This window comes from Eleutherodactylus coqui, chromosome 9 (genome assembly GCF_035609145.1).
Source record: "Eleutherodactylus coqui strain aEleCoq1 chromosome 9, aEleCoq1.hap1, whole genome shotgun sequence".
Taxonomy (NCBI): Eukaryota; Metazoa; Chordata; class Amphibia; order Anura; family Eleutherodactylidae; genus Eleutherodactylus; species Eleutherodactylus coqui.
Window position 1 is genome coordinate 168515540 of NC_089845.1, and position 216727 is coordinate 168732266.

A 216727-nucleotide genomic window follows, 5' to 3' on the forward strand; every position below is an offset into this window, starting at 1 on the left:
CGTTTCGAGTACTTACGCACCCGAGTACCGCCATTTTCGAGTACTTCAGTACTCGGGTGAAAAGATTCGGGGGGCACCGGGGGGCGGGGAGAGGCGTGGCGGTGCGGGGGGTAGCAGCGGGGAACAGGGGGGAGCCCCCTCTCTCTCCCTCTCCCCCCCACTCCCCACTGCTACCCCCCGTGCCGCCACGGCGCCCCCCGAATTTTTTCGCCCGAGTACGGAAGTACTCGGAAATCGCGGTAGTCGGGCGGAAAAGGGGCGTGGCCGAGCACCTTCGCTCATCTCTAATCACCATCAATCACCTCACCAATCAACATCAATCACAGCACTGATCACCATCAATCACCACACTGATCACCATCAATCACCACACTGATCACCATCAATCACCTCACTGATCACTATTAATCACCACACTGATCACCATCAATCACCAAACTGATCACCATCAATCACCACACTGATCACCATCAATCACAGCACTGATCACCATCAATAACAGCACCGATCACCATTAATCACCACACTGATCACCATCAATCACGGCACCGATCACCATCAATCACCAAACTGATCACCATCAATCACAGCACTGATCACCATCAATAACAGCACCGATCACCATTAATCACCACACTGATCACCATCAATCACGGCACGGATCACCATCAATCACCACACTGATCACCATCAATCACAGCACTGATCACTATCAATAATAGCACCAATCACTATCAATCACCACACCAATCACCATCAGTCACCACACTGATCACCATCAATCACCTCACTGATCACCATCAATCACCAAACTGATCACCATCAATCACAGCACTGATCACTATCAATAATAGCACCAATCACTATCAATCACCACACCAATCACCATCAGTCACCACACTGATCACCATCAATCACCACACTGATCACCATCAATCACCACACTGATCACCATTAATCAGCTCACCAATCACCATCAGTCACCACACTGATCACCATTAATCACCACACTGATCACTATCAATAACCTCACCAATCACCATCAATCACCACACTGATCACCATCAATCACCACACCAATCACCATCAGTCACCACACTGATCACCATCAATCACCACACTGATCACCATCAATCACCACACTGATCACCATTAATCAGCTCACCAATCACCATCAGTCACCACACTGATCACCATTAATCACCACACTGATCACTATCAATAACCTCACCAATCACCATCAATCACCACACTGATCACCATTAATCACCACACTGATCACTATCAATAACCTCACCAATCACCATCAATCACCACACTGATCACCATCAATCACCAAACTGATCACCATTAATCACCACACTGATCACCATCAGTCACCACACTGATCACCATCAGTCACCACACTGATCACCATCAATCACCACACTGATCACCATCAATCACCACACTGATCACCATCAATCACCACACTGATCACCATCAATCACCACACTGATCACCATCAATCACCACACTGATCACCATCAATCACCTCACTGATCACCATCAATCACCACACTGATCACCATCAATCGCCGCACTGATCACTATCAATAACAGCACCAATCCCCATTGATCACCACACTGATCACCATCAATAACCTCACCAATCACCATCAATCACTGCACTGATCACTATCAATAACAGCACCGATCACCATCGATAACAGCACCGATCACCATCAATCACCATCAATCACTGCATCGATCAATATCAATCACCACACCGATCACCATCAATCACTTCACTATCACTATCAATAACAGCACTGATCACCATCAATCACTTCACTATCACTATCAATAACAGCACTGATCACCATCAATCACCTCACCGATCACCATCAATCACCACACCGATCACCATCAATCACTACATCGATCAATATCAATCACCACATCGATCACCATCAATCACTTAACTGATCACTATCAATAACAGCACTGATCACCATCAATCACTGCACCAATCACTATCAATAACCGCGCCAATCACTATCAATAACTGCGCCAATCGCTATCAATCACCACACTGATCATCATCAGTCACCATACCAATCACTATCACTTACCACACTGATCACCATTAATCAGCTCACCGATCACCATCAATCACCACACCGATCACCATCAATCACTACATCGATCAATATCAATCACCACACCGATCACCATCAATCACTTAACTGATCACTATCAATAACAGCACTGATCGCTATCAATAACAGCACTGATCACCATCAATCACTGCACCAATCACTATCAATAACCGCGCCAATCACTATCAATAACCGCGCCAATCACTATCAATAACCGCGCCAATCACTATCAATAACCGCACCAATCGCTATCAATCACAACACAGATCACCATCAATCACCACACTGATCACCATCAATCACTGCATCGATCAATATCAATCACCACATCGATCACCATCAATCACTTAACTGATCACTATCAATAACAGCACTGATCACTATCAATAACAGCACTGATCACCATCAATCACTGCACCAATTGCTATCAATAACTGCGCCAATCGCTATCAATAACCGCGCCAATCGCTATCAATCACCACACTGATCACCATCAATCACCACACCCATCACTATCACTTACCACACTGATCACCATCAATAACAGCACTGATCACCATCAATCACCTCACCGATCACCATCAATCACTGCACCGATCACCATCAATAACCGCACCGATCACTATCAATAACCGCGCCAATCGCTATCAATCACCACACTGTTCACCATAAATCACCGCATTCATCACCATAAATCACCGCACTGATCACCATCAATAATAGCACCGATCATTATTATCAATAATAGCACTGATCACCATCAATAATAGCACTGATCACCATCAATAATAGCACTGGTTACCATCAATAATAGCACCGATCATTCGTATCAATAATAGCACTGGTCACCATCAATAATAGCACTGATCACCATCAATAATAGCACCGATCACCATCAATAATAGCACTGGTTACCATCAATAATAGCACCGATCACCATCAATAATAGCACCGATCACCATCAATAATAGCACTGATCACCATCAATAATAGCACTGATCACCATCAATAATAGCACTGATCACCATCAATAATAGCACTGGTTACCATCAATAATAGCACTGATCACCATCAATAATAGCACCGATCACCATCAATAATAGCACTGGTTACCATCAATAATAGCACCGATCACCATCAATAATAGCACCGATCACCATCAATAATAGCACTGATCACCATCAATAATAGCACTGATCACCATCAATAATAGCACTGATCACCATCAATAATAGCACTGGTTACCATCAATAATAGCACCGATCATTCGTATCAATAATAGCACTGATCACCATCAATAATAGCACCGATCACCATCAATAATAGCACTGATCACCATCAATAATAGCACCGATCACCATCAATAATAGCACCGATCACCATCAATAATAGCACCGATCACCATCAATAATAGCACTGATCACCATCAATAATAGCACTAATTTAATGCAGATTATTTCTGCAGTGTCATCCATATTGCTAAAAGTTTGGTCCGGTGTCACCAATAGAGCAAAATGTGATTGTCCTCAGTGAGGACACCAAGACATCTTGTAGATGTGAGACCTTTTAATGGCCAACAAGAATACATGATGTTACAGCGAGCTTTCAACTTACCCGGGCTCTTCTTCGGGCATAATGAAATCGACTAGAACAATGCTCGGCCGCGGGTAAGTCGGTCTTTCTTTCTTTAATCGTGTGGCGGTGAGATCTCATCTTCGCTCTCGGTTTTTGTCCTGTTTCCCTGATATAAAGCCCCCCAACAGGACATTTACTGCCCCGGATCAGGTACACAACAACGGAGGTGGGACACGTAAATGCGTGGTTCTTCAGATACATTCCATTAAGCCTGAGGAAGAACCCTGCATTGGTTGGAAAGCTCGCTGTAACATCATGTATGTTTGGTGGCCATTAAAATGTATCATATCTACAAGATGACTTGGTTTCTCTCGCTGAGAACAATCACATTGTCCATATTGTAGTTACTGCAAATCTGCAAGGAAAATCTACAGCCAAAGTGAGCACCCTCTAGTGGTAACTGAAGCAGAGGGAACAGTTCAGTGACAGGCCCCCTATCTCCATAGGCCCTGTAGTCATCACTTGGTCTACATCTGTAGTCAATACCCCTCTGGCAGAAGCATGGACCACCCACGCTTCTCTATTGTGTCAACATGGTCCCCATCATTCTTAAAGGGGTTGTCCCGCGGCAGCAAGTGGGGGTATACACTTCTGTATGGCCATATTAATGCACTTTGTAATGTACATTGTGCATTAATTATGAGCCATACAGAAGTTATTCACTTACCTGCTCCGTTGCTGGCGTCCCCGTCTCCATGGTGCCGTCTAGTTTCAGCGTCTAATCTCCCGATTAGACGCGCTTGCGCAGTCCGGTCTTCTCTCTTCTTAATGTGGCCGCTCGTGCCGGAGAGCTGCTCCTCGTAGCTCCGCCCCGTCACGTGTGCCGATTCCAGCCAATCAGGAGGCTGGAATCGGCAATGGACCGCACAGAAGACCTGCGGTCCACCGAGGGTGAAGATCCCAGCGGCCATCTTCGCAAGGTAAGTAAGAAGTCACCGGAGCGCGGGGATTCGGGTAAGTACTATCCGGTTTGTTTTTTTAAACCCCTGCATCGGGTTTGTCTCGCGCCGAACGGGGGGGCTATTGAAAAAAAAACAACGTTTCGGCGTGGGACAACCCCTTTAAGCTTGGTTGAGGTTCCTGCCCTCAGAATTATCCCACCTAAAGCTCTGTGCTAATGACTCACATTGCAGTGGCGCCCCCATCTGGCGGGTGCCATAGATCTCCATGCCCTCTCTGTCCACACACCAGAACTCGCCCCGTTGCTGATCATATTGCACAGGTTCGTAGCCCCCTGAATCTTTGCAGCGGGGGATGAAGGAGGTGGAGCTGCTGTTCAGGTAGCCGCCCAGGAGGATCTGTTGCTTCTTCAGCTGGCAAAAGGATAAACCTAAAAGACAAAAGATAAGAAACGTCACTACAGATGTGAGGGGTGAAAGGGGAGGCCATTGTGGTGGGGTACAGAGAGGTAATAGAGGCGACTCCACAAACCAAAACCCCCAAAACAGCAGGAAGAATAATGCTGCACCACTGATTAATGGGGGTCTTAGGTCCTCCTGCTAATCTATCTATCTATCATCTATCTATCTATCTGTCTCATATCTATCTATCTCATATCTATCTATCTCCTATCTATCTATCTATCTATCTATCTAATATCTATCATCTATCTTTCTCCTATCTATCTATCTATCTATCTCATATCTATCTATCTATCTATCTATCTCCTATCTATCTCCTATCTATCTATCTATCTCCTATCTATCTCTCTCCTATCTATCTCTCTCCTATCTATCTCTCTCCTATCTATCTATCTCATATCTATCTATCTCCTATCTATCTATCTATCTATCTATCTAATATCTATCATCTATCTTTCTCCTATCTATCTATCTATCTATCTCATATCTATCTATCTATCTATCTATCTCCTATCTATCTCCTATCTATCTATCTATCTCATATCTATCTATCTATCTCATATCTATCTATCTATCTATCTATCTATCTATCTTCTATCTATCTCATATGTATCTATCTCCTGTCTATCTATCTATCTATCTATCTCATATCTATCTATCTATCTATCTATCTATCTATCTATCATCTATCTATCTCATATCTATCTATCTCATATCTATCTATCTATCATCCATCTATCATCTATCTATCTCATATCTATCATCTATCTATCTCATATCTATCTATCTATTTATCTCATATCTATCTATCTAGCTATCATCTATCTATCTATCTCATATCTATCTATCTCATATCTATCTATCTATCTCATATCTATCTATCTATCTATCTCTCTATCATCTATATGTCATCTATCTCATATCTATCTATCTATCTCTCTATCATCTATCTATCTCATATCTATCTATCATCTATCTATCTATCATCTATCTATCTATCATCTATCTATCTATCTATCTCATATCTATCTATCATCTATCTATCTATCTATCTATCATCTATCTATCTATCTATCTATCTATCTATCTATCTCATATCTATCTATCATCTATCTATCATCTATCTATCTACCATCTATCTATCTATCTCATATATCTATCTATCTATCTATCTCATATCTATCTGTCTATCTTCCATCTATCTATCTCTCTCTCTCTCATATCTATCTATCATCTATCTATCATCTATCTATCTCATATCTATCTATCTATCTATCTATCTATCTATTTCATATCTATCTATCTCTCTATCATCTATCTGTCATCTATCTATCTATCTATCTATCTATCTATCTCATATCTATCTATCTCTCTATCATCTATCTATCTCCTATCTATCTATCATCTATCTATCTATCTATCTATCTATCTATCTATCTATCTATCTCATATCTATCTATCATCTATCTATCTATTTCATATCTATCTATCTATCTATCTATCTATCTCATATCTATCTATCTCATATCTATTTATCTATCTATCTCATATCTATCAATCTATCTATCTCATATCTATCTATCTATCTATCTATCTCATATCTATCTATCTATCTCCTATCTATCTATCTCCTATTTATCTCCTATCTATCTCATATCTATCTATGTAATATCTCTCTATCTATCTCATATCTATCTATCTATCTCCTATCTATCTATCTCCTATTTATCTCCTATCTAATATCTATCTATCTCATATCTATCTATCTATCTATCTATCTATCTATCTATCTATCTATCTATCTATCTCCTATCTACCTATCTATCTCCTATCTATCTATCTATCTATCTATCTATCTATCTATCTATCTATCTATCTATCTATCTATCTATCTCCTATCTATCTATCTATCTATCTATCTATCTATCTATCTATCTATCTATCTATCTATCTATCTCATATCTATCTATCTGTCTATCTTCCATCTGTCTATCATCTATCTATCTCATATCTATCTATCTCCTATGTATCTATCTATCCGATGTAATGGTATATTGACCGCACCGTCTAGAGCGGCTGGTATTTTCGTGCACAGACCGGCGGTGATTGCCTGGAGAACTCCATATCATCAGCCGGCCAAATCACCCACTCCTGCCGTAGTGTACTTCCCGAAGTGCATAGAACTACAGGTCCCAGGAGCACTACATGACGGAATGTACCAGAATGATATGGCCACTTTCTTACAAGAACAGCGCCCCTTTTGTCCATGGACTTTGTCTGGTACTGCAGCTGAGAACACAACCCTGGGACAAGACCGCCGCTGATTCTGGAAGACGTCCGCCATGTTTTTCTAATAAAACCCCTTTAAGTGGAATATTTAGCAGACAGACGTGATACACTGACATTGTCCTTACATGTGGTTGGCGAGCCCGACGCTCTGCTGCCAGGGACCTCCGCGCCGTCAACATCTACACACCAGCAGGTGGCGCCATTTCTATCACACTGGACATTCCTAGAACACAGGAGCGGTAAGGAGCAAACGGCTTAGACTCAGTCATTAAGGAAACATGGGATGTCGAGGCTCTGATATACTGTATACAAAACAAGAAGTGGCGCTGTGATGATCTGTGCCGGCGGGAAGTTACATCTCTGCTGGTAAAGAAGACAACACTTGCTGGATCTCCTTAAAGGGGTTTTCTCACGAATTAAAGGATTGTAGCAGAATCATAAGTTCTCTCCCCCCCCCCCCCCCCCCCCCCCCCCCCCACACACACACACACACAGGATAGGGGATACGTTGCTGACTGGCGGGGGTCTCACTGCTGAGTTGCCCTCCAATCCTGTAGCAAAGTAAGCAAAGTAAGAATTTGGGGCGTTTTATTGAGTTTAGATTTATTTTGCAGCGGCAGGACAACAACCCCCAACATCCAGCCAATGTCACTAAGAAGTATCTGCAGCGTAAAGAACAAGGAGTCCTGGAAGTGATGATGTGGCCCCTCAGAGCCCGGATCTCACATCGAGTCTGTCTGGGGTTACATGAAGAGACAGGAGGATTGGAGCGAGCCAACATCCACGGAAGATCTATACCTAGTCCTCCAAGATGTCTGGAACAAGCTCCCTGCCGAGTGCCTTCAAAACCTGTGTGCAAGTATACCGAGAAGAACTGATGGAGGTGAAGGTGTTACACGGAATACTGATAGGATTACATTTCTCTTTTGTTCTGTCACTTTGCATTTTGCTAATTGACAACAATAACCTATTAACCCTTTTATTTCTTACTCTGCAGCATTGTTTCCCGCACCTGCCTGAACCGTTTGCACAGTCCTGTACAGTCATGAGAAAAACTAAGTGCGCCCGCCTGAATTCTGTGGACTTACATGTCAGGACTTAAGGATCACCTCGTTCTCAGAAGGTCTTGATACTCGGTAAATAGACCCTCAGATGAAGAAGAACACGACCGATTACACAGGGCCAGAAGAGGTGTAAATCATTAGGTCCCCCCTGAGGCAGGGGCTTGTAGGAGGAGCTTTAGGGCTTATTCATATGAGTGTACATCAGACGGCGCTTTCACGGCAGGCGGTATACGTTACCTTTGTTAAGCTGCCTCTCTCTTCCCTCCCCCTCGCCTGCTCACCTCCTCTCTTCTCCCCTCCAGCTGTTTGCAATGGGGGGGCAGGACAGGGTGGAGCTAAGCTCCAGCTCCCTCCCCACCCATTGTTCACAGCCAGCAATGAGATGGGGGCGGGGCGTTGCGGCGCTTAGCTCCGTCCCGTCCGGCCCCCTCCCATTGCAAATAGCGGCAAGGGGCGGAGAGGAAAAGGGAAGGGGAGGGATTTTAGCAGTCACGCTCCTACACTCCCTCCCTTCTCCGGCCGCTGTCATTGGCTCCCATAGGTAGATAGTTTCCTGACTGGGCGCTGTTACGCCGCGGTACTACGCCTGCGTGATCTGATGCATTGGAATCCAAAAATAATGACACATTTGTGTAATGTGTGGTTTATCGAAGGGCTCTTTCACACGGGCGCTGCGATGTTTAGCTGCCTGCATTGCGGCTGAAAATCACATGAATGAGAGGCAGCCGCGACCAAGTTTTGTCGCCCATTCAGATGGCCATCAAACTGCCCCCCCCCCCTCTCCGCCCCTTGCAAACTGCTGGCAAAGGGAGGGGGCAGGAGCTTAGCAGAGCTAGTGCCATAAACTCCCTCTCCCTCTCCACCTCTTGCTGGCTGCCGGCAAGGGGAGAGGGCGGGAGTTAGTCGTACTAAACTCCCTCCCCAACCTATGGGAACTGCCAGCAAGGGGAGGGGGAGGGACTGTAGCAACGCGAGTCGCTGCTAAACTCCCTCCCAATTCCCTTTTCTGACAGCTGTCATAGGCTCCCATAGAAGTCTACGGTGATGGATGGCATGTTCCCACAAAAGATAGGACCATATGCACTATATTTCCCGACCGGCCACTTTAACGCAGCGGAAAATTCATCTGAATGGATGCAATGGAATCCAATGTTTCACATAGTCACGATTTTCGGCCGGCGTTTTACCGCGAAAATCGCCGTAATAAAACGCTTGTGTGAAACTAGCCGAAGGTTGTATTCACCTAATCTGAAAACCTTCTGAGGAGCAGATGCTTTTTTCCCTATGTCCTGATACATAAGTACATAAAACCATAGAATTCAAAGAGGCGGCACTTAGCATTCCTTATGACTGTATATATAAGTATCACATAAACCTTCATAACTTGGTAAATTCAGATACAGCGGCTCAGCTCTAGTAGACCTCTATATAGTGCAGTATATAATAATATATAGTGATTACAGCGCAGTTACCTCCAGTAATCACAGGTGATGTCTTCTCTGATTGGTCATATCCATTTTTGTATTCTCCTCTATGTCCAGACCACCATGACAACTTCTTCCTGCACGCTCTTCCTCTTACCCCTCTTCTCAGTGCTCCCTACGTAGTAATAGTGCCTCCCTTTGTGCCCCCCAAAGTAATAATCCTCTATTATGCCCGACACAGCAATAATTTCCCTTTGTGGCCCCCATGAGGTAATAATGATCACTTTCTACCCCTGAAAAGTAATAATGTCCCTCTTTGTCTCCATAAAGTTATAATCACAGAATCCTAGACTGGTAGAGTTGGAAGGGACCCCCAGGGTCATCGGATCCAACCCCCTGCTCAGTGCAGGATCACTAAATCATCCCAGACAGATGTCTGTCCGGCCTTTGTTTGAAGAATTCCATTGAAGGAGAACTCCCCACCTCCTGTGGTAACCTGTTCCACTCATTGATCCCCTCACTATCTAACATCTAATCTGTGTCTCCTCCCTTTCAGTTTCATCCCATTGCTTCTAGTCTTTCCTTGTGCAGATGAGAATAGGGCTGATCCCTCTGCACTGTGACAACCCTTCAGATATTTGTAGACCGCTATTAAGTCTCCTCTCAGCCTTCTCTTCTGTAAGCTAAACATTCCCAGATCCTTTAACCATTCCTCATAGGACATGATTTGCAGACCGCTCACCATCCTGGTAACTCTTCTCTGAACTTGCTCCAGTTTGTCTATGTCTTTTTTAAAGTGGGGTGCCCAGAACTGGACCCAGTATTCCAGATGAGGTCTGACTAAGGAAGAGTAGAGGGGGTAATGACCTGTATGCACTCCCAGAGCCCCTCTGTAGGTCCACACATAAGTATAGTGGCCTCTCTTTGTCCCCCACCCCAACTCCTGTACTGCAAGTCTGGCCAGTAGCTCCATTCACATGGTCGCTCGTAGTACTACCGGAAGGGCTGACTCCTCCTTCGAGTCTCCTGCTCTCCGTACAGTATGAGCCGGAGGAGGTGTCAGGCCTCTCAGGTGGCAGTGTGAGCATACTGGCCGAACAGGAGACTGAGGGAAGCAGAGTGGAGAAGTGGAGATACTGGATAGAGTTGCAGTACAGAGGTGAGGCCATGTGGGGGAACTGGTGTTGACAAGGCTGACAAATTGGCAAGGGACCTTTGTCTTCCCCTGGGCCCACTCACAACTACAACAGATACACCACTCTAATCTCATTTACTGGCTGCAAAGTCATGCCTTGAAGATAATGAGTGAAGGATAAAGTATATTAGAAAGTTGTGAAACTTTACTTTTATTTGGAGATTACTCTTTATTATTTACAGAAAACTTTAATGACTGTGATAGTGATTACAGTGCAGTTACCTCCAGTGATCACAGATGAGGTCTCCTCTGACTGGTGATGTCTGCTATCGCTCTTCACCTCTATTAGGCCCAGACTACCATGACAACTTCTTCATGCACTCTCTCCACATCATGCTGCTACCCCCTTTTCCCAGTGCTCCCTACACGGTAAGGGCCCGTTTACATGGGCATATTTTCTGCCCACATTCAGGCCATATTTTTTACTGACCAGTTCATTTACTAACTGCCAAGTCATGTCTTATAGATGATGCAGCTGAATGATAAAGTATATTTGAGATTACGCATTATTTACAGAGAACCAGAAAACTCTGCTGAGCGTTAGGATGTTGCTGCCATCTAGTGATGAAATATGACACTACATCACAGATATATTGAGGTACAAGTAATGTAGGAATACAGCAGGGAACCTTCTCTATGACTTCCTGCATCGCTAGGAATAATAATCTTCATTTTCACCCACCCTGCGTCAGAGAACCCATGTGCATTCTGATGGCCAGGGAGCCTCCATAGACTCCTAGAGAGTGCAGAGGACACACAGTGCTGCATTGTATCATTACCTGTATAGCCCCTCCTCCGAGCATTGCGGGATATAAGGGGCTCCAGTAGCAACGGCTTTTTCTCTTGCAAGTTCACATGGCAGCAGAGGTTGGGACTCCAGCTGGTATTCTGTATGGAAATATTAAAATGAATTGTCAGCTCTTGTTCCGCCAGCAGTCGACCATCGGGGCTGCCGGCCTGTTTATCATTTATTTTCCTTGATTGGTCTTTTCTATATTGAGAGAACCACTAAACTACGAACTATCAGCCATTGCTACCAGCTTCTACTAGCATCATCCAGAGGGTTGGGGCTGAGCTAACACCGTTAGATGTCAGCTCTATCTATATATCCATCCGGACTGACGGCTCTTTCATCATATGGCTCTGAAGTCCTTTATCCCACCCCAGACATCTAGACGCCCCTCTCAGTGCGGGCACACGTGGCACCAGGAAGGTTCCAGAGCTAATTTTTTCTTTTATACTACATCAAAAACCAATTCTGTATTGAAAATGGAGATAGATCTTTCCCCCACTGACCGATCAGTAGTGATTGTCTCTTGTGTGTATCCAGATATCTAACTTAGTCGGTGCTGTTTATGTTTAAGTGTTCGTCTTGGTAGCCTATATATGTCTGTGAAGGGTCAGCTCTTGGGACAACCATCTCCAGAGGTACTGCAGATGTGAGACAATAACCGTCACAATATTGAGTGAACACGGGGCTATAAGGGAGGGGGCGACTTATTTAAAGGAGACATCCACTGATTTAGGCTGACTCCACACGGGCGGGCGCGATTTTGTCGCAAGAAAATTGTGGCAAAACCGCGTCTTTATTCACGGTGATTTGTGAGCGTCGGCGATGCTTCTTCTGGAGGATAGTCTTGCATCGCTGCCAGGACATATTTGCGCAATTTTTTATTGCATAAGTCAATGGAACTGTAATGTTGAAATCACATCACAGCGCGCATTTGTAGTGTTGCGATGCGATAAAAAGAAGCTTCATAGGAATACATGGGAGATAAAATAATCTCACATCGTAGATAGTTCGAGCGCGCCGCGATTTTTTACCCCCTCAACATCGCATCAGTGAAACCATCGCAGATGGGAATAAAACCCTTGTAAATCACTGGTTTCATATTTTGCTTTTTTTACTATCGCAGTAGGCGAAAATCATGCGGTTTTCTCGCCCGTGTGGAGCCAGCCTTTGGTGGTCAAAAGATTGTGGCAGGCTTGTTGGACTCGCGAAAACGGGGCCCAGAAGCGGTGAATCAGAGGGACAGAAGCTCAGAAGACCAACAGCAGGTGATATGACACCCATCCTGTTCTGGGACAAAATCCTGCCCTTGGACTGATGGGCGGCTTTGTCTTTTGATCACATTTTGGTTCATTTTAAGTTGAATTACTGTAGAAGTTGAAATGTTTCTTTTTTTGTTTGAGTGGGGTTGTAGGGGGGAAGATTTCCAATTTCTGACATTCACATACTGGGGACCCCAGAGAGATTTTCCGTACCATATCTCCTTCAAGCCCCAACCCCCTCCCACCCACACACCTACATTTCTGGGAAAATCACTATCGCCCGTGTGGAGCCAGCCTAATGCGTACTGCGCCCTGCTAGCGTTGGGGTCCGAGCGCAGCGGGCTGCAGCACGGAATTTTCAGCGCAGATTTTGCCTCTAAAGCCAAAGGCAGAAATCCGCAGATGAGCCGAGTATTCCTGCTGCGTATTTTATTGCAGATCTACGGGTGGATTTAGCCTGTGAACCGGCAGGATCCCGTGGGCGATATTATACGTGGATCCATAGGAACACAAAGCAGATTTCAAATTTGCGGTTGAAAATTCAGATTCAGATTCCAATGACTAGAATACAGATCTGGCACTGAACCCGCGCAGAAGACTAAAGGCAGGTAATATTACCCGCTCCCCAGAGAAAAGATTTTATCCTGTCGCTTAAACAGTCCTGAAGTGTAAATATTACAAACCAGCCCAGGATTCTTGCATAAGTGGAAAATTTGAAAGGACTGAAGGAGGTCAAGAGGGACGTCCTCTTCTCAATCATATATATATATTTTTTTTTCTTTAAAACTTCATAAAAATTCAGAACATGACTTGTAATAATGTTGCCCTCCACTAGGTGGTGCTGCATCTCCTTCCATGTAATAATGTTGCCCTCCACTAGGTGGTGCTGCATCTCCTTCCATGTGCAGGTTGAAGGAGTGATAAGACACATCATAAAACTATCCTGAGCTCAGTGGACTGATTTGCGATGTATGTCTCCGCTCTGTTTGTCTGTTTTAGGTTTTGAGTGCAGAACAGTCTCAAATGTCCGTGTGTGAACATTTATTTAGATCAAGAGGGGTGCCCCCCCCCCCCCTCTGCATCTGTATGTTATAATTATATCTCATCCAGACTAGTTTCATACAATAGCCTCACGAAGGGGGCGATATCCCTGAAAGCTCGCTGTAACATCATGTATTTTTGTTAGCCATTAAAAGGTGTCATATCTACAAGATCACTGGGTTTCTCTCACTGAGGACAATCACACGCAAACCTATTTATACAATACAATGTGTGTGCTGCCACCTAGTGGTCGGATTATTTACATCAGTTTTCGCCATATTGCTTACTTTTGAAATATTCCAATGAAATTATTTCTGATTTCTCAGCATCCTTTGACAGAGGCCTAGAGCTAAAGTCATTCTAGAAACATAGCAGAGCTGAGTTTGTCATATGGCACATCTCATGGTGACTTCAGAAAATTACTTGTAAGTATTATTGTAAGTTAATGAATTATTTCAGGCGCACATATGAAGCAGTAGAATGTCAAACTCATCTCTGCTACACCTCGTTAGGAGGTCTATACACTAAACATACCTACATGCATATAGTAGTAAAGGGAGCCGTTAAAATCCAGAATTCCTGTAGTTTTCTATATAGTTCTGCTCCGCTTGTTGCTACCAGAACTACAAGATCCGTTGACTGCGACCTCTGTGGTTGTGTCACCCGTCCTCCTGCATTCACTACATAAAAGTATAAGAGTCACTCACCGGCCACTGTGGCATACACCGTTGGGATAAAGCCCACAAAGCAGAAGACGATGAGCTGGGCCATCGCTCTCGGACTCTTGGTCGCCTCTGCTCAGATCACACCTTCTCCATCAGCTTATATAGGCGTCAGTGTGCACAGGGCTGATCTGCAGAGTCATCCCGTGACGCACGTTCCTGCCATCATTTGCTTACCAGACCAAGACCAGAGGGTCTGAGTAGAAACTCCTTCCTCCCACCATAGAAATAGCCTCACCTGCTAGTAGCAGATGTTTTTACTGAGAAGTCCTGGATACACTCTGCTACCGAAAGTAACGACCCCAAGCAAGAAACACAAGTAGTATTTATTTCCATATGTTATACTTAGTGGAGCTTCTTGGGCCCTAATGACATCTGATACTCTCCATGGCATACATTCTACTAACATTTGATACCCTCCATTCATCCTGCAAACATCTGGCGAGTTCTCTCATAGAAGATGGGCGCTGTTCATATTCGCTGACCCAATCTTCCAGTTTGTCCCAAAGATGTTCAGGTCGGGACTTTGTGCAGCCAGTCCAATCATGGAATATCCATATCTTAAAACCGACGTAAAGCAGTATTGGATGCGTGACCAGGCACGTTGGAAGTATGGCCGACCATTCCCGGAATATTGACAAAGTGTCGGCAGCACATTATTGTCTAGAATATCGAGGTACAGCGCCGTGTTCATGGTACTTCTCACTACAATAAACGGTCGGAGACCATGTCACATAAAACACCCCCAGACCATAACAGATCCTCCGCCGTATTTAACTGTTGGTGCAACAAACTCAGGCAGAGGTGTTCCCCAGGCTCTCCACACCCGGGTATGGCCATCTGATCTGTACATGGAGTAGTCTGACTCATCATTCCATAGAATGTTCTTACATTGCTCAACTGTCCAGTGACGACGCTCCTTCCACCATTGTAGATGGGCTGAGGCATCTTCTTTGAGAGAACTCGACAGATGTTTGCAGGATGAATGGAGGGAAATACTAGCTGAAGTATATCAGACGTTAGTAGAAAGTATGCCACGGAGAGTATCTGATATCATTAGGGCCAAAGGAGCCCCACTAAGTAGAACATATGGAACTAAATACGACTTGTGATTCTTTCTCAGATTGCCAATTATTTTGGCAGTATAGGGTGTATATAAAAACCCGTAAACCCTGATAGGAGAGTCATGTTTACTGCTGGAGTGCAGTAAGCACCGGTACCCAGTACATTACCACAGTTTGAATGGCTGACCTGGCATTCAGTGAAACGGTCAGTGGTGGCAGAAGGTAGTTTTGGAATGTGTGGGGATGAGTTGGGGTGTTATTTATGCTCCGTCTTGCAAACAGTGCAGGATTGAGGGAGAGGAAGTATGTCAACCCCTATGGTCTGTGACACACGCCATGACTTCTGCTTCATGACAGAGGATGGGTGCAGCTTGAAAACCTGAGCTCTGTAAAGTCCTGTAGGAACCTGGACTGTGGGAGCTCCGGTCGTGGACGTCCAGTATTGCTGAGAGAGGAAGTCTGCCATTCAAAGACTGTCAGTGCAAACCATTGTGCACTGCTGAGAGTCCACGGAGCAACACCAGGCCTGCCGACTAAGAGACTGTGAACCTATAAAGAGACTGTGAACCTGTAAAGAGACTGTGAACCTATAAAGAGACTGTGAACCTACAAAGAGACTGTGAACCTATAAAGAGACTGTGAACCTGTAAAGAGACTGTGAACCTACAAAGAGACTGTGAACCTATAAAGAGACTGTGAACCTATAAAGAGACTGTGAACCTGCAAAGAGACTGTGAACCTGCAAAGAGACTGTGAACCTATAAAGAGACTGTGAACCTACAAAGAGACTGTGAACCTATAAAGAGACTGTGAACCTATAAAGAGACTGTGAACCTACAAAGAGACTGTGAACCTATAAAGAGACTGTGAACCTGCAAAGAGACTGTGAACCTATAAAGAGACTGTGTACCTTCTGAGACTCGACCCTGAGCTGATAACCCAAGACTGTTGGTGAGCAGTAAAGCCAGGATTGCCAAAGTATTGACACTGTCAAGTTAATGCGTCTATACCGCTGATTCATTTCCTTCTCACCGCAGCGTCTGTGCCGTCTCTTCATCCTCTTGCACTATGAGACCCTAGACATATTGCGATCCACAAGAGCAGCGATGAAGCTGGACACATTGGTCAGTAAGCACTGGCCCACAACTGACAGTCCAATGTATCCCTCCATTCAGGACTAGTGTATGTTGGGGCATTTGAGGTTCTGCTCAGGACCCGTCAAGTTCTTCTACACCAGGGGTTTCAAACTTTTAGTGTCTCTTGACCACATTGGAAGAAGAGTTGTCTTGGGCCGCACATTAAATACACAAACACTAATGACGCAGGGCATCATCCTCCACACAACCCCCATCATCCTCCACGGTCCTACAACAACCCCCTTCATCTAACATACATCCAATCATCCTCCACTGTGTCCCCAAACAACCCCCGACACCACCAAGCCACATGGACTCCAGACCGCAGTCAGCGCCTGTTCCTGCATGCAAGCATGGACACAGAAACCGCCTCACATGCAGTCCGCGGCCACAAGCCCATTTCTGACACCAGGGTGGGGACACACAGCATCGGCTGACCACGATGAGGCCATCGTATCTCGTCTTCACACCTATATGGGACGGGAAAGGACAAGCTGCCGAAGTGACTGAGTGAGTCAGGCAGACTCAGAGCTGCAAGGGCCGTCCACTGCCTCATCCGTGTGTCCTGCAGCTGCCACTAGGGGGAGCGTACATATGCAAGGAGCTCCTCCTAGAGGCTGCAGGTATTTGTAAGATTGTGACTATTACCACAAAATAACAATCATAAAGTCACTGTTGCTTTTATTCTTCGTAATGAAGTGTTTACTTTGTAATTCAGCTACATAGATTTAGGACAGCGGGCTCCAACCAGTATCATTGAGGTACCACAACTCTCAGCATGCCATGACAGCTGGAGAAAGATTGATTAGGAGTAGAATGTTCATATATGGCCACTATGATGAGGGTAATGCTATATAATGACTGCCAGATGAAAACTGCAGACTCATTCGGTGATGTGCGCCCTCGGGTTCTGCGCTCTTAAGTGGTCACTGGAGTGGAGTGAACATGTAAGAGGCTGGAGAAGACCTCACGGTCCATCCATTGTGAAGTGTCTGAGGTGCACTGAAGCGTTCACGGCTCCTCTAGCCTCGGGTCAATGAGGATGAAGGAGGAAAGGGTCAGCTGCTTTCCAAGAATCTGTCATGTTCCCTCATTATTTTCAGAGGAGTAAATAATCAGCCCGCTGATGAGGATGTGAAGGCTGGAGGGTCTCCACATGAGGGGGTCACCAGGCCCAAGTGGTATCTCTACTGTAGCTTTCTCAGATTCTCCACTCTATCATGAAGCCGCTTGAGATGCTTATGCCTGTATGAAGAGGTCAAAGATGGTTAGAAACTTGTACCCCCAAGATGGTTAGAAACTTGTACCCCCAAATTCTTCTATAACGGTGAGATTTAAAGTTGCCTTTTAACCCCTTAGGTCTTATTCACACGACTGTGACGAGTTCCGCAAGCGGAATACCGCAACGGAGTCCGTCACGGCGCCCCCTAAAGACCCCATACTTACCTCCAGATCGGCCGCCCGAAGTCCCGAATGACGCTCCGGCGCGCATGCGCAGTACAGCGAATGACACGCCAGCTGTGTCCCATTACCCGCCGGCAATGTCATACAACGCGACCAGCAGTGGGCGTGGTGTGTATTCCCGCTAAACTGTGCTACAGCAAAAGTATAGCGTGACGGGCGGCTTCCATTGACTATACCCGCAGCAAATAGAATATACCGCGGGTTATTTCATGCTGCGGATTTTCGCGGTGGAATTCCGCAGTATGTACATTGAGCAATTAGTTTCAAGAGAACCTGATAGCTGCAGTGAAACACCGCGGATTTCACAGCAGGGGAGAGGGCAGCAAGGGTGAATCCGTGACTGCCATGGCGTCTCAGATAGCGGCCAATATAAAAGACTATGAGGAGGTCGGTCGGCAGCTACGGAAATACTGCAGAGAACTGCAGACGGCCCTCAGCGATCTGGATAAAGCCCCGCGGGGAAAGAAAAAGATCGCTGCAGCGGAGAAAGTTAAATCCTGCAAGGAGGCAGTAGATTACTACAAAGAGGAGAGGTACAGGATACTGCAGGCCAGCAGCCCATTTAAAGAACAACTTCTAAATGACGAGCGATTCTCCGGAATGGCGCATGTGAGCAGCGACAGCAGCTCAGACGAGTCAGAGGATGCGCAGGATGGGATGGCGGTATGTTCAGGGGAGCAGCCATCCCTACAGCAGAGGGGAACTGCAGGGAGCAGCATTCCTGCTGAACAGGTTAGCCTGCCCCCCACATCGGAGGAGTCCAGTGCCGAGGACGGGGATGACGACAGCGACAGCAGCAGCGGTGAGGGGGCCCTCATCATGCAGCAAATTATGCTGCAGGAGTCCCCAGAAAGAATGCAGAACATGTACTTTGGTGACGACATGCCTGAAGGAACATCTGCGGGCAAAAAGAAACAAAAAAGATGAAGACCACCATGCAGGAGAGGTTTGTGTACGTCACCAAGCACTCCGGTCCGGCTGCAAAGTCAGATCGGGGTGCTAGCCCTGGTATACCCCTAGTCCCGGGCTCTGCCATCGGTCCCGTGCAGGGGAGTGGGGAAGAGAGGGTTAATGCGGCCCAAAACTCCATTTCTGCTTGTGCCAGTAGTGGGAATGGAGGCGATAAGGAGGCAGAGAAGGTCCGTGGGAAAGATGGAATGAGGGGTCGCGGCCAATCCAGAGGCGCTGGAGGGGGGGGGGGCAGTCCGGCATCAGATCCCGCCAGTGGTGGCTTGGCTGTCCCTCCTGTGTCCCTAAAACACCTGTCAGATGTAGAGGGGGGGCAGTGGGTGGGGCCAAGCCTGCCAATCCTCCCACCCATCATGACGGTAACAAATAAGCAGGTAAAAAGAACTGCAAGTCCCAGAATGGCTGGGGGAAAAGGGCAGAGCTAGGGCTGCAGAGACGGCTCCTACAGAGCATAATGTTGGACTTAAGGCTAATTCTGTCAGTGCCGGTCTTCAGCCTCAGCCAGCTGGAAAGTGTAGCATTAAGAACAACGGTGAAGCAGGTCCTGGTCCAGTGAAAGGGAAGAAATGTATGAATGATGTGAAAGAGACAACCATTAGTGCTACCGCTGTCCCTGCTCCTATGGAGGCTCTGGGGGCTCCGGATGCCCCCAATCCCCCGGGAGGTATGCAATCGGCTGTACAGGAGGATGGGGCTTCTGGTAGTAGTCAGGGGATGAACCAGGATCCAGTCACCCCTCCAGCGGCGACAACAGCTGGTAGAAGTTATGCCAGTGTCGCTGCTGGAGGAAGGGGGGAAGCGTAGAGATCAACGTAGAGGAAGTTATACTGGTGATTGATGGGCTTGTGCTCAAAAAATCGCCAAGTCCGCATGGCCTAACATCTGAGTATTATAAGACCTTTAAGGACCTCTTGAGTCCCCTCTTGACGGAGGTATTCAATGAGTGTCTTTCCTCGGGCACTCTGCCTAGGTCAATGAGGAGGTCGGCTTTGATCCTTCTGTCAAAGGGTAAAGACTCGAGCCATACTGAGAACTGGCGTCCCATAGCGCTTCTCAATACGGACAGGAAGGTTCTGGCAAAAGTGCTGTTTAATCGGCTGGTCAAGTTTGCACCCCGGCTCCTCTCAGGGGCCCAGCATTGCTCTGTTCCAGGCCGTAGCACCTTTAGTGCTGTTCTCGGTGTCCAGGAGGCAGTGGAGCAGAGGAGGGGGGGGGGTCACTGGGAGGGGTACCTGCTGTCCTTGGATCAGACCAAAGCGTTTGATCGGGTTAACCACGGGTACCTCTGGTCTGTTCTTCTGAGATATGGCCTGCCAGTGGGTTTTGTCAATTGGCTCAGGACATTGTATGCGAGGGCTGAGATTTTCCCATTGGTGAATGGTTGGGTCGACCGCCCATTTGAGGTTGGGTCTGGCGTCCGTCAGAGTTGTCCTCTGAGCCCCTTGCTGTACGTGTTTGCCATTGATCCTTTCCTTGGGAGGATTGATGGTGGGCCTATGGTGGGGGTCTGGATGGATCGGGCAGTGCCGGAAGTCACTCTCAGGGTAGCAGCGTACGCTGATGATGTCACCGTCTTTGTGTCCTCGAGGGGGGAGGCAGAGTACGTGATGAGTGAGGTGGATCGCTACTCGGAAGCATCCGGGTCCGGCATCAACTAGGATAAGTGCGAAAGTCTCTGGTTAGGAAGGGGAGATCCTACATTTGGTCTCCCAGACACCCTTCCAGTGCTCCAGGACTCGGCTAAAGTTCTCGGCATCAAATTTGGCTGGGGAGATTACCCCATGCAAAATTGGGTGGTCAGGCTCAATGGTGCCACTCAGAAGGTGGCCCAGTGGAAGGGTTGGTCTTTGACCCTTCGGGAAAGGGTTAATCTGATCAAAACATACCTGCTCCCTTTATTCATCTACCTGGGCAGCATATGCATTTTGCCAGAGCCTCTCTGGACCCGGGTCTACAACCTGTTCTTCCTAATGTTGTGGGGGAACAGGTTGAACCTAATTAGGAGAGATGTCACGTACCGCACGAGGAGACTAGAGGGCAGAGGCGTAACTTAAAGCTCCTGGGCCCCAATGCAAAACCTGTAACAGGGCCCCCAACTATAATGCTTTATTCATAGTACTGGGCTCCCTATATGGAGAAGAGAGGTCTTATGGGCCCCCTAAGGCTCCTGGGCCCGGGTGCAACCGCATCCCCTGCATCCTCTATAGTTACGCCCCTGCTAGGGGGGTTATCCATAGTCAACCCCGTGGTGTTTCTCGTAAACACCTTTGTTAAGATCAACATAGGCAACCTCTGGCAAGAGAGGGCTCCTCCGTGGGTATTCTCCTGTAGGGGATGGCTTCGGCCTTTCTTCCAGGAATGGGAGACAGGAGGGCGAGTGAAGGATCTTCGCACGCCGCACGGGCATCTTTCGGCTTACGTTACCTTGGTTCTGAAGATGATACGTCGGTGGGGTCTGGGGATGTGGGAGATCAGAACTCTGTCGAGGAAACTCCTCGATAAGAGGGTTCTGTTGACCCATTTCCAGAAGCCCCTGGTGCTCAAGGACTGCCCAAGTCGGGACCTGGAGGGAGGGTTACGTTTATTGAATTCTGACAGGATCCCCTTGAAGTTTTGGGACTTGACTTGGCGCCGTTTCCACGGGAGACTGTATGTGAGGGGCAACTTGAAGAGCAGGCCACTGGTGGATAGGGGTTGCCCCCGCCAGGAGTGCAGCAACGTACTGGAAAGCATGGAGCATTTCCTGCTTCAGTGTCCCTTTAATACAGAGGTGTACAATCGGGTGGGAGCCTCCATTGGTTGGCCCAGGTTGGCACGCCTCTCGTATGCGGAATGGGTCTATGGGGCATTCAGGGACCTTGGTGGCAGGGACCGGTGCACTTTATTCTTAGTCAGCCTAGTGGTCAGGTTTCACATTTGGAACGCACGGTGTTTAGTTTCGACGGAAGAGAAAATCCTCCCCGTGGATTAGGTGAATAGAAACATTTTCGGTGACCTGGTGAAGGTGCGCTCTCTGGATTATGAAAGGTTGGGCACGACTAAGGCCTCTCTCCTATGGAGAGGGTTTGTCTTTCGTTAGGGACAGTTTTCTTATTGTTAGGGTCTTTAAAGGGACAGAATAGGGAGAGGTAGGGACAGTTTTCTCTGAGGGTAAGTTTTAGGGAAGGAGTAGGGACATTGTAGGGACAGATTAACTATAGGGATAGTTTTTGTCTATTTGGTCGGTGCCCGGCTTATCATATCCAGTCCTGGTGGAGGGCTGAGTGTGACACTAGTAGAGTTTTTGTTTTCGGTCAAAGATAAGGTATGTACGGCTGCAGGTAACTGAACCTTAGGCTTTCGGGTATTAATATGTAGTGTTGGTTTGTAGTTATGTAGTAGGAAAGAGATGTTATATGTTTTGTTTTGTATATAGGGCTAGGGGTTATAGATAGGTTGGGTGGGGGTTTATTGGGGGGAGGGGGGGGGGGGGGATTTATGCCTCAGCCGTAGCTTGACACGTCCCGGACAATGAACACTGGGCACGGACTGTTGGTGCGGGCGTGGCCCTCAGGCTGCGGCGGGCAGGGCGTGTATTCTGGTGCAGCTCGGCTCGTCCTGGACATAGACATTGAGCACGGACTTGGGATGCAGGCGTGGCTCCCAGGCTGCACCGTAGGGGGTTGTGTGGGGTGTGTGGTGGTTTGGTCTGGGTATAGGGTTAGTTTAGGATTATGTGAGTTTTTTTTCTCTAGGTGGTGGGCATTAAAAAAAATAAAAGAAAAAAATATATTACATTTTTTTTTTTTTTTTTTTTTTAAAGTACCAAAGAAAAAAAGGGTATTCGGTCATTAATATCATTTCTTTTCTTATTACTCTTGTTAGTATTATTATTATATAATTGTTTTGGTTGGAATTTCAGTTATTAGTCATATTTTCTTTCTTCTTTTTTGGGATTTCCGGCTGGATCCTGTGAGTTAGGGATGTTTTCTCACGTGTGTATATTGTTATATGTAGTATGTAATGTATATGTATTGGTGAGGATGAGTGAGTGTAGTTTGGAGTGCAGGTTGGTGTAGTGTGCGGTATGTATTGTTTGGACCAGATGGACCTTTTGCTTTTGTCCCTTTGTCCTGAAGTAAGGCAAAGTACAGATAACATAAGTGATGATTTGGTTTTGCTTTATGTTTGTCTTATGCCAAGTGAGCGATATTTATGTTCTGTTTATTGTTATGTTTTTCACTTTTATAATAAAAGATCTACAGGATGTAACTGAGGAGCAGTACAGGATAAGTAATGTATGTACACAGTGACTCCACCAGCAGAATAGTGAGCGCAGCTCTGGAGGATAATACAGGATGTACCCCAGGGTCAGTACAGGATAAGTAATGTATGTACACAGTGACTCCACCAGCAGAATAGTGAGTGCAGCTCTGGGGTATAATACAGGATGTAACTCAGGATCAGTACAGGATAAGTAATGTATGTACACAGTGACTCCACCAGCAGAATAGTGAGTGCATCTCTGGGGTATAATACAGGATGTAACTCAGGATCAGTACAGGATAAGTAATGTATGTACACAGTGACTCCACCAGCAGAATAGTGAGTGCAGCTCTGCAGTATAATACAGGATAAGTATTGTATGTACACAGTGACTCCACCAGCAGAATAGTGAGTGCAGCTCTGGAGTATAATACAGGATGTACCTCAGGAACAGTACAGGATAAGTAATGTATGTACACAGTGACTCCACCAGCAGAATAGTGAGTGCAGCTCTGCAGTATAATACAGGATGTAACTCAGGATCAGTACAGGATAAGTAATGTATGTACACAGTGACTCCACCAGCAGAATAGTGAGTGCAGCTCTGCAGTATAATACAGGATGTAACTCCGGATCAGTACAGGATAAGTAATGTATGTACACAGTGACTACACCAGCAGAATAGTGAGTGCAGCTCTGGAGTATAATACAAGATGTAACTCTGGATCAGTACAGGATAAGTAATGTATGTACACAGTGACTCCACCAGCAGAATAGGGAGTACAGCTCAGCAGTATAATACAGGATGTAACTCCGGATCAGTACAGGATAAGTAATGTATGTACACAGTGACTCCAGCAGCAGAATAGTGAGTGCAGCTCTGGAGTATAATACAAGATGTAACTCTGGATCAGTACAGGATAAGTAATGTATGTACACAGTGACTCCACCAGCAGAATAGTGAGTGCAGCTCTGCAGTATAATACAGGATGTAACTCAAGATCAGTACAGGATAAGTAATGTATGTACACAGTGACTCCACCAGCAGCAGAATAGTGAGTGCAGCTCTGGAGGATAATACAGGATGTACCTCAGGGTCAGTACAGGATAAGTAATGTATGTACACAGTGACTCCACCAGCAGAATAGTGAGTGCAGCTCTGGGGTATAATACAGGATGTAACTCAGGATCAGTACAGGATAAGTAATGTATGTACACAGTGACTCCACCAGCAGAATAGTGAGTGCAGCTCTGGAGTATAATACAGGATGTAACTCAGGATCAGTACAGGATCAGTAATGTATGTACACAGTGACTCCACCAGCAGAATAGTGAGTGCAGCTCTGGAGTATAATACAGGATGTAACTCAGGATCAGTACAGGATCAGTAATGTATGTACACAGTGACTCTACCAGCAGAATAGTGAGTGCAGCTCTGGAGTATAATATATTTATAAATGGACTTCGCTTTTTATGTGGAATATATATAAAACTATAAAATAGTATTTAAAAGTGAATGTGTTTTTTTAGGTGCGTGACCTCAGATAACCTCTGCCAAGAAATCAATAAAGATAAATAAGCTTTATTGAAGAGGTATAAAATATATCGGTTCTATAATGCAGTTGGAGGAAGGTTCCTTTCATCTTTGTTGCGTTCTTTTAGTTTCCTATAGAACGACACAACATTGTGAGACGTCTCCCCATGAGGTTCTGCAATGACCAGCCTCCTCCGTTGCGGTTGTGTCCTCATACCCGCTGAGGTCATTTATTATCATGTACATAGGAGAAAAAAAATTACAGCCATCTTGAATTACACCGGGCAAAATAATATTTATATATGTTATATACATCTATTGTAAAACACTGCAAATAGAACAGTAAAACTGGATAAAACATCTTCAGTGAACCCAGAGCGCTGGAGGACCTCGGGGAGGGGTGCCAGCTGCCTGTAGTAGTCACAATTTTGGCACGGTTATTCCATCTGGTGCACACGCTTGTAAAAGAATGCTTAAAGCAGTATTGCAGTAATCACCCCGCCTACAAATAATGGCGGAGGGGGAGGGGTTTGTCAGGCTCTAAAACTCCTGAATGGTACAGGCATATATTTAGGAGGTGGAGCTTAAATATATGGGTGGAGCTTGAGAGATGGTTTCTATTGCAAAGTTCTACCTCCTAGCGATGGGCATAACTTTCCAGGCCCCCCTCCTCCTCCTATAGTAGTTGTTACATGCACTCTACCACTGGAAGGCGCTCTGCTAAGACGTTCCACTTTAGAATAACTTTGTTAAAGGGGGTTTTCCTACTGTGACAAAGGGGATAAATATCTGAATGCTGGTGGTTCGACCTCTGGGGACTCCAGTGATGCTACGATCTGTTTACCCCGCATCCTTCATATAAACGTAGCAGCGGGGCACAAGCATGACCACCACCCCATGTACTCCTATGATACAAAGGAAGACTACAGAGTGCAACCATCTCCCTCCGTCCAATAGAAGTGAATGGGGAAGAGTGATGGTGTCACATTCACCCCGACGCTTCCTTCTCATAGAGGATTTGGAGCGCACAGATCTCAGCATCAGATCGTGGGTCATCAGGCGATTATCTGCTATCCAGTGGATAGAGTATAAATATCATTAGCGGGAAACCCCTTTAAATAGGATAGGATAGGCAGGCAATACTAGATCACCTTGGCTCATCGTCTGAGACCCCCGCCAATCAGCTGTGCACAGGGAAGGCACACTTGTGCACAGAGCTGATTTCTCCAGGAAGCAGACAGCTACATTCTTACAGCGGTGGCCAGGCTCGGTATTGCAGGCAACGTTCCCATTTATTACACTGCTGTAAGAATGGAGCTGTCTGTTTCCTGCATAAATCAGCTCAGCACGCAAGCACAAAAGCCTTATAGACAACTGACTGGTGGGAGACCTGAGTAATGGATCCCCAACAATTAGCTATTCCTGAGGATAGGCCACCAACCGTTAAAACTGGGCAACCCCTTTAAATGTTGCAAGGTGCTTTTTCATTAAAGGGGTATTCAGGGACTCAATTATGTTTTCTATTGATGACCTACAGGTAATAAATAGTTGATTGATGACTGCTGATCAACTGATTGCCGGGCTCACTGTGGTCAATACAGGAAGCAGGAAGCGATGACCATAGTGCAGTGGCCTGGGTTGGTGTTGCATTGTATGCGGCAGGAGCTGCGCTGCAGCACCAACCGGGGACACTTGGCTATGGTCAGTACATTCTGCTTCATATGCTAACCACAATGACAGTGGCCCCAGGAATCAGCTGATCGGCATCCGAGTGGTGGGTCCCTACTGGTCATCAGTAGAAAAAAAAAGTCCTGGAATACCCCTTTAATTTTAGGGCGTGTAACCCTTTAAGAACATGTAAGTAGCAAACAATAAATATGTACAAGGATACTTACTGAGCTTACAAAGGGGATAAAATCTGCAACTACCATGTGAGACGAAGGGATAGCAGAGGCGATTTATGCATAAAAGTGGTTAAAAAGTGACCCCTCGGTGCCCCGGTAGCTCCCTATACTTCTACGTCACGTTCTTATATAATCAGTCTGCCCTCGTCATAGAAATCAGTTTAGCATACAGACTTTTCTGTTGAGTTTAGGCTTATATACAGCAGTAATTAGAGCGAGCAAATCTGCAGTGTAAAGCATGGTGGAAAAACAAAGGGAGGGAGCGGCACTTTAAAAGTCTCTGGCAAAAACCTAAATCAAACTTTAGCGTTTAGTTTAAAAAGTTTACAAAGACTAAAGAAAATGAATGGTGGGAATGACACAAGAGTATAATGGGCTGCGGTACTACTTAAAGAGAACATGTTCTAGGTCTGCACAGCGATACGAGGAGGGGCTGCAATACTGCTTTAAGCCGAAAGGAACACAAACTCAGTACGGAAGAAATGAAAAAAAGCTGGTGTTGCTCTGAGGACATTGAGAATGAGGATGTAATACCAGCGCCGCTCCAGTAGAGGGGGCACATCTTACTCCTTATTGTGTCCATATCCGAGGAGTGAAGAGCTTCGCCCGTGTCTGGTGGGCCGGCTCCGCTTTATAATCCTTGTAAAGGATTAATACTAAATAATAATATAATATATATAACTTTATTTATAACGTCAATAAAATCTGTACAAACTTTGTATCCTAAGTAAGAAAATAGTTCAACCCGCAGCGGCAGCCACATCCCTCCGGCTTCGCTTTCGTCATACGGAGCAGAGCGTGGCGATTTGCTGAACTTTGCCCATGTCTATTAAAAGCTGTTTGATGCGTTTCTTTAACTGCGGCAGCCGCGTCAGGGGGTCCGGGGGCTCCAGCTCTCCAGTGAAATCCAGCCAACTCTCCAAGACTGGAAGGAAAGGACAGAGGGTTAGAGCCAGGGAAGGGTAGGGATCAGGGGCGCCTCTCCCCGAGGTAACGCCAGTCTGCAGGACCTCAGAGGGGGCACCACCACAATAAAGATCAGCTACGAGCAGGCCGTTGGCATCAGTCTGTGACCCCTGACCTCTCCCCGAGGTAACGCCAGTCTGCAGGACCTCACCTCAGAGGGGTCGCCACCCCATTAACCCCTTAATGACGCGGCCATTTTTCTATTTCCATTTTTGTTTTTCCCTCCCCCCCTTTAAAAAAATCATAACTCCTTTATTTATCCATCGATGTCGCTGTATGTGGGCTTGTTTTTTGCGGGACGAGTTGTATTTTTCAATGGTGCTATTTAAAGTACCATATAATGTACTGAAAAACTTTAAAAAAATTCTAAGTGGAGTAAAATGGGGAAAAAAACGACATTTCGCCATCTTTTAGTGCGTCTTGTTTTTACGGCGCACAAACGGCAACAAAAGCGACATGATAATTTTATTCTATGGGTCGGTACGATTACTGCGATACCAAACTTGTAGAGGTTTTTTTTCACTATACTCCTCTTTTTTTTTTTCAGAGACATTAAATTTTTTTCAATTATTTTCTGCTGTCATTTTGTGCGCGATAACTTTTTTATTTTTGCGTCGACGTAGTTGAGCAAGGGCTCATTTTTTGCGGGATGTCCTGTAGTTTCTGATATTACCATTTTGGAGTACATACAACTTTTTGATCGCTTTTTGTTGCATTTTTTCTGGGAGACAGGGTAACTAAAAAAGTGCATTTCTGGCGTTCTTTATTTTTTTTTTCGGACGACGTTCACCGTGCGGGAAAAATAATGCGCTACTTTGATAGTTCGGACGTTTACGGATGCGGCGATACCAAATACATATTTTTAATTTATTATTTAGATTTTTTAATAATAGATATGACAAAAGGGGGGTGATTTAAACTTTTACAACTTTTTTTTTTTTTTTTCAATTAAAAAAAACTTTATTGATTGTTCTTTTTACATTACTTTGAAGTCCCCCTGGGGGACTTTAAGATGCGATGCTTTGATCGCTCCTGCAGTATGACGTAATGCTATAGCATTACGTCATACTGCTTTTTGACAGGCAGTCTATCAAGCCACCCTGTGTGGATGGCTTCATAGGCAGTCTGTTAAGGCAGCCCTGGGGCCTTTCATTAGGCCCCCGGCTGCCATGACACCTGCACGGCTCCCCCGATCTCACCGCGGGGGGGCCGTGCGGGACCCCCGAACATCGTTCGGGGGATTTAAATGCCGCTGTCAGAATTGACAGCGGCATTTAAATGGTTAATAGCCGCGATCGGCCGCGCGGCCGCTCGCGGCTATTGCCCGCGGGTGTCAGCTGTTATAAACAGCTGACACCCACACTGTATGAAGAGAGGTTGCATCGCAACCTCTTTTCATACATACCCCGGTACCGGTACGTCCTTGGTCGTGAAGGGGTTAAAGATCAGCTACGAGCAGGCCGTTGGCATCAGTCTGTGACCCCTGACCTCTCCCCCTCTTGCCAACTCCAGATCCCATTTTTGGCCATCCTGCCGCAACTGTCCAGCTACCGAATCTACATCACGCACTGCTTTCTGACTGGCCAGCGCTGATCATGTGAAAAGTAGTGGCCAATGAGTAAGCAGATAAAGTGCTGTGCTGGTCTAACACAACTGCTGACCAAAAATGGAACCCAGAACCGGTGGATTAAAGGGACGTCGGCGCAGAAGACTAACAGCAGGTAATATAACCGCCCCCTGTCCCGGGACCAGAGAGGCGCTTTAAGGACAAAGCTACATACTGGAGTGCAGTCAACATTGATCCCATGATCTCTACCACCTCAAGTGACACTGCTGCAAAATAACCAATTTTAATCATCTTCCATTATGTGTGCCCCCCCCCCCCCCCCCCCCCCCCGTCCCTTTTTTTTTATACTTGCAAGGATTCGATACAGTTTGGGGACATTGCTACCAATTATAGAGAAGAGCCCCCAAGTCAGTCGCGGAGCGGCTACAAAACGTGTGTCTATTGATGAAGCATCTGATATGTCTGCAAACTACACAGCAGCTCTTTGATTTCAATGTAATGCTTAATTTCTCCTGTGGGGGCACTGCAGGCAAATTGGTGTAAGTTCCTCTTGCAGTTGGAAGTGTAAGAAACAAGAACCCGCCGAGGGTCCCTCCTAATAAAAAGGAATTGTTCAAAGTAAGCAACGCGCCCCTCCACCGCCGGGATGGTACGAAGCAGCGGTCAGTGCGTGAGAGAGCAGTACGAGAGGCCGGATGTGCGAGACGTACCGTCTACCTCCTTCTCTATGAGGTCCATGCGGCTGGTGACTTCATTCTGCACGCTCTCTATGTGGGTGAGCAGGTTGAGCTGCCACTGGAGGCGGCTGTCCGGCGGCTCCTCCGTCACCTTCTTGTCGTTACACACTTCTGCCGATACGGCCTGAAAGAGAGGGGTTCATTATCGGTAATGGATGAGACATGGCGGCTCCGGAGAGAGCGCCATAACTGCTGATCTAGAGAACACAATCTGGAGCTGTCTAATGTGTCGGCTGCTGTGCTTCACCCCGGGGTCTTCCTCTAATCCAGGAGGTTGAGATTGGAGGTGCTGTTGGGTGAGGCCCTCGTACCGCTGCGATCGCCACCGATTAGGTGTTATTTCAGTCTTTTATTTCTAGGTTACACCCACTACTCTATGTGTTACCTGGGGGAATAGAGGCGACAGGCAGCGCACAAGAGGAGGGGGGGGGTCGAAACGGCCAGAGGCAGCGCACAGGAGGAGGGGGGGGTCGAAACGGCCAGAGGCAGCGCACAAGAGGAGGGGGGGGGGGGGTCGAAACGGCCAGAGGCAGCGCACAAGAGGGGAGACGCGAGACAGCCAGAGGCAGCGCACAAGAGGGGAGACGCGAGACAGCCAGAGGCAGCGCACAAGAGGGGAGACGCGAGACAGCCAGAGGCAGCGCACAAGAGGGGAGACGCGAGACGGCCAGAGGCAGCGCACAAGAGGGGAGACGCGAGACGGCCAGAGGCAGCGCACAAGGAGGGGGAGCCAGACGGCCAGAGGCAGCACACAAGAGGGGAGACGCGAGACGGCCCGAGGCAGCGCACAAGAGGGGGGGGGGGTATGGAGAGACAGCCAGAGGCAGCGCACAAGAGGGGGGGGGTATGGCGAGCCAGCCAGAGGCAGCGCACAAGAGGGGGGGGGGGTATGGCGAGACAGCCAGAGGCAGCGCACAAGAGGGGGGGGGGGTGGCAAGACAGCCAGAGGCAGCGAACAAGGGGGGGGAGCAAGAAGGACAGAGGCAGCGCACAAGAAGGGTGGGGGTGGGGTTAGGTGAGGCAGCCGGAGGCAGTGCAAGAGAGGGAACAGATTTCTTCTCCCCACCCAGGGCTGTTGCCGGGTCTCACCTGCTCCGTCCTCCTCTCTATGAGCACGTGCTCCGATAACCTTCTCTTCGCTGCCGTCTGAATGTTACTTTTGTGACCATCCAATATTACACCTTTATTGTCCTCGGACTTTCCAGTGTCGTTTGGCGTTTTGTTCTCCCCGCCCGAGCTCTGGGGCTTCTGGTAGCTGTGCTCGCTCACTATATACGTGTCATCCGTCTTGTCCAGCTTGTCTGTTGGCCCTTTGTGGTTCTGTAATACTTTTCCTTGCCGGGACCACAGGCGGAGGTCAGGGTGGTCTCTGTTCCTGCAAATGAGATTATGTGATAAACAAGTTCATTGGATAATACATTCCTCATCCTCATCATCCTCATCATCCTCATCCTCATCCTCATCATCCTCATCCTCATCATCCTCATCATCGATATCATCCCAGTAACTTTGTGTTCCGCTGGCATCTTGCCGTGGCTCCCATCAAGCAGAAGGCTGTCACATAGAGGGGTCTTCGCTGAGACCAGGGAGCTGATGCCAACTTTCGGCAGGTCTCTGGAGTCAGACCCGCGGTGGTTAGTTGATTGCGGCCATCACACTCACATTAACCCTTTCATATTAAATAAGAGCTGGGGAGCGTGCAGGCGGCAAGGAAACTCGATTGGAAAGGGTTAAAACTCCTATCTCCCACTGACGTCTATGGAATTACGTCTAGCAAAGCCTCCAGGTGTCTCTTTTAGGCCGGCTTCACACAGGCGAGAAAATCGCCCAAGATTTGTGTGTTGGCGAGACGCAGAAATGTAATCCCCATCCTTCTGAATCCCTATCACAGAGGTGACTAATATAATAAGCTTTATTATTTATTAAAATGAATTCCCCACTAGGGCACAACAAATAACACAAATGGCATGTGTGGCAGATTAGATAAGCGGCACCTCCAATTACTTTAGGACAAACATAAGTCAGTCGTGTCTAGTTCCCGACTCCACCGCTTAGAACTGTGCGCCAATTAATCCCTGTATTTAACACGTATCGCGTGATTTCATTGGTTGGGGATCTCAGGTTTATACCTTTGTGTTTACATAACCTTCTGATACCGTTCTCAGAAGGAAAGATTGATGTATTGAATATGAGGATCCCTTCAGAGGGCAGAGGTTACCTATCTGCCTGCCATCACTTGAATATTATTAACTTGGTGGGTCTTACGTAATAAAGCGTTGGAACCACAAGGTTCGATTACACAGAATGTGTTATGTGGTTAAACTCCTCCCATTAGATCCGTTCAGGTATTTCGTTAAAGAGGGGACTTGATCTGCAATTTTGCGGCGTCCTTACTCCGACCGTCGGATCTATATTGGTATAGCTATATCGCTATCAGCTGCTGGTTGATAATAGTGCCTGTTGGTACGGAGCTTATATTGCTTATTACTCAGACTCTGGTATAGCTATATCACTATCAGCTGCTGGGCTGCTGGTTAGTGATGGTGCTCATTAGTACAGCTCAATAGTGGACTTAGTTTTATATTGCTTATTACTGCACTGTCAATAGTCCTAGACTCGAAGGCGGCGCGTTTCACCCCTACATTGAGTGGATCCTCAGGAGTATTTCAGTGCTTAGAATTGATTTGTTAGGAGTTGCATAGGCAACGTTCAATCCCTTGTATGCCAGGATAGTGTCTGTCCTAAACAAAGGGGCGACCAAAGACTTAGATTAATCAGAGACCCAGAAGCGTGCCATGATGTTATATTGGTCTTTTTGGGTGACCCGACCTGAAAGACTAGGTAGATCTGACTGATTCTACAGTCACTCAGCCCTCCTGGATCTGTCTGGATAATGGTTAGATCAGAGAGCCTAGCCAGTGCTGAGCTACTCCTTCAGTATGACAGATCCCATCTGGGCTATGGACACCATTTTTTTAAATTTTGCTTTAACCATCTAGCATTCAATGATTCCCTGCGCGGCACCGCGATGCGGGTAACATGTTCCTACTTTGTGCGCACCCTCGCATCGCACCTCCCATTGTTTACAACAGGGCAGCAGCATCGCACCGCCGCAATGCGAGATCTCTTATTGAAAACCAGGATCGCTCCTTCCCCGAAATGATGTGAGGCTGTATTGACATAAAACCGCCTGGCATCTGCGGGGAATTCACGTATTGCGCTCGCCCGCGTGACATTAGCATAACTCTATCAGGATGCAATTTCGCCGTGTTTGGGGTGTCTTTGTTTTACACCCCCTTATTCTGGGGGCCTCGGATCTGCAGGGACCGGTAGATTCTATCCGTATCATATTGGAGTACATGCGGCTTTCGCCATGTGAGATAAATAATGCAGATTTGATTGACCGGAGTTATACGGACACGGTGATGGCAAATATCTCTTGGTTTTGATGTTATTATAAATACCGGTAAGGACGGGAGACGAGGGGTTAACTTTTAATATTCTTTTATTACTGTAAAAAAAAAAATAAAGATCACAATTAATTTACCTTTTTTTGTCTCTATGGGGGACTTGAACTTGTGATAATTTGAGCACTTTTACAGTCTAATGCAATACCATGGTACTGCATTACACTGTATTCTTACAGCCAGTCTAGCAAGACATGGCACAGGAATACCTTCAAAACAACACCTCACAATCTCATCAAGAGGAGGCTGTTCGGGACCCCTAAACACAGACTGCGGCATTTACAGGGTTAACAGCCTCAATCAGCATGAGCGGAGGGATGTCAGCTGTCAAAGGCAGCCGGCACCCGCTGTGTATGAAGCAGAATTGGCTCCCAATCCCACCCACACAGAGGGCATACAGAGACCTGGCAGAGGCGGCACAAGGTGGTGACAGGCACACTGATTACAAGGATAGGTCTGCTGTCTATTTCTGCAGTAGTTTGGGAGAAACTTGCATTTTATTAGTAGCAGCCAGCCACAGAGGACTGCAGGAAGTAGTCCTCCATACGCATGAGCTGCAGGTTAGCTCCACCCACCGACTGACTGCTACCTGCCTGTTATTGTACATGGAGAGATAGCGGTCTGCGTCTGGAGGACGGGGTGGCATCGCACCACGTGGTAGGTGCAGCTCATGAATAGGTAGGTCTGTGTCTGGCTGCTACTACTGCCCAAATACACACAGCAGACCGATCACTGCAATCAGTGTGACTGTCACCACCTCGTACTGCCCTCTGAGACAGAGCCCTGGCAAGCCCCGACCACCGCATTCAGCTGCCCCGGGCAGTGGGGCAGGAAGAGAGACGGGTGAGGTTATTTATGACAACGGCCCTTTAAATGCCATCACTTACTTCAAAATCCCAAATTTTAGCTGCAGTCCATGCAGGATCTCGGTGACGCCGTAGGCATCGGCTAGGAGGTGGTGCGTGGAGACAATCTTCTTGGTGTTAAGGTAGGAGTAGTTCTCGTTTATAAATGAGAGGCCGCACATGTGACCGTTATTAAACCAGTCGCGGTCGTACTTGTATTTGGCGCTCCATCGCTGACCTGTGAAATTAGGGGCAAGGAAACAGAGATCATACAATAGCTGCGGATTAAGATGGAGCACAAGAAGGGCACCGGAGGGGGAAAAGGGGCATCGGAGCGGGGAAAGGGGCATCAGAGGGGGCACCAAAGAGCGGAAAGGGGCATCGGAGAGGGGCAAAGGGGCACCAGATATTCAGGCCACTCTCACACATCCAGTCACAAAACTCCGTGTCTGAAATCGCAGCCTTTTACTGCGATCGTTGGTGGCGTTTTTGAACACTCTACAGTGTTTGACCGCACTTTTTAACGCACCTCATCACCCATCATCATGATGGGGTGCATTAAAATTCGGTCAAACTCTGTAACAAGCTCTAAAACACACAGAAATAGAGTAGATGGCGCTCAAAAATTACGTTCGAGGATTACTCAGCAGGGCCCCATTAAAATCAATGGAAGCGGTGTACCGCAATTAGCGCAGTTTTTCAAACGCCACGCTAATCGCGGTAAAAAGCGGGCTGTGTGAGAGCGGCCTCAAGGAGCATTCCCGTCTCAGCAAGTAGTTCCTGATCCACAGGTTTGGGGATAACGTGCTGATTGGTGGCGGTTCTACCGCTGGTATCCGCACCGATCCTGAAATATCGTCCCTGGCCCATCCTGAAGGTTTGACAGCGCTGACCACATGTGTAAAGCACTGCTCCAATGGCTTCAATGAGTTATCACACTTGGATGATGAGGGTCCATAGCGCCGATCTAGAATGACCAGGACTGAGAGCCTTGCTCCATTCAGTATAGATGTCGGAGGAGGTACTGTTGCCTATCTGTTGCACCCACGAGTGCCACGGACGACCAGGGGGCCTCCGCCAACCGGCAGGGGATCATCTCTCGATTTTCCTAGCATTTGCTGCGGTTAGAGCACCGTGGGCCGGACAGCTTCTGACAAACGTGCAACGTGACCAAAAAGTGCGAGTCGTCTCCTCGTTATTGCTTCTGTGATTGACTCAGGCCCCGTGTGAGCCTGGATCTGATGAAGGCGAACCAACGGACACGGAGAGCCTGGCGCTGGCATCACATGTGGAAGGACTCCTGGCGATCCGTGGTGTGCCACAGCAAGGTCCAGGTCTCCGGGCCGTACAATAATATTGGCATAACGCAGGTCTGGTAGAACCTTAGTCCGGAGCGTTATGTTCTGTAACCTCATTGCTATTCTCCGCAGGATGTCCGAAGTGCCCTCCCATCTGTGTGCATGAACTCACTGACCGCGTCGTCTCTCTGCCCGCTTACGTCTAGGTCCGGAGGGACCGCGCCGGCTCCTAGATTCTGCAGCTTGTTTTTGCCATGGGACCACTGCGAATAGCCCAGTCCAAGCGCTCGGCAATGTCTGGTGGTCCAATTGAAGTGAATGGAGTGGTCAAACCTTAGGGGCCCACCGGGGATGACATCTGAGGATCAGTGGGGTTTCCAGCAGTCGGACCCCCTGCCTCTATCCTGTGGAGAGGGAGTCTTTCGGCCTCATGTCCACGGGGAAAATCAGGCCCACTACGGATTCTACATGGAGAATCTGCAGCGGGTCCCTCCTGCCCCGCGGACATGAGCGCTGAAAATAAGAATTTAAAAGAATTTACCCATCCGGAACGGTTCGGGAAAGCCTTCTCTTCCTCACGGCCGGATCTTCTTTCTTCGGCCGGCGGATGAATTCGTCACGCCGGCGGCACGTCGTCGACGTGCCGCGCGCATGCGCCGGGCACATCCGCCGAGCCGAAGCAAGAAAGATGCGGCCGTGAGGAAGAGAAGAGCTTCCCGGCCCGCTCCGGATGAGTAAATTCTTTTAAATTCCTATTTTAGGTCTCCCGCGGATCCGGACGGCTTCCATAGGCTTCAATAGAAGGCCGCGGGAGCCGTCCCCGCGGGAGACCCGCACGAAAATGGAGCATGGTCCAGATTTTTTCATGCTCCATTTTTTTTAAAAATCCCTTTTATTGACCATCCGCGGGTATTTATCTACCCCACGGGTGGTCAATGCATCCCTATGGGGTGCGGATCCGCGCGCGGGAGAAGAGTTAAAATCCGCTGCGGATTTTAATTCTTCTTTTGCCCGTGGACATGAGGCCTTACTCAGATGGGAATACCCCTTTAAGAAATCAAGATCAGAGCAGGAAATGCTACTTCAGGGTAACTTCACACGGCAGGTTTTTGCTGTGGAATTGGACGCTGAATCCGCGCCATTTCCATTTTACATTCCGTGGTAAATCCCCATCCCATTACTGTCACTGGGAATCCTCGCTGCCGTCCATCATTTCCACGTCGGAGGTTCTGCATGAGGATTGGCCCATTAAAAAGTTCTAAATCCCTATCCCTACACGGCAGAGCTGCGAATTTCTGCTACAGTCTTGGGGTGGAATCCACATTGCGCGCCGCCGTCTGATCATGCCCATCACTCACCTATACGCTCATTGCTCCACTGCCAACGCTCCGGGCGCCCCCTATAGTTTTACGTCCCTGGGGTGCGGATATAGCGTACATTTCTTAAGAACTGCAGCCAATCATCAGCCTCAGCGGTCTCATGCCACACACGCTAGCATCAATCCTGAGGCCAGTGATTGGCTGCAGAGGTCACATGACTGTCGGTATGTCGCCACTGCAGGTAAATAAAAGCCGGAGGGAGCCAGCAGTTTGTTGGCGCCGCAGCGGTGAAGGACTTTTTGATTTAATTAAATTTTCTGTTTTTACTTAATTTTTTAAAGTCGCAGACAACCCCTTTAAAACCTGACATAATCCCTTTAAAGCGACTCTCTTGGTCCTGGGAACCAAAGGGAGTAAAGTTAGCTGCCGACCTCCAGCGGATCCGCCCGTTCTGCCAAGTTAGTCAGAGATCTCCTCTCAACTACTCCATCCACATTGTTCAAGGTAGTCTGAAACACTACATGCTGCTTTCGGATTGGACAGCGCTGCTCATGTGAGCAGCACTGGCCAATCAGAGAACAGGTATAGGCAATCAGTAGTCTAAGACATTACCAATGAACGGTGGATATTAGAAGTCAGAGAAATGCTGTGGCCATCTTGGAAGACAGAAGAGGGGCCCTCAAACTGGCAAGTGATATTACTCTGCCTCTGGTCCTCAGCAAATTCGGTCCTGGAACCGGAGGGTCGCTTTAAATATTACATCAAGAGAATCACAGGGGCGCGATAACAAGTATGTTACAGCCATGTCCACATACAGTAAGGTCATACTGACTTCTTGGAAATCCCATTTAAAGGGCCAGTCCACTTTAACACTCTCTTTTTGAAAGCTTCCTCAACTATACAGCGAACAGTGGTAATCTCTGAATGCGCAAGTGTTCACTTCCCCTGCAGCGCCACCACAGGTGAGATGAAGCATTACACAGTGGTTGCCGAATACAAGGGTGTGACCACTCTCCAGTCTGGCTGACACACAAGGGTCCTTGGACTCCCATCTATTAACCTAGAATTGCTAATAGGTTATTTGACACCCCTTATATCTATTTTATGATAATCCAGTGATGACGACTAAAGCAGACAGTAATTCAATGTGTAGGGCAGGGGGCGTCATTTCCACTTCTTTCCCTTGAAGGGCTTATGCCATGAAATTAGTTGCCCAGTCAAGCTATTAATGGTATCAATAGTACATCAATGGGAGTCTGACACTGGCCAGCGGTTTGGAGAGCCAATGTGATCGTGCACTGAGCTAATACATGCAGGAAGCAGACAGCTCCATTCCCAATGCAGTGGCCAGGCTTGGTATTACAGGCAAAGTTCCTATTCACTTCAATGCTGGTAATACCAAGCCTGGCCACTGCGGTGAGAACGGAGCTGTCCGATTTCCACAGCTCTGTGCATGAGCACACCGGCCCAACGAACAGCTGATCAGCAGAGGTCCTGGGCAACTGATCTAATATTGAGGCCAATAGTTAATAACTGGACAATCCCTTTATAAGGGAACCGGTCAGCAATTCTGAACAAACCGGGTGAAGACGCCTGGAGGCCACTTGTTCCCGTCTTGTGATGCTGAAATCAGAATCCATACAAAGAGAGGGGGTTTTGATGTGGAAATATTGCGGATTTTGCTGCAGACTGTTCCACTACAGAAAATCTGCCGCATTTCTGCCACATGTCAACGAGCCCTTAAAGGGGTTTTTGGATACTACCAAGGATGGCTGCCTCCCCATGTAGAAGTGATCTCCTTGGTGCGCAGAACGGGGGACCCCTGTGCTCCTGATAAGTGGGGCTACCTGTGGACATGGGACACATGACTAGAGAGTCAGAAAACCCCCTTAGGTCAAAATCTGCAGCACAAACCATAACAAAATGTAAAACGAGCCCCGCGGCGAGCCTCCCCATCCCAGTGCTGCCTGATAATCCTCACCTGGCGGGTCGCTGCACACATAGCAGATATACTGCTCAGGAATACTGTCTTCCAGAAGTCCCATGCAAATGCTGTGCTGCCAACACAGACACTCCTCGCACTGCGAGACACAGAGGAAAAGCAGCCGTTATACAAGGAAACACTGCAACAAGCAAGAATAGAAGGCAGTCACTATTGTACATGACTCCCCACCGCGGGGGCCGGCACCGCCTCACATAGTGCTTGGCATACTTACCCGGCTCCTGGTTCCTGCAGGTCACCGCAGCAGACTCCTCTCTGCAGGCTGTGTGCATGCACTCCCATAGAGAACAGTGTGTGCGTGCGCAGCCTGCAGACAGACGTCAGCACAACATGGCGTCTGGAAACCATCCCTGCAAAGTCTGCATTCCAAAAGCCAAATAGCGCCCCTTCCCTTCTGAGCCCAAACAGCCGTTTACATCCACATATATCGAAAAACTGCAGAATCCGGGTAATAAATCCCAAGTCTGTCTCTGAACTCCGGCTGGGTTACAGAAAAAGGCTTTAAAATGGTAAATCTGTAAAAAATGGACCCGTTCTAATGTCAGATGCATTTTTCTTTAATTCCCGTGGAACATCTAAAGGGTTAATAAATTTCCTAAATGCCGCTGTGAATACTTTGAGGGGTGCAGTTCTACAGCGGGGGGATTCATGGGGGTTCTCGGATATACCGGCCCATAAAGTCCTTACAAGGATCAGCTTTGGTAATGTTCTAGTAAATGTGAAGAATTAATGTAAACGTCATTACTGAGTGGGTCCGAAAATAAGGAACATAAAGGGCCTGCGGGGATGTGAGGAACGGCTCTGGGGGGGCCGACTCTGTCTGGGGCCGCGGGGGCCGACTCTGTCTGGGGACGCGGGGGCCGACTCTGTCTGGGGACGCGGGGGCCGACTCTCTCCGGGGACGCGGGGGCCGACTCTCTCCGGGGACGCGGGGGCCGACTCTCTCCGGGGACGCGGGGGCCGACTCTCTCCGGGGACGCGGGGGCCGACTCTCTCCGGGGACGCGGGGGCCGACTCTCTCCGGGGACGCGGGGGGCCGACTCTCTCCGGGGACGCGGGGGCCGACTCTCTCCGGGGACGCGGGGGCCGACTCTCTCCGGGGACGCGGGGGCCGACTCTCTCCGGGGACGCGGGGGCCGACTCTCTCTGGGGACGCGGGGGCCGACTCTGTCTGGGGACGCGGGGGCCGACTCTCTCTGGGGACGCGGGGGCCGACTCTGTCCGGGGACGCGGGGGCCGACTCTGTCCGGGGACGCGGGGGCCGACTCTGTCCGGGGACGCGGGGGCCGACTCTGTCCGGGGCCGCGGGGGCCGACTCTGTCTGGGGCCGCGGGGGCCGACTCTGTCTGGGGCCGCGGGGGCCGACTCTGTCTGGGGCCGCGGGGGCCGACTCTGTCTGGGGCCGCGGGGGCCGACTCTGTCTGGGGCCGCGGGGGCCGACTCTGTCTGGGGCCGCGGGGGCCGACTCTGTCTGGGGCCGTGGGGGCCGACTCTGTCTGGGCCTACAAGGAGACATGCTCAAAGTTTGAAAACTTTTCTAACTTTTCAGTAAATTCAGATTTTTTTCTTAATAAAGACAACTTATTGATGAACGTTCCCTATGAAGTACAATATGTCACAAACTAATGCCAGAATCCAGAATCGTGTCGATGAGCAAAAGGAGTCAAAAGGTCAAATCACAGAAAGTGACAGATGTCAGATGGGATGAACAGGCCAAGTCCCTATGGGGGATCCCACACTGTCTGGGTCATGTTTGGCCCCTCCTGACCTCCAGTGATCTCATCCCGACCCGCCTGACCGCATCCCGCCGCGCCGATGGAAAAATGAAAAGTTATGGCTTTTGAAAAGTGGAGATGAAAATCCTAAAAGAAGGTTGAGTCGTTGGGACCAAAATAGTCCGTGTCACTAAGGGGTTAAATGCACCCACCTTGGTGCCGCCATAATGTGTATTCCTCAGCAGGACTCCTAATCTCTCCCCAGCCCCCCAACCACAGAAGCGCGGGGGACCCACCTGGATCATGAAGCCGTTCTCCTCGTCCATCTCGCACACACACCGCACGATCTCGCTGATGCCCTCCTCCTCATCTTGGGACTCCTCGAAGTTTGTGGAGTCGAACTCCTGAGTGTACTCGTCACCGCTGAGGATCAGGCTCTCCGTAGACGAGTCGTCCAGGAACTCCATGTCCGAGAGGTCTGACAACACAAGGGTGAAGGGGCCACAGTTACATCACGGCAACATGCATGTAACAGACGTGACAGACGGTGGAAACAGACGTCTGACTGCTGCCAAGGTTACGGAAGGTCCTGCGGAAGAGTCTAAGGAATGCCTATGGCCATTTTTAGGCTGCGTTCTTGCTGTCCGTTCCCCTACAACCTGCAACATGTGTGCCCACCGGCACCCGCGGACGGCCAGGAGTATTCCGTATACATTTACCTTTCTGTACTCCATGGGATAGCATCATTAACCCCTCCCCCGCTGTACTACATGGGGTACCATCATTAACCCCTCCCCCGCTGTACTACATGGGATACCATCATTAACCCCTCCCCCCCACTGTACTGCATGGGATACCATCATTAACCCCTCCCCCGCTGTACTCCATGGGATAGCATCATTAACCCCTCCCCCGCTGTACTACATGGGATACCATCATTACCCCCTCCCCTCACTATACTCTATGGGATACCATCATTAACCCCTCCCCCGCTGTACTCCATGGGATAGCATCATTAACCCCTCCCCCCGCTGTACTCCATGGGATACCATTATTAACCCCTCCCCCCGCTGTACTCCATGGGATACCATCATTAACCCCTCCCCCCGCTGTACTCCATGGGATACCATCATTAACCCCTCCCCCCGCTTTACTCCATGGGATACCATCATTAACCCCTTCCCCCGCTGTACTCCATGGGATACCATCATTAACCCCTCCCCCGCTGTACTCCATGGGATACCATCATTAACCCCTCCCCCGCTGTACTACATGGGATATCATTAACCCCTCCCCCCACTGTACTACATGGGATACCATCATTAACCCCTCCCCCACTGTACTTCATGGGATACCATCATTAACCCCTCCCCCCCACTGTACTCCATGGGATAGCATCATTAACCCTTCCCCCCACTGTACTCCATGGGATAGCATCATTAACCCCTCCCCCGCTGTACTCCATGGGATACCATCATTAACACCTCCCCCGCTGTACTCCATGGGATACCATCATTAACCCTTCCCCCCACTGTACTTCATGGGATAGCATCATTAACCCTTCCCCCCACTGTACTCCATGGGATAGCATCATTAACCCCTCCCCCGCTGTACTCCATGGGATACCATCATTAACACCTCCCCAGCTGTACTCCATGGGATACCATCATTAACACCTCCCCCGCTGTACTCCATGGGATACCATCATTAACCCCTCCCCCGCTGTACTCCATGGGATACCATCATTAACCCCTCCCCCGCTGTACTCCATGGGATACCATCATTAACACCTCCCCCGCTGTACTCCATGGGATACCATCATTAACACCTCCCCCGCTGTACTACATGGGATAGCATCATTAACCCCTCCCCCGCTTTACTTCATGGGATAGCATCATTAACCCCTCCCCCGCTTTACTTCATGGGATAGCATCATTAACCCCTCCCCCGCTGTACTCCATGGGATACCATCATTAACCCCTCCCCCCACTGTACTCCATGGGATACCATCATTAACCCCTCCCCCGCTGTACTACATGGGATATCATTAACCCCTCCCCCCACTGTACTACATGGGATACCATCATTAACCCCTCCCCACTGTACTTCATGGGATAGCATCATTAACCCTTCCCCCCACTGTACTCCATGGGATAGCATCATTAACACCTCCCCAGCTGTACTCCATGGGATAGCATCATTAACCCCTCCCCCGCTTTACTTCATGGGATAGCATCATTAACCCCTCCCCCGCTTTACTTCATGGGATGGCATTAACCCCTCCCCCGCCTGCTGCGGTTTCCATATTTTGTTTTCATGTTACCTCCTCACTCGCCCGGGGACATGGCCACATGGGGACGTGTTCCTTGCAGCATTCAATGGACCACAATATATATTGGAAAACGTTCGGCGAGGTAAAATGAAAAAAAACCACGAAAAACACAATTGCGCCATTTTGGGGGTTTTGTCATTTGTATTGCAAAATAAGCGCTATAAAAACCTCTATTTTGGGTCGCACGCTATGGAGACGCCAGAGGATATAGTTTTTATGTAGTACTTACAACAAGTTACTAAGGGTGAATCCAGCAGGGTGAGGGGCTGGTGTCCAGCGGGGGGTCAGGGGCTGGTGTCCAGCGGGGGGTCAGGGGCTGGCGTCCAGCGGGGGGTCAGGGGCTGGCGTCCAGCGGGGGGTCAGGGGCTGGCGTCCAGCGGGGGGTCAGGGGCTGGCGTCCAGCGGGGGGTCAGGGGCTGGCGTCCAGCGGGGGGTCAGGGGCTGGCGTCCAGCGGGGGTCAGGGGCTGGCGTCCAGCGGGGGTGAGGGGCTGGCGTCCAGCGGGGGTGAGGGGCTGGCGTCCAGCGGGGGTGAGGGGCTGGCGTCCAGCGGGGGTGAGGGGCTGGCGTCCAGCGGGGGTGAGGGGCTGGCGTCCAGCGGGGGTGAGGGGCTGGCGTCCAGCGGGGGTGAGGGGCTGGAGTCCAGCGGGGGTGAGGGGCTGGCGTCCAGCGGGGGTGAGGGGCTGGCGTCCAGCGGGGGGTGAGGGGCTGGCGTCCAGCGGGGGGTGAGGGGCTGGCGTCCAGCGGGGGGGTGAGGGGCTGGCGTCCAGCGGGGGGTGAGGGGCTGGCGTCCAGCGGGGGTGAGGGGCTGGAGTCCAGCGGGGGTGAGGGGCTGGCGTCCAGCGGGGGTGAGGGGCTGGCGTCCAGCGGGGGGTGAGGGGCTGGCGTCCAGCGGGGGGTGAGGGGCTGGCGTCCAGCGGGGGGTGAGGGGCTGGCGTCCAGCGGGGGGTGAGGGGCTGGCGTCCAGCGGGGGTGAGGGGCTGGCGTCCAGCGGGGGGTGAGGGGCTGGCGTCCAGCGGGGGGTGAGGGGCTGGCGTCCAGCGGGGGGTGAGGGGCTGGCGTCCAGCGGGGGTGAGGGGCTGGAGTCCAGCGGGGGTGAGGGGCTGGCGTCCAGCGGGGGTGAGGGGCTGGCGTCCAGCGGGGGTGAGGGGCTGGCGTCCAGCGGGGGGTGAGGGGCTGGCGTCCAGCGGGGGGTGAGGGGCTGGCGTCCAGCGGGGGGTGAGGGGCTGGCGTCCAGCGGGGGGTGAGGGGCTGGCGTCCAGCGGGGGGTGAGGGGCTGGCGTCCAGCGGGGGGTGAGGGGCTGGCGTCCAGCGGGGGGGTGAGGGGCTGGCGTCCAGCGGGGGGTGAGGGGCTGGCGTCCAGCGGGGGGTGAGGGGCTGGCGTCCAGCGGGGGGTGAGGGGCTGGCGTCCAGCGGGGGGTGAGGGGCTGGCGTCCAGCGGGGGGTGAGGGGCTGGCGTCCAGCGGGGGGTGAGGGGCTGGCGTCCAGCGGGGGGTGAGGGGCTGGCGTCCAGCGAGGGTGAGGGGCTGGCGTCCAGCGAGGGTGAGGGGCTGGCGTCCAGCGAGGGTGAGGGGCTGGCGTCCAGCGAGGGTGAGGGGCTGGCGTCCAGCGAGGGTGAGGGGCTGGCGTCCAGCGGGGGGTGAGGGGCTGGCGTCCAGCGGGGGGTGAGGGGCTGGCGTCCAGCGGGGGGTGAGGGGCTGGCGTCCAGCGGGGGGTGAGGGACTGGCGTCCAGCGGGGGGTGAGGGACTGGCGTCCAGCGGGGGGTGAGGGGCTGGCGTCCAGCGGGGGGTGAGGGGCTGGCGTCCAGCGGGGGGTGAGGGGCTGGTGTCCAGCGGGGGCGAGGGGCTGGTGTCCAGCGGGGGCGAGGGGCTGGTGTCCCGTAGTTTTATCTGTATCACTCACTGACCCGCCGCTACACGGACATAACATATTTAGAGAGATGGCTGCAAAGGCTTTCAGAGCTGATTATCAATTGGCCCGGACCTCAGGATCAGCTGCATCGTCAGGGCATCCACCTCCATTGGTTGGATCTGCTCGCCGCCCACGGTTCTGGGGACGCCGGCAACAGTCAGACCAGTCGGCACTTGATATGTACGTCGCGCAGCAATGCTTGACCCTCCCTGGCGGCGCTGTTGGCTGAAGCACCACGACTTACCAGAGGAACTGTGACCTCGCCGGACAGTCGCTCCATGTGTCAAACACAAGCTGTAGGATGTTACGGCGGTGGTGAGGGGGGCACGGATCTAATGGCCCCAAGATCATCCACTAAGGGTCACACAAAGGGGGCCACAAAAAGCCTGCTTTATAGTTAAGTTTGGAGTTCAGGCAACTTTTTAAGTCCCTCCTTATTCTAATGTTCCTTGTGAGGAGACCAGACGCACTTCTGTCTGTGCATCGTTTCCTCCTGAATGTGATATTTGCACAAACTGAACTTTTATAGATGAAGCGATAACAAAGTTCATTTTTTTTTTATCTAACTGGGAAAAGGTTTTTAACTTAACTTTTTATTAAGAAAAAAAACCTCTTTAATGTAACTTATTTTCCCCTCTTCGTCTTTTAGCCCCCGTAGGGGATCGCCCTTACAGCCGTTTGGCTATACCCTTGTACTACATTATCCTGTAGTTGGACAGGACACACAGACACAGACAGCACTTACTTTCTCCAGTAAGATCCACAGACAGGATGGCACATGGGAACTGGAAGGTGGTATTCTTTACTGTCAGTGTGTTGTTTGGACCAATAGTGCTGGACGCCGAGTGTAGAATCGGAGAGGAGCTTCTATCCAAGAAGTCCAAGGAGCTCTCCTCATAGTCTGAGTGTTCTGTAGGGGGGAGAGGACAAAGAGGACATGAAGAGCCAAACAAAAAGGCATCGCGGAGGATGAAGGGGAGTAGATTCAGCTCCCCTCATGGATCCAATCAGTGACTGGAGCTGAAACTTTTACTTTTATGCGATCGCCGTTATCCATTGGATAGGGGTCGCATATCCCATACCTCCATGACAGCCCAAGGCCGCCGGCCATCTCTGGCAGCAGGGAGCGGTCACATGCACAGACCCCCGGGTTTAAGTCTGCAGGGCGAGCATGTTTTTACATCCTGGGTATTAAAGCCCAGAAACCCAGGACGTAAAAACACATATGGGCGGTCAATAAGAGGTTAAAAGAGGGGTGACAGCCGACTGGAAGACATATTGCCACCTACTTTTCTTCTTCTTTTTCTTCTTCTTCTTCTGTTTGGACTTGGAGTGATCCTTCTCCTTTTTCTCCTTCCGTTCCTTGTCTTTTTCTTTCTTCTTACCTGCTAGGAAACCCGGGGTCACATTAAAGGGGTGTCAGAAAGTGATGCTGTACTGCTGGTATACGCCATCCCTTTGGGACCCTCACCGCGCCTGAGAGTGAAGTCCCCTTCACCATCATCATGTAATATACGGTCACATGACCGCCCGCCAGTGACTTACATGATCGCACCTCTAGCTTGTATGCAGAATCTGCATCGATTTAACACACCTGAAACTACATTTAAAGGGCCGGCGCTCTCCCCAGATGCAATATTCGGCGAGGTCTTTTTCACAACAATTAATTTGTTCAAATTAACCCCTTCAGTACCGGAGATTTTCCTTTGTTCTTCGGGTCGGTATAATTACAGGGATGCCGCATTTATAAGAAGTTTTAGGAAGTAAATAAAATCTTTTCTTAAAGCAGCATTGATTTTCATCGCAGTATTCCGAGAGCCGATGCGTCAATTGGGCTGTGAGATGAGCTGTAGCTTTTATTTGCACCATTTTGGGAAGCTAATGTCTTTATGATCACTTTTTATTCAAATTTTTTAGTAGCTGGGATAGAAGAAAAAAAAAACAACTAAGGCCTCATGTCCACTTGAAAAATAAAATCCGCGCAGAATCTGCTGCGGATTTCTGCGTGGATTTGCTTTAAATGGTATTTATTTTTGCATGGAGATATCCGCACACATGGCTATCAATGTGATAGCAATGTTGCCAATCCGCGGCAGAATGGAGCATGCCGCGTTTTTTCTCCCACGCGTGAAAAACGCAATTCTTTTAAAATGCCATCCGTGGGTGCAAAAATCAATTTAATGGACCCGCGGATGGCAATGATTCCCTATGGGCAAAATCCGCTGCGGAATCCGCAATTCCATTTACCTAGTGGAGATGAGGCCAAAACCCAATTCCTGCATTCCATCTTTTGGGTTTTTTGTTTCGGTCTTCATCGTGCAGAATAAATATTGTGATATTCTGGTAGTTGAGGCTTTTATACACACAATGATCTTTACTTTTTATATGAGAAGATGCTTTATTTAAGGGGTTTTACAGGGTAAATACTATTGATGATCTGTCCTCAGGTCAGCAGTTACCAGCGCCGGCCACTAGAGGGAGGATGCGCAGGACTCCGCTGCTTCAGCTCTGACCTCTGTGTATTTGTGGCGCTGACAGCCTGTGCCGGCTCAGCTGATCGGTCGGGGTCCCGAGCGACGGACCCCAGCCGATCAACTCCCGATGACCTCTCCCGAGGGCACACCATCAGTAGTATGGCCCTGGAAACCCCCTTAAAGCTTTTATATGTTTTTAATTATTTTTACTGTTAACAAACATGAGTAAATCTTTAGTATTGCAGCTTATTAGTGATTTTTGGCAGGGCCTGATAGTCATCTATGCACTGCAACCCTGCAGCCATCGGCATCCCCATCGCTTGCGTTGCGGGGTGCCTATGGGGCTCGGTTATGGGGTGCGCAGGTCTCGCCTTCTTACGCTCTCGGTCAGCTTTGACTGCAGCATCTAAAACGCTGACTGCCCCGATCAAAGCCAACTGTGATTGTGGCAGTTACCAGAGCGGACCCGCTTCACCCTTCATGACCACCCAATGTAAATTTACTGTCGTCAGTCGTGTAAGGGTTAAATTACGAAGGGGAAGTAGATTCTTACCAGCAGAAGAGCTTTTATCTTCAGTCTTCACTTTCTTCTCTGCTTTTACAGCTCCTGCGGGCGGATAAGAGTATTAGACAGACGTTGTAGATACGTGACACCGGACACGCCGCTCCCTGCCGTCACGGATCATTGTTGGCGGGGATCGCTGAGCTCAGGTCTATGCGGGGGATTCTGGACCAGAACAACTGACCGCCGGCTCCAGCGATGATGTAACGGGTCGGCGGCACGGAGGTCACCGGCTGGAGGTGGGGGACCAGAGAATCATCAGAATGGGACCGGCAGGGGATGGTGAAGGTGACTAACTACTATTAGCCCAAAGACCCAACTAGTATTACTAGTTCACTGGAGCGGGCACAGCCGGCCTACGGGGAGGAATGACTCTACTAACGGTAGTAAAAGATGGGCAGCCAAAAACCCGCTGCACACCGATGAGGGACCAAAACCCCACTGCGCACCGATGAGGGGCCAAAACCCCAGAACGGTCCGAATGCACATGGGGATCCTCCTCTGGAGAAGACCCCGACTTTGGCTTATATTCCCAGTCATTGTTACAAGGCTTATTAAAAGGTCTGGCACTGATGGCCTTCCAGTAGGTGGCGCTGTAGAGGTATTGTTCCAGCTATATTTCCCAGGGGACCTTGGGTGGCTTTACAAGTCTCCTCACGCCTTCTAGGTGCCCTCCCCAAGGAGAAACCAGACCCTTCCCAACCAGTAGAACTGTGCAAATGTTCCCAGAGACCGTCATGTGCCGGCAGACATTGCTTCGCACTGCTTCCTCTCAGTTATGCCACCACTCAGCCTTTGACCACGCTGATAACAGGGAACAATAGGTTGCATTTTCACGGCTGATATTCCAGTGTGAGTTTTGTTCTACAGCGATATGGATGGAATCCACACGGGAAGAGAAATCTGAAGAGGTTGGTGCCCAGACAAATGATCCCCATTTGACACCCATCGCTGCCCGTCCCACCGGGATTCCCATGGGAGCATCGCACAAGAACAGGACCTGCAATGTGCGATGTCCAAGTACAGAGACAAAGTATCCTGTGGGCCGCTGCTTCATCCCTGTAAATACACCCTAAAACACAACTTCTTGATTCATAAGAAAGTTAAATTGAGCCACTTTACCGACTTCCGGCGGTTTTTCTTTGTCAATTACTTTCTTTATCGTCTTTTCTTGCAGACCATCAGCGAGTCTGTGCTCCGCCGCAGGAGGGGACAAGGACGCCGTCGTCTCTGCGCTCGCGAGGCCGGAGGATTTCTTCTTTTTACTTCCTTTTGGCGGCTTCAGGTTATTGGGTAAAGCCACGGAGGTGAGTAAACAGAGCGCCGGGGGCTCCAGAGCTGAAATCACAGGAAGGTCACATGGACTGACTTTATACAGAATACAAGGGGAGAGAACATCTTACACACTAATGAGGGAGAAAAGACACCAATAGCACAAAATACAACGTCACCTGATCGGATTCTACCTGATCGGCTGCATAATGGAGAAATCTAAACATTTAGTCGATACGTATTCCAGGAGGTCAACTTCTTCACGTTCCCACATGTCTAAGATTAGTCTCATCTCTGGCTGCGGAAGGAGACAATGTGGCATCGCCTGCCCTGAGGTAATACTCTGGTACAGAGACATCCCGGACAATGTGGCATCGCCTGCCCTGTGGTAATACTCTGGTACAGAGACATCCCGGACAATGTGGCATCGCCTGCCCTGTGGTAATACTCTGGTACAGAGACATCCCGGACAATGTGGCATCGCCTGCCCTGTGGTAATACTCTGGTACAGAGACATCTCGGACAATGTGGCATCGCCTGCCCTGTGGTAATACTCTGGTACAGAGACATCCCGGACAATGTGCCATCGTCTGCCCTGAGGTAATACTCTGGTACAGAGACACCCCGGACAATGTGGCATCGTCTGCCCTGAGGTAATACTCTGGTACAGAGACATCCCGGACAATGTGGCATCGCCTGCCCTGTGGTAATACTCTGGTACAGAGACATCCCAGACAATGTGGCATCGCCTGCCCTGTGGTAATACTCTGGTACAGAGACATCCCAGACAATGTGGCATCGCCTGCCCTGTGGTAATACTCTGGTACAGAGACATCCCGGACAATGTGGCATCGCCTGCCCTGTGGTAATACTCTGGTACAGCTCCGTGTCTCAACCAACATGACCGGGTGCCATGTCATACGGCATGCAGGGCGGAGGAGCAGAACGTCTGCAGACTTCATTGGCCGCCCAAAGTCCAGACGTCAATCCCATTGAGCATCTTTGGGATGAACTAGAACGCCGTATCCGTGCGCCCAACACACCCCCCATCACCATCACTATCTGAGACTCCTCCAGGCATGGAGGCCAATCCCTCCACACATCTATGGGGACCTGGTGTGAAGCGGCCGCGGAGGGGGGCTGCAGTCATTGAGGACACAGGGGCCAACACCGAATGGGAAAATGTGAATAAAATCCAATTTCCCCCTCTGTGAGCGTCCCAATATGTTTGTCACAATGAATATATATTAATGATATATTATATCTACACATACATATACAGATGTGAGTGCATTATAGAGTGGGCTGACACCTGCAGGAGGCGCGTCCCGAATAGCTGCGCAGTGAGCAGCGGCAGTTTACATGGTCGCACTGTGACAACGGGTAACATATAACGAGCTGGACATGGATCGCTGCTGCACATCGTGACGACTCAGGTTGCTGCAAACATTTTCAAACCGCACATCAAAAGGCTGGATTTTGATTGGCTGCTGCCGGCGAGCGCTCCGGTTTTGATCAATCTCCCCCAATGTGTTTCTTATTGTACCGACCTCTCAGCTTACCAACAGAAGCAGCTAATAAACGCCTGATGAAAGCCTCAAAAAGCTAATTAGCAGAGTGAATTATAAGAATATCTCCCCTACGGAAACACGAAGCGGCGTTCCATATGCGCATATCAGGCGGATCTATCTGATGGGGATGATTCTCCTGCATGTTGCACCGTCACGGCCCACCGCCCTCCTCTGCAGCACGAGGCCCACAATCCTCGTCTACCATCAGCCAGACCCTCTCTTCTCCTCCTACTCCAGTTATACGTGAAGTAATGGAGGCCAAAGAAGCGTTTAACCCCTTGTTGTATTTTGTCTTTAGGATGAATATGGGCCTGCAGGCAGATACTGTAATGTCAATGACGAAGACCATCTCTCCACTGATGATCAAGTGACGCAGGGAAGAAGGGGTTAAATGGACAGCCGTAAACCAAAACGTTCAGCGCTCCAACTGGGAACATAAACCTGCAATTCCTTTAATGCAGAAAGCCTGATAATCGGTCACCCATTTCCAAGACGGAATGACAATCTCATGGAGACCGAACTGGTAAATTCTTATTAACGCATTCAAACCTACAAAGCTGTACAAACAGCGAGGGGCGGAGCCAGGGTCACCGAAAACCATCATTAGCAGAGTAGATAGATGCGAACGCACACAACCCTTGCTATAGACACGTTGGGACTGCAGGGACTTCAGGAGGTAAAATAAGTCGCTCTGCCAAACAGGAGGAGGTCAATACAAATCAGCTGGGCATGCCTATAGTTACTGCACTAGGGCCCAGCGGCAACGCATCACGAAGAGTTAATACTCTGAATTAATCTAGGATTCCCTTCCGGCTCGTCCAATAGGAAGCTCCGGTTCTTCTGCAACCCTCATTAGGTCAATAATTTGGCATCTTTAAAGCATGCTAATAAGGGATGGATAATTAGCTGTACTGAGCCATCTACTAGACGGTCAACCAAGAGAAGAAGCCGAAAATACTGGGCTAATGGCGCCAGCCTTCTCATGAATCACTACTGAGCCCAGGAAAGCAAACCGGATGAATCTCTATTAAACAAAGAACCATCCCATTGACGTGTTTCGAGGATGCAGCCCCTTCCTCAGAACGGCAGGACAGAATGCTGAATGTAAACTCATTGTGGATCCCGAGAACTAAGCAATTCAACAATTCACAGCTGGAGCTAGAACAGGACTCGGTCCCGGGCCGCTCTCCGCTGCGTCCTCAGTCCCGGGCCGCTCTCCGCTGCGTCCTCAGTCCCGGGCCGCTCTCCGCTGCGTCCTCAGTCCCGGGCCGCTCTCCGCTGCGTCCTCAGTCCCGGGCCGCTCTCCGCTGCGTCCTCAGTCCCGGGCCGCTCTCCGCTGCGTCCTCAGTCCCGGGCCGCTCTCCGCTGCGTCCTCAGTCCCGGGCCGCTCTCCGCTGCGTCCTCAGTCCCGGGCCGCTCTCCGCTGCGTCCTCAGTCCCGGGCCGCTCTCCGCTGCGTCCTCAGTCCCGGGCCGCTCTCCGCTGCGTCCTCAGTCCCGGGCCGCTCTCCGCTGCGTCCTCAGTCCCGGGCCGCTCTCCGCTGCGTCCTCAGTCCCGGGCCGCTCTCCGCTGCGTCCTCAGTCCCGAAACCCCCCAGAATGCCGGACACCACACTGCGCCAACTGGACATCCCCACTTTTTACAACGTCTTCCAATTCTCCCGCCTCACTACTTACCTGGTCTCTCCATAGGGATTCATGAGAAGGGTTGCACCAATAGCTCAGTGTTTTCACGTCTTACTTTTGGTTGCACTTCTATGCCCGGTTGTAAGACGGCGGCATATTCTCAGCCGGCGGCACATTTTGATTGCATTTCATGCGATACTATCACTTACACCTTACCACACCAACTGGATTCCAAAAGGTAGTCGCAGTAGCTCCATCTCCTTCACACGCTCTTTGGATGTACTGAAAGGTAGCTTCCCTACAAGTCAATCTCTGATTTTACAAAAGGCCTTGCAACAGGACTAGAAACGTAAACCAGAATCTTCTCCAGGAAGGAAAGACGCCCAAGATTAGATCGCCCATGTAAGACTCCCTAGGCCAACTTGACTCTCATACCCTGCTTTGCACTGAAAGAGAGGGTCTTCTGGAGGGGACTCTGGATTGGCTTATTAGCCTTAGTCATGTTGCAAGGCCTATTGAAAGGTCGGACATTAACTTATAGGGAAGCCACCTTCCGATAGCTCTTCGAATAGATGGTGCTGTGAAGGTTCTTTTCCAGCCCTTATTTGCATACTTTATGAGCCGGTCATTGTAGAGAAGTTCATCTTGTGTCAAGACTAAATTGTAAACTGGAATATAGCTACTTGTAGCAAACCGTCTTGTGACTAGAAGACAGCATGGGCACAGCTAGATGTGACAGCAGATTGAGAACACATGCCAAGGGCCGTACATACACCCAGTGGTAGTGATGATATTTATCATCATCATCAATCATCATCATCAATAGTCACGATGCCAAGAAGATGGCATACAGTAACTGTATTGCAGACTGTGCTATGGAAAAGCTTCTATAATTCACACATTGTAATGAGAATGTAAGGACAACGGATGTGTGACTAGAGTAGGAACTCTGCCAAGACATAGAAGGACATCCTACCCTAACAGTCGCCCACTTGCGGTGCACACGGACATGTTTGCCGTCTGATTATCTGATCATAAAAAAAAAATCAGTCCAAAACTCGGCCAGAAATAGCGCCCATCCGCTTGAATGGGTGAACGCATACGGGCGGGGTTTTTTCCATTCAGTTAGCCTGAGTTAAAAAAAAAAAAAAGATGCGGCCTGCCTCTTCTTGTCAGATTTTTCGGACGGGAATAGCACGTCAATGTGTTCAGCACATCAAACAGCACACGGATGGGATGTCGTAGGGCGGTCAATGCGAGCTGCACCCAGGATCATCGGGCCGCCCGTGGGCATGTACCCTGTGCCATTATAATCTCAATTATCTTTCCAGCCTAAACTCACCGCCCTGAAGTTGGTTTCGACGTCCGTTGACCATTTGAATAGTGTTTATGCAGAGCCCTCTCTCTTCTGTTGGGTCTTCTATCCATCATCCCCCCCCCCCCCCCAAACGCTCCTCATCATAACTCCAGCGAGTCGGGTCTTCTCATAATTTGTCTAGAAATGTTAAGGGATTTGCTTGGTTTACCAAGGATCCACTTGCTGCTGTCTTTACCGACCATGGGATTGTAAAAAATAAAAAAAAAAAACAATTTCATAAACCTGAAAGGTTCAAATATATTCTAGTCATAGTGCAGCCAGTCTGCTTCATGGTAAAACCATGGGAGTCACCAGGCGACTAGACGTTAGAGGATGGTTGGCTCTACCTGCCGATTTCAGTGGAACAGACCACCCATCCAATGTTTATGGAGGTACCCCCCCACTCTGCCAACAGATGTTAGGGGGAAAGAATCTGACATTTTGCATTTCAACATGCCAAGTCCTCTTCTTCTGAAGGGAGATTAGAGCTTGTTGACATCAGAGTCTCCATCCACTAAGAGCCTGCATGCAGCGACAGTTCATTCTATAAAATGCTGGACAGCCGAAAAGAAATTAAGCAGATGCCCTAGTAGTCAGTGAGGTCCATTCGCTGCCATCTGGATGGGTCATACGATGGATCCCTTTAGCGAATGGTTTCTGTTTTCGTAATGGAGCACAGAAGTGGAAACAAAACTCCAATGTGAAGCCTATGGGTCCGCTTACAGCAAACCATTGTCGTTTGAACAGGCGAATGACGTCCGGGTTCGCTCATGCATTCTGTTTATACCGGCAGATACATTGTTGGCTCGTCAAACCAGAACCACTCAGTCATTCACATTTGCTGTATAAGTGAACGACTGAACGAGCGCTAATTAAACTGAACGCGCCAACGAAGATTTTTATGCCTGCACAAAATGAACGAAAAGTGAATGATTATTGTTCGTCATTCGCTTAAACTGAACGGTTATCATTCACTTTTACTCATTTGAACGATTTCTTGAAATATAATCATTCCGTCTAAAAGGGCCTCAAGTCCAAGTCAAAGGAGTCCGAGAGCGTCTTACTCCCCTCTACCTATAAAGCCATGCATGCTTGGCCAAGTGTGCATGTGTATTGGGGGAGGGGGATTAAAAGAAATGGCCGTCACTATGCCAGGAGTACCAGAACCTAGGAAACCAGGGAACGTATCTTTTGCTTTAATTCACCAGGAATCTAATGCCGGATTTCCCTGCATGCTACTTCAGATTTCTTGCGTGTCCTAATTGGGTCTATGATACAATGTGTTGCAGTCTAGGTCTCACGTCCTTTGTGTCTACAGATACTTCATTTCGTCTTTCGTCCTACCTATACTCTGAACTTCTTGACGGATATATCCTTTGTTGACACAACTAGGCTACATAAATCTATTGGAAGTATCCGCCTTCAGATCTAAGATCCGTTAACACCTTCCAATCCAGCTAAACCCATCGGTAGGTCATCAGTCGTCACGCCTTAGACTCCCAGGACGAAGTGTGTAAAACGCCGACACAAATTAGGAGTAGAATCGGTCCCAAGGACAGAAGTGTGAGAATCAGCAAACGACAAGGACATAATTTTCTTCCCTATGTAGAGCTAAACCAATGAACTTTTGACAATTTGTAGCAAGTCCAGTAATGGTCATGGACGGGGTTTGTGCAGTTTGCATCGGCAAAAACCCTTGAACTGCCCCTGTAAACAGGAGGTCACCGATGCAGCTGGATGATGAATGCAGTGAGGGACCGCAGCCCCATCAGTAAGGAAGGTATGGGGGATCGAGTGAGGAGAGTATTGGTTTTTAAATGTTTTTATACATAAATCTGAAAGGATTTCAATTACATTGTTTCTCCTCAGATTACCCCTTTAATGTCTTGAGAGTGGTATTGCCATCTTAACAGTGATCCCCTCTCCTATGGGAAGAATGGGGGTCTCCTGGTGGTCGATTCTGTGTAGGAGCTGTGCCCATAGCCTAGGCTACTGCAGAGAGGCCATACGGATGGGTGGGAGTATGAGCAAGAGACATCAATGTGGAGGACTATGGAACAATAGATGAAGAATGAAGATGTTGAGTCCTTCATAAACCTCATAAACACCAACCAAGAAGATAAACCACAGCATTATTATGACTTTGTACATGTTAGTCATATGATGAAGATCTGACCACTATGACGGATATGTATTCCAGCCCAAACAAATCCCTTATGTTCCCACTGCCATGTAACAAGCTCTGTCAGGTTGAGGCTGTAGATTACACAGTTCCTGCCGTCAAGAAACAAGACATCGGCATCTTACAGTCCAGGAAAAGACGAAACATTTTGTATTATTCCAGCTGATCCTCAACACTGACACTGCATCCCCAAAAAGTTAAATTCGTGGAAGTTAATGTGGTTGTTAGCCGTTCAGTCTTTTACAACCCTTGGCAACCCTAAAGGCGAGCTCCCTCCATGTTTTTTGGTTTTCCTTCTTCCAGTTGTGTGATATGCATGCCAGTATCAGCTCTGACAGCATCAGCCATCATGTCCTTTGGCATCAGGTCTTCTTTTACCACTGATCCATCCAAGCATTATAGTTTTCCAGTGACTCTGCTCGCATTACATGGCCAAAATCTGTGAGCCTGAGCCCCGTCATCTCGCCCTCCGCGAGCCTGAGCCCCGTCCTCCGCGAGCCTGAGCCCCGTCCTCCGCGAGCCTGAGCCCCGTCCTCCGCGAGCCTGAGCCCCGTCCTCCGCGAGCCTGAGCCCCGTCGTCTCGTCCTCCGCGAGCCTGAGCCCCGTCCTCCGCGAGCCTGAGCCCCGTCCTCCGCGAGCCTGAGCCCCGTCCTCCGCGAGCCTGAGCCCCGTCCTCCGCGAGCCTGAGCCCCGTCCTCCGCGAGCCTGAGCCCCGTCCTCCGCGAGCCTGAGCCCCGTCCTCCGCGAGCCTGAGCCCCGTCCTCCGCGAGCCTGAGCCCCGTCCTCCGCGAGCCTGAGCCCCGTCGTCTCGTCCTCCGCGAGCCTGAGCCCCGTCGTCTCGTCCTCCGCGAGCCTGAGCCCCGTCGTCTCGTCCTCCGCGAGCCTGAGCCCCGTCGTCTCGTCCTCCGCGAGCCTGAGCCCCGTCGTCTCGTCCTCCGCGAGCCTGAGCCCCGTCGTCTCGTCCTCCGCGAGCCTGAGCCCCGTCGTCTCGTCCTCCGCGAGCCTGAGCCCCGTCGTCTCGTCCTCCGCGAGCCTGAGCCCCGTCGTCTCGTCCTCCGCGAGCCTGAGCCCCGTCGTCTCATCCTCCGCGAGCCTGAGCCCCGTCGTCTCGTCCTCCGCGAGCCTGAGCCCCGTCGTCTCGTCCTCCGCGAGCCTGAGCCCCGTCGTCTCGTCCTCCGCGAGCCTGAGCCCCGTCGTCTCGTCCTCCGCGAGCCTGAGCCCCGTCGTCTCGTCCTCCGCGAGCCTGAGCCCCGTCATCTCGTCCTCCGCGAGTCTGAGCCCCGTCATCTCGTCCTCCGCGAGTCTGAGCCCCGTCATCTTGTCTTCCGTGAGTCTGAGCCCGGTCATCTAGTTCTCCGTGAGCCTGAGTCCAGTCATCTTGCCCTCCAATGATATATGGGGTCTTATCTGATTATGGACTTCTCTGTTTGTTACTCTCGCCATCCAAGGGAATACATAGCCGCTTTCACCAGCACCACAACTCAAACGCATAGCTCCATGAGGATATGCAAATGATAAAAAAATAAATAAAATTTTTAAACCTCAATTTATTGATTATGCGCTCCATGCGCACTTTCACGGCTTGACGTGGCATCAGAGAGGTCATTAATGGTTGTCTGAAGAATGTTCTGCTATGCTGAATGCACTTGGGCGCGCAAATCATTAAGATCCACTGTTGGCAGCTCCCTTTGCAACTGCTGACCAATGACGTGTCCCATCGAGCACATCTAGAACAAGTCCAGAGATGCTGCAGGCGGTGGTGGAACATTTAGGCCCCACAGGCTGCTCATAGTTGCACAAGTAACATGCACCCTGGCGTTCTAACATTGAAAAAAAGCTTCTGTTAAAAATGGCCATATCACTGTTTCCACAACCAAATCAAATGCATCACTGAGTCATTAGTGTACCTGGAATGAAGAGGTATCCAGCTACTGTACATTAAAGCCCCCCCACAACAACACATTCCCTCGTGAAGGCCTCTTCATGGTGTTGCCCAGGTGGTCTCCAAGACAAAAGCGTGACTCTTCGTTAAACAGGACAGACCTCCACTCCAGCCTCCGCTGCCATCATAGCCTTTGAGAGCAGTGTCGCGAGTTCACTGGAGCGCCTGTCCTTGGACGTCTCGCTTGTAGCCCAATGTTGTGCAAATGCATTTCAGATGGCTTAGGTAGACACTGTTTGATGCCCTCGGTTTGGGATGTGACGTCCAAGTCCACTTGCCAGTACAGGATGGATCACTATGTGCCGTTCTTCTAACCTGATGATTCGCCGTGTAGAGGTTCACCCCTGTGCACTTCTTTATGTCACTCAAGTCTATTGTTGTTCTCCCAACCATTGGGACACACAATGGTTGACATTGTAGGCTGGCATCTCGGCCTACATGTGTGGTGATCTGCCGGAGTGATAAACCAAGGTCTCCTGTCCCTCTCAGTTTGTAACAAGTGGCAGCGCAGAATCAAATGACAAGATTATCTGATGTTTGAGGTTTCATGTGGCTAAAAAAATTTGCTTTCGATCTGGCTTTTATACGACTGAAGCCCCTCCCACATGCCACAGATTGGAGTTAGCTGCGTGAAAATGTAAACATTTGCATATCTTAGCGGCACCTACTTCCTTGCCTTGCATAACCTTACGCAGCTCACCACTACTCAGTTTTCACTGAAGGACACTGGTTTGATGCGCTCATCCTGCCTGCAGCTTAAGGGGTTCTCACCCTGCGTCTGCTGAATGCACCAGGAGAGCTCTAACTCCTACATACAAGTTATAGAGGTGGTGTCAGGATAGGGGATAATTAATGAGTGGTTGCAGCAGTTCTATCCTAACAACGGGGATCCTGAAGCTCTTCACATGGATGGAGCGGCGCTCGCACATCCACACTGCCCCTCCGCTTATTTCAATAAGAGCACTTAAAGCTTCAGAGTACAAGCACTCAGCAGGTTCAAGAGCTCTCACTGAAGTGAATGGGGCACACGCTTGACCACCACTCCATTCATGCAGGGATCTTCAGAAACCCTGTTCTCCCAATTAGTGGGGGCCCCAGCTGTTGGAACCCTGCCAACATAAAGTTAGCCCTTGGCCCTTGTGCTGTGAATAGGGGGATAACTTTATATCTTGGTACAAGCCCTTTACAAGTATCCATAGGACCCTATTTGTCCAATGAGGCCAAAAGAGTTTAATTAGGCCTCTGTCAAGCTGGTGAACCTTCACTCCATGAAATACTCTTTTCAACACAGGAGCTCGTTAGTGACAGCTGCCGCTGCATGTACACTACCGTTCAAAAGTTTGGGGTCACCCAAACAATTTTGTGTTTTCCATGAAAAGTCCCACTTATTCCCCACCATGCGTTGTGAAATGAATAGACAATAGAGCCAAGACATTGACAAGGTTAGAAATAATGATTTGTATCTGAAATAACATTGTTTTTACATCAAACTTTGCTTTCGTCAAAGAATCCTCCTTTTGCAGCAATTCCAGCATTGCACACCTTTGACATTCTAGCTGTTAATTTGTTGAGGTAAGCTTGAGAAATTGCACCCCACGCTTCTAGAAGCATCTCCCACAAGTTGGATTGGTTGGATGGGCACTTCTGGCGTACCATACGGTCAAGCTGCTCCCACAACAGCTCAATGGGGTTCAGATCTGGTGACTGCGCTGGCCACTCCATTACCGATAGAATACCAGCTGCCTGCTTCTGCTGTAAATAGTTCTTGCACAATTTGGAGGTGTGTTTAGGGTCATTGTCCTGTTGTAGGATGAAATTGGTTCCAATCAAGCGCTGTCCACTGGGTATGGCATGGCGTTGCAAAATGGAGTGATAGCCTTCCTTATTCAGAATCCCTTTTACCCTGTACAAATCTCCCACCTTACCAGCACCAAAGCAACCCCAGACCATCACATTACCTCCACCATGCTTAACAGATGGCGTCAGGCATTCTTCCAGCATCTTTTCATTTGTTCTGCGTCTCACAAACGTTCTTCTTTGTGATCCAAACACCTCAAACTTGGATTCATCCGTCCACAACACTTTTTTCCAGTCTTCCTCTGTCCAATGTCTGTGTTCTTTTGCCCATCTTAATCTTTTTCTTTTATTGGCCAGTCTCAGATATGGCTTTTTCTTTGCCACTCTGCCCTGAAGCCCAAAATCCCGCAGCCGCCTCTTCACTGTAGATGTTGACACTGGTGTTTTGCGGGTACTATTTAATGAAGATGCCAGTTGGGTACCTGTGAGGCGTCTGTTTCTCAAACTAGAGACTCTAATGTGCTTATCTTCTTGCTTAGTTGTGCAACGCGGCCTCCCACTTCTTTTTCTACTCTGGTTAGAGCCTGTTTGTGCTGTCCTCTGAAGGGAGTAGTACACACCGTTGTAGGAAATCTTCAATTTCTTAGCAATTTCTCGCATGGAATAGCCTTCATTTCTAAGAACAAGAATAGACTGTCGAGTTTCAGATGAAAGTTCTCTTTTTCTGGCCATTTTGAGCGTTTAATTGACCCCACAAATGTGATGCTCCAGAAACTCAATCTGCTCACAGGAAGGTCAGTTTTGTAGCTTCTGTAACGAGCTAGACTGTTTTCAGATGTGTGAACATGATTGCACAAGGGCTTTCTAATCATCAATTAGCCTTCTGAGCCAATGAGCAAACACATTGTACCATTAGAACACTGGAGTGATAGTTGCTGGAAATGGGCCTCTATTCACCTTTGTAGATATTGCACAAAAAACCAGGCATTTGCAGCTAGAATAGTCATTTACCACATTAGCAATGTATAGAGTGCATTTGTTTAAAGTTAGGACTAGTTTAAAGTTATCTTCATTGAAAAGTACAGTGCTTTTCCTTCAAAAATAAGGACATTTCAATGTGACCCCAAACTTTTGAACGGTAGTGTATATATACAGCTGTATACCTCCAACGGACACTGCAGAAGATGTAAAAAGCACTATAAATAATCAAAAGCAGAACCTTTTTTAACAAGGCACTGACATGGGTCGGCTGATCGGCTCCTTGATCGGCGTTGTCAGAAAAATCATCGTTGACGGCGGTGAATGGCTGGATGTGCTGCCAACAGTGATGAAAGTATACAGTCTGAATCGCCCTGTTAAAGGGCCACTCAACCCCTTAACATGTACCTGTATGCTGGATGTGCAAGGGATTTGTATGGAGTGGCCTTAGGAACGGAGCCTGCTCTTGGACAGCTGACACACGGACCCAGCGGCCACATTCGGAGTTCACGCCAACTCTGACAGCAGCATTTAAATGGCCTGATTAATGGATGGAAGTCCTGAGCGGCATCCCCCGCAATGAGATTGATGAAAAGAGAACACGCCCTGCAGAAACTAACCCCTTACACCGCTACATTCCTGAAAAAATGTGGTTTTTTTTGGGGGGGGGGGGGTGAGAAGAAAACAAAAAAACAAACAAAAAAGTTCTCAAGGAGTTAAACGAGCACCAATCACGTTTCTTGGTGCTCATCATCTGGCTCTCACAAAGCCATATAAAATCCCCTTTAGTCGGGTTATCAATTTTGCATGTTGATTAACCCAATCTTAGTTAATGAAATAGGATGCTGAACTACAGAAAAATGCAGGCAGTCCCTGAAAATAAAATAAGTGGCACATTCAGCTCCTCAATGTGGATTCAGCAGCGAGCCTCATGGGCAACGGCTAATCGTCAGCCTGGCTGGCTTTGGAGAGGGAGTTGTCCACCCGGCTAGATATTAATACAACTAGATCATCAGTAGAGAGATTACTGAAAACACAACTTTCTGGGGTTTGGTCACGTAACTTTTCTGACCAGTAACTCATCATTAAGTAATAAAATAAGAAGTGCTTTACCTGAAGAATTTCACAAAGCGGTGGAAACAAAATACTTCAAACACTGCCCGAGCGCCTACCGTGTGGAAGAGCTTAAAGATGGCGGAGCGTCGAGTGGATGACTTACATGTAAGAAACAGGCCATGTGCTTGCAAAACCAAAGAGTATAGATTACCTGATGATGTCGAGGCTATTCTGCCATCAGCTATTGCTTTTGGAGAATAGGTTATCAGTTCTAAGTGTTCCTTCTCTTTAGTGGGGCAGTCAATGTGGTAAGTGGCTGCTGGGGTTGTGGGAGATGGGATTTCCATGTTACGGCTTAGGTCAAGTGGTTCAAGCTTCTCTTGAGGCACAAAGGCAACATCGGGTACTATATAAATAAGAGAATGTGATACAGTATTACAATAGGACAAGCTGCCGAGTAGAGCTGGAAAGCTTTTGGGAGAATACAATCAGAATTGGGAAAAGAAGAAATGAAATAATAATAATCATCTTTATTTGTATAGCGCCAACTTATTCCGCAGCGCTTAATACTCTTCATAAAGAGCGACTGAAGGTACATTTTACTTTTTTAATGTAAGATCAAACATGTCCGACCACTAAAGTATCACTTAGGCTGCATTCACACAGGGCGGATTTGCCGCGGTTCTGCCGCAGCAGATCCGCCCGCGGCTGCTAATCTCGGGATTAGCCAGCCATGTGGACGAGGTTTCTCAGAAACCTCGTCCACACAGGACGGCTAATCTGCTGCGGTAAATCCGGTTGAAACCGCGGCTGCGGCCGCCGCAGCCGCGGTTTCAAAAGATTGAGCATGTCTGTTTACAGTCGGTTTTTTGTTTATTTATGTTACGGCCGCGCTCTCCTCTATGGGAGAGCCGGCCGCAACAGAAAAGCATGCGGCCGGACCGCTTCAAAGCCGCCGCGGCTTCAACCGCGGCGGTTCTCCCGGCGGATATCTCGCGGTTTTTGCTGCAACCAAACCGCGAGATTTCCGACGGGAATCCGCCGTGTGTGAACCCTGCCTTAATGTCATTCTTCATCACAACCTACACATTGTACAACAAAACCAATGCTACTAGTTTAGAAAATAATAATGTGAAAAAGTGATGTAAAAAAAACATTTCCCCCGACTTCCGGCAGAGAATCTATAAAACTAATAACAAACTAAACACTCGTGTGAGACAAAGGGAAAAGGTTCTTCAATACGTCAACAGGAATCCCAAAAGAAAGAGCAAATAAATGAAAACACATGAAAAACAAGGGCACACGAGAAAATGTGGGAAAAAGGAGATCATGAAAAATGAGAAAAAAACACGAAGAAAAAAAAACACCCAAAAAATGGAAAAAAACAACAAAAAATGAACAAAATAAAGGTAAAAGAACAAAGCAAAAGAAAATTCAAAGAAAACATTAAAAAAACAAATAATAATAAATCACAAAAAGGAAAATCTAAAAGCACATATTGGTCTCTCTAATTTCTGACCAATGCCTCATTCTGGGCGCGGGGCAGAGATGTGCAGATCCCAGAGGGGGCGCTCTCCCCAGCAGACTTCACAGCACATCCTGTCCATATACCATGACATTTTTACTACTTTAAACAATAAAATAAACAAATTGGGACTGGTGCGTAAAAGTTAATATCCTTCAAATTACCCTAAAAATGGTACAAAATGGAATTTATGTAAAAGGAGTTAAAAATATTTTGTAAATCATTATCTTAAAGATCTTACAAAGATGGAACTCGTGTAAACGGAGTTAAGAGACATTCTAAAAGACTAACTGGGTGACGATGCAAAACTTATAATAGGAAAGTGTAACTGAGAACAAAGGAAGTGCAGGGCCCCCGACTGTAGGGCCCGCATGAAATGCATTAATTACCCTTGGCTAGCGAAAGGTCTTGTGGAGTCTGTGAGTAACCTAGAAGGCCTGTTCCTTCACTGAACGGCATGCAGAACTCGTCCCCAGGGGCCTCGGAGGCGTTCCGCTGAGATCTTCGCCTTTGGTTGTTCCGTCCAGCAGACCTAGAAAGATGTGCGTTGGTCGACGTACCTAGAGAGAAAGAGCTTTCAGTGATTATGGAGTGGAAGGAGAACCATTTCAGATTATAAAGGGTTTGCAGAATCAGCAAAATGGAGAAAAACTAATTTAAAGAAAAAAGAACCCCACTGACAAACTGTAATCCTACGGTAACAATCCGTCCGGCTATAAACTGACTCCTCGGCTAGAATATTCCGCTTGGTGATTAAAAACATCGATTTACAAAAAACGGAAGATAAAAATAATAAGATGGGTCTAAAATGAAACGTTTGCATTTGGCTGAACGAGAAAAGTATCAGCGATCCGTCGGTCTAGAGGTCTACAGCTGAAGGACAGGCAGGGAGGAGCGGATGGTAAGGAACGAAGAGACCCGGAGACCTGGAGATCACACGACACCCGCACGACCGCAGAGTTTACTCTTCACTTCCTTTTCCGCTGACTCGGCTACACGAGGGCCTTTTTTTTGCAGCACAAGTTGTACGTTTTAATGGTGCTGTTGACTGTAAACAAGTGGGGATAAGTAGGAAAACCATTTGTGCCATTATTGGGGAGGCCTCGTTCTGTTCAGGGTGCGGTATGACCCGGGGGCTGTGGTGTTGGTCAGCACCGTTAGATTTATACCAAACTTATAATGTTTGAGGGGTTTTTTTGAATTGGAATATTTTAAAACTTTAAAAAATAAAATAAAGTTTAGTTTAACAAGCTGCCTTTGGTGCCCCCTCCCAACACCCATTGCCTTTGGTGCCGCCTCCCGACACCCATTGCCTTTGGTGCCCCTTCCCGACACCCATTGCCTTTGGTGCCCCTTCCCGACACCCATTGCCTTTGGCGCCCCCTCCCGACACCCATTGCCTTTGGTGCCCCTTCCCGGCACCCATTGCCTTTGGCGCCCCCTCCCGACACCCATTGCCTTTGGTGCCCCCTCCCGACACCCACTGCCTTTGGTGCCGCCTCCCGACACCCACAACTGTTGTATCTATCCATCGATGCTGCTATATGAGGGATTCTGGTTCGGCACGGTAACCCACAGTTTTCATTGGTGCCATTTTGGAGTATTTACAATTTTCTGATAGTTTATTTAAATGTTTTGGAGGGCCGGCATGACTAAAAGTGTAATCCTGGCATTGCAGAATTATTTCTGAGGGCGTCGACCATGAGGGATAAGGAATGCAATCTTTTAATGGATTAGAGTTTTAAAGACATGATGGCACCAATGATGTCAATTATTTCATTGGGTTCATATTTTAATGCATTTATAAGGAAAGTGTGTCTCTCTGTGTCTGCCTGTCTCTCTGTGTGTGTCTGTCTGTGTGTGTCTGTCCCTGTCCGTCTGTCTGTGTGTGTCTGTCTCTGTCCATTTGTGCCTGTCCATCCGTCTGTGTGGGTCCGTCCGTCTGTGTGGGTCTGTCCGTCTGTGTGGGTCTGTCCGTCTGTGTGGGTCTGTCCGTCTGTGTGGGTCTGTTCGTCTGTGTGGGTCTGTCTGTCTGTGTGGGGGGAGGGGGGTGGAGACTGACTAAAATTTTGTTTTCAATAATTGATTAAACGATTTGTTTTGGGGTTTTTTCATTCTGATGGAGGACTGTAACGGCTGATCGTTTCATCGCTTTCAGAATATACTTCTGTATTGCAGTATATTGGATATTTGACAGCATCCTATTAGGCCCTGCCACAGAGAGCGCTTAACAGTCAGGGGAGCCTCCACAATCTTGTCACCATGGAGCCCCCTTCGTCAGTCAGCGGTTGCCACAGCATTTACAGGGTTACCAGCTGGGATAGGAGCTATCTCCGATGCTGGCCGCTGCGGTCAGGTATCAGCTGTCTCTGACAGTAGGCTCATGATCCCGCTTCATACTAATCCTGCACATCTGACATTTATTAACGTTGAATTGTGTGAAGAGTTTAAAAGAAGCTTTAAAAAAGTGTTTGGTTTTGTTTAAATGTACAGAATAACGCTTTGGCTAAAGAAGAGCTGGCAAGGCCCGGCGTCAGCAGGATTGGCTGCGTACACATCCACGACTTGTAAAATTGAATTTTGTAACGTGCCTATGTTGGTTGCAGAGCCCAACACTATGTATGTGTTAATGGCTACACACATGTAGGACATCAAATATTACTTTAACACATGCTACATCACTTATCAATTCTGACATCACCCATTGACAGTAAGTGGTGGGAACCGCCCCCTTGACACATTCGACACAAGTGTGGGGAGGTAGATCTAAGGATAGCTGGTACAGAGGGAGCAAGGGTGAGCATTAGTAAAGAAAGGCTGCAATAGAATCAGTGGGGCCACCTACACGATGAAATGGGCGCTACTTTAAGTTATTTGTGACAAATACACTAAGAAACAGAAGAACTCTTGACCATCATTTATAAAGGTGCTCACAGATATTATAGGTAACTTGGCCTAAACCCGCCCATCTCCAATTTTGGCCAACTCTCTAATGTGTATGGGAAGATCTCCTCCCAGACGACCAGTGTCAGAGGTAGGAAGCATTAAGCAAGCAGATTTTCAACATGCCTTATACTTTTTTGCCCATGTGAGATAGCCCATGGCTAGAGGCATCTAGCGGCAGCTTAAGGCACCTGTTTATGGTACGACCGCTCGGAGTATTAGTGCCCGACAGCCGTACTAACACCTACTGCTCCCGAGCTTTACATAGGAGTGACAGTTGTTCCAAGCGAATGGAGTTGGAGAGTTCGGAGATCGTCCGGCTCACCCCACTCCATTGACAGTAATCAGAAAGATTGAAGACCTCTACCCACTCAGATCGGGGGAGTCGGGATGAACAGCTAAACACAAGATATATGGAGAAAAACTGTCCTGCGATGCAACTACATCGGCCTTAAACTCTAAAACATGGTCTTTTGTATGCAACGTGAGGAGGAGATGGGATACAATTGGCAGATCCTCGCCTTGATGTAGCTGCGGGTCAATAATGGATAATGACGGGGACTTTTTACACCCTGAGGCATCGGCAGACTCCCGTTTGTCTTTCTTCCTTCGAGACTTCCCAGAAGACAACGGTGGTGGCAACAGCAAGGGTTTCACGGTCATACTAAAATGACACGTATTTGCTTCAATTTGACTCTGAAGTTTGGGTGTAATTGCCTAAATAAAAGAAGATAAGAGCACAGTTATATCTGCATTGCAGGAGATCGGCTTAGATTACAAACAGCCTGTGAAGCCCAAAAGCAAAAAGCTAGAAGCAAGAATATGATGAAACAATAAGGTAACATGGCTTCAAATACAGGAACAATGTAAAAAAACTGCCCTTTAAAAAAAGCTGATTATTTTCAAAAGTATTTAAGTAAAACTTTTACTGGAATCTTTTAATAAAGAAAACATTAAAACTATAAACAGTCCAAAACAAAGTGATTTTTTCACGAGGTCCATATTGATGGCCAATCCTTAGGACAGTCTATGGATACAGGATATCTGAAGGGTCCAACTCCAGCCACCCTGGCTGATTGGCTAATTGAAGGGGTGCGAGTAGCGGGCCCCACCCCCTTCATTGTCTAGCAGGCACCGCTCCATACGTTTTCTAGTAGCTCTTCCTGGTATTGCAGCTCACTCCCATTTACCTAAACAGCAAGTAGCTGCAATACCAAGCATAGCCACAACAAAATACATGGTGCTGTGCTTAGCCAACAATGAAGGGGAAGCCGAACTCTCTGGAGTCGGATCCTCACCGATCGGATACTTGTGGAATATACTAAGGACAGGCCATCAACACGACAGTCCTGGATAACACACCACATTTTAGATTACATGGGTCGTCCATTTGTAAATTACTGATCTGATCTGCAGGACGGATCAATCGTTTACAACCAGATAACCCCTCTAAAGCAATTAAAAAATGCATGATGCATAAACGGAGGGGGAAGTCAAAATACACCGAGCAACCATGAAGAAAAAAGACGAAATACTGCATCACAATGAGTCCTTGCCACGGTCAGCACAGACATTTACCTCTGGTGCGGCTCCAAGAACACTTGATGAGTAAAGGGTTAAGCAGAACATTTCACAACCATTTAGAAGATGGCATTCATTTTGTTAGATGCTACAAAAGGTTCGTTAACACTATGTGTCCATCGGGGGAGGGAAGGTTACTCCAGCGCTAAGGATAAGTTGGCTCATATACTTGCCCATTGGGAAAACACCATGAAGGCGTTTGGGGGAAAAATAGTGAAGTCCTCAAGGTGTTCCAGGCGGACGCAGTCCATGAGAAGACCATCCAAACACAAGAGTGCCTACAATAACATTCCTCCTCCGCTCTAGAGGGTTAGCAGATCTTCCTAGAAGTGTTCTGCTTGTGTGAACCCAACATACAACAACTACATCAACAAACACATCCAAAAACAGGTAATTATTAAAGGTCATTCCAAAAATGCTCCAAAATGTATTACAGGGTTTGAAGTTACCCCAAAGTTAAAGGAGTTGTCCGACGACAGGTTTTACTCGTCATGCAGAAAGCCCAGCAGTAGCTCTCCCTCAAGTAGATGAGAGTCGGTGGCAGCGCTGGAGACGGTCAGGGCCACTATCTCCGGTGGTCGCATCGAAGTGAACGGAGCAGTGGCGCGCATGCGCTGACACCCACTACCATTTACCTGGAGCCGAGCCTTGGGTGTGCTGTCCACCTGTCATGAGACAACCCCTCTAATGCCATCGATTATCAACCCAAACTTGTATCCATAATTTCCAGTGAACCAAGACCCCATTACAGAGTGGGACCTGACCATCGTGTGTTCGGGCCAGCGCCGTCCCGCTATCAGAGCTTTTCTTTTGTTCCTGCTCCCTCCTCACCCCATTCCACTTTACATAAAACCCATCGGATTCAGCTTGCGACACTTTGAATCTGCCTAGTGGACGTCCCAATGCTTTGCATCCATGAACGATGTCAGATGTGATTAACACTGCACAGTGGGGACCGCCCACTTGACAGTCACAGCGCCATTTGTAGAGACAAAAGAAAAGCTGTGATCCAGTCAGCCGGCCGCAGCTGCCATGTGACGGCACGGGTGGCCCGAGGACACAACAGCTCATCGGAGATATGTGGACCTATAAGACAAACAGAGGGAGTCTGCAAGGTAACGGGCTCCTCCTCATGTGAAGGATCGTTCGTTCTTGTTGGCTACGGGGCTCTACAAACAGATTGCAGCTGCATGCCCATTATGTCCAGTAAGGTCTGCATGTTATATGTATAGGACTGTGCACAACTGGGAGTCTTCGTTCTGCTCCATCTTTGTGATAAATCCATCATACTTTGATCTCTGCATCGCTCTCTTCATCGAAGGGTCCAAAAACAGGAGCAAGTGCAAATACAACTGTAGATTAGGACTTCCGAAATCTTCAATGATGGAGGACAACCGATAACGGAAGGTTCCGGCAGATTAACTATTTGCCCCTTTGGGTTCATAGGTCACTGTGTTTTGGCATCAAAACATCCCAAAGCGGTAGATATGAAGTATATAACCACAACATGTAAACCAACACAGTTTATTGCACATCAACTACAACAATGATCATCAAATGTGGCATACATCAGGTTCATAGAAAATGGGATCGAGGGGGAAAAGGGACAGGTCCTCGTGTGGGGTACAATCAGGGGGACACAACAGAGCACCCGTGTATCAGCGCCATTTATTGGGGGTTACAGACAGACCTCAAGTCAATAGAAACAGCAAAAACCGACCGGTCTGAAGAGAAGTCGGAGTTTACAAAGTGTAATGAGACCCAGTATAAGGTAGTGCGGCCGCCCCCCGGGCTCCGGCCCGTCACATCATTTGCATAGAGGGCGTGTTTATTTTTGCAACCATTTTTTATTCCAATGCATTCAAAATACAAGAAAATAAATAATTGTGAGGAACTATACATGTACGGCGGTCTGTGCGCAGCTCCTACGGCTCGTGTGTTATGGTGCAGTCCGATTAGTCTAGGACTCCCCCTCCTCTTATAAAGGGAGGCCGTCAGGCCCCTAACGAGCAGCTCAGTATAGTGACGGACACGCGCATGTCAGCAATGTGTCACTGATTGGTTCAGGAGTTTAAAAAAACACTTACTTAAAGGGAACCTGTGCTAAGCTAATGGCACTGTAACCTAATGTCCCATTAACATGGTATGATAGAGTGTAAACGACCGCACGAGCCCCGACGTCACCGCTAGGTTGTTGGCGCTCCGGCAGAGTATGCAGAGGTAGATCACCGCTGGCCTCTCGCTCAGCGCTTCACAGTCTATGGCGGGGAAGGTTTACACTGAGCGTGAAGTCAGCGATGCGGTGAACTGTAAACGAAGAGCGCACAATGGTTGGGCATTTAGAGGCAACGATTAACGGATAATCGTCCTATGTAAATGGCCTTAAGTTATGGTGCTCCATTCCAGGTCCCGAGGAGTAGGCTTACTCTGCTCTCCATTCCAGGTCCCGAGGAGTAGGCTTACTCTGCTCTCCATTCCAGGTCCCGAGGAGTAGGCTTAATCTACTCTCCATTCCAGGTCCCGAGGAGTAGGCTTACTCTGCTCTCCATTCCTGCATGGTCACCCATGAAGTTGGCGCCCGAACAGTGCAGCAGACTCCTCTATGTAGGCAGTGCACACCGGCAGCGTGGTCCACCACACGCTCCTGAATAGGGGTCTTGGGTAATTTCCTAGTCACTTTTAGGAGAGCCACAACTTCCATGACTATCCTCACTTGCAGCACCCACCCCCTTGTCTAATCAGTTACCTTCTGTGGGACCACGCTGCCCTTGTTGCTCTACAAGCTGTCATAAATGTCATGTTTTTTCCTTCCTCCACCTTCTCTAAAACTTTTAAGGTTAACCTCTTTTGAACCGCAGCGCGGATTTTGTAGTTTACGTGTTAGAATGCCCGTATAGTCTACAATCCAGGACTATGCAGTCCCTACATAATGGTCTCAGACATCGGTCCAATATTGTAAAGGAGTTCACACTATGGTTACACTCGGCTATCACCCCTACGGAGCGGGCGGCCGTGGCAGTCCGAATAGATTCCACAGACTGAGCAGACAATACCATTTAAATGATGAGCTCTCATTAGGGCTCTTAAGGTCGCCCAGCGTCCGGTCTTATTACTTCGACCCTGACTAAATGTCCGCCGGCTGTGCTGTTCATTTGCACTCCGGATGTCCAGAGGTCAGTTCAGGTTTATTTGTCTATTATTGCACATTAATTACAAGTTGTCTTTTCTTCCTACTTGTTGGTCTTATGTGAATTCTGAATCCTTTCCATTCCTTAGACTAACGGTCTGCGGGTCTTATAAGGACGCCCGTCCATCTACTGCGCAGCGCAGAGTGATTACAGTCCGCAGGTGTAAACACCGCTACGAGTCCAGATTGTAAACTAGTTTGTGATTGGAGCAAATGATTTATGTTGGAGGAGATCAGCGGCCGCTGGGTAACCCTGATCACTCCTGTTTACAGATCTTCTTACTTGGATTGTAATCGGATTTGATCCAAGTTCTTATATATTTCACACTAAGGGTCTTCTCTGTTTTGCTCACAGTCTACTCTCTTCCTATTAGTTTCAGTTCATCTCATTAGTTCCCGCTGACGTTTGTTACTTATGTATCATTATTCAGTGATGTTCTCTTCTCCTATTGGTCATTGCTAGTGTTCATTTTGTGCCGTCTTAACCCCTTAGCGCCACGGGACATAACATTAGATCATAACAGGATGTAGATTTACGTGGTGTGGATGGCGCGGGCTCATCTTCTGGTCCCGCAGTGGGAGTCGGCCACCCGTTGTACAGCAATCCCACTGTTAACCCCCTACATGCCGCAACCAATATACATCACGGCATACAAAGGGTTCACAAAGGGAGCGCAACAATTCCTCTGAGACATCGGCCCTTCACAAAACATTTTTAAAAGTTCTGGGACTTCGAATGCAACGTGTAAAAAACAAAATCCAAGAAAAGATTTTTATTAGGCTAAAGTGGAAAAACCTAAAAAATAATTTGTTTAGTAGGAATCGCACAGCCTACAGAAAAAATCAGGTCATTAAAAAAAAACATTTATAAGAATTTCTCTCCATGCCCTCAAAAAAAAAAAAAAAAGTTTGTTCTATACTGCATTATATGTACCTAAAAAACAGTGGCACCAATAAAAACTACGGTTCGCCACGCAAAAAACACCCCTCATACGGCCATTTCAGCAGGAAAATAAAAAAGTTAGGACTTTTGAAAAGTGGAGATAACATTTCGCCAACATTTGTTGTGTCCCTGGGGCCGTCACTAAGGGGTTAATTAGATAATGATGTCATTGTAGTCTGAGTATCAGGCGGCCCCGTATTTCCGTCATTATGGGTTTATAGATGTATTTTTTCATGTAGATTACGTCATGTGACAGATGTCACCCCTAAAAGACCCTCCGCTTTTGAATTCCCCTTTCAGGATTTATTCCCACGAGCGTATATCAGTCGGTGTTTTCACGGCCGTCCGGTATATGCTTCCATCTGAGCAGTCCCACCTTCCCTCCCCCTCACCGGCTTTCTGCCTCTCTCCTCCCCTCCGAGCGGTTTGCAATGGAAGGGGCCTGATGGGGCGGAGCTAAGTTCCACTCTGTCCCGCCCGTTCCCATTGCTGGCTATGGACAAAGGGCAGGGAGGGGGCGGGAGCTTATCTCCGCCCCCATCCCGCCCACTCCAGTTGCAAACCGATCACAGGGGAGGAGAGAGGCAGAGAGCCGGTGAGGGGGAGGGAAGGGAAGGGAAAGGGGGGGGGGGGGGGGGCTGCACAGATGGAAGCGTATACCGGCTGGCCGTGAATACGCGGGCCGATCTACGCTCACGTACATAAACCCTTAGGGCTCCCACCCACTGGCGATATTTTCTCCACTGCGATGCGAGACTAAAGTTAAAGTCTCGCATCGCAGTGCGAGAAAAAAAAAAATCAACATGACGCCGGAAAACCGGCATCACGCTGACATATCGCCAGTCTTGTCAATGGGGCCAGCGGCAGCAGCGCTAGCCCCATTGAAAAGAGATTGTGGCAGCTGTGGCAGAAGTCCCCGGCATTCTAGCCCATTGCTCTCAATGGGATCGGCACTGCTGCCAATCCCATTGAAAGCACTGCTTTCTGCCAAGCCATGTGGAATGATTATCGGGGAACGGCTTGAAACAGAAGTGTGTAAAAAAAAAATATATATATATTACTCACCTCTCCTGCGCTCAGCCGCGTCCTCCTGCTGGCTCCCCGGCACTGCTATTAAGCTCTTTCAGCAGTCGGGGATTTAAAAATCCCCGCCTCCTGAAAGGGCTGTGCAGATTGGCTGAGGGCTCAGCCAATAGCAGCTACTGCTTAGCTATTGGCTGAGCACTCAGCCAATCACACATAGCCCTTAGCTATTCATTCATGAATAGCTATATCTTAGCTGATGATTATCGGGGAAGGGCGAGCAGTGAAAATGTGAATATTAATGAGCCACATTGAACTGATCTTTGCAGCTTGCTGCAAGCTTTAACCCCTTCAAGACCAAGCCTGTTTATCCTTAATGGTCAAGCCAAATGTTGTAAATCTGGCTCTGGGCGTGTCCCACCCTCACAGGGGATGACTGAGGGTTTTACACATCAAGCGATCCCCACATTACTGTTACATCTTGTACTTTATTTCGGTGGAATACAACTTACGGATATTTATTACAAGAGCCAAAATTGGGGAAAAGGTTTTAAATTTGGAGTTTTTCCAACTGCAGTAAGTCAGTCTGTTCATGGATCTTCTACTACATTTAGCAGATATTTACACCTGACTTTGGAAGCACATTTGAACCGTTTTGCCTGATTCTGAGTAATTTAGGAGACTCATCAGTTTAAAATTACATTTTTAAAACGGACGTATATTGTATTGATTTTTTCTGCGGACCCGCGGACCCCATGCCGTGGATTATGGAGCGGATTCACATCAATCCACAATACAAATTCACACCAAAAGCCGCCGCATGAACAAACTCTATGCATTTTTTTTCTAGATGTATTATTGATAACGAATGCTTCACTAGACGACTAAATAGCATAGCTGACTGTAGGGGTTAATGTGTGCCGTCTAACATCCTACACTCTCCTCCTCTCACCACCAACCTCACACTGACCGTAGAGGTAGAGAGACGTTACAGCGATGGCATTCAGGAAAGTTTGTAGTATACAACCTTCCCAGGCAGGCCGTGATTGGCCGTCGCTGATGGCGTTATCGGGATCTGAACCAATCAGGTCCTTGTAACAGCCCCCGTATAGACTGTTGGCAACAGCCCGTTTTGGGTGTTTTACCCATCGGGACGAGCCGTGACTGCTGATGGAGTGCCTAACAAATTTATGTCACTCTGCCCAGAGCCCAGTGACATTAATTTAGCACCAGCGGTCGCGCAGGGGTTAATATTTGTGAAGCAACAAGGATAGGGGACCGTGCTGAAACCCACGTGTCGGTCACTATACTGCAGCTCACGCAGCCCGGGCACCATTCCCTTTAAAAACTTCAAAAAGAAAAAGTGGAAAGTGGCTGCAGGAAGGGAGTCAGACGTGGCTGCCGGATGTAATCATACACAGGAGGTGTTTGTAATCTGTAACCATGGAGACAGATAGTTCTACCGTTTTGTGTATACAGCTCCTATGCAGGGAGATCTTCTCTTCATCTTATTTTACTTGCGTTTGAGCGTTAATAAGAGCGAAAGAATCTCCACCCGAATATCAAGAAATACTTCCACACATAAATCCAAGAGTTCTTCAGTAACAGCTTTTTAGGACGGCGCTGACGTCACGGCGCCCTCGTGGTGCTTACCAAGAATGGCTTCACCTGAGTTCAGTTCACAACTTGGTTGCCATTCTGAGTGATTGATCAACTTGATTCACTGGGTCTAGAGTACGGTGCCAAGTAGAGGTGGCCGAGCGGCCGACAGAGGTGCAAGTCTGCGGCTCCATGCAGAACTGCCTGTAGTTTTGCACTATAAGCAGCGCCGGACTGCAGGACGACCCAGACTTTAAGTACAAGACAGGAAAAAAATAGGTCAAGCTAATTAAAATTGCCTAATTGGTTTAACCCTTTGCAATCCAATTTTGGATTCAGGGTTTTCTAGGGGGCTTGCTCTCTCTGCCATTTTACAATGGCGCCATCTGCTGGCCAGTACTGCGGTATGGGACATGCTGGAGAGGCCCCCGACAACAGAGCGGCCAGTAATATACAGTAAGAGTACCCTACCGGACGTCTTCCAATATCGGAGCTGTACAGCCTTCAATCGGAATGTCTTCAGACGTCAGACAGTGGATTGGAAAGGGTTAAAGAAGTGGAGGAATCAACATCACTAACTTTGATCTCGTGGTGCAAACTTGGAGCTCCATACAATGGCAGGCAGTAGATTCTGATGGAGTTCTTAAGGACAGGACACTTCAAGAAGAGAAGTTCGAAAGGTGAAGAAGTTATGAAGACTAACCATGTGGAATCGTCTCCCTCCAGGCAGACAAGTGTGGGGGGGCCTGTATATTGCTCCACAGTATGCCATGGGCCGGCGGCTCATTCAGCGCTGGTTACATGAGAGCAATAGGCTCACCCACAGGGCAACCATTTGAATACAGCTGCTGCTCGGGTTGTTGGCTCGCTCCATCCTGCTCAAGGTGAATTTGGGGCAGGATGATGCCTGCTGATGAGCAGTCCAGGGAAGACAAGTAGATGGCGCACTGGGGGCTCACCCACAAAAGGCGGCAGGAGGCATCCGATGGGTAACTCCAGTAGGGTTTTGATAAATGGAGTGCCAATAAAGTAATATGACAGTTCCGGGCAGTCAAGTTATAGAGGAAGCTCTGGTCGCCTCTGCCAACTCTGATGTAAGACTTTTCTTGTCAAAAAGTGAGTTTTAGGCTAAATTCCCAGGGGCGAGTGAGATGTCAGATGAGATACTCAGCCCGATATCGCACTTGTCAGCCTGTGTATTACTCACAGATGTAAGGAGTTTTTCATGCCAGACGCCTCGCATCACTTCTCTGAGGTTCACATCTTCTGCCGCTCGTGTCCGGCGCATCGGAGGATCGGCAAGAGTTTTCCATTGTTTTCAATGGGAATCATCCCATCCCACTCGTGTGCACATTGCACAGCATGCTGTGTGTTTGACTGTCCCACAGAAAACAATTCGCAGCATCGCTCATGTGAATGCAGCCTTATAGTCTAAAAAACACAAGCGTTCACTAGCTGCAGGTTGCTAACTTGGTTTGGCTAAAACCCGACCACACAGCAACCACTATACGGGACCCAAGTCACTTTTGGTAAATCTAAGCCAATGGGCAAATCAATGCACCGGCTGTATTTGGAAAATGGGGAATCTATGAAAAAAATGACACAAGTGGTGTATCTAGTTGTCACTTACTTGTATTCAGTCAATCACCTGGTGAGCCATGAACCCCAGACGGCTGAACCACTGACCGCTATTCTTCGCAACCCTCTCCCACATACACACACAACGTGGGGAAACCCACATTACCCCAACATTTGCCATTGTGTGAGAGTGGGATTAGATAGTCAACGGGTTCTGACGATTTCGGCAGGATTGGCCGAGGTTCATGTAATGTGTACGGGCATCTTTAGGCTTACAAATGTAGGTACCCACATATTGGCCCCTCCCTCCTCATTAAGATGAGTGTAAAACGGGCCGTACACATTAGATGAATATTGGACAAACCCAACTATTTAGACAGGACCAGATGTAACGTGCATGAGAATCTCCCGATCCTCTCTCCGCCAGTGGATGGCAGGAAAGATCAGGCTCGATCCCTTTCTTCTTGGGGAGATAAGCAACTGCCAGACATGCATGCCAATCTGAGCGTGAATGTGTATGGGCGGGGTAGGGCAAGATCAAGCCAACCGGTATCTAATGTGTATGGTTAGTCTTAGGCAGCGAAATGTTCTAATTTTCCCTATTCTACACCCATTTCAGATACCTCCAACTGGCAGCAGAACAATCACAAATAAGGGCCAGTATTAGAGGAGGGCTGGCTGACTAATGTGCATGAAGAGGGGGAGAGGACAGCAGAAGACGACCGCAGTGCAAAGAGAAATAAACCTGGGTAAGACTGAAGATCGATTAGGTAACCGTGCCATAAAGACTATGGCAGCTGTGCCCCGTGAACTTCTGGCCTCCAAAACAGAAGTGGACTGATAAAAATCCTGGCTGCAGAGAGAGAACAGTGAATGTTTTTGTCTATCATGTAATTTTTAGGTGCAACATTTTTTAATATATCTTTGAATCCAGGGGGTAATGTTTCTCCTTATGGAGAGAACCACAAGGGTATAGGGAGTCTTACAGGCCATGCAATGCTTCCTGGGAAAAAGCTATGCAAATAAGCAAAGGAATAATCCTCCACAGCGCCACCTATTGGAAAGTAGCTATTCTATGAGTGAACATTGACCTTTTAACAGGTCTTACAACAAGCCTGGGAATGTAAGCCAAGCCAGAATGTCCCTAATCAGAGCAAAGTATGGTGGGCCGGGCAAGAGGCCATCATTGTGAGTCCAGGGGACTAGTTTTTCTCCTTGTTGACAGTCTACAGGCGGGATTTGTAGGGCCACATCAGAAAAAACAAAGAAGGTCCAGACAGCAGCAAAGATATAGAGGCAAATACCAAGTCCTGACCTCAAAGAGCGAATGTGAGGGTTCATTCCAACGGGCAGAGAACTACATCCCACAGCACAGAATAGACACATTCATTTGTAGGTTTTCCACGTGACTCTCGGTATTGTGAGGGGGGGGGTCGTACCATGTCCTAAGGCCGCCTGCACACGAGCGGAAATCCCGCCGCGGGATTTCCCGCGGGATTTCCGCCGCTGAAAGTCTGCATAGGAGTGCATTAAAATACGCACTCCTATGCAGACGGCCGCGGTTTGGCCGCGTGAAATCTCGCGCGGCAAACAAACCGCGGCATGTCCTAATTTTCTGCGGGGCACGCACTCACCCGGCCGCCGGCTCCGGTCTGCGCATGCGCTGGCTGCGCGGCAGCCGGCACATGAAAGAGCTGGGGCCGCCAGGCGCGGGTGAGTACGCGCTCGTCCCTGCAGGCTCTGGGGTCGGATCGCGCGGCAAGAATTCTAGCTGACGGATCCGACCCGCTCATCTGCAGGCGGCCTAACTGTGAGCATATTCATGGACCGAAAGCCATTATTTAGGTCCATGGAATTACGTCTACACAGCAAACATTAGCATGCGAATTCACTGCAATTTTGCACATGTTGGCACGAGGCAGTGGTTAAAAAATAGTAGAGTCCATTGGGCTTCTTGCATTTTTTTTGCACATCTAGATATGCCGTTAATATGCAAGAAACGTGCAGGAAAAAACCCACACGTATGAAAAAGACTGCAAAAACACAAACACTTGCAGTAAAAGTGCCGCATATCTCAGCGACTGAATACACACAGAGCCATGTGAAGGAGCCATAAACCCGGGGCGTCACTGTGAGAAATGAAAGAAAATTTAGGAAAAGGTTCAGCCAATTATTTTTAATATTTAAATTTTAAAAACCTGTATTCTAGGGGTTAAATGACGACAGCTGAAAAGAACAGCTCCACTATGGTGTACAGGTTGGGTCTGGTATTGCAAGAACTGCGATACCCTTCAGTCCATGGACGGCTATGATGCCCCTTTAAGATTTATCTGCAAAAGTATTTGTTAATTTTTTAATAGGCCCGAGTGGAGACGCTCTTCAGAGAAAACGAAGCACTTAGCCGAACGGCCTACAGAGGAGCCACGGGAACTAATGAAGGAGGGTTTGGCCTTCATCTTATTCTCTCGTCTCTCCCCAGAGTCGGCTGAACGTCGCTAATTGTTCACAGCTCCAGAGGGAGAGCAGTCATTTAAGGCTAAAGAAGTTTTACCAGGAAAGGGAAATACCCAATCCAACGGGGTCTATCAGTGCCAGCACCTTCACTTCCAAGCCCGCCCCGACACCGGGTCACATGGTCTTCTCCCCCTCATAGTCAGTGACATCGTAAGGGTGCTAGTAATTCAGCTCATTTCATTAACTTAAGCCAGCCCTCTCCTCGGTCACAGTCAATGCAGAGACAGAAGGGGACTGCCTTCAAGGGACAACCTGGTTTCAGGACAAAATTCAGTCCTGGGATCAGAGGGAGAGAGGGTATATATTGCCTACAGTTGTTCACTGCCACCCCTTCAATCCTCCACTTAGAAGATTTGTATACGGCCATTCAAGATGGCTGATGCCATTCTTAGACTACCAATACACTAAATCTACTCTAATTGGTCAGAGCTGCTCACGTGATCAGTACTAGCCAATCAGAGAGCAGTGCACAGTGTATTAGTTGGTTAGAAGACTGCTGCAGCCAACTTGGATGGACAGAAATTGGGCCTGGAAGCGGAGATCGGAGGGACAGTAGAGAAGAACAACCGCAGATCATATACATCCTTTACCCTCTTGTCTGGGACAGACTTTACATTATCTGATTACCAGGCACGAATGTTCGTCTGAATTTTGGGGTGTCAAAGGACCATTATCAGCTGATGAAGAAGCAAACGGTTGTTTATCAGCTGATCGTTGCTTTTATGGCAAACACAAAAATGCTTGCTGGTCAGCCGTATATCGCACGTGCCAACAGGCGAACCATCGTAGAAACAACTGCCGCCACACCAGCAATGCTCAGCCTGTGTTAGAGAGAGCGAAAAAAGTTAATGAGCGCCAATCCACATGCTTTGTCAATCAGCGCTCATTAAATGGGGGCCACGAATCAGCCTGTGTAAAAGGACCCGTAGCTAGTGAAATGGGGCGAACAGCGAGGGGGAGAAGGATGACCCAATGTTGGAACCACCGCACCTGAAATGTATTGGGTAAAGTGAGGGGTTAAAGAGGTAAAGGTTTCCAAAATACTGGAAAAACATTCTGTAACTAAGTCAATCCCACGAGGAAGGGGTTTGTGCCGTGGTCAGCTGGTTCACATTACAAGGAAGGGTTCCCTTTATAAATCAATGCAAATGAAACCTGTTTGAGAATCATATGGCTCAACTCGAATCGTTACATACCTGATATCATAGGCAAGAATTCCCTATAAAACACCCCAACAAGAAAAGGCAATGTACAAGCAAGAAGATCTTCCCAACTGTGCAAACGTAGTGGGTCAATAGAAATATCACATGAGCAGATCACAGCGGATTACAAGCAGGGGAAGCCGAAAAATAAGATAAAGAAAAGAAAGGGCAACAAACAGCACAACCGGTAGAAACAGAAAGGTAGTTGTGGGTCAGCAGAAGAGACAAAGGTTAGGGTGGGTTCACATCCCATTTCAGGCTCTGTCCCGGTTTACGCCTACAAGATGGGTACGGCACCCGGATGGACCTCTGTAGAAAGCTGCCAAAACGGCATTCTGCGACTGAAAGCATAACGTAGTCCAGCACAGAATGCCGAAAATGGAAGGAAAGCTGCCCAAAGACCAAACGGTCTCCATTTCCACAGCTTTGTACAATCGCAGAGATGGCTTTCGTTGAGGGGTTCTATCCTGGGTTAAGCCCCAAATGTAAAACCAAGACAAGAACGGAAGCATGGATGGAAGTTCTCCGTGATTGTAGAAACCAACAGATCTTCGGCTCAGCGGGTTCGGATTCATTCTCTGTGGCACGGTCCAATCCCACAGGTTTCCTTTCATTCTGTGCTGGAGATACTCACAGGGTCTACCACAGCGGGGCTCCGACAGAATGCTGAAAATGAGTGGAAACCTGTTGAAGGCGAGACCTTCCCATCAAGGGGTTCCACCTCAATTCTGGGTTTAGATTAGATTTAGGCCGTATACCGGGACAGAAGTCATCTCAGCTGGTGGAGAAAGCTGCTGAAATGGAAACCAATGGGTCTGCCCTTCTGGCATTACGTGCTGGAAAGAACAATGTGGTGGACCGTATTAGTGCTTCCAGAATGCTGGAGGTGAACGGGGACCACTTATACTGGAGCAGGTTTCTCTTTGTTTCTTGCTCAAAAGGCCAGAAATGAATGGAAACCTGTTGAAACGGCCTTGTTGGTCTCAGTTGCAGCAGCTTTCTACAGGGGTAGAGTTCGTTTCGGTCGAGGGGTTCCGTCCCAATGAAGTTCTTAAGATTTTAGATGTGAACCAGGAAGAAGGTCCTGGACAAAACCTAGAACGTGATGAGAACCCACCCTTAACGCTCCTTCCTCTACAAGCTGAAAGATATTTATAAAACCATGTAAACCCCAGAAGGATCCTAACATATAATAAATAAGACAGCTGTACATTAACAACCAGTGAAAGCTTCCTTCCTGAAGGCGGCCATGATGGTTAGAATCTTACAAGAACTTTTTTTTTCTTCAACATGAAAATTTTTGAAAATTTACTTTTAAAAAAATGTTTAGTAAACAGCCGCGTGCCCCCCCCCCCCCCCCCCGCCCCGTATGGCTTCAGTATTTCAGAATAAAAATTAGTCTCACTATTAAAATAGTTTCAACAAAAGCGATTCAAGTTTAGGGGGGAAAAAGAAGCAAAAGTAAAGTGCAGCACTTTATGGACATTTATCACCCCCCCCCCCCCCCCACCGCTATAATGTAACAAAGAATGTAACATTGTAAACTACCCCTTTTTGTCTCCAAGGGATTATTTCTAATTGAAAGGGGCTGTGGCACCATACAGTCCTCCCCAGGGTAGGGATAAACTAGCTGATTGGTGGGGGGTTGACTCCAACTGATCCTGAGAACAGAGGAACTGAAGGTCCCCACATGAACAGAGCAGGGGCCGAGCATGCCTGCCACCACTGGGCCGAGCATGCCCGCCACCACTGGGCCGAGCATGCCCGCCACCACTGGGCCGAGCATGCCCACCACCACTGGGCCGAGCATGCCCACCACCACTGGGCCGAGCATGCCCACCATCACTGGGCCGAGCATGCCCACCCCCACTGGGCCGAGCATGCCCACCATCACTGGGCCGAGCATGCCCACCACCACTGGGCCGAGCATGCCCACCACCACTGGGCCGAGCATGCCCACCACCACTGGGCCGAGCATGCCCACCACCACTGGGCCGAGCATGCCCACCACCACTGGGCCGAGCATGCCCACCATCACTGGGCCGAGCATGCCCACCATCACTCTCTTCATTTCAACGGGATTGCTGGGGATGGCCAAGTTCAGCGGCTCGGCTATCTCCAGTACCTCCACTAAAAGGCATGGAGCAGTGATGCTTGATCGACGCTCCGTTTATTGGATGGTTACTGGAGACTCACATTTTTGGAAACTGTGGTGGTTGAACCCCCACCGATCAGCCAGTTATTGTGGGACAAACCCTTTAAATAAAAAGCAGAGGTGTGCAAAACAGGTTCAAACATTGTTTGTGTAAGTGGGAGCCCCGGCATGATTTCCTGGAGGAGGGGATGCGGTCTGCGTGCGTCAGCCCACCCCCATAGTCCCATAGATGGAGCTCTGCACTTGGTGTAGCCCTCTGCTCCGTATAATAGAGGAGATGGGGGCGGGGAGGGGAAATACTTCCAATGTGTACGTGGCACAAAACAACAAGCTTCAGAAATGTTAGGGTTTTGCACATAATTGTCCCTGCTCAGAGGAGCTTACAATCTAATGCTGTTTGATGAGATTATTAAACAGGATCTGTCAGGACAACCAACCCACCGTTGTAGCTGCACCCCGCTGACCCTTTTATCTCTCTTGTAGCCTTCCACTTTGTTTACATGCAATGACATCCATTACATATGGAGCCTGAGACTAGTCCAGCGTCAAGTGGGCAGTCTCCACTGCTGACTATCAAACGTGATGCCAGCCATCATTACTGGGCAGTGGATGCCAGGCTCTGTATGTAACGGGCGTCACTGCAGATAAACGAGGTGGTAGGTTCCAAGAGAAATACAGATGATGACGGAGACAGCGGAGATGCAGCTGTAAAGGCAACAGCCCACCTTGCTGGTCAGAGGACCAGACACATCCTCAGAGGCGATGCCCACCTGGAAACAAATCATCCCAAAGCGTAGAAGATGGAAACTATAGCAATAGGTATCTGTTTAAAAATGTCCCGCCGTTTTGGGTCTCCAGCTCCTCTGCAGTCACGGCTTCTCCATAGTAAAAGGCAGGAAACACTCTGTGGTGTAATCCTGTAGTCAGACGCCAGCGATCTGTCCTCTACAGACTGCAGGGTTACACGACACAGAACTTGTTCGCCGTCCGTTACTATGGAGACAGAGTTCTGCAGAAAAGCTCTGGGAGGAAGTTTTTAATTAAAACCTATTGCAAAGTTGCCTTGGTTTCCCCATCTTAGAGGTGTTGGAACAATTTAGATCTGGCTGAGAAAGTGGACCAACCTTTAAAAGGGAGTCTGTCAGCAAAATGACGCCTGCCACTGCCAGCGCTTGATTGGGCACACATAGGCATATGCCTTTGGTACCCTGCATATACCTGCACTGCAGAGAAAACTTCTCAATATGAAAATTATTTGACAGGTGCCCCGAGGGCGCTCCGCGCTCGGGCAGGTGCCCCGAGGGCGCTCCGCGCTCGGGCAGGTGCCCCGAGGGCGCTCCGACAGGTGCCCCGAGGGCGCTCCGCGCTCAGACAGGTGCCCCGTGATATCAGAACCCTCTGCACTAAGACCTTACATATGTGCCATTCATGCCCAGTGCATGTGCAGTACATCTGCGAGTCCTCTATCCTCAACAGGGAGCATGTTGCACAGAATGGCGCATGCATGAGATCTTAGTGCAGAGGGCTCCACAAATCAATCAGGGTAAGGGGGGCAGCACTGGGAGAGTTGAAGAAGCGAGGACCAGAGCACTCGTCAGAGTTAGGCCCACCCTCATGGCACTTACCAACTTACTGCATTAAAGGAGATCTGCCACCGTCCTTGTGCTACCCTCTCTGAGATTGGCATAAGATTTGGGTGGGCTCACCGATCACATGCACCGGGCTTAGCAAGAATGGCACATGTGAGATATTAGCACAGGGGTTTCTAGAGATAGTGGCGCTATAATCAGGACGAGGGAAGAGGCGCTTGGAGATTTCTTTTAAACTTGTTTTTTCTGCAGTGATGATATGCAGGGCAAAGAGGCCGGTGTCTACATGTGTCCGAGCGCTGGCACTGGTCGGTGGGCAGCATTTTCCTGACAGCCTCCCTTTAAAAATACCTGTTAGTCCTATGAATCCCATAAATTAAGTTTATTGGTACCCAGAACAGGCGCCACTGAGTCGGGGGGGGGGTCATTTGTATACTTACCTGCCACTGTGTTCTCTCACTGTCCACCCGCAACCCCAGCGCTCGGTCCACATTGTGTGCACATACTATCCGTAACAAGAGGACAAGGTGCCCCTGTGCCCCCAACGCAGACGGAGTCCGCTCAATAGACTGAGCCCTGCGTTTACAGACGGACAGCGAAGGAACGCGGCGGCAGGCGAGTCTACCCATCACTCAGCGGCCCTTGCCCTATGAGCTTATAACCTTACTCTATGGGATTAGTATAAATATCCCCTTGGTTTATAGAGTATCTCTTCCCCATGGGGACAATGCTTCCATCATAAGCTAAAGGCTTCCTATTAATGCATATCATCATTCTATACGTTCTACAACTCCTTCACATCAAAACACGCGGTTCGACATAAGACTACCAGCGGAAGAAAAAACAGAAAAAGGACGGTTGCAATGTCTGACATTCAGCATAAAGCACCTGTAGTATCGCCCTGCGTGGGATCCGTGGCCGCAGCCTCAAAGATTGTTCTCACAATTGATTGTTTTGCTTACATCTACATATATGAATACTTCGCTTTACCTGCTGCTGGTTCAGTGTCTGTGCGCCACTGTGGTGCATTATGGGAAATAAGGTATATCTCCCAGAATGCAGTCACCCCGATCCTTCCCAGTCGTAGCCACTAACGTAGTACAAGATAGGTAAAACCAAGCATTTGCAGATGCACATGTAGAGGTTAGGCGCGGCGAGTGACACGGGGCCCGGCGGCCAGTACTGCCAATACATACAGCCTTCCATTTGTGCAGTTGAAAAGCTTTTGCACCAGAAACAGGCACTGGATTAAGGTTCAGTAAGGTACAGCCCTGATGCGGCTCCACACTCGCCCATTTCATACCTCTTCCTGCTTTGCAGGCTGTTCGGTGGCTTGTAGCTTCTTCTCTGCATCATCCAGGACCACGGCTTTAGAGGCCAATAAACCTGGAAACAACACAAGAGACCTAATGCATCCCGACACAATGAAGAGGCGATCGCGTGGCATCATACAGCAATTACATCTTACCCATGCCTTGTGTGCCTATCCTGGCAGTTGTCTGACGCCACTGGCCAGCGCTGGCATCTAGTCACATTAGTCATAAGATCTCGATAGGAACTAGGTCCAGCAAGGTACGTGCAAAACTGGGTGCCACCAGATCCAGCTGATATAGTCTCCTGTCTATTGGCACTGCCAGACAACCACAACATAGACGATAAAGGCTCGAGATCCCACTTACTAATGCACTTGGCTCTCTCCCCATTGTACAGAATCCCTATTTGGAAATGCACTACAGGGTCCACAGAAGCCATGCGGTTCTCCCAGGGATGCCAACAGCTGCCCACATGACTAGTGTTATGGGCTCATCATGTCACACGTACTAAAGCAACATTTCCAATCATAACTTGTAAAGTGACCATAAGATCCTGATTTTGCACAACCAAAGCCCTAGACGACGACTCAAGGAAATGTGACGTTTTTGTATAAAACCATTGCCACGGTCTGTTTTCAGTCCAGAGCCATCCTCAGTATTGCAGCAGGACAGACGTTCCTAAACCTTATCCATTCTGCCCAGTATGGGACTGCAGCCCGTCACCATTATACTGGGCTACGGCAGAAGGGACGGCTATGTGAGACCTCAGGCCGGCCGCAAGCTCCATGACATCAGCTTAGTGGTAGTGGACCCCTCCGATCTGCTATATGACCTATCCTGAGGACCGCTAGGCCTATAGACCAGTGCAGAATCTCCCCCATCTTCAATGTGTTCTTAGACTGCTGGACCCCACTGTACATGCCGACATGCCAGAAGTCCTGGGATAGCGGTATGAGATGATGGAGTGGCGTTACCTCCGGGGACGGCTTGGGAACGCCGGTACCTGTATAAGTGGTGGGGTGCTATCTGGTAAGTGACGTTAAGCCCCGGCCAGCGGCTCGCGGTGAGCCAACCGAATCACACAGGACAACAGATGCGCACTTTAAAATGTTTTCCATTCTCAAAATAGTTAAACTGAGAAACCCAAATACGACATTAGATTTTGTTTATTGGCTCTGGTTATTAGGATATACCAGTACTGGAAATGTGCTCTGAAGTTCCCTCTTTCCGGAAAATAACTAAACTACCCTAATCTTGGGTCGAGGAAAATGAAAGTGGCGTAATATTTTGTTCAGTCGGCCTAACTCTGGGTTTATAGATACATTACCTTCAAATAAAAGGGCTTAATCACTTAAATGGATTCCCTTTACTAGTCGCTTGTACTCCTTCTCTGGGGTGTCTCTTGTCACTGTCCAACAGTAGTTCGCAAGGAGAGAAGCTTTCAGTGCCCCCCCGATGCCTCCCTTCCATTGCCCCCTCCGATGCCTCCCTTTCATTGCCCCCTCCCTCCCCCCGATGCCTCCCCTTCCATTGTCCCCCCCCCCCGATGCCTCCCCTTCCATTGTCCCCCCCCCGATGCCTCCCCTTCCATTGTCCCCCCCCCGATGCCTCCCCTTCCATTGTCCCCCCCCCCCGATGCCTCCCCTTCCATTGCCCCCCCCCGATGCCTCCCCTTCCATTGCCCCCCCCGATGCCTCCCCTTCCATTGCCCCCCCCGATGCCTCCCCTTCCATTGCCCCCCCCCGATGCCTCCCCTTCCATTGCCCCCCCCCGATGCCTCCCCTTCCATTGCCCCCCCGATGCCTCCCCTTCCATTACCCCCCCCCGATGCCTCCCCTTCCATTGCCCCCCCCCGATGCCTCCCCTTCCATTGCCCCCCCCCGATGCCTCCCCTTCCATTGCCCCCCCCCGATGCCTCCCCTTCCATTGCCCCCCCCGATGCCTCCCCTTCCATTGCCCCCCCCGATGCCTCCCCTTCCATTGCCCCCCCCGATGCCTCCCCTTCCATTGCCCCCCCCGATGCCTCCTTTTCCATTGCCCCCCCCGATGCCTCCCCTTCCATTGCCCCCCCCCGATGCCTCCCCTTCCATTGCCCCCCCCCGATGCCTCCCCTTCCATTGCCCCCCCCCGATGCCTCCCCTTCCATTTCCCCCCCCCGATGCCTCCCCTTCCATTGCCCCCCCGATGCCTCCCCTTCCATTGCCCCCCCCGATGCCTCCCCTTCCATTGCCCCCCCCGATGCCTCCCCTTCCATTGCCCCCCCCGATGCCTCCTTTTCCATTGCCCCCCCCCGATGCCTCCCCTTCCATTGCCCCCCCCCGATGCCTCCCCTTCCATTGCCCCCCCATGCCTCCCCTTCCATTCCCCCCCCGATGCCTCCCCTTCCATTGCCCCCCCGATGCCTCCCCTTCCATTGCCCCCCCGATGCCTCCCCTTCCATTGCCCCCCCCGATGCCTCCCCTTCCATTGCCCCCCCCGATGCCTCCTTTTCCATTGCCCCCCCCCCCCGATGCCTCCCCTTCCATTGCCCCCCCCCGATGCCTCCCCTTCCATTGCCCCCCCCCCCGATGCCTCCCCTTCCATTGCCCCCCCATGCCTCCCCTTCCATTGCCCCCCCTTCCATTTCCCCCCCCCCGATGCCTCCCCTTCCATTGCCCCCCCAATGCCTCCCCTTCCATTGCCCCCCCCTCCATTGCCCCCCCCGATGCCTCCCCTTCCATTGCCCCCCCCGATGCCTCCCTCCCATTGCCCTAACCCCCCCCCCCCCCGATGCCTTACTTCCATTGCTCCCCCCCGATGTCTCCCTTCCATTGCCCTAACCCCCCTTCCCTGATGCCTCACTTCCATTGCCCCCCCCATGTCTCCCTTCCATTGCCCTAACCCCCCCCTGATGCCTCACTTCCATTGCCCCCCCGATGCCTCCCTTCCATTGCCCTAACCCCCCCCTGATGCCTCACTTCCATTGCCCCCCCCAATGCCTCCCTTCCATTGCCCTAACCCAACCCCCCCACCCCACCCCACCCGATGCCTCCCTTCCATTTTGATATATATCGATGGATTTGCTCTCCATGTTCGTCACTCTCGGCACTACAGTCAGGGAAGAAGTCCAGAGGAGAATGTAGGAAATGGATTTGGAGTGACATGTTGCAGTCTAATTGATGGTACTTTCTAGAAGTTTATTCACAATCTCAGCATAGTTGTCCACTCTTTGCTTTCCCAGGAAGTCGTGCACAACATCCTTAAATGCCTGACCTTGTGGATCTGAATAAAGCTACATATATTTAACCTACATGGGCGACATCTCAGAGCCGAGAGCCAGCTCAAAGTTTTCAATGTCTTTTTTGTTTCTTCCATGATGAAATGATTAAGAAATACCCCTTTTGAAGTCAGAAAGATTTTCACTGTTGCCCGGTGTTCTTGGAGCGATGGTGGATGCCAGACGGATGGAGATTCTACATCCAAAGTTGTGCGGTCATTTATCATCCCTCAGATCCTCGGTTAACACCACGACATTGAACACGGCGCCTCGCCTAGGCTCGTGAGGTTGTAACTGGCAACATGTGGCACGGTCCGATGAGCCACAGTACCAGAAGTTTCGAGCTGATGGTAGGTTTGTGTGTGGTGCAGACCCCATGAAGCCATGGACCCCAATTCTCAGCAAGGCACCGTGCAGGTTGGCGAGGACTCTATACTGGTGTGGGGTCTGTCATCATGGCATGGGGTTGGTCCATTAGTCCACCTAATAAAGTCATTGACCGGTGCCCTCTATATTCCACTGCTTGATGACCTTTTGTAGCCCTCGTGGACTTCATGTCCCCCACATTGATTGGATATTCTAGCAGTATAATGCACTGTGCTATCGGACTCAAGTCATCAGAATTAGCTGGAGGATTGTGGAGAGTTCCTATGAATGGCGCGGCCGGAACATTCACATGGATGTGGAGGGCCATTCACCCCCAAGATCCTGCACCTACAAATACCATGGAGCTGCGGGGGCTATCTAGGCGGCAAAACATCCCACCAGACATCTTCCGTCCACTTGTGGAATCGATGCCATATTGAGTTGCTGCACTTTGTCAGGTGAGAGGGGGTCCTACACGATATTAGTTCCTGTCTCATGACTTTTGGCATGTCAGTATATATACAAAACAGACTTCGGTAGTTCCGAGATGTATGGAGGTTATAAGTGGTCTTGATCTTGGCAGCTGTCACTACTCAGCACTCTCATAATAAGTCTCAAGAGGAAGCTAAGTAAATCCTGAAAGGCGGTGAAGCGCGTGTTCTCCAGGAGACGGGCGAGTGCAGGAAAACATCCAGGAGGGTGGATTACAGTTACAGGAATTAACCATTTGCAGGATCTTAACCCTCAAAGCTTCTTGTGCGCCATTTATAATCTAAATGTGAGAAGACGAGCCGAGAAACAGGACAACACTAATAATGCGCCGCCTCAGCTGAAAAAACTATTAGACAAGCATGGCGCCATCGCCGCCTCACCTTCCATGCAAATCAGAAGTTCCACCTCTCAGCCTCAGCAGGTCCAAAAAGACAGAGCCTAAATTAGAAGAGTCAGTCCACCCGGCAGTGTCTGCCACAAGGCCCAGCAGAATGGGACATCGGGGCAGACCAGAACAGTATAGATCATCCAGGGAAGAGGGGAGGAAGGAACGATTTAGGAGAGGCTAGCCGTTCCCTCCACCAGTGAGGCGCATCCAGAGGGGAGTGGGAAAGGAGTGGATTTCTACCAGAGACTGAGCAGGCTGAAGAGACCAAAAACACCTGAAGGTTTCAAGAAGCCCAAGAGCCATAATGGAGGGCCAGTTGGGAAGCAACAGACTAATTGTGTGGTTTAGGAGGGAGGGCTGTAGAAAAGTATGCCCAAGGAGTACAAAGAGGAGGGGAAGAGAATGGGAGCATGGAAGGTGAGGGGGCGATGGCACCATGCTTACCTAATCTGGGTTACTCACCGATCTTACTGTGTCCCCCGATGATACAAATGAGAAAAGGAAACGTCCCTCTAGTGCCGCCTATAGGTTAGCTACCCTGTAACTCGCTGTCCAACCTATTTAAGAGCACTGCTACACGACTATGGGTGGCTTTACAAGGGATGACGGCGGCTCCTGTGCCTTCACTCAGTGAATGGAGCACGCTGGAGATATCTTCTGACCGCCGGCCTTCATTTACTGTGAACAGGCAGTCGTTTAAAGATGAGAGACTGCCTGTTTGTACTAAGAAAGACGTCTCTTAGTTACACTGAGCTGAAACTAAGCGGCTAACAACTAATGAGTAATTTCTCGCTCACTACCCGGCTGGGTCCCATGTTACCCAGGACAACTGCTGGTCAATATCGCTCATAGGATTGATATTTTGGCTGATAGTTGGCCCATGTAAAGCTGCCCGGAGAATATCAGCCCAAATAGACAACCTAACTTAGATTTGCCCACAGGTGTTGAGATGGCGGTGAAGGGGGTCCGCACCGCCGCGTCTGATATTTATACACAATGTGTTAGTTCCTGGGAGCCTCTTGTGCGTTTCCTCCAGGCTGCACGGACCCTGCTAGTTACTGAAGCATGGGGAAAGCCAAGTCTACGAGCCGCTTCATACACAACCGGCAACTCTGAGCCACATAGGTACGTCACAGAACGAAAGAGTTAAAAGGGGTTCTCCAGGCAAAACTATTGATGACCTACCTTCAGAATAGGTGATCAATGGTTAAATGGCCGAGGAACAGTGCAGCAGGAAGGATGTGCATTTCAGGGGACGGGGAAGGAAGAGAATTGGCTGGCTTCACTATTATCCAAACCAAAGCCCCCATTACACCTTTGGTCCCATCCCCGGTGTCGGAGGCAGAAGTGTAATAGCAGCTTCACTCCCATTGATTTCAGTGGGAGTGAAGTCAGCCAAGGCCCTTCATCCCTTGACCCCTGTGACACATGTCTGACCCGCTGCACTGGCCGTGGGCTGGGCGATCTCTCGAGGCGGTCCCTGATAATTAACCGTTGATGACCTGTCCTGAGGATCACTCTTCAATAGTTTTCACCTGGAAAACCCCTTTAATGTGTAAAATGGAGATCACGTTGGCCTCCGTGTCACAAGGAGACAGTCATTATAGGAGGATAGAAAGGCCAAGCTGACTACAGGTCCACTCGGGTTTCCCCCTCCATACCGTTTTCAGGGATGGAGGTACAACATGCCAGCGGAGCCCGGCCCGGGACCTCTCATTCTCAGAAGCAGCCTTACCTGTTATCTTGTTTAGTCGGGCGCGCTTGGCTTGGAAGGAGCTGGCTTGGCTGATCTTCCTCTTCAGTGACGCCTCATCGTCTCGCTGCTGAAGCGGCAGTTTCGGAACCTCTTCTAATGCAGTTGCTGAATAGTAAAACACATTTTATTTTTTATTTAGAAAACTATAAAAAAAAATACAGAAATTCTGAATCATCAAAAAAGCATAAAGAGCCGGAGGTACAAGTGGCCAGTGAAGCCGCAGGGGAATGGGATGTCATTAGCAACAATTTATTGGCCCTCAGCAGAATGGCGCGGCTCCGTCTCACGCAGCGGCTCCGTCTCACGCAGCGGCTGCTCTTTGCTCCGGCTATGAAGCCCACATAATAAAACGCAGTAAAGTGCAGTCCGTTCACGGAGAGTAAAGGAAAACAATGGGTGGTTGTAAGGTGCAGAAATCTGAGGTCACGGCTGCGGAGGCCCCAAGAGATTTTCTTTGAAGAGTCTGTGCAGTTACTGGAGACCCCCGCCTCAACAGGACCCCCCTATGCAATCTAAGGTATGTATGTAATGGTGCTGATGAGGAGATTGCCATATCACTATATACAAGTACACATGCCCGGTACCTTTACAATTCGCAGCGGCAGCCGGTTGTGACTGACAGCCACCCCCCCGCTGTTAACCCCTCATATGCTGCGATCAAGGTTGATTGAAACATGTAAAAGGTTCACAGAGGGAAGGCGCCTCCTGTGATGTCATCAGCCCTCCACTGTGTAACTGCAGAGGACTGGTGGGTCTGCCCCTGCCTATGATCAGTAGTACTACAACGTATTATCAGGGCAATCATAGGATCACAGGTTCAATCCCCAACAGGTTCATAACAAATATATTTTTAAAAAATGTTAAAAAAAATAAAGTGGAAAAAAAACTAAACATTTTTAATTCCCTTTCCCCTTTGTTTAAAAAAAAAGTGTTGGGCAAAAGTAGGGAAAAAAATAATTTTGGGATTGTTGTAATCCTACCGACTCGCAGAAAAAAAACAACGTATCATGTAATTTATGCTGCATGATTAATGGGGAATTAAGATGTTTTTTCTCCCTGCCCTCCCAAAAATGTATCAAATTTATACATTACATGTACCAAAAATGCTTTTGTACCCAAACTACAACTCGTAATGTATAGAACAAGCCCTCCTATAGCCATGTCGGGAGAAAAATGGAAATCCCCCCAAAACTGTGACATCATTAGGACCAAAATAGGCCGTTTCACTAAGGGGTTAAATGGTATAATTGAAAAATTCAACTCGTTAACACTTCCGGGGTAAATGGATCCGTGTTGGGGGTCTAATGAGTAGATGGAGCTAGACCCCAAGCAGTCCTATCAGCGGTCTCTGTAGGGTCCAAGTCCTTCCCCCAAGAAGGGTCTAATGGACAGGTAGAGGCGTACTTAAAGCTGCCTAATGGGTAGGGGGAAAGGATTCCAAAATGTATTAGCGATACATTGCTTCAATATATCACTATGCAAAAAAAAACACCTTCCTGATAGCTTCATCACTGGGAGAATAAAGAGAGCTGAAAAAATGCAAAAAAAGGGCCGCAGCAGGAAGGGGTTAACGAAAAAGGTTGTTTTTTTATGGGCTGGGGTGAGATTTTAGATTAAGCTTTAATACACATAATTCTACAAAAATAAATAGTACAAAAACGCTGCTCAGAAGAACTAACTACGCCCGGCGTCATACCTGCTGGAGGCACGGCCATGTTGGCAGATACCAATGGTGGATTTAGGGGCATTTGTTAGGACCGCAGGCTGTCGTGGTGAACCGCTGCCACCCTGACAGAAGGAGCTCCCTCTATTAAACAACTTATATGCCAAGGTCGCGATTGACCACAGCATCTAAGGGGTTAAGCTGGCAATATCAGCACATTCATCGCTGTATTCCAAGCATGCCGAGAGTGGAAAACATAGGAATCGGGCCTGTAGTACCGGGCAACGACTGCTGCCAGCGCTCTGAGCATGCTTGGAAGGCAACGATTAATATGACTATTATCTTGGATCACCACCGTGTGTTCCAGCCACATTCCCACCACGATCTCACGGGTACTCTGGGCACTGGCTGCAAAATCACAGCTAAGGAGACATCCCGAATACCCGGCCAGATAGATCTATCACTGGCCGTTAGAAGGGTTTTCCAGGACTAAAATATTGATGAGCTATCCTCTGGATACGTCATGAATACCCAACTCAATGGGGGTCCCGCTCCAGGCACTTGCACCAATCAGCTGTTTGAAAAGGCCATAGCACTTGAGTTAGTGCTGCTAACTCTTCACTGTATACCAGGCACAGCGCCATACATTGTATAGCTGTGGTGCTGGGTATTGCAGCTCAGTTCTATTTACTTGAATGGAACTGAGCTTCACATAAGCCATCTGACCAATGAACATGATGTTACATCATCTGCCTGAGCGCCACAGGCCTTTCAAACTGCTAATCTGTGGGGGTGCTAGAAGACGACCCTCTCCTCCCCTCCCCGTCCTTCCACTGTTCTGCTATTGATCACCTATCTTAAGAACAGCTCATATCCGAGTCCCGGAAAAGCCCTGTAAGGAGTGACGCCCCATTTACACGGGAGGAGCTGTTGGGCAAATGATGCCCGATACTCATCCTAGTGCAGCTGGCACCTGTGCCATTACAGAGGAGCGAATATCATTGGCATCGTTTAGAGCGTGGCCGGCATAGTGGCGGGGAGGCCAGGGAGTGTTCTCCCCCTGCCCGCCTCCATTCACTGTAAGCAGACAGTTGTTCAGTCTCCGCATGCCTTCACATGGGACGACTACAGTCCAGACTCCCATGGAAGCACGGGAAATTGAACAACTCTGAGCGATAATCATCCCGTGTAAAAGGGCCTTTAAACAAGAACGTGCCCATCATACTAAGAGACATAAGCCGTCAGTACCCAGGTTGCGGCTCGACGTCGGCTCCTCCTCCTTGTGGAAGAACTCCAGAGGCTTACTGGTGAGGACTTCTTCCTTCTTTGAAGATCCTTTTAGCGCTTTTCTCTCCTCTTTACTGTCTTTATTGCTGTTCACACTCGTCCGCGGCTTGTTGGCAGACTTGTTCTTGGCCGCTGCGGCCGCTGCTTTCACCAACGCGATCCAGTCCTAGACAAAGAGAGCAGATGTCACCACAGAGACGACCGGCACCCCTCTCTGATGTCATTTTTAGACCGGCACCCCTCTCTGATGTCATTTTTAGACCGGCACCCCTCTCTGATGTCATTTTTAGACCGGCACCCCTCTCTGATGTCATTTTTAGACCGGCACCCCTCTCTGATGTCATTTTTAGACCGGCACCCCTCTCTGATGTCATTTTTAGACCGTCACCCCTCTCTGATGTCATTTTTAGACCGTCACCCCTCTCTGATGTCATTTTTAGACCGTCACCCCTCTCTGATGTTTAGATTGTCATTTTTTAATCCCCACTTTTAAACAATCATAACCACCTTATTTTCCCGCTGTCTGCAGGTTGGATTTTGGGGGGTTAGTCGTAGTTTTTGATGTACCACGTAATCTACTGGAAAACTTCCCAAAATGGTAACAAAGATCCCTCCCAGTTGCCGTATTTTGGCAGCAGGTTTGATGCGTTGACGAGGCAGTAAATGCTTATCCCCAGGTCTGTAGGGTTACAGCGATGCCAGGTGCCCACCGCTCTCTTTTTATGCCGCACTACATAAAAGGTCTTAAACCATTCCTGTCGCCCTCTCTTGACCCCTATAACTTTTTCCCGCTGATGCAGTTGGGGGGGCTCTATGTTTTTTGCGGGACGACCTGTAGTTTTTATTGGTACCATTTGGGGATACAGACAACTTTTTGATTGCTTTTCATTTGATGTTTTTCTTAGAACTTTATTAAATTCCGGTATTCTGTATTTATTTCCAACAGCGTTCAGCGTGGATTAACCTAATATTTTAACAGACTGCCCCCTATGGGCGCAGCAGAAACCATTTCATATATTTTTAAAGTCTTTGTTTAAATTTTGATGCAACAACTGCGAAACTCTTGGGGGGGGGGGCGGGGCGGGGGTTAACTTCATATTTTTTATTTTAAATAATTTTACAAATTTGTACTTTATAGTTGACTTCAGCTTACAATTGTTTCATCACTTCTACAGGAGAGTGCAGTACTGTAATACTGCGTTATACGGTAACCCAGCAGGCATTGCTCTATAACAGGCACAATGTTAATAAGCAACCATTCACAAGGGCTCTGTCAGCCCTCAGAAGGCCCCAGGCTGCCTTGACACCCGAACAGCACCCTGCGGTCTCATTGCCAGAGGCTGCTAGGGACATTTCAATCTTAATTGGGACATTTAACCCCTTCAGTGGCACGCCCGGAAATTTTCCAGGACAAGCTTGGGAGCTGCAGAGCACAATGCCATAAGCTGAGGCAGTGTGCTCTGCCTGCACAGACCCACAGGGAACAGTACAGGACTTTGAAAAACAGAAGAAGGAAGACATTGCCGATCTGCCGGCAATCTCCCACTTCTGTTTTTCAAACTCCTGCACTGCTTTGTTTACAGGTTGCCATAGAGACCATGGGCTTGTCAGAAGCCAGCTGATGGTCCCTGTGGCAGGGAAAGCTGGTGCTTGGCTGTCAGAGGATAGCCAGGCAACAGCTCTTACACAGCAGAGAATGGATAAAACCTCCGAGCTCTGCTGTGTTAACCCTTTAAATGCTGCGGTCTATGTGACTGCAGCATGTAAAGAAAGGGCTGCCACCATCGGACCCCCAGAATGTGATCAGGGGGTCCTGATGGGTCTCTGTGGAAGTCCCCTAAAAGAGACAAAACAAAAAGTTAAAAAATTATTTAAAAAATTAAAAACAAAAAACACTTGTCTCCCTTTACTTTGTAAAAAATTTAAAATTAAATTACACATGTGGTATCTGTGCATTGTAATGACCCAGAGAAGGAAGTAGGTACATTATTTAACCCCTTAATGACACGGCCCCTTTTTTCTTTTTTCCACATTTCTTTTTTTCCTCCCACGTTTAAAAAAATCAACACTCCTTTATTTATCCATCGCTGTCGCTGTATGAGGGCTTGTTGTTGTTTTTTGCGGGAGGAGTTGTATTTTTCAATAGTGCTATTTAAAGTACCGTATAATGAACTGAAAAACTTTTACAAAATTCTAAGTGGAGTAAAATGAAAAAAAAACATGACATTCCGCCATCTTTCAGTGCGTCTTGTTTCTACGACGCACAAACTGCAACAATCATGACCTGATAACTTTATTCTACGGGTCGGTACGATTACTATGATACCAAACTTGTATAGTTTTTCTTTGCCGTACTACTTTTATTTTTTAAGACATTTAATTTTTAAAAATTATTTTCTGCTGCATCTTCTGCGCGCAATAACTTTATTTTTCCGTCGACGTAGTTCAGCGAGGGCTCATTTTTTGCAGGATATTCTGTAGTTTCCGTTAGCACTAATGCATACGACTTTTTGATTGCTTTTTATTGCGTTTTTTCTGGGAAACTAGGTGACTGAAAAAGTGCATTTCTGGGGTACTTTATTTCTTTTGGACTGCATTCACCGTGCAGGGAAAATAATGCGCTACTTTGATAGATCAGACATTTACGGACGCGGCGATACCAAATATGTATTTTTCTTTTATGATTTAGATTTTTTTATTATAGATCTGACAAAAGAAGGGGGTTTAAACTTTTATTAGTTTGTTTTTTCTTAAACTGTGAAAAAGTTGCGAAAAAGAAAAATAACTCTTACAATTTGGTATTGGCATAATCGTACCGGCCTGTAGAATTACTTTAATATATTATTTATACTGCTCAGAGAATGCAGTGAAAAATAAAATAAAAAACAGCCAGAATTACAGATTTTGTTAATCTTGTCCCTAGAAAAAAATAGAATAAAAAGTGATCAAAATTATACATGTTCCTAAAAATTAGATAAATGAAGACTGGAGTTCATCCCGCAAAAAACACGGCCGTCTAGAGCGCTGGCAATGGGAAAATAACATCAATACGGCTCTTGGAATGTGGCCACACAAAAGCAAACCTTTAAGAAAAAAAATGTTTTAAATGTACAAAAATAGCAAAACATAAAAACTGTATAAACTCGTTATCGCCGGAATCATGGGACTCAGAGAATAACGTTATCACACTATTTATTCTGCACGCTGAACGCCGTAAAAAGGAAATCCAAAAAACATCCCCAATCTCCCTAGAATTTTTTTACAAAAAAGTTCTGCAATACATTATATATGCCCAAAAATGATGCCATCAAAAAGTACAACTTGTCCCGCAAAAAACAAGCCCTTGTATGGCTGCGTCAATGGAAAAATGAAAAAAAGTTATGGCTCTTGGAACGAGACTGCAAAATTAGTTAAAATTAAATGATTAGACCATTTAAAAAAAACTGCCCTGTTGGGTCGGACAAGAAACTGCCACTCCAGGGGTTAAAGGTTGCTGTCGGTACTGAATTACAACATTTTCCTCCCCCAGCCCCCGGCTTATCTCGGTCCGTTTGTAGCCGCACATTGTAAGGTTGGGACATCCACACAAAATATCGATAGTCAATAGTATCGATTATCGCTGAACAAACTATCGGTTATCGTAAAGTATCGGTGGAAAACTATCCATATTCCGATGTATCGACTTATAATATAAACCGGTCCGGGGTTAATGAAGCAACAATTATACTTTACTGCTAAAACCTTAAACTGTTGTATTTCTTATTAACTTCTGACTATTAATAACATGAAGATGGATTAGAGTTACAGATGAAACATATAATAATATGAGGTCTATGAGAAGACGTTCCTTATCCTCGGCCCCAATAATCGGTACCCAATTTGCTGCCCGCTCTCCCTTCACAAGGCTCCTTCCAGCAGACAGAATTTCACCGGCTTTTGAAAACATTCTTTCTGCAGGAACCGAAGTAGCGACTACAGAGAGATACCTTCTCCCAAGCCGATACATATGGAGTCAGGTGGGCATATCTCCCTCCATATTTTAAGGGGATCGTCTCCTAAACGACCTGGGGGGGGGGGGGGCGGCATTTTTAAGTACAATTAAAGTTCTGGTGTTTCATCTAACGTTCCTCGTTTTTTTTTGAGGTCCCAGGTCTCCTCTACAACCTGCTGATGAGAGCTCCATAAAGAAAACTCAGCATTTCAAGTTGCTGCTTATGGACCAACAGTCTCCATGGCAACATGTAAACAATGCAGGGCCTGGTAACGCAGAGCCCAGAACACACTTGTAATTGCGTTAGATGGGTCTCCTATCTTTTCTATGGGCACTGAGTTCGCGTTAGACGGACGCGACCTTTGTGCGTTCAGCGCAGCCCTCCATCTTTCATTTAGACAGCATTGCCCACAGCCATGGCATTAGATGCCAGCGTTCAGAGCCTCGTCTAACACCATGAACAGACGCATGTGGAGGAGGGGCCGAAGACCCCACTATTCTGAGAGTCGTTCTGCCTGCAGCAAACCTTATTGGTGACAGAGAGTCACCTGACACTTTCCAGAAGTTTCTAGAACTTGTTTATAAGTTCATTAGTGCCGCGAGCAAAACTCCATCCTGTACAACACAAAGGAAAGGGCGGAAGGTAAAGAGAGAAGATCCGGTCAGCGGACCACAAGACAAATCGGTATCATATCACCTTAAACTATCGATGTTACCGATATATCGGACATAACAATATCCATGAGAAGTATCGCCAAAGCATTAGCGATATTTCGATATATCTGTTTTCGATGTCCCAACCCTAGGACATTGTCCTCCGCTGTATTGATTATATTGTATAATTTTGTGTCATCTGCAAATATTGATATTTTGCTGTGCAGCCCCTCTATCAGGTCATTGATAAATATATTGAACAGAATGGGGCCTAGTACTAAACCCTGTGGCCCCCACTAGTGACGGTGGCCCAATCAGAGTATGAACCATTTATTACCACCCTCTGCTTTCTATCTCTGAGCCAATTCTTTACCCAGATACACACATTTTCACCCAATCCGAGCTCCTCATTTTATATATCAGCCTATTATGCGGCACGGTGTCAAAGGCTTTAGAGAAGTCCAGATATACGAGATCAATAGACTCTCCCAGGTCCAGCCTAGAGCTTACTTCATGGTAGAAGCTGATCAGATTGGTCTGACATGATCGACCCTTCATGAACCCATGCTGGTGAGGAGTTAATCCCTTGTTCTCCTTGAGGTACACTTTGATGGCGTCTCTCAGAAACCCCTCGAATATTTTTCCAGTTACTGAAGTGAGACTTACCAGCCTGTAGTTACCAGGCTCTCTTCTTGACCCCTTTTTATATTGGAAGCACATTGGTAATGCACCAATCTGGTAGTACAATCCCAGTCTCAATAGTGTCCCTACATATAAGAAATAGCGTTCTGTCTATCATGTCACTTAAGAGTACACCCAAGGGTTCTAAGGGAACTATCTGGGACGGCGATTTGTTGATTTTAAGCTTTTATTAGCCGTCTCTGCACCTCCTCCTGCGTTACGCAGGTGATAGTTAGCCGAGGGGGGGGGGGGGGTCACCTTACTCCCCTACATCTCGTGGGGCATTTCTTTTTCTTTCATGAATATACTTGAGAAAAAAATAATGTAATAGATTTGCCTTTCCCCCATTACTTGTTAAAGGGCCAGTGCTTCCTGTACAAATCCTTTTACCGTTTATATAAATGAAGAACAGTTTAGGGTTAGTTTTGCTCTATTTGGCAATCGGTCTCTCTGGCAGTTTTTATCTTTTCCTTTACATATTTTTTCCCTTCTTGTAGTATTTCTTCTTAGTAATGTAAACGCTTTCTTTTTTTTCATTTATTGCCCCACTTACAGTCTTCTGAAGCCACATTGGTTTCCTTCTACTTGTAGTCCATTTAGTTTTGTAGGGTATGAACTGCTCACATGAGGTGATTAGGATGTTTTTAAACTCCTCCGATTTGTCGTCTGTACTGTTGTTTTTGAGGATGTTGTCCCAATTAATTTTGCCAAAAGTAAATTTGTTGCTCCCTGATAAGGCTTCCTATTGAATGGCAGCTGGAAATTAATTAGGGGAAAGGACTAATTTGCATAGCACCAACTTCTTCCACAGTGCTCCTCATGCAATTTATTACCCTCCTGCAAGAGTACTCATTTTACTGAGGATGGAAGGCTAAGTCAACCTTGAGCCGGCTACCTGAACCATGCGGGGATTGAACTCACCCTTCAACTGCATACTGCTGCCTTAACACTCTGCACAACACAAGGCCCCTAACTATATTGCGGTCATTATTTTCCAGGTGTCCCTCGACCTGCACCCCTATGATTCTGTCCGGTTTGTTAGTTAATAGTAGTTCCAGAGTGGCCCTCCCTCCAGTTGGCTGCCACACAAGTTGGATAAGGTAGTTATCTTTAATTGTTCTCAAGAACTTATCATCTTTGTGAGATTCGCAGGTTTCTCCTTTCCATATTATATCTGGATAATTAAAGTTGCCCATAATAATTACTTCATTGCGGTTTGACACTTCTTCTATTTGTCTGAGTAATAAGTTTTCAGTTTCTTCCATTATTCTTGGTGGCCTATAGAAAACTATCAGGATTTTATTGGTCTTCCCTCCCTGTATTTCTACCCATAGAGATTCCACGGGTTCATCTCCTGCACCTATATATTCTCGTAGCCTCTGCATTAAGTGAGATTTAACATACAGACATACCCCTCCCCCTTTCCGGTTTCCACGGTCCCGTCTGAAGAGATTGTAACCCTGTAAATTCACATTCTTCAGCAAGCCATGTTTCAGTTATTCCTACTATATCGTACTTTTCTCAGACATTCTCACTTTGAGCTCACGCACTTTACTGACCATACTTCTTGCATTTATAGCCAGTTTATACAGTTGTGGGGTATTAGTGTATCTTGGCGCCACCAGGAAGCTATGGGTTTGACAGGAGGAATGCCCCTGTCACACCCCCAGCTCCCGAGTGGCTCAATAATACCGCTGCTGCCAGTGTACTATGTCTCTCGCTCCTCCCCACCTGCTTACCCCGAAGCTCCTGGCTGCTTTGTGTCCCTGGTGCTGTGCTGCCCTGTTCTGCAGCAAAACGGAAGGCGCCGCCGGTGTCAATCTCATGCCGCTGTGTCACTGCTTGGTGAAGCTCTGGACACTGACTCCTTCCCTGGGGCTTGCGGCGGGGCCGCAGCAGACGCTCCGTGCCGATTTTTCCCGCTGCTGTGTGACTGGCCGACCGAGCTCAGCTCCCTCACTGCTCTGCTGGGGCTTATGGCAAGCCACTCCTCATGCTCCCCGCCGGTGCTGTGTGACTCCTGTGCTGGCCGTTCTGCTGGTGACGCTAACATGGGCTCAGGTGTCAGTGGGTCTGCGGCTGTGGCTTCACCCCTCCATGCTCCGGCAGTGTCTCCTCCGCAGCCTCCAATTATATGAGTAGCGGAACAGTGAAGGAGACTGCAAAGAAAAGAATGGCCAGCGGCGGAGGGGGATTTCTGTGGAGCCTACAGCCAACATTATAGCCATGGCAGATGATGGCCACCCATTCTTTTGGGCAGCCAACCCTGGTAGGGGCGTTGGTTGGGGGGCGTGTATCTTGACTCCACCCATTCTGCTGGTGGCATAAAGATACACTAATACGCAGTCGTGGTTACTGTTTGTATTTATGTTACTTATGGCACTATTAGCTACTTTGTCAGTTCTATCTGTACTAACCTCACACCCTGGTCGACTCCCATTTCCATTCCTTAGTACCAGAACTTTGTCTGCACTGTCTTCCCCCTATCTCTCTTGTTGCCCCCCCCCCCCCCTCAGTCCCTAGTTAGATAAAATAAATAAATCTTGTTATTTGTATATCGCCAACTTATTCCGCAGTGCCTTCAGGTAATTGCCCCCACTAAGCTGGGTACTTATTTTATCGACCTCGGAAGGATGGAAGGTAGTCAACCTTAGGCTGGCTACCTGAACCATGCGGGGAACCTTCAGGTCATGAGCGAGAGCGTAGGACTGGATTTCTGCTGCCTTAGCACTCCTCCAACCTTCCAGCCATCTTCTGCCCCAGTGTGGAGCGATATGCTCCAGCATACCATACAAAACCTGTATGCCTCCATGCCCGCCGGTATCACATCGTGTATCCAAGCTACAGGCGATACAACAGCCTCCATGACCTCATATCACATCTTGTATCTAAGCTACAGGCAGTACAACAGGGTACTAGAGCCTCCATGCCCGCTCAAATCACATCTTGTATCCAAGCTAGAGGAGGTACAACCAAGTACTAGAGCCTCCATGCCCTCTGTATCACATCTTGTATCCAAGCTAGAGGTGGTACAACAGGGTACTAGAGCCTCCATGCCCTCTGTATCACATCTTGTATCCAAGCTAGAGGAGGTACAACCAAGTACTAGAGCCTCCATGCCCACCTGTATCACATCTTGTATCCAAGCTAGAGGTGGTACAACAGGGTACTAGAGCCTCCATGCCCCTGTATCACATCTTGTATCCAAGCTAGAGGCAGTACAACAGGGTACTAGAGCCTCCATGCCCCTGTATCACATCTTGTATCCAAGCTAGAGGTGGTACAACAGAGTACTAGAGCCTCCATGCCCCTCCGTATCACATCTTGTATCCAAGCTGGAGGCGGAAACAATATTTAAAAACTTCTATTAAGTTGGCATTATACTCCATTAAAACTCGCTAGAAGCGACCAACTTGTTCACCAGACTGCTGGCCACAATGCGGAGAGCCAGGTTCACTCTCCCATATATTTTTGCACTGCCCTTTAATTCTTCCTACTAGTAGGGCTGTGTGTGTACAATGTGAGATATACAAGTGATCTCCAGCGTTATCTGCTGGAGGGGACTGATCAGGTAGGGAGAGGGAGGACTGTGCAGCTGTGGATGATCTGACAGCACGCCATTTCAATGCACTGCTAAATCATTAGGGCAGCAGTCAGAGGTCTCTGGATCTGTCAGACCCCCCTGCCCTGGACAATAATGGAAGTCGCTTTTCAGCAAGATTTTATCTCATATAGTCAGAAAGATACGGTAATAAGAGTTGTTCAATCAAAGTGCTAATGACCACTTGTCCGTGAGTGTGTGCGTGCGAGTGCTTCACATGCTCCGCCCCCTGATCACACGATGGTGACATCATGAAACGAAGAGCCTGACAGCAGCTGTGTGCTCACAGGACCTGTGATGATGTTACCGTCATGTTATCAGTCACATGGTCTCTGAGTTCAGCCCCTGATCACATGACTGTGATATCATCGCATGTCCTAAACCAACAGAGCCTGATCACATGACTGTGATGTCATCACAGGTCCTCCATCACTGTGCACTGAATGAGGGATTACGGGCGGACTATATGCCCAACAAAACTCCCCGCCTCAGTTGCTATGGATACAGCAGTACTCAGTCTGGCAGTTGGTAGCTGGTTGTGAGACAGCTGGACCCCTGTGTGGAGACTCCAATAAATGACACCTCACAAATGTCCACATACATAGCTGGCAGTGCATACTGACCAACAACATCGTAGCATAGTCCTTCCCCGCTATCTTCACATCTCCTGAACGTGATATCAGGTCATCTCCAGTGCTAATGCCGCCAACACCAGTCCAGCCTTCATCTAATCGTCAACCGTTGTCCAGTGTGGGAACAAACATGTCACTACAGAGGGGTCAACGCCGCCGTAAAGATGATGCAAACATGTCACCACAGAGGGGTCAACGCCGCCGTAAAGATGATGCAAACATGTCACCACAGAGGGGTCAACGCCACCGTGAAGCTAATGAAGCTTACATGACAGTGACAAGCCGCGATGTCACCTCAGACACCAGCTGGAGGTGGTAAATCACATGCAGCTCATATGGAAAAGCAACCAGCCAACATGTCTCCTCAGTGAGCGGCTGAAGTTGGTAAATCACTGTTTGCAATGTTCTAGAAAATTGTAAATAATGCCAATAGCTTACTATTTACACGGAAATATTTGTGCCAACTCCAATTCCTTACAGTGTATATTAGTAAGTGTCGGAACGCCGCTGCGGCAAATCCGTCAGCAGCCGCTAATCCCGGGATTAGCCAGCCATGTGGACGAGATTTGTCAAAAATGTCGTCCACACAGGGCGGACAATCCTTCGCAGCAAAGCTGGCATTAAGCTGGCGCTGTGGCACAAATTCCCGGGACGCAGCATGTCCATTCTTTTTTTTTTTTACCTTTGCAGCCGCGCTCCTCTCTATGAGAAAGCCGGCCCCAACGGAAAAGCATGCGGCTTGGTGCCGCGGGTTTTGGAGCTGCGCTTATACTGCGGAAATCACGCGGTTTTATGCTGTGGCAAAACGTCGAGATCTCCGCTGGGAAAGCGTCCCGTATGTTGCAGAATCAGAATGGTCATTGTGTACATTTACGGACCTCTTATTCACAGCTGTTTGCACTGTCAGCAAAACTGTAAACAACGCCAATAGCTTCCAATTTGTACGGAAATATTTTGACCGCCTCCAATCCCTTTCACTATATATTACATTAGTAAGTGGCGCATTACGCCACCAGCAGCACTGCGACTACAATACTAATAACCATAATATTATATATACCTGAGAGCGGTTCCAATAAAAAAACGGAAATAATTCCACAAAATACAAAACGACATTCAGCTAAATGAGACGAATTTACAGTAACTAAACTGGCATTTCAGGAGAGTTTTTCCAATTTTAAACTTGCCTGTTAGGGGTTAATGGGCTTTAAAAAGGGTTAAAGTGTCATTAAAAAAGAAAAAAAATGGCTTCTAAAAAGTAAATATTCCGCATAAAGCAGCTTTTCTTGCACATATATTACCCTGCAGATGAGCGGTCCTGACGGCGGACAAAGGCCGGAGACGATTTACCGTAAAAGGCGATTTAGTGTCAAAGGTGACCAGTATAAAAACCAAACAGCCAAATGTTCACCTAGATGGCGCCGTAACAGAGGATATGAAACGACACCGTCCTCTGCACGCACCCCCAATGGTGGAAAACACATCGGTCCCACATAAAGCAAGGCCTTGTGCCGCCGCATCAGCGGGAGTGAAGATGCGGTACAAAGAGGAAGAAGTCTAGCGGGTGACGAAGGCTCTAACGAGTGTGCTGACCCGGAGCCCGTACTAATACAGAGGGGTATAAAGACCGGTATGGGAGTATACAGCAGGGCGCTCCATGGACTTCTGAGGAAAGGAAGGGTTACCTGGCCTCTGGCATCTTCTGGCATGGACTTAATGTGCATCTTCTTCAGGCATCGGATGACTCCATCATAGAACTGCACCGTATAGGTACCTGAAGGGGTCGGAGAAAGGAGGATGTTATCAGTAGGGGAGACATCTTCAATATACACGCAGTGGCCCCTTTATTAGAGCCCCGGCCCTCTCATGATTGCTGCTTCCCTGCATGGAAATTAGCCTCAGAATTTGGTGCAAGCAGCATGAATCGATGACCCTTTCCTGTCAGGCTGGTGGAGGAAGGTGTTATTCATCCACCCCGGGGCCTCTGATGGCTGTGGGTGGACGCCACATTATATTGCTGCGGTTCTGAGAGCCAAACGTTGTCCCACGAGCTGCCAGATGGGGGCTCTATTAAAGTGGTCATTGGCTGTATATACACCCAGGCACCAACTCATATGCAGCTGGCCGCACCTCTCCTCTGTAGTCTTGGGGGACAGTGGTGCACCCCCTCATTTACTATATGGGGACTCTGAACTAGTGTACATCATCTGCTGGTAGGAACCCCAACAAATTCTGGTGTCCAGACGAGGAGCCGATGATACAGAATAGTCCCTCAGAACTACAAACCTTCCTTGTTTATGGTCTCGATCTTGGCAGGATAATACCGACAGTCCGTCCAGCGGGCCAGAACCTCTTCTCCTTCTTTAAAATCCTATAAAAAGGAGTTATAGAGTGAGCAAGGTGGGGGGTGGGGGGGGGGAATCAGTCTGTTGAGGACAACAATGGGGGAGGGGGAGTGTTGGGGATATTTTCACGTAAGAGCCCATTTACACGGATTGTTGATGTGCCCATGCCACGGGTGCAGATGGACAGGGAGCTCGTCTGTCAGCTCCTGTTTAAAGCATTACTAAACTTTTTAGAAACTTCTGATGTGTTATAGTAACATGTCAAAAGTTTCGATCAGTGGGGGTCTGGATGCCAAGACGCTGAAACCCCCACAAATCGCTAATAGGAAAGGGCAGAAGCACTTGTCTGAGCACCGCTGGCCGTTGCATAGGCTCTACAGGACGTCTATGGCGTCTGGCTGTTATCAGTGAGCGGCACAGCGCGCGCACACACACGCGCACACGCACACGCGCACAGTCTTTCTGAAATGTCACAGGAACGCTATCTTTTCTCCTTAGGGAGAGCACCTAGCAGGTGAGTAAGTGAGAAGACTTATAATGCACCTCTGGGTAATATGCAAATAAGGGAGATGGAACAATACCCCTGCAGCGCCACCTATTGGCAGCATTCCTGCAAGTCAATGTTAGACTCTTTATACAAGCCTTGTAACAATGTCATTGCTATTTGTATAGCGCCAACTTATTCTGCTTTCAGGCAATTTGTTTTTATTACATTGACCAAGCTGTTTGCTCATTTTACCAACCTCGGAAGGATGGAAGGCTGAGTCAACCTTAAGCCAGCTACCTGAACAGTGAGGGGGATTAAACCTGCAACCTTCAGGTTGAGAGTGAGAGCTTTGAACTGCATTCTGTTGCCTTAACATTTCGCGTCACACAAGACCCATGTGACCAGGAATTCAGAGCCAAGACAGAATCCATGCAGAGGAATTGTTCTATCTCCCTTATTTGCATATTACCCAGAGGAGAATGAATGGCCTTATAAGTCTCCTCCCTCACACACCTTCTAGGTGTCCTCAGGCACCTCCAACAGGTCATGTGCTCAGGATGTCCGCAGTATCCCACAGGTGATGTAATTATTGTCAGCGCCTTAGACATTGCCGCAGGTGTTCTTACTATAGGATATCCTGAAGACATGACCTGTTGGGGTGCCTTGAGAACTGGAGTTGGGAAACACTGTTTTAGGTGCTCTCCCTAAGGGGAAAAGACAGCGTTCCTGACCCACATCGCAGGCCTCTCGCTAGCCAAGTCAGAAACCTACTGCCCACTGATGAGGGGCAAATACCCTGAAACAGCCGTCTGTGTATGGATGCTGGCTTGGCTTTTAATTCCCAGTCGATGTTACAAGGCTTGTATAAAGAGTCTAACATTGGCTTGCAGGAATACTGCCTTCCAATAGGTGGCGCTGCAGAGGTATTCTTCCATCACCCTTATTTGAAATGTTACAATGTCATGTCAGACGTTTATAACAAGTTTAGTTACATTTTAAGCATTCTTTCTTCATGGCGGAGTGTAGATTTTACCGGGACCCATCCGGGGTTCATATTCCGTATTGCATGACTTGTGCTCATTTTTTGGTGGGGACGGGGAGAAGAAAACAAGCATCGGATTTTGACCCTTTTTTATAGCGGTAATGCTGCAGCGCACCTGACGAGGCGTCTATTTCTGCGTGTCGTGCCATTACAACAAAATTATATGGATTGTTTTTTAGATTTTTCATATTCTCGCACAAAAAACCTCTTTTTTTTCCTTTTTTGCATGGCTGCAGTCTCACAAGGTTTTAATCTTTGCCATGGAGGGAGCTCTGTGAATGCGGCAGCTTGCTTTCTGTGTGACAAGCTGTAGTTTTTGTTATCATTTTGGGCTACATACGGCTTTTTGATCAATTTTATTGGGGTTTTTTTGGGAAGCAAAATGAACAAAAAAAAAAATTAAAAGAATTTGGGTTCCTTTTCTTCTATTTTGAAAAGTGGGGATGAAAATCCACAAAAAAAATCGTTGCGTCCTTGGGACCAAAATAGGCGGCGTCATTAAGGGGTTAAACGGAATCTGTCAGCTGCCTTGAACGCTACGTGAAGATGCTTGCTGATCCCATCCTAGACTACTGAGTGCGCCCATGAAGGCAAGTAGAACACTTACAACCTCAGGCTCCGCAGGTAGCTACCTTCATAGTCTGAGCTTGCAGGTCTCTTTAACTCCTAACATGCTGTTCTAAGGAAGCATCCGAGGGCGTCTATTCTACAAGCTCACGCCTGCTACAGTCAACAAGGCCGGCTGCCGAGCGCCCCTGGATCTTATGTATGGAAAGTTTTGGCACCTATTGCTTCATCTTGAGCCATGCCCCTTTGTTGAGCCACACCCCTTTGTCAGTAAGCCACAACCCCTTATCAGAAGAGACTGTAACACACACGCACAGCAGTTTTATGGTGCAAATGACAACAGGATTCTGATGGACAATGATTAGTAAATCCCCTGGTGAGCTTTCACAGTCTGAACTGCTCCCCGCTGGCCTCTGGACGCCCGTCCCGCAGACGAAGGTGCCGATGCCAAAGCCCTCTGCATACAGGCTAGTCGGAGAAACAACATCTGGCAGCCTAGTCACACATATCACATACATGCACCAGGCACAGTGATTGGGCAGTGACATTTAATGGAGGGCACAAGCCTGTATTACTTCTTGTTCCTCTTCTCTCCTCTCTTTGCCCATGCTAGCCCCCGACCAGCACAACCCAATATACGGTCTACTCTCCCACCCACTTGGACATGTGCCGGATTCTAACAAGTTAGCCAGTCCCCACCAGACCCCGGTCCCATTATATATTGGACTGTGAACCCCATATTGACTTCCATGATGGTCTATACTAAAACTGTGGGCTATAAGCTGTATTGTGCACCCCACGCCCCGGGTACATTCTGCAACATGTCGTTTACAGGGTCTCGTATTTCAGGATAAAAAAATCCAATAAAATACTTGCTGATAAAAAAAAAAAGAGAAGAGAAGAGGGCGCCAGGTACGTCAACAAGTTCTGCATGCACAGTGAAATGTTGTGGCTTTAAAGGGCTCTATCAATGGCCTATCCTCAGCACTGGTCATCAATAGTAGATTAACGGGTGTTCATTGCCCGAATCCCCTGCCGAGCAGCTACAAGAAGCAGACAGCTCCGTTCTTACTGTAGTGGTCAGGCTTGGTATTGCAGATCAAGCTCCCAATGAAATGAATGGGAACTTTGCCTGCAGCACCAAGCTTGGCCACTGCAGTGGGAATGGAGCCTTTTGCTTCCTACAAGATTCATATCAGCACATAAGTGCACCAGCCTGGCGTATAGCTGATTGGCGAGGGTCCCATGCAGTGGACCAATGCCTACCTACTATTGATGACTTCAATAGATTACAACCGGACAACCCCTATAAGTGGAACTAATTTCCTGCATGTAAAGGCTATGTGTAAGAGTAGCGCCATGCATCAGTCAGTATATTGAGCCCTCCGAGCGCCTGGACACGTACGATGTTCTCCTCATCATCCCTCAGGCCTTCCTTCCGTAGTGCCGGTCTCTCGAGAGGACGGATGCGGCTGCTGTCCCAGTGAATCCACTCGTCGTATCGACTGCTCCAGCGCTCAAAGTGGACCAGCATTTTCTCCTCTTCATAGTCTATCTTCTCGATCTTTGATGGATACCTAATGAAAGCAAACAGCAGTGATGAGCCCAACGAGTGACCAACGCAACATCCGCACAACCACAGGGACGCCTAGTTGATAGCAGTTACTCAATTGGCGCCGCAGACAGCGGTCGTTCCCTCGCTGTTACTTCTCATCCTCGCCTTCCAGCAGCCATAGTTTGTGGCGTTTGTCCGTTGCGCAGCGGCGAGGGCTTGTACGCAGGAGGAGATGTAATACTCGGAGGGAGCGGTCACCTCCCTAAAGCACCATAAACTAACCTCTGGCCCTGTGAGGACAGATGGCCGGGGGCCGGGGTGGATCTTTCAAACTCGCCCGCTTCCTGGGTCCCACGGTGTCCGCCTGTAAAGTCAGCGCACTGGCCCAAAACCTAATCAACATATAGTCAGCGGTCGAGTATGAAAACTACATCCCCGGCTCCCGTCACCTGCCCTAACACAACCATAGGTTGGTTCATGGTACCTCAGGTAGGTGACCGCTCCCTTTAGGACAGAGTTATAATGGTTTGAGGGACATATGGAACAATGTAATAAATATTATGATACACAGGGGGTCTCAAAAGTGTGGAAACGCCCCTACAGAATGAAAAGGGTTTGGCAGATGGTGATGCACTACTGCACACAGTCTGTAGGGGGGGGGGGGGGTAACTCGTTAGGCCGCGTCACCAACATGACGGCCATTTTGAACTCAGCTCTAATTTTACAACTGGAAGGTCGGTGTGTGAGATATCAAACTGGTGGAGAATTGCAGAAGAACAACGGCGAGCTTCATTCTGACATCACTTTGTATTAACCAGACGGCCCTTTACCATGAGGAGGAATGACGTTATGTTAGAATAGCACACAGCATTGTTGTCCCGCTGACATTCTCCACCACTCCGACACATCACACCGACCTGCCCACTGGAGCTGAATCCAAGATGGCCGTCATGTTAGTGACACCGCCTAACAGGTCCCCTCCTTCCCCCACAGCGTCGCATCACGTCGGACAACCCATCTTCGTTCTATGTGGGTATTTACACACTTTTGAGACCCTCTTTAGTTCATTAAAGGGTTTTTTCCAGCACTTAAAAACCGATGACGTATCCGCGGGTCGTCGGCCAATCAACGGTTTTTACACTTTAAGGTCGTTTTCACTCGCATTAGCAAAACATCACGATCAAAACCACGGAGGTTTACCATGGTTTTGGGCTGTGCTGACGGGTGATGAGGTGCGTTAAAAAAGTGCTAAAATGCACGAAAATAGAGCAGACGCCGCTCGCAAATCGCATTACAAACACCGCGATCGAGCGCTAGACTGCGAAGCCCCACTGAAATCAATAGAGGCGTTCTACCGTGTAGAGCAGTCCGCGCTAATTGCGGTAAAAAGCGGGCTGTGTGAGAGTGGCCTTATTTCCACTAGGTTACTCATACAGGCGATTGGGTGACCACATGTCTAATACACTGCAGTCCCCCTGTATCACAGTGTTCACCTATTAACAATACACCGCAGTACCCCAGTATCACAGTGTTCACCTATTAACAATACACCGCAGTACCCCAGTATCACAGTGTTCACCTATTAACAATACACCGCAGTACCCCTGTATCACAGTGTTCACCTATTAACAATACACCGCAGTACCCCAGTATCACAGTGTTCACCTATTAACAATACACCATAGTCCCCCTGTATCACAGTGTTCACCTATTAACAATACACCGCAGTACCCCAGTATCACAGTGTTCACCTATTAACAATACACCGCAGTACCCCTGTATCACAGTGTTCACCTATTAACAATACACCGCAGTACCCCAGTATCACAGTGTTCACCTATTAACAATACACCGCAGTACCCCAGTATCACAGTGTTCACCTATTAACAATACACCGCAGTACCCCAGTATCACAGTGTTCACCTATTAACAGTACACCGCAGTACCCCAGTATCAGTGTTCACCTATTAACAATACACCGCAGTACCCCAGTATCACAGTGTTCACCTATTAACAATACGCCGCAGTACCCCAGTATCACAGTGTTCACCTATTAACAATACACCGCAGTCCCCCTGTATCACAGTGTTCACCTATTAACAATACACCGCAGTACCCCAGTATCAGTGTTCACCTATTAACAATACACCGCAGTACCCCAGTATCACAGTGTTCACCTATTAACAGTACACCGCAGTACCCCAGTATCAGTGTTCACCTATTAACAATACACCGCAGTACCCCAGTATCACAGTGTTCACCTATTAACAATACACCGCAGTACCCCAGTATCACAGTGTTCACCTATTAACAATACGCCGCAGTACCCTGTATCACAGTGTTCACCTATTAACAGTACACCGCAGTACCCCAGTATCAGTGTTCACCTATTAACAGTACACCGCAGTACCCCAGTATCAGTGTTCACCTATTAACAATACACTGCAGTACCCGTGTATCACAGTGTTCACCTATTAACAATACACTGCAGTCCCCCAGTATCACAGTGTTCACCTATTAACAATACACCGCAGTTCCCCTGTATCACAGTGTTCACCTATTAACAATACACCGCAGTTCCCCTGTATCACAGTGTTCACCTATTAACAATACACCGCAGTTCCCCTGTATCACAGTGTTCACCTATTAACAATACACCGCAGTACCCTGTATCACAGTGTTCACCTATTAACAATACACCGCAGTACCCTGCATCACAGTGTTCACCTATTAACAATACACCGCAGTACCCTGTATCACAGTGTTCACCTATTAACAATACACCGCAGTACCCTGCATCACAGTGTTCACCTATTAACAATACACCGCAGTACCCTGCATCACAGTGTTCACCTATTAACAATACACCGCAGTCCCCCTGTATCACAGTGTTCACCTATTAACAATACACCGCAGTACCCTGTATCACAGTGTTCACCTATTAACAATACACTGCAGTACCCGTGTATCACAGTGTTCACCTATTAACAATACACTGCAGTCCCCCTGTATCACAGTGTTCACCTATTAACAATACACTGAGGTCCCCCCGTATCACAGTGTTCACCTATTAACAATACACTGCAGTCCCCCTGTATCACAGTGTTCACCTATTAACAATACACTGCAGTCCCCCTGTATCACAGTGTTCACCTATTAACAATACACTGCAGTCCCCCTGTATCACAGTGTTCACCTATTAACAATACACTGCAGTCCCCCTGTATCACAGTGTTCACCTATTAACAATACACTGCAGTACCCCTGTATCACAGTGTTCACCTATTAACAATACACTGCAGTACCCCTGTATCACAGTGTTCACCTATTAACAATACACCGCAGTACCCTGTATCACGGTGTTCACCTATTAACAATACACTGCAGTACCCCTGTATCACAGTGTTCACCTATTAACAATACACTGCAGTACCCCTGTATCACAGTGTTCACCTATTAACAATACACTGCAGTACCCCTGTATCACGGTGTTCACCTATTAACAATACACTGCAGTACCCTGTATCACAGTGTTCACCTATTAACAATACACTGCAGTACCCTGTATCACAGTGTTCACCTATTAACAATACACTGCAGTACCCTGTATCATAGTGTTCACCTATTAACAATACACCGCAGTACCCGTGTATCACAGTGTTCACCTATTAACAATACACTGCAGTACCCTGTATCATAGTGTTCACCTATTAACAATACACCGCAGTACCCGTGTATCACAGTGTTCACCTATTAACAATACACCGCAGTACTCGTGTATCACGGTGTTCACCTATTAACAATACACTGCAGTACCCCTGTATCACAGTGTTCACCTATTAACAATACACCGCAATACCCCTGTATCACAGTGTTCACCTATTAACAATACACTGCAGTACCCGTGTATCACAGTGTTCACCTATTAACAATACACTGCAGTACCCCTGTATCACAGTGTTCACCTATTAACAATACAGTGCAGTACCCTGTATCACAGTGTTCACCTATTAACAATACACCGCAGTACCCCTGTATCACAGTGTTCACCTATTAACAATACACCGCAGTACCCCTGTATCACAGTGTTCACCTATTAACAATACACTGCAGTACCCTGTATCATAGTGTTCACCTATTAACAATACACTGCAGTACCCGTGTATCACAGTGTTCACCTATTAACAATACAGTGCAGTACCCGTGTATCACAGTGTTCACCTATTAACAATACAGTGCAGTACCCGTGTATCACAGTGTTCACCTATTAACAATACACTGCAGTACCCCTGTATCACAGTGTTCACCTATTAACAATACACTGCAGTACCCCTGTATCACAGTGTTCACCTATTAACAATACACTGCAGTACCCTGTATCACAGTGTTCACCTATTAAAGGGATTTTCCGTGATAAACTCTGTAAGGGCTCACTTACACAGGCGTATTCGTTACGCATATAATATGCAGTAATTACATATGTAACATGCGCTGCATATTTTATGTACCCATAATCGATAATGCACATAATATGCACTAACAGGAGACGCCGCGCTGTCAGGCGCATGAAAAGCGATGGTCTGAATGGCCCAATGTAAATGCATAGGGCTTTAGCACTGCAGATCACATAGCCAAAATACGCTCAAGTGAGCCCTTAAAGGGGTCCTCCATGGCAATGTATAGCAAATGCGCACATAGTTGTCTTCTGCCGCCAGCAGGGTCTCCGCTCCGACGTATTGTTTGCAGGTTGCCGCTCTGTCATTGGCTGCTGCTCGATCATTGGAATTTGCAGCTAATTGTCCGGTGTGACGGCGTCCGGCAGCTGCACAATCATTGGACCCGGATCGCTCATTGTGTGCAGCCATTACAATCATCATTGCATCCTTCGCTAATTGTTTGGTTTAAACATTGATCTTCAGTTGATTAAAAAAAATGTTTAACAGGACGCTGAGCGAACGAGCGAACCGCGCCATCGGGCGAACAAATGCACCCTGCGGGCCGGCAGATGCAGCAAGTGGGACTTGCGACTACAACAGAAGCCCAGCCCTCAGGTAAGAGGTGTAAGCTGTTGGGGCTCTCTCAGCGGTCCCCGTATTCTTCACCTCGAGGCCCCCAAACCCTGTGGAGACATTAGATGCGGCACACTGCAGCTTATAAGAACGGAGATGGCGGTGATTACTCCACGTACCCATGTGACCGCCTCCCTGACTCCTCCCCCTGCTCCTGTCCATGTATCCACAGGCGTAGATGGGAGGACGGCGCTCATGGGGTTACATCATGTGACAGGTATGGGGGCCCCGATGTAAAGAGAGTGGTAACCCGGGTAATAAGACATTTATTTACAGCAGATTACAAAATGTTCCCAGAAAGTGACCAGCCCCCTCACGCTGCGTTCACACGGGGCGGACACTAATCTGGGTGTTAGCCAGCCACGTGGGAAAGATCTCAGAAATCTCGTCCACATGGGACGACGAACCCATCGCGGTAGAGCCGACATTGTGGCGCGGATTCTCCAGCCGCAGCAGGTCTATTCTTTGTGCCGCAGGTTTTGAAGCAGCGGAATTGGCAGCGTTTTTTTCCTGCAGGGGTCTATGGGACGTGTTAAAATCACGATCGCGCAAAATCACGATTTGCGGTAAATTTCGCAGTGAAAAAAAAACTGTAGTGGGTCGTCACCCTTAGCGTTACTTACACAAAAATTGCTTTCTGTCGCCATATTCTGAGACCAGACCTTTATATTTCCGCAGATTGGGGGCTCCGTGACGACTTGTTTTCTGCAGGTACTACTTTTCTTTTGTGGTCTTTATTATTTTTAGAAACAAGCTTTTTGATCACTTTTTAAATAATTTTTGTGGCAGCCGGGCTAACAAACGCCACAATTCTGGAATCCATACTTCCCTCTACGCCCCTCACCGTGCAGCATAAAGATGGTGATAATTTAATAGTTGGGGCTTTTACTTACACGGTGATACCAAACATGTGGGGGGGGGGGGGGTTAACCATCTACATTTTTTAAACACCTTTTTTTCTATATAAACACTTATTTAGTCCCAACAGGGGACTGGAACGTGTGATCATTTGAATGCTTGCACTATATACTGAAATACTTGAGTATTGCAGTGTGTAACATTTTTTAATATGAAAAATAGATCGTAGTAAATAGCAGCAATCAAAAGCTTAATGGATGCCACTTGGACACGACCAATAGCGTAAGCTGTAACACCGCAGCGCCATCTGTGCAACTTCTATGGAGGGGAAGATGGGCATTGGCTCCAAACTAGGAAGTCAGACAAGGAACCCGGTCAGGTTTCCAGTGCCGGCCCTTTACCAGCTTCGCTAAAGGCCCATTTAGACAACGATCAGCGCTCAAAACTTGCTCAAAAGCCATCTTTCGAGCGATCATGTTTGTGTAAACGGGCCTTAAAGAAGTGGGCAGCTTCAGGCATCGCCCCCAGACTCAGGGCTCCTTCACACGGGCCTATCGTTCATCAGCATTGTGCGAGCCCAAACCAGGAGTGGGCGCAAGATCTGGAAGAAAGGCAAATCCTTCCATTCTACTTCCTCTCTGTGTGTCCTATGTCAAAAAATACGGATGAAAGATACGCCCGTGTGAAGGGTGGTGCACAAATGCTGGGGTCCGACCCAAGTGTGAGATGTATACTCCTCCTTCCCCAGAGACCCCAAGAACCGGGCATCTTGTGTATTTCTGGTGTTTTCCCTTTGAGGAACGGTTTTGCTTGTTTTCTCTCTTTTGTACCTTTCCTAAAGCTTGAAGAGGCCCCTTCATACACGGCAGCAGCAAACATCGCTCTATTCAGGCAGTTACCTCTCATGGGGAGGGCAGTTATTAGCCCCCTTCCCCCCCCCCCCCTCCAAAATATTGGTCAGGTCAGAGCGAGCACGGCCCTCCATAACACGGCGGCTGACCGGATCCGGCCCTAGCCTTACACTGCTGCCGGCGACCGATGGACGCATCACAAGCCCCTCCATCAGCCGCATGCTACACACAGGAGTGTCGTGTATCGGCCCTCATACCTTCTATAAGCGTTGCTGGTGCGGCCTATTTTGGTCCTTAGGTCAACAATTTTTGGGGATTTCATCTCCAGTTCTCAAAAAGCCATTACTTTTTTATTTTCCGTCAACATGGCGAGCTGTAGTTTTTATTTTTAGTGTTAACCGTGCCTCATGAATGACAGGATCCACGTTTTCTGCAGCTCTGTACGCGTCCAACAAAAACAAAACTATATATATTTCTTTTCGGTTTTTCTAGTTTTACACATTAAAAATCTTTTTGAATTTTTTTTGCATTGATACATTCCCCTTTTTCCTATGGGCAGAGCTGTGGGGGGGCTTGTGTGTCGCCTGATCAGCTGTAGTCCTGTGATCACGGAAATTGTGTTTTTTGGGTAGGCGGAATGAGAGAAAAGGGCATTCTGGCTTTTATTCCTCTTTTACATTGTTTGCTGTACAGGATAAAAAGGGGTTTGCCTTACCGTACAGATCATTACGGGTGCGGTGATACCAAATAAGGGTTTTTGGTTTTTTTTGTTAAACAAAGAGGGGAAAGTGTGTCCTCCCTCTGTGAGCAACATTGTCTGCAGCATGTAAGGGGTTAACAGCAGTGTTCTCACCGATTCCTGCTGTTGCTGCGGGAATCCAGCTGTGAAGCACAGCCGCTACTGATGGCGCGGGCTCAGCGTCTGAACACTGAGCTCAGGAATATATCAGCCTATTAACAGATTCAGCATTTTCATGTTAAAATCTATTTTACGAGTTCCAACATTCATAGAGAGCCTGCGAGTCCCGCTTCCCCCGCCTACTCATAGAGAGCGACCGCGAGTCCCGCTTCCCCCGCCTACTCAAAGAAAAAGCCTGCGAGTCCCGCTTCCCCCGCCTACTCATAGAGAAAGCCTGCGAGTCCCGCTTCCCCCGCCTACTCAAAGAAAAAGCCTGCGAGTCCCGCTTCCCCCGCCTACTCATAGAAAAAGCCTGCAAGTCACGCTTCCCCTGCCTGCTCATAGAGAAAGCCCGCGAGTCCCCCTGCCCCCGCCTGCTCATAGAGAGCGCCCGCGAGTCCCCCTGCCCCCGCCTGCTCATAGAGAGCGCCCGCGAGTCCCCCTGCCCCCGCCTGCTCATAGAGAGCGCCCGCGAGTCCCGCTTCCCCGCCTACTCAGAGAGAGAGCCCGCGAGTCCCGCTTCCCCGCCTACTCAGAGAGAGAGCCCGCGAGTCCCGCTTCCCCGCCTACTCAGAGAGAGCGCCCGCGAGTCCCGCTTCCCCGCCTACTCAGAGAGAGAGCCCGCGAGTCCCGCTTCCCCGCCTACTCAGAGAGAGCCCGCGAGTCCCGCTTCCCCGCCTACTCAGAGAGAGCCCGCGAGTCCCGCTTCCCCGCCTACTCAGAGAGAGAGCCCGCGAGTCCCGCTTCCCTCGCCTGCTCAGAGAGAGAGCCCGCGAGTCCCGCTTCCCCCGCCTGCTCAGAGAGAGAGCCCGCGAGTCCCGCTTCCCCCGCCTGCTCAGAGAGAGAGCCCGCGAGTCCCGCTTCCCCCGCCTGCTCAGAGAGAGAGCCCGCGAGTCCCGCTTCCCCCGCCTGCTCAGAGAGAGAGCCCGCGAGTCCCGCTTCCCCCGCCTGCTCAGAGAGAGAGCCCGCGAGTCCCGCTTCCCCCGCCTGCTCAGAGAGAGAGCCCGCGAGTCCCGCTTCCCCCGCCTGCTCAGAGAGAGAGCCCGCGAGTCCCGCTTCCCCCGCCTGCTCAGAGAGAGAGCCCGCGAGTCCCGCTTCCCCCGCCTGCTCAGAGAGAGAGCCCGCGAGTCCCGCTTCCCCCGCCTGCTCAGAGAGAGAGCCCGCGAGTCCCGCTTCCCCCGCCTGCTCAGAGAGAGAGCCCGCGAGTCCCGCTTCCCCCGCCTGCTCAGAGAGAGAGCCCGCGAGTCCCGCTTCCCCCGCCTGCTCAGAGAGAGAGCCCGCGAGTCCCGCTTCCCCCGCCTGCTCAGAGAGAGAGCCCGCGAGTCCCGCTTCCCCCGCCTGCTCAGAGAGAGAGCCCGCGAGTCCCGCTTCCCCCGCCTGCTCAGAGAGAGAGCCCGCGAGTCCCGCTTCCCCCGCCTGCTCAGAGAGAGAGCCCGCGAGTCCCGCTTCCCCCGCCTGCTCAGAGAGAGAGCCCGCGAGTCCCGCTTCCCCCGCCTGCTCAGAGAGAGAGCCCGCGAGTCCCGCTTCCCCCGCCTGCTCAGAGAGAGAGCCCGCGAGTCCCGCTTCCCCCGCCTGCTCAGAGAGAGCCCGCGAGTCCCGCTTCCCCCGCCTGCTCAGAGAGAGCCCGCGAGTCCCGCTTCCCCCGCCTGCTCAGAGAGAGCCCGCGAGTCCCGCTTCCCCCGCCTGCTCAGAGAGAGCCCGCGAGTCCCGCTTCCCCCGCCTGCTCAGAGAGAGCCCGCGAGTCCCGCTTCCCCCGCCTGCTCAGAGAGAGCCCGCGAGTCCCGCTTCCCCCGCCTGCTCAGAGAGAGCCCGCGAGTCCCGCTTCCCCCGCCTGCTCAGAGAGCGCCCGCGAGTCCCGCTTCCCCGCCTGCTCAGAGAGCGCCCGCGAGTCCCGCTTCCCCCGCCTGCTCAGAGAGCGCCCGCGAGTCCCGCTTCCCCCGCCTGCTCAGAGAGCGCCCGCGAGTCCCGCTTCCCCCGCCTGCTCAGAGAGCGCCCGCGAGTCCCGCTTCCCCCGCCTGCTCAGAGAGCGCCCGCGAGTCCCGCTTCCCCCGCCTGCTCAGAGAGCGCCCGCGAGTCCCGCTTCCCCCGCCTGCTCAGAGAGCGCCCGCGAGTCCCGCTTCCCCCGCCTGCTCAGAGAGCGCCCGCGAGTCCCGCTTCCCCCGCCTGCTCAGAGAGCGCCCGCGAGTCCCGCTTCCCCCGCCTGCTCAGAGAGCGCCCGCGAGTCCCGCTTCCCCCGCCTGCTCAGAGAGCGCCCGCGAGTCCCGCTTCCCCCGCCTGCTCAGAGAGCGCCCGCGAGTCCCGCTTCCCCCGCCTGCTCAGAGAGCGCCCGCGAGTCCCGCTTCCCCCGCCTGCTCAGAGAGCGCCCGCGAGTCCCGCTTCCCCCGCCTGCTCAGAGAGCGCCCGCGAGTCCCGCTTCCCCCGCCTGCTCATAGAGCGCCCGCGAGTCCCGCTTCCCCCGCCTGCTCATAGAGCGCCCGCGAGTCCCGCTTCCCCCGCCTACTCATAGAGAAAGCCTGCGAGTCCCGCTTCCCCCGCCTACTCATAGAGAAAGCCTGTGAGTCCCGCTTCCCCCACCTACTCATAGAGAAAGCCTGCGAGTCCCGCTTCCCCCACCTACTCATAGAGAAAGCCTGCGAGTCCCGCTTCCCCCACCTACTCATAGAGAAATCCTGCGAGTCCCGCTTCCCGCACCTACTCATAGAGAAAGCCTGTGAGTCCCGCTTCCCCCACCTACTCATAGAGAAAGCCTGCGAGTCCTGCTTCCCCCACCTACTCATAGAGAAAGCCTGCGAGTCCTGCTTCCCCCACCTACTCATAGAGAAAGCCTGTGAGTCCCGCCTCCCCCACCTACTCATAGATAAAGCCTGTGAGTCCGCTTCCCCCACCTACTCATAGAGAGCCTGCAGTGGGGTGAATTAGGACTCACAGCTTTGTGTTAGAGGGAATCAGAGCTTGCAGACTATCCATGTTCAGGTGGAGGAAGCAGGACACACAGGCTCTCTCTATGCCGGGGCATTAGGACTCGCAGACTCTCTGTACGAGGCTATGTTTGAGTGGAGGAAGCAGGACTTGTGGGCACTCGTACCCGCGGGCACACTCTAGGAGTGGGTGGGGAAACAGGAATCAGACTCCCAGCCCTTGCAGCAGTAAACCAGCTTTCTGCACGAAAACACAAATCCCTGAAAACTGTGAGCTTTCTTTCATTCCTTATCCGGAGTCGGTTGGAGTAAAATGCTCCATATTAATAAACTCGGCTCGTCTTCTGCCGTCGTTGCGTCAGAAATAGAATGTTTTGCAGTGAGCAGATGTGATTTGCGCTGCAGCTTCTACCAGTTGTGCTGCAAGTTACAATCAGTCTAACGGGTCCTACAACTTTCTGTGACTCTCCACCGCTTCCCCTCAAGGTAGGTGGGCAACAAAACGTGCAACTCTTTTATAGCCAAGGGGTGTAATGCGCCCCTAAGCATCGGTGAAGTCAGCGGCCCCTGCAGCCGTCAGAAGGGACAGATCTGCTTGGGATACAAGACCACCACAAGCAGGAGTTCTCTGTGACATGTTGCGGTTCGAGGACCGTCACCATGATAACAGTTGTACAAGGCAGTAGGGTCTTTGCCTTCTGTCACCTTCCATACTTGCCTCCCAGGTTTTTTCATTAGTTTTTAGTCTAATTACTAGCTGTCTGTCTTTCTGGAGGTTGTGACGTCACATGACTATTGTGCAATCAGGCGTGCAAAGGCGCGTTAAAGGGGCTTCCAAACACAAATATCAGCCAATCACAGACATGAGAATAGTGTGATCATGGGAGGCTGCGAAGACTCCTGTACCGCACCACCGGATTCATCGCTGATCCTCTAAGCAGGTGATGCAGGTCTGTTGTAGCAAGATCCCTTTAAGGCGTCGCTCAGACGAGTGTGTTTATGTGCGCACAAAACCGCGCATCCATTAGAACCATCAGTTTCCATGGTGTGTTCACATGTCCGTGTTTTACAAGCGTGCAAACACGCGCACCTGCAAAAGATAGGTCCATGTTGCATGTAAATATTCCCCACGGGGAGTCCGCTCATCACTGAACACTGCGACAGCTGTGGCAGAGGAACGCAATGGGCTGCCGATAACCCCTGCAGTGATTTTTCAGGGAAGGGCTTTAAATATAAGCCCTTCCCTGAAATCATCCCTAGTTTGTGTAAAAAAAAATAAAAAAAATTTATATAATATATACACACACACACACACACACACCTCTCTGTTGGTGTCGGGGCTCGGTGCGTCTAGCTGCTTGCTCTCCCTGCACTGCTCTGCAGCTCTTTCAGCAGGTGGCGATTTAAAATCCCCGCTGCTGAAAGGACTATGTCTGGCTGAGTGCTCAGCCAATCAATCAGAGGCAGCGTTCAGCTGTCATTCAATGAATGGCTGAGCGCTGCCTGTGATTGGCTGAGCTGATAAAATCACTGTGGGGGGATGCCGGCAGCCCCTATTAAAAGCAATTTGCACAGAGCTTCGTTCACGCGTTTTTCTGCTCATCCGTGCGGCACTGCATTTTGCGCTGCACGGATGCGTGCAAAAGAATCCTCATGTGAACGAGGCCTAAGGCAGTCTTCACACGGACAAGCGTGCTGGTAAACATGATATTCCATGCAGAATAATGAATTTTACGAGAAGAACACATTACAGCACGTGCGATTGTCACCAAAGCTGGATTCAATAGGAAGTATATATATATATATATATATATATAATTATTTTTTTTTTAACCCCCATCTGTATACAAGCGCAATGGAATTTTTTTTCGTGGTCCGATAGAAAAATATGGGCAATATTATGCAGAAAAACAGCACATCCTGTGTTTTTTTCTAGAAACTTCCCCACATAAATACACCTATGGTAAATAATGGGTTGTATTTCCGTGCTTCTCGCAAAACACACAACGAGATTATCAGATGTGTGAATATGGCGTAAGACCAAGCGCTCCCCCGCGGCCGCGCCGCAGCTACACGAGCAACTGTGAAAACAAGCAATGTATATAGAGATGTGAAGAACAAAACTGCCGGTACCATTTCTGCAAGTAGTCCTGCGCCTCTAAGCGAGCGCCGATCTCAAACGTGATTCCAGGGCGAACCGGAGGCTTCTTACTCATCTTAAGAGTCGTCTCTTCTCCCCTCGACCTACGGAAGAACAGAAGTATCGCGTGATCAAAACAAGCGCATGCGGCAGCGCCGGTCAGCTCTACCGCCCCGAGGTGGCCGCACCCCCCCACCCCCCATGTATTCTCACCGAATCATTCACACATTTCATAGAGTTCAACAAGAAAATGCAAATGCAATGTACTCGGTCACGACTGTCCCACAAATGTTCTGTCAGAAGCATCACATGGCCACGCGATTGTGCTCCTGTGGGGGTCCGATCTATGGGGGTCCCAGAGGCCGCTCACTAATCTCCTATGGAGAGGCGGTAGATGTCTGGTGGTATAAACTCTACGATGAAATATTAGTATACAGCAGCAGCTCACACCAATACCAGCAGCGGCCGTCTGGAGGGAGTCCTTCCTTCCAAAGAAGGCCGGCACTGCGGCGCCATCTACAGTTCTCTTTAAATAACAGTGACCCATCTATACACCGACGGGCCGGTGGAGCGTCGCAGGACTTGTATAACTCAACCTGCATGTACTTTGCGCAACTTCCCTTATGTGAGGTTGAGCTGCTGGGACAATCTGTACTTCTTAACCCCTTCATGACCGAGGGTCAAAAATGTGCCAAATCACGTTCCAAGGCTCCAGTATTCCCATTTTTCCGGCGACATATCCCATGAGGGCTTGTTTTTTTGCGGGACGAGTTGCATTTCTCAGTAGCATTTAACGTATTATCTAATGCATCAGGAGGGGGGAGGGGGTGATGACTTTTACGGGGCAGTAAAATGGACTGTCTTTATTCTGTAGGTCAGTAGGATTACAGCGACACCAAGTTTATGTGCTGTAAACAAAATACCCTTAAAAAAAAGGTAGTTCCTAAATACTGCGGTATTGCAATATGCTGCACTTTAACAGGCTTCCTAATACTTGCCTTAGGCACATCCCTAATGGACAAGAGGACCACGGCAGTGTTGGGGGGCTTTCAGAAGCCCCCAGGCTGCCATGACACCTGTACGGCACACAATCTTAGTGCAATGGGGCTGTTCAGGATATTTAAATCATGAACGATTGGGACATTTAAATGCCAATGTGAGAATTGACGGTGGCACTAAGAAGCTTGCAATGACAGTCATCTCTGACCACGGCTGGTGCAGGCAGGTGTTGGCAGTCGACAGCCGCTGTGTATGGAGCAGGGGTCCGCTCCTGAGCCCACTCCATACACAGCATGTGCTGCGGACGGTTATGTACCGATAGAAAGTATATTTGACAAAAGAGACCCTGTAGGTAAAATAAACTTTACATTGAGGAGATCCTTCTAAACTGTCCAGAGCATGCCCCAAGAATGAGCATGCCTCACGTGGCAAGAGGTGGACTTCAGACTCCAACGCAGCTCTCTTCAGCTATGAAGCAGAACTGAAAGTATCCGCAGCCAAGGACAAATGGGAGGTCTTAAACATGGCGGCACAATCATGGTACTGCCCACGACCAGCTAGGTTATTAGAGGATTCTGCGAGGACAATGACCCCGTCAAAAAAAACGTTCATCACCCCGTCCGCTGCTGCCCACGTATCTTCTCATATAAGGCCGTCTGAAACTTGGCTACCGAGGGCACCAACCAAACCCGCGACCACCAATGGAGACAACGGCCCCAAACCCGCTGTAGGGTCACAAACATGGCGATCAGCTCTCAGATTTGCATTAGTAAACATTACTGCTCCATGTCCATCAGGGCCGCTATAAAGTGACCTCATAGCGCTTCTCCGGAAATGTAACCCCTTCGTGACACAGCGCATTTTTCAAAAGCCCTAACTTTATTATTTTCTTGCCCACACGGCCGGCCGGCGGGAGGAGGGGGAGGTTATAGAGTTAATCGTGCAGCATAGATTATAAAGGATCCTTTTCCTCCTGCGGGTTGGTAGGAATCTTCTCAGGGTTTTCGTCCCATAACTTTACTTTTCCCGTGGGCGGAGTACTGGGGGGGGGGCTCGTCCGCTGTGGCCAGCTGTAGTTTTTATTGCTATCGTTTTAGGGTACATTTTTTTATTTTGGGAAGGCAAAGTCAACAAAAAAGCATTTTGGCTTTTCTTTAAAATAGCATTTGCCGTGCAGGATAAAAAGTGGTTGAATTTATCGCATGGGTCGTTACGGATACAAGATTAAACAGGTTTTTCCTTCAACAAATAGAAAAGCGCACAAAAAGGTGGGTTTTTTTTATATTTAATTTTTTACGCCCCGGTGGGTGACTTGGACCTCTGATACTATGATCACTTAGATAATACGCTGCAGTACTTCTGTACTGCAATGTATTAGTACTGCTCATAGCGAGCACAAGCCATGGCAGACGGATTATCTGGTATTCATTTGCCATGGCGACTTATTGGCCCTCAGCGATTATATGGTGGATAGCCGATAACGTCGCTTCCTGTATGAACAGTTTGCATGGAGCGATTACCATTGATCATGTGAGGGGTTAACTGCAGCGATCAGGATTCTCATTGATCCCTGGTGTTTGTCAGTCTGAGGCCGTGACTGAAGCTGGTGGTCAGAGGCAGCCGACTCCCGCTGCAGATGGCACAGTCTCAGCTTCTGAGCCCGTGCTATCCATAGAATGTAAGTTTACGTCCATTCAAAGGAACCACATCCCAGCCACAACGTACATTTACATGAAGGAGCTAATGCCACTGTTTGTGTAGCAGCGTGCGTGTAGAGCTCTTCATTCTGATTATTACTGGGACCACAGAATCCAAGAATGGGGTGGAGTTGGAAGGCACATCCAGGGTCATCGGGTCCAACCCCCTGCTCAGTGCAGGATCACTAAATCAGCCCAGACAGATGTCTGTCCAGCCTCTGAAGACTTCCATTGAAGGAGAACTCCCCACCTCCAGTGGCAACCTGTTCCACTCATTGATCTCCCTCACTGTCTAATATCTAATCTGTGTCTCCTTCCTTTCAGCTTTGTCTCTAATGTCTTTTTAAAATCGGAGTGCACAAAACTGGACACTGTATTCCAGATGAGGTCTGACTAAGGAAGAGTACAGGGGGATAATTACTTCATGTAATCAGCTGATGTTCCATCTACTTTCTAAGAGAAAACAGATACAAAATAGGAATTTAAAAGTTCTTCCTTCTCAACATCATTCTTAACCAATCCACCATTTTGATCTTGTAAGCATCCAGTAGCATCTTTGAATTTTCTTTTGCTTTTGACCGCCAAAATCCTTTTTTATTGCTTTTGGCCTCTGTTACAAGCCTCAATTCATTATCAGCTTCAGCTTTTCTGACATTTGCCCTACAGTTTCTGCAGACCCCATTATAGTCCTCTTTAGATATTTCCCCCTCTTTCCATTTGATAAACATATTTTTCTTCCTCTAACATGTGTACAAGTTCTGTGTTCATCCATCCGGGTCTCTTTAAATGCTTCTCATTCTTCCTTCTTTTAGGGATTGGTAACGATTGTGCTTTGAGAATCTCATTTCACAATATTTCCCAACCTTCTTGGACATTTCTGCCCTTAAGAACATCCAGCCATTGGATTCTTCCTACCCTCTTTCTGAGTTCATTAAAATCTGCCTTTCTGAAATCCACCCTTGAGGTCTGAGTCTTCTCAGGTCTTCCTCCTCTTGTTATCCAACATCCAAGTATATCATGATCACTGCCTCCTAAGGTCCTGGCCACACTTACTTCCTCAACCATTCCCTCCCTGTTGGTAAGAATTAGGGTCAAGATAGCAGATCCCCTTGTTTTCTCTTCTACCTTCTGGAAGATAAAGTTGTCACCAAGAGCGGATAAGAATCTGTTGGATCCATTACTTTTACCTGAGAGATTCCCAACAAATGTCTGGATTGGTAAAATCTCCCATGATCACTATGTTGGGCTTCTTTGAGAGCTTGGCCATCTGATGTAGAAAGAGTTCCTCCATATCTTCTGCTTGGTCCAGGCGGCCTTTAGTAAATGCCTACAATGGTGTCCTTTCTGTTGTTCTCTCCTTGTATTCTTCCCCAAACAGTTTCTACAGAACTCCCAGCTCTGAAGCTTGAATCTCTGTGGAGATGAATGTTCTCCTAACATACAACACAACACCTCCTCCCCTTGTATTAGGTCTGTTCCTTATAAATACATTGTATCCTTCAAGCCTTGTATCCAATCATGTGTATCATCCCACCAAGTTTCCGGGATGCCGATGACATCATATTTCTCTTCCTGAGTTCGGAGCTCCAATTCCCCCATGTGGAGATGTCGGGGATTAAACCCGGAGCGTCATATATGTACAGCATGCGCTCTGCCACTGAGCTACATCCTTAATAATTAGTAGAGGGCTCTACATTCCTTCCGGGAGAAACACTTTGAGGCAAAGTATCACCTATATTGTTTTTACTAATTAAAACCAGATAGCGACAAATCTTCCATTTTTCTAATCTGTTTTAATTTTCTGATTCTAGATTTTATATTCTATTGCCTGCACAGGACTACAGGTGGGCGGCCATCTTGCCTGTACAGGACTACGGGTGGGCGGCCATCTTGCCTGCACAGGACTACGGGTGGGCGGCCATCTTGCCTGCACAGGACTACGGGTGGGCGGCCATCTTGCCTGTACAGGACTACGGGTGGGCAGCCACCCTATTATTAGGTTTAGTGATTAGAGTGCAGGGAGGGGCAGGGGGTGAGCTGTGACATCAGCTTTTGTGAATGGTGGCTCTTTTGTTATCTGCAGTATTTTAGGAGTTTAACATATATTACACACACATTCAAAATTAATTACCAAAATTTACCAGTAAATCAGTTTGACATAAAAAGTGATTTCTACAGGTGGTGATTATCTGATGACACTTTCCTTTAAAGAGCACCAACACGTTCACCTGGGAGCGCTCCTGCTCCATTGATCGTTTAAGGCTCCTCCCAGCAAGAAGCTGAAGATGGTCCCATATATGGCGTTGTATTCAGCTAATAGACGAAAACGGATGATGCAGCTGAAGACGCTCTGAAGTGAACGTGTTGGTGGTCTATAAATATGCTCAAAACTATGCGGCTTCTTTTCTTGATATGCGCCATCTTTATAAGAGCATTGTCTCAGTTTTTTTTATACAAAGCTCCAAACCCCCTGTATAGACTAAACAGATTAGGTTTTTGCTGCCTACAGCCACCACTAGGGGGTGCTCAAGAGCTTACTGCTTTGTGCTTATAAACCTCCTCAACTAGCAGGTTGTGGCTCAAATCTGGACTAGAAATGCCAGCTGTCCCTCCCTTAACCTGTCCCGCACTCCCGCCCTCCATCCCTCTCTTCCCCGGCGCCCCGCCCCCTCCATCCCTCTCTTCCCCGGCGCCCCGCCCCCTCCATCCCTCTCTTCCCCCGGCGCCCCGCCCCCTCTATCCCTCTCTTCCCCCGGCGCCCCGCCCCCTCCATCCCTCTCTTTTCCCCCGGCGCCCCGCCCCCTCCATCCCTCTCTTTTCCCCCGGCGCCCCGCCCCCTCCATCTCTCTTTTCCCCCGGCGCCCCGCCCCCTCCATCTCTCTTTTCCCCCGGCGCCCCCTCCCTCCCTTTCCCCGTCCCGCGCCCCCTCCCTCCCTTTCCTTGTCCCGCGCCCCCTCCCTCCCTTTCCCTGTCCCGCGCCCCCTCCCTCCCTTTCCCCGTCCCGCGCCCCCTCCCTCCCTTTCCCCGTCCCGCGCCCCCTCCCTCCCTTTCCCCGTCTTGTACCCGCGCTCCCTCCCTTTCCCCGTCTTGCACCCGCGCTCCCTCCCTTTCCCCGTCCCGCGCTCCCTCCCTTTCCCCGTCCCGCGCTCCCTCCCTTTCCCCGTCCCGCGCTCCCTCCCTTTCCCCGTCCCGCGCTCCCTCCCTTTCCCCGTCCCGCGCTCCCTCCCTTTCCCCGTCCCGCGCTCCCTCCCTTTCCCCGTCCCGCGCTCCCTCCCTTTCCCCGTCTTCCACCCGCGCTCCCTCCCTTTCCCCGTCTTGCACCAGCGCTCCCTCCCTCCCTTTGCCCGTCTTGCACCCGCGCTCCCTCCCTTTCCCTGTCCCGCGCTCCCTCCCTTTCCCCGTCCTGCACCCGCGCTCCCTCCCTCCCTTTCCCCGTCCCGCGCTCCCTCCCTTTCCCCGTCTTGCACCCGCGCTCCCTCCCTCCCTTTCCCCGTCCCGCGCTCCATCCCTCCCTTTCCCCGTCCCGCGCTCCCTCCCTTTCCCCGTCCCGCACTCCATCCCTCCCTTTCCCCGTCCCGCGCTCCATCCCTCCCTTTCCCCGTCCCGCGCTCCATCCCTCCCTTTCCCCGTCCCGCGCTCCATCCCTCCCTTTCCCCGTCCCGCGCTCCATCCCTCCCTTTCCCCGTCCCGCGCTCCATCCCTCCCTTTCCCCGTCCCGCGCTCCATCCCTCCCTTTCCCCGTCCCGCGCTCCATCCCTCCCTTTCCCCGTCCCGCGCTCCCTCCCTTTCCCCGTCCCGCGCTCCCTCCCTTTCCCCGTCTTGCACCCGCGCTCCCTCCCTCCCTTTCCCCGTCCCGCGCTCCCTCCCTTTCCCCGTCCCGCGCTCCCTCCCTTTCCCCGTCTTGCACCCGCGCTCCCTCCCATCCTTTCCCCGTCCCGCGCTCCCTCCCATCCTTTCCCCGTCCCGCGCTCCCTCCCATCCTTTCCCCGTCCCGCGCTCCCTCCCATCCTTTCCCCGTCCCGCGCTCCCTCCCATTCTTTCCCCGTCCCGCGCTCCCTCCCATCCTTTCCCCGTCCCGCGCTCCCTCCCATCCTTTCCCCGTCCCGCGCTCCCTCCCATCCTTTCCCCGTCCCGCGCTCCCTCCCATCCTTTCCCCGTGCCGCGCTCCCTCCCATCCTTTCCCCGTCCCGCGCTCCCTCCCATCCTTTCCCCGTCCCGCGCTCCCTCCCATCCTTTCCCCGTCCCGCGCTCCCTCCCATCCTTTCCCCGTCCCGCGCTCCCTCCCATTCTTTCCCCGTCCCGCGCTCCCTCCCATCCTTTCCCCGTCCCGCGCTCCCTCCCATCCTTTCCCCGTCCCGCGCGCCCTCCCATCCTTTCCCCGTGCCGCGCTCCCTCCCTCCCTTTCCCCGTGCCGCGCTCCCTCCCTCCCTTTCCCCGTCCCGCGCTCCCTCCCTCCCTTTCCCCGTCCCGCGCTCCCTCCCTCCCTTTCCCCGTCCCGCGCTCCCTCCCTCCCTTTCCCCGTCCCGCGCTCCCTCCCTCCCTTTCCCCGTCCCGCGCTCCCTCCCTCCCTTTCCCCGTCCCGCGCTCCCTCCCTCCCTTTCCCCGTCCCGCGCTCCCTCCCTCCCTTTCCCCGTCCCGCGCTCCCTCCCTTTCCCCGTCCCGCGCTCCCTCCCCCCGTCTTGCACCCGCGCTCCCTCCCTCCCTTTCCCCGTCCCGCGCTCCCTCCCTTTCCCCGTCCCGCGCTCCCTCCCTTTCCCCGTCCCTCCCTTTCCGCGCTCCCTCCCTCCCTTTCCCCGTCCCGCACCCGCGCTCCCTCCCTCCCCCCGTCCCGCGCCCCCTCCCTCCCTTTCCCCGTCCCGCGCCCCCTCCCTCCCTTTCCCCGTCCCGCACCCCCTCCCTCCCTTTCCCCGTCCCGCGCCCCCTCCCTCCCTTTCCCCGTCCCGCGCCCCCTCCATCCCTTTCCCCGTCCCGCGCTCCATCCCTTTCCCCGTCCCGCGCTCCATCCCTTTCCCCATCTTGCACCCACGCTCCCTCCCTCCCTTTCCCCATCTTGAACCCACGCTCCCTCCCTCCCTTTCCCCGTCTTGAACCCACGCTCCCTCCCTCCCTTTCCCCGTCTTGCACCCGCGCTCCCTCCCTTTCCCCGTCTTGCACCCGCGCTCCCTCCCTCCCTTTCCCTGTCCCGAGCTCCATCCCTTTCCCCATCTTGCACCCACGCTCCCTCCCATCCTTTCCCCGTCCCGCGCTCCCTCCCATCCTTACCCCGTCCCGCGCTCCCTCCCATCCTTACCCCGTCCCGCGCTCCCTCCCATCCTTACCCCGTCCCGCGCTCCCTCCCATCCTTACCCCGTCCCGCGCTCCCTCCCATCCTTACCCCGTCCCGCGCTCCCTCCCTTTCCCCATCCCGCGCGCCCTCCCTTTCCCCATCCCGCGCGCCCTCCCTTTCCCCATCCCGCGCGCCCTCCCTTTCCCCATCCCGCACCCGCGCTCCCTCCCTCTCTTTCCCCGTCCCGCACCCGCGCTCCCTCCCTCCCTTTCCCCGTCCCGCACCCGCGCTCCCTCCCTCCCTTTCCCCGTCCCGCACCCGCGCTCCCTCCCTCCCTTTCCCCGTCCCGCACCCGCGCTCCCTCCCTCCCTTTCCCCGTCCCGCGCTCCCTCCCTCCCTTTCCCCGTCCCGCGCTCCCACCCTCCCTTTCCCCGTCCCGCGCTCCCACCCTCCCTTTCCCCGTCCCGCGCTCCCTCCCTCCCTTTCCCCGTCCCGCGCTCCCTCCCTCCCTTTCCCCGTCCCGCGCTCCCTCCCTCCCTTTCCCCGTCCCGCGCTCCCTCCCTCCCTTTCCCCGTCCCGCGCTCCCTCCCTCCCTTTCCCCGTCCCGCGCTCCATCCCTCCCTTTCCCCGTCCCGCGCTGCATCCCTTTCCCCGTCCCGCGCTCCATCCCTTTCCCCGTCCCGCGCTCCCTCCCTTTCCCCGTCTTGCACCCGCGCTCCCTCCCTTTCCCCGTCTTGCACCCGCGCTCCCTCCCTTTCCCCGTCCCGCGCTCCCTCCCTTTCCCCGTCTTGCACCCGCGCTCCCTCCCTTTCCCCGTCCCGCGCTCCCTCCCTTTCCCCGTCTTGCACCCGCGCTCCCTCCCTCCCTTTCCCCGTCCCGCGCTCCCTCCCTCCCTTTCCCCGTCCCGCGCTCCCTCCCTCCCTTTCCCCGTCCCGCGCTCCCTCCCTCCCTTTCCCCGTCCCGCGCTCCCTCCCTCCCTTTCCCCGTCCCGCGCTCCCTCCCATCCTTTCCCCGTCCCGCGCTCCCTCCCATCCTTTCCCCGTCCCGCGCTCCCTCCCATCCTTTCCCCGTCCCGCGCTCCCTCCCATCCTTTCCCCGTCCCGCGCTCCCTCCCATCCTTTCCCCGTCCCGCGCTCCCTCCCATCCTTTCCCCGTCCCGCGCTCCCTCCCTCCCTTTCCCCGTCCCGCGCTCCCTCCCTCCCTTTCCCCGTCCCGCGCTCCCTCCCTCCCTTTCCCCGTCCCGCGCTCCCTCCCTCCCTTTCCCCGTCCCGCGCTCCCTCCCTCCCTTTCCCCGTCCCGCGCTCCCTCCCTCCCTTTCCCCGTCCCGCGCTCCCTCCCTCCCTTTCCCCGTCCCTCGCTCCCTCCCTCCCTTTACCCGTCCCGCGCTCCCTCCCTCCCTTTCCCCGTCCCGCGCTCCCTCCCTCCCTTTCCCCGTCCCGCGCTCCCTCCCTCCCTTTCCCCGTCCCGCGCTCCCTCCCTCCCTTTCCCCGTCCCGCGCTCCCTCCCTCCCTTTCCCCGTCCCGCGCTCCCTCCCTCCCTTTCCCCGTCCCGCGCTCCCTCCCTTTCCCCGTCCCGCGCTCCCTCCCTTTCCCCGTCCCGCACCCGCGCTCCCTCCCTCCCTTTCCCCGTCCCGCGCTCCCTCCCTTTCCCCGTCCCTCCCTTTCCGCGCTCCCTCCCTTTCCCCGTCCCTCCCTTTCCGCGCTCCCTCCCCTTTCCCCGTCCCGCACCCGCGCTCCCTCCCTCCCCCCGTCCCGCGCTCCCTCCCTTTCCCCGTCCCGCGCCCCCTCCCTCCCTTTCCCCGTCCCGCGCCCCCTCCCTCCCTTTCCCCGTCCCGCGCCCCCTCCATCCCTTTCCCCGTCCCGTCCCGCGCTCCATCCCTTTCCCCGTCCCGCGCTCCATCCCTTTCCCCGTCCCGCGCTCCATCCCTTTCCCCGTCCCGCGCTCCATCCCTTTCCCCGTCCCGCGCTCCATCCCTTTCCCCGTCCCGCGCTCCATCCCTTTCCCCGTCCCGCGCTCCATCCCTTTCCCCGTCCCGCGCTCCATCCCTTTCCCCATCTTGCACCCACGCTCCCTCCCTCCCTTTCCCCGTCTTGAACCCACGCTCCCTCCCTCCCTTTCCCCGTCTTGCACCCGCGCTCCCTCCCTTTCCCCGTCTTGCACCCGCGCTCCCTCCCTCCCTTTCCCCGTCCTGAGCTCCATCCCTATCCCCATCTTGCACCCACGCTCCCTCCCTCCCTTTCCCCGTCTTGCACCCGCGCTCCCTCCCTTTCCCCGTCCCGCGCTCCCTCCCTCCCTCTCCCCGTCCCGCGCTCCCACCCTCCCTCTCCCCGTCCCGCGCTCCCACCCTCCCTCTCCCCGTCCCGCGCTCCCACCCTCCCTCTCCCCGTCCCGCGCTCCCACCCTCCCTCTCCCCGTCCCGCGCTCCCACCCTCCCTCTCCCCGTCCCGCGCTCCCACCCTCCCTCTCCCCGTCCCGCGCTCCCACCCTCCCTCTCCCCGTCCCGCGCTCCATCCCTATCCCCATCTTGCACCCACGCTCCCTCCCTCCCTTTCCCCGTCTTGCACCCGCGCTCCCTCGCTCTCCCCGTCCCGCGCTCCCACCCTCCCTCTCCCCGTCCCGCGCTCCCACCCTCCCTCTCCCCGTCCCGCGCTCCCTCCCTCCCTCTCCCCGTCCCGCGCTCCCACCCTCCCTCTCCCCGTCCCGCGCTCCCACCCTCCCTCTCCCCGTCCCGCGCTCCCACCCTCCCTTTCCCCGTCCCGCGCTCCCACCCTCCCTTTCCCCGTCCCGCGCTCCCACCCTCCCTTTCCCCGTCCCGCGCTCCCACCCTCCCTTTCCCCGTCCCGCGCTCCCTCCCTCCCTTTCCCCGTCCCGCGCTCCCTCCCTCCCTTTCCCCGTCCCGCGCTCCCTCCCTCCCTTTCCCCGTCCCGCGCTCCCTCCCTCCCTTTCCCCGTCCCGCGCTCCCTCCCTCCCTTTCCCCGTCCCGCGCTCCCTCCCTCCCTTTCCCCGTCCCGCGCTCCTTCCCTTTCCCCGTCCCGCGCTCCCTCCCTCTCCCCGTCCCGCGCTCCTTCCCTTTCCCCGTCCCGCGCTCCCTCCCTCTCCCCGTCCCGCGCTCCTTCCCTTTCCCCGTCCCGCGCTCCCTCCCTCTCCCCGTCCCGCGCTCCTTCCCTTTCCCCGTCCCGCGCTCCCTCCCTCTCCCCGTCCCGCGCTCCCTCCCTCTCCCCGTCCCGCGCTCCCTCCCTCTCCCCATCTTGCTCCCGCGCTCCCTCCCTCTCCCCGTCTTGCACCCGCGCTCCCTCCCCCTCCCCGTCTTGCTCCCTCCCCCTCCCCGTCTTGCTCCCTCCCCCTCCCCGTCTTGCACCCGCGCTCCCTCTCCCCGTCTTGCGCCCGCACTCCCTCCCTCTCCCCGACCCGCGCTCCCTCCCTCTCCCCGTCTTGCACCCGCGCTCCCTCCCTCTCCCCGTCTTGCACCCGCGCTCCCTCCCTCTCCCCGACCCGCGCTCCCTCCCTCTCCCCGTCTTGCACCCGCGCTCCCTCCCTCTCCCCGTCTTGCACCCGCGCTCCCTCCCTCTCCCCGACCCGCGCTCCCTCCCTCTCCCCGTCTTGCACCCGCGCTCCCTCCCTCTCCCCGACCCGCGCTCCCTCCCTCTCCCCGACCCGCGCTCCCTCCCTCTCCCCGTCTTGAACCCGCGCTCCCTCCCTCTCCCCGTCTTGCACCCGCGCTCCCTCCCTCTCCCCGACCCGCGCTCCCTCCCTCTCCCCGACCCGCGCTCCCTCCCTCTCCCCGTCTTGCACCCGCGCTCCCTCCCTCTCCCCGACCCGCGCTCCCTCCCTCTCCCCGACCCGCGCTCCCTCCCTCTCCCCGACCCGCGCTCCCTCCCTCTCCCCGTCTTGCACCCGCGCGCCCTCCCTCTCCCCGTCTTGCACCCGCGCGCCCTCCCTCTCCCCGTCTTGCACCCGCGCGCCCTCCCTCTCCCCGTCTTGCACCCGCGCGCCCTCCCTCTCCCCGTCTTGCACCCGCGCGCCCTCCCTCTCCCCGTCTTGCACCCGCGCGCCCTCCCTCTCCCCGTCTTGCACCCGCGCGCCCTCCCTCTCCCCGACCCGCGCGCCCTCCCTCTCCCCGACCCGCGCTCCCTCCCTCTCCCCGTCTTGCACCCGCGCTCCCTCCCTCTCCCCGACCCGCGCTCCCTCCCTCTCCCCGACCCGCGCTCCCTCCCTCTCCCCGACCCGCGCTCCCTCCCTCTCCCCGACCCGCGCTCCCTCCCTCTCCCCGTCTTGCACCCGCGCTCCCTCCCTCTCCCCGACCCGCGCTCCCTCCCTCTCCCCGACCCGCGCTCCCTCCCTCTCCCCGACCCGCGCTCCCTCCCTCTCCCCGACCCGCGCTCCCTCCCTCTCCCCGACCCGCGCTCCCTCCCTCTCCCCGACCCGCGCTCCCTCCCTCTCCCCGACCCGCGCTCCCTCCCTCTCCCCGTCTTGAACCCGCGCGCCCTCCCTCTCCCCGTCTTGCACCCGCGCGCCCTCCCTCTCCCCGTCTTGCACCCGCGCGCCCTCCCTCTCCCCGTCTTGCACCCGCGCGCCCTCCCTCTCCCCGTCTTGCACCCGCGTGCCCTCCATTCTACGCTCTGCCACACGCACTCTCTCTCCACCATACTGCGCTCTCTGTCATACGTCTGCGCTCTTCTTCTCATTCGGTCTCTTCTGTCACACATCGCCTCTCTCTTTGCCCCCCTCCATATTACTGGCCGGTATCTCGCTCCTCCGTCCCGGGTGGCCCCGTTCTCTCACCCCGGCTGTCTCTCTCCGCTCGGCCCGCACAGGACGCCGAGTCTCCTCTCGGATGTCGCGGCGTCTCAGTCTCCGGGGAGCCTCATCCTTCCAGTAACGGCTTCTCCGAGGACTCCCTCCCGCAGCTCCCAGAGAGCCCTCTGAGCGCCCGCCAGCCAATCACAGCGCACGACGTCAGAGGGCTGACCAGTACAACTTCCGGGTCAGCGCGTCAAAGGGAGACGCGTACGCCGCCGTCTCCAAGGTGAGAGACACGTGATTTCCGGCGTGCCTGAACTCTCCGTCGTTCAGGTCGGCAGCTTGGTCATGTGATCGGGGTAGTTTAGAGGGCGGGGCTAAGAAAGAATACATTACAATGTATAGAAATGTATCAGATAAGGAGCCGCAACATTGTATCATTAAACAACCCGCTGGGGCGCGTGCAGTGCTTCCCACAATGCAACACTGAACACTTGGCCTTTGTGGTCCTGACCGTCGTGCACTCACGGGTAAAAATACCGTGCAAAACCGGAGACCCCTGGCGCGGCCCCTCCGTCACACGTTACCTGCCGCCCCCTCCTCGGCGAGCACCGTCCTCTCTATCCCCCTCCCAACATATGTCCTCCTTCTCTAACCTCCATTCCTCTCCCCCTCTGTCTCCCTCCCTTTCTCTCTCCACCTCCCTCCCTCATTTTCTCTCACCCTTTCTCCCCTCTACCCCCCCTCTCTTTCTCCCTCTTTCGCTTTTCTCTACCTTTATCCCCTCTCTCTCTCTCTCTCTCTCTCTCTCTCTCTGCCTCTCTCCATTTCTATCTCTCTCCTTTTCTCTTTCTCTGCCTCCCCCTCTCTTTCTGTTTCTCCCCCTCTCTCTCATATTCTCATTCTCCCCTGTTCTCTTTCTCTCTCTTTCTACCCTCTCTCTCCTTTCCTTCTCTCTATCTCCTCATCTTCCTTTCTCTCTCGTCATCTTCTCTCTCTTCTCCTACCCTCTCTCTCTTCTGCTTCCCTCTCTCTCCTCACCCCCTTTTCTTTCTCCTCCCCTCTCTCTCCTCATCCCCTTTTCTTTCTCCTCATCCCCTTTTCTCTCCCCTCATCTCCCTTTCTCTCCCCTCATCTCCTTTTCTCTCTCCTCATCTCCTTCCCTCTCCTCATCTCCTTCCCTCTCTCTCTCCACATCTTCTTCCCTCTCTCTCTCCTCATCTCCTTCCCTCTCTTCTCATCTCCTTTTCTCTCTCCTCATCTCCTTCCCTCTCTCTCCACATCTTCTTCCCTCTCTCTCTCCTCATCTCCTTCCCTCTCTTCTCATCTCCTTTTCTCTCTCCTCATCTCCTTTTCTCTCTCCTCATCTCCTTTTCTCTCTCCACATCTTCTTCCCTCTCTCTCTTCTCCTTTTCTCTCTCCTCATCTCCTTTTCTCTCTCCTCATCTCCTTTTCTCTCTCCTCATCTCCTTTTCTCTCTCCACATCTCCTTCCCTCTCTCTCTTCTCCTTCCCTCTCTCTCCTCATCTCCTTTTCTCTCTCCTCATCTCCTTTTCCCTCTCCTCATCTCCTTTTCTCTCTCCTCATCTCCTTTTCTCTCTCCACATCTCCTTCCCTTTCTCTCTCTTCTCCTTCCCTCTCTCTCCTCATCTCCTTTTCTCTCCCCTCATCTCCTTTTCTCTCCCCTCATCTCCTTTTCTCTCCCCTCATCTCCTTTTCTCTCCCCTCATCTCCTTTTCTCTCCCCTCATCTCCTTTTCTCTCCCCTCATCTCCTTTTCTCTCCCCTCATCTCCTTTTCTCTCCCCTCATCTCCTTCCCTCTCTCCTCATCTCCTTCCCTCTCTCCTCATCTCCTTCCCTTTCTCTCTCTTCTCCTTCCCTCTCTCTCCTCTCCCTCTTTCGCCTCTCCCGTCTATCTCTCCCTTTCCCTCTCTTTCTCCCTTCTAACTCTCCCCTCTCTCTCGTTCTTCCCTCGCTCTCTGCCCCCCTCCCCTCTCTTTCTCTTACCTCTTGCTCTTTTTAAGTGATCAGGTGCTGATGGGGTAGGGTGCAGGCAGATGAGAGAGGGCTCTTACTCATATGGGAGGTCTCTCTCCTGGAGAACAATTCTCAAGGGGAAAAAAGAATCTTGGTGTTGAAAGTTTAAAAGGTTTTTAACCCTTTCCAATCCACTGTCTGACGTCTTCCAACATTCTGATTGAGGCCTGTACAGCTCTGATGTTGGAAGACGTCCGACAGGGTATTCTTAGGCTGGGGTCACACGTGACGTATTCCTAGCGGAAATCTCACGGTTTTGCTGTCAGAAAAGCACTGCTTCAAAACGAGCGGCACTTTGACACGCTTTTCCATTTCGGACAGCGCTCCCATAAAGAGCAGCGCGGCCATAACAAAAAAAAATACACATGCTGCGGCCGGGGAATCCACGCAGCAGTGCTGGCTTTGCTGCGACGGATTGGCCGTCTTGTGTGGACGAGATTTTTGACAAATCTCGTCCACATGGCTGGCTAACCCCAGGATTAGCGTCCGCCGGCAGATATGCCGCAGTGAAATTCCGGATGGAATTTTCACAGCAAATCTGCCCTGTGTGAACCCAGCCTTACAGTATGTTACTGGCCGCTCTGTTGTCGGGGGGCCTCTCCATCATGTCACATACTGCAGTACTGGCTCTAGTCAGCAGATGGTGCCATTGTAAAATGGCAGAAAGAGAAATCCCCCTAGGAAACCCTGAATCCAAAATTGGATTGCAAAGGGTTAATATTCCAAAGCAGAGTGCAGAAATAAAAAGTGGGCAGGGAAGGAAGATCCAAGTGATGAAGTTTGCAATGCATTTCGGAGCTATTGAAGGCTCCTTTATCAAGCAAATCCTAAGCGTTCTTTAGTCCCCCTCTCTCACGCTCTCTCCATCATACATCATCTCTCTCATCACCTGTGACACCCAAGTGAGCAAAGGAACTCAAGGAACTGTAGTTGCCGTACAAAGTAGATCTGTGCATGGACCTTATGGCTACAGTTCAGTTTAATATGAATACAGTATTTTATTGGGGATGCACTTCACAAGTCAGGGTCGTCTCTTCTGGATCACCTATTTCCATACGTCCCTTTACACATATAAAAGTCTTAACTGTTTTTTATGGGATATAATTTTTTTTTCCGATTTCGGGTACTGCCATGGGCACCAATTTGCTCCAGAACATGAATTTACTGGAAACAGTTTACCATCCTGCCAAAACAGTTATGGACAATATCATCCTAATTTGGAACTGGTCAGGATCTGAATTAGTTCAATTTATTGAGGCACTTAAAGGGGTTTTCCATCTTGCATCTTCAGGATAGCACCTCAAGAGTTCATCAGTGTCAATCTGCCACTTGGGGCCATAGCCCTGGCTTTGCAATGCGGAAGGTGAAATCCAAGGCACATGTACATTACAGTTCACAGAATAATTTGCACCATTATGTGCCCACTGCCATGCGGCTGGGTTGCAGCAGTAATGCGGTCAAGAAGTTCTCTGGTAAGGCAGGTCCGTGGAGCTTGCCAATGAGTTCAGTTTAAGTTGTTAAAGGGGTTGTCCCGCAGCAGCAAGTGGGTCTATACACTTCTGTATGGCCATAATAATGCACTTTGTAATATACATTGTGCATTAATTATGAGCCATACAGAAGTTATAAAAAGTTTTATACTTACCTGCTCCGTTGCTAGCGTCCTCGTCTCCATGGTGCCGACTAATTTTCGCCCTCCGATGGCCAAATTAGCCGCGCTTGCGCAGTCCGGGTCTTCTGCAATCTTCTATGGAGCCGCTCGTGCAGAATGCAGGCTCCGTGTAGCTCCGCCCCGTCACGTGCCGATTCCAGCCAATCAGGAGGCTGGAATCGGCAATGGACCGCACAGAAGAGCTGCGGTCCACGAAGACAGAGGATCCCGGCGGCCATCTTCAGCGGTAAGTATTGAAGTCACCGGAGCGCGGGGATTAAGGTAAGCGCTCCGGTAAACTTCCTTTACCTCCCTGCATCGGGGTTGTCTCGCGCCGACCGGGGGGGGGGTTGAAAAAAAAAAAAAACCCGTTTCGGCGCGGGACAACCCCTTTAATGAATTCACGGTTTGTGGATTGCATCAAAATCTAGAAAATACACAGCTGAACCTCATTGTACTAGCAGCATTCCTCCATATAGGTCATCAATAGCTGATTGTCAAGGGGCTGCTGTTCACAGGGCTGCTGTTGTGGTAGCTGAGATTTGAATAAGAAAGGGTTAATGCAAGTGAGATGGTGAGTGTTGTGAAAAGGAGGGTGGAAGTATGCCCATTTTAGGGCAGGAGATACGATAGCAATTGTAGGGTTAAAGAGTTACCGCGCCTGTGTAATAGTGTAGTGAAATGTAACCAATCAGTTTGTTTTTAGATAACAGAAGAATGGATTTGTGTGGATTGTATAAGAGAGTTGGTTCCCGTTTGTCGTCGGTTCAGTCTTGGGAAATTATTCCACTGAACACACATATATGTATCCATATAATAAAGTGTCTATGCTTCTGAAGAAACAGCCTGGGTATCATTTGGCCCCACCACACTCCTGGGGGCTCATCTGGCATTTGGAGGTTCTGAGGAGGGCGATTTCACCTCCTGCTATCTCATGGTTTTTTTCCTGACTGACTGGGAGAGTAGATCCATTTGGGTGCCAAGGAACTATTCCTTCATAGTGGGAAAGCAGTCTTCCAGAGATTCATACTGTAACCATGACATACAGGAACCTATCAGAGGCACACAAATCATAGACGAAAACAATTGGTCTACTGAACAGGTGAGAATTTGAATTCTAAGACAGGGGACCTGCTGCTTAGTACAGAAGAAGTGAAAGGCCGTATACCTCTCAAATGGGCTTTCAGCAGCCTTGATTGGATTGCGCAAGGTGAAGTTTTGTTCCATATGGTAAGGTTGGAGGGTTGGAATTGATAACTTGGAATGTCTCTGATAGAGCAGAGTCATACGTGTGTGGATAAACGTGTATATATATAAAATTGAATATATGCGTGTGTGTCTGTCTGTGTGTGTGTGTGTCTGTGTGTGTGTTTGTCCTTTATGCGCTACTACACCATTCATCCGATCGCCATGAAACTTTGGGAAGTTGTTGAGTCACTCCTGGGAAGATTATAGGCATAGTACAACTATCCTATGATAAATGGCGCGCGTGCGAGCGTCGTCGACAGTTGCGCCCCCCCCCCACGTAGATCGTTTGATTTCCATCACTGCCACTAATTCTCTCACTTCGCGATGTCATAGAAACTTGAAATTTGGCACGAGCACTGACTATGCCATAAATAGGAAAAGCTAATGGGTCCCAACTCGATTATTCAATTCTATGCGCCAAAGAATTAGCGTCCACATTTTACGTACGGAATCTAATTTTCTCGCTTCCCAATGTCATAGAAACTTGAAATTTGGCACGAGCATTGATTATGTCATAAATAGGAAAAGCTAATGGGTCCCAACCTGATTATTCAATTCTAAGCGCCAAAGAATTAGCGTCCAAATTTTACGTACGGAATGTAATTTTCTCACATAGAAACATGAAATTTGGCACGGGCATTGATTATGTCATAATAGGAAAAGCTAATGGGTCCCAACTCGATTATTCGATTCTATGCGCAAAAGAATTAGCGTCCAAATTTTACGTACGGAATGTAATTTTCTCACTTCCTGATATATATAAATGAATGTATGTCTGTCTGTCTGTCCTTTATGCATTACTACACCATTCATCCAATTGCCATGAGACTTTGGGAAGTTGCTGAGTACACTCCTGGGAAGATTACTGGCATAGTACAACTATCCTACGATAGGTGGCGCACGTGCGAGCATCGTCGACAGTTATGCCCCACAGACAAAGATCGTTTGATTTCCATCTCAAGCACGAAAGCAAAAGGCATTACGAGCAACGGGATGAGTGTTCAACCAGAAAATGATGCATCCGCCGAACGTTTCACAAGGCAATTGCTGGATATTGAGAATGCTGAGGTAAAATGAAAGCTGTGCTGTGATTGGTTGCTATTTCTTATACTACTGAGGTAAAATAAAAGTTGCGCTGTGATTGGTTGTTATTTCTCTTACTGCTAAGGTAACATGAAAGCTGCGCTGTGATTGGTTGTTATATATTATACCACTGAGGTAACATGAAAGCTGCGCTGTGATTGGTTGTTATCTAGATATATAAAAACGAATGAATGTATGCCTGTCTGTCTTCGCAGCAACGCGCGACGGGTAAGCTAGTATATATATATATATATATATATATATATATATATGCGTATATAACTAGCATTGTTATTTCATTCGTAATATTTTTTTATTTTGCTATATCGTTTCTGTTTTCTCTTGAATATCTTGGACAAACATAGCAGTGTTGAAAAAGGGCTATTATATAGTTAAGAGTTAATATTTTCTTCAGCGTACGCCCCCTCCTCCTGGCAATTGCAGATGTTTTCTTAAAGAAAACAAATGTGTTAAAGTGAATTCTGAAGGCAGGGGCTGTCAGCCTCAGAGAGGTGTGTAAAAAGTTGCAATGTTTGATTCTCGTTGGGAAAACCAAAAATAGCACTGTTTGCTTAAGCTGAATAGAACTGTGCAGTGCATTGAGTTAATTGTGTTGTTTCAATACTTTAACACTAATGTAATAATAAGACTGTCATTTCTATGTAAAAGAGATGTGTTTGTCTCTCTATTGTTTGTCAGGCGTGTTCTCATAGCCATATGGAACATCTGTTGTTTTTGGCTTATTAACACAGGCATTCAGTCCTTACAACATGTGTGGTTGTGGTATATCTGTATTTCCTCTGAAACCCTGTTACTGCAAACCCTTTCACTTTTTTTACATAACCACATCATACTCTTTGTCTCTATCGTGAGGTCATAACTAAGGCGGGGGAGAATGAGTGTTAGCCAATCTAAATGTAAGAGGTGGAGCTAGATTGTGTAAGGAAAAGGAGAGTAGAACAGTATGTAATGGTTTTGCCCCTCCTCTATAAGAACCAGTAAAGAAAAAAATGTGTGTATTTGTTCTGGATGTTACAACACAAAAATATAGTGTATTCAAAATATTGGGCTCTACTTATTTGAATACTATTGGAGTATGATGCTAAAATGAGATAATTATGTACTTGACAATCCTGATGAGTGCATTGCAAACAAATGAATAGCAAAAATGTGCTTAAAGGGTATCACATTTCAAATGTGGGTAGACTTATGATGTCAGAGACCTGCTCAGTCAACCTATTAGGACAGACACTCTTACAGTGATACAAGCAGAAATTGAATATACCCCAAATGGTATTGGGGTATTAAGCCCTTAAATAAACCAGCAGTTAACCACCATTCGTGTAGTTCCTATTGTTACAGATTGTAAATTCTTTCCCTATCTGCAACAAGTTTGTACGCAGGTACCAGAGGAGTTGTGGGCCCCTTTACTGTCACGGTCTCTCTGTGTTGGATGAACAGTTAATTTGCTTGTTAAAAGCTTTTGTCCTCTTGGAAAAAGCTTACTCAGTCCCACAGACACTAGGGGTGACTAGCGAGAGATATTGGGAAGCTTCTGGTCTCACCTGTCTTGATCAAGCTGAAAGAAGGGTGTGTGTTTCACATGCCTTAGTACCCCCTCAGCTTTGCATGAAAGGCAGCCATTGAAGTTACTACAGGCTGTTGCCATAAAAGAAAACCACTTCTCCTGGTAACATTCCACTGTATCCAGTTAAAAAGAAAGGAGAAAAAAGGCCAGCCCCCCACTGCCACTTATTTTACAGTTGTGGATCTGCAAAAAAAAACCCACTTTCAATGGGGTACCCTGCTGAAGTTTTGCCAGTGCTTGTTCACTTTCATCTTTAATGGAGAGGGATGTACCTGGTTGGTTCTACCCAGGATGTATAAAATCCCTGGATTTGAGCATGTTAAAGATGAACCAATTGCTAACCCAGATTTTGTGTTTTTTTGTACATTGTCCCAGTTATCATGAAAATGGATAAGAAGAACAGGGTATGCAGCAGTAACCAACAGTGGTAATAGTAGGAAAGAAAAAAAACATTCTCTTCCTGGGATATTTGCTCAAGAGGCTGGAGTTGATGGTTCGCACTGAAGTGTATGGACTGGCTGAAGGTAAGATTGTTAGTGTCTGCACCAAGGTATGCCAATGGAAACACATTCGATTTTGCACCCTTGTAGTGCAGTGGAAATTTTGTTAGATTATTGCGTAAGCCAATCCAGAACGCAGAATCAGTGTCTTTGTTGTACAAAGTTTTAGTTTTACCTAAACAGGTGGCTATTATCAAAGTCCAGGCTCAGGCCAAAGAGACAGCTCCTGAGGCTCTAGGGAATGGAAGAGTGGACGCCAGACTCCCATTTGCTAAGGTAACGGCCGTTAACTTGGCTACAGCCGAAGTGGGTGTGCATATCTCTCTGTTGCTTAACTTGCAAAAGAGAGGACCGGACAGAACATTAACAGGGTTTGGAGGAAGGGTAAACTCTAGAGATGAGCGAGCACCAAAATGCTCTGGTGCTCGTTACTCGGGACGAAATTATCGCGATGCTCGAGGGTTCGTTTCGAGTAACAAACCCCATTGAAGTCAATGGGCGACTCGAGCATTTTTGTATATCGCCGATGCTCGCTAAGGTCTCTATTTGTGAAAATCTGGGCAATTCAAGAAAGTGATGGGAACGACACAGCAACGGATAGGGCAGGCGAGGGGCTACATGTTGGGCTGCATCTCAAGTTCCCAGGTCCCACTATTAAGCCACAATAGCGGCAAGAGTGCCCCCCCCTCCCAACAACTTTTACTCCTGAAAAGCGCTCATTAGCAATGCATACCTTAGCTAAGCACCACACTACCTCCAACAAAGCACAATCACTGCCTGCATGACACTCCGCTGCCACTTTTCCTGGGTTACATGCTGCCCAACCCCCCCCCCCCCCCGCACGATGCAGTGTCCACAGCGCACACCAAAGTGTCCCTGTGCAGCCTTCAGCTGCACTCATGCCACACCACCCTCATGTCTATTTATAAGTGTGTCTGCCATGAGGAGGAACCGCAGGCACACACTGCAGAGGGTTGGCACGGCTAGGCAGCGACCCTCTTTAAAAGGGGCGGGGCGATAGCCCACAATGCTGTACAGAAGCAATGAGAAATCCAATCCTGTGCCACCTCCATCAGGAGCTGCACATGTGGGCATAGCAATGGGGAACCTATGTGCCACACACTATTCATTCTGTCAAGGTGTCTGCATGCCCCAGTCAGACCGCGGTTTTTTATAAATAGTCATAGGCAGGTACAACTCCGCAATGGGAATTCCGTGTGCACCCACAGCATGGGTGGCTCCCTGGAACCCACCAGCTGTACATAAATGTATCCCATTGCAGTGCCCATCACAGCTGAGGTAACGTCCGATTAAATGCAGGTGGGCTTCGGCCCACACTGCATGCCCCAGTCAGACTGGGGTTCTTTAGAAGTAGACACATGCAGTTACGACTCCGTGTGGACCGACAGCATGGGTGGGTGCCAGGAAGCCACCGGCAGTACATAAATATATCCCATTGCATTGCCCAGCACAGCTGAGGTAATGTCATGTTTAATGCAGGTGGGCTTCGGCCCACACTGCATGCCCCAGTCAGACTGGGGTTCTTTAGAAGTAGACACATGCAGTTACAACTCCCTGTGGACCCACAGCATGGGTGGCTCCCTGGAACCCACCGGCGGTACATAAATATATCCCATTGCAGTGCCCAGCACAGCTGATGTAACGTCAGCTTTAATGCAGGTGGACAAAAAATTTATTGGATTACACTGTAGGCGAGGGCCCCAAAAAATTGGTGTACCAACAGTACTAATGTACGTCAGAAAAATTGCCCATGCCCAACCAAGAGGGCAGGTGAAACCCATTAATCGCTTTGGTTAATGTGGCTTAATTGGTAACTAGGCCTGGAGGCAGCCCAGCTAAAATAAAAATTGGTTCAGGTGAAAGTTTCAACGCTTTAATGAGCATAGAAACGTATAAAAATTGTTTACAAAAATTATATGACTGAGCCTTGTGGGCCTAAGAAAAATTGCCCGTTCGGCGTGATTACGTGAGGTTTCAGGAGGAGTAGCAGGAGGAGGAGGATGAATATTATACACAGATTGATGAAGCTAAAAGGTCCCCGTTTTGGATGGTGATAGAGAACGATGCTTCCATCCGCGGGTGCAGCCTACGTATTGTTTAGGTATCGCTGCTGTCCGCTGGTGGAGAAGAGAAGTCTGGGGAAATCCAAGCTTTGTTCATCTTGATGAGTGTAAGCCTGTCGGCACTGTCAGTTGACAGGCGGGTACGCTTATCTGTGATGATTCCCCCAGCCGCACTAAACACCCTCTCTGACAAGACGCTAGCTGCAGGACAAGCAAGCACCTCCAGGGCATACAGCGCGAGTTCAGGCCACGTGTCCAGCTTCGAAACCCAGTAGTTGTAGGGGGCAGAGGCGTCACGGAGGACGGTCGTGCGATCGGCTACGTACTCCCTCACCATCCTTTTACAGTGCTCCCGCTGACTCAGCCTTGACTGGGGAGCGGTGACACAGTCTTGCTGGGGAGCCAGAAAGCTGTTAAAGGCCTTAGAGAGTGTTCCCCTGCCTGTGCTGTACATGCTGCCTGATCTCTGCGTCTCCCCTGCTACCTGGCCCTCGGAACTGCGCCTTCGGCCACTAGCGCTGTCGAATGGGAATTTTACCATCAGTTTGTCCGCCAGGGTCCTGTGGTATAGCATCACTATCGAACCTCTTTCCTCTTCAGGTATGAGAGTGGAAAGGTTCTCCTTATAGCGTGGGTCGAGCAGTGTGTACACCCAGTAATCCGTAGTGGCCAGAATGCGTGTAACGCGAGGGTCACGAGAAAGGTATCCTAACATGAAGTCAGCCATGTGTGCCAGGGTACCTGTACGCAACACATGGCTGTCCTCACTAGGAAGATCACTTTCAGGATCCTCCTCCTCCTCCTCAGGCCATACACGCTGAAAGGATGACAGGCAAGCAGCATGGGTACCCTCAGCAGTGGGCCAAGCTGTCTCTTCCCCCTCCTCCTCATCCTCCTCATGCTCCTCCTCCTCCTGCTCAACGCGCTGAGATATAGACAGGAGGGTGCTCTGACTATCCAGCGTCATACTGTCTTCCCCCGCCTCTGTTTCCGAGCGCAAAGCGTCTGCCTTTATGCTTTGCAGGGAACTTCTCAAGAGGCATAGCAGAGGAATGGTGACGCTAATGATTGCAGCATCGCCGCTCACCATCTGGGTAGACTCCTCGAAGTTTCCAAGGACCTGGCAGATGTCTGCCAACCAGGCCCACTCTTCTGTAAAGAATTGAGGAGGCTGACTCCCACTGCGCCGCCCATGTTGGAGTTGGTATTCCACTATAGCTCTACGCTGCTCATAGAGTCTGGCCAACATGTGGAGCGTAGAGTTCCACCGTGTGGGCACGTCGCACAGCAGTCGGTGCACTGGCAGATGAAACCAATGTTGCAGGGTGCGCAGGGTGGCAGCGTCCGTGTGGGACTTGCGGAAATGTGCGCAGAGCCTGCGCACCTTTCTGAGCAGGTCTGACAAGTGTGGGTAGCTTTTCAGAAAGCGCTGAACCACCAAATTAAAGACGTGGGCCAGGCATGGCACGTGCGTGAGGCTGCCGAGCTGCAGAGCCGCCACCAGGTTACGGCCGTTGTCACACACGACCATGCCCGGTTGGAGGCTCAGCGGCGCAAGCCAGCGGTCGGTCTGCTGTGTCAGACCCTGCAGCAGTTCGTGGGCCGTGTGCCTCTTCTCTCCTAAGCTGAGTAGTTTCAGCACGGCCTGCTGACGCTTGCCCACCGCTGTGCTGCCACGCCGCGCGACACCGACTGCTGGCGACGTGCTGCTGCTGACACATCTTAATTGCGAGACAGAGGTTGTGTAGGAGGAGGAGGAGGGTGGTTTAGTGGAGGAAGCATACACCGCCGAACATACCACCACCGAGCTGGGCCCCGCAATTCTGGGGGTGGGTAGGACGTGAGCGGTCCCAGGCTCTGACTCTGTCCCAGCCTCCACTAAATTCACCCAATGTGCCGTCAGGGAGATATAGTGGCCCTGCCCGCCTGTGCTTGTCCACGTGTCCGTTGTTAAGTGGACCTTGGCAGTAACCGCGTTGGTGAGGGCGCGTACAATGTTGCGGGAGACGTGGTCGTGCAGGCCTGGGACGGCACATCGGGAAAAGTAGTGGCGACTGGGAACTGAGTAGCGCGGGGCAGCCGCCGCCATCATACCTTTGAAAGCCTCCGTTTCCACAACCCTATACGGCAGCATCTCCAGGCTGATAAATTTGGCTATGTGCACGTTTAACGCTTGAGCGTGCGGGTGCGTGGCGGCATACTTGCGCTTGCGCTCCAACACTTGCGCTAGCGACGGCTGGACGGTGCGCTGAGAGACATTGGTGGATGGGGCCGAGCACAGCGGAGGTGAGGGTGTGGGTGCAGGCCAGGAGACGGTAGTGCCTGTGTCCTGAGAGGGGGGTTGGATCTCAGTGGCAGGTTGGGGCACAGGGGGAGAGGCAGTGGTGCAAACCGGAGGGGGTGAACGGCCTTCGTCCCACCTTGTGGGGTGCTTGGCCATCATATGTCTGCGCATGCTGGTGGTGGTGAGGCTGGTGGTGGTGGCTCCCCGGCTGATCTTGGCGCGACAAAGGTTGCACACCACTGTTCGTCGGTCGTCTGCACTCTCAGTGAAAAACTGCCAGACCTTAGAGCACCTCGGCCTCTGCAGTGTGGCATGGCGCGAGGGGGCGCTTTGGGAAACAGTTGGTGGATTATTCAGTCTGGCCCTGCCTCTACTCCTGGACACCGCACTGCCTCTTGCAACCTGCCCTGCTGCTGCACTTGCCTCCCCCTCTGAAGACCTGTCCTCAGTAGGCGTAGCAAACCAGGTGGGGTCAGTCACCTCATCGTCCAGCTGCTCTTCCTCCGAATCCTCTGTGCGCTCCTCCCTCGTACTTACTCCAATTACTACTACCTGAGTGATAGACAACTGTGTCTCATCGTCATCGTCCTCCTCACCCACTGAAAGCTCTTGAGACAGTTGCCGGAAGTCCCCAGCCTCATCCCCCGGACCCCGGGAACTTTCCAAAGGTTGGGCATCGGTCGCGACAAACTCCTCCAGTGGGAGAGGATTCGGAACCATTGCTGCCCATTCTGGGCAGGGGCCCGAGCACAGTTCCTGGGAGTCTGCCTGCTCCTCAGAATGAGTCATTGTAGTGGAGTGAGGAGGCTGGGAGGAAGGAGGAGCAGCAGCCAGAGGATTCTGAGTTGCAGCAGTGGACGGCGTAGAACTGCTGGGTGGTCGATAGATTGCTGGATGCACTTTCTGCCATCCACGACAGGACCTGCTCACACTGCTCATTTTCTAATAAAGGTCTACCGCGTGGACCCATTAATTGTGAGATGAATGTGGGGACGCCAGAAACGTGCCTCTCTCCTAATCCCGCAGCAGTCGGCTGCGATACACCTGGATCAGGAGCTCAGCCTGTGCCCACACCCTGACTTGGGCCTCCGCGTCCTCGCCCGCATCCACGTCCTCTAGGCCTACCCCTACCCCTCAGCATGCTGTATTACCAGTAGTGCAGAAACAGAACGCTGTATTTAAATGTGCCGCTTATTGGCCTGTGGTTGGAGGCTGACTTCCCTTACGGAACGCACAGCAGAGCCAGGAAACAATTTTGCGCACGCCTGTAGTGAGACGTAGGTGTGTATGACTGAGCTAGTGGAATTCACAGCGCAGAAGCAGTCAAGTGGCCAAAGGCCAGTAGTAGGCCTTAAGTATTTTGCTTCTATTTTTTTAAAATGCTGAGCTGATACAGCAGACAGATACTGTAGGCAGCGTATAATATTATATATACTCTTTCCCTCTGGCGGGATGACGGCGATCATGTAACAGAGACAGCAGATCCAGGAAACAATTTTGCGCAAGCCTGCTGTAACGCTTAGCTGCGTATTAATTACGACTACTACCCCCAACAGATAGATACTGTAGGCAGCGTATAATATTATGTATGCTGTTTCCCTCTGGCGGGATGACAGCGCTGATGTAACAGAGACAGCAGATCCAGGAAACAATTTTGCGCAAGCCTGCTGTAACGCTTAGCTGCGTATTAATTAGGACTACTACCCCCAGCAGATAGATACTGTAGGCAGCGTATAATATTATGTAAACTCTTTCCCTCTGGTGGGATGACAGCGATCATGTAACAGAGACAGCAGATCCAGGAAACAATTTTGCGCAAGCCTGCTGTAACGCTTAGCTGCGTATTAATTACGACTACTACCCCCAGCAGATAGATACTGTAGGCAGCGTATAATATTATGTATACTGTTTCCCTCTAGCGGGATGACGGCGATCATGTAACAGAGACAGCAGATCCAGGAAACAATTTTGCGCAAGCCTGCTGTAACGCTTAGCTGCGTATTAATTACGACTACTACCCCCAGCAGACACGCAGTAAACTGAAGATGGTCACAGGCAGCCCAAATATAGTATTTTTCCCCAATTTTTTGTAAAAAGCCCACTGCCTATATAGCCTGAATATCTCTTTCCTGGCCTCACCAGTACTCGCCCTATACTCTGTACAATGACTGCAGACTGCGGACGCAATGCTCTGGACGGCCGATATACAAAAAAAAAAATTGTGCAACACTGCTAAAAGCAGCCTCAACAGTACTGCACACGGTCAGATGTGGCCCTAAGAAGGACCGTTGGGGTTCTTGAAGCCTAAAATCACTCCTAACGCTCTCCCTATAGCAGCTCCGGCATCAGCAGCACTTTCCCTGATCTCTGTCAGAATGCATCTGAGGCGAGCCGCGGGCGGGGCCGATTTATATACTCGGGTGACACCTGATCTCGCCAGCCACTCACTGCAGGGGGGTGGTATAGGGCTTGAACGTCGCAGGGGGAAGTTATAATGCTTTCCCTGTCTTTCTATTGGCCAGAAAAGCGCGCTAACGTCTCAGAGATGAAAGTGAAAGTAACTCGAACATCGCGTGGTGCTCGCCTCTAGTAACGAGCATCTCGAACACGCTAATACTCGAACGAGTATCAAGCTCGGACGAGTACGTTCGCTCATCTCTAGTAAACTCCTGTCCTTTCCCTGCATGCTCTACTCCATGATGTCACACCTGAGCCACAGGCCAACCCATCAACCCAAGGAGGTAATGTGTGGTGTATTGTTTTCTGCTTGGCTTCCCTCAGGGTTAAACACTGCTGCGACCTGGTTTGTACAGGGATGCATAGTATGCACCCGTAACAACCTAGGCCAATTGGACAAAGTACCTCCTCGCCGTTACTACAAGACCAGACTATCTGTTTTAGCAACTGTAGATTGACTGCATACAGCTACCAGATTTAGGTGTTTTGGAGTTTGTGGCTTGTAAAATAAAATAAATAAAATGCCAAAACTAAAGGCTCATTTACACGCAATGATTATCACTCAAAATTCATTCAACGACTGCAAATGAGCGATATCGTTGCGTGTAAATGCTGCCATCGTGCACTTTTTGTCTGAACGATGTTTTTAAGGTCACCTTAAAATCCATCGTTCAGCAGCAGAGAGATAAAGTACCTCTCTACAGACCACATGCTGTGTTATCAGCGGGTCCATTAAAACTTTATGTAAAATGATCGCTAAAAGTTTCAATCTTTTTAAAAGAGTATCTTTGCGTATAAATGGGCCTTATGGCTAAGAAATTGTTGAATGAAGTAATTTGTATATGTGACGTACCAGAAGTCATAGAAAACAATAGAGGTACACATTTTATTAGCCCTCTACTCAGTCAGAACTGTGCCAAGTCAAAAGACTTAAGGCTTATTTACATGCAAAGGCGATCTTTCAAACGATTGAAAGATTGACAGTTTTAACGTTCATTTTGCATAAAGTTCTAATGGGCACTAATGCCCATTAGCACTTTATCAGCTTCATTTGTGTGTAAATGAACTTCCCTGAACTGCTTGCAGAACTTAGCAGGTGGTCTGAGCTCTGCAATCAGCTCCTTTGTTCTCACATGGGCTGCTGGCATGAATACAATGTAATCAGACACTCCTGTTGAGAACAGAGAGTGTGGTCTGTGTTATCTACTCTCCGGCTCAACAAAGGATTTTAGGCACATCTTAAAATCATCGTTCAGCCAAAGAGTAAACGATAGGAGCATTTACATGCAACGATTATCGCTCATATGCCATCGTTTAACGCATTTTGAGCCATAATCGTTACGTGTAAATGGGCCTTAAGTTGAGTCCCTATGAAGTTTTGTTTTTGAAGTCCCTATGAGTTTTACTTTTCAACTGAGCGATGATTTTAAGGTGAGCTTAAAATCCATTGTTGAGCCGGAGGGAATAGCTGCAGCACTGAGTGGGTTACTGTCTAGGTTATGTCTGGAAAAGTATCTATTTGTCTGTCATGTGACCTTGTTTTATATATGTGGATGCAAGGTGCATGAAAGTGGTAGTAGGTAGTTGGTGGTTGTTGAGTTGAGTTTGTAGAGAGAGTGAGTGAGTCAGTGAGAGTTAGTGACTTAGTCTGGGCCTGTACTCCTTGAGATAACCACAAATAACTTGCCCTGTGTAAGTCACTCTGTTCTCTCGTGTTTTCATCCCTGTCGCTTCACGTGTTCTTCTATACTGGCTTTACCGACTGTTCCCAGTTTGGCCTTTAAACTTTACCCCGTGTGTGTACTGTTGTTATTTCTGCCTCGAGAGATCACTGTGGAGGAAGGAACGGTGGCGTCACCCGTGACAACACAATGCAAGAATCAAGGTAAACCAGTTCCTGTTACCCACTACTTTATTAGCCTGTCCTTGGCTCTGTTGGACATGTCTCTGGCTACCCTCCAGGTGGGAGACAGAAGCGCCACCGTGACAAGGCCTACAACTCATCCCTGCTGTCTGGGGCCCGCTCCTCGGATGCTGCAGTAGGGATCAGTGTTTTCTCCAATGCCTGCCAATGCAGCGGGACCCCAGCTATCAGTTTCAGCTGACTACTGCTGCAGATGGCATGGGCTCAGCTCTTCAGCCGGTATCCTCCAGCCATGCATGTATTTAGCAGGAACCTCTTCCCTCTCATGATGTTCATGTAGAAGAGGTTAAGGAGGATCGATGGTTCTGGCATGAAGTCTTCCCCACAACCCACATTTCACAGGCATGGAAGCCTAGAGGCCCCAGTCAGCACTGGGCGTGTAAGGAGGTAAATGGAAGGAGTTAAGATCTCTGCTTGTTATCAGTGAATGTGAACACTGTTGTATACATCTAGAGGCAGTAATCCTGTATACAGCTACTTCCCCCCAAAAAAATAAGACCCTGTCTTATATTGATTTTTGCTCCAATAGAGGCACTAGGTCTTTTTGGGGGGGGGGGGGGATGTCTTATCATACTTACCTAGCAGGCTCAGTCCGGGTCCTTCCACTGCTCTTCATAGCTCCGCCGCTGTTCCTACAGTCCTCCTGCCTCCAGGAAGCGATGGCTGTGATTGTTTCTTCGACCGCTGCTCAGCCAGTCAATGCAGCGCTGGATGAACCAATCACAGCCATTGCTTCCTGGAGCGCAGGATTTATGAATCTGGCAACCAGGAAGTGATGCTGTAAGAGTGGCTGAGGACTGTGAAATCCACACCCGGTCTCTGGAGGGACCTGGACCGAGCCGGTATTAGTGTATCTTGATGCCACCGAAGCTAGGGGTTTGACAGGAGGAACCCTTCTCTCACACCCCTAGCTCCCGATTGGCTCAAGTATTCAAGGTCCTAGCAGCGTGTGTATTCCAGGCAATTGCATGCTGCTAGGAGCTTAGCAGGGCTGTAAGATTGCTTTCAGCGCTGGAAGCGGCTTCCCCGCTGTCCTCCCCCTTTCATGAGCGCTACCTGAAATTGATGCCTGCCTGAGTGTGTGCAGCGGAGGAGCACTGCACTTCAGCGGAGGACCGGAGGAGCACTGACACTGATCACCGACAGGGTGAAGGGGGGTGCCAGTGTGAGCTGCGGAGATCACCACTCACCTATGATGGCAGGTGCGCTCATACAGATCACCGCTAGCAGTGGGGTGGGGGTGGGGCTGGGGCCTTATTGTGAGCAGCGGAGGTCCGGAGGAGCGCAGCGCTGCAAGTGATCTGCCGTGAGCAGCAGAGGTCCAGAGGAGCGCAGTGTTGCAAGTGATCTGCCAATTAAGTAAGAAGGAGTGGAGCCTGAGCAGCAGACAGCGTGCTAAACATTAGCACGATGCTGGGACCAGAAATGGGTGGGAGAGAGGCTGAAAGCTCATCACGCTCCTGGGGGCCAGTGGCTGCAGCGGAGAAGCAATGCGCTTGTATTCCTTAAACTTCGAAACGCTGCTATCTGCATCAGCGGGGACCTTACAACAGTATTCTACTGAGTGCCCAGAACCTGCAGGGAAGCAATGCCGCCAGCCAATCAAGCCAATTGACACCCCCTGTCAATCTTGCCTCCACCAGGACTTCCTGGTGGCGTCAAGATACACTAATACCGACCGAGCCTGCTAGGTAATGTATTCATTTCCTTTTTTTTTATGTAGTGTAACTAGGGCTTATTTTCAGGGTAGTGCTTGTATATCATACCCCCTCCCCCAAAAATCTTTAAAAAACAGGGTAGGTCTTATTTTGGGGGAAACACTGTAGTAGACCTGCTCTCAAATGTGAAGTGGATCAACTGTATCCAGTCTAGACAATACTCTGTGAGCTAAACACATCAGCAGCTGCTGCACAAATCTTTCTGCTCGTTGCTACAATGTATCAATTCGGAGACCAGCTCTTTAGCTCATAGAGCACCTCTACACTGGATACAGTTGTATCCACTTGTCAGCTGAGAGCAGGACTAGCTGTGTACAGTGTATCAGTCTGGAGTCCAGGCTGTTTAGCTCACAGAGCATTGTCTACACTGATAGGTCCCATTCACGCTGGCGGATTTATTCCACATTCTGCAGAGCAAATCCACATCTTTATCCGCTGCTGCAAATTCTACCTAAAATCTGCAAGTCTCATTGGGGATTTTAATGTGCAATTTCCTGCAGAACTAAGCCATTTTCATTACATATCAAAATCTGCTCGGAGCCGTGTGAAGGGGCCCTCGGGGACTTCTCATGCAGGATGGAATTAGTCTGCGCGGACATTTCAGCATCATGTTATCCCTGCGGGGCTTGAATTCGGGGCTATTAAAATTTGCTCACCATTACTTCAAAACTGCAGGATTAAATTCTGTTTCGGAATTACGGACGTCTTACGAAATTGTTGTTGCGGATTTCTAATATACAGGAGACAGGATTCCGCAACTAAAGTCTGTGGGAAAAATGCAAAAAGCTCCACAGAACACGCTCCGCAGTTAGAAATGCCATAAGATCTGCGGGAGCGCTGCGTCCGCTGAACTAATTCTGTCCGTGTGAAAGGCCCCTACAGTTGTATCCACTTCTCAGCTGGGAGCAGGACTAGCTGTGTACAGGGTTACTGCCTCAGATGAGCCTTCTCCTTCACTGACAGCAAGCTTATCTGCTAAATGCTGAAGAACTGAAACACAAAGTATCATGAAAGTTTCAGAACTTTTATACAATTAACCTTTATTTACATAAACAAGATTGACTCTTTTTAGCTACATTGTGACATCATGGCGAGTCGTGCCCAAGTACCCACTCAGCTCTGCTGCATCTGTGTGTACATTGTCTTTCCCCGTGAAAGCCTCCGGTCTGCAGCTCGACAGGAAACGTGACCTCATTCCGCCTGACAGGCGCACAGACTGCATTTGAAAAGAAACAAGACAGTTGAGAAGTGATCCGGACGCCAGAGATTAGGCAGCACCCAGACATCGCACAGAAGGAGCTCCAGATTGCGGCCAGATTTGGGGGATTTTGGGATCTCTCTGACACTTCACATGCGATACACTGAACTCACCAGCCGAATGTACCAGTCACTAGCAGGTGGCACTGGTTAAAGGTACCAGTCACTAGCAGGTGGCACCGGTTGAAGGTACCAGTCACTAGCAGGTGGCACCGGTTGAAGGTACCAGTCACTAGCAGGTGGCACCGGTTGAAGGTACCAGTCACTAGCAGGTGGCACCGGTTGAAGGTACCAGTCACTAGCAGGTGGCATCGGTTGAAGGTACCATTCACTTGCAGGTGGCACCGAGTGATTCTCCAATTCACATCGTATTATTGGGACGCAGCAAAAACGAAAGAACAATCGGGATCCCTCAACAGGATCTACTGGATCAAATAGGATCCCTCCTTGATATAACATAGCAGCAGATCAGCCTGGTAAGTAGTGCACCATGCTGCAGCATTTGGAGCAAGTTTGCAAAATATTGGAGAATTGCTTAAACTGTAGTTCCACATCAGCTACTTCCCTGGTTTATAGTGTGTGATGGATGGGCGAGGAGGGATTCTTACAGGAGTTGTACTAAGATTACAAGTTCTGCCTGTCTACAGGATAGGGGTAACTTGCTGAACAGTGGGGGTCTTACCGCTGAGACCCTCGCCAATCTCAGGAATGGGGGTCCCATGTCCCCCATCCTCCTCACTGTGGGGTTACTGCACCCACTTGCAGTGAGGAGGAATCGGAATGGAGCGCTGGTTACACAAGCGACTCGCCCTCCATTCGCTTTCTGTGGGACTACGGAGGCACCCGCGCCCAGATTTCCATCAGCTCCATTGAAATGCATGGAGGGCTGACCGCGCATACTCGTCCAGCACTCCCTTCATACTGATGTCACTGCGGGGGGAGAAGCGGCCCTGGCTTTGACAGGAGAGTGGGATACGGGAGTCCCATTTTCCAAATCAGCAGGGGTCTCCGTGGTGAGACCCCACTGATCAGCAAGTTATCCTGTGGATCGGGGAGAACTTGTAATCTTGGTCCAACTCCTTTACTCCCCTGCAATCCTCACAATCCTCCTGCAGTTATAGAGAGTGATTCCAATAACATCCCGCCATGCGATCGCTACTCAAGCAATTCCCTGGTAGATTGTGCACAGAAGCTCCCAGAGGATCGGCGAGGATCTCAGATCTGTTGCTGTCTTGAATGATGTTATTTAGCATTCCAGTAGTTTCCTTTGTGTTCGGGTGTCTTCATGTAGGAAACAGATTCCTTGTGCAGCACTAACAGATGTAGCAGAGCTGAGTTTGTTCTTTGCAGCCATGTGCTGCAATATCGTGGTGTATTGAATCATCTGCATTATCTAAGATGAATGAGATGTTGTGGGGCACAAGAGGAACAGTTCAGTGACAAATTCAACTCTGCTACCTCAAGACATAGTTTCCTCTTTGTGCGAGTCTTGTATGTTGTGACTCACAAGGATGTAGAACTCCTTATTATGCTACAAGATAGAAAGATCTCAGCGTGTCCAATTTAATCATATTCCACAGAAAACCCACCTGTTATTTCTTATGGGTATCGAATCGCAGACACGTGTTCATATCAGATTCATACCAGATTCATGCGAGATTCATACCAGATTCATGCGAGATTCATACCAGATTCATACCAGATTCATGCGAGATTCATACCAGATTCATGCGAGATTCATACCAGATTCATACCAGATTTATGCGAGATTCATACCAGATTCATACCAGATTCATGCGAGATTCATACCAGATTCATGCGAGATTCATACCATATTCATACGGGATTCATGCGAGATTCATGCGAGATTCATACCAGATTCATACCAGATTCATGCGAGATTCATACCAGATTCATGCAAGATTCATACCAGATTCATGCAAGATTCATACCAGATTCATGCGAGATTCATACGGGATTCATGCGAGATTCATACCAGATTCATACCAGATTCATGCGAGATTCATACCAGATTCATGCAAGATTCATACCAGATTCATACCAGATTCATGCAAGATTCATACCAGATTCATGCAAGATTCATACCAGATTCATGCAAGATTCATGCGAGATTCATACCAGATTCATGCGAGATTCATACCAGATTCATACCAGATTCATACGGGATTCATGCGAGATTCATGCGAGATTCATGCGAGATTCATGCGAGATTCATGCGAGATTCATACCAGATTCATACCAGATTCATGCGAGATTCATACCAGATTCATGCGAGATTCATACCAGATTCATGCGAGATTCATACCAGATTCATGCGAGATTCATACCATATTCATACGGGATTCATGCGAGATTCATACCAGATTCATGCGAGATTCATACCAGATTCATGCAAGATTCATACCAGATTCATGCAAGATTCATACCAGATTCATACCAGATTCATGCGAGATTCATACCAGATTCATGCGAGATTCATACCAGATTCATACGGGATTCATGCGAGATTCATACCAGATTCATGCAAGATTCATGCAAGATTCATACCAGATTCATACCAGATTCATGCAAGATTCATACCAGATTCATGCAAGATTCATACCAGATTCATGCAAGATTCATGCGAGATTCATACCAGATTCATGCGAGATTCATACCAGATTCATACCAGATTCATACGGGATTCATGCGAGATTCATGCGAGATTCATACCAGATTCATGCGAGATTCATACCAGATTCATGCGAGATTCATACCAGATTCATGCGAGATTCATACCAGATTCATGCGAGATTCATACCAGATTCATGCGAGATTCATACCAGATTCATGCGAGATTCATACCAGATTCATACCAGATTTATGCGAGATTCATACCAGATTCATACCAGATTCATGCGAGATTCATACCATATTCATACGGGATTCATGCAAGATTCATACCAGATTCATGCAAGATTCATACCAGATTCATACCAGATTCATGCGAGATTCATACCAGATTCATGCGAGATTCATACCAGATTCATACGGGATTCATGCGAGATTCATACCAGATTCATACCAGATTCATGCGAGATTCATACCAGATTCATGCGAGATTCATACCATATTCATACGGGATTCATGCGAGATTCATGCGAGATTCATACCAGATTCATGCGAGATTCATACCAGATTCATGCGAGATTCATACCAGATTCATGCGAGATTCATACCAGATTCATGCGAGATTCATACCAGATTCATGCGAGATTCATACCAGATTCATACGGGATTCATGCAAGATTCATACCAGATTCATACCAGATTCATGCGAGATTCATACCAGATTCATGCAAGATTCATACCAGATTCATGCAAGATTCATACCAGATTCATGCGAGATTCATACCAGATTCATACCAGATTCATACCGGATTCATACCGGATTCATACCGGATTCATACGGGATTCATACGGGATTCATGCGAGATTCATACCAGATTCATGCGAGATTCATACCAGATTCATGCGAGATTCATACCAGATTCATGCGAGATTCATACCAGATTCATGCGAGATTCATACCAGATTCATGCGAGATTCATACCAGATTCATGCGAGATTCATACCAGATTCATACCAGATTCATACCAGATTCATACCAGATTCATACCAGATTCATGCGAGATTCATACCAGATTCATACCAGATTCATGCGAGATTCATACCAGATTCATGCGAGATTCATACCAGATTCATGCGAGATTCATACCAGATTCATACCAGATTCATACCAGATTCATGCCAGATTCATGCCAGATTCATACCAGATTCATGCCAGATTCATACCAGATTCATGCGAGATTCATACCAGATTCATGCGAGATTCATACCAGATTCATGCGAGATTCATACCAGATTCATACCAGATTCATACCAGATTCATGCGAGATTCATACCAGATTCATGTGAGTGCGATTTTTAAATTTTCCTCTTGAAATAACACTGTAAATATTTTAGCTGGAAGAACCATCCGGAAGAGTCTATGAGCCCACAGAACGGTAATAAGAATCACACTTGGCCCGAGAATTATAGACCGATGTCACCTCTAACTTTAGGCCATAAAATCCTGACGGGCATCCTGGCTGACCGCCTAAATGAGTTCCTCCCCTCCCTGATCCGCAGGGACCAGGTCGGCTTTATCCCCCGGACAAAATCAGAAAAGTCCTTAACCTTATACATATCTCAAAAACACACAGCACCCCGCTCATACCCGCAGCCCTGGACATAGAGAAGGCTTTGGACAGGCTCTTCTGGGACTAACTTATCACAGTCCTGGAGAAGGCAGGCATCAGGGGAGCCTTCGTTACAGCGCTGCGCTCCTTATATTCCAACCCCTCAGCAGAATTAAAACTCCCTGGTTTCATAGTTAGGAAAATACCTTTACAGCGGGGAACAAGGCTCCCCACACTACATCACCTACCTGGGAGAACTTACCTCCTCCCTCGACACACTATATAAATGGAACTATCCCCATTGTTTACTTCTCTTAAGTCAGAGATGAAGATATGGGATCAGCCGACCCTCTCATGGATAAGATGAGTGAGATGTTGTGGGGCCCAGAAGGAACAGTTCAGTGACAACATATGTTCTCATATGTTCTTCACTATATGTTCTCAATGGGGTCGGCGCTGAATTAACTCAGTAAAAATGACAATTTTGCCTGGTCTCCTATATCTTTTCGGGGGTCTGCCTATAGGGGTCCCTGCAAACTATCTGAAGGAGATGCAACAATCTATCTTCCACTTCATATGGAGGAACAAAAGACCCAGAATTAAACAAAAGTTATGCAGTGCCATAAACGGGTGGGAGGACCGTCAGTCCCCAACCTGAGAAAGTATTTTCTGGCAGCTCCGCTGTCACAGATCCCCCCCCCCCCCATATTTGCGGGTACAAGGAGGCCTCTGTGGGCAGATCTGGAGGCGGCCCTTCTGGCTCCGGTGGAACTTGGGGCAGTTTTCTGGGGTAAAGGTATAAAAGCCACAACTGTGCAACATTTATCACCGCTGACCTACCACCTCCTTCTGATCTGGAGGGAAAACAGGTTTAAATGCTCTATGATGTCACCGCTCCCCCCTTTGCTGCCTATTAGCCCTAATCAAGCATTGGCTCTAAGCTCCCGGGAGGACAGTTTTCCATGGTGGTGGACCAGAGGGGCCGTCCTACTCTACCATTTTAGGGCTCGGTCAGACAGGCGTTTTGCCGCATGAATTTTTGTGCACATCACTGATGCATTCAATAATTTGCATTAACGAAGCGGGCGTCACGGTGGAAAACCCGCACCTAGCAGCATTTATCTGCTCAAAAAGAGCGCTGCCCGCTATCCCTTGCTGCAGCTGTGACAGAGGATTGCCATGTTCTCCCATTGAATTCGGCTTCAATGGGCTGCCGGCAAGCCCTGCATTGATTTTCGTGGAAGGGCTTAAAATAAAAGCCCTTCCCTGAAAAGCATCCCAAAAATGTGTAAAAAAATTCAAAAAATCTATACTCACCTCTTGGCAACTGCTGGGGCTCAGCCGCATCCAGTCGGCTCTTCTCCTGCACTGCTATGAGGAGCTTTTAGCATGCCCGGATTTAAAATCCCTGCCTGCTGAAAGCTCCTCATAGCACTGCAGGAGAAGAGCTGGCTGGACGCGGCTGAGCCCCAGCAGTTGCCGAGAGGTGAGTGTACATTTTTTTAAATTTTTTACACACTTGTGGATTGATTTTCAGGGAAGAGCTTATATTTTAAGCTCTTCCCCGAAAATCACTGCAGCGCTTGCCGACTCCATTGAATTCAGTGGAAGAACATCACAATCCTCTGTGACAGCTGTGGCAGAGAATCGCGATCTTCACTATATGTTCTCAATGGGGTCGGCGCTGCAGCCGCCAGCCCCATTGAGCGCAAGGTGAAACCCTTGGATGCGACAGCATCCAGGGGTTTCACACACACAGAACACCGGTTTGCCGCAGTTACATGCGTTCTGTGAACCGGAGTCCTATAATTTTCGCCGCGGGCATTTTTCCGCATGTAAAATTCGCACATGTGACCGCTGCCATTGAAAAGCATTGGTTCTATCTAGGGCGAATTTTTTTTACGCGCGGAAAAACGCACGTTAAAAGGCCCGTGTGACTGAGCCCTAATGCCGCACGGCAAACTCCTCACACTGATAGATAAATATTCAACCCCAGAACACCTCTGGGTGAAACTAGGGCAAATCTATAGCTTCCTCCACTCCCTGGTAGCAACCATTTACACTGAAAGATGATCGCTCAAAAATTGCTCAAACAACAGTTTGTGTGACAGTTTTGAGAGATCATCTTTGCATAAACTTTTAAGCAGCTAATTAGCTACTTAAGAGTTAAATGCAGGTGGAGCGGGACACTGCTGACAGCTCCAAGAACAATGCAGCTGCTTTGTATATGCAAACAGCTGCTTTGTTCTCAGAGCCATCACTGAGAGCTTCATGCGGGATACCAGCTGACAGAATGCTATCAGCTGGTATCCCGCTGAGAACTCTGTGTGCGGCGCTGATAAGGCTCATAGCTGACTATGAATGAATAGTGCACGATGGCTGCAGGTTTAGACACAACGACTATCGCTCAAAATATGGCTTCTGAGCGAATTTTGAGCGATAATGATTGTGTCTAAATGGGCCTTAATATTATTTTTACCCCCACATTGTTCAAGAGAACCTGTATGTGGTCCCCACTGCAAGCAGGCATGATAGCCCTATTGTATGCCCACCCATTCATGCAACGATGGGAATCAGATCTTAACATCTCCCTCTCCTTAGCCAATGGCATCACTGCTGTACATTCAAAGGGCAGCCATCAAGTACCGCTGGCCGAATCTTCACTTAAAATTCTACACAGATCCGATCTGGTTCCCTCAATAATTCATACTCGCCTAACACCCCTCCATATTGTCCTAGGGGATGCAACACTTTGGGATCTACATCCCACACGTCATGGCCGTGCTCGGTGGTAAGGTCTCTCTGGAGGCAGGTGGCCAATCCAATATCTAAAGCCCTGGTAGATCCTTCTCCCATTCTCCGCCGACCTGCCTCCTGGCGGACAAACCCCTCGGCCATAATAACCAACAACACATCCGCATGGCCGCCAGAATCTATACAGCATCCCAATGCCTCTCGCCCCCTTATACTTAATCTGGTTGTTACAAGAGTCCCAAGAATGATGTTGTACAAAAAACTGTCGGCCATGACAAAGGATAAAATGGAAGTATTCCTCAAAACATGGCAGCCATGGGCATCTCTTGTAGAAATACCTGGCAGAAACGGACTTCTCAGCACATGAGGAGTCGGATCCGGAGCAGAATCAATAAAACACAGTATAAAGGGAGAGTCAATAAGATCAAGAGGGGGGGGGGATAAGAATGACCTGGCATCTATCAGATGTTATGCATTCACATATTTTACTGCCCCGCCCCTTTCTCCGCAGGGCGTGTTTATTTACGTGCGGCAATCAGACACGCTGATTGAAATGTCTGATTACTTCCGGATGTGTTCTTTTTGCTGCGCGATTACACAGTTTTTCACACCTTCCTTGCGTATTGCGCACCTCCCATTGACTTCTACGGGGACCTTTGCTTTGCAAATATGCAGAAAAATAGAGCATGTTCTCTTTCTATTCTTGCGTGACCAAAACGCACGTGCAAAATACGGAAATGTGAATGAACCCACTGACATCAATGCGATCTATTCTCTGCTTATTGTGCGTGCAAATATGCTAACAGATACGCCTCAGGGTGCCGTCACCGAGAACGCGATACTCTGCAGGATGCTGCAAATAGTCCGCCGTCATAATCTGCACCAAAATCTGTGGTTCTAAGTGCGAATGTCGACACGGAATCGCTGACAGAATTCGTCTATTTTTAATTCCACACCAAAATCCCCAAATCTGCCAGAATATTACATCTGTTGTGGAAGCGCCCTGAGGACGATCCGCGGGACTCCGCACACATTGAAAGAATCCATATAAACCAGAGGTTTTTTGAGCACCGAAAGGAGAAACTGCAGTGTTTTGGCAAAAACCCTACCTGCTCCTTCAGTCAACCCACATTGAGTCCCCAGCCAAGGGCTGAAGCCGCACCGAAACCGATGCAGGTTGATGTAACCCGTAAACTCCTTTCCACCACTGAAAAAGAAAGGCGCCATGCTTCAAACCTGTGCCTTTATTGTGGGAGCCTAGGACAATATGCCTTAAACTGCCCAAATTACTTCCAGAGGACTCTTGCTCTAACCAACGTCAAGACCACAACCAATCCAGCCGCCACGAGGTAGTGGGATACCACCAGACAAGCCTTTTCACTTGTAATTCAAGACGGCATTAAAACCTTTCCTCCGTTCCACCATTTGTCCTCCCCATAGAGATCTTAATGGGTAGTCAGAAGATACAGTGCTCGGTGATGTTGGTCTTGGCAGCGGGAGGAAACTTCATGGGCTTAAGATTTGCTCTTGACAAAAACATTACAAGCAGACCTAAGCCCATACCTGTTGTTATGGAAACCGTGGATGGGTCACCCTTGTCCTCGGGACCTGTCACACAGAAGACAACTGAACTGGAGCTCTGCATGGAACCTGATCATCAAGAAACAATTAGCTTCCAGTTCATTTCCTCCCCTAAACTTCCAGTAATTTTCAGAATCCCCTGCTTGTCTACTCATAATCCCTCTATCAACTGGGAATCAAGGACCATTGCCTTCCCTTCAGATTACTGTAGGGAGAATTGCAAGATGGCAACATCCATCCCCAAACCAAGAAGACCCCGAGGATTTTCAGCAGAACTGTGAGAAGTTACCGGCCCAGAACCAAATGTCCAGGGATGTCTACAGCAAGAACTAAGCTGACCAACTACCACCCCATTGGCCATATGACTGCCCAGTGGATTTGCTCCCTGGAGTCTCTATTCCATTCAGGTGGATCTACAGCCTTTCAGAACCAGAATTGAAGAAATTTGAAAAAGGGTTTCATTCGACCTTCTTACCAGGCTGGGGCGCCCATATGTTTTGTGAAAAAGCGTGACTCAACCCTGCGCCCATGTATCGATTACAGGGAGGTAAATAAGATTACGATTAAAAATCGCTATCCTCGAGGAAGATGTGAAAGCTCTATTTTATGTATACTCGCTGTTTCCATGTTTACCAGTCAAATATTTACATATCTTGCATGCGAGACAAATATACGGAATGTAATATCACGGACCAACAGCGCAGCCTCCTCCCTTTTTGTATAATTTGGAAAATATTAATTAAAAAAAGTTTTAAAAAAGAAATCGCTCCCCCCTCCCCCCTCCCTCCTAACCCCTCCGCTTGATTCCGGAATAGACAGAGACTCAGATCTAGTTTAGTGAAGACCTTCGCAGAGCGAAGAGGGGCCTATAACCTTGTACAGATTCACCCAGGGGATGATGGGAGACTGCATTCAGCACAAGGTATGTGCAGTCTATTATTTCAAAACCTATTGGACCAATTCATGGTGGCGTATCTCAATGACATCCTTATCTTCTCTAATAACTTGGAGGAACATCGCAGGCACATCTATTAGAGAGATATGAGATAGATGGGAGATAGATAGATAGATGGGAGATAGATAGATAGATGGGAGATAGATAGATAGATGGGAGATAGATAGATAGATGGGAGATAGATAGATAGATGGGAGATAGATAGATAGATGGGAGATAGATAGATAGATAGATGGGAGATAGATAGATAGATGGGAGATAGATAGATAGATGGGAGATAGATAGATAGATGGGAGATAGATAGATAGATGGGAGATAGATAGATAGATGGGAGATAGATAGATAGATGGGAGATAGATAGATAGATGGGAGATAGATAGATAGATGGGAGATAGATAGATAGATGGGAGATAGATAGATAGATGGGAGATAGATAGATAGATGGGAGATAGATAGCTAGATGGGAGATAGATAGATAGATGGGAGATAGATAGATAGATGGGAGATAGATAGATAGATGGGAGATAGATAGATAGATGGGAGATAGATAGATAGATGGGAGATAGATAGATAGATGGGAGATAGATAGATAGATGGGAGATAGATAGATAGATGGGAGATAGATAGATAGATGGGAGATAGATAGATAGATGGGAGATAGATAGATAGATGGGAGATAGATAGATAGATGGGAGATAGATAGATAGATGGGAGATAGATAGGTAGATGGGAGATAGATAGATAGATGGGAGATAGATAGATAGATGGGAGATAGATAGATAGATGGGAGATAGATAGATAGATGGGAGATAGATAGATAGATAGGAGAGAGATAGATAGATATGAGATATATAGATAGATAGGAGATAGATATGAGATATATAGATAGATAGATAGATAGATAGATAGATAGGAGATAGATAGGAGATATATAGATAGGAGATAGATAGATAGATAGGAGATAGATAGATAGATATGAGATAGGAGATAGATAGATAGATAGATAGGAGAGAGATAGATAGATAGATAGATAGATAGATAGATATGAGATATATAGATAGATAGGAGATAGATAGATAGATATATAGATAGATAGATAGATGGGAGATAGATAGATAGATAGGAGATAGGAGATAGATAGATAGATAGGAGATAGATAGATAGGAGATAGATAGATAGGAGATAGATAGATAGGAGATAGATAGATAGGAGATAGATAGATAGGAGATAGATAGATAGGAGATAGATAGATAGGAGATAGATAGATAGGAGATAGATAGGAGATAGATAGATAGATAGGAGAGAGATAGATAGATAGATAGATAGGAGAGAGATAGATAGATAGATAGGAGAGAGATAGATAGATAGATAGATAGGAGAGAGATAGATAGATAGATAGATAGATAGATAGATAGATAGATAGATATGAGATATATAGATAGATAGGAGATAGATAGATATGAGATATATAGATATATAGATAGATAGATAGATAGGAGATAGATAGGAGATAGATAGATAGGAGATAGATAGATAGATATGAGATAGGAGATAGATAGATAGATAGATAGATAGGAGAGAGATAGATAGATAGATAGATAGATAGATAGATAGATAGATAGATAGATAGATAGATATGAGATATATAGATAGATAGGAGATAGATAGATATGAGATATATAGATATATAGATAGATATATAGATAGATAGATAGATAGGAGATAGATAGGAGATAGATAGGAGATAGATAGGAGATAGATAGGAGATATATAGATAGGAGATAGATAGATAGATAGATAGATAGATAGATCTGAGATAGATAAATAGATAGATAGGAGAGAGATAGATAGATAGATAGATAGATAGGAGAGAGATAGATAGATAGATAGATAGATAGATAGATAGATAGATAGATAGATAGATAGATAGGAGAGAGATAGATAGATAGATAGATAGGAGAGAGATAGATAGATAGATAGATAGGAGAGAGATAGATAGATAGATAGATAGGAGAGAGATAGATAGATAGATAGATATGAGATATATAGATAGATAGGAGATAGATAGATATGAGATATATAGATATATAGATAGATAGATAGATAGATAGGAGATAGATAGGAGATATATAGATAGATAGATAGGAGATAGATAGATAGATAGATAGATAGATAGATAGATAGATAGATAGATAGATAGGAGATAGATAGATAGGAGATAGATAGATAGGAGATAGATAGATAGGAGATAGATAGGAGATAGATAGATAGATAGGAGAGAGATAGATAGGAGATAGATAGATAGGAGATAGATAGATAGGAGATAGATAGATAGGAGATAGATAGGAGAGAGATAGAGAGATAGGAGATAGATAGATAGATAGGAGAGAGATAGATAGATAGATAGATAGGAGATAGATAGATAGATAGATAGATAGATAGATAGATAGATATGAGATATATAGATAGATAGGAGATAGATATGAGATATATAGATAGGAGATAGATAGATAGATAGATAGATCTGAGATAGATAAATAGATAGATAGGAGAGAGATAGATAGATAGATAGATAGGAGAGAGATAGATAGATAGATAGATAGATAGATAGATAGATAGGAGAGAGATAGATAGATAGATAGATAGGAGAGAGATAGATAGATAGATAGATAGGAGAGAGATAGATAGATAGATAGATAGATAGGAGAGAGATAGATAGATAGATAGATAGATAGATAGATAGATAGATAGATAGATATGAGATATATAGATAGATAGGAGATAGATAGATATGAGATATATAGATATATAGATAGATAGATAGATAGATAGGAGATAGATAGGAGATATATAGATAGATAGATAGGAGATAGATAGATAGATAGATAGATAGATAGATAGATAGATAGATAGATCTGAGATAGATAAATAGATAGATATGAGATAGGAGATAGATAGATAGATAGATAGATAGGAGAGAGATAGATAGATAGATAGATAGATAGGAGATAGATAGATAGATAGATAGATAGGAGATAGATAGATATGAGATATATAGATATATAGATAGATAGATAGATAGATAGATAGGAGATATATAGATAGGAGATAGATAGATAGATAGATAGATATGAGATAGATAGATAGATAGATATGAGATGGATTGATGGATGGATAGACAGACACTGGTTACATTCTATACAAGAGGGGGCACCAATCACCATAACTTTAGATGGAAATAGGGTTTTGTTTTCAGACACAGTGACCATAGTCCATAAAGCATCAAAAAGCAAAAATCTGATTGGTTGCTACAAGCCACAGTGGCGCAGATACTACAGATTTTAGGACTTGCTGTGAAGGCCAAAGAATACCCCATCGTCATTAGTGACTACTAGCCATGGAGACGGGTAGCACAGCTGCTATGAGGCTATGGGTTATTGGCCCACCCGGGCAGCCGTCGGTCCCCACCACCTCTGTTCACCTTCTTACTACAGTATTGTGGTCCAATAAATGCAACAAAATAAAGTGTAAAGTGAAACGTGATCCGCGGCTCCTTGTCACTCATCCCACGTGGTGCCTGACTCTGAAGAAGGGGCTCTGTGCTGCAGCAGTAATGGGGGCATATGGAGCAGGACGTAGGGGCAGTGGGTGCAGTCATTGGGGTACAACTGAGAGTTAACACCATAACTTTAGTATAACTCTAGTAGGGCCTAATAGGCCTTCACCCATGACTGACCTAGAAGCCTTTCGAAGGTAACCTGTGTTTGGGGAGCCTCAAGACTTTATGCTTCCTGAGGCAAAGTGTGAAATGACGCCTCCTCACTCCCCACAAAAAGAAATAAAAATAATCCTACAGGCAGTGAAAGCACCAATATATGAGATACCCAACACATGTTTAAACCATTGTGCCCCAATAGTAATAGTGCCCCCCATACCAACATAGTGCCCCAGTAGTAGTAGTGTACCCCATAGTTGTCCTAATAGTAACAGTTACCCCCATAGTGAACCGCCGCCAGGCAGCAAGTTAACTCATTAACCCATTCATGGCAGGGACACCATTGCCTGTGACTGCATTGAGGGGTATAGATGAGTCTCCTCCCTCTGTCAAACACCTGAGCTGCCATATCGGCTATTAACTGTGACATCCAAGGGGTTAAACTTCCGGGCCGGGGGTTATGTCCAATTCTGTCAGTTGCCCCAGGAGCAGGGCTATGTAACCCCTATGATGAAAATGTATATCGCAGTACAGAACATGACAGCCGCCCATGACATACATTATTATCACAGGTCCTTAAAGGGGTTGTCCAGCTATGACTGATTTATGGCCTGGACTTAGAATAAGTCATCAATAGTCGATCAGAGGAAGACTAAAGGGTTAATAATGTTACTATGGGAATGAACTGGTAATTGTATCAAAATTTGCACCAAAAATATTGTTTGCACCAAAATGTGTGCAAGATTTAGGCGCTATAGAACTGAGCATGCCCAGTAGACACCGGATGATTGGCAGGGCCTCCCAGATAAAAAGGGCAATTTCTTGCTGCACCATCTCAGAGCGCAGGGTGCAGATAGATGGGAGTGCTGCTGTAGCCCTGCTGTAGTGGGGCATGCTAACCTGCAAAGTGTAGCTGCCGAGAGAAGGGAAAGGTGGTGGGAGCTGCTGAGAGCGGTCCACAGGTGAAGGATTGAGGACCAAGAAACTATCGCTACTGGAAGCTACCAGTGAGAGTCAGACCTTGTCCACAACTTGGTGAGACATTTGGATTGCGACAAGGATCCAAGGAAGCAGTGGAAGAGGCACCACTGGCCCCAGTCCAGCTTGGTCTGGTAGTAGTGGCGACTCCCATGTGACAAACTGTAAGTGAGGCTGGCCTCAGTGGGGGACACTAGGTGTGCACCCTAGTCAGGAGTTCAGATAGTTAACAGGCCTGTTAAGAAAAAGAACACTGACACGAACAGTAATTGTATATGATGTCATAGACTAGGAATCTGTTCTTCATCCCGTAAGCTGCTAATGCAAATGTAGCGCGTGCCACCGTGATTGCCAGTGAACGCCCTTAATAACTCGACGGATCTACATAGCATGGCTGTTGTTACTCTCCTTGGATGAGCCGGGCACTACGCATACAGTGTAGGTATTACACCATATTATGCTATCCCTGCAGGATTACGCTACGGCTGTGGCTCGCCGTCACCATTATGGCGGTGAATACCGGATCGGTATGTCTTATGTTACTGAATATGGACAAGTGCAGCAGATAAGACACCTTATAACAGAGTGAGGTACTCCAGGCATTATTGGCCAAAAGGATATGAGGACAGCGGAGATGGGGCAATCAGCTGCTCAGGTTGTTGTCTTCTAATTTGCAGCCTTTCTTTTTAACCCTTGAGGACGCAGACATTTCTTTCATGTTTTGGTTTTTCCTGCCCACTTCATGTCTGTTATTTATCCGTTGACGTCGCAGTCGGAGGGTTGTTGTTGTTTTTTGCAGGGCAAGTTGTATTTTTCAATGATACTATGTAATGTACCATATAATAATGTACTGATAATGTACCATATAATAATGTACTTATAACGTACCATATAATAATGTGCTTATAACATAGTACCATATAATGTACTGATATGTATCATATAATAATGTACTGATAATGTATCATATAATAATGTGCTTATAACATAGTACCATATAATGTACTGAAAAACATTTAAGCATTTCTAAGTGGAGGGAAATGGGGAAAATAACTGTGAGATTCCGGCTCTTTGGATGGTTTGTCCCTCCAGCATTTCTTCAGTTTGCAGCCGGATTACAGCATTAGATCTGTGACACACAATTAAAAGTACAGAGTTTAACCCCTTAGTGACGGGGCTATCATAAAATTACGTCCTGCTTTTGCAGGACATGTATGGAGGGAGGTAGCGCCGCTATCTCTCTCCATACAGCTGACACCCACTGGCAATAGCCGCGCTCAGCCGTTCAGCCAATCGCGGCTATTAACCCTTTAAATGCCGCTGTCAATTTTGACATCAGCATTTAAATTCCCTGAACCCGCACGGCCCCCCTGAGGTGAAATCGGGGGAGCCATGCAGGTGTCATGGCAGCCGGGGGCCTTTAGAAAGGTAGTCTGCTAAGGCAGCCCTGGGGCCTATCAAGCCATCCCCGTGGGCTGGCTTGATAGACTGCCTGTGAAAAAGCAGTATGACGTAATGCTATAGCATTACGTCATACTGCAGGAGCGATCAAAGCATCGCATGTTAAAGTCCCCCAGGGGGACTTCAAAGTAAAGTAAAAAAAAAAATCAACAAAGTTTTTTTAATTGTAAAAAAAAAAAGTTATAAAAATTTAAATCACCCCCTTTTGCCATATCTATTATTAAAAAATCTAAATCATAAAATAAAAATAAGTATTTTGTATCACCGCGACCGTAAAAGTCCGATCTATCAAAGTAGCCATTATTTTCCTCCCACGGTGAACATCGTCCGAAAAAAAAAAATAAAGAACACCAGAAATACACTTTTTTAGTTACCCTGTCTCCCAGAAAAAACGCAATAAAAAGCGATCAAAAAGTCATATGTATTCCAAATTGGTACTATAAGAAACTACAGGACATTACGCAAAAAATGAGCCCTTGCTCAACTACGTCGATGGAAAAATAAAAAAGTTATCGCGCGCAGAAGATGACCGCAGAAAATAATTGAAAAAAAATTAAATATCTTAAAAAAAAAAATACAAGTACTACAGCAAAAAAAATACTATATAAGTTTGGTATCGTAGTAATCGTACTGACTCATAGAATAAAAATATCAGGTCGTTTTTGTTGCAGTTTGTGCGCCGTAGAAACAGGACGCATCGAAAGATGGTGGAAAGTCGTTTTTTTCCCCATTTCTCTCTGCTTAGAATTTTTAAAAAGTTTTTCAGTACATTATATGGTACAATAAATAGTGCCATTGAAAAATACAACTCATCCCGCAAAAAACAACAAGCCCTCAGACAGCGACGGCGATGGATAAATAAAAGGAGCTACAATTTATTTAAAGGGAGTAGGAAAAAACAAAAATGGAAAAAAGCAAAAAAGCCCGGTCACTAAGGGGTTAAGGGATTTTCTAGGACTAAAGCATTGATGCAGCAATGGTTTATTAGTGGGGGGGTTCTATGCTTAGAGCCCCACTGAAGATCACAACAATGGCGCCACCTATTCACAGGAGAGCTGCCGTTCCTTCACCGTCTACCCAAGCACCGTGCTTCTTTACTGGCAGTTCTGGTACTGCAGCTTAACCCTTATGGATTGTGATAACTGAGGGTCAGAACCCCTCCTATCCAACACAGATCGCCTATACATAGTCTACCTGCTTGCAGTCACCACTAGGGGGAGCTCAAGGGCCTACTGCATGCATTTTATACATGACACAGTATACATTCCACTCCTGAGCTCCCCCTGGTGGTGACTACATGCAGACAGAATTTTCATTCTTAACACTGTCTGTGCAGATTATTTGGAGCTTTTAGCAGTGTAAGGCCTTAGTCAGACGGGCGTTTTTTCGCGCGATTTGCGCATGCGCATGCGTCCGGCGATTTTTTAAAACCATTGCTTTGCAATGGTATCGGACACATGAGCGCTTTTTATGCGCTCGTCCGATAAATTATAGAACAGAAATCGCAGATCGCACCTATCTGCGATTTGCGATTCCTGTTCTCTTCTCTATATGCGCTCAATGGGGCCGGCGGCAGCAGCGCCGACCCCATTGAGAACATATAGAAGACAAATCATTCTTCTCTGTCACAGCTGTAACAGCTGTGGCAGAGAAGAACGATGTTTGCCCATTGAATTCAATGGAGCCGGCAATACAGCCACCTCCATTGAAAGCAATGGGCTGCCGGCGTGCGCGGGGTGAATTGTCGGGAAGGGGTTAAATATATAAGCCCTTCCCTGCAATTCATCCAGAAAAGTGTTAAAATAAAAAATATATATATACTCACCTGCTCCCGGCAGCCGGAGTTCCGTGCGGCCGGCCTGCAGTGGGTGTGAAGGGGGTGTGAGTCAGACCTGCCCCCTGATTGGCTCAGCGCTGAGTCTGACTCACACCCCCTTCACACTCACTGCAGGCCGGCCGCGCGGAACTCCGGCTGCCGGGAGCAGGTAAGTATATATATATTTTTTATTTTAACGCTTTTCTGGATGAATTGCAGGGAAGGGGTTATATATTTAAGCCCTTCCCGACAATTCATCCCACACTCGCCCGCAGCGCATCGCTTTCAATGGAGCCGGCTGTATTGCCGGCTCCATTGAATGCAATGCGCTGGACAGCTCCGGCCCGTTTCTAATGAAACGTGGCTAGGAGCAGATTTTCGGGCGATTTTCGGGCACCGGTCACGCGATTTGCGGATGTGCATCCGTCATGCGATCCGCAAATCGCGAGAAAAAACGCCCGTCTGACTAAGGCCTAAATGTAAAGAGTATTAGGAAATGACTCTGCATAGAATGCTGGACCTAAAACTAGTAGTGTGTCCTGTAAGTGCTCATGGGAGATCTTATCCAGCCTAGAATACACTCTGACTGGTACAATGGAATGTGTCAGTCTTCACTGCAGTCCCTCTTGGATGTAGCTTATACCTGTGCTGCAGTACATGGAATTATGATATGGATGACAGTAAGATGAAAATAGATAAGCTATTCCCTTTCTGTTATCTGCCACCCATCCCTGGGAATATCTCTCTCTAGGCACATGAATACTGTCAGTTGTTGAGAGGTGTGTATCTTGTCCCAAGAAGGGCCATTTGCATGTTGATTCCCACCTGGTTGGGGGCCTTTTGTTCCTTTGTGCAGTCCAGGATGCTTCTGGTATCTTGTAAGGAAGGTACCAAGTCCAAGGAGATGCCAGCTGTGTACATCCTCCCCACCTTGGTCTCCTGTCCAGTCTCCAATACACAAACCCAGACTTTACGGCATGGAGATAAAACACTGTTATTACTCAAAGGGGAAATGAATTCCTGGGATTTGGAATAATCTTAAGAATTTTGTCCGGACAGCAGGTGGATCCTGCAAACAAAACGCATCTACTCCCAGGACTGGCGGACGGATAACCGGCACATGTCATGACTGGTATCCATCAGTAGATAAAGTCATGATATGAAATATGAGTATAGCTCCTTATCAGAGGGCCTCGGAGGGAATATGGCCCAGATGTTGATTTGGGTTTCCACCCGGAAGATCTGCGCATCTACTTAGCGCGCCTTTGGTGACGTCATAAGGAGGATGGTGGAAGTGGGACTTTAAAGCTAAAGGGGCATCTTCTCTTCATTATTGGACCCAAGAGTGGCATCTAATGCTGTCCGGTCGCTCGTTCCGCCACTCCTCGCTACACGAATATTGCGAAAACCTCCATAGACCTGTATTTTCTATTATTTTGTCCCTTTTTGTTCTTGTCTGTATCTGTAGCTCCTCCCCCTTCTGTAATTATCTTCTCCTTTTGTATATTGTTATATAATCACTGCTGACCCTTTTTTTAATAACAAAGCTTAAAACTTTATTAGTCGTCCTTGAACGCTTTAATTGATCCATAACCCCGAAGTTAAGCGCAGTTTACACACACAAATATTCAAAAGTACTAATAGGCAATAATTGCTATTAGTAGTTTATCAGCTTCATTTGCATGCAAATGAGCTTCTGGGAGCTGTTACAGAACTCATCGGGCAGTCTGAGCTCTGAAATTAGCTCCATTGTTCAGCCATGGGCTGCTAAGAGAAAACATTATAATTATAGATGAGCGAGTATACTCGCTAAGGGCAATTGCTCGTGCGAGCATTGCCTTTAGCGAGTATCTCCCCCGCTCGAGACGGAAGGTTCGGGTGCCGGCAGCGGGCACGGAGCTGCGGGGGAGAGCGGGGCGGAATGGAGGGGAGATCTCTCTCTCCCTCTCTCCCCCCCCCCCCCCCCCCCCCCCCCCCCCCCCCCCGCTCCCTCCTGCTAACAGCCGCTACTCACCGCTCCCCCACGCCGGCACCCGAACCTTCCGTCTCGAGCGGGGGAGATACTCGCTAAAGGCAATGCTCGCTCGAGCCATTGCCTTTAGCGAGTATACTCGCTCATCTCTAATTATAATCTCTAGCTCCCCCGTAGAGAATTCAGCACCATGGACAGCAGACACAGCCTGTGCTCCTGCTTATCAGCTGTTCTGCTGGCTGGGCTGACAGCTGAGACAAAGCAATCAGCTGTAATCAGCTCTCAGCGGGCAGAGCACAGCGTGCGGTCCTGCTTATCAGCTGTTCCGCTGAACGATGGTTTTTAAGCAGAACTGAAAACTGTTGTTTGGCAGAAAACTTAAAGATGAGCACATTTACACGCAACGGTTATCGCTCTAATTTTGAGCAAAGTTGTGTCTAAATGGAGCTTTAGTTGTGTGTTGGCTGGTGGAGACCAAGGCGGCTGACCTACCTGTCAGAAAGGTTGGTGGTGGCAGCGAGTGGTGTTGGGGTGTGTTAGGTCATACAGGGTGTGATTTGGGCTCCATCTGCACAAGTGGGGATCTGGATATAAGTCAACTCTGAGGTCTGCCTGGGGTGCTTTACATCAGAGGTTGGTGACTGTCGGACCCATATAACTCCGTTACCAAGACTGGCAGCTATAAATGGCCATTACAGCCTGCGCCAGCCAAAGCTGCCTTACATCACATTTTGCGCCATCCACAGATGCCCCTATTCTATCCTGTGCCAATCACACATATCCAGTGCTGCCTAAAGGGATGTGGGTGCTGTCCTCCATTCCAGAATCTGCCCCTTTATTACATCCTCTGACATCCCATTTATAAGCTGCATTTCCCCTTTTATTAAGAACTATAGTGAAAAGGGGAAGGAGCGGCGCGGCACGACCTCCTCCTCATCCACCCCCACCGCCAGTGACAGCGGCGGCACCGCGACCGGGACCCGCCAGATGGAAAGTGCTTGAGATAGGACAGGAATGTTTCTAAGTGTCTCCAGATACAAGACAGGGAGGACGAGGAATGATGTGACCTTTAGACATTGGAACATGAGACAATAGGGGGCAAATACTTTTCTCAACATGACTAGATGCAACTGTTTTCTTCAGGATGGTGTATGGATGAGAGTAGGATCTCCATGATCGAAGAGTAGTCTGGATGGTGCTCGCCCCTCCGCCTTCCCATCCTTCATGCTGATGGATACAATGTAGTCAGTTATTAACAGTCACGTTCTTTCTTACAGATTATGAACTCTGACTTTTTCAACATGGCGGCTCAACCTCCCAGGATGTCGACGCCGATAAAGGGGAAATGTAAGTGATATGAAGAACATAATATGCAGCTCAGTTGCTGATTGGCTCTTTAGCCGCCTTTCACAGTTTTTTTTTAAGGGAAAATTTATTTAACCAAAATAGACAAATGTATAAAATCAGCCGGCGCCAACGGGAACGCACGAATTACTGGTACATCGCAGTGCGTGAGGACTGAGCCGGAAACAAACAAGAGAGAAAAACATCAATGTCTGGCATCTTGTGTGCCGGTCTCATAAAACATAATAAGGGCCGATGCCCTCAGACGGAATCACGCAGCCATTCGCTTCTATTGAGCCTCATAGCTCAGTCCTCACATGCGGGATTCTGCCGCCGATTTACGCAGCGGGAAAATAATCAAAGTAGCACGTTCTATTTTCTGCGTTTTTCCGCAGCGGGAGGTCCCCATAAATATAGTATTAATGGAGACTGCGGTAAAAAGCGCATTTTTCTGTGATCGTCAGTGGGGACTTTTTTGTTTACCCCGCGGGATTCCTGTGGCGTAAAACCGTGGGGGTATCCCGCTCCGTCCGTGGGCTTGAGCCCTAATAGAGCAAATCAAAAAGAGCTTCCAGTCTCGGAGTCCTAAAAATACCAAGAAGAAGAGAAAAAGAGCAGAAAATAGAAAGAACCTTCCAGGAGAGATTCCGTAAATATGGGAACATCCTCCCAATAATCAGGCATCACACCGCAGAACAAGTGCATCATGGTCCCATCAGCAACTGAACATCATGGCAACCGCTGAGGGGAGCAGGCCCATAACATGTAGCCTGCGGGGGTGTAGGAACCTGACCTGGGAAAGCCTGTCCCAATCAGGGGCGGAGCAGAGCCCGCCACCGCGCCATCACCTCATTGGGGCGGTCCTGACGGAGGGTCCAGCTCTTTTCTTGGGTACATGTACGAAGCTCCCCACAGGGGATTTCCTCCGATGGTGTCGGATGTATGAGTGGAGCGCGGACCTGCGATGCGGGAAGCCGTCCGTGACGCTGCAGCACAGCTTGTCGGCTCACAGTCTTCAGGCATTTATTGTCCACGTGGACATTCCAGGAAAGGCTGTCTGTAGTTGGATCCGCTGGATCTTCCGTTTGTCAGTAAAGCACTAAATGAGGTCCTGGAAAATCTATCAGGACTTTTAATTCATCTTTTAATTTTTATTTCCATAAAAATGTAATAATCTCTAATGATCTCAGGACCGACGCCCCCAAATCCCCCAGGAAATGGTCCGTGTGATCGCTGCTACATGCACTTCTGTTGGACGGCAGGAGATCGCTGAATGCACCGCTATCCGCTAGTCCCCTAGAAGTCAATGGATCCGCGGTTGAACATGCGCTGCTTCTCCTTTCACAGGACAGTCAGGGGCGCCGGTCTCAGGATCACTGGTGGTCCCGGCGCTCGGACCCCAACAATCAGACGCTTATCCTGGGGATAAATGTCCTTGGTGGTAAAAGCACTTTAACTGTCACATAACTGTGTCCCCCACCAACTGATGCCAGTGTAGAGGAAGGGAGATGACAGGCGTGGGCATCGTGCCAGGTGGTATAGCGGGGGATCATGCGGATAACACCCCCTGTCTGCTCCACATGAGAGACCACCCTGTAACACGCCGAGGGCACAACTATCCTGTCGCTGATAGTCAGAAGTGCTGGACAAGAGGCTGTTGTACGGATACAGTGTAACAAACCCTCAGCTCGCTGAACGCTGCCAAGATAAACTGTAAACTTCTGAATAGAAATAAAAATGCTTTCATTCACTGAGAGCAGCAGAGATCTTAGGGAATTAAACTTAAAGGGGTTAGCTAACTTTTTTAAATCGATGGTTGATCCTCAGGATAGGCATCAATATGTGATCAGTGGGGTCTGCCACTCGGGATCTCCGCAGCTGATTGAAGGGGCCACGACAATCCTGCCTGTGGTAGGGCAGAGCACTGTATGTCTGATAGTGGCCATTCTGAGTACTGCAGGCCCTGGAGAAATGGGAGGGCTGTGAGACCGGGTGTCCTTGGAGCTGCCAGAAGAGATGGTTCTGAGGCATCTAGTGACCCTCAGGGTGGTTCGTTGGTGAGGACCAGTCCAGGAGGAATAGACCCCTGTGACAAGTGACCCCAGATGGGGTTGTCTTCTGCTGACCCTGCAGGATCTCCGGGTACTGTGGGGGCCAGTCGGGCCCTGGGAGTAGTTCATGTGTTGCACTGGGGTATTCTCCATTGCTCTCTGGTGTCACTTGCTAGCTACTATATTCTCCTTCTCCTTCCAGATTCATCCCTCTTCCAGGAGATCGCACGCCTGCCGTACCGACTCTTTGGACGATGCTCAGGGTAAATATTTAGAGCGCGAGCTCCCTGTTGTCCCGTATGTAACATATGGATGTACGGTGTAGATGTAATGTATGGATACAGTGTAGGGATGTAACATAGATGTATGGTGTAGATGTAATGTATGGATACAGTGTAGGGATGTAACATATGGATGTACAGTGTAGATGTAATGTATGGATACAGTGTAGGGATGTAACATATGGATGTAATGTATGGATACAGTTTAGGGATGTAACATATGGATGTACAGTGTAGATGTAATGTATGGATACAGTGTAGGGATGTAACATATGGATGTAATGTATGGATACAGTGTAGGGATGTAACATATGGATGTACGGTGTAGATGTAATGTATGGATACAGTGTAGGGATGTAACATATGGATGTACGATGTAGATGTAATGTATGGATACAGTGTAAGGATGGAACATATGGATGTAATGTATGGATACAGTGTAGGGAGGTAACATATAGATGTACGGTGTAGATGTAATGTATGGATACAGTGTAGGGATGTAACATATAGATGTACGGTGTAGATGTAATGTATGGATACAGTGTAGGGATGTAACATAGATGTACGGTGTAGATGTAATGTATGGATACAGTGTAGGGAGGTAACATATGGATGTACGGTGTAGATGTAATGTATGGATACAGTGTAGGGAGGTAACATATGGATGTACGGTGTAGATGTAATGTATGGATACAGTGTAGGGATGTAACATATGGATGTAATGTATGGATACAGTGTAGGGATGTAACATATGGATGTACGGTGTAGATGTAATGTATGGATACAGTGTAGGGATGTAACATATGGATGTACGGTGTAGATGTAATGTATGGATACAGTGTAGGGATGTAACATATCGATGTACGGTGTAGATGTAATGTATGGATACAGTGTAGAGATGTAACATATGGATGTACAGTATAGATGTAATGTATGGATACAGTGTAGGGATGTAACATATAGATGTACGGTGTAGATGTAATGTATGGATACAGTGTAGGGATGTAACATATGGATGTACGGTGTAGATGTAATGTATGGATACAGTGTAGGGATGTAACATATAGATGTACGGTGTAGATGTAATGTATGGATACAGTGTAGGGATGTAACATAGATGTACGGTGTAGATGTAATGTATGGATACAGTGTAGGGAGGTAACATATAGATGTACGGTGTAGATGTAATGTATGGATACAGTGTAGGGATGTAACATAGATGTATGGTGTAGATGTAATGTATGGATACAGTGTAGGGATGTAACATATGGATGTACAGTGTAGATGTAATGTATGGATACAGTGTAGGGATGTAACATATAGATGTACGGTGTAGATGTAATGTATGGATACAGTGTAAGGATGTAACATATGGATGTAATGTATGGATACAGTGTAGGGATGTAACATATAGATGTACGGTGTAGATGTAATGTATGGATACAGTGTAGGGATGTAACATATGGATGTACGGTGTAGATGTAATGTATGGATACAGTGTAGAGATGTAACAGATGTAATGTATGGATACAGTGTAGGGATGTAACATATGGATGTAATGTATGGATACAGTGTAGGGATGTAACATATGGATGTAATGTATGGGTACAGTGTAGGGATGTAACATATGGATGTAATGTATGGATACAGTGTAGGGATGTAACATATGGATGTACGGTGTAGATGTAATGTATGGATACAGTGTAGAGATGTAACATATGGATGTACAGTGTAGATGTAATGTATGGATACAGTGTAGGGATGTAACATATAGATGTACGGTGTAGATGTAATGTATGGATACAGTGTAGGGATGTAACATATCGATGTACGGTGTAGATGTAATGTATGGATACAGTGTAGGGATGTAACATATAGATGTAATGTATGGATACAGTGTAGAGATGTAACAGATGTAATGTATGGATACAGTGTAGGGATGTAACATATGGATGTACGGTGTAGATGTAATGTATGGATACAGTGTAGGGATGTAACATATGGATGTAATGGATGGATACAGTGTAGGGATGTAACATATGGATGTAATGTATGGATACAGTGTAGGGATGTAACATATGGATGTACGGTGTAGATGTAATGTATGGATACAGTGTAGGGATGTAACATATAGATGTACGGTGTAGATGTAATGTATGGATACAGTATAGGGATGTAACATATAGATGTACGGTGTAGATGTAATGTATGGATACAGTGTAGGGATGTAACATATAGATGTACGGTGTAGATGTAATGTATGGATACAGTGTAGGGATGTAACATATGGATGTAATGGATGGATACAGTGTAGGGATGTAACATATGGATGTAATGTATGGATACAGTGTAGGGATGTAACATATGGATGTACGGTGTAGATGTAATGTATGGATACAGTGTAGGGATGTAACATATAGATGTACGGTGTAGATGTAATGTATGGATACAGTATAGGGATGTAACATATAGATGTACGGTGTAGATGTAATGTATGGATACAGTGTAGGGATGTAACATATAGATGTACGGTGTAGATGTAATGTATGGATACAGTGTAGGGATGTAACATATGGATGTACAGTGTAGATGTAATGTATGGATACAGTGTAGGGATGTAACATATAGATGTAATGTATGGATACAGTGTAGGGATGTAACATATGGATGTACAGTATAGATGTAATGTATGGATACAGTGTAGGGATGTAACAGATGTAATGTATGGATACAGTGTAGGGATGTAACATATGGATGTACGGTGTAGATGTAATGTATGGATACAGTGTAGGGATGTAACATATAGATGTGATGTATGGATACAGTGTAGGGATGTAACATATGGATGTACGGTGTAGATGTAATGTATGGATACAGAGTAGGGATGTAACATATAGATGTACGGTGTAGATGTAATGTATGGATGCAGTGTAGGGATGTAACATATAGATGTAATGTATGGATACAGTGTAGGGATGTAACATATGGATGTAATGTATGGATACAGTGTAGGGATGTAACATATAGATGTACGGTGTAGATGTAATGTATGGATACAGTGTAGGGATGTAACATATAGATGTAATGTATGGATACAGTGTAGGGATGTAACATATAGATGTACGGTGTAGATGTAATGTATGGATACAGTGTAGGGATGTAACATAGATGTATGGTGTAGATGTAATGTATGGATGCAGTGTAGGGATGTAACATATAGATGTAATGTATGGATACAGTGTAGGGATGTAACATATGGATGTAATGTATGGATACAGTGTAGGGATGTAACATATAGATGTACGGTGTAGATGTAATGTATGGATACAGTGTAGGGATGTAACATATAGATGTAATGTATGGATACAGTGTAGGGATGTAACATATGGATGTACGGTGTAGATGTAATGTATGGATACAGTGTAGGGATGTAACATAGATGTATGGTGTAGATGTAATGTATGGATACAGTGTAGGGATGTAACATATGGATGTACAGTGTAGATGTAATGTATGGATACAGTGTAGGGATGTAACATAGATGTACGGTGTAGATGTAATGTATGGATACAGTGTAGGGATGTAACATATGGATGTAATGTATGGATACAGTTTAGGGATGTAACATATGGATGTACAGTGTAGATGTAATGTATGGATACAGTGTAGGGATGTAACATATAGATGTACGGTGTAGATGTAATGTATGGATACAGTGTAGGGATGTAACATATGGATGTACGGTGTAGATGTAATGTATGGATACAGTGTAGGGATGTAACATATGGATGTACGATGTAGATGTAATGTATGGATACAGTGTAAGGATGGAACATATGGATGTAATGTATGGATACAGTGTAGGGATGTAACATATGGATGTACGATGTAGATGTAATGTATGGATACAGTGTAAGGATGTAACATATGGATGTAATGTATGGATACAGTGTAGGGATGTAACATATAGATGTACGGTGTAGATGTAATGTATGGATACAGTGTAGGGATGTAACATATGGATGTACGATGTAGATGTAATGTATGGATACAGTGTAAGGATGGAACATATGGATGTAATGTATGGATACAGTGTAGGGATGTAACATATGGATGTACGATGTAGATGTAATGTATGGATACAGTGTAAGGATGTAACATATGGATGTAATGTATGGATACAGTGTAGGGATGTAACATATAGATGTACGGTGTAGATGTAATGTATGGATACAGTGTAGGGAGGTAACATATAGATGTACGGTGTAGATGTAATGTATGGATACAGTGTAGGGATGTAACATATAGATGTACGGTGTAGATGTAATGTATGGATACAGTGTAGGGATGTAACATAGATGTACGGTGTAGATGTAATGTATGGATACAGTGTAGGGAGGTAACATATGGATGTACGGTGTAGATGTAATGTATGGATACAGTGTAGGGATGTAACATATGGATGTACAGTATAGATGTAATGTATGGATACAGTGTAGGGATGTAACATATAGATGTACAGTGTAGATGTAATGTATGGATGCAGTGTAGGGATGTAACATATGGATGTACAGTATAGATGTAATGTATGGATACAGTGTAGGGATGTAACATATGGATGTACGGTGTAGATGTAATGTATGGATACAGTGTAGAGATGTAACAGATGTAATGTATGGATACAGTGTAGGGATGTAACATATAGATGTACGGTGTAGATGTAATGTATGGATACAGTGTAGGGATGTAACATATGGATGTAATGTATGGGTACAGTGTAGGGATGTAACATATGGATGTAATGTATGGATACAGTGTAGGGATGTAACATATGGATGTACGGTGTAGATGTAATGTATGGATACAGTGTAGAGATGTAACATATGGATGTACAGTGTAGATGTAATGTATGGATACAGTGTAGGGATGTAACATATAGATGTACGGTGTAGATGTAATGTATGGATACAGTGTAGGGATGTAACATATCGATGTACGGTGTAGATGTAATGTATGGATACAGTGTAGGGATGTAACATATAGATGTACGGTGTAGATGTAATGTATGGATACAGTGTAGAGATGTAACAGATGTAATGTATGGATACAGTGTAGGGATGTAACATATGGATGTACGGTGTAGATGTAATGTATGGATACAGTGTAGGGATGTAACATATGGATGTAATGGATGGATACAGTGTAGGGATGTAACATATGGATGTACGGTGTAGATGTAATGTATGGATACAGTATAGGGATGTAACATATGGATGTACGGTGTAGATGTAATGTATGGATACAGTGTAGGGATGTAACATATAGATGTACGGTGTAGATGTAATGTATGGATACAGTGTAGGGATGTAACATATGGATGTACAGTGTAGATGTAATGTATGGATACAGTGTAGGGATGTAACATATAGATGTACGGTGTAGATGTAATGTATGGATACAGTGTAGGGATGTAACATATGGATGTACAGTGTAGATGTAATGTATGGATACAGTGTAGGGATGTAACATATAGATGTACGGTGTAGATGTAATGTATGGATGCAGTGTAGGGATGTAACATATAGATGTAATGTATGGATACAGTGTAGGGATGTAACATAGATGTACGGTGTAGATGTAATGTATGGATACAATGTAGGGATGTAACATAGATGTAATGTATGGATACAGTGTAGGGATGTAACATATAGATGTACGGTGTAGATGTAATGTATGGATGCAGTGTAGGGATGTAACATATAGATGTAATGTATGGATACAGTGTAGGGATGTAACATAGATGTACGGTGTAGATGTAATGTATGGATACAGTGTAGGGATGTAACATAGATGTACGGTGTAGATGTAATGTATATATACAGTGTAGGGATGTAACATATAGATGTACGGTGTAGATGTAATGTATGGATACAGTGTAGGGATGTAACATATGGATGTACGGTGTAGATGTAATGTATGGATACAGTGTAGGGATGTAACATATGGATGTAATGTATGGATACAGTGTAGGGATGTAACATATTGATGTACAGTGTAGATGTAATGTATGGATACAGTGGAGGGATGTAACATATGGATGTAATGTATGGATACAGTGTAGGGATGTAACATAGATGTACGTTGTAGATGTAATGTATGGATACAGTATAGGGATGTAACATATAGATGTAATGTATGGATACAGTGTAGGGATGTAACATATAGATGAACGGTGTAGATGTAATGTATGGATACAGTGTAGGGATGTAACATATGGATGTACGGTGTAGATGTAATGTATGGATACAGTGTAGGGATGTAACATATGGATGTACGATGTAGATGTAATGTATGGATACAGTGTAGGGATGTAACATATGGATGTAATGTATATATACAGTGTAGGGATGTAACATATGGATGTACGGTGTAGATGTAATGTATGGATACAGTGTAGGGATGTAACATATGGATGTACGGTGTAGATGTAATGTATGGATACAGTGTAGGGATGTAACATATGGATGTACGATGTAGATGTAATGTATGGATACAGTGTAGGGATGTAACATATGGATGTAATGTATATATACAGTGTAGGGATGTAACATATAGATGTACGGTGTAGATGTAATGTATGGATACAGTGTAGGGATGTAACATATAGATGTAATGTATGGATACAGTGTAGGGATGTAACATAGATGTACGGTGTAGATGTAATGTATGGATACAAGGTAGGGATGTAACATATGGATGTAATGTATGGATACAGTGTAGGGATGTAACATGGATGTACAGTGTAGATGTAATGTATGGATACAGTGTAGGGATGTAACATATAGATGTACAGTGTAGATGTAATGTATGGATACAGTGTAGGGATGTAACATATAGATGTACGGTGTAGATGTAATGTATGGATACAGTGTAGGGATGTAACATATGGATGTAATGTATGGATACAGTGTAGGGATGTAACATATGGATGTACGGTGTAGATGTAATGTATGGATACATTGTAGGGATGTAACATATAGATGTACGGTGTAGATGTAATGTATGGATACAGTGGAGGGATGTAACATATAGATGTACGGTGTAGATGTAATGTATGGATACAGTGGAGGGATGTAACATATAGATGTACGGTGTAGATGTAATGTATGGATACAGTGTAGGGATGTAACATATGGATGTACAGTGTAGATGTAATGTATGGATACAGTGAAGGGATTTAACATAGATGTACGGTGTAGATGTAATGTATGGATACAGTATAGGGATGTAACATATAGATGTAATGTATGGATACAGTGTAGGGATGTAACATATAGATGTACGGTGTAGATGTAATGTATGGATACAGTATAGGGATGTAACATATAGATGTAATGTATGGATACAGTATAGGGATGTAACATATAGATGTACGGTGTAGATGTAATGTATGGATACAGTGTAGGGATGTAACATATGGATGTAATGTATGGATACAGTGTAGGGATGTAACATATGGATGTAATGTATGGATACAGTGTAGGGATGTAACATAGATGTACGGTGTAGATGTAATGTATGGATACAGTGTAGGGATGTAACATATATATGTAATGTATAAATACAGTGTAGGGATGTAACATATAGATGTACGGTGTAGGTGTAATGTATGGATACAGTGTAGGGATGTAACATAGATGTACGGTGTAGGTGTAATGTATGGATACAGTATAGGGATGTAACATATGGATGTACGGTGTAGATGTAATGTATGGATACAGTGGAGGGATGTAACATATAGATGTACGGTGTAGATGTAATGTATGGATACAGTGTAGGGATGTAACATATGGATGTAATGTATGGATACAGTGTAGGGATGTAACATATGGATGTAATGTATGGATACAGTATAGGGATGTAACACATGGATGTACAGTGTAGATGTAATGTATGGATACAGTGGAGGGATGTAACATATGGATGTAATGTATGGATACAGTGTAGGGATGTAACATAGATGTACGGTGTAGATGTAATGTATGGATACAGTATAGGGATGTAACATATAGATGTAATGTATGGATACAGTGTAGGGATGTAACATATAGATGAACGGTGTAGATGTAATGTATGGATACAGTGGAGGGATGTAACATATGGATGTAATGTATGGATACAGTGTAGGGATGTAACATATAGATGTACGGTGTAGATGTAATGTATGGATACAGTGTAGGGATGTAACATATAGATGTACGGTGTAGATGTAATGTATGGATACAGTGTAGGGATGTAACATATGGATGTAATGTATATATACAGTGTAGGGATGTAACATATAGATGTACAGTGTAGATGTAATGTATGGATACAGTGTAGGGATGTAACATATAGATGTACGGTGTAGATGTAATGTATGGATACAGTGTAGGGATGTAACATAGATGTACGGTGTAGATGTAATGTATGGATACAGTGTAGGGATGTAACATATAGATGTAATGTATGGATACAGTGTAGGGATGTAACATAGATGTACGGTGTAGATGTAATGTATGGATACAGTGTAGGGATGTAACATATAGATGTATGGTGTAGATGTAATGTATGGATACAGTGTAGGGATGTAACATATGGATGTAATGTATGGATACAGTGTAGGGATGTAACATATGGATGTACAGTGTAGATGTAATGTATGGATACAGTGTAGGGATGTAACATATAGATGTACGGTGTAGATGTAATGTATGGATACAGTGTAGGGATGTAACATATGGATGTAATGTATGGATACAGTGTAGGGATGTAACAGATGTAATGTATGGATACAGTGTAGGGATGTAACATATGGATGTAATGTATGGATACAGTGTAGGGATGTAACAGATGTAATGTATGGATACAGTGTAGGGATGTAACATATGGATGTAATGTATGGATACAGTGTAGGGATGTAACATATGGATGTACAGTGTAGATGTAATGTATGGATACAGTGTAGGGATGTAACATATAGATGTAATGTATGGATACAGTGTAGGGATGTAACATATGGATGTAATGTATGGATACAGTGTAGGGATGTAACATAGATGTAATGTATGGATACAGTGTAGGGATGTAACATATAGATGTACGGTGTAGATGTAATGTATGGATACAGTGGAGGGATGTAACATATGGATGTACGATGTAGATGTAATGTATGGATACAGTGTAGGGATGTAACATATGGATGTACGATGTAGATGTAATGTATGGATACAGTGTAGGGATGTAACATATGGATGTACAGTGTAGATGTAATGTATGGATACAGTGTAGGGATGTAACATATAGATGTACGGTGTAGATGTAATGTATGGATACAGTGTAGGGATGTAACATATGGATGTAATGTATGGATACAGTGTAGGGATGTAACAGATGTAATGTATGGATACAGTGTAGGGATGTAACATATGGATGTAATGTATGGATACAGTGTAGGGATGTAACATATGGATGTACAGTGTAGATGTAATGTATGGATACAGTGTAGGGATGTAACATATAGATGTAATGTATAAATACAGTGTAGGGATGTAACATATGGATGTACGGTGTAGATGTAATGTATGGATACAGTGTAGGGATGTAACATATAGATGTAATGTATGGATACAGTGTAGGGATGTAACATATAGATGTAATGTATGGATACAGTGTAGGGATGTAACATAGATGTAATGTATGGATACAGTGTAGGGATGTAACATAGATGTAATGTATGGATACAGTGTAGGGATGTAACATATAGATGTAATGTATGGATACAGTGTAGGGATGTAACATATAGATGTAATGTATGGATACAGTGTAGGGATGTAACATAGATGTAATGTATGGATACAGTGTAGGGATGTAACATAGATGTAATGTATGGATACAGTGGAGGGATGTAACATATGGATGTACGATGTAGATGTAATGTATGGATACAGTGTAGGGATGTAACATATGGATGTACGATGTAGATGTAATGTATGGATACAGTGTAGGGATGTAACATATGGATGTACAGTGTAGATGTAATGTATGGATACAGTGTAGGGATGTAACATATGGATGTAATGTATGGATACAGTGTAGGGATGTAACATATGGATGTAATGTATGGATACAGTGTAGGGATGTAACATAGATGTAATGTATGGATACAGTATAGGGATGTAACATATAGATGTAATGTATGGATACAGTGTAGGGATGTAACATATGGATGTACAGTGTAGATGTAATGTATGGATACAGTGTAGGGATGTAACATATGGATGTACAGTGTAGATGTAATGTATGGATACAGTGTAGGGATGTAACATATGAATGTAATGTATGGATACAGTATAGGGATGTAACATATGGATGTACGGTGTAGATGTAATGTATGGATACAGTGTAGGGATGTAACATATGGATGTACGGTGTAGATGTAATGTATGGATACACTGTAGGGATGTAACATATAGATGTACGGTGTAGATGTAATGTATGGATACAGTGTAGGGATGTAACATATGGATGTACAGTGTAGATTTAATGTATGGATACAGTGTAGGGATGTAACATATGGATACGGTGTAGATATAATGTATGGATACAGTGTAGGGAAGTAACATATGGATGTACAGTGTAGATGTAATGTATGGATACAGTGTAGGGATGTAACATATAGATGTAATGTATGGATACAGTGTAGGGATGTAACATATAGATGTACGGTGTAGATGTAATGTATGGATACAGTGTAGGGATGTAACATATAGATGTAATGTATGGATACAGTGTAGGGATGTAACATATGGATGTACAGTGTAGATGTAATGTATGGATACAGTATAGGGATGTAACATATGGATGTAATGTATGGATACAGTGTAGGGATGTAACATATGGATGTACAGTGTAGATGTAATGTATGGATACAGTATAGGGATGTAACATATGGATGTAATGTATGGATACAGTGTAGGGATGTAACATATGGATGTACGGTGTAGATGTAATGTATGGATACAGTGTAGGGATGTAACATATGGATGTACGGTGTAGATGTAATGTATATATACAGTGTAGGGATGTAACATATAGATGTAATGTATGGATACAGTGTAGGGATGTAACATATGGATGTACAGTGTAGATGTAATGTATGGATACAGTGTAGGGATGTAACATATGGATGTACGGTGTAGATGTAATGTATGGATACAGTGTAGGGATGTAACATATGGATGTACGGTGTAGATGTAATGTATGGATACAGTGTAGGGATGTAACATATGGATGTACGGTGTAGATGTAATGTATGGATACAGTGTAGAGATGTAACAGATGTAATGTATGGATACAGTGTAGGGATGTAACATATGGATGTACAGTGTAGATGTAATGTATGGATACAGTGTAGGGATGTAACATATGGATGTACGGTGTAGATGTAATGTATGGATACAGTGTAGGGATGTAACATATGGATGTACGGTGTAGATGTAATGTATGGATACATTGTAGGGATGTAACATATGGATGTAATGTATGGATACAGTGTAGGGATGTAACATATGGATGTAATGTATGGATACAGTGTAGGGATGTAACATATGGATGTAATGTATGGATACAGTGTAGGGATGTAACATATGGATGTACGGTGTAGATGTAATGTATGGATACAGAGTAGGGATGTAACATATGGATGTACGGTGTAGATGTAATGTATGGATACAGTGTAGGGATGTAACATATGGATGTAATGTATGGATACAGTGTAGGGATGTAACATATGGATGTAATGTATGGATACAGTGTAGGGATGTAACATAGATGTACGGTGTAGATGTAATGTATGGATACAGTGTAGGGATGTAACATAGATGTAATGTATGGATACAGTATAGGGATGTAACATATGGATGTACGGTGTAGATGTAATGTATGGATACAGTGTAGGGATGTAACATATGGATGTACGGTGTAGATGTAATGTATGGATACAGTGTAGGGATGTAACATATGGATGTACGGTGTAGATGTAATGTATGGATACAGTGTAGGGATGTAACATATGGATGTACGGTGTAGATGTAATGTATGGATACAGTGTAGGGATGTAACATATGGATGTACGGTGTAGATGTAATGTATGGATACAGTGTAGGGATGTAACATAGATGTACGGTGTAGATGTAATGTATGGATACAGTGTAGGGATGTAACATAGATGTACGGTGTAGATGTAATGTTTGGATACAGTGTAGGGATGTAACATATGGATGTAATGTATGGATACAGTGTAGAGATGTAACATATAGATGTACAGTGTAGATGTAATGTATGGATACAGTGTAGGGATGTAACATATGGATGTAATGTATGGATACAGTGTAGGGATGTAACATATAGATGTACAGTGTAGATGTAATGTATGGATACAGTGTAGGGATGTAACATATAGATGTACGGTGTAGATGTAATGTATGGATACAGTGTAGGGATGTAACATATAGATGTACAGTGTAGATGTAATGTATGGATACAGTGTAGGGATGTAACATATAGATGTATGGTGTAGATGTAATGTATGGATACAGTGTAGGGATGTAACATATAGATGTACGGTGTAGATGTAATGTATGGATACAGTGTAGAGATGTAACATATAGATGTACGGTGTAGATGTAATGTATGGATACAGTGTAGGGATGTAACATATGGATGTACAGTGTAGATGTAATGTATGGATACAGTGTAGGGATGTAACATATGGATGTACGGTGTAGATGTAATGTATGGATACAGTGTAGGGATGTAACATAGATGTACGGTGTAGATGTAATGTATGGATACAGTGTAGGGATGTAACATAGATGTACGGTGTAGATGTAATGTTTGGATACAGTGTAGGGATGTAACATATGGATGTAATGTATGGATACAGTGTAGAGATGTAACATATAGATCGGTGTAGATGTAATGTATGGATACAGTGTAGGGATGTAACATATAGATGTACAGTGTAGATGTAATGTATGGATACAGTGTAGGGATGTAACATATAGATGTACAGTGTAGATGTAATGTATGGATACAGTGTAGGGATGTAACATATAGATGGACGGTGTAGATGTAATGTATGGATACAGTGTAGGGATGTAACATATAGATGTACAGTGTAGATGTAATGTATGGATACAGTGTAGGGATGTAACATATAGATGTACGGTGTAGATGTAATGTATGGATACAGTGTAGGGATGTAACATATAGATGGACGGTGTAGATGTAATGTATGGATACAGTGTAGGGATGTAACATATAGATGTACAGTGTAGATGTAATGTATGGATACAGTGTAGGGATGTAACATATAGATGTACGGTGTAGATGTAATGTATGGATACAGTGTAGGGATGTAACATATGGATGTACGGTGTAGATGTAATGTATGGATACAGTGTAGGGATGTAACATATAGATGTACAGTGTAGATGTAATGTATGGATACAGTGTAGGGATGTAACATATAGATGTATGGTGTAGATGTAATGTATGGATACAGTGTAGGGATGTAACATATAGATGTACGGTGTAGATGTAATGTATGGATACAGTGTAGAGATGTAACATATAGATGTACGGTGTAGATGTAATGTATGGATACAGTGTAGGGATGTAACATATGGATGTACAGTGTAGATGTAATGTATGGATACAGTGTAGGGATGTAACATATAGATGTAATGTATGGATACAGTGTAGGGATGTAACATAGATGTAATGTATGGATACAGTGTAGGGATGTAACATATGGATGTACGGTGTAGATGTAATGTATGGATACAGTGTAGGGATGTAACATATGGATGTAATGTATGGATACAGTGTAGGGATGTAACATATGGATGTACAGTGTAGATGTAATGTATGGATACAGTGTAGGGATGTAACATATAGATGTAATGTATGGATACAGTGTAGGGATGTAACATATGGATGTACAGTATAGATGTAATGTATGGATACAGTGTAGGGATGTATAGTGTAGTGATATATGTACTTGTATGGATGCGTTTTCTGTATGTCATTTACTATGTATCTATATATCTATGTATTTAGTATATGAAGCCAACATCCTTATCGCACCAAGTTAACCACGTAGGTAAATCAGGCGCTGCGGATGGTCTCAGCACATATTTACTTTTGTATTATGACTTTTTGGAAACCTGTCGAGAACAGCCGTTCCTGGGGAACAGAATCTCTGAAGCGCCTGATTTACTTATGTGGCGAAGTTGGTGCAGATCGGTCGGCCATGGAGAACCGACAAGAGAAATTCACATATATATAAGATTAGTATGTAATATATGTGCAGAATGTAAACTGGCATCTGTTGGGAGCCGATCGGGAATCACGGTGAGGGCCGCACATCAGACTCTGCCGGTGTTGGGTGAGGGGCACATACATGCGTGTGACCGTGGCCATATACCGTACATGTATGACATAACTTGCAGAGATTGGGAAGTTAGCTCAGTGAGAGAACAGGGATCTCCTCCGGCCCAGAATAGGGAACTCTGCCATGTGTGCCCTCCCCGCAGCCAACAGTTGGGGCATCGCTGGTTTATGGGGTCTGGGGGTCTCTGTAGATCAATAAAGCTACTTTAGCTAGCGATTTTTAATTCCTGAACCAAACAATTTAGGAAATGTATGTTATGCAGTATACCATTGACTAATACTAGATGGTGGAGGTAATGCAGTATACCATTGACTAATACTAGATGGTGCAGGTAATGCAGTATACCATTGACTAATACTAGATGGTGGGGGTAATGCAGTATACCATTGACTAATACTAGATGGTGCAGGTAATGCAGTATACCATTGACTAATACTAGATGGTGGAGGTAATGCAGTATACCATTGACTAATACTAGATGGTGGGGGTAATGCAGTATACCATTGACTAATACTAGATGGTGGAGGTAATGCAGTATACCATTGACTAATACTAGATGGTGGAGGTAATGCAGTATACCATTGACTAATACTAGATGGTGGAGGTAATGCAGTATACCATTGACTAATACTAGATGGTGGAGGTAATGCAGTATACCATTGACTAATACTAGATGGTGGAGGTAATGCAGTATACCATTGACTAATACTAGATGGTGGAGGTTATGCAGTATACCATTGACTAATACTAGATGGTGGAGGTAATGCAGTATACCATTGACTAATACTAGATGGTGGGGGTAATGCAGTATACCATTCACTAATACTAGATGGTGGAGGTAATGCAGTATACCATTGACTAATACTAGATGGTGCAGGTAATGCAGTATACCATTGACTAATACTAGACGGTGGAGGCAATGCAGTATACCATTGACTAATACTAGATGGTGGAGGTAATGCAGTATACCATTGACTAATACTAGATGGTGGAGGTAATGCAGTATACCATTCACTAATACTAGATGGTGGAGGTAATGCAGTATACCATTGACTAATACTAGATGGTGGAGGTAATGCAGTATACCATTGACTAATACTAGATGGTGGAGGTAATGCAGTATACCATTGACTAATGCTAGATGGTGGAGGTAATGCAGTATACCATTGACTAATGCTAGATGATGGAGGTAATGCAGTATACCATTGACTAATACTAGATGGTGGAGGTAATGCAGTATACCATTGACTAATACTAGATGGTGGAGGTAATGCAGTATACCATTCACTAATACTAGATGGTGGAGGTAATGCAGTACACCATTGACTAATACTAGACGGTGGAGGCAATGCAGTATACCATTGACTAATACTAGATGGTGGAGGTACTGCAGTATACCATTGACTAATGCTAGATGGTGGAGGTAATGCAGTATACCATTGACTAATGCTAGATGGTGGAGGTAATGCAGTATACCATTTACTAATATTAGATGGTGGAGGTAATGCAGTATACCATTGACTAATACTAGATGGTGGAGGTAATGCAGTATACCATTGACTAATACTAGATGGTGGAGGTAATGCAGTATGCCATTGATTAATGCTAGATGGTGGAGGTAATGCAGTATACCATTCACTAATACTAGATAGTGGAGGTAATGCAGTATACCATTGACTAATACTAGTTGGTAGAGGTAATGCAGTATACCATTGCGTAATACTAGTTGGTGGGGGTAATGCAGTATACCATTGACTAATACTAGATGGTGGAGGTAATGCAGTATACCATTCACTAATACTAGATGGTGGAGGTAATGCAGTATACCATTGACTAATACTAGTTGGTAGAGGTAATGCAGTATACCATTGCGTAATACTAGTTGGTGGGGGTAATGCAGTATACCATTGACTAATACTAGATGGTGGAGGTAATGCAGTATACCATTCACTAATACTAGATGGTGGAGGTAATGCAGTATACCATTCACTAATACTAGATGGTGGAGGTAATGCAGTATACCATTGACTAATACTAGTTGGTAGAGGTAATGCAGTATACCATTGCGTAATACTAGTTGGTGGGGGTAATGCAGTATACCATTGACTAATACTAGATGGTGGAGGTAATGCAGTATACCATTGACTAATACTAGATGGTGGGGGTAATCCAGTATACCATTCACTAATACTAGATGGTGGAGGTAATGCAGTATACCATTCACTAATACTAGATGGTGGAGGTAATGCAGTATACCATTCACTAATACTAGATGGTGGAGGTAATGCAGTATACCATTGACTAATACTAGTTGGTAGAGGTAATGCAGTATACCATTGCGTAATACTAGTTGGTGGGGGTAATGCAGTATACCATTGACTAATACTAGATGGTGGGGGTAATGCAGTATACCATTGACTAATACTAGATGGTGGAGGTAATGCAGTATACCATTGACTAATACTAGATGGTGGAGGTAATGCAGTATACCATTGACTAATACTAGATGGTGGGGGTAATGCAGTATACCATTCTCAGGACATTGACAATCCTTTTATCTCACAGAGAAACTTCACGTAAAATGAATTCCGTCTCCCCAAATCCATGTGATATAAATATGAGCCCCTGCCGACACAGCCTGCGCCTGATTTCCAATGGCTATTACATATGTGATGAGGACAGCTTCTGCTGGGACGACCTGGGCAACATTTCCTTCAGTCCCTCACAATGCACGGTGTCCTATAAAGAGAACATGGTGAGGTAAGTGCCGGGCCAGGTCCAGGTGTATGAGCGCCCATCAGCAGCATGCGTCAGATGTGTGAGCTCCTATGGGCAGCATGGCATCAGATGTATGAGCTCCCATGGGCAGCATGGCATCAGATGTCTGAGCTCCCATGGGCAGCATGGCATCAGATGTCTGAGCTCCCATGGGCAGCATGGCATCAGATGTCTGAGCTCCCATGGGCTGCATGGCATCAGATGTCTGAGCTCCCATGGGCTGCATGGCATCAGATGTCTGAGCTCCCATGGGCTGCATGGCATCAGATGTCTGAGCTCCCATGGGCTGCATGGCATCAGATGTCTGAGCTCCCATGGGCTGCATGGCATCAGATGTCTGAGCTCCCATGGGCAGCATGGCATCAGATGTCTGAGCTCCCATGGGCAGCATGGCATCAGATGTCTGAGCTCCCATGGGCAGCATGGCATCAGATGTCTGAGCTCCCATGGGCAGCATGGCATCAGATGTCTGAGCTCCCATGGGCAGCAGGGCATCAGATGTCTGAGCTCCCATGGGCAGCATGGCATCAGATGTATGAGCTCTTATGGGCAGCATGACTCCAAGTGTATGAACTCTCATCAACATCATGGCATCAGGTGTATGAGCTCCCATCAACATCATGGCATCAGGTGTATGAGTGCCCATGGGCAGCATAGTCTTGGTGGGTCTATTTCACCCTTGTCATCAAATCTTTGTGTCTTAGAAGCAGAAACCAAAAATGGCAACAGCATGCAAAATAAATTTACCATCAGAGGTCTACATACCTATAATCAATACTCTAACCACATTAATAATGCAAGGTTCTTGGTATATCATTTGATGAAATTTCATTGGCCCATCTCCCAACGTCCAGGTGACCGCGCTCAGATGGGTCCTAATGCTAATACCAGGTGGTAAATCTCAACCTGGGAAAGCTGAGCTCCTACCTCTCAGAATGCTCCTCTCTTGGGACTAAGCCTGCAAATAAAACCAGGGAAGGTAGGATACCATTCATATGGTCCAGTAGGAGGGACAGAAGGTAAATGGGCGGCAGGTGTGCACAACCAGGTGAAGGCAGCCAAAACTTCACAATATTTGTACAAAAAAGAAAAAAAGGGTCAGCACTAACCATTGGAAATATATCCCAATAGAAATCTATAGGTGCCCGTTACACCACGGCTGCAACATACAGTAGAAGCAGAGACCAAAAATGGCAACAGCACGCAAAATAAATGTATTTTTGGCTTCTGCTCCTACTGTGTGTTGCAGCCGTGGTGTAACGGGCACCTATAGATTGCTATTGGGTAGTGCTGGCCTTTTCTTTTTTGTACATATCTTTGTGTCTTGAAGGTGAGAATGCTGTTGGCTCCGCCTCCAGTTGTACAAAGTGGTCTAAATTAAATGGGTTTTCCAGGACTACAATTTTGATTACTAATGTCATCAATATCAGATTGGTGGGGGGACTCCTGGTGCCCCTGCCAAACCGGTGAACACTGCAGCGTCTTCATTGTATCCCAGGCACATCGCTGAACACTGCGTGGCACTAGAGCTGGTACAGCAGCTCCATCCCTTTCCCTTAGCTAGTGCTCAGAAGCTAGCTGCGGCTTCTTCTCTGTCCTGTGACATCACATCTACCAGTCACATGGCCATATGAAGGATAGACATGATGTCACATGGCCATGTGACCGATAGACATGATGTCACATGGCCATGTGACCGATAGACATGATGTCACATGGCCATGTGACCGATAGACATGATGTCACATGGCCATGTGACCGATAGACATGATGTCACATGGCCATGTGACCGATAGACATGATGTCACATGGCCATGTGACCGATAGACATGATGTCACATGGCCATGTGACCGATAGACATGATGTCACATGGCCATGTGACCGATAGACATGATGTCACATGGCCATGTGACCGATAGACATGATGTCACATGGCCATGTGACCGATAGACATGATGTCACATGGCCATGTGACCGATAGACATGATGCCACATGGCCATGTGACCGATAGACATGATGTCACAGACTTGAAAAGAAACCGCAGCAGTCTTCTGAGCACCATGGCCTCTCTAAGCAGTCAATCGGCGGGGTGCTTGGAGTTGATCTGATTCTCAAAATAGGTCATCAAGATTTCAGTCCTGGAAAACCCCTTTAACTAGTACCCTGTGCTATTATCTTGCACCAATAGGCCGTATTTGCAGTAAGGTCTTAACAGGTTATTTGTTCCCCCTCAAAAAAAATCAATGAATAAATAAAATAGAGCTTTGCTGTAAATGATCGGCTCAGCCTCCAATGGAGTCCAGCATCCACGGGCTGCCTTATGGCTGACCTCCACCCTAGAGTCAAAAGTAAGGCTCAACTGAGGGTCTTCTCAGGTTCTGGTGAGCCAGTCCAGCCCTGGATGTTGTCAGTCACCTGAAGACTCCTTTGGAAGCTTCCAGAATAATAACAATCTCATTGCCTGCTTAGAATTTTTAGGAAGAGACGTAGAACAGCGACACAAAGACGTCTTGATCTTACGAATCATGGACCCCTTGAAGACTGGCAACCCCCCCATTATGAAGAGTTTAATGACACTGAACCTCCTGCCATTGAGCAAATCCACCGCTCCATTTCCGGTATTGTGCTTGTTTGTTTGTTTTGGGATCTTTTGTACCTCTGGACAATGACTTAAGCTGTAGGGCTTCGCCCTTCTTCAGTGGAGTCCAGGGCCTTCGCATGCTGACAGTTGGGTGCTGTAGCAGACCCGTGTGCTGAAGGAGCTATCTGCTTTGGGAGGTCTCTACTTCTGTCTGCCTGCGATACGGATAGAACTCACTCATCACGTAGCGCTGGCGTGTAGATGTGATGTTCATTCTTCCTATTGAAGCAACATGTGAAAAACATGCAGAAAAAAATCGTATGAGCAAAAATCCGATGTGTTTTCTCACAAAAAAAAGCATTACACTAGAAGGCAAAATCCTAGGACCGATAATATACTAGTCACAATGATCTTCTGACAATGAGCGGGTCACAGAGTGTCCTGATGCCGGACCCCAACCGTTTAGATAGAATTTGCTGGAAAACCTGTCAGGGAGTGTTCAGCTTTCCTGCAGCGCCATCACAGGGGAAATGAAGCATTACACTTTGTCCATTCCTATCAATGGGATGTCTGTAATACGGGATAGTATGGGTCGTCCAGAGCAAGAGACGCTCTTTGTAAGCACCCTTCACGCAGCAGATCAGCAGCTCCAGCCTCCGGTTCGATGGCACCTTGTGCGGAGCTTTTTGGACAGCCACCCAAGATAGCAGCATACCGACACCAGAATAGCTCAGTAACTAGATACTGTACTAGAGCCAAGCTCATACTGTGCTTCCCTGGAAAAAAGACCCGGTCATATTAATTTTTGCCCCAAAAGAGGCACTGAGTCTCTTATTATAATTACCTAGCAGGCTTGGTCCGGGTCCTCCACTGCTCATTCATAAATCCCGCCTCCAGGAAATGATGGCTCTGATTGGTTCTCGAGTGCTGCTCAGCCAATCAATAGAGCGCTTGATGAACCAATCTGATGGCTGTGATTGGTTTATCCAGTGCTGCATTAAGTGCCTGAGCAGCGGTTGAAGAACCAATCACAGCTATCACGTTGTGGAGGCGGGATTTATGAATTGGCCAATCAGTGTCGTGGCTCAGCCAATTCATAAAACCCGTTTCCACAATGCGATGGCTGTGATTTGGCTCTGAACAAAGAGCCCCTCCACCAACTCCTAATTCAGTAATCATTTGTATCAAAATGGGTTTCTACACTGGATATCCCCTTTAAGGAGGGTATTTTCGGTAAAGGAATGGGATAAGCCCTAAATACAGGGACACCTCCATCACCGCTATCATTGGACTCCTATTTCCAGCAGGTCGTAATACGTTTCTTTTGGCTTTATTGTGATCCTATTCTTATTACTTGATATTTTGTATCCGTCCTGCAGAAGATCCAAGCCTTTGTGATGCAGGGAGCACCAACCTCTATGCTGAAGCCCCCCTGGAGACGGCGGAGTCAGACACGGACCCTGCGCCACCTGGATGCTCTCAGCACACTAATAACGGTAGCAAACCATAAATTTGGGGATTACATGTTAGACCAAGTGGCTTCCAAGACTCCGTATCGCGATACAACGTATCTCCTGGGCTGCTGCTCCGTATTCTTAAGATCAGGATAACAACTTCAAATAAACAAGAAGTTACCTTGAAGGGATCGTCTCATGAAGACCATCCTGTCCATCGTCCCTAGTAGTGTATATGGCCATCATAGAGGGGGTACCCAGAGGTGCGGCTGGGCTTTCAGCCGTGTGCTTGGGCTCCAGCTCCAGCTCTCCTCCATGCATTGGGATTTTTGTTTTCTACACGGACCTTTGATCTGGGAAAAAAACTGCCGGTCATAAAAGACCCTTTAATTTCTTGGGTCTGAGTTGTATCGGAGTTACAGACTTGGACAGAGCGGGCAGCTAATAGTCACTCGGTGTGATTGTCCACAGGATAAGGGATTAGTGAGCGTCCAATCATAGGGCTATAGATGATTAGAATGGGGATCCTGTGTACCCTAATGAATGACTGGGGTGGAGGTGAAGCAGGAGCACACTTGTACTACACATTTTCATGGGACTGCCAGACACGTGCTTGCACTCCCCTCTCTCCGGCAGTCTGAGTGGCGGCATGCATGCTTGACCACCGCTGTATTCATATGGGGGGGGGGGGCACGAGACAGCGGAGGTCCCAGTGATCGGACCTAACCAATCAGACACTTATCCCGTGGATAAGGGATATATGATAAACTTGGCGCAACCCCTTTAAACCATGATGGAGTACCATGTCTGCTGGACAGCTGTGGTACTACAAGTCACAGCATGCACTGTTATTGAAAGCCTATCTCTGTAAGGGCCCATTCACACCAGCCCATTCACCAGTCCATTCACCCTTTCCATGTCTCTGTTCCAACTATCAGGTGGATATGCTTTTGGGGGGGGGGGGACTGAACATGCGATGCAGAACAGAGAATTACCCCCAAACTAATAGTCCAAAAACAATGACAACACCCCAAATATAGAGTATTGCAATCATTAATAGTGGAACTGTTCATTTCAATAAAGTCCCGTCAGGCCTGCTATTTAAGTTTGTACTTCCTGAGCGATGATCAGGTATGATGGGAGTTGTCATGCTGCTACCCATCATCACTCTAAAGACCATACAGTGACTACAGGACTGATTGGAGGCAGCCAGCGGCAGAATAAAAAAAGGATATTCTGACACGTGACTCACATGTGATATCCTCTCTAATTAGCGTTGTGTTTTTTTCTTCTCCATCCAGTCCAGATCAACATGACAGCTTCTCTCAGACACAACTTGTCTCTTCTGCCACACAGATGTCTTCGCTTTTTCATATCCATCATTTATATATTAAGATAACCTCAATATTATATAAAACAGTGCAACTCACAGTGACCCAAGTAATGAACAACAAGCCATGCTGTCCCCCTGTAATGAGCAAAAATCTGCACTGTTCCCCTCTAGTAATAAACAGGCACACTGTCCCCCTATTGTAATATATAGCCACACTGTCCTCCAGTAGTAATAAATGGCCCTAATATACCCCTGTAGTAATATATAGTTATACTGTCCCCTGCAGTATATGTTCATCTGCCCACAGTAGGAATATATAGCTATACTGTCTCCCTGTTGTAATATTTTAGCCATACTGCCACCTAAAGGAATATAAGGTCATACTGCCCCCTGTAAGAGTATATAACCATACTGCCCCCCTGTAAGGGTATATAGCCATACTAGCTCTCTGCAGGAATATATGGTCATACTTTTCACCATACAAAACTAATAAACTCACTTCCCTCCAGTTCACTCCACCGCCTGTCCTCTTCCGGTCTACAACCTTTGGAATGATGCAGGTGGCGCGGTGACATCATCATTCTGCCTGCGTCACATAGAAGGCACCCAGTGGTGATGCAGGAAGCCCAATGTAGCTTCCGGCATCAGTGCTGCCACTGTTAATTGCTGACAGTGCCCCCTGTGGGTAAATAACCTAGTTGCTCTTCCCCTAGCTATGGCCCTGGAGGAGACCTGAACTCCGGACCCAACTCTATGACCCAGAATTAAGAGACACTTTGTACGAGCAGTTTCCATTCTGGTGGCCTCAGACCGTCCATCTGATTGCCCCAAATAATACAATATGTCGGGCCAGACCGGCTCCTCCTGGCAAAACCCTCTGTTTGCTAGGATGTCAGGGGTGAGAGCCATAGGGCTCATCTTGTTCCAATGCTGTCCACATTCTGAAGGCAGCTGTTACATCAGATAGTCAGGGCTGTAGTCATAGTGGGTAGTATCAGTCGCTCCCAGGACTCGGTGCTCTCTGCCTCAAGAAGACACCAGACTCAGAAATGTTATGTGCCAATGGGGTCCTGCTACACATGTTGCATCAGAGCCCAGGAGCTTCCTTCTGGATAAAGTGACCATGACAGATGGCAGTACTAAAGTTGGATATTTTTGAGCAGCGACAATAAACTGCAGCCTAAAAAGTCTTAAAATTGGACAAGTGGGTTGGACCAGAGGAGAAGCCGGTGGAATGAGCAGAAACAAAATGTAAAAGAAAGATAGAAGGAATGGGGTGGAAGAGGAAGAACCAATGAAATGATAAGGAAGAAATGCTAGGGATTACACAACTATAAAATAAGGGGTGGAGCTGTGACCACTAAGCAGGGGCGGAACTGTGACCACTAAGCAGGGGCGGGGCTGTGACCACTAAGCAGGGGCAGGGCTGTGACCACCTAGTATTTTATTTTAAGAACTGGAGATCTACTCCAGCAATTTCTTTTCATGCACAAACTGGTCTGTCAACTACAGATATAGCAGTTTAACTTGTCTGTAATAACTTTCTGCAATAGGTTATCTTATCTTAAAGGGGTTTTCTCGGAACTTAAAGGGGTTGTTATATAAAGGCCATGTTATGAGGTCACTGTGGTGTAAAATAACAAAGCAACTAATACCTTTCTCCACTTGTCCCCCAACATCAGCTCCAGTCTCCACTGTGGTGTTATTTAAAGGCTTAGTCAGTCTGTGGCGTCCCGTAAAACTGCTGCTGCAGCCAATGACAGTGCTCAGCGATAATTGTTTCACTCTGTCATTGGCTGCAGGAGCTTGTTTGGGGATGTCTCAGGCTGACTGCAGCCTTTTAAGATGATGTCAGCTGGGAGACCCGGAGCAAGCAATGAGCAGGGAGCAGTATCAGCTGCTTTATTTTACACCATGGGGAACCTAGTGAGATGGCCTGTACATAACTCAGACAACCCCTTTAATATGAGATTTGTTACAGGCCACACCTTTAAAATTGCTTCTCAGACATTCCAGGTTGCTGCTGACTAGGACATGTGACGGCTGCGGCCAATAACTAGCTATAGAGGGTCATGGCTGTGGCCATTGATTGGCTGCAGCAGTCACATGCCCTGGTCAGCAGCAACTGCAAAGTACAGAGAAGCTGAGAAGCAATTTGAAGTTGTGGGAAAACCGCTGAAAGCCATTAAAGCTTTTGTTCTCCAATCTTAACACAAGAAAGACTTTGTAAAGTGAACAAACGGCGGCACAGAAAGTTCTCATAATGCTTTGAAAGTCATGTTAAACCTTGTTGCATCTGTGCACGAACATGTCATGGAGCAGTTGTCTTTAGGTCAGGGAGGGTCTTATTACAGGGAAGCAAGCTGTCCTCAAGCAAGTACCCCATCCAGCGGGGCCAGCACCTCCATTTCTTGCCCATTGTCACATGGTATAGAGCTCCTGCACCTTCCCATCACACGGGCCTGGCTGATTGGCCCATTGCAATAACTAAGACCACCCCCTTCTATGTCCTGGCCGATGCCGACTTAGAGAAGGGGGCTGGTTTAGTTACTGAAATGAGCCGAATAGCCGGAGCCATGTGATGACATCACCAACGCTGGGAAGGTGGAGGGGGCTCTATTCACATGATCCGGATACGGAGGTGCTGGTACCGCTGGGTATTTCCTCGCCCCTTTAACTCTATACCTACATATAATCTGCATTATATTTTATTTGCATATCAGGAAGTCCGGATCCGATGTCATCTATCAGACGTTTTACCGATTTGGAAGACAGTAATAAAGCTGATCACCAGCCCGGCCATTATTCCTGGGGTGGATACTTGTTCGTCAAGAATGGTAGGTCTGTAGGAAATCATCAGTAGGCAGGAAAAGCAGAACTTATAGCTGTGTTCTCATAGTAGTCATTGAAGGGTTGTCCAGTTGTAAACTATTTCTGGCCTTTCCTCAGCATAGGTCATAAATAGTAGATTGTTGAGAGTCTGTCTCCAAAGAACTCCACCAATTAGCTGTCTACTGGGCCAGTGTGCCCATGCACTGAGCTGATTTCTGCATGAATCAGACAGCACTGTTCCACTGTAGTGGCCAGACTTGGCATTACACCCATTCATTTCAGTTAGAGCTTGGCCTGCAATATCAAGGCTAGCCACTGCAGTGGGAACAGCACTGTCTGCTCCCTGCAGAAATCAGCTCAGTACACAAGCACAATGGCCCAGAGAACACATGATCGTCAGGGAGTCCTAGGCGACAGACCCTGGAAGATCTACTATTGGGAATAGGGCATCAAAGGTTTACCACTGGACAACCCCTTTAAGGGCAGTTGCACGGACAATCAGAAGCATACAGAAACACATCATTTCTGCCTTTTTTAATTGATATATCCACTCTGCTCAATAAACACGGCTGTTTGGCCAGCAGACTGGTCATGTGATACTGTGATTGCCTCCCTGGCGATCACACCCTGGGGGCTGTACCTGAAGCTGCCACCCTGCTAGAATACCACGATTGGAAAGTCTAAGCTCCTGCCCATTTGACTCTTGTGATGGTGCAGGGTCAGTTAGGCAGAAGGCCTCCTTCGTCCTGAGCTAAGGCCAGCTGAGGTAGACTGCAGTTATTATTCACATGCATCAGAACCCACAATTAAAAGTAACGGGGCGATAAACTATAAAAAGTTAAACTATAAAAATTGCAAAATGTAAAAAAATGAAAAAAAAGCAAATAAAATTATTTAAGAATTGAGCAGTTTTGTTGAAGAAAAGTTACTACAAAACGTATCCGATAAATCATTAAACAACGGAAAAATGGGAGGATAGATTTGTTTTTTGCATTCTGCTCTTAGCCTATACCGCAGCACAGACAACATACCGCGTAATTAAAGGGGAGGGGTCACCGGAAATGTCCTCTTGTACTTTATAAAGCAAGCTTTTATATTAAAGAGCTTTTTGTATACTTTTTAGGTGATTATTTTTACATTTTCGATGTTATGATCTACATTATAAACAATCCCAAAATCCTGCAGTTCTCAAACTGACCACTAGGCCTAATAATAGTCCAACACTTGTTCTGTGAAGAAACCTTCTCAGCCTTCATCTCATTATCATCAGAAGCAGGATTACACTGAGAGCAGACACCTATATATACATAACACAGGAGCCACCATTCACAATAGTCACAGCTCACCTCCTCCCCTCCCTGCACAGACAGGATTACACTGAGAGGAGACACCTATATATAGATAACACAGGATCCAACATTCACAATAGTCACAGCTCACCTCCTCCCCGGGCTGCACAGACAAGATTACACTGAGAGGAGACACCTATATATAGATAACACTGGACCCACCATTTACAATAGTCACAGCTCACCACCTCCCCTCCCTGCACAGACAGGATTACACTGAGAGGAGACACCTATATATAGATAACACTGGACCCACCATTCACAATAGTCACAGCTCACCACCTCCCCTCCCTGCACAGACAGGATTACACTAAGAGGAGACACCTATATAGATAACACAGGGTCAATCATTCACAATAGTCACAGCTCCCCTCCTCCCCTCCCTGTACAGACAGGATTACACTGAGAGGTGATCTCTATACATACATAACACAGGATCCACCATTCACAATAGTCACAGCTCACCTCCTCCCCTCCCTGCACAGACAGGATTACACTGAGAGTTGACACCTATATATAGATAACACAGGATCCAACATTCACAATAGTCACAGCTAACCTCCTCCCCTCCCTGCACAGACAGGATTACACTGAGAGGAGACACCTATATATAGATAACACAGGATCCAACATTCACAATAGTCACAGCTCACCTCCTCCCCTCTCTAACAGACAGGATTACACTGAGAGGAGGCACCTATATAGATAACACAGGATCCACTATTCACAGTAGTCACAGCTCACCTCCTCCCCTCCCTGTACAGACAGGATTACACTGAGAGGAGACACACACACATATATATATATATATATATATATATCACAATACGTGATGTCACAGCAACCCCCAGTCCCCCTTATTGCATATGTCACAGAGCATGCCCACAACACTCTTCCATAGAAGTCAATGGGTCATTCTACCAGTTCACCTCCTCCTCTTCCCTGCACAGGTCATAGAGCATGCCCACGGCACTCTTCCATAGAAGTCAGATTGCCGTCCTATACATTGTGCTGTATAGCACATCCCTAAGTACTGTTACCTGCAGCTCAGGTGAGATGGCCGCCCCCATAGTCATGTACAGACAAGAGAATACAAAAATCTACAATCAGAAAACAAGAACAGACTCAAAAAATGGAAAATGTTTCGCTATCTGGTTTAAATCGGGGGAAAATATATATAAGTGATACATTGTCTGTGAGACCGCCTTTAGACAAGAGTACTCTGGGGAGCACCTTTATGTCTGTAGCACCGCTGCAAGTCACAGCCCAACCAAATGCGTTCTATAATGCACTGCAGCTCCTGGCAGTCTACAGGACCGGCCATGGATGGGAGGGCGGTACATTTCCCATGAGTGCCTTATGTGCAAAAGATTCATCCTGCTATTGGATCTATAATACGGACTGTGAGTGAGACCCTAATATTAACCCATAATCCATATGGAGGGCAAAACAGGAAGATAGCTGAGCAAATGTAGCAGAAGTGAGTTTGTCATATAACTGTCTCCACGCAGCGTCGTGACAACTGAGGGAGACAACGGAATCCGTTTACCAGCTATCCTCTAGAAAGCCACATTGTGGCTCCACCAACCATGTGTTGTGTCAATGATGACCATCTCTGCTCTTGGGCCGCCCCGCTTCTGTTTGCAGAGATCTAGCTGGTGTGGGAAGCCTTGCAGGCAAAGCCTCCTGGGAAAAAGTATGCAAATTAGCTTTCTTCCAGAAGGTATAAAACTGTCTATCTGGAGTAGCTGCTTATAGGTGGCAGTAGAGAGCACCAGCTTTCTTCCTTCTGGAGGGGAGCTGATTTGACCAGCTCTGCTACATCTGTACCTGACCGTTCCATGAAGTTCATCCCTCTCTTACAGTTGTGAACACACACCAATTTTCAGACGATATTATCAGCTGGGGACCAACAGAGAGGCAACTCGTACAGAAGCACTCCTCAGATTCCATCGCTACGACCCTAACACCAACTATAGAAAGTGTCTCTACGGATATGGGTAAGTGACCCTCCAGTGCTGCCCCCTACTGGATCACCCCGTTATTACATATGTGTCACATGAAATGTTTGTTTGAGTCTGGGGGCTCCTCGGTCCGTAGGGCTCCACAGTCCATGGGCTCCTGAGTCCAGGTGCTGCTCAGTCCAGGGGGCTCCTCGGTCCGTAGGGCTCCACAGTCCGGGGGGCTCCACAGTCCAGGTGCTCCACAGTCCAGGGGGCTCCACAGTTCGGGGGGCTCCACAGTCTTAGGAGCTCCTCAGACCAGGAGTGTTTCAATTTCCCACCAAGTCATATTGCTGTCAGTGAATGGAAATATTATTGTACATCCAGAAGCAGATAGGCTCCCTGCCTGCACATCTAGGATTTGTTGCAATGTACCAGTGAGGGTAAGAGCTCCGGAGAGCGATCTGTGCGCTGCAGGGCTTCTTCAGACATATTTGCGTGTGTTTATGCGCAGAGAAGAGAACCCATTGATGTCACCAAGTTCATTCTTATTTCATGTGAATGCACAAAAAATGGTCCTGGTCTATTTTCCTGCATATTTGCGCACTAAGGGGCCTGTAGAAGTCTGTAGGAAGTGCGCAAATGTGCAATACGCTGCGCAATTCCACGGGACAAAGAACACATCTGGACCTCGTTAGGCTAAATAGCCTTTTAAACCAGGGAAGGGCTGTGCTGCGCCTGAACTGCACTGCCCGAGCAACCATATAGTCCTATGCCCCGTACGGCACACACCCACCTCATCACCCTCGTTCGCGGAGGTGTGCCTCCCAGCGCATCCGCCCGTGTGAAGCCGCCCTTGTAGTTCGTCTCCGCAGGATTAGTTGCATAGACACTTCATATAAACCTGGGACTCCTCCGCTGCTCCTTGTATTGTACATTTCTTGTATCTTGCAGGTGACCCGGCGCAGAAGAAGACCCCCCTCATCCTCGTCCTCATCCCTCTTCTGTTACTCGGCCTGATATTTTGGTGGGCCAGGTACGTTGATATTTGGGGACCTGTATGTATTCTCTCTCTGTCACTATACTTATTACTATGGGCATTACTAGCGGTTTATGTTCTCGCAGCCTATCAAAGCTGATGAAAGCATTTGGGGTGCCAGGACCTCTTCATTCCGAGCAGCGGTGGGGTCTCAGCTCAGCCTCCCTCTGCTGTTGGGTGGGAATGGATTGATTCCATATTAGCAGACTCTCCCATTATTTCATCCTTATCCTGTTCCTGGAGTCCTCTTCACTCCTGGGACCACCGCTGGTTGGCCGTATGGACAGAGCACGAGAGGGGGCTTGTTACCCCAACAACCTCCAGCTTCCACTCGCAGCAGGAGACTCTAGCCCTGTCCCCCTCCTTACTATTAGGGCTGCTGTGGTAGGGTCACACGGCTATCCTGCGTTGGGCCCCATGGCCGCTGTAGGGGCTGCCTCTATGGCATACACACCCTAAGTGACTAACATTTACTCTTTCTGTAGGTCACCTGACCACAACGGCATCCTGTGATCCAACCGGACCCAGCCAGGAATCTGAACCATCCAGGCTAATACAATCACTGTACCTTTAAATGTATTTTGCTCCTGTTTGTATCGGTTACCAGTGATAATGTGTGCAAGTACTGGAAGTCTGCTAGAGGTACCAAAAGGGGGTCCCCACTTTGGATAATTCCCACTTGTTAGAAGGGTCCCTCGACAATAAGCTGCATGGACCATGATAGTTGTAATCTGTGGGATAACCTGGCACTAAGTGTTCTATATCCCTGCTATTACAAATACTTCTCCCATGTCCTATTAGGGTCTTCTAAGCCACTGGAGAAAGGTCCAGACCACTCACTAGTGATCAGTGTTCAATTTCGCTGCAGCTCCTCCGGAGGGGAAAAGAAGTATTGCGGAGCGTCTATTCACATCAGTGGGTTGTCTGTGCAATGCAGGGGTCCTCCACAGGAAGAGATGCTCTTTATAACTACTCTGCACTCTGACCAAAGATGAGGATCCTGAACAGAATCCCCTATAGGGTGGATGAAAATGGGTTTTCTTAATGGGGCCACCCCATTATAATGCACTGACTATCCTTCTGGCGCACATATAAGTAGTGTATAGTGGAAACTAAACTATAACTACTTTTTCCATGTCCCGTTAGGGTCTCTGGAGCTAATGGAGAAAGGTCCAGACCACCATCTAGTGGCTGGAGCTGGACATGGTCCCGGTCCTCCTGGCATCCATTGCATTGGACAGACTCCCCATTAATTCACCGAGTGCCTTGGTTACTTTTACTACCTAGAGCTCTGGTACTGCGGCAGGATCCGCAGCTGCTGTGAGGCGATGGACAAGCCCTTGAATTACCATGTTACTTTCTGATTACCACGTTCACACGGTCATGTACAAGAGGTGCTAGTAACAATCAGGCGCAAAACATATCAAAAGCACATGGATACCGGTCTGTGTGCTGATCAGTGTTCACGGACCGCACACATTGTATCTGCTATCTTCATCCATTGACTGGCCCATGTAAAGAAAACTCCCACATGAATAGCCTAATAATCTGTTATGGGTTCATGTGCAGTCTGTGCAATAAACAAAGCATATGGACCGAAAATATGCCGTCTGAATGACCCCTTCTATATCCTGCGTTACAGGGTTCCTAACTTCTCAGATGACGTCAGGATAAGCTGCTGTGTGTATCTGAGGAAGGAACATTATATCTGGCTATTATATGACTTGTGCCATGTATTTATGACCAGCTTCCTACTCTGAAGGGATTACATCTGATTCTCAGTTCTCTTAGGACAGGTGGGAGGACCCTGGCTGCTGTGCTGTGTTCTATACAGTGTGCATAAAGAACTGCAGATCCTGCTCTCTAACTGTAACACACACAGATATAACACCATCATGTAGACAGTGTGCTGCTAGACTGAGCAGTACAGATGTGAATAAATAGCAGCAGATAACTCACTATTAGCTCTTGCAAGATGCCTATATGTGAGTATCTCTCTCCTTCCTCACCCTTCCACTCTCATAGACTTCAATGAATAGGATGTCTCATACCATTTCTCCACTTCCTGTTTTGCCTTCAGCCATCCCCAGTGCTACATTTGACAGCAGTCAGTGAACAAGTTAAGAGGAAGGGAGCCCCCTAGTGGCCAGCAGTTTAAAGGAATTTTTCAGCACAAAAACGTCTTTTAGGTAAATAGCAGTTTTGCTAATTGTCAGACTGATATCATATAAGCACAGGTAGTTCGACAGGTTAGTGACCACTTAGAGTAAGCAGGGATAAGTCATCTAGTAACCAATGAGATTGGTGAGATGCTAACAGCAGCGCTGAGTATTTCCGGTTGTGTTTCAACAGAGTATCGGTGATTTTCCTGTTCCCGCACTTCAGTGCTCTGTGAGTTTGCATTGTACGGCTTCATGTTTCAGCGCTGCGATTCCACGTCACGTATATAATATATATATAATAGCACTCACAGCTGACTGCGGCCGATCTCGCTGGTCGAAAGTCTAATCCACTTGTGACAAAGCTGCATCCTATGACAGTGCCGGCGAGTTTTCACTGAAGGTCGCAGTGTGAGTTGTAGATTGTCACGACCGGGACGGCACGATAAATCCAAACAGTTTAGATTTCTTGCGACCGCGATATCACAGCTGCGGCAACCTGCGATTCGCACTGTGACTAGACCAGGCCTGTCTGTACGCACCATGAAGCCGCAGACAGAAGAGATTAGGAGGCTCCTCTGATTGGATGAGAATGATATACACTATGCTGACACAAGTACTGAATGTACGTAGAAGGGAATGAAACTAGATTTTATTAACGTTTTCCCATCCGGTGTTGGCCCCTGTGGCCTCCATGACTGCAGTCCCCCTCCGCGGCCGCTTCACACCAGATCCCCATAGATGTGTGGAGGGATTTGCCTTCATTCCTGGAGGAGCCTCAGATAGTGATGCGGGGGATGATGGGCATGTTGGGCGCACGGATACGGCGTTCTAGTTCATCCCAAAGATGCTTGATGGGATTGACGTCTGGACTCCGAAGTTCACAGACGTTCTGATCTTCAAACCAAGTCTCAACACTGTGTGCTGTATGACATGGTGCTCGTCACGTTGGTAGAGATACAGAGCTGTACCAGAGTATTACCACAGGGGAGGTGATGCCACATTGTCTGGGATGTCTCTGTACCCATTAGTGGTGAGGGTGGACTTCACTATAACTAGTGTCCCCAGTCCTTCCCAACAAAACCCCCAGCCCCCCCACCCCAAACCTCACTGTTGGGACGATGCATCACGTTGAAACCGTTCTCCAGGCAACCGCCACACCCAAGTGTGCCATCGGATTGGAAAATGGTCTACTGTGATTCAGCTGTCCACACCACTTGCTTCCACTCCCTTACAGTCCAACACTCCAAGCTCCATCGCAGGCGCCGCTGTGCATGCACTTGTCGCGTCTTACCGATGCTGGATTGGAGCCGCTGTGTCGTAGCCAAGCCATTACTCTTGTCACCATAGTGTAAGGCAGATTTCATGGTAATATTTGAGGCTTTCTTCCTGCAGGTTCTCTACCATTATAAGGGGGTGTATAGACTTATCTATGACTGTCTGATAATCAAGAATATCTGATAATCTGGCACGCATGGTGTTGTACTGAGGCTTTCTAGGACTCTGGTGTCAGTAAGTTCTCGCTCAGTGCTACGATGTCAGTTATCAGGGCAGCGATTCTAATCATATTATTTAATAAGTAATTATAATTATCCCCAGAGGTGACGGGGTTAATCGGTTTGCACTCAGAATGAGATTGTTTCTGTTACATTTAATAAAGAGGAATTTATCAGACGTTCGTCTCTTTCTGTTTTATTCATGACTCTTCATCTCTTCTCCATGGGGTAGCACTCCACCTCCATCACCCCTTCCTGGGGTCCCTTCACACTACCCAAATTCTTAGCCCCATGTAAGGAGCGCTGATCAACATGGATGTAATTGACCCTTTTTTAACCCCTTTACGCTCCTGAATGTCCATCCCTCGCAATGAAATTGTGTGGTGCCATTCGGTTGATATAGAAGTATGCTGGGGCCTTCTGCTGGAATGTATGTAGATGAGAATCCAGGATATGGACCTTGAGTGACATCCTGCAGCCCATAGCCTGGTATTTCTTCACCATCGTCTCCACCAACTCTACATAGTCGTCCCCTTTGTGATTTCCCAAGAACCCCTGAACCACGGCTACAAAACTGTTCCAAGCTGCTTTCTGTACTTTTGTGAGCATGTCAGGAAATGTCGGACATTCGATGATCCTCTTGATTTGTGGTCCCACTAAGATGCCAGCTTTTACCTTGGCCTCAGGCAGCTTCAGAAGAAGTTTAGTAGATGTTTCATCGCTGTAGATTCTTTATCTAGAGCTGTGACAAAGTGTTTCAGAAGCCTGAGTTTTATATGAAGAGGTGGCATCAGAATCATCTTGGGATCTACTAGGGGTTCCCACTTGATGTTGCTTCATCCAACAGTGAAGTCAATCCGTTCAGGCCAGTCTCGTCGATGGTAGTGTTCAGTTTTGGCTCTGCTATGCCAAAGACAAAGATAGCAAGGAAACTTTGTGAAACCACCTTGAAGACCCATTAGGAAAGCAACCATCTTGAAGTCTCCAATTACCTCCCAACCATACTTATCATACTTCAGGAATGTGACACTACTGTCCTCCTCCTTGAGATGTGCAGTGTGAGCCACTGGAAGGGATGGAAGTTGATTTCCATTGTAGAGCAGAACTGCTTTCAGGCTCTTGGAAGAACTGTCGATGAAATGGCGCCAATCCTGTGCATTACAAGGTACCCCAATTTCACTGAATAAACCTGTCATGTCATGGCAGTAACAGAGTCCATCTTGAAGGGTTAAGAAAGTAGAAAGCATCCGATGATGTTTTCTTTGACTCGTCACTTGCACGCTATCATCCAGCAAGTTCCACTGTTTCAGCCTAGATGTCAGAATTTCTGCTTTAGCTTTTATAAAACTAAGATCTCTTACCAAGTCATTACCATCCTTCTGGTTTGGGTAGTTTGGTCTTCTGTCATCTTCAAAAGGATCAGTAGCATCTTCACTGTCTGAGCTGATGTTTTTTGAGCATGTCTGCACGCTATGCATGCTCTGTGGGGGCGTCGGAATGGGAAGATGAGAGCAATGTGGTACCGGGGCCATAGATGAAGGAATGTTAGGATACGTCACAGCAACTGCATTTTTTCCATTTCAACAGTTGGAGGGGTCTACCATGCAGAAATAGCAGTTGGTGGAATGATCAGTCGGCTCCGGCCAAATTCTTGGTATCACAAACTTCATGGCTCTATTTTCGCCTCTGAACCAACTTTCATGACTTTTCTTGCAGTTATCGCAGCTGAAGTGAGGAGCCCAGGACTTATCTTCATCATCACAGCCATCCCAAAATATACTTTGTAGGCTGCAGTCATTTTTGCCGTTGTTGCCATAGAGGGCTTCTTTGCCCGTGTTTGTATGAACTCTCCGCATACATAGCAGAATGCATCTGCAGGATATTTACAACCTCTGGATGTCATACTGGACTCAAATCACCAATCTATCTACAGATGTAAAACAACAGACAATAACAGCATTATATCAGCATATAGAATAATGCCTGCACAGGTATAATCATGAAGCTGCACAGATAGTCTCAGTCAGCAATGTGACAATCAGAGATTGGGCTCAATAACTGGTAAGAACCATTAGTTATCCAAATAGTGTGAAAATACCACCGATTTCCCGAACACAAAAACATTTCTTTCTCTAATATTTATCAGAGAAAATAAAGGTAATAAAAGTTTTTGTTTAAAAAAAAACCCTGTCCCCCTAATTATAATAAAAAATCAAAACAAAAGAATCCCAAAAACGTATTTGGTGTCGCTGCGTCCATAACAGTCCGATCTATCAAAGTAACACAATATTTACAAGAAAACACAACACCAGAATGCCTCTTTGTGGGTCACTCCGTCTCCAAGAAAAATGTAATCAAAAGCAATCAAAAAGTTGTAAGTCCTCCAAAATGGCGTCAATACAAACTATAAGACGTCGCACAGATAGCGAGCCCCCAGACAACAGTTATGGCGGACAGAAGATGGCGGCAGGAAAGAATTTTATTTTTGCTCCAAAGATTTTTTAGTTTTTTTAAAGTAGTGCAGCTAAAAAACTATAAATGTAGCCTCTTCGTGATCGTACCGCCCCGCAGAGTAAGGTTATTGGGTTGTTCTTGGCGCAGTGTGTGAACCGTAGAAACAAGACCCCCAAACATGGTGACAGTGCGTTTTTTTAACATGTCACTCCACTTGGAGATATTTACACATTTTTCCGTACATTATACGGTACATGAAATAGAACCAATGAGAAGTAGAACTCGTCCCGCGAAAAACAAGAAGCCCTCAGACAGCGACAGATATATAAAAGGGCTATGATTTTTTGAAAGTGGGGAGGAAAAACCAAAAATGGAAATAAAAGGGCGGCGTCATTAAAGGGTTAATTTTTAGAGCTGAGCGAACGTACTCGGTTCGGGTGTTTTTGCACTCGAGCACCACTTTTTCCAAGTAACTGACTACTCGGACAAAAAGATTCGGGGGGCGCCAGGGGTGAGTGGGGGTTGCAGAGGGGAGTGGGGGGGAGAGAGAGAGAGCTCCCCCCTGTTCCCCACTGCTACCCCCTGCTCCACCAGGCCGCCCACCGCCAAATCTTTTCATCCGAGTAGTCAGGTACTTGGAAAAAGTGGTGCTCGAGTGCAAAAACACCCGAACCGAGTATGCTCGCTCAGCTCTATTATTTTCTCACATGGGCTGAGAATCAGTTTATAGAGGCGAACAACCACTGGTGTGCCGCTGTGTCTCCAGAGCTGGATGAGCGGACAGTGTTTATGCTTGCTGAAAGTCAATGGCCGACTGACGACTGAGCGCTCGCTGGTGCGGCGGCTGATCGCTGGGCCTGTTATACCGCCCAGTTGTCAGGAAAACAAACATTAGTCCTCATGAATCGCCCCGTGTGACACAGCCTGAAGGTGCTTCCACACACACTGCGGAGTCCACCTGACCATCTGTCAAACCTGAAAATGGCGGAATTCAACGTGTTCCTGTAGGTGCAGATACTGGCAGAGGAATATTAGGGAATATTCCGGTGTGTGAGAGCGCCCCCAGGTGTCAAATATTACAGGATGTCCGCACACTGCCACTTTAAATGAAATAATTGTCCACAGTCCTTCTGAACCGCAGGCAAGAGGCGAAGAGCATCCGTAATCCAAGTGACAGACCAGCCATAGTGCCGTGATGTCATCAGTGAGGCGTGGGCGGGGCATCAGTGATGTCATCAGTGTAAGGCCAGTCTCATACAAGCGTACAGCGGGCGCAGCTATGTGTCTATTATACAGACGAGTGTCCTGACCATGGGTCACCCTATTTATATGCCTGTGAGATGGCCGAGTGTCCCAGCCGGACCGCTGGTCTACTGACCCGAACTCAGACTATCATGGTCTCCTGCTAAGAGTTGGAGTTAGTAGACCTGGGGTTGGGCCGTGACCCTCTTCCATGTACCCACTAGTGACCACCAATATGCCCTTTATGTTGGTCACTTCCTTCTGGTGCCATTCTATGGCGCTGCATCATCTGCCTGATATCAGCGGGGCGGCAGCACTAGGGGTCAGCTACAGGGGGCGCCGTCCTGTGTGTTGGGAAACACGTGGGCTCAGGTGGAGACAGAAGGCCTTATGTTCAGTGTGCGTCCGTCCGTCCATAATGCTTCCCCCGCAGCGACGCTCCTCTGTTTGGGGGATTCTGTTCAAGAATCACCCATTTTTCCCTATGGGAGCAAACAATACGCCTGCCTACGCCATCATCGGATGATAGGAGCAAACAATACGCCCGCCTGCGCCATCATGGGATGATGGGAGCAAACAATACGCCCGCCTGCGCCATCATGGGATGTATGTTGATTACATGCAGTTTTACGTGTTTTCACGCTCCTGACAGCCACAAGCGCCGCGCTCACAATCACAGGTCAGTACCGGCCGCTCAGCCCAATATGGGCCATGTAAGTGAGCCCTAACGGCCGGATCCATGCAGCGGTGGGCAGCGACCGCGGCATCTAAGGGGTTGGCAGCGGCCGCCCTACACCAATCACTGGCCCCGCAGGGTGTGATCCCAGGGGCAGGGCCTCCGTCCCACCACATCTGGGCCCCTACTACAGGATTTGCGCTCGTCCGTGCGAACGCTCCTTGGTCTAGACTCCATCTATAACGCAAACAGGAACCTCGTAAAGTGGACGCCAGAGACATCGCTTCACAAGGGCAGTAAACGGCCCGCTACCTTCAGGGTTTCTGCCAAACGGCCGATGTGAGAGCG

General features: G+C 48.0%; 3 protein-coding genes across 6 annotated transcripts in view; 1 reads left to right on the forward strand and 2 right to left on the reverse strand.

Moving 5' to 3' along the window:
- TG (thyroglobulin) overlaps window positions 1-12752 on the reverse strand; it is a 218158-nt gene extending 205406 nt beyond the window's left edge. Inside the window, exons 1-4 of the mRNA XM_066578917.1 lie at window positions 12704-12752; window positions 11889-11997; window positions 7552-7649; window positions 4903-5106 (exon numbers count right to left, since the gene is read on the reverse strand). Coding sequence (XP_066435014.1) covers window positions 4903-5106; window positions 7552-7649; window positions 11889-11997; window positions 12704-12752 — 460 coding nt within the window. The remainder of the gene's footprint in view (window positions 1-4902; window positions 5107-7551; window positions 7650-11888; window positions 11998-12703) is intronic.
- Window positions 12753-25533: 12781 nt separating this feature from the next.
- Window positions 25534-135752, reverse strand: PHF20L1 (PHD finger protein 20 like 1). Of its 3 annotated transcripts, none has more exons than XM_066578776.1 (21): window positions 135607-135752; window positions 122856-122966; window positions 109979-110150; window positions 106419-106503; window positions 105818-105906; window positions 94535-94739; window positions 91603-91728; window positions 85356-85438; window positions 67203-67398; window positions 64128-64298; window positions 62425-62619; window positions 49557-49772; window positions 48426-48479; window positions 46688-46783; window positions 46144-46308; window positions 41453-41634; window positions 39421-39520; window positions 34865-35060; window positions 31600-31885; window positions 30484-30634; window positions 25534-28165 (listed from the first exon to the last, which is right to left on the reverse strand). In XM_066578776.1, the coding sequence occupies exons 2-21, from the start codon at window positions 122936-122938 to the stop codon at window positions 28023-28025; spliced, it is 2994 nt and encodes a 997-aa protein (XP_066434873.1). In that variant the 5' UTR covers window positions 122939-122966; window positions 135607-135752; the 3' UTR covers window positions 25534-28022. The 3 variants fall into 3 exon arrangements, with proteins under 3 accessions (XP_066434873.1, XP_066434872.1, XP_066434874.1); XM_066578775.1 differs by having other exon boundaries at window positions 46688-46786; XM_066578777.1 differs by lacking the exons at window positions 109979-110150; window positions 135607-135752 and having other exon boundaries at window positions 46688-46786.
- Window positions 135753-155392: 19640 nt separating this feature from the next.
- On the forward strand, window positions 155393-212185 carry TMEM71 (transmembrane protein 71). Of its 2 annotated transcripts, XM_066578778.1 has the most exons (10): window positions 155393-155871; window positions 176146-176215; window positions 178466-178526; window positions 195607-195801; window positions 198291-198439; window positions 199782-199898; window positions 203913-204026; window positions 207236-207370; window positions 208268-208349; window positions 208838-212185. In XM_066578778.1, the coding sequence occupies exons 2-10, from the start codon at window positions 176149-176151 to the stop codon at window positions 208863-208865; spliced, it is 948 nt and encodes a 315-aa protein (XP_066434875.1). In that variant the 5' UTR covers window positions 155393-155871; window positions 176146-176148; the 3' UTR covers window positions 208866-212185. The 2 variants fall into 2 exon arrangements, with proteins under 2 accessions (XP_066434875.1, XP_066434876.1); XM_066578779.1 differs by lacking the exon at window positions 199782-199898.
- Window positions 212186-216727: the final 4542 nt, after the last annotated feature.

What these genes read in the sequence shown, in the direction of transcription:
- PHF20L1 (XM_066578775.1), bottom strand. Translation starts at nt 122,938, where the DNA reads ATGAGTAAGAAGCCTCCGGTTCGCCCTGGAATCACGTTTGAGATCGGC. An exon ending in GGGATGATGAGGAGAACATC is followed by an intron (nt 106,504 to 109,978) that starts GTACGTGTCCAG and finishes TCCTTTTTATAG; the next exon opens with GATTTTAAAGAAGGAGAAGA. An exon ending in CTAAAATTTGGGATTTTGAA is followed by an intron (nt 31,886 to 34,864) that starts GTAAGTGATGGC and finishes TCTCATTTGCAG; the next exon opens with GAACAGAGACCACCCTGACC.
- TMEM71 (XM_066578778.1), top strand. Translation starts at nt 176,149, where the DNA reads ATGAACTCTGACTTTTTCAACATGGCGGCTCAACCTCCCAGGATGTCG. An exon ending in AATCCACCGCTCCATTTCCG is followed by an intron (nt 198,440 to 199,781) that starts GTATTGTGCTTG and finishes TCCGTCCTGCAG; the next exon opens with AAGATCCAAGCCTTTGTGAT. An exon ending in CTGATATTTTGGTGGGCCAG is followed by an intron (nt 208,350 to 208,837) that starts GTACGTTGATAT and finishes CTCTTTCTGTAG; the next exon opens with GTCACCTGACCACAACGGCA.